This window comes from Nuphar pumila, chromosome 2 (genome assembly GCF_984573655.1).
Source record: "Nuphar pumila chromosome 2, dmNupPumi1.hap1.1, whole genome shotgun sequence".
NCBI lineage: Eukaryota > Viridiplantae > Streptophyta > Magnoliopsida > Nymphaeales > Nymphaeaceae > Nuphar > Nuphar pumila.
The window spans coordinates 37027861-37316218 of record NC_143250.1 but is presented as its reverse complement, the minus strand read 5'-3'; the positions used below and the strand labels follow the sequence as shown (position 1 = coordinate 37316218).

Here is a 288358-nt window from a genome sequence, read left to right as displayed (position 1 = left end):
AAGCTTGTCATAGTTTGATGTTTGCTTGCCATTGTTGCTATTCAAAATTGGCATATATTGATGTTAATTACACGTTTTTGCATAAAGATTTACAGGAAAAGGTGCACATGAAAATGCCATGCAGGAAAAGGTCTACAAGAAAATGCCACTTGGATTCTCACAACAGGAGAAGCAACTTGTTGGCTGTTTAAACAAGTCAATATATAGCCTTAAACAATCCTCCAGGTTTTCTAAATTGTGCAATTTCTTGAAGGAAGATAGTTCTACTCAATCCAAAGCTGATTACCCTTTATTTTTCCTACACAGAAAATGGTCGCACATTTATTTTAGTATATATTAATGACATAATCATTGCAGAAGATAATCATCAAGCAATTAATGCCCTCGAAAAATTATCAACAATAAATTTTGTCTCAAAGATTTTGGGGTACTCATGTATTTTTTGGGGCATTAAAGTAGCCAGATCCAAGAAAGGCCTCTTTCTTTCATAGCAAAAATATGCACTTATATCTTAAAAGACATGGCATACAGGAGCACGTCCAGTTGAATTTCCAATGAAGCAACACTTAAAACTTTCTTCAGAAAATGTGGAATTGCTTGAGGACCAAAGTCAATATCGTCTGGTTGGCAGACTTATATATTTAACCATTACTAACTAGCCTTGATATTGTATATCCGGTTCGTATTTTGAGTCTGTTCATGCATCAACCCTGTAAACTGCATCTCGAAGCTGTTCTTCGTATACTCAAATCTCAAAGGAACCCTGGACAAGGGATATTTATGCCATCTGATAGTAGTACTCAAGTCATTGGTTATTGTGACTGGGAAGCTTGCTTTGTCACCAGAATATCTACATCTGGATATTGCGTCGTGATAGGGGGACAGTCCTATTTCATTGATAACTAAGAAGCATACAGCATTATCCAAATCCTCAGCATAAGCAGAACACAGATTAATGGCATTAGCAACTTGCACGCTCAAGATATGGTTTTATATTGTGATAATCAAGTTGCAAATATTTTTTGTCAATCCCGTGTTTCATGAGCGAATGAAACGCATAAAAATGGATTGCCATATTGTCAGGGATAAAATTCAAGGCGGTCAAATAAGCACTAAGTACATTCCTACTGCCAGAAACTTGCAGATATGTTTACAAAGGCACTTGGCCAAAGTCAGTTTACACCTCTAAAAAGTAAGCTGGGTGTGTTGGATCCACACGCTCCATCTTGAGGGGGAGTGATGAAATATAAATATGTAAATCCTGGGTATGTACAGTAAAATGATAAGATAATTCTATGACATATCTTTAGTTAGGTAACCTGAGCTGCTTGGTTCGTCCATTAGCTAGAATCAAGGAGGGCATCCATACGGATTTCTCCGATTTCCTTTTCTGTTTTTAACTGTTGTACAAGTGTATATTGTCCCACGTATTCTGAAATAGTAAGTAAATGAGAAAGTTCTCCATTGTTCCGCATCTTCTTTCTGTTACCAATTTGTCAAGTCCCAACATGGACATTGTTCAAGATAGATAATGAATGCCAAAACTGCTTAATTTCTCAATTGGTACAAATATAAAAGGGCCCGTATTTTCCTTAAGCACACTCACTATTTCACTTTGAATATCCTTTGTTATTTAAGCATTACATCACAATAAATAAATCTATAAATGTATCGGGTGAAGCCACAACCATTTTACCCAACCCTAGTTGGAAACTATGTACGGCTAAAGGCTGAACAGTATTGACTCAATTTGATCCAAGTGTCTTACCCGGCTTGTACAGAGCTATTGAATTGAAGCCTAAGTTGGCAACAAACACAAATATCAGTATCAGGGTTGTCAATGACTAATCATGCGTCAATTTTCTTTTTTGAAAATATTAAAAATATCGGCAAAATATAACACATAAAAGTATATGAAGTATGACTATCAAAAAGTATATGAAGTATACAAAAAAATACAGAGATATATATGCAGATAATAAAAAATTTAATGTTTTTACTTTTTTTATGACGAAATGTTTTTACTGTGTCAACATGATATTTTCATGGTGATACTTTGGAAACATCACAATATTTTCATGATCATATTGGCTTATGATGGTATAATGACAAAGAAACGATTTTTCAAAATATCACCGACATTTTTTACATGGCTTGGTAGAGTCCAAAGAGTAAAAATTGTTTGTTCAAAATGAGTAGCAACAATTTGATCCAAACCAAACTGAGCCTCTTCCCTAGCTTAGTTGCTTTGGGATAACCAAACCCAGCTTGTCCAAGTTCTTCCAATGGAGATCTTGGTTCACGTTTCATCTGTTGGCCCAGCAAATGAGAATCCGTTGTCCACTAAAATAAAAACATATCTACCCTTAGGATCTTATCAGAGTTGGCCGGCTGATAAAACAACCAACTCATGCTAACAGCCAGAAGGGTTGGTTTGGGCTGGATCTAGAAATTCCAAGACATGAAGGTTGTTGCTGTCGATCGTATGCACGTAGTGGTAGATAGCCTGCTTCTCTACCATACGGGCCCTCTGGAGCTTGTCCCATAAAAAGTATAGTATATTTTAATGTTGAAACTGCTATTAGTAGCGTAGTGGAGGAGGCCTTGGCCACTCGACGGATGATCAGGGTTTCATTCCCATGAGCATCAGCCCCTAATGAGGACAAGAGATAAGTCAATTTCTTAACCTTTTTTTTTAATTTATAACCCAAAAAACTGTACCCAATACAAAGACCTAACCGCACTGACTCAGCCTGCCATACCTCCTGTCATCATGCTAGTGGCATAAAACTTTGAAACCAGGACCCCTGCCCGTGAGGCCTATGCTGGGCATCGGCTTGCACAGAGGGGTGATGCCCATGGGATCGAACATTGACAGACCGTCAAGCAGCCAAGGCCCCTCCCCAGTAAGCCAACCCCCTTTGGGGTGGCAAGAGACAAGTCCTTGCTCAGCCGAAGCTTCGTGACTCCCTGGGGGCAAGGGGTGCGCTACGGGTTTACACCATTGAGACAGCATCCTTAAGTATGGTAGGCATAGCAAGGGCGACTAGGACTCTGATCCAAAGGGTGGTTTCCCATCTTTCATGGAAATAAAAAAAAGCTTAGCTATTATCATTATTATTGATTTTCAAGAGAACCCCAATGGAAAATTGACTAAGAAACAAACAAACATGTAGCCATATATTCTATAGATAACAACCATGCTCATGTTTAACCACACATCAACTGGGCGGTCGAAGGTTGATGATTTCACTAGCCTAAGTAAAACATCCATATAGATAAAGTCATACATTTTATCACTTACAGAAGAGATTACAGATATTATCATTCCAACCTCTACGGAAATGAATTTGCAATTTCCCACTAAGCTGAACAGTAATTAGAATTGAGCCTTCCACTAACAATAACTATGATTTCCGGCTTCGGTGGCAGGGTGATATAGGGCTGGACCTGACCCAAAGCCTCTTTTGAAGATGCAAACAGATCAAAGGAACTCAGTCGAGCACGTCCTGCTGTTCTGGCTGCCTCAGTCCATGTCAATTCTCTAACGTAGTGATTATCGAATCACCATAGAACAACAGAGTTGAAAGATCACTCCATTTCAGTATCATCATTTGAACCACTCTCAAGCTGCATGCCATCCTCACAATTTTCAACTGGCATACCATTATCACTGTGTTGGTGCACAGAAGACGAATCCTGATTTGCAACAGCATTAATATCCCCAGGACCACTTCTACCATGAGGTACTGGTTCTGTGTAGTATGGATTAGCAGGATGGTTCATGGCGTGTGCCTGTGTAAACGACACACATTGTACATCAAGAGTTGAAGGCTGTAACATGTTAACAGATATGCGGAGAAGTTCAACCAGGCATCATTTTGCACAGGACAAAGTTTCATCATTCCTAGGCCAACGTGAATATCAATAGAACAAATATAAACATAGGAGGGTAGAAGGTTAATGGTACACATGCATCTAAAGCATACGTTAAAGTAACAGCAACAATCACAAGATTAACTTGAAAAGTACCTGGTATAGTTGGTGCATTCTGAAATTCACTATGCTATCCATCTCTTGAATGCCACTAACCAGGTGAACCCTGCCAGTATCCCCAACATGACGGTCTGTGAAATTGGTTGCCTCATCTAGGGTAAGAGCGAGTTGATCGGGCCTCTGAAGTAACAAATGGAAAGTTGGCTGTAGTTCATAGCACTGTTCAAACAAAGAACGTCGGCAGAACACGTACAATCCTAGACGGGCTCGAGACATGGCAACAATAAGCCTTCTGACATCCCGAAGATGCCCAACAAATCGTGAACGGACAAGAGAGAGCAAAATGAAGTCATTTTGTTGACCCTGGAATTTATCCACTGTTGTCACCTGCAGAAACAATTATGCAGAATTATGTTTACCAACAAATCTGAGATGGATGAAAAGTTGTATGGGAAATCTAATATTATTAACATCAGAAAGTAAGTAAAATCAAATCAGATGAAAGGACACAAACCAAAAATTTTGCTTACCTTGCTTGGTGGACCAATTCCATATGGCGTGCACCTCCTGTTGACAACGTCACGTATGAGAAATTTCTGACCATTGTAAGTTGTCAAAATGGATATTTTGTTAGAAGGGTAACCAAGCAACCGCATGTATATGTAAACACTAACAATATATTCTGCCTCCCCTTCATTTTGATAAAACCAAGGCGAAGGTGCAGTCTCACCACGACCATGGTAATCAGGCACATCAATAAGTTGATAATCATAGGAGAATCCAGCATTTGCCTTACGGAAGACTGGCTCATTTTGAACATATGGAAGGTCCCCTAGATCCCGATATCTCCAATTGTAAAGCTTGGCTATACTAGGCCTTGCTCTACCCTGTGCGTTGAGCTCAATATATGGGATTCCTAATCGAACAAATCTTGTAAATAGACTTTGATCCATGTGACTATACTTCTGAAAAGCCATGTTTTTGACAACTGGGGGTAACTGATGATGATCACCAATCAGTATGCACCGCTTGAGTCTAGCATACCCATCTTCCTGCCTTTGAAGTAACATTGGTATAAATGTTTCTATCTCCAAAATCTGTGCACTCTCCTCCATAAGTAAATTGTCATATTTAAAGCCCATCTGAAGAAAATCCCTTCTTTTTAAAGCTGCATGAGTGCAGGTCATGGCCACAATTTTTGCCTGTTTGGTCATGAGATAATTGGCTCGATCAGCTGTTGATTTCAGCAATTCAAATGCCTTGCACTCTTCAAGTTCTTGAAACATTGTTGTCAGATGGCGAAAACATCCCTTAGCAGCATTCATATCTCTCTCAAATGACTCACCTGTGAACACAGGTTGTGGTGCACCTGAGAAGAACTCTTGAAAGGGAAACCGGTCCTTGACAAATGTAGGATTATCCTGGTTATGCTCACATGCAGCAAGAAACTGTTCCCAACGGGAGTAAACATGCAGCAACCAGAAATAGCCTGCAGTTTCACAGGTATAGCCAGCATCTTCTGGCAGTTTAAGTGATCTCGCAAGCCTCTCGACTTCTGCAAGCAACTCTAAGCGACGAACAAGCATAGCATTGACACGACCCTGGCGACTAAATTCCAGATCAGTGTCCAGCTCCTGCTCACCCTGTCCCAACCGAAGAAGATAACGAGCAGGGATATCCCTCTGATAGAAGGAATACAAAGAGGAACATAGAATTAAACTGGTTAATTGTACAGGCTCAACAAGAAAAAAAATTGTTTGGAGTGTCATGTCATTAAACAAGATGCAACTCCAGTAAATTTCAATCTCACATGCAACATTAACAAAATGCAATTTCTATAACATTCACAAGAATGGTATATAGAAAATGGCCAACATCAAGATCCAAATCCACAATAGTTGAAATCACTGAATACCATGGTTTCTTCAATAAAAATGGTAAGCAGTTAGAAATGTGTAATATCTTTCTTTATGTCAAGGGAATATTATGACTGATGCAAGTATTGTGAGAGGGAGATCGATGGGAGCATTTCTGAAATGAAGCATCATTTGGCTGGCATAAGGCAAAATGTTGCCACATGCACCATTTTCTTTTTAGAGTTCAGGCTTGCTGTAAATGACTCGATGTGTCTGTTATAATGATTATTTTGTTTTGTTGTGACGTTACTTAACATGTTCTAGTAGTGTACATCTAGGTTCACTTGATGTTCTAGTGTTCTAGTCGGTTTATTGCTCAAATTTGATTTTTTGTCTTTGAATTTTATGATTTTTCTCTGTTTTTTCTTATTTTTTCTTTTTTATTTTTTTTATTTTCTACAATATTTTTTTCCATATACGATAAATCCAGTACAAACGTATCTCGGACCCTTCCCATCAGGTTCCGGTACACTTTTTACAAATTTGGTGATTTGTGTTCCTTCGTAGCATTTACTTCCTGGAAGATGAAAAAGTTCAAGCCAAAGCATGTAAAGAATAGTACACATAAATAACAAGTTTTAAGCCTAATCTTAGCTGCACCAAAGTCTTTAACAAAGCGTGACCAGAAGGAATCAAATTTTAAAAGACTACATGTGCATTCGGTAAAACTGTCAGCTGAAAAACTATATGTAGTTCATTACCTGCATTATCTTTTCAAAAAGATCATTCAAAGCTTGATTTGAGTGAGTAATTATCAATGTTCTTTGAGAAGGACAGTTGTGATATAAAACATTCAAGATCTGCACGGCTGTATCTGTCTTTCCAGTACCAGGTGGACCCACGACCATTGACAATCCAGGTTGTATGCCAGAGATAATAGCTTCAACCTGCAGGGCATATCAGCATGTGTAATTTGATAACAGATGGTATATAAATTTTTGGATTCACAAATATATCACAAAAATCATCTTTAAAACATGAAATACTAAAGCAATCATTTTGCACTTACTCAAAGCATTTAAACAGCATACCTGATATATGTGTTTCACATATGCAAAGAAATGCATGTGAAAACAGAATATTTCTCTATCGTCTCTTTCACAGTATATGCACAACAGAAAATATGAATAAAATTGAGATGTATGTGTATTCAGTGCTACCAAGATGATCATCAGGCTAGTGTAGCACAACAAATTTGTCTTACAAATTTAAATTAATTACATTTTAAACTGCAAAGTAACTTTTAATATGACAGTGGAAGGACAAGATGGGTTCAAAAAAGTTTCATCCAGATAAATAGAACATTCAATTTTATTTCACTGGAGATCAGAGTTACGCAATTGGTTGAACAACTCCAGGCTGTATCTGAAATTATATGAAGGTTGTTTCATGAGTTTCAATTTGCAAATGCTTGCTTGCCATATTCATTGGAAGAATAGATTGAATTTTTTCTAAATATAACTTCACAACCATGGAACATCTCCAGGACAAAAACAGAAAAGAAAACTGCAGCTTACAGTTCCTGTAAGAATGATATGGTGAAGATAAGAAAAATCTTTTAAATCTGCCTTCACCTTTTTAGGTATTGCTTTCTTTCACCTCCTTTAGGCTTCTAAGATCTATTTATTGGAAAAAAGAAGCAATATATCATGACCAGTTGAACGATAAGAGGAAATGGCTTCACATGATTATAAACTTAAACCTTAATTCAAAGGATTAAATATTTTAAAGTTTCCAATAATAGGTTTTCTTGGCCATGGTGGAAATTGAAAAGATAATATGCTAATAACATGGAAAATGTAATCCCAGTTACCCATTAACCATAATCCTAAGGAAAGCAGATAAATAATTCAACCATATCCTGATTGAGACATCAAAATTTGGATGTAATCATATCCTGTTTGGTGCCACTAACTATGACTGATTAATTGTTAGCATGGTCCGAGACTCGGGGGTAAGTTGGCTCAAGAGATGGTTCAATTGTTTCAATATGATTGATTTGAGACATGTCAGGCAAGATCAGGTCACTGCATAATACATCAGATTGTGTCTGTCGATCTGTGCAGTGATCTGCAGTTCAGGTAGGTGTGCCCAGGGTGTTGTCGGTTCTCATTGTGTGTACTGATTCGAATAATCGTCAGATATATCAGTCTCACAACATTCACAGGAGTTCTTTTCTCAGAAGAATTAGAAAGAAAAAAACTCAGAAATAAAAAGAGGGAAGAGGTTTGGAAAGATCACCCACTAAATTGGTATGTAATATCAATGAATCGTAGTGACTTTTTGAACAACTGCACTAACTTCCAAGTGCCTACCTACGAGTTGATTTTCAAAAGACTAAAAAGAAAAAGAAAGATCTATGATGAATAGTGTTATTCTTGTTCATAAGATACAATAACCTCGTCAAAAATTGCAGTTGCTACCGAGGTACATTTATATGTACCTGGATGGGGGTAAATCTGACAGTATTTTTCTTTGGTTGATCTTGGGGATAAGGCCCAGGATCTGGAGGAACATATGCTTCCACAATAATCTTCTCTTTGCTAACAGCAGCCTTAGCTAAGCCATCATCATTTATGATACTCCCATTGCTAAGATTGCTAATACGTGGAGCTTCATGACCATGGCCCTTTAGTGTCTTCGGAAGCGTTATACAAAAAGGAGGTACTCGATGCAGGTCCTCTGTTCCATCTGGTTTTACAAAGAAAACCTGGCCAAAATCATCAGAGAGATTCAATTATTATTACTTTCGGAAAGGAAGAGGCACTTGGTTATTAAAAAGATGAGAAAATGTTGGGGAAAACACAACTTATTAATGCATTTACAAATAGAACATGCCATTTACATGAAAAAAAGTAGTACCTGATACTTTGGAAAGCTCTCTCTTAAATGGTCCGCATCAATAAAAGTGTCCTTGAAGTCCACCACATCCAAAAGATCTGGCATGTTAGTCCATTGAGCGCTAGAGGGATTTCCATAACCCAAAAATATATCATGCAACCAATCAGGAACTATACAGTATTCATTCATTAAGTCCCGTATTGATTCTAAAATTGCTTTAAAATTGTTCTCCTTGGGTTTCCTTCTCATTAAAATGTTGAACGTCCCATAAACATCTTCTGCACCTTTCTCTGCAATAGCAGTGACGTCCATATGATACTGTGCAGTATCCAGAGCAACAGTTACTGTGCGAAGTTCGCCTTTAGGTGGCTTCCATTCATCTCTTTTGATACGCCCAGTGAAATCATTCATAAGTGTACCTTCCTCGTCATGGATTTCAATTATTTCACAACCACGTACATATTGAAGCCCAAGCCTTTCTGGTACAGTTGATTTTGCAGCTTCCTCTTCACTCAGTGGTTCAAACGAAGGATGGATAGACAGTAAAAATAAAACATCATGTTCTTTAAGGGCGTTCCACTCAGACCTTATGTGTGATTTATAGCTGGAGATGCTAAATGTAATATCTGCTGTAACTGATGACGGTTTGACCTCTCCAATGTTCGGCTGTTTTACCTCAGTAATCTTAAAGTTTTTGATTGGCAAAGCCATCCTTGACCAACCACGGAAAGCAGTTTCACCCTCATTATTTATATATGCAAGAAGGTGTGGCACAGCTTCTTGAATATCCTCACGAATTTCATATGTTGACTCAAGGCGAAAGAGATTGAAATTTCTCAGAAGATAATCATGAAGAGTAAGAAATTGTAAATTCAATTTGGGGAGAGCCAAGCAGCCTTCACCAGAGTAATTGATGCTAGGCACAAGACTTTCATCCCACATTATCTGCTCATTTGGATAGAGAGGGAGAGCATTTATTGCTTCCTTTTGAGATTGTCGTTTCTCGAAAAAGGACACCATGACTTCAATAAGAAAATCAGTCCTTTCAGCACATGGATCATTATTGTTTATCAATTTGAGCTGAGAAAGAAAAAAGATCAAATTACAAGCATGAATAGGAGAAGTGTACAATTCAGACTAATGCCGGAACTTATCAATAGAAGCATTTCTATTACCGCTCAATAGCATAAAATTCAAACCACAGGCTTGTACAGTTAAAAATGTGTTGCACAATTAGACAGCACCGTTAGCACAAGCATTACAAACGATATTGGCACAAGTTAAAAGCTTGCATAACAGTTAGTAAGTCATCAAGTTTCTAGTATTTTCATATAGAATATATCCAATTCTACATTCAGGTATAAAGTGTCTTCTAGTGTAGTGTAACGTCAAAAATCACATGCTCAACAAGAGCTCTTTATGTTATTTCCAACAGAAGGAACTCGGTGCTTATTGCTTAAGTCTGACTTCACTCTGATAAAGTGTGTGTGTGTGTGTGTGTGTGTGTGTGTGTGTATATATTAATCACTAGAATATGAGAACTAATGTGTGAACCGCTATTTTCATGGATTTTTTGTTCTTTTCTATTGAATCTAACCGTACAGATGTGATCTACATGATTGGATTTATAAGAACCCGCTCTTGAATCGTGTGATTTTTTTAAGGTTTTAAAATCAATGGCCCATAATCTTCATAAATATTCAAGCATTCAAAAATCACATTTTTCATCAAAAATATATGATCCAATGGTTGATTCCTAGCAAATTCACCATGCCAAACACATCCACATGGTTGGATTTGCAAAAAAAAGTGTTGGAGATGCCCATATTTCTAGTTCTCATATTTCAGTTGTCGTATTCTAGTTACTCATATCATGTATATATGTGTTTATGTTCATAGCAGGATGCATTTAGGATAAATATGTATTTTTGTTCTTTCTTTTTTACTTTTTATTTATTTTCAATGCCCTTTATAGGGCATTTTTTAATTTAGTTGAGACAGCCAACTAGCCGTTAGAGCTACCAAACAACTAGTTTTTCTAGCTGTTAGAATGCTCTAATGGCTAGCTCTCCTCTCCCTTTTGTATATATATGGGAACTAAGTCCCTTGTTAATGTATGCATTTTTTGTGCATTCGAACTTTAATAAATTTATTTATTTTTAAGTGTGTTCTTGTGCTCTCATGTGATTGTGCCCATAGTAGCTTGTATTTTGTGCCCTGCTGGCTTGTATGTGTGCCCTTTGTGGTGTGTGTAGTCCCTTTCACTACTTCATTGCATGGTATCAGAGCCTTGAGCTCTTAATTCTTGGGATATTAGTGATCGGTGTGCTTGTGTGGACGTGAGCTCGTGGTGCCCCAAAGAACGTGGTCATCCACCATCCATTTTTCTTCTTCTTGCCTTCATTCTTCACTCTTGTCTTTCTATCATTATGGAGGACCACAATGAGTCTCAATGTTGTTCCCGTGAAGCTCAATGACACCAACTACGTGATGTGGGCTTCCATTATAAAGCACCACATTTGGAGCAAAGGGCTATGGGGATTGGTCGACAACACCGAGAAGGAATCAAAGTTGGTCCTCTACAAGAATGACAATGGAAAGGAGGTTGCACTTCAAGGAGATAACATGAACAAGGCCATTGCCGACTACGAAAAGAAGTGGAAAGAATGGAAGATGATGAAAAGAAGTCGTCGTTATGTATATGCAGGACCCGACCCGATTCATATACTGGATCGGGTCCAGACCCAATCAATGTATAATGTATATTAGCATGTTGTTAAGGGGTATTTCAGTACCCTAGTATTATATACTCATCATATAAATAGAATGAAGGGCGCAGCTACAGATGACTCTCTCTCTCTCTCTCTCTCTCTCTCTCTCTCTCTCTCTCTCTCTCTCTCTCTCTCAGGTCTGTAGACAGATCAAGGACTCCCTTCTTACATGGTATCAGAGCAGCGTGACGTCTGGGAGTGAAGAGTTGCCTCGTCTTCATCCTATCAACGTGACAGACGACAGGCGCGTGGATCTAACCACGTCTGGATGTAGAAGGCTTGATCTCGGTGACAGCTCTTGTTTTGGTTTCACGATGACAGGCACGTGAATCTGTGTTTCTCGTCACAGGTTCCTCTCTCTTAACTCGACCCCCTGTGTTTCTCGTCACAGGTTCCTCTTTTTTAATCTAAAATCATACTTCTGGTTTTATTTCAGATCGCTCTGGTTTTTCTGTTTCAATACATTATTTGTTGTTTTCAATACATTATTCTCTGCTGAGTACAGAGAATAAAACCTCTGTTGTTTCGTGGGTTCTGATTCTTCTGAACCTATTTTATCCTTTCTCTTTTTGTTTGCCGAGTACAATCACGTGAAATTGTTCAAACATGTGAACTTGTTTTCCCTGTTTTTTCTGTTAGCCGAGACCTCCTTCTACCATCCGTTAGCCGAGTGCCCTGTTAGGCGAGTCCAGCCACGTGTTTTTTACCAAACACGTGAAGCTGATTAGCCGAGCCCTCTATTTTGTCTCTCATACCTAAGTGTCAGTTCAAGATTTCTCTCAAATGGATTTTACTCATACGCAGTCATGCCTGTCCTCAAGTTTTCTCGGTCAACTAGTCTCTGAAAAACTGAATAACTCAAATTTCTTAACCTGGAAAAGACAGATCATCCCATTTATAAAGAGTCAGGACCTCTCTGGTCATCTGGATGGATCGGTTCCACCGCCTCCAGAATTCATTTTGCAGAAAAAGGCAGACGATAAAGGTGAACAGTCTATTGTTCTTCACAAGAATCCAGAATATGTTGCTTGGATGAAGAGGGATCAATCGCTAGTGGCATGCATCACTTCAACTCTCTCACAGGAGGTCCTTGTTGCCCTTCCTGATGATTGTTCGGCCAAGGAACTGTGGGATAAGTTAGTTCAAACATATTCTCAAATTTCTAAGGCAAGAATCATGTTTCTTAAGCGAGAGTTTCAAATGTTGAGGAATGATTCCATGTCTATTATGGAATACCTGAACAAAATGAAAGGCATCACAGACCAGTTGGCTATTGTTGGGTGTCTTGTCAGTGAAAAAGATAAGGTGCAACAAACCTTGAGCGGATTGGGGTTAGACTATCATGTTATGACGACAACCTTACTATGTTTACCAGAACTGCCAAAGTTTGAAGATCTTCGCGCGAAATTATTGCAATATGAAATGACTCTGAAAAGATCTTCTGAAGATTCTCATGGACATTCAGGAACCCAAGATGTGCTAGCTATAGGAATGAGTTATGGTTGAGGAAGAAGTTCTTTTCGAGGAAAGGGAGGCCAAGGGAGAAATACCTATGGAGGTCGTGGTACACTTCCAACACCCAATATACAAGGACAGAGATCCATTCTCACTTGTTTTCTATAAAACAAAAATGGGCACATTAAAGCAAATTGTTGGTTTAATCCTCAAAACAAAGGAAAGCTCCACAAGCAGAGGCTAAGAAGGATGGAGAAGTAAAGGAGTTGTTGTTGGCAGCCTTGGCAGGATTGAATATGAAGCAAAATGACAAAGGCATTTGGTATGTCGACTCCGGAGCAGCTACTCATGTCACGGGTGATGCAGGTAAACTCTTGACTCTTACACCTTATGTTGGTAAGAATAGCAGTCACAGGAGACGGATCTCATCACTCAATCTCACATATTAGAAATGCCATTATACCCATGTCAAAGTCCTCTCTTAAACTTTCAAGTCATTCATGCACCTAATATTCAAAAGAACATTATTTCTGTCTCAAAACTCGTTGATGATGCTAATGCTTCAGTTGAATTTACTCCCTCTTCTGTTTATGTCAAGGATTTTTGAGGAAGACATTCGCTGAAGGAAAACGATGGGGCAACATGTACATCTTTCAAGAAGATCCTTCATTCATTCCGACTATTCATCCTTGAAGCCTCACCAACGTCAATTTTTTTATCCTGATTTTATATTTACTATTTCTGAATGTAATAAGCCAAGACTTTGGCATAGTCGTCTTAGCCATTGTGGTCGTCATTTTATTGAAAAACTTGTCTTAAATAATCTCGTTCCTAAGTCCAGTCTGAGTTCAGAGATCGTTGATACAAAGTGTTCTAGTTGTCATTTATGTAAGAGTCATATTTTACCATTCGCTTCCATTAATAAAAGAGCTTCAAGGCCATTTGAGGTCATTTGTTCAGATGTCTGGGGTCCTGCCCCAATTACTTCTCTTTCTGACAGTAAATACTATCTTATTTTCATTGATAGTTACTCGCGTTATACTTGGATATTTTTTATGAAGCGCAAATCAGAAGTCTTTGGATTGTTCCAGAGATTTCATTCTTTTGTTCAAAATCATTTCTCTACCAACATTCTCAATTTCCAGTGTGATGGAGGGGGTGAATTTTCCTCGAGTGATTTTGTTAGTTTCCTTCAACATAATGGGATAAAGAGAAGAGTGTCTTGCCCGCATACGCCTCAACAAAATGGGATTGCTGAGAGGAAGCATCGACATATTGTTGAGACTGCAATGAGCATGATGCACGGGAGCAATCTCCCTGTATCATTATGGACTGAGGTTTTTCACTCCACAGTTCATGTGATAAATCGACTGCCCATGAGTATCTTAGAGAATAAGTCACCATATTTCTCTCTATTTGGCATACAACCTGATTATCATGAATTACGTGTGTTTGGGTCTGTTTGCTATGTTCACATTAATAGCTCACTAGGGCACAAGTTCCAAGATAAAGCCTTAAAATGCAGGTTTATAGGGTATGCAGAAGACTACAAAGGGTACAGGTGCTATGATCCCCTGAGTAAGCGTGTCAAAATATCAAGGAATGTAGTTTTCGATGAAATGAACTTTGATGATCAGACTACTAATTCAACCCTTCATGTTGATAACTCAAGCCCCAACGTTGAAGTATACTACCCATGGTTAAATTCAGAACTCTTTTTTAATGGTAAAGTAGATTGTCCAGCAAATTGCAGTCAGAAGGAGACCCATGAGGAATCAACCAATGAAACTCAAATGGAAGAGACTGTTACACATGACTTGGAGCCAACAAGGTATAAGGGTGTTGTGTACACCCGACGAGAGAAAGAGCCCTCGTTCATTCCTTATACAAGTATGCACCCATCTGATCCCGCTTCACAGATGATGGATATCAGAAGATCCTCACGGATTCGACATCCGCTTGACAGGTAGGTAAGTTATAAAAAAAATTCATTGGATTTTCAATTGTTTTTGACATCCATAAGTAAAGAGGATGAGCCTCTCATGTTCTATCAAGTTGCGAGCTCTAGAAGATGGGTAGAAGCAATGAATGAAGAAATGGATGTTAAAATGTAAAACTGTACATATATGTATATATAATAATATTATATTATTTTATATATATAAAAATACATTTTTCATTTCTTTCTTTTCTGTAATTTTTTTCCTTTATTTTTATTTTTTGTCTTTATGTCATCTAGTTCAGTTTGAACTAGAATGACTGTTGCTAGTCAAGTCCTGTCCAGACTTGACTAGCAATAGAGCTGTTGGACTGACACATTCCAACAGCTCTATTTAGTCCTCTTTCAGCTGTGTATATAAAGGGGTGCAGCCCCTTTTGTATTTTATTCCAATGCTTCTTAAGCAATTGGTTTTTCATATCAATAAAGAATACATTTTTATTTTTATTTTTTTTCTTTCCAGTTATACCCTTTTTAAGGGTTATGCTTTAGTGTCATTCTTGACACTTGCCCTTGTTAATCTAAGCTCGTGTTTCGAAGATACCCATTTCATTTCATGGTATCAGAGCCGCGGAAGTACTAAATCTTGAGGAAAAGCTGCCACGGTTTTCGTGCCCGTTTGCAAAAGTGTTCGCCACTTGAAGAGAAGTGTTTTATCACTTCATTGGAGAAGATTTCACATCTTGTTGTATTGTTTTTTTTTCTTTCTTTTTCATTTTCCTTCTTGTTTCTCTTCTATCCCTATTCTTTCTCTCCTTGTAATCGATGGATGACAATGATAAAGTCACCATCATGCCTATGAAACTAAGCGATACGAACTATGTAACATGGGCTTCAATCATGAAGCACCATATATGGGGAAAAGACTTATGGGGGATTGTGGATGGTTCCGATTCGGAACCTAAGCTATCTCTTACTAAAAAGGAGGGAGATAAAGAGGTCCCTCTATCGGAAGAAGAGAAAATCAAGGTTATTGCCTCATACAAGAAGAAATGAAAAGAATGGAGAATATCTCATGCGAAGATAATGTCATGGCTTATCAATAGCGTTGACATTAAAAAATGCTCAAGTCTTGCCAAATTTGATCATGCTGATAAGGCATGGGAATACCTTAAGAATATGTATTCCCTTAAAGATATTGCACACGTGTGCAACCTCCAAGAAAAAGTTCGAATGATGACACAAGGAGACAAAACTATTCGTGAATATTACAATGGGTTGTCCGAACTTTGGGAAGAACTTTCCCTTTTAGAACCAAAGTGGCATTGTGCCGAAGACATCGAGCTTCGTCAGAAACAACTCGATGCTGAACATTTTTACCAGTTTATCACTGGATTAAGGCCGAAATTTGAAACCACTAAATCGACCCTACTTCACCGGGGAAAAATCCCTTCTATTGTTGAAACTATTGAAGAGTTAACAACAACAACAACAACAACAACTACGCCTTCATCCCAAAACAATTGGGGTCGGCGATATGAACCAACAAAGAAAATCATTCTGGGTCTTCCACATAAATCCTTCTCCTCCATTCATTTCTATCCAATGCCATGTCCTCGGTGAGGTTCAAAGCATTCATATCCTTTCCTATCACCTCCATCCATGTCTTCCTAGGCATACCCCGACCTCTTTTAACTAATATATTTTCCCATTTCTCCATCCTTCTAACTGGAGCATCATTAGGCCTTCGTCGAATATGTCCAAACCACCGTAAACAATTCTCTCTCATCTTATTTTCAATGGGTGCAACGCCTACCTTCTTACGTATCTCCTCGTTCCGAATCTTATCTTTTATTGTATTTCCACACATCCATCTCAGCATACGCATCTCAACTACACTCATTTTTTGAATATGATGTCTCTTGGCAGCCCAACATTTCGTACCATATAGTAAAGCGGGCCTAATAGTCGTCCTATAAAACTTTCCCTTCAACCGCAATGGCATTCTACGATCGCACAACACTCCAGTTGCACTCTTCCATTTCATCCACCCAACCTTTATCCTATGATTTACATCTCCGTCAATTTCTCCATACTTTTGAATGATAGATCCCAAATATTTGAAAGAATCATCCACCGGTATTTCTTGCTCACCAAGCTTCACTACACTCCCATCTCTATTTCGTTGCTTACTAAATAGACATACCATGTATTCTGTCTTACTCTTACTCAACTTAAAACCTCTTGCTTCCAATGTCTGTCTCCATAATTCTAACTTAGCATTAACCCCAGCTCTAGACTCATCAATCAAAACAATATCATCACCAAACAACATACACCACGGCACATTTTCTTGAATTGATCTCGTAAGCTCATCCATCACTATAGCAAATAGGAAAGGGCTTAAAGCAGATCCTTGATGTAACCCAACCGTTATAGGAAAATTGGTTGTCACCCCTCCACAAGTGCGGACATTGGTTACTACTCCTTCATACATATCTTAATTATACTAATGTACTTGAGAGAAACACCTTTCTTCATCATTGTCCACCAGAGAACGTTCCTAGGTACTCTATCGTAAGCCTTCGCCAAATCAATAAAAACCATATGCAAATCTTTGTTCCTCTCTCTATTTCTCTCAATAAGTTGTCTAAGAAGATGTATAGCTTCCATAGTAGATCTTCCAAACTATTGAAGAGTTAACAATGGAAGAAAATTGTCTCCGGAAAGGTTCTTTAAAAATTGAAGATGATTCCGTTTTACCCGTGTCTAGACCAAGGAATCATGTTCAATCATATAGGCCTCCTCACTTTAACCGACAAAATGGTGACTATGATAAGAAGAAAGTTATTTGTCATCACTGTCATGAACCGGGACACTACAGGCCACAATGTCCCAAACTTAAGGAGCTGAGAGAAAAAAGAACTGCAATTGTTGGATCGGAGCCTAAAGATCAGGATGCACCAATTTTCGTGGCCCAACTAATGGAGATTCTTCAGCCTCTCATCAAAGGTGTCTCTTCCTCATCTGAAGCTTCAACCGGCGCAGCAGCCTCATCTTTTTCTGATCTAGGTAAAATTTCTTGGCTTCTTGACTCTGGTGCATCTTTTCATATGACCCCAAATAATCAAAGTCTATCCAAATGTGTTAAAAATAAAACAAGTGTGTCAAAGGTCTTTACTGCTAATGGGACTTCTCTTGAAATAGAAGGAATAGGAAATTTTGAAAAAATTTATAAAACAAAAAAAAAATTATTCCAGAAATTAGACATGTTCCCAAATTAAATTTAAATCTTTTATCTGTATCTCAAATTTCTGATTATGGGTGTAATATTTCTTTTTTTTCTCATGGTTGTTGGGTACAGGATCGCCAGTCAGGCAAGCTGATTGGGGAAGGCCATAGAGAAAAATGACTCTATTACATGGATTTTTTGGAAATGTCGAAGAAAGCTTTTTGTTATAATATTCAAAAAATAAAGTTGGAACTCTGGCATAAGAGACTTGGTCACCCACATATAGCCAAAATCCAACATTTTCCAAATCTAGGGAAATTTTGTAACTCTGAATCATTTGATTGTAAAGATTGTATTCTCGGCAAAATGAAAAGATTACCATTTCATAACAGAACTTTTTTCTCTTCAAGACCACTTGAATTAATACACTCGGATGTTTGGGGTCCTGCACCAATAATTTCTAAAGGAGGATTTGTTTACTATGTTATTTTTGTCGATGATTTCTCCCGACATACATGGATGTACTTTCTCAAACATAAGTCTGAAGTATTTTCATACTTTCAAACTTTTCATAATATGGTTAAAAACAAGTTTCAAAATGATATTACTATTTTTCGCACAGATTCAGGGGGAGAGTTTTTATCCACAGATTTTCAAAATTATCTTAAATTGCATGGCATCACACATCAAAGATCTTTTCCTTATACACCTCAACAAAATGGACTAGCAAAACGAAAACATCGCCATATTATAGAAACCACTAGGACTTTATTAATAGCAAATCAAGTCCCGAAAGACTTTTGGGCAGAAGCTGCCTTAACTGCCACCTATCTCATTAATAGGATGTCATCTTCTTCGTTACAAAATATCACTCCCATTGAAAAACTTATGAACATTTCTCCAGACTACTCTAAACTAAGAATATTTGGGTGCAAATGTTTCATATTTACTGACAAAAATGATAAACTTTCCCCTCGTGCGATTCCCTGTGCCTTTTTAGGATATGCTGAAAACCAGAAAGGTTATAAATGTTTTGACTTCCAAAATAATAAACTATATGTGTCTAGAAATGTTTCCTTTCTTGAAAAGGAGAGCTTCTTTGATTTTAGAAAATTAAGAGACGTCACTGAGTACTCCTTTTTGCTAGATCTAACATCAACATCTGATGAATATGACCTTGACTGTAACTTTGATGATGATCAAAGAATTATTAATCTTAATGTTGAAAATGAAGAAGTTCATAGAGATACTAGTATTCAATATTCCAGGCGACAAGAGTCTAATCCTCCATGTGCACTTGAGAAATATTCTAACATTCCAACTAGACAATCATTCCGAATCTCGAGGCCTCCAGGAAAGTTTGTATCATACGAGTCTTTCTCACCCACATATAGGGCAGTTATTGCATTAATTCACTCATATGAAGAACCATCCACATATTTTCAAGCAAAAAATGATATCAAATGGATAGAAGCCATGAAAGCTGAATTAGATGCACTTGAAAAGGCTTCTACATGAAATATTCAAGATCTTCCTCCAGAGAAGAAAACTATAGGATGTCGATGGGTTTATAAAATTAAAACCAAGAGTGATGGTACTCTTGAAAGATATAAAGCCTGTTAACTAGCCAAAGGTTATGCCCAAGAATATGGGATTGATTATGAAGAAACCTTTGCTCCGGTGGCTCGTATGACTATTGTCCGAACCTTAATTGCCTTAGCTTCTATCAAAAAATGGTATATTTTTCAAATGGATGTCAAAAATGTTTTTTTAAATGGAAAGCTAGTTGAAGAAGTATATATGGAACCCCCTCCTGGTCTAAGTATTCCTAAGGGTAAAGTCCTTCGCTTAGAAAAAGCTCTTTATGGACTTAAACAAGCACCAAAAACTTGGTATGACAGGTTTAGTCGTGTTATGATTGATATTGGTTTTCAATTCTGTTTAACTGACACTGCTTTGTTTATTAAGAATTCTGATGCAGGGATCATTGTGCTTCTTCTCTATGTAGATGATATGATCATCACCGGAAGCGATAAACAGGGAGTTGAAACAATCAAAACACTTCTTAAATCTCATTTTGAAATGACTGATTTGGGCTTGTTGAGATATTTTTTAAGCATTGAAGTTGCTTATTCTCCTAGAGGATATTTATTATCTCAGACTAAATTTGCTTTTGATATTGTTTTCAGGTCTGGTATTACTGATGATAAGAAAGTTGACACTCCAGAAGTTGTTAATGTTAAAATGAAGATTGATGATGGAGAACTTCTTACAGACCCTACTCCTTACAGATAGCTTGTCGGGGCACTTTCTTATTTATCCATTACCCGACCAGATATAGCACATGTTGTTCATACAGCAAGTCAATTTCAACATGCTCCTACTTCTGTTCATATGGGAGCAGTCATGCGTATTATCAGATACATCAAGTCCTCTCTTTCACGAGGACTTTTCTTATCTTCCTCATCTTCTCTTGATTTAATTGCATATATTGATGCTGATTGGGGAGGTGATCCTAATAACAGACACTCAACCACTGGCTTTTGTGTCTTTTTAGGGGAATCATTGATCTCGTGGAGGTGTAAAAAGCAGCAGAAGGTATATCTCTCATCCACCAAAGCTGAATACAGAGCCATGGCAACCACGACCATGGAAGTAGTTTGGCTCCGACGACTGCTTGCTGACATGGGAGCTGAAGCAACAAAGGCTTCACAAATGTGTTGTGACAACAAAAGTGCGATCTACATTGCCAGTAACAGAACATTCCACGAACGCACCAAACACATCGAAATGGATTGTCACTATGTCAGAGAGGAATATCTACACGGGATAACTGATCTGCCATATGTCACTTCAGAATATCAGTTAGCAGACTTCTTTACAAAGCCTCTCGCTGCTCCCCGATTTCACTTTCTCTTAGACAAACTTTCGCTCATTGTACCGTAAGTTTGAGGGGGAGTGTTAAAATGTAAAACTGTACATATATGTATATATAATAATATTATATCATTAAATATATATATATATAAATACATTTTTCATTTCTTTCTTTTCTGTAATTTTTTTCCTTTATTTTTATTTTTTGTCTTTATGTCATCTAGTTCAGTTTGAACTAGAATGACTGTTGCTAGTCAAGTCCTGTCCAGACTTGACTAGCAATAGAGCTGTTGGACTGACACAGTCCAACAGCTCTATTGAGTCCTCTTTCAGCTGTGTATATAAAGGGGTGCAGCCCCTCTTGTATTTTATTCCAATGCTTCTTAAGCAATTGGTTTTCATATCAATAAAGAATACATTCTTATTTTTATTTTTATTTTTATTTTTTTTCTTTCCAGTTATACCCTTTTTAAGGGTTATGCTTTAGTGTCATTCTTGACACTTGCCCTTGTTAATCTAAGCTCGTGTTTCGAAGATCCCCATTTCATTTCAATGGAGGCCTTACATGAGCGTGGGACATGGGAAATTGTACCTAGACCACTAAACAGAAATGTTGTTGGGTCAAAATGGGTGTACAAGATAAAGTATAAACCAGATGGGAGCATCGAAAGGTACAAGTCTAGACTTGTATCCAAGGGATTCACACAAGAGGAAGGACAAAACTTCGATGAAACCATTAGTCCTGTAGTTAAAATGGGGATCATTCGCATTGTGTTGAGTCTAGCCATTAAACATGGATGTACATTGAGTCAGCTGGATGTAAAAAATGCTTTTATGCACGGGAATTTAAAAGAGGAGGTGTACATGAAACAACCCACTGGATATGCAGAACGAGACGCCAAAAAATATGTATGCAAGTTAAAGAGAGCACTCTATGGTTTGAAACAAGCTTCTCGTTCCTGGTTCGACAGTTTTTCTCTAGAGATACAAAGGCATGGCTTCTCTCGGTCCCTTCTAGATCACTCATTATTTATTCACAATGAACAAGGTATCACTACTCTTCTATTGATATATGTAGACGACATCATCATCACAGGGAACTGTAAAAGTCACATTGAGAGGGTGAAGAAGTTATTAAATCAGAGATTTAAGATGAAAGATTTGGGAGAGTTGTGATATTTTCTTGGGGTAGAAGTTGATAAAAGTAGTGATTCACTCACCCTTACTCAACACAAATACACGTTGGACATTCTCAGCAGAGCGGGCATGACAGATTGTAAGCCGTTAACAACTCCAAGTGTCATCCATCAGAAACTAAGTTCAAAGGAAGGGTACATATATGGAGATCCCACTAAGTATCGCAGCTTAGTTGGCATGTTGCAATACCTGACTTTTACTAGACCTGACATAGTATACTCGGTTAATCAGGTATCCCAGTTTATGCATGAACCTCGTATGTCACATATGGAGGCAGTCAAATGTATACTTTGTTACCTGAAGGGTACAGTTGGTGATGGGCTGGTATACAACAAAAGAGAATTAGATCCAGGCGGGGGCCATGAGATCATCATTTATGCTGATTGGGCGGGTGATCCAGATGAACGACGATCAGTATCCGGTTATTGCAGCTTCATTGGACCAAACTTGGTATCCTGGAGCAGTAGAAAACAAAAGGCGGTTGCTAGGTCAAGCATTGAGGCGGAATACAGATCGATGGTTGCTGCCACGACTGATGCTACATGGATAAGACATCTCCTGACAGAAATGGGAGAACTGATTGCTCGGTCACTGCTACTGTGTGACAATCAAAGTGCCATCAACATGTCCTTTAATCCCATCCACCATAGTCGAGCAAAGCATATTGAAATTGTAAAACCCCATTTAAAAAAAAAAATCTGTTTCGACCCGGGCCGGGTCGGGTCCGGACCCGACCCGGGCCGGGCCCCTTTTTATTTTAGGGTTTTCAAAAACCCGAGCATCCGGGCGCCGCAACCCCCCCCCCTTTCTTTCCCCTTCGCGTGCGGGCAAGTTTGGGAAACCCACCAGGGGTTTCCCCTTTCGATTGCCCCCTGCGCCTTTATGAGGGAGGTTGGAGGGCGAGGGGAGTCACGCCTCCCTCTCGCAGCCCTCGCTCCCCCCTCCGCGCCGGTCTCCTCCCTGCTGCGCACGCCGCCGACGTCGGCCACCACTCCCAGGTACGCCGTTCTCTTCTCCTCCCTCTTCTCTTCTTCACCCCCCTTCTGTCACCTCGCCGGGAGGCCGACAGGCGGCGCACGGCCCCTGCCGCGCCCTCCCACGTCCCCTAATGCCTTTTGGAGGGTCGGCAGGGGTTCAGTCACCCCTGCGGCACCCCTTTTTGCCTGTCATCTTTGGGATCGCTGTGGCTCGGTCTGGCAGGGGCTGGGGCCCCTGCCATTCGTTGACTCTTCCAGGCAGGAGCCGAGGCCCTGCCACCTCACCGCCATCGATAGGGGCTCAGCCCCTGCCGTCTCGTGTCTGTCGACAGGGGCAAGGCCCCTGCCGATTCGATGTTTCCGGCAGGGGCTCAACCCCTGCCACTCTTCTTTTGCCGGCAGGGGCTCAGCCCCTGCCACATAATTGTTGCTGGCAGGGGCTGAGCCCCTGCCACTTTCATTTTTGCCGGCAGGGGCTCAGCCCCTGCCACTTCATCGGTTCTGGCACCTTCATTTTCGCAAGCAGGGGCCCAGCCCCTGCCACTTTCATTTTCGCAGGCAGGGGCCCAGCCCCTGCCACCTAATCGGTTCTGGCAGGGGCTCAGCCCTGCCACTTTCATTTTCGCAGGCAAGGGCCCAGCCCCTGCCACCTAATCGGTTCTGGCAGGGGCTCAGCCCCTGCCACTTTCATTTTCGCAGGCAGGGGCTCAGCCCCTGCCACTTGGCTGTTGCTGGCAAGGGCTCAGCCCCTGCCACTTGATTGTTTCTGGCAGGGGCTCAGCCCCTGCCACATTTATTTTGCCGGCAGGGGCTCAGCCCCTGCCGCTTCTTTGCGTTTGGCAGGGACTGACCCCCTGCCGCCTCAGTAGTTTTTCGACAGGGGCTCATCCCCTGTCGCCCCGCTGCCATCTGCAGGCAAAAAGGCTTGTCCTTGACGTTCTTCTGATTTCGGCCAGCAGGGGCACACCCCTGCTGCCTCTCTTTTTTTTCCTATAGGCAGGCTTGTTTTTCTATTTCTCCGCATTATAATTAACATAGCACTGTTGCAGACCTCGCATCGGACCCCCGCTCTGGCTCCGCGGCCCGAGCCTCGTATCATCTACACGCGTAGACGCACGCAGCTGCACGACATCCCGAGGTAGGGGAAAGTTGCACGAATAGTGTGTATGAACAAATAAAATAAGACTTCTGGGATAGAATAATTATTTTTGCATATTTGCGTATCCGAAGAAGTATTGGTTGATCAATGTTTTACTCTTTGTGGTTCTTTTGAAATTGCATAATGTAAATTCTTTGGGTAGACTCATTCTAGAAAGAATCAAGTAGTTTACTTGGCATGCCTGTTTATGTGTACGATTACTTAACTCATAATTGTCTATTACGCATGCTTATTCCCTTGAAACTACATACTTAAGATAGACTTTGTGAAGAGACTCAAAACCACTGCAATTGCTATTATAACCGAACCTTAAGGCAAGTACGGTATGAATTTTATGTAAGATCATGGAGGGTATTGAAGTGTGAAATCTATACTTTACTGATTTTGATGTGGTAATATCGGCCTCCACAGGCCAATTGCTCAGAAAAGCAAAACATGTCATGTAGGAACCAAAAGAATCATAAACCATTATGTTGCCCTCTCATCGTAGTTGTACCTCTAAGAAGGTACGATCGTACTTTTGGACAAGTACGTCCCATGTGGATTACGATGGTGGGATGATAAGGTTGTGGCAACCTCGATGAGTGCAGTTAGCAAAATGCTGAGATCACATAAAAAGGTGATCATTCGCCTTCACAGGCAAGATGCTCGAGTGGGTCTAATGGACCAGAGCATGTAGGATGGGGCGGCGGTTAAGAAACCCCCGTCGTACCCATCCGATCTTCACGGTTCATCAAGGGAGAGGATGGATGGTACAAAGACTCCGATGGACAGGTTGTTAACAATCACCCCACAGGCAAAAGACTCGGTTTTCCCCAGTCATCGGAGTTAGGGGAATTGGGATTACCATAAATTATCCTAGGTGGTAACTCCCAGGCACTTCTGCAGAAGTTGGATGCATCCATGGGCCACGAATGCCTTTGGGGATTTACTCTCTTGGTCACTGACCGTCCCCTTAGGAGCGGACTCAGTCAGCCATCCGGGTTAATGAAAACACCTGACATAATAAACCCCCGGATCGGTCTCGGCTGTTTCTACGTTTCGCGTCTGTGCGTACCCACAGGCCAGTTAATATCAGAACTTAAAGAATATATTCATGAATAGATGTAGATGACTGAGACTTACACTGCTTCAACTAACCACTCTTTGCACTTATTACATTTGTTAGAATAGACTACAACTGCTTTAATTGCTTAAATATCATAACTGCTTATCTCATGAATGTCCTGTTTTATTTTCATTCTACCTATCTGTTCGTGCACCTACTGATTTGTTATGAAACTGACCCATTTCATGGGCAGGTGAGGAGTAGGACTTCACTAGCGGCCGATGGCGTGGTGCAACGTGGATCAAGATTCATCTTCTTTCTGCTGGCGGCTTTGGCTCTGGGACTTTTTGGAGTTTTCTTAGATTTATTGAACTTTGGAATAAAATGCTCATTTTGTAATAAACTGCAGATTTTAATCGATTGCCTTATTTCGTAAATTCCTTTAAGTTGTTGTACATGTGAATGATGGTTTTTCAGCTAACGTACCCAGAATTGTTGACTTGTGTTCCTTTCTAAATGTCTTCCGCTGTCATTTTTAAAAGTTAAAACTTTAAATCTTTGAAAGGTTTTTTTCGATAAAGTTTTCGAAATCACAAGTCGAAATTTTGGGGCGTTACAGAAATAGATCAACATTTTATTAGGAAAAAGATTGAAGATAAAGAGATTGAGTTCATGTATGTGTCAACTGAAGAACAAGTTGCTAACATTCTCACTAAAGGGTTGACAAAGGACAGATATTGGTTTCTGAAGGGCAAGTTGTTCATGGTTCAGGACCATGCACAACTTGAGGAAGGCTGAAAAGAAGTCGTCGTTATGTATATGCACGACCCGACCCGATTCATATACTGGATCGGGTCCAGACCCAATCAATGTATAATGTATATTAGCATGTTGTTAAGGGGTATTTCAGTACCCTAGTATTATATACTCATCATATAAATAGAATGAAGGGCGCAACTACAGATGACTCTCTCTCTCTCTCTCTCTCTCTCTCTCTCTCTCTCTCTCTCTCTCTCTCTCTCTCTCTCTCTCCATGACCGGTATGTAGATAGATCAAGGACTCCCTTCTTACAGATGAGTCACTCCAAAATCATGTCATGGCTCATAAATAGCGTGGATATCAACAAGTGTGCGAGTTTGGAAAAATTTGACTATAAAAATGATGCATAGAAGTATCTCCAAGACATGTATTCTCTAAAGGATATTGCACGTGTATGCAACCTTGAAAACAAAGTAAGGACCATGACCCAAAGTGATACGAGCATAGGCAAATACTACAATGCCCTATCTCTTTTTTGGGATGTCTTTTTTGGGATGAGATATCCCTACTTGAGTCCAAGTGGCATTTGTTAAATATATGTGTATAGGTCTGCATATATATTACACAATATATATATATATGTGTGTGTATGTGTGTGTGTATATGTTTCTTCTTTTGTAATAAGTAATGCCTTCTAGGGCCATTTTTTGTACTTTTCATGTGTAATAGGTATTGTCCATTAGGGGCAGATTTGTTGTTTTTTCTTGTCTTTTATTTTTTGTTGTAAGGGCTTTATAGTTATTAGACCATATAGTTGTTGGGGCCTCCCAACAACTATATTTCTAGCCGTTGGGAAAGAAACAAAATTAATAAGTATGCTATTAAAATTACAGCACAAGAAAGAGCCATAACTGAACCAAGCTGGTTGGTCAGAAGAAAAATTACAGAAATACCCCTTATGGGCATAATGAAAAAATGCCCCTCATAATCCTAACATTCATCACCACTAAATGGGTGGAATGGACAAGCCTATCCACATAATTAACACTAAGGATTACCTTAGGGTTGTTAGCAAATTTCACAACCTAACCAAAGAACTAGACAGCCAAGATGTTCCAGTCAACTAGGTGTGGTCTAAGTGAGTGCTAGGGTTGCAATATGGGTGAGTACAAAGAGAAATCCATATAAAACACTTATCAAAAAGTACAATGATAACCTAAATCGGGTAGGACTTGCTAGACTAGGTAGCAACCACATCTAGGTAACACTTATTTTTTGTTACCTATTTGCAATGGCTTCTCAAAATCTCATTAGCTTAAACCCATTCTTGCAGGTTTCAATTCTTTTGCATATATTAGTGCTTTCATATCTTCCTGTCCTAAGATAGAAAGTACTATTATTGCCAGGGACATCTCCAATAGTAAAAGATTAACATAACATCTGGCCTCGAAAAAATAAAAATTCACATTCAATCTCATGTAACTAACCTCATTACAGATCAGATCTTTCAGCTCTTCATTTGATAACACAGACAATTTCTTCAAGAGATCAGCACGCTTATGAAGAGAGCCAATGTTTGCCAATGCAAGATCCCGCAACTAGAACAAACACTTGTATGTTAGGAAAGATTCGGGTGAACTTAGTAAGAGAGAAGACTGCAGCTATTCTCATCACAATTTTTCTACAGGAAGTAAATGAACCCGTGAAACATCTCACAAAGATTTCATAATACAAACCTTATGAATTTTCTTAAAAGCTAACAGCTGGAAAGCTTGCCAACGAGAGTAATGAGAAAGAAGGACATCATCATCACTTAGCTGAGTTCCATCATGATCATCGATCTCAAAACCTTCATAAAATTGGAGTAAGTCCACCAATTGGGAGAACAGCCTTCCCTTTACATGGTTATAAAGAGAACTCAGATGGCACTTAGCTACAACAGCAACATCAGACACAACAGGTTTTAGGAATCTGCAACATTCGTGGAAAATCCTTAGAATATTCACATGAATGAAGGTTATCAAGTTCTGTAATATAACCATCTTCTACCAATCTTTTATAACAACAGGACTAGCAGACCTTAATCCAATTATACATGGATGAACAGCTAGAATCAGTATATTATAGGAAACCACCTAATCATAAGGAGTTTATAGTTGTCAGACACAGGTTTGACTGTGTCAATGAAGTGTAGTGGCATGTCTGGTGTTATGTCATGTCAATGCAGGATACGCATGCTAAGTCAAGTGTCTGAGAAATTAAAAAAATACAAAGAATATAATATTGTGTATGTGTTCCTGTGTGTGTCTTTGTGTGCCTGCTTATGTGCATTGAGTTGTTTAGAAGTAGGTTTGAAGAACGGGGAGAACATAAGTTTGTGGAAACAAATACATGCTTTTATGAGTAGAAATACCTCCGCGTAGGCAGCTGGCTTAGCAAATCAATCAGGAACTCCACAAACCTCTCGCAGTACAGGACACAAGCATCATCAACTTCATTGGCATCAACTGACTGCATCACTTCAGTAACTACTTGCTTTTGTAATAAAACCTTAGAATCTAGTATCTGAAAATAATGGTCTACCATCAGCAATCTCTTTCATGCACATTACAAGTGACAGACAAGGGAAATGAAACAGGAAACTTGAACTGTCACAAATCAGTATCAACTTGATTTGTAACAGTCTAGCATATGAAAAAACAAAGCTGAAAGTTGGTACACATTTTATGGGCATAGCAAGTTATGGACATAAAACAAAGAAAACGAAAAAACAAATTGAATATAACATGAAGTAACAAAACTTATGCAAACAATGTTACACAATACCTCCAGAAATTCATCAATCAATCTTCTCAAGAATCTCACTTCAAGCATAGCTGATGGATCATAAGCACTCCCTTCTCTCTTTGCCTTTTTGGCTTCTTTTCTAGTCATCTTTTTCCATTTATCAACTAGGTGGGGATGGAGGCAGAGTTCCATCTTGACACAAAGGAAAACAAAATTCATTTCATTAAAATTGCAAACAACGAAATGTCAAAGAAATTTTATGTAAAACAAGAAAGTCTTCACCTTGAATCGGCCAACAGAAAGGGTGTGCCACAGCTGCAGGCTAACTAACTTCAGGACAGTTTCACGGACCACTTCATCCTCCAAACTCTAAAAGAGAAACACGAAACACCAATTAGTCATATTGAAAAATTTATATGTAAAACAGTTTTTTTTATCAAAGAGAAAAGCAATTGAAGAAACAGAGAGGCCTCTCAAAAACTAGTTATTTGATTTCTTAATAATTTAAAAAACTGAGCACTCAAACCTTACTAATTGGGTTCATCTCTGTAGTGTCTACAAGCATCCCTCTAAATACTTTTGGCAGCATCAAATCCATACTTCATGAACATCTGGTGCACAATCGCCGTCAGCCAATTGTGCACCCTGTACCCCTATCTAACAGGCAATGCGCTCCATCACCCATCACACAGATTGTGGCCAACTTTATGAAAGGAAAAAAGTTCAACATAAACAGCCACAGCCTCCAAGACAAGAGGCAAGTACCCTGGCTGTATGAAAGAAATGATTGACCATCATATGCTTCTCTGAATTTTGAAAAATAAAAAGAGGAAAACTTCAAAATATACCAAGTGCATTCAGTACAAAGTTCTTCTCAGCATTCTTCTTTCATCAAATCGGGTATCACCATTTCTTTTCTTTTGGAAGGATAACTTTTTTTAGGATTAGTATCACCAAAATATCAGGGAAATATTTCAGCCAAACAAGATGTTTGAGACAGGAAGATCCACTAACCCAGTCATCATGCAATTCTATGACTAAATACTTGAGATAGAGTTTCCAGTGAAAACAAGCCTTCTATGTGCACCAACACTCACAAGCTACATTATATTTATATATTACACAGAAAAAATACAGAGCTGATGTACTCTACTTCCAACAGCCAACATAAAAATAACGCATTATAGCAATAGCAACATAATATAAGATGGTCATGAACAAGTTAAATACCTGAAAAGCATTAATCATGAAAAGCAAGTAATTTGTCTTTTCTGCTATGCTTAAGTCTCTTCCCTACAAGAGCAAATAAAAATGAAACAAATAAATTAACCCTTTAATATATCAGTCCAATAATGTAGCAGCACCATCAGGCATAATTGAACAAATTTATATTGCATGCACATTTAATTGCTCGTTATAAAATTGATAAAAAAAACAATACTTTTAGTGCATTAAAAAATATAACCACCAGATTTGATGCACAAAACCTGATGGAATTAAAAGATCAATGCACTTTTCACCGCTATGATTTTCTAGATAAATAATGCCATGGACTACAAAGGACCCCCCATCATTTGCTAATATATTATTGAATTATCAATCATTCTCAACGAATCCATAAGAAGTGATCCAATTATTTTCACCAAGGCTGGGTGGAGACCAAAGAACTTGAGTGATCGATCCGGCAGAACAACTCAGAAGATAAAGAAGTATCATTAATTCCTTCATGCTCATTCCAAGTTCGAAGTACCATTTGGACAAATAAGACATCCCTCTTCCTTAATTGATTTTTTCTTCATATAAATAGATATAAGATCTATGGTGCAATTACTTAGAAGTACATTTTGTGCAACAGCCTTCCTATTTGATAAAAAAAGGATCTCATGATTCTAAACAGGTCTTACCTGGGATTGCAATTACTTAGAGTTTGTCTGTGAAGAGCTGGCCCAAAAATCTTGATAGAATGCCCAAAAATGCCTTCCAAACAAAATAGTTCACAGTGGAGTTAAAGCAAATGGGAGATTTTGTTCTAAAAGCAACTCTTGCTTTCTTTATTTGAGGTGGTGGGCTTGGATTCCTTCCAAAGTTGCATGTAGAATAGCAGAACGTACCTGGCAAAAGCCATAATGGGTCTAGCTTAAAACTTCATTAACTAATGTAGGTTGCATGGTATGCTATTAATGCTTTCACTTTAAGCAATACCCTATCCAATCTTACCAAACAGTAGCGAGAGGGGACTTTCCTATAGGGTTACTTGTATGTACTCTCTCTTCCACCTGTAAAGAAACCAATTAGGTAGAGCGAGAGAACTCTTTACTCCTCATTAACTTAGCAATTGGCAAAGAGAGAAAATAGCAGATGGTGAGACAAAAATTGGAAGAAGCATGTTGAAATGTGATTATTTTCTTTTTCTTTTAATTTCCAAACTTTGTCTTTTTCTCTTGCTCAAGGTTTTAAAACCCAATGACTCGGGACTCGACTCGTTCTTTATTGACTCGTGACTCGGCAGGTCAACTCGGTGACTCGGACCGGGTTTTGTTAACTTTTGATTTTAAAAGAAAAATAATATATAAATTGTTATTTAAACATATAAAGGTTTGTAGAATGACTTAATTACTAGTTTAATTGATTAATAAGTAAAATAACATCAAGTAAAACTATATCTAACTTATAATTACTCATTTAATAGCAAGAAATCGAACAACCAAGCAAAACAATAATTCAATATTTCAATAGAAACAAACCCTAAAGTAAAGTTAAGTTAAAAACTTACAAGAGTAAGACTAAGAGTAAAAACTAAAGTAAAGATGATCATACTTGAGCAATCTACAATGCATTTCAGTAATCAACTTTCGATTTTCAGTTTTCACTTCAATTTGTACTCGTATTGTATCATATGTAACCAGCAAATTTAGAAAAGTTGTAAACCATGCACCACAATCTAGTACAATTGTACAAGTAAGAAATATAAAGTATAAGGCATAAGGCCCATGGTCATATAACACAATTACAAAGTTCATAAGTATAAAGTTAATAATCATAACACAATGACAAAGTCTATCACCAAATTGATACTCAAACAATCAAATTTCAAACATCCACAATTTATCCACTTTTGCAAAATATGATATCTCAAGTCAAGAGTAAAATCTCAAATAGAGGTGAAATGTTATTATTTGGAACTTCATTTGAATCAATTCATGAGTTGAAAGTAGAAATTAATGGCTGAATTTGAATACTAGTGGTTGCATTTTTCCTTACATCTTCATCTTCAACTCCATCACCACCTTCATCATCAATAAGATTAGCTTCTTCAATGTTTTCAACTTCTATCTCCAAGTCCCTTAATAAACCATTCATTCAATAAAATATGACATATTCTTAAGCATGTAATAGAGAAAGACAAAAATTTAAATTGAAAGAATTTTAATCAAGTTAAAATATCAAACAATCTTTTACGGTTTTACCTCATCTTCATCTAAAACTCCTTCTTGCATGACTCATTCATCCATTGGTGTTTGCAAGTATATATTGTCCAAAGAAATTGGGTCAAAACGTGTTCTCTTTAATTGTTTTTCTCTCAGACGTAAATTATAATGGACAAACACTAAGTCATTAAGTTTCTTTTGAGTCAATCTATTCCTTCTCTTAGTGTGAATTTTGTCAAAGGTACTCCAATTTCGTTTACATCCAAATGAAGAACATGTTTGACTAAGTATACGAATAGCAATTTTTTGGAGATTGGGGGCACATATTCCATGCATTTTTCACCACATTGCTGCATAAAGCCAAAACACACAAAATTGTAAAGTTGATTAAAGAAATATCCTTTTGCACAACACATAGTGTTAAAGATCTATCACCTGGTTTTTGCTCGTCTCTAGTCATAACAGCTATAGAAGTAACAAAATCTGCACTTGCGTCTTCAAATAACTCAAGTTGCTTGCATGCTTTTATTCTAGCTGAAATATTTGGCTCCAACTTCTCAATACATTTAATTAAACCACATCTTATTTCATGATGCTTTGTGAATTGCATGAAATAGTGCAAATAGTCAAATACATTAAAATGATAATTGATAAAAGAAAGTTCATATTCAAAATTTAAAATAATTAATAAAAAGATATAAACAAATACATACCTTAGAAAATTGTGGACTATAGTGGTATTTGGAATGGAGATAATATGTTGTTGCATAAAGAGGGTGATGAAGTTGATTTTCCCAACGATTGTCAATTATTTTCCATTAAGGTTTGTACTTTTTCTCCTCATTGTCATGAATTTCTTTTATAGCCTCTTTGGCTCTATCCATAACTTCATAAAGATAACTTATTGTAAGATTTTCTTCTCCATCGACCATTCTCAAAACTTTGACTAGAGGTTCTATAGTTTTAACAGTTGATTCTACGACTCTCCAAAAATTACTATTAAATATAATATCCTCCATCTCTTTCCCCTCAGCATATGATGAATATTTTGAATTGTTCCATTCATCTGATGTCATCATTTTTCTAAGACTACTTCGATGTTCTAACAAAGATTGAAGCATGATAAAATTAGTGGCAAATCTTGTTATAACCGGTCTTAGAATTTCTTTCTTATTAGAATTGAGTCCTCATTAGGTTCAAAACAAAAGTATGATTGTAAATGAACTTCGTGACCTTTTTTCCACACATCCAGCTATGCTTTTTATCTTAGACAAATCTGCAAGCATGAGATCTATGCAATGAGCTGTATACGGAGTCCAAAATATGGTTTTCCTCCTATCCTCCAACATCATTCCAGTTGCTTGATAGTTGGTTGCATTATCTGTTATTATCTGTCATTTTTCAATTTTAAAAAATTATTAACATACTAGACAAATTATAAATATCAATGTTCAATAAAAAATTACAAAAGAACAAAATGATATACCTGAACAACATTCTCTGCACCTATTGTTTCTGTCACTTCATCAAATAATTTTAATAAATTTTCGCGATTCTTCACAATACTTGTTGCATCAATTGATTTCAAGAAGTAAATGCCCCTTGGACAATGAACCAAAAAATTTATCAATGTCCTTTGTGTTGCATCTTTCCAACCATCAGCCATAATAGAACAACCCATTTCAGCCCAAGACTCCTTGTATTCTTTGAAATAATCATCAATTTTTTTAATTTCTTCTTGTAATAATCTTCCAGAAATCTCAAATGAAGAAGGCGGCTTCAATCCCATTCCTACTGAGGAACAAACTTCAATCATCTTCGTAAAGTAAGGAGAATTGGTTGCGTTGAAAGAAATGGCTGAATGATAAAAAAATCTCGCAATAGTTGAACATAACCTATCTCTAGCTTTTCTATTTAAAGTTGCTTTTATTCCAAGTTGTTTCATTGATAGAGACTCTGCCTTCACTTGAACAAAATCATCAAGATTATGCTTTTGGGCATCATTCATCAATTTTTTTCATTTTATATATCTTTTCTCAGTAGACTCACCACTTTCATCTGACAAGTCCATATCATTATCATTTACTTCAACAAAGGAACCAAATTCATTTACAATATTTTTCTTATATAATTTGCGTTCCTTAAATGACTCCAAATTCTTACGAATTTTTTTCCTTACAGATTCTTCGACTTTGTCGCATGGTTCCACCTCTCTTTTAATACCAGCAAGATGATACTTAAGTCTATTAATGTCACCACTCATCTTTTTTGTACACCAAGTACATTGTACCCTCTTCTTTTTCTTATCAAGAGGTTACTCAAAATCCCACACAAGTTCCTTTCCTTTAGTGAATGTTGTTGGAGTCCTTGAAGATCCTTCTTGTGACATTTCTTTGATAATTTGATAAATCTATAACTGTTAAAAATTAAAATTTGAAAAGTTAAAAACATATAAAGTTAAAAACATAGATACAATGTACGGTTAGTAGATTATGCGCAAAGTAATGATTGAAAGAACTAAAAAAATAAATGCCCTTTTATTGGAGACGACTCAAGTCGTCGGAAAGTAGCTAGGTAGGGAATCAATGGATTATAATATGTTTTAAGTCACTTCTTCCCACTTTCGGTGATGGGAGTCCCGTGGCCACTAACCCTATGCACATATCACCAATCGCTCGAGTTTTATAAACATGTCAGGCAGAACTTTTCTTTTTCCTTGAATAGAAGAGAAAAGCAATGTTGTTAAAATCGGTTTACTAGGTGACTTGATTTCTTTGAAAAACCAAAGAATCAAATAGAATTGAAAGATTTCGTATTCTAAATTTCAGCAAAAAAAATCTGATCTGTTTTTAACTGATTCTACTTTAAAATTTAAAGTTTAAATCGACCAATTTTGAACAAAGAACCGTCGATTTTGGAATCAACTAAGGGTCGATTCGATCTGAATTGGCTGATTAAGACCTATTTTGTCAAATTGTTCTCCCTCGGTTTAAAACCCAAACTATGGTTCGCTTACTAGGAATGCACTCAGCCTTGCCTTCGTATCTACATGCATGAATGTTCCTACCTTTTTTATTTGGACATGATGCTTTCATCTAAATCTAAATCACCCTTGCCTCTGTTCTTGGCGGAGACGACTCAAATCGTCGGAAAACCCTTTGTTGGAGCCGTTGTTCACGCCAGAAACACACGAAGATGTCGTTGTTCACACCGAAAAATCTCACCTGAAAATCTCGCGGTGCCGAAAAGAAACACAAAAGGGGAAAAAATGAAAAAGCATACCTCGTGGTGTCGAAAAATCTCGTTGACGCCGATGTTCTTGCTGGAGAAGACGCGTTGGAGCTATTGTTCACGCCAGACGGCCGGAGCTGCGGCGATGCCTTACTGTTCACCGTCGAAAAAATGGAAATATAAAACGCAAAAAAAACACGATGTACCTTCGTCGGAGTTACTGTTCACGCAGCAAACTCCTTGTCGGCGTCGCTATTCACACCGAAGTTCTCGTCGAATGGTCAGAGTTGCACTCGCACCGCACCTTCTCCTCTTCCGTCGAGGCTTGAACAGTGAAGACCCTAAAGGGTTTTCGTTAAAAGATAAAACAATAAATTTTCAAACATGCCATTATCACGAACCGTCTGATTCTTTGTGACTCGTGACTCGGTCCGAGTCTCGCAAGTCCAAGCGATCCAGCGCCCGAGTTTTGTCAAGCCGAAAGTGCCCAGAACTCACCCGAGTCTAGTATGACTCGTGACTCAGCCGAGTCAATGCAGAGTCTTCGCAAATCGAGTTTACCTTGTCGGGTTGACTCGCTAGAAGTCTGAGCCGAGCCGAGTCACAGAGTTGACACGGTGAGTTTTAAAACCTTGCTCTTACTGCTCGGTGGGCTTTTTGTAGGTCTCTTTTTATTATTGGAAGTTACAGAAAAATGTCCAAGAACATGGTCTTTAAGGGAATATCACCCCCTATCATATTAGCATTGATCAACAATCTATTTTTTAATATGTCAATTTAGAGTAATAGAGAGCTGGAGAACACTGAGTGTTGACTAGTTGAAAGACCCAAAATTTTACACTAAGAAGGAATTGAATTGAAGCTGAACTATGTGAATGGTAAGTCTCATGAAGCTGCTGTCAGACAGGAAGCCTAATTGTATGAGAGATTCTTAAGGATGGATAAATCTCCCATCATATATCTTTTTTGATAAAACTGGTTGATGTGCAGGTTTCCAACCAAATGGAGAATCAGATTCTGCTATTCGGACTGTCTTGAAGGATTGAAGTTGTTCACATGATTGGTGTGGACAGATGGGATTGATACCCAGGAGTTGACTTGACATTTGTTTTAGTTTTGTGCGTAAACCGATTGGTAGGTTTCATATAAGAAAGCTAGTCTTGGTGACATGATCTAAGAGGAATGGTAAGAGATGGGAGAGACCTGGAAATGGTGGTTGTATGCAACACAGCGGTGTACATGGTTGGCAAGACATTGATAGTTGCAAATTCTAAATAAGGATTTCAAAAAGAGAGAACACAACAGTTGCTAGAATTCAAAAGTTGTCTTGATTTAGCCCTTTTAACCACTTAATAATGGTCTGGTGCTTCCATAAGGGAGATGTTCTATGGGGGTCTTATGATTTTGGAGAAAACTTTACTTAGGAGTGAGATGTCAATGCACCATTCTTTTTTCTTGTTCTTATGGAGGCTCTGTTAGAAATTCAAGGTTTTAAAACTCGCCGAGTCAACTCGGTGACTCAGCTTAGCTCGGATCTCCAGCGAGTCAACTCGGCAAGGTAAACTCGGTTTGCGAAGACTCGGTTGCGACTCAACATTGACTCGGCCCGACTCGGCCGAGTCACGAGTCATACTGGACTTGGGCGAGTTCTAGGCACTTTCGGCTTGACAAAACTCGAGCGTTGGATCGCTTAGACTCGCGAGACTCAGACCGAGTCACAAGTCACAAAGAATCAAATTGTTCGTGATAATGGCATGTTTGAAAATTTATTGTTTTACCTTTTAACGAAAACCTTTTAGGGTCTTCACTGTTCAAGCCTCGACGGAAGAGAAGGAGAAGGTGTGGTGTGGCTGCAGCTCCGGCCATCCGACGAGAACTCCGACGTGAACAGCGACGCCGACAAGGAGTTTTCGACGTGAACAGTATCTCCGACGAAGGTACGTCGTGCTTTTTTTTTTGCGTTTTGTATTTCCATTTTTTCGACGGTGAACAGTAAGGTGTCGTCGCAGCTCCGGTCGTCTGGCGTGAACAGTAGCTCCGAGGCGTCTTCTCCAACAAGAATAGTGGTGTCGACGAGATTTTCAGACCCCACGAGGTATGCTTTTTCATTTTTTTCCCTTTTGTGTTTCTTTCCGGCGCTGCAAGATTTTCAGGCAAGATTTTCCGGCATGAACAGCGGCATCCTCGTGTGTTTCTGGCATGAACAACGGCTCCAACAAAGGGTTTTCCGACGACTTGAGTCGTCTCCACCACGAACAGAGGCAAGGCTGATTTAGATTTAGATGAAAGCATCATGTCCAAATGAAAAGGTAGGAACTTGCATGCATGTAGATACGAAGGCAAGGCTGAGTGCATTCCTAGTAAGCGAACCATAGTTTGGGTTTTAAACCGAGGGAGAACAATTTGTCAAAATAGGTCTTAATCGGTCAATTCAGATCGAATCGACCCTTAGCTTATTCGAAATAGGGGTAGATTCGACCCCCCTCCAAAATCGACGGTTTTTTAATCAAAAATTGGTCGATTTAAACTTTAAATTTTAAATTAGAATCAGTTAAAAATAGATCAGATTTTGTTTTTTTGTTTTTTTTAATTTAGAATACGAAATCCTTTAATTCTATTTGATTCTTTGGTTTTTTAAAGAAACTGAGTCACCTAGTAGACCGATTTTAATAACATTGTTTTCCCTTCTATTCAAGGAAAAAGAAAAGTTCTACCTGACATGTTCATAAAACTCAAAGAAATGTCACAAGAAGGATCTTCAAGGACTCCAACAACATTCACTAAAGGAAAGGACCTTGTGTGGGATTTTGAGTAACCTCTTGATAAGAAAAAGAAGAGGGTACAATGTACTTGGTGTACAAAAAAAATGAGTGGTGGCATTAATAGACTTAAGTATCATCTTGCTGGTATTAAAAGAGAGGTGGAACCATGCGACAAAGTCGAAGAATCTGTTAGGAAAAAAATTCGTAAGAATTTGGAGTCATTTATGGAACGCAAATTATATAAGAAAAATATTGTAAATGAAATTGGTTCCTTTGTTGAAGTAAATGATAATGATATGAACTTGTCAGATGAAAGTGGTGAGTCTACTAAGAAAAGATATATAAAATGAAAAAAATTGATGAATGATGCCCAAAAGCACAATCTTGATGATTTTGTTCAAGTGAAGGCAGAGTCTCTATCAATGAAACAACTTGGAATAAAAGCAGCTTTGAATAGAAAAGCCAGAGATAGGTTATGTTCAGCTATTGCGAGATTTTTTTATCATTCAGTCATTTCTTTCAACGCAACCAATTCTCCTTACTTTACAAAGATAATTGAAGTTTGTTCCTCAGTAGGAATGAGATTGAAGCCGCCTTCTTCATTTGAGATTTCTGGAAGATTATTACAAGAAGAAATTAAAAAAATTGATGATTATTTCAAAGAATACAAGGAGTCTTGGGCTGAAATGGGTTGTTCTATTATGGTTGATGGTTGGAAAGATGCAACACAAAGGACATTGATAAATTTTTTGGTTCATTGTCCAAGGGCCATTTACTTCTTGAAATCAGTTGATGCAACAAGTATTGTGAAGAATCAAGAAAATTTATTAAAATTATTTGATAAGTGGTGAAAACAGTAGGTGCAGAGAATGTTGTTCAGATATATCATTTTGTACTTTTGTAATTTTTTATTGAACATTGATATTTATAATTTTTCTAGTATGTTAATAATTTTTTGAAATTGAAAAATGGCAGATAATCACAGATAATGCAGCCAACTATCAAGTTGGCTGGAAAGATGTTGGAGGATAGGAGGAAAACCATATTTTGGACTTCTTGTGCAGCTCATTGCATAGATCTCATGCTTGAAGCTTTGTCTAAGATAAAAAGCATAGCTGGATGTGTGGAAAAAGGATCACGAAGTTTATTTACAATCATACTTTTGTTTTGAACCTAATAAGGACTCAATTCCAATAAGAAAGAAATTCTAAGACCGGTTATTACAAGATTTGCCACTAATTTTATCATGCTTCAATCTTTGCTAGAACATCGAAGTAGTCTTAGAAAAATGATGGCATCAGATGAATGGAACAATTCGAAATATTCATCATATACTTAGGGGAAAGAGATGGAGGATATTATATTTAATAGTAATTTTTGGAGAGTCGTAGAATCAACTGTTAAAACTATAGAACCTCTAGTCAAAATTTTGAGAATGGTCGATGGAGAAGAAAATCTTACAATAAGTTATCTTTATGAAGTTATGGATAGAGTCAAAGAGGCTATAAAAGAAATTCATGACAATGAGGAGAAAAAGTACAAACCTTAATGGAAAATAATTGACAATCGTTGGGAAAATCAACTTCATCACCCTCTTTATGCAACAACATACTATCTCCATTCCAAATACCACTATAGTCCACAATTTTCTAAGGTATGTATTTGTTTATATCTTTTTATTAATTATTTTAAATTTTGAATATGAACTTTCTTTTATCAATTATCATTTTAATGTATTTGACTATTTGCACTATTTCATGCAATTCACAAAGCATCATGAAGTAAGATGTGGTTTAATTAAATGTATTGAGAAGTTGGAGCCAAATATTTCAGCTAGAATAAAAGCATGCAAGCAACTTGAGTTATTTGAAGACGCAAGTGCAGATTTTGGTACTTCTATAGCTGTTATGATTAGAGATGAGCAAAAGTCAGGTCATAGATCTTTAACACTATGTGTTGTGCAAAAGGATATTTTTTTAATCAACTTTACAATTTTGTGTGTTTTAGCTTTAGGTAGCAATGTGGTAGAAAATGCATGAAATATGTGCCCCCGATCTCAAAAAAATTGTTATTCGTATACTTAGTCAAACATGTTCTTTATTTGGATGTGAATGAAATTGAAATACCCTTGCCCAAATTTACACTAAGAGAATGAATAGATTGACTCAAAAGAAACTTAATCACTTAGTATTCGTCCATTATAACTTACGTCTGAGAGAAAAGCAATTAAAGAGAACACGTCTTGACCCAATTTCTTTAGACAATATATACTTGCAAACACCAATGGATGAATCGGTCATGCAAGAAGGAGTTTTAGATGAAGATGAGGTAAAACCGTAAAAGTTTGTTTGATATTTTAACTTGATTAAAATTCTTTCAATTTAAATTTTTGTCTTTCTCTATTGCATGCTTAAGAATGTGTCATATTTTATTAAATGGAGGATTTCTTAAGGAACTTGGAGATGGAAGTTGAAAACATTGAAGAAGCTAATCTTATTGATGATGAAGGAGGTGATGGAGTTGAAGATGGAGATGCAAGAAAAAATGCAATCACTAGTACTCCAATTCAGCCATTAATTTCTACTTCTAACTTAAGAATTGATTCAAATGAAGTTCCAAATAATAGCACTTTGCCTCTATTTGAGATTTGACTCTTGACTTGAGATATCATATTTTGCAAAAGTGGATGAATTGTGGATGTTTGAAATTTGATTTTTTGGGTATCAATTTGGTGATAGACTTTGTCATTGTGTTATGATTATTAACTTTATACTTATGAACTTTGTAATTATGTTATATGGCCATGGGCCTTATGCTTTATACTTTATATTTCTTACTTGTACAGTTGTACTAGATTGTGGTCGATGGTTTACAACTTTACTCAACATCTGTAGCTTATCATTTGATGATTTTTAAATTTTCAATATATTAAGAGTTGGTACATAAAAAATTAAAATTGTTGTCACTCATTAAATTTGCAGATTACATATGATACAATACTAGTACAAATTGAAGTAAAAACTGAAAAGCGAAAGTTGATTGCTGAAATGCATTGCAGATTGCTCAAGTATGGTTATCTTTACTTTAGTTTTTGCTCTTACTCTTTTAAGTTTTTAACTTAACTTTACTTTAGGGCTTGTTTCTATTGAAATATTGAATTATTGTTTTGCTTGGTTGTTCGATTTTTTGCTATTAGATGAGTAATTATAAGTTAGATATAGTTTACTTGATGTTATTTTACTTATTAATCAATTAAACTAGTAATTAAGTCATTCTACAAATCTTTATATGTTTAAATGACAATTTATATATTTTTTTCTTTTAAAATCAAAAGTTAACAAAACACGATCTGAGTCACCGAGTTGACCCGCCGAGTCACAAGTCAATAAAGAACGAGTCGAGTCTCGAGTCACTGGGTTTTAAAACCTTGGTTAGAATAGTTGTATATTCTTTTCCTTTTTAACATGTACAGGGGTATTTTTGCAATTGTGTATTGTTTGTAACCCCTTATTATCATGAGGGGTTATATTGTAATACTTGTGTTTTAATATAAATAGAGATGATATGAGGGGACAACCCATACTAGGTATCTTTTCTCATCTCGTGTGACTGCTCTTTGGGAAAATCGGCAGTGGTACCAAAAAATCTAAGATGGTATGAGAGCTAAGGATTGAAGATTAACTCCTCCAGGTACTTGAAAGACCTTGACATTGATTTCTTCTTCTCCAAGTCATCCACATCTATTTCTTTTCCGTGACCACTCTCTTATTTTCATTATATCTCGTTTCTAATCAAACCCTTGTTGCTTTCTCTCAATATTTTCTTGACCCAATATTGTCTTCTTTCACTTTCCATCATAAAATATAGACCAACCTTATATGTTTTCCTTATTATCTGAGTTTCTTATTTTGGGTTTGTTTCAAATCTGAAAAACGTCCCAAACATTTAGATATCTCTGTCCCATATATTGTCATATGTCTCCCTTGGTTTTCATGGCATACTATTTTGTGTCATTATGAAACAACATATGGTTGTTTGATCTGTTGATATATTTCTTGTCTATTTCGTTGATCTGATCTGCAAAAAAAATGCAGATCTCTTTTATTTCTCTTTCAGTGGTTTCTGGTTGATTTCTATCTTTATTGTGACGTGAAACATTGAGGAAACGGTTTCTTTACTGTGTCCGTGGAATCTGTAGGTGCCTGTGAGTGATTCATGCCTGCGGAATCTGTCTGTTACAGTGTTTTGTGTTTTTCCTTTTTCTGAGTTTTTCTTGTGTAACTTCTTTCTTCCGTTGCACAATACTCACTGTAGCGATGGACCTAAATCCTCATCCAGCCTTATCCTCCATTTTTCTCCCTTAGTGTCGGAAAATTTGAACCTATTCCAATTTCTGGAATTCGAAAAGACAGATTTTATCATTCATTAGAAGTCAGGATCAGTCAAGATCCCACCAGAGTTTATATTCCAAGAAGAAAAAGATGATAAATGAGTTGGTGTGTCGTCCATCCACCATCTAAAATCCAGAATATATCAGTTGCATGAACAAAGATCAGGCTTTGGTTGCGTACATCACCTCTACTCCCTCGCAGGAGGTTCTCATAGGCATACCAGATGATTGCACAGCCATGGAGCTTTGGGAAAGTCTGGTACAGACCTATTCGCAGATTTCAGAGGCTTCAGGATTTGAAGAAAGGGTTTAAGAGTGTTCTTGATTATCTGAACAAGTTGAAGTCTATAACGATAACAAACCAACTTGTCATGGTTGGGTGTGAAATACAGGATAAGGAGAAAGTTCAGCAAGCTTTGAGTGGACTTGAACCGGAGTTTCATGTTTTGTCCACCACCTTGGCTCTACTCCCTGCCTTACCTACATTTGATGAGCTTAGATCTAAGTTTTTGCATTGAGTTGTCTCCGAATGGTTTGAAGGATCAAAATAAAGATGCAGTGACATACTGCGATGTTCTCAATACTGGTATTGGATGAGGTTGAGGACGTGGATGTTAAGATAAATGTATCCTTGATATATATACATGAATATATATACATATGTACATCTTCGTACATATAGTATGTACATATTTATATATTTATATATTTATATATATTTAGCTTAGTCAACATAAGTTGACTAAGCCATTGGTCAACCTAGGTTGACTATGGTCTAGCCGTTGGAGGCTAGTCTTAGAAGGGAATCCCTCTTCCCTTTTTTAACTCATCTCGTCTCTCCTTCTTGTTGGCCTATATATATGGGTGGGTATGTGACTTTGAATGTGAGAAAGTGATGGGTAGTTTTTTAGGTTTTGAGTGTATGAGTGTTTGTAGTGAGACATTTTTGTAATTTTTCAATTCTTTTGTATTATTTGAATTTTCTTAATGATGTTTATTTTTAAGTCTTGTGTTTTATGGGTGTTTCTATTGTGAATGTGTGTTTAACTACATTGTATTCGTGACCCATGAGACGCATTCCGGAGTACATTGGGATCTGTGTCATTTCATGATATGGTATCAAAGCTTAGCATATTGGTCTTGGTGTTTTATTTGTTTGTTCTTCTAAAGAAAACTCTTAATTGATGAATGGCTTGGACTCGATGATCTCACATTTCGGTATATGTTTTATATTTGGAAAGGGTGTCTATGATAAAATTTCAAAAATTGTTTTTGGTATATTATTTTGAAAAATTGGACATGTTTTTTGAAATTAATTGAAATTAAAGCTTTTTTTAAATCTCTTTTTAAATATATTATTGTTTTTGTTGGCTCTTGTGTGAGCATGTTGATTCGAAGTATATTTTGAGTATTCTAATATTTTTGTTTTATCAAAACATGTTAAAAATTATGTACTAAGTAAATATGCAATTTCTTAAGGATTTGAAAATTATTACGTGTCCTCCATGTTTCTTGCTTTGGTGGATAGTTTTTGTTCTATCCTATCATCAATAAAATATTATTTTTAATTATTGTGTTTGTCACGAAATGATACAGACCCCAATGCACTCCAAAATACATACCATGAGCCAAGAATTCAATGTAGTTAAACATTTATAATGGAAATACCTATAAAACATAAGACTTAAAAATAAACAATTTCATTAAGTATGAAATTCAAATAATACAAAAAAAATAGAAATTTACAAAAGAGCCTCATTACAATACTCAAAACCTAAAAATCTATCTATCACTCTCACACTTTACAGTACACACACCCCTATTTATAGGGAAGGAGATAAAAGGAGAAGGGCAGAACCCTTCTAGCCGTTGGAGAGGATCCAACGGTTAGAAATATAATTGTTGGACCCTCTCCAACGATTATATAAAGTCAATATTGGTTGACATAGTCAACCCAAGTTGACTATTATATACAATATTATATATATATATGTATACTTATATATTATGTATATTATATATATATATGTATACATATGTATAAAAATATATGAAGATATATACATATACATATAAGATTACATCTATCTTAACACCCCCCTCAAACTTACAAAGTTCATCCATTTGGTGCTTCTTTAAAGGGTGTTCAATCATAGACTCCATTAGAGAAAGGATCTTCAATATCATCAATGCTTGAAAAGAAACAAGCAAGAAGATCTAACAAGAGCAATCTAACAGGAAATAACTATACTTATATAAATTATAGAGAGAGGATGGCCAAGCACACACCTACAATATGTAAAAAATATTTAATAATTCAATTTAACATTTTCAAAATAATTTAAAATAAGAATTGATTTTGAACAGTCATTAACTTCAAACATGATAGTCATTGACAAACTCGACTCAATAGATAATCAAAAGTTCTTAATTTATAAGAGAACATAATTGCATATTATCAAAAAGAGAAATGCATCGAGTTTAAATCCCAAAATATTTTTACACGGCGAAAGATACAAGAAATGATTTCCATCATTTAACTAAGAGAAGTCAAATACATAAAGATCAATGACATTTTTTGAAGCAATATCAGTTATGCAACTAAATAAGTCACTTATGGACCAATTGTAAGTGATAACAATAAACAAACTTTCAATGGCATAGGCTTAGAAACAAAAGAAAATACAAAAAGGGACCCCAATGAGGATCCACACAAATACAATAGGAGTCTACAAGCACCAATTTACCAAAAAATAATACAATGTGAGAATAATTTAAAGAGCAACTAGATGCTTACAATAGCCACTATGAGTGTACACAATACAACACAAGAGATTTTACTAATGAAATGCTTAGAAATACATTAATTAAACTTATGCAAATTACGCAAAACAATTAATCATGGAATAACTCATGCAACTAAGGCATATACAATGCAAAATGCATGAAAATATTTCAACCATTTCTCATAAAAGAGTAATGATTTTATAACAATTACGAAGATACAACAACAACTACGCCTTCATCACAAAACAATTGGGGTCGGCGATATGAACCAAAAAAGAAAATCATTCTGGGTCTTCCACATGAATCTTTCTCCTCCAATCATTTCTATCCAATGCCATGTCCTTGGTGAGGTTCAAAGCATTCATATCCTTTCTTATCACCTCCATCCATGTCTTCCTAGGCCTACCCCCGACCTCTTTTAACTAATATATTTTCCCATTTTTCCATCCTTCTAACTGGAGCATCATTAGGCCTTCGCCGAATATGTCCAAACCACCGTAAACGATTCTCTCTCATCTTATTTTCAAATACGAAGATATTTTTTTTAAAATCTTATGCATCATAATGAATGAATTTTGTAAATTAAAACACTAGTTTGACCATCACAAGCAATCGCCCCACTAGATCTTCAATCTTTAAAAATCAAGTGTATCAACAACTAGAACAAGAGCACAAACATAATGCCACTAAAGGCCAAAGACACACGAAGGTATGCATAAACATCTCTTGTCTACATATAATGACACTATAAACAAGCGTATCAGCGACTAAAACAAGAGCATAATCACAAAGTCAATGATGGGCTAACATCATACACAAAGGTGTAAAGAAACATCTTTTGTCTACGTATAATGACACTCAAAACAAGTGTATCAATGACTAGAACAAGAGTATAATCACAAAGCCAATGATGAGCCAAAATCAAACACAAAGATGTGGATAAACATCTCTTGGCTATATATAATGACACTAAAAAGCAAATGTATCAGCAACTAGATCAAGAGTATAATTTCAATGCCAACAATGGGCTAAAAACATACACGAAGGTGTGAACAAACTTCGTTTGTCTACATACAATGACACTTAGATAAGAGGCATAAAGAGGAGAATACATTTGAGGTAAGAAAGCTTGTAATGAAAACACATTAATGTTATCAATAAGAATATCAATTTTAACCATCTTTTGAAACACCATGGTTTCAAAAATAGATATCACAGATAAACAGAGTTATAAGCGTCCATAAAAATAATGGTCATACAGCAAATGAATGATACAACACAATCAGATCTAGAGATCAAACTGTCAATTAGTGTCAAACCATAAGTTGGCAATCTAAATTGACATAAAACGAGGTGCACACAACTCACCCCAACATCTCTTAATCAACAAAAGCATATATGGATTCAGAGACCAATCAACTATCAATCAGATCCAAAACTAGTGTCAACACTACACTCGCACATTGATAAGATGATTTGAGGTGCACACGTAACTCACCTCAATAGCTAACCCTGACCCAATAACAAGGCCAAGAGAGATTATGCATCATATATAAAATTTTGTGATGGACAAAATAAATACAATAAAAAGGCAATAAATACTCATGGAAATCAATTTCCAAATAAGTGAGTCATATCAAATAACCGATTTGAAAAAACAAATTTCAAATCAAATCCAGTAAAGTTAGATAAAACCCTTATCATAAGAATTAGGGCAATTAGATGCGCAAACAATATGACAATCGATGCAATCACATGCAATGTATATGACAGTTTTTACAAATTTGAATAAGTAAATAAGCATGCAGATACGATGTTCGAGAATCTTTAAAATGATCATAAGTCCATTACTCAAGACACAAATGAACTAAGGCACATCTCATACAACAAATCCAATAAATCCCACTAAATAGACAAGAATAACACATATCATCTTTAAATATAAATCTATTATGAGGCAACTGAAGGTAACATATATAGATTCCAAAAGAGCTAAGTGCAAAATCACACCGATGACATTATTGATAAAATGTTCTCAAAGAGCCATAGAGATTTTAATAACATACATAACTATGAACCCACATATGATCGCATTAAACAAGAGATTTTTCTTTCAATGCAATGAAAAATACAATATTCAAGATGCATGATATAAAATATCAATACTCAAGAAAGAAACCACTAAGATAAGCACAAAAAAAGATTTGATTATATGATAACAAGTCATGCTTGTGTTATTCAATAAAGACTATTTGAGGTATACTATATACCTAAAGATGCCTTAATCCAATACAAGTCATTTGAAAATAGTCTTAATAGAACAATGTCACTCAAACATACATGAAATAACGCATTCACATGATAATAGAAAAACCTTACGAGAACATAGAAAACATGTCTATATTAAAAAAGGATCACACAATACATCTTTTTAATCTTTATGCTTGATCACATCACAAAAAAAAAGTAATCCAAAAGATAGTCCACACATACGTTAAGAGACATTCAAAAACGAAATTTAGTATTTTGCAAAAAACATGAAACACATAAGATTTTAAGAAACCACATATTTTGCAAAATATAATTTTTCACTACACATCACATATTTCAAAAACATTTAATTTTATCAAAACCCTTTTACAAACACTTACCATACATATGAAAATAGAAAAGCCAAAGATGGATACCGAAATACAAAAATTCTTAAATCCATACCATCCATTAATACAAATCTTTATCAAGACCTCAAACCTTGCTCTGATACCATGTCACGAAATGGTACCGATCTCAATGCACTCCGGAATACGCCCCACGAGCCAAGAATACAATGTAGTTAAACACTCATTCACAATAGAAATACTCATAGAACACAAGACTTAAAAATAAACAATTTAATTAAGTATGAGATTCAAATAATACAAAAGAAATGGAAAATTACAAAAGAGCCTCACTATAACACTCAAAACACTCAAAACCTAGAAATCTACCCATCATTCTCAAACTTTACAATGCACACACACCCTTATTTATAGGGAAGAAGGAGAGAAAAAGAGAAGGGGAAAACCCTTCTAGCCGTTGGAGGGGATCCAACGGCTAGAAATATAACTGTTGGACCCTCTCCAACAGTTATATAAAGTCAACATTGGTTGACTTAGTAAACACAAGTTGACTATTATATATAATATATATTATATAAATAACAATATATATACATATATATTATGTATATTATATATATACATATGTATATAAATATATGAAGATATATATATATATATATACATATAAGATTACATCCATCTTAACAGTGTTAAGTTTGGTGGATTTAGTGTGCAAGCTCATCTTGTGGCTTGTGTATGTTCTTTTGATGTTTTGGTGGAACTCTTTGAGTGTCCGATTTGTTGATTTGGTGAACGTCATCGGGAGAACGTGTTTCCTTTCATGTTAAAACCTTTTTTTTTAAATCATTGTTGTTGAGTCTTAAGTGACTTTATGTGATTTGCCTGTGGATGATTTATTAAGTAGGGTACTTGTGCCATTTTGCAACTCTTAGTGGTTTCTTTCTTTGATATTTTATATCATGATTCTTAGAGATTTTTGTTGCAAAAAAATCTTGTATGACATATCTGAGTTCATGATTGGAGAAAATTATGTATTAAACTTCATGAATCTCTACATATGTGCCTTCATTGTCTCATAGTAGACTTATGATTTAGATTAAGCTTATTAAAACTATTATTCTTGTCTCTTGTTATTGGATCTTTGTGCCTTTGTGCACGTGTCCCTTGATTGGCGAACTTATGAAAGGTAATCCAAAAAAAATTCTTCTCTTTGTTGATTGCTTAAAATTGAGCATGATCTTTGTTGATTACTTGCTTCAAATTTGAGAAAAAATGATCATGTATGGAATATAATTGCATCAACTAACATATTGTTGTGCATATGATGCTAAGGTTTTCATTGGATTTGATTTGAAACTTGTTTTTTCAAATCAGTTATTTGATATAAACTCACCTATTTGGAAATTGATTTATTTATTGCCTTCTTATGGCATTGATTTTGTCCATCACAAAATTTTATATATGATGCATCATCTCTCTTGGCCTTGTTGTTGGGTCAGTGTTAGCCGTTGAAGTGAGTTATGTGTGCACCTCATGTCATCTTATCAATATAGATTCCCAAGGGTTATGAGTGACGTGTTGTCACTTGTCTTGGATCTGATTGATGGTTGATTGGCCTCTGAACTCATTATTGTTGGTATTTTGAGTTAGCCGTTGAGGTGAGTTATGTGTGCACCTCAAATCATCTAATCAATCTGCTATTATCAAAGTTTATGAGTATCGTGTTGACACCAATCTTGGAATTGATTGATAATTGATTGGCCTCTAGACCCATATATGCTTTTGTTGATTCAGAGATATTTGTTGGGGTGAGTTATGTGCATCTCGTTTTATGTCAGTTTAGATTATCAACTTATGATTTGGCTCTAACTGACAATTGTTTGATCTCTGGATCTGAGTGTGTTGTATCACTCATTTGTTCTATGACCATTATTATTATAGATGCTTGTAACTTTGTTTATCTATGATGGTATCTATTTTTTAAATCATCGTGTTTCAAAAAATGGTTAAAAATGATATTTTTATTGATAACATTAATGTATTTTCATTACAAGCTTTCTTACCTTGAATGGTTTCTCCTTGTTATATCACTTATCTAAGTGTCATTATACGTAGACAAGAGATGTTTGTTCACACCTTTTGTGTGTGTTTTTAGCCCATCGTTGGCATTGTGATTATACTCTTGCTTCAGTCGTTGATACATTTATTTTTTAGTGTCATTATATGTAGACAAGAGATGTTTATTCACACCTCCGTGTGTGATTTTAGCTCATTGTTGGCATCATGATTATGCTTTTGTTATAGTCGTTGATACAGTTGTTTTGAGCGTCATTATATGTAGATAAGAGATGTTTATACACACCTTCGAGTGTGCCTTTGGCCCTTTAGTGGATTTATGTGTATGCTCTTGTTCTAGTCGTTGATACACTTTATTTTTTGAGGATTGGAGGTCTAGTAAGGTTTGTTTGTGATGGTCAAACTAGTGTTTTAATTTGCAAAATTCATTCATTATGATGTATGAAATTTTTAATCTCTTCATAATTTTTACTAAACTCATTTGCTCTTTTATGATAAATGGTTGTTGAAATATTTTCATGTGTTGCATTATGTTTTAGTTGCATGCTATGCTACCGCGACACAGCACCTTTGGTGTCATACCCGTGTCATCACGGCTACTTGTACCTAGACACAGCATTTCTCGTGTCATATATTATATTATGTATTATATTTTCAATATATAATATATATTTTAGATATATAATATATATTTTTAACATATATTTAGTCGTGACCACGTACCCATATTTTTTTACCTACACCCATACCCAAGTGACATAGGTTGCATGAGTTGTTCCATGAATGATTGTCTTGCATAAGTTTATATTTTTTTTCAAGCATATAGTCAATATGTTTTTTACTTGCATGTGTTGCCCTTTGTTAGCTCTTTGTATTATCCCATAGTGGACTTATGCTTATGCACTTTTGTGTTTGTATTGTGCCTTTGAATTGTCCACGCTTGGACTTGTATGTGTTTTTGCACTTTGTTTTAATTTCGCATACTTCATTACATGCTTTCATAAGCATTTCATTAGTGAAATCTCTTATGTGCATGCCCATAGTGGTTATTATGTGCATCTGATTGCTCTTGAAATTGTTCTCACTTTATATTACTTTTTGGTAAAACTGGTGCTTGTACACTCCTATTGTATTTGTGTGGATCCTCATTAGAATCCTTGTTTGTATTTTCACCTGTTTCTAAGCATGTGCTCTTGAAAGATTGTTTATTATTATCTCTTAAAATTGATCCGTGAGTGACTTGTTGCATGGCTGATATTGCTTCCAAAAATGTAATTGATCTTTGTTAAATGATGAAAATCATTTCTTGTACCTTCCGTTGTACAAAAATGTGTTGAGATTTGAACGCTTTTTTATAGTATTAATAATTGTTTGAAAAAATCATAGTTCAAGTCTATTATGCAATAATGTGATAAATACGTGTACCAAAATGATGCATGCTTTTCAGGAATGTTTAGTCATTAATGATTTATAAATATATCTTTGGAAAAAAAATTATGTTGTCTTGGGAATTAAGAACTTTTTAAAGTTGAGTGTCTTAATGACTATCATGTTTTACTTTAAATGATTTTGAAACAAAATTAAACTTACTTACATATTGTATGTTTGTGTGCCCGCTCTTCATAAGTTATATAAGTATAATTATTTCTTGTTAGATTGCTCTTGTTATATCTTCTTGTGGGTTCTTTAAGCATTGATGCTATTAAAGATCCTCTGGGATTATGGAGCGTTTGATTAAACACCCTTTAAAGAAGCACCAAGTGGAAGAACCTGATGAAGTGCATGGGAGAGGAGGTATTAAGATAAATGTATCCTTGGTATATGTATGTGTACGTGAATATATATATATATATATATATATATTATATATATATATTATATATATATTATATATATATTAAACTCCGCCTGTGTAGTTATACACTGCCGGTCCCAAGCCCGGATAAAGGAGGAGGGTTGCGGTAGGCCTGTGACAGCCAGCATAAAAACTTTGTCATATCCTATGAAAATGAACCAATATGAGAATTTCGTTGGGGCGTTCCCTACTGAGCGACGCGCTGTACTCTCTAGGCCCGGAGGCAGTGATAAATGTGCAAGGGTTGCTAGGTCGTCGCCCAGAAGCGACGCGTCACACCGGCGCCCGGGTGTGGTGTCAAATAGGCAAGGGTTCCCTCACTTTGTTGGACGGGTGGGGGTAAAGAAGTTAGTCCAAGACCATAAAATTAGGTTAGCCACTTGGAACATAGGGTCTTTAACTGGTAAGTTGGTAGAGTTAGTAGATGTTATGTGTAGGAGAAAGATTGATATTTTATGTCTTCAAGAGACCAAATGGGTAGGTGAGAAAGCTAAAGTGATAGAACCTTGGGGATATAAGATTTGGTATACAGGAATAAATAGGAATAGGAATGGAGTAGGGATTGTTATGAGTCGTCAGTTTATAGATAATGTAGTTGAGGTCCGTAGGAAGGGTGATAGAATTTTACTTATTAAATTAGTATTAGGTACGGATATTATTAATATTATTAGTGTTTATGCACCTCAAGTAGGTTTAGATGATTCCATTAAGCATCAATTTTGGGAAGATTTAGATGGAGTAGTACAAGAGACATCTTATGGAGAAAAGCTTTTCATCGGCGGTGACCTTAATGGACATGTAGGCATTAGTAGGGATGGATTTGAGAATATCCATGGAGGCTATGGTATAGGAGAAAGAAATGAAAGTGGAGAAAGGATTTTAGATTTTTGTTTGTCCTATGATATGATCTTAGCAAACACTTGGTTTAGGAAGAGGGAGTCTCACCTAGTAACATTTAAAAGTGGGGTTAATACGAGTCAAATAGATTTTTTCCTACTTAGAAAGAGAGATAGGGGTTGTTGCATCGATTGTAAGGTTATACCAGGAGAAAGTGTAGCTACACAACATAGAGTCTTAATTTTAGATCTTAGAATTAGACAATGCCGCAAAAGGGATAGACATAGGATAGATCCTAGAATTAAGTGGTGGGCACTGAAAGGAGCTAAACAAGGAATGTTTGTAGAGCAGGTAGTTAAGGAAGTTGATTGGTGTCTCGAGGAGGATTCAGAATCAATGTGGAATAAGATAGCGGGTGGTATGAGAAAAGTAGCTAAGGAGGTATTGGGTGAGTCTAAAGGCGGTGCACCACTAGGTAAGGATACATCATGGTGGAACGAGGATGTCAAATTAGCTATTAAGGTTAAAAGAGAGTGTTATAGAAATCTAAGTAAGAGTCGTGATAATGAGAATTTGGAGAAGTATATGATAGCAAAGAAGGAAGCTAAAAAAGTTGTTCGAAACGCGAGGGCTAAGGTATATAAGGAGGTTTATGACAAGTTGGATACCAAAGAAGGCGAGAAGGATATTTATAGGCTTGCAAAGATGAGAGATAGGAAATCGAAGGATTTGGGTATGGTTAGATGTATCAAAGATGAAACGCAAAGGGTTTTAGTCAAAGATGAGGAGATTAAGGAAAGATGGAAAGATTATTTTGATAAGCTATTTAATGATAGTCATGCTCAAGATCTTGGAGACTTCTCCATTCCTTTTCATGAGATAAATCGTGACTTCATGCGCAAGATTCAAAAGAAAGAAATTGCAGAGGCTTTGAAGAAAATGAAATCAAGAAGGGCAGTTGGCCCAGATGGTATACCTATCGAGGCTTGGAAATGCTTGGGAGAGAAAGGTTTAGAATGGTTGACAAATCTTTTTAACTTGATTTGGCGAACAAATAAGATGCCTAATGAGTGGAGGAAGAGTACTTTGGTGCCTTTATATAAGAATAAGGGTGATATACAAGATTGCACAAACTATCGTGGTATAAAACTCATGAGTCATACTATGAAACTTTGGGAGAGGGTGATTGAGTCTAGGTTGAGGAAGGTTGTCATGATATCGGAGAATCAATTTGGTTTTATGCCTGGAAGATCAACTATGGAAGCTATACATCTTCTTAGACAACTTATTGAAAGATATAGAAAGAGGAACAAAGATTTGCATATGGTTTTTATTGATTTAGAGAAGGCATACGATAGAGTACCTAGGGACGTTCTCTGGTGGACAATGATGAAGAAAGGTGTTTCTCTCAAGTACATTAGTATAATTAAAGATATGTATGAAGGAGTAGTAACCAATGTCCGCACTTGTGGAGGGGTGACAACCAATTTTCCGATAACGGTTGGGTTACATCAAGGATCTGCTTTAAGCCCTTTCCTATTTGCGATAGTGATGGATGAGCTTACGAGATCAATCCAAGAAAATGTACCGTGGTGTATGTTGTTTGCTGATGATATTGTTTTGATTGATGAGTCTAGAACTGGGGTTAATGCTAAGTTAGAATTATGGAGACAGACATTGGAAGCTAGAGGTTTTAAGTTGAGTAAGAGTAAGACTGAATATATGGAATGTCGGTTTAGTAAGCAACGAAGTAGTGATGGGAGTGTAGTGAAGCTTGGTGAGCAAGATATACCGGTGAATGATTATTTCAAATATTTGGGATCCATCATTCAAAAGTATGGAGAAATTGATGGAGATGTAAATCATAGGATAAAGGTTGGGTGGATGAAATGGAAAAGTGCTACTGGAGTGCTGTGCGATCGTAGAATGCCATTGCGGTTGAAGGGAAAGTTTTATAGGACGACTATTAGACCCGCTTTACTATATGGTACGGAATGTTGGGCTGCCAAGAGACATCATATTCAAAAAATGAGTGTAGCTGAGATGCGGATGCTTAGATGGATGTGTGGAAATACAATAAAAGATAAGATTCGGAACGAAGAGATACGTAAGAAGGTAGGTGTTGCACCAATTGAAAATAAGATGCGAGAGAATCGTTTACGGTGGTTTGGACATATTCGGCGAAGGCCTAATGATGCTCCAGTTAGAAGGTTGGAGAAATGGGAAAATATATTAGTTAAAAGAGGTCGGGGTAGGCCTAGGAAGACTTGGATGGAGATGATAGGAAAGGATATGAATGCTTTGAACCTCACCGAGGACATGGCGTTGGATAGAAATGATTGGAGGAAAAGGATTCATGTGGAAGACCCAAAATGAATTTCTTTTTTGGTTCATATCGCTGACCCCAATTGTTTTGGGATGAAGGCGTAGTTGTTGTTGTTGTTGTTGTATATTATATATATATTATATATTTATATATTATATATTTATATATTATATATTTTTTTATATATAATATATATTTAAATTAGTTAACCTAGCTTGACTATGGTCTAGCCGTCCTCCAACGACTAAAAGGGAATCCCTCTTCCCTTTTTAACTTCTCTCTCTTCCGTCCTTTTTGGCCTATATATATATATATATGGGTGGGTATGTGACTTTGAATGTGAGAGTGATGGGTATTTTTTTAGGTTCTAAGTGTTTGAGTGTTTTTAGTGAGGCTCTTTAGTAATTTTTTATTTTTTTGTATTATTTGAATTTCATCCTTAATGAAATTGTTTATTTTTAAGTCTTGTGTTCTATGGGTATTTTCATTGTGAATGTGTGTTTAACTACATTATATTCTTTACCCATGGAACGCATTGCGTAGTGCATTGGGATTCATGTCATTTCATGATAGTGGAGGCTTTCAAGGAAGGCCTTACGGTCGTGGTTGAGGTAATAATAAAGGAGACAGGGGTATTTTGCCCCTACCTAATATGCATCATTAGGAGTTCCAAATCATAATTGTGGCAGAGGTGTTCCAACATGCTACTATTGTAAGAAGGGGCATGTGAAGACCAACTGCTGATTCTTGAATGATTTGAACTCCAATCCCGAGGTCAATGTTATTTAAAATAACAATCAAACAGCTGCCCAAAGTCAATGTTCCAATCAGGGACAGTGTAGCAACAATCAATGAGGAAGCAAAAAGGATTCTCATTGCTGCCCTTGCTGGTCTTAACTTCAAAAGGAGTGAAGATGGCTATTGGTACATCAATTCTGGAGCGGCTACTCATACTTCAGGTGACGTAGGTAAGTGTTTATTAGTTAATTTCATATTTTGGTAGGAATAGTGTTGTTTCTAGATATGGTTCTCACCACCCAATTACTCATGTTGCTAGTGTTCAAATTTCTCTAACAAATTCTAATTCTTTAATCCTTGTCAAACGTTTTGTGTGTTCCTAATATTTAGAAAAGTTTAATTTTGGTATCTAAACTTGATGATACAAATTCCTACGTTGTATTTATTACATCTTCCGTGTATGTGAAGGATCTTCTCACGAAAAAGACGTTCGTTGAGGGAGAGCAACGGTGGAATATATATGTCATCAAGGAAGATCGTCATTCATCAGTGTCACATATCAAAGTCCCAGCTTTGAAGCTAGTTTCTTTTTATGTTTTTATTTCTGATGTTGCAGAGTCCAATAAAGCTACAACGTGGCATTTTCGTCTTGCTCACTATAATCGTGGTTTTGTTGAGAGACGTGTGTTTGATGGGCTAATCCCCAAATCTAGCCTATGTAATAAAGAGTCTTTGTGTCCCAACTGTCATATTTGTAAGTCATGTTTTGCCTTTCAAATCATGGAATTTCTTTGTCAGGCAGCAACTACTAATGTTATTTTTATTGATGATCATTCTCGTTACACCCTGATTTTTTTCATGAAAAATAAATCTAATGTGTTTAGTATCTTTCGAAAATTCTATGCTCTCATCAAAGTTCAATTCTTTAACTCCATTGTTCATTTCCAAAGTGATGGTGGTAGTGAGTTTACATCGAAGGAATTTACTGATTTCCTACATGAAAATTTTTGCATGTGAACACATCAACAAAATGGCCTGGCAGAAAGAAAACGAGGACATTGTTGAGGCTACAATGTTCATGATACATAGTAGTGGTATCCTTATTTCTTTATGGACGGAGACTTTTCACATTGTTGTACATGTGACAAATAGACTGCTTGTACTTAAAAATAAGTCTCATTATTTGTTGTTTGGAGAACATCCGGAATATAATGCCTTGAAAGCATATGGCTGCACATGTTATATTCATGTTGATAAAAGCCTTAGAAGCAAGTTTGATGATAAGGCCATAACATGCAGATTTTTTGGATATGCGGACGGTTATGATGGATACTGATGTTATGATCGTTTACAGAAATGTATTCATATTTCTAAAAATGTGGTGTTTGATGAAAATTCCTTTTAGAATATTCCCATAGTTGCATTGCAGGAAAGGAAGGGTGATAACATTGAGGTTTACCAACCATGGTTGAGTGCTGAATTGTTCTCTGGTATTCCTTCTTCTCATAATGCTGGAGAAATCACTCGTGATCAGCGTATCTCTGTAGACGGACAGCAAGGCGAAGATGAGGTTGCAACCATAGTTGGCAAACCTGATAATCCAACTAGAGAATCGTCCGAGTCGGATCGAATCGTCCAGCGATTGGGCCGTCAATCCAGCACAAACCTATTTTAACCAGGTTCGGACTGGAATCGTTCATAAATCACCAGACTCAGCATTGACTAGACAACTCACCGAGTAAATGCAGAATCAAACGATTCAAGTCTGTTTCATGCCAACCGGTTCTAACCCGATTCACCCGGCCGAACTGATATGCATACTGGTTAGTTCTCAGATGACCCAGCTTTAAAACGTAAGGGGCTTGAGTCTCTCGACTCTTCCCCTCCTTCCCCATTTCTGAAAGACTGAAACCCTATTCCACTTCGGGCCCTCCCCTCCATTTTCGGTGACCATCACCACCACCGACGAATGTGAAAACAAAATCCAGAAAATCACAAGGAGTTGTGAAAACCAAATCCAGGAAATCAAAAATCTCCTTAGCAAATGTTTTCAAATGAAGGATTTAGGGAGGTTGAAACATTTTCTTGGTGTGGAGGTGGATCATAGAGGAGACAAGCTTATGCTGACCCAACATAAATATACTCTTGACTCATTGGCTAAGACAAAGATGACATATTGTAAGCCTTTACCAACTTTGAGTACTCTTGATTGAAAACTATGCTCATATGATAGATTTTTATGAGGATCCTACCAAGTATTGGAGTATGTATGCTTCAATATCTCACGTTTACCCATCCTGACATAGTTTATGCACTAAATCAAGTCTCCCAATTTATGCATGAACCATGGAAGGAACATATGGAAGCAGTTAAGAGGATCCTCATGTATTTGAAAGGAACGGTTGGAGATGGGTTGATGCATGTTAAAAGGTCACAAAATGAAGATGTTCTTTCTGTTATGGCATTCTCTGATGCAGATTGGGCAGGTAATCCTGATGAAAGAAAATCAGTTTCAAGTCAGTGTGTATATGTAGACAAAAAATATAGTATTCTAGAGCAAGAAGCAAAAGGTTGTAACTAAATCTAGTATGAAAGCTGAATATAGATCTATGGTTGCAGCCACATCAGAAGTAACATGGATCTGTCATTTGTTGAGTGAAATCGGAGAAAGAATTTCAAGAGCAGTATTATATTGCGATAATCAAAGTGCAATCAAGATTTCATTGAAACCAATACAACATGGCAAGATGAAGCACATTGATATAGACCAGCACTTCATCAGGCAAAAAATTAAGGATCTTAAATTGAAGGTTAGGTTTATTGGAACTGAAGACCAAATTGCAAATATATTCACCAAAGGTCTCTATGAAAAAAGATATTGATTTTTGAAGTCCAAGTTGTCCATGGTTGTAAACCATGTTCAACTTGAGGGAGGTTGTTAGAATAGTTGTTTCTTATTCTTTTGTTTGGAACATGTACATGGACATTTTTGTAATTTTGTATTATTTGTATTGTTTGTAACCCCTTATTATTGTGAGTGGTAATATTGTAATACTTGTGTTTTAATATAAATAGAGAAGATATAAGGGGACAACCCATATTGAGTATCGTTCTTAGTTCAGCCCCAAGAATTCCTCTCCATCTTTTCTCATCTCGTGTGATTGATATTGGGGAAAATCATCAGCGGCGCCAAAAAATCTAAGAGGCTCACCATATGAAGTATCCAAAATTTTGACCTGCCTCACCCCTATATCTAACCCCCGCCTTACCTATAGTTCAATTGCCATTCAAGAGGTTGTCCTCTAATCCTGCTATTTTATTTAGCAATCTAGCATACCAGCTTTCCTCATGATTTATTAAGCACTATCATTTCATAATAAAGATTTACTCATTAGACGGACCTAATCTACAATTACCTTATCCACCAAATAAGTCAGTAAATTTACTTTCCTCCAAGAGACCAGGGGCAATCCACTATTACTCCTATATTCTCCCCACTCAAAACCATATGCAGACACCCAAAAGAAGGAAAAGGAAAAAAAAAAGGAGAAAGTTGTTCAACTAAACTCTTCAAAGTTCCTTTTTGAAAAGCCAAATATGAAGGAATACTAGCTAGCAAATTATTGGTTACATGATTCTGGTTGCACTCCACGACTGGATGCTCTTAGTCAACATGGTCCTCAGTAGTCACTACATTGGATTCCTTAATGCAAACCAATTATTGGACATGCGCAAAAAATTCATAGAAAACTCCTCTATTTCATGTCGTGTTCCATCATCTCTATTGAAAACAATAAGACCATATGTGTTCTCATTAATAGCAAACCCTGGAACTTCTACAAGATCCTTCAACATTAACTAAAATGCCCAAATTCACAACAGATAATAATATCCTATCTGCAAACAGAAGACAGTTAAAGTTGGTATTAACCCCAGTAGGTTTAACCTTTTGGATGAACCCAATAGCAGTAGCCTTTTCATATAGTCAACTAAACCCTTCTCTAACAATGTTAAAGAGCAAAGGTGACAAGAAGTCCCCTCACAAGACCTCTACTTAGTTTAAGAAAATTCTTGATCCTACCATTAATCAACAATGCTATCAAAAATGGGAAAATGACTTACTAAATCCATGTTTTTCATCTCTAGTAAAGTTTGCACCTCCCATACAAGAGTCAAGAAATTTCAAACATGAAAAATCAAAAGCTTTTTCTAGATCAACTGCAAAATGGATGCCCTCTTTCTAATGCTAGAGTTAGCTACCTCATTGGTAATGAACACACATTTTTTATTTCACCTACTTGGAATAAAACCATTTAGACTAAGAGACAACATCAAATTGGTTACTCCTTTAAATAAACCTGGTAAAATTTTTACAAGACCTTACATTATCTTTTATAAAGAAATTGCAAAAAACTAGTAATGTCCTCCACTCCAAATTCTTCTGGGATGTTAATGCTATCTCCCTTTTGAGACAAGTCACAAAACATAACCATCACAGTGAAACTGGCCAAAAATCCATTTTTTGTTAAAAGTATTCCCACTCACTTCCATCATTTTATATGGTTGTAATACTCGCCCTTTTGTTTCACTTGGTTAGACCATCCAAATTACCTGCCTATAATTTTAGAGAATGAAGGCAAGGATTTGATATTTTAGATTCATTCCCCATGAAACCTACCACCTCTCCCATGCTTCCACTTGTCTCTATCTTGTCCAGAAGCCCAAAAGTTAAAGGTGGATATGCCCTTTTTTGACAATAGAAGTAGTGGCAGGTAGCCCATCCCTCCCCGAATCATGTAATACCTTTGGATTATATTTATACCCTTTGTTTTCATGTCTAGTTTGCAAACTCTTCTCCCTCAAATAATTCCCCTTAATATTAATTTTATTCCCTTCACCCTCATTGTTAGATGTATAATGTTTTGGATGACCTAGACCAACAACAATGAGATGAGGGTTGTTCTTCAAAGTTCAAACCTCCTAAAATAAGTAAAAAACAAAGAACGCCAGTTGTGACCTGTATGAGAAGGAATGCCTCGAATTCCTTTTTTATCAAAGAAAATACTCTCTTTTCTCCCAGAATCTCATTGGGTATTTGATCAAGATTCAAGACTGTGATCAGAGAATCTCTTCACAACCTTAGGACATTTCCTAGTGCAAGAAAGTCTCCTTCCTCCAAGTACAACCTGTTAGTCTTCAGCAACTCCATCATATGAAATAGCAATTCACAACCAGACACTGATCACAATTGTCCTCAAAACCATCCAACAAGTTTTCCATCAGCATTCACAACATTCCTAGAATGCATAACTTGAAAGCTACTCCTCCTCAAAGATATCAAACTGCCCTGAAACTCGTTCTTGTCTTCCCACCAATCAACATGATTGACATGGAATAGCAACTCCTCACATATAAACGCCCATTAACTCCAATCATTCATTGCTTTAGACCTATCTTTTTCCGTTCTGAATTCCTTGTCGCACCTACCGGATTCTTGAAAAACAACCCTTCCTCTCTGAAGAGCCATCACTATCAACAAAGATGTCTTGTACAAATCATCTGCAACAACAATACACCACCTATCCACGCCAAGTCTCATGAACAAAACAAACTCTATTTCTCCTTTCTTTCGAACACAACACCCAGAGGAGAGTAGCATGGAGCTAATTTATTTGTTTGTACCCCAGACCACCGACTGAGTTCAATTTTTTAAAATATTTGAGCTACTACTCGGTATTACTCCCCCCAGTTCATTTTTCACATAGAAACACAAGTCTAATCCTGCATAACATTATCAACAACCTATCTGGTTCTCTTACACAGTAAAGAACCCTTCAAACATTTTACTTATTAGAGGTATGCCCAAAAAAGAGAAAAGAATACGGCAAAACAGCTCGTTCAAGCAATTTTACTACTATCGGACATGTTCTTCTCGAAGATCCCATGAAAAACTGTTCCATAAGTGTTTCTACACCTAATTCCGGCGGAACATATTAAACTTTTGGATTCTATCCAAACAAATAGTTAAGTATCAATCCTACTATTATAACATCTATTTGAGAACATGAATTCGACAATCCAAATCAGCTTCTATGAAAAAATATACTGTAACAACATATAAAATAAAGAAAAAGAAAAGCAATTAAAACTTCCAAACGAACTGTCTAAGATCGATACCTGCTCCTTCAGTAAAAGAACTCTTCGCAAGAACGCCTTGAAGACATTCTTCCTGTCTTTAAAACAAACCCATGCTGCGACATTCTCCCGGAACTGCATCATCAACAATTCCACTATCAAATCCCCTGAATTGAAGAACACCAACCTCCCCTTTTTTCCCATCTTCACTCATGTATAGCAAAAGCAATTAACAACCACACGCTGCAAGAAACCCTAAAAATGGACTCCAGTATACGTCACCTTTTCATTGATCATGAGAATCATCGACATAACATGTTCGAAACTCGCGGTCTCGGGGTCAAAATTCGGCCACAGATAGTTTTCCAGGTACTGGCTGACCTCGAGGATCATGACCCTCTGTAACGGGACGGTTTTTCCGCCGTCAGAGACGAGCAGCTCGGTGTCGTAGATCTCCTTGACGAGCTCCGGCCGGAAGAGCGGCTGGGGCACCGAGACCGAGTTGGCGGCGACGGACCAGTTGGAGGCGGCGATCTTCGTCAGCCGGTCCCTCTGGATGTCGACGAGGGTGATGGAGGAGCCCCCGGCCGTCCGCCGCTCCGGCGGGGTGTCCGTCGCTGCCGGCTGAGCGGGGTACTCCGCCACCCTATGGTGCTTGAAATCGTACACCCCCGTGCCGTAGACCTTCGTCATCTTCCCGAAACCCTAAATCTCTAGGGCTTTTCTTTCTCCCGCCCTCTCTGCGGAGTCCAGAGGTCGGTGGAGAACGCAGGGAGACTAAGTTCTTCCTCTGGTACTTCGCTTCGTTTCGTTTCGTTCCCTCCAGCTTTTATTTTGTGGGATGTGAATGGTTTCGGATTTGGATCGGTTCGCATCAAAAGATGATCATATCCGACCTGATGGGGTCACAGCTACGGTCGGATTTGACTCGGAACCGGCCCTTACCAAACCCTATAAAGTCAGAGTTTGGTGACAAAGAAGGAGATCTTATTAGAACCCGGGTCAGACTCAAAAGAGTCCGATTAATATATGGAGCCAAGTATGGTCTGTGAAATTTCGTACCAGAGCTGGGCCCGACCCAAGGCCCAAATAAGATCCGTAATTTTTAAATGTAAAAAAAAGATGAAAATTGTTATTTTTACTGGGTATGATCCGAGTCTGGTTCATGCAATGCTTATACGACCAGGGTACGATCTCTGATTGTATGTCTGACTAAACCCTTGCCTCAAATCATATCCAGGTTTGGTTCCACCTCGGTGCAAACCAGATCCGACCAATTGACAGTACTTACAACCATACAATCATTATTATATCTCCATCTAGGGTAGTATCTTCTGGGTTTATTGTATTTGAAAGTAGAGAATTTAGTTGGATTTTGATCCTGATTGGGTTTTAAATTGGGATGTGAATGTTTTTTGTTATGGATCGGATCTAGGGAGGATCATATATATAATATCGCATATTTTTACCTTTAGTTAAATTTTAAATTTTCAAAAATTTGACCAAGTATAAAAGAAAAATCGTTTGATTCTCGATTTTAGGCTGATGCTCTTGAGTCTGGGCTTGACCCAGGTCTCATTGTCAATGCCAAAACAAGTCACTTAAAATGTGAGAAAAAGTTTTGTTTTTTATATTTAAATTCAAGCATAATTTCAGCAAAATTCGAGTTATATATCATTGGATGCGTCTCGAAATTTCGATTGTACGATATTTTATTTTTCTTTATTCGGGCTACGGTTGACTCAAAAGTTATATTTTTTCAAAAATTGAGCAGTTTATCGGTTCGAATCCGGATTTGGATCAAACCGGATCTGATGAATTTGATCCAAATTAATATGAATTTAGACTCTATCCAAGACCCATATTAATCTGGATTTGATCTAGCTCAAGACCCATTTGAATTTTGAAATGAATTTGGATCTTAGATCTGAATCCAAATCCAAATACATGCCCTATGATTTTTCCAACTTTAATTTCATCAGAAACCTTTTAATTGGAGTTAATTAATGTTAAGAAGCCTCCCAAGTTAATTTGATAATTTTTGAAAGCTTTAAAATTTTATTTATTATTTGATATTAATTAATTAGTGTAATTCCGGAAATTTAATTTAGCAATTGTTTAGGGCTATAAGTAGAGCCCTTAAACCCATATAAATTTACTTTAAAAGTGTTCTAGTTCAATAATATGATTTTTGCAAGTTTTTAGGTTTTTATTTATTAATAAATAATATTTAATTAATTAATTTTAATTAATTCTGAGTTTTATTTTTACAGAGTTTAGGACTCTTTATAGAGCTCTTGTTCATGCCTTAGAAGCTTTAAGAGAGATTTTTCTTTTAAAAATACTCAAATTTGAGAAGTCAACACTTGAAGAGTTTCGAAATTTTTGAAACTCTAAAAGAGAAGAGAGTTTCAACTGGAGTTGCACTCTCTTCTCCAGCACATCTAGAGCTTTATAAATAGATCAAAAAAATGGGGAAGAAAGAGAAGAAAAAAGAGAGGAAGAGAGAGAAAGAGAGAAAATGAGAGGAAGAAGAAGAAGAGGGTTATCTTCGATCGTCCGGCATTTTCCACCATTTTTCTTGTTTCTTTTTCGATCTACGGTAAAGGTATGGGTCTTTCTCTTATTTCGAATGAGAAGAATAGCATGTATTCAACTTTCATGCAATGTTTTTGAGAAAATCTGTGAAAAAAGAGTAAATATGGATGTTTACTCTAAAGTACATGGAGGCGGATTCATGAATCGGCTTCCATGGATGTGTTCTTGATTTTTTTTAATCTTTTCAAAAATAAAATTTTGTACATGTCTATTTTTATGCTAAAATAGAATTTATTTGATGATAAAAGCAGTTTGTTATATGTTTACATTGTGATATTATCGATTTCCATGGGTGATCCATGTTATGGACTTTTAGATGCATGTAAAAATATGATGAGATAGTATGTATGCATGCAATTTCCATTAAAAGTTTGTATAATGGAGTTGTAGTTGAAAAATCTGGATATGCATGTGTTCTTGAATAAGCATATACATGTAAGCTAAATGTTTATGGCATGCATGTGTTTTCTATTTGTTTTTGGTGAGCATATATGAATATGATTATGCCCTAGTACGCATAATTGAGCCATGAAGCTTGTAAATGCATGTATGTACAAATCTGCATATGTTTATGATAATTTCTATTCATCTAAGTATAATATGCATATGTCCATACTTTGTTTTTGAACAAAGAAAAAGAGATCCACCTAAATATGTTAAGAATAGGGGCATAGTTGAATATAAGTTATTCATACAAGCATACATGATTTGGAATTCGTATATGGTTTCACATCATGCTCATTTAAATGCAAACATGCATGTTGAATGCATATGTTAAATATAAATATGTATATGTATGCATGCTTGATTTAGAATCCGTTCTTAGCTACATGTTCAATTGCAAAGACTCATGATTGAATCATGTATCTGGGTAGGGTCACGAGCTGTTACAACCTAGCTGACCTGTTGTTCCCTACTTGCAGAATCGTATACTATTAATATAGTGCTTATTTTTTTATTTTACTGAATTAAGTTCACCTAAAATAATTGCACTCAATCTTGGTTAACCTTAGCACTAATTTTTGAAGCCTCAAGCCAAATTTTTAGTTTAAGACATAACAGCTTTCGCCAACATGATTTGGTACTCGACGCGGTCCAAGTGTCGGACTCTGTGTTGAACTTGGTTGGACTGGTTTATGTCGTGGAACAGACCCAACCGACTTGTTGTTCGGTTGGGGGCAGCATTAGGTACAGAAGCACAAACAAAAAAAGATATATTTTGTATATTATTTGCATGTTCATTTTATGCATAAGTGGAGTTTCAAATGGGACATGAAAATTTTCAGTTGATGCTCATGTGATAAGCCTATTTGAATATGAAAAGGGCATATTCAGTTTGGCATGGAAATTTTCAGATTTGTTATTTCAAATTGGGTTTGGTTGTATGCATGTAAAAGAATAAAAATTTTGCATGTTTGCACATTAGCATATCATGCTTAATCGAAGTGTTAATACACAATTGCTCTTATGTGCACGTGCATTCTTGAAATCGATGTGTTTTGCATGAAAGTAATCGCATGAATGTTCACATGCTTAAACTATATATTCTATGCTGAGTTAAAGTGTTAATATGAGGTTGTTTCATTATGAATGAGCATACGTGAAATTGATATGTTGTTGCATGAAAATAATTGCAAGAGTTTTCGCATGATTTAAATAAAGTGATTCATGAATGAAAGCAAGCATTTGACATAAATACATGTATTAGATGAAATCATGCATTGGACATGAATATGTATATTGAATGAAAGCATACATTTAACCTCGATATTTGTGAACTCATGCACATGCATGTAAATAGTATTGTTTCATGCACATCCTTAAGTTGGCATAATTGAATGTGCATTGAAAGGAATGTGAAAGGAATGTATAGTGGTATTAATGATTTTTGCGTATGAATGCATCGATGATCAAAATGGATAATCCTAAGTTGTATGAGCGTTGAGCATGTGTTGCTCTTTGTTTTAGTTGTTATATGCATTGCAAAAATCAATGTGATATTATTATTCTTATTGCATTGTTCTATGTTGCCATGGGTTGTGGTCCCGTAAAGAGCTTCAGATGCTAATTTGCAAGCTTATGTTATTGATTATGCATGTTGAAGTGCAAAATTTAAAAGAAGATGAATTAATAACAAGATAAAAGAAATTAAAGTACAGTATAATCTATATTTTCTTGATGTTCCTTCTTTAGTGTGAGAATCTTGAATATTGCAGTTTTTAGAAATCGTGAGGATACTAAAACTCTGTGTGCATATTGTTGTCCATGAACCCGATATTGAGGTTTTTCGCCTACCTATGATTTTAGGGAGAATCCGTCACTTTTCCTGGGGGTGGTATGTAGACACAGTTATTGTTTTGGTATACCAAGAAAGTGACACTTGTGGATGCTTGTGTCCTGACATTAGATGCAGATCTCTAATGTTTCGATGAATGATATTGTTTCCTGATATCGGTCGAGGGCTAAGTTTGGAACCCAATAATAAAATACAACTTGTGTGCTACGTTACCCTTAAAACCCTACTTGACCTCGATGATTCATACCCGTTTTGAGTGTAACACCCAATTTAATATTTTTAATGTAAATTTAAACAAATTTTTTTTTTAAAGAATTTAACTAAACCAATGGGAAGCTACATAGAACTGCAATCTTATTCCAACATAGCAAAGTTTATTACATCAAGGTCGAATGTCTAGAAACATTAAACAGAGAAGTAATAGTGCCATGACTGCCTCGACGAAGTCACCACCTTCACTCTGATAGTTCATTTATTGCTTCACCTAAAAACAGTAAACCACAAAGGAATCAGATTATCACTGTCTGAGTAAGTGATACAGTCTTAAATACATATGTGTAGTGTCATGTGAACAGGTATGTGGGAGCTACGATTTAACAAAATTTTAATATTTATGTAAAAAGTCTTTGATTTCTAATTTTGTTATGTCTAATATGATTTATGAGTAAGTGATCCGATGATTTCAGTTTCTAAGTTTTATTCTACTAGAACCATTATCTATTTCATTGGACATTACTACCATTATTGTTCTGATTCATTATTTCCATTCTTAACCATGTGGGTACGCACAGGCATTCGACATCGTAGCGGACCGAGATTATACAAAGATTCATCACTTAATACTCTGTATAACTAGCCGTACGGATATCCAAAAGGGGCACAGTGCTTGACCGAGAGAGAATCCCCAATTGGCAAGTAACTAATACTGGATGCACCCTTAACTCTTCTGCAGAAGACTCGAACCCACTACCTAGGACTCATTGGTGGTCCTGGTCCCCTAACTCCGAGGACTGGGGACCGGGTGAGACGCCTTGCTCTCACAACACAAGAATGTCCCACGGAGTGTGTACCACCCATCCTCTCTAAAGTGGGTCATGGGTCTGGTAACATACACTGTGATCCAGTGTACCCAGAACCTGGGAATCCAGTAACATACACCGCCATGGTGTACCCAGAAACCCAATGAGATACCAGTAGCATATACCCCCTTTATTTTTCGGTATACCCACTTCTCACCTTAATTGTCTTTCTTTAGTTTCTCATTCATTATATGCACGACTAACCCAACGAAGACTTATTTTGCCAGGTACTTCACCTGATTCACATATCTCACTTGACATGTACCTCAATTTTTTATTTTTCCCACACATGAGCCATGCGCTACTGCCTCTTTCGGGTGAGTGAGCACTCTGTCCTCTCATGTTTTTGTTATTTCATAGTCAATAACCATGAAGACCCATAAACACAAATACACGGTTTGGCAAAAGGACCAAGTTATAAAATAAAAGAACAATGAGGGTGTCGATGTATAAAAATATGTAGGGTCAATATTTGGTACAAATGAAGGCACAAAACTATTATCATTCATTTTTTTTTCATACTATTATTATTCACCTTTTTTCATACATTTAGCTATTTTTTTTTGTAGATCGGTCCCTATGGGTGCGATCTTCAACATTTGTTTAGGAGAACCGGATTCTGTGTCATGTGATCGTGACATATAAGTAGGTGTTTCATGGGCTTCAACAATCAACGACTCACAATGTACCAGAATTTCATGATGCAAAACAAGGCATATTTTTATCTGAAAGAAAATACCATCCCAGGTTTGATCCTCAACAAACTATGTTTAACATATCTATGTGGTCAGATTGAGAGGATCCAAGTTGCTCCTATGAATTTATAAATCTAGTTCACTACCTTCCTTAGGTACCACATCAGCACATGCATGATGCACTATAAGAGGACAATTTCTCGCACAATTCCAAGAGGCCATTTTCAGACGCACATTGCACAATGTAAGGAGGTACCATATAAGAATGTAAATATCAACAACAGTTCTCAGGTACAATTTTAACAAAAACTTTAGATGATATGAATCATATCAAAGTTACTACTGGTGTATGCGCTCCGTCCATCCGGCAAATCCAACAAGAAGCATTCAAAGTCATGGAAGTTTAGTAGAATGGATAACACATTTCCATTCATTTGTTTTTTTTTTCAAGGTTGTAACGGAAGGCCCCTGTTTGTTTTTGTTTTTTTCTTAGGAAAGATATTTTCTTACCAGGGCAGCTTGATGGACTAGTAAAACAGGAACAGACATACCACGATAAAAAGAAACACACTCATATTTGATCATCCCTCTCCTTTAGCCGCTAACAGTAACACATGAGGACAGAGCGGTAGGTCTGGCCTGATTTTTTTTTTCATGGTGGTCACAAAAAAATTCGGATAATATTCATAAGAAAGTAGCATGATCGATGCTCTTTATGGAGAAGAAAAAAAAACTCGATGAGACCTGTAGTGGATGGGTTTTCATAAAAAAAAATCATCACAATATAAAATCCACCATGATCAGTTATTTCCTTACTCCTGTAACATGGTATCTAATAACTACAAAACTACTGAATGTTAAATTACTAAATTTCTTGTGTAACACGCAGGTCTCATTGTTACATGTTTTTTTTTCTTCACATTGTTGAGTGTTTTCAAATCTTATACCACCACTTTCTTTCTTTCTTTTTGCAGGTTACGAAAAAGAATATAACAACAACAACAATTGTATTCCTTGCATACTAGTCTCATTATCTGGTTTCGACAAACATGCACACACCTGTTTCATGGTAATACCCATAAGCATCTAGGAATAGTACACCTACCTATTTGAAGCCGAAAATCCACAAAATCGATTGACTGGCTGGTGTCAACCCTTACACAAAATCGCTAGTGGATGGCACTTTGCCAAAATCAATGGTGGAGGGAGTGAGAGAGGAAAAAGGCAGAGGTGGGAGATGACTTGTTTGCCAGGGAAAATTGGGAAAATCGTGAGAGTAAAGAAAGGTGGGTGAATTCCAAGAGCCCCTTCTTGTAATCTTCAGCCCCCCCCCCATCCAATGTCAACCTCCTCATAAATTTCATTTTTTTGTAACCCCCAGCCCACCATCCGGATTCCAATGTTTTCTCTTTTTCTTTTTCTTTTTCTTTTTCTTTTTTGTTGGGCTTTCCAATTGGAATAACGCCCAACCTTCTTTCCTTGGGCACCACCCCTTCCCCATTTAAGTTGTTTTAAATGGGAAGGTGAAACACCCCCCCTTTTTGTTAGAATTCCAAAAAAAAAAATGTGTTAATCTACTTTTAGCAGAAATACTCTTTATTCTTGGTGCCCCAGAGATTCGAACTAAGGTCTCTATTTTAAGGGTAACGAGCCTTGCCAGTGCACCACTATTTGTTTCGTTGCATACTTTTGCAATCGTAATCCTTTTATCCTCTTTTTTTTAACAATATTTCTGGCGTACGCAGAGATTCGACTCCCGTTCTCTACCTATTGAGGCAACAGACCATACCAGTGCGCCAACTCTTACTTGGTTGCACTTCTTTGCAACTAAAACTACTTCAATGATGAGCGATGTTCGAAATCGTGTAAGTAAGATGTACAAGGTGGCGTGAGCACTGTTTATGAAGAATCAAATCCCGAGAATTATGAGGCGATATTCACAAGAGATGAAACTTTAGAAAAGTGCTTTGCAAAGTTAGTTGAAAATCTGGAACTAAATTTTAAGTGGGTTTAGACTCTCTCCGAGATCCAAATCCATATATTGTATTCGAATCCGATTACTGGATCCGTTTGATCCATTTGGATAGACTCTTTATCCTTTTATCGTATCCCTTTCCACGAATTATAACTTTTATAAATTTTGATAATTGTCAAAATTTTGCGGGTTTTACATTGAGTATCCACGAGAAATGGTAATAAAAAATGAAACTTAAATTGTGTGCATTTAATAGGGACATGCATATGAAAGAGGACTTGATTAAAGATAATAATTTGTTCATGCATTTTTTTGCTATGCATTAGATCATGTATAGTTACTTATTCTCTCACTTGATATATATTGGTGAATGCATGATGTTGTTCCTTAATGCATGTTAAATGTTTGTATTGCTTAATTTGTGATCCATGTTATTTATTAAATATTTTCTCATGCGTAACAATTGTTCCCTATTGCATGAATAAATATTTTCTAAAATATTACATGAATCTTATTTATTTATTTATTTACTTTTTTATTTCATTAGAGGGATTCATACGCAAGATTCTTTGGATTCTGACACCCCACTTTTTTATGTTTTTCGTAGTCTCAGATGCCTAGTGGGGTGACTTACTTTTGAGAGGAGCTACGAGGAGAATACACAACTGCCTAGCAGATTCTTTTGGACAACGTGACTCTTCTTTTTGCTTTATTTACGTTTTATTTGCTTATGTCTCAGACTTTGCATTTTAATAAATAAAGTTTTAATTGATTTGGTATGAAAGATGAGTATAAGATCCCTTGTGGTGTTGGTTGTGTTTTAACTGTAAGGCCCCAGGTCTTTGAAAATATTTTTGCACTTGTTTAAGAAAAAAATTTATAACTTTTTCACGGGTATGAGTTGGGGTTGTTACAGATTTGGTATGAGCGCTCACCACAAAATCTTATATTATATCATCTTTTTGTACCAACATTTCTATTTTGATAAGTGAGCTCTGTCCAAGAATGTCAGCAAGTCGTGCATCGTACTCAAGAGCAGTCTCCTCCATTGGTAAGGCTATGAGGTACTTTTATGAAAGTATGCGAATTTTTTATGTATTCATAGTTTAATTCTTAAATTTTTGTGATATGAACTAAGAAATTTTAATGTGTTTGCATAATTGTATTTTTTGTAAGCGTACAAGATCAATTTTAAGAGGGTAGGATCGATCGGGGTATAACTTTTTTATTTTTCATATTTTAGATATATACCTACACCTTTTCGGTATGTTCTAATTTCACAAACGAAATCCTTTTAAGGGGGTAGGGATGTAATATCACATATTTTCACCCTTAGTTAAATTTGTGTTTTTCAAAAAATTGGCTAAGTATAAAAGAAAAATTGTTTGATTCTCGATTTTAGGCTGATGCTTTTAAGTATGGGCTTGACCCTGGTGTCATTGTCAAGGCCTAAATGAGCCACTTAAAACATGAGAAAAAGTTTTATTTTTTACCTTTAAATTCAAGTAAAATTCGAGCAAAATTCATGTTATTTTTTAGCAAATTTCTGAAGCGAAATTTGAGTTATATATCATTGGATGCATCTTAAAATTTTGAGCGTAACGATATTTTGTTTTTCTTAATTAGGGCTACAGTTTGCCCGAAAATTGCATTTTTTTAAAAATTGAGCAGTTTATCGGTTCAGATCTGGATTTCGATTAGACCAGATCTGATGGGTTTGATCCAAATTAATATGGATTTAGACTCTATCCATGACCCATATTAATCTGGATTTGATCCAGCTCAAGACCATTTGAATTTTGAGAAGGATTTGGATCTAGATCCAAATCCATGCCTAATGATTTTTCAACTTTAATTTCATCAGAAACCTTTAAATTAGAGTTAATTAATGTTAATAAGCCTCCCAAGTTATATTGAATTTTTTTATAGCTTTTAAAAATTTATTTATTATTTAATATTAATTAATTAATTGATATAATTTAAAAAATTTAATTTGACATTTGTTTAGGACTCTAAGTAGAGCCCTTAAACCCATATAAAATTACTTTAAAAGTGTTCTAGTTCAATAATATGATTTTTGGAGGATTTTAGGTATTTATTTATTAATAAATAGTAATTAATTAATCTTATATAATTATAAGATTTATTTTTAGAGAGTTTAAGACTCTTTATAGAGCTCTTGTTCATGCCTTAGAAGCTTTAAGAAAGGCTTTTAAAAAAACTACTGAGATTTGAAAAGTCAACACTTGGAGAGTTTCGAAAATTTTGAAACTCTAAGAGAGAAGAGCGTTCCAGTTGGGGATGCACTCTCATCTCCAACCCCTCTAGAGATCTATAAATAGATCAAAAGAAGAGGAAAGAAAGAGAAAGAGAAGAAAAAAGAGAGAAAGACAAAGAAGTTGGTTATCTTCTTCGACCGTTCGGCATTTTCCACCATTAATCTTGTTTTTTTCGATCTACGGTAAAAATATGGGTCTTTCTCTTGTTTCGAATGAGAAAAAGAGCATGTATTCGACTTCTATGCAATGTTTTTGAGAAAATCCATGAAAAAAAGTAAATATGGATGTTTACTCTAAAGTACATGGAGGATTCATGGATCCTCTTCCATAGATGTGTTCTTGATTTTTTTTTATCTTTTCAAAAATAAAATTCTGTACATGTCTATTTTTATGCTAAATTAAAATTTATTTTATTATAAAAGTAGTTTGTTATGTGTTTACATTGTGATATTATCGATTTCCATGGGCGACCCATGTTATGGACCGTTAGATGCATGTAGAAATGTGATGAGATAGTATTGTATGCATGCAATTTCCATTAAAAGTTTGTATAATGGTGTTGTAGTTGAGAATTTGGATATGCATGTGTTCTTGAATAAGCATATACATGCAAGCTAAATGTTTATGGCATGCATGTGTTTTCGATTTGTTCTTGGTGAGCATATATGAATATGATTATGCCCTAGTATGCATAATTGAGCCATGAAGCTTGTAAATGCATGTATGTACAGATCTGCATATGTTTATGATATTTTCTATTCATCTAAATATAATATGCATATGTTCATACTTTTTTCTTGAACAAAAAAAAGAGATCCACCTAATTATGTTAAGAATAGGGGCATAACTGAATATAAGTTATTCATACAAGCATACATGATTTTGAATTCGTATAGGGTTACACATCATGCTTATTTAAATGCAAACATGCGTGTTGAATGCATATGTTAAATATAATATTTACATGTATGCATGCTTGATTTAGAATCCATTCTTAGCTACATGTTCAATTGCAAAGACTCATGATTGAATCATGTATTTGAGCATGGTCATGAGCTGTTCCAACCCAACCGGACTGTTGTTCCCTACTTGCAGAATCATATACTATCAATATAGTGCTCATTTATTCTTTTTACTAAATTAAGTTCACCTCAAATAATTGCACTCAATCTTGGTTAACCTTACCCCTAATTTTTGAAGCCATAACAACTTTCGCCAACATGATTTGGTAATCGACGCGGTCCAAGTGTCGGACTTTGTGTCAAACTTGGTTGGACTGGTTTATGTCGCGGAACAGACCCAACCGACTTGCTATTCGGCTGGGGGCAGCATTAGGTACAAAAGCACAAACAAAAAAAAGATATATTTTGTATATTATTTGCATGTTCAGTTTATGCATGAGTGGAGTTTCAAATGAGACATGAAAATTTTGATTGATGCTCATGTGATAAGCCTATTCGAATATGAAAAGGGCATATTTAGTTTGGCATGGAAATTTTCAGATTTGTTATTTCAAATTGGGTTTGGTTGTATACATGTAAAAGAATAAAAATTTTGCATGTTTGCACATTAGCATATCATGCTTAATCGAAGTGTTAATACACAATTGCTCTTATGTGCATGTGCATTCTTGAAATCGATGTGTTTTGCATGAAAGTAATCGCATGAATGTTCACATGCTTAAACTAGATATTCTATGCTGAGTTAAAGTGTTAATATGAGGTTGTTTCCTTATGAATGAGCATACGTAAAATTGATATGTTGTTGCATGAAAATAATTGCAAGAGTTTTCGCATGATTTAAATAAAGTGATTCATGAATGAAAGCAAGCATTTGACATGAATACATGTATTAAATGAAATCATGCATTGAACATGAATATTGTATTGAATGAAAGCATACATTTAAATTGGATATGTGTGAACTCATGCATATGCATGTAAATAGTATTGTTTTATGCACATCCTTAAGTTGGCATAAATGAATGTACATTGAAAAGCCTGTGAAAGGAATGCATAGTGGCATTGATGATTTTTGCATATGAATGCATTGATGATCAAAATGGATGATCGTGGGTTGTGTGAGCCTTGAGCATGTGTTGTTTTTTGTTTTAGTTGTTATATGCATTACAAAAATCATTATAATATTATTGTTCTTATTGCACTTTTCTATGTTGCCATGGGTTGTGGTCCCGTGAAGAGCTTCGCATGTTGATTTGCAAGCTTATGTTATTGATTCTGCATGTTGAAGTGAAAAATTTAAAAGAAGATAAACTAATAACAAGATAAAAGAAATTAAAGAACAATGTAATCTACGTTTTCTTGATGTCCCTCTTTAGTGTGGGAATCTTGGATAGTGCGGTTTAGAGAAATCGTGAGGATACTAAAACTTCGTGTGCGTGTTGTTGCCCCTGAACCCGATATTGAGGTTCTTCTTCTAGCCACGATTTTAAAGAGAATCTGTCACTTTACCTGAGAGTGGTGTGTAAACACAACTGCTATTTTAGTATACCAAAATAGTGGTACTTGTGGATGTTGATGTCCCAGGTGTCCCGACATTAGATGCTGATTTCTAATATTTTGATGAATGATGTTGTTTCCTAATATCGATCGAGGGCTAAGTTTGGAGCCTAATAATAAAATACAACTTGTGTGCTAAGTTACCCTAAGAACCCTACTTGACCTTGAGATATCTTACCCGTTTTGAGTATCCATGGACAATGATAATAAAATGTGAAATTTAATTTGTGTGCATTTAATAGGGACATACATGTGAAAGATGACTTGGTTAAAGATAATAAATTGTTCATACATTTTTCTGCTATGCATTAGATCATGCATATTTACTTGTTCTCTTAGTTGATATATATTGGTGAATGCATGATGTTATTCCTTAATGCATGTTAAATGTTTGTATTGCTTAATTTGTGATCTCTGTTATTTATTAAATGTTTTCTCATGAGTAACAATTGTTTTCTATTGCATGAACAATTAAAATTGAATTATAAATTTGTCACAATTGCATTCCTCTAAAATATTGCTTGAATCTTATTTATATTTTTTTTACTTGTTTGTTTCATTAAAGGGATTCGTACGCAAGATTCTTTGAATTCTGACACCCTATTTTTACATTTTTTGCAGCCTCAGATGCCTAGTGGGATGACTTGCTTCTGAAAGGAGCTACGAGGTGACTATACGACTTCCTGACAGATTTTTTTGGGCAACGTGACTCTTTCTTTTGCTGTATTTATATTTTATTTGCTTATGTCTTTGACTTTACATTTTAATAAATAAAATTTGGTTTGGTTTTGTATGAAAGATGGATATAAGATCTCTTGTGGTGGTGGTTGTGTTTTAACTCTAAGGCTCTAGGTCTCTGAGAATGTTTCCGCACTTGTTTAAAAAAAAAATTGCTACTTTTTCACGGGCATGAATTGGGGTCGTTACAATATCCGACTTGATGAGATACAAGCATTGTTAGACCCAGGGCTGGGTTCATACTTCCTGGGATTTATGGCACTCGAACGTAGAGCGTTCTATTAGGATTTGGATCCTCATTGTGTTTAAATAGTTTGGATTTTTTATCAGGTTTTAGTTTGAAACTCCCTTTTAAGGTCTCATTGAATGGCATTTAACCTATGTCATAAAGACATGCAGAGATGAGAACAATCGATGCAGGTTCGACTCGCAAGTTTGATTTTTTTTAAAAAAATAAGACACAAAGATACAAAATTTGTTAATTAATAAAAAACTATTTTTTGATATTTTAATCTTAAAAATGTATTTTCATTGAAATAAAACCTTAAAGCATTAAAATAATAAAATAATACTGAAATAATGCCCATACCTGCTAATGTATGTGCCCAGCGTATCCACTCATGTCATGCACCACATAGCACTTCAGACCACAACTTGTATCATTGCAAATTTGCATCTAGCAATGTTTTCTAAAAATATTCAGATCTCTTTTTACCATACTAAAAATGCCACATTTTTATTGAGATAAATTGAAAAAGATGAAATCTTGATAATTTTGGAATATTTTTTATAATATCACTTCTTAGAATGCCATCATTTATAGTGATAATAACATCAGGGTCAATAGCGGTGACTCGTTAACTATGAGAAAAAAACTTATCGCTATTGATCATAACGACAAGATTTTTGTCCCAGATAACTAATACTTAAAAGCGGTGATATAAATATTGCATAGTTATTATTCTACTACGGCTATGAATAGCCATTATTGCTTCATCAATAATGGCGAGTTGGACTGGGTCTTGAATGCCTTGTCCCTGATAGAACTCTTGTCGTTAAATATTATCATTAAAACACTTGAACAACTATATTAAATAGGCATATGATTTCGATGTTATAGACTAGAACCCTATAACGACAAGAATTATATTGTCGTCAAAGACATATGTATAACGACAAGATTCTCTACTATTAAAATACTTTAACGACAATGTCTAACGGCCAGAGTATCTTATCGTTATAGATCAATAACGATGAGATCTTATTGATGTCGTTATAGGTTTTTACTCTATAACGCCGACAATTATGTCATTGTTATAGAGTTGTATTTAAAAAGGATTTGTCAAACCCTTTTTATATATCTCTCTCTCTCTCTCTGCGATCTCACCAAACCACCTGATCCTCCTCCCTTTCCCTCCTTCTTTCGCCCATTTCTCTTCAACTGTTGTTGAGCTACTATTGGTGGGTGGCCATCTCCACACCAGTCTCCAACCCCACCCACACAAGATCAGATATAGGTTTTTTCACCTTATTTCTCTTACATGATTGTTTTTTTTAGAGTTTTACCATTTTTTGGGGGGTTTTACCATTTGATAATTGGTGAGGCATAGTTTTAATGGTCTTTATTGAATCTCATTAGGATTTTAAAATAAAAAAAATGAGGTTGCAGCATTCTTCAAAATGAATGGCATCCAAAACCTGTACGGGATGCCCATCACTTGGATGGGTCCCATTCTTTTTTCATTGTCGCATGTATTTCGGATGGACGACATCAAAAATAGTTTAAAATGAGGGGCTTATTCACCATTTTGATGGGTGTCAATTCATTTTTAAGATGAACAACATCCAAGGCTATCAAATGGAATTTAGTCTAGCTAAAGTGTACAATGTAATTGTACTTGATTTGTTCAGACTTGTTTTGGCTCAATCCAACACCATAGATATAATCTACATGTTTTGTTCAATGAGAATCAACTATTGGATAAGGATGTATGAACAAGGTTTTTTTTTATGTTATTCAAAAAATCATATTTTGGACTAATTGTTACTTAAATCGATATGAAGTTGTTCGTGGTTGTACAAATTGTTACAGTGAAATTGATTTACAATTGTTACTTAAATCGATATGAAGTTGTAAATCGATTTGTATTTATAAAGTTACATCGATTTTTACTTTATCTAGTCTAAATGTCGTCTCGATTTGTTTATTGTTCTTCTTTTCCGTCTTTTATGAATCAATCATTATGTAAATCACGATAGAACATATCGTTCACTTAGACAAAGCTCTTAAAGGCAAATCACAATAGGATATTCAAACGGATTTGGTGGGATGGGATGCATTTAATTGTTTGATGGGTTTCGGTGGGGGAGTGATTGGATTGGGTTGGTTGTGAGACCCATTTAGCTCTCATCAAATCCAAACCCAATCTAAACTACTATATATATATATATATATATATATATAGAGAGAGAGAGAGAGAGAGAGAGAGATACATATCATATATTTTTTAATTTAATTTATTTGGTTATCAAATGAACCCAAATTGTATTTATTTAAGAGGATCCATTTGGAATTTAGATAGATCCAAAACTTAAAACCTAAACCCCAAACCCTAAAACCTAAAACCATAAACCTGTAAAACCCAAAACCCTAAACCCTAAATTCTAAAACCCTAAACCCATAAAACCCCAAAACCTAAAGCCTAAACCCTAAAACCTAAACCCTAAACCCTAAACCCTAAACCCGTAAACACAAAAACCTAAACCTGTAAACACAAAAACCTAAACCCTAGACCCTAAACCCTAAACCTTATACCCTAAACCCTCAATTCTAAACCCTAAACCCTAAATTCTAAAAACCTAAACCCTAAACCCTTCAAACCCCAAAACCTAAAACTCGATTTGTATCATTGAAGTTACCTCGATTTGTACTTTACTAAGTCTGTGGCTATACAAATACCTCGATAGGTCAAACAAATTTACAATAAAGAATTATAACTAGTTGCAAGCTAATCAGTATCAAGCAAATTGCGATAGCACGTAACCTTTATATATACAAATCGTTTAAGCCTTTTATCAATGTTTGTGTAAATTGTTTCAGCCTTTTATCAATCATTGTGTAAATCACGATAGAAAGACAACTCATAAAAGTAAATCATAATTTTCACAATACATAACCCTAAACGCTTATTCGATTTTTATTTATGAAGGCCGATCATTACAACAATTTGTTCAATGGCAATTGTGTGCTACACTTATTAAAATAGATTTATACACTTATAGATTATCACGTTACAAAAAAGAATTATAGAATTGCAACAAAGAATTATAGAATCCCAACAAATAATTATCAGGACGTCGATTTATATTTATGAAGTTACCGCGACAATGATATGACTTTGTTTGTCTTTGTGAACGATATCGATATGTTTGTAAAACCCTAACACAGATCTATGTAAAACCCTATTTTATGTAAAACCCCACCCGACCCGATCCGTTGTTTAGGTATAAAACCCTAATCTATTTAACCTCTCTTCCACTTTTATGTGGCAATGCAACTTCTTCTTCTTTTCCTTCTTCTTCCTTGTATTTTTCTTTCTTCTTTGTTCTTTTGTGTTCCTTCTACCAATGCTTGATAGATGAGGTTTGATGCTGATAACGTAGTCATTTCACACCGTGAAGAAAGATTTGTATAATCTTCGATGATGATTATGGTGGTTATCTTTTGTGTATACATTGATATATTTATGACACATACGACTGTGGCATATTTATCATGAAGTATGTCGAAGCTTACGCAAAATACAACAATGACAAATATGCTACAATTGTGCGGTTCCATCTTCTCTGCCTGTAGAAACATATCGATAATGATGAGATCCCATACATTCTGCAGCTTCGTCAGCTCTGCCTCGAAGCTTTCTGCACTTCTCTCTAAAGTAGTGCACAACAGTTTTTGATATACTCCATCGTTCATAAACCATACTTCGCAGTTGAAAAAATATATGCCTAATCTTCGATATACTTCATGATAAATATGCTACAGTCGTGCGAGCTTCATCTTCTCCACATGTTGGTATCCCATACATTCTGCAGCTTCGTCAGCTATGCCTTGAAGCTTTTTGCACTAGCAAGTTGGATTTCATGCGCACCTGGATTGCATTCGAACCACATTACTATTTGAAAGTGGGGGTGATGCTGATGATGATGTCTGTTTTCTTTGATGATGATGATCATGTATTGTAACTAAGCCAAACCATTGGTCATGATGTATTATAACTAAATACTCATATTTTTTGTAAATGAATGTGGTTGTAAATCACGTCAATTTCTAGTTATGAAGTTTTCACGACAACGATATGTCTTTGTTTGTCTTTGTGAATGAAATTGATTTATATTTATGAAGTTATCTCGATTTGTATCATTGAAGTTACATCGATTAGTACTTAACTAAGTCTAAACATCATTGTGATCATTGCAAAATTTTTCTCTTTCTTTTTTCTTTTGGAGGGGAAAAATGAGAAGAAAACTCTTTGCAAGGTCCACTTGACCCTTTTTGAAAAAAAGATAGATTTGATTTTGAAATAACTCACCTCCGTTTTAAAATTTGTGGAAAAATAAAGAGACGGGATTCACTCGTCGGTACGAGGTTCAACCGTTCCTGGTGCCTTTACCAAAGGTAATTGAACCAAGGATCAAATTTATGTCTTTGCTTTGCCTAAAATGGACTAAGAAATTGTTCTAAGTCCTAAATACACATTGAATCAGACTTGTGCTATGATTTTGGACTTGGAAAATGTGTATGCTCTTTGGAAATGTTTTAGAAATTTGGATTTTTCCAAGTGATTCTGAAATGGATTTGAAAACACCCTTTTAAGAAGTAAACTTTGAAGTTCAGAAATTGATTTTGAATTGAAAGGTTGAAACTTGAAATGGACTTGAGTTGAAAGCTTGAAATTGAAGAATTTGAAATTGGATTCAAAGTTGAGAACTTTGAAATCTGAAATTGATTAAAAATCAAATTTGAATTGATTCTGAATTGAGAATCAAACTTCGAAATCGATATTGAGATTTGAAATCATAATTGAACTTAAAATTTTAACTGAAAATTAGAATTGAAGTTAGGAATTCTGAAAGATTGAGTTTTAAAAAATGAACTTGTGAATTAAAATTGAATTGAAATTTTAAAAGTTGAAATAAAAGTTTGATTGAGACTTGAATTCGAACTTTTGAATTTGAAAATGAAATTTGAAATTAAAATTTAGAATAAAGAATTTGAATTTGAAATTAGAATTGAATTTTGAATTTGAAATAGGAATTTGAATTTAAGATCGAATTCGAATTTAAGATCGAATTCGAATTTGAAAATTGAAATTGAAATTGAAATTGAAATTGAAATTGAAATCAAAATTGAATTTATTTTGGATTTTGAAAATACTTTGAATTTGGAAATGATTTTAAATTTGAAGTTGAACTTCAATTTCGAAAACAGTTTTGAATTTAGTTGTTGAAAATAAAATTAAATGGAAAATAAATTTCGGAAACCACTTGGAAAATGCTTTGAAATTGAAAATGCTTTGAATGATTTTGAAAATATGAAAAATAATGATGCAATTCTATCTTAAATAATGAATGTATTTAAAAGAATTCATTTGAAATTGGAATTAAAATCAATTTTTATTCTTTAATAGAATTGAAATAAGATTATATTTTAATATATTCATGACTATGGTCACAAACATATTCTAATTTAATCTTTATCTAAATTTCAAGAAATAATAAAATAAAATTTTGTGCCTTTATAGAATTAAAACAAGATTAAGTTTTTATATATTTATGACTATGGCCACAAACATACTTCGATTTAATCTTTATTTTAGATTCTAATAAAGGAAGAAAATGTATTTGAAAATATGATGATTTTTTAAAATGAATTATATTTTAATAAAGAATAATAATTTTAAGTATTATTCGTATTCCGACTATGGTCATAAATATGAACTTTACTTAGCGTTATTTATCCTCTATTAAAGGGTGCACGTGCCATTCATGTTTCCTATCATGTCCTTGAAAGAAAATATAAATAACATGCCACAATCAATTATGAAAATTAAAATATAACTACATGCTCACCCATTCTAATCTAAACAAAAAGAATGGAAATTCTCATTAATATGAAATTATTACAACCCCAAATTAAAATGGAATATTGAAATCCCCTAATCTAAAGAGAAGCTACTATCTTCCGCATTTCCTGCAAAAGATAAGGTGATACGAAACAATAAAGATACGAGATATAAGAAATAAAGGAAAAAGAGGATGAAAATTATGAAGATTATGATTAACAAACTACTAAGTGGCAAACAATAAAAGACAACAAATGAAATTGCAAAGTAAAATGAAAGAAACATAACATGGACAATATGTAAAATGTATAGGATGAAATGAATATGCTTATACTAAAATGAAGTGCATATGCCTTATGCCAACATGAAGTATATATGCATATGCTAAGATGAGATGCACATGCATATGCTAAAATGCAATGCATATGCTAAGATGAGATGCACATGCATATGCTAAAATGTAAAGTGTATGTTAAGAGAAAATACATATGCATATGCTAAAATGTAAAGCGTATGTTAAGAGAAAATGTATATGTCTATGCTAAGATGCAATGCATATGAATATGTGAAATGCCTATGTATATGATAGGATACAATGCATATGCTTGGATGAAATGCATATGCATAAATGAAATGCAATGCGTGTGCTAAAAGGCAAGGCATATGCTTAAGATGAGATGCATATGCCTCGATGAAATGTAATGCATATGCCTATAATGCAAGGCTAAGATGAGATGCACATGCCTAGATGAAATGCAATGCATGTGCTAAAAAGCAAGGCATATGCTTAAGATGAGATGCATATGCATAGACTAGGATGCAATGCCTATGCTAAGATGAGATGCCTAAGCATAGACTAGGATGCAATGCATATGCATAGGTGAAATGCCTATGCCTATGCTAAGATGCAATGCAAAATGCTAAGATGAGATGCATATGCATTGGCTAAAATGCATGATATATACTAAGATGGGATGCACATGCATATGCTAAGATGCAATGCATATGCTAAGATGAAATGTATATGCATATGCCTAAATACAATGCGTATATATAGATGAAATGCACATGCATAGGCTAAAATGCAAGGCATATGCTAAGATGAGATGCATGTGCCTAGATGAAATGCAACATATATGCCTATGTTAAAAATGTAAGGTATATGCTAAGATGAAATATGCAAGCATATGCTAAATGCAGGAGATAGAATATGTATGCTACAGTAAGATGCCATGCAAAATGATGGAATGCATGAAGACGATATAGTGGATGAAGTATTGTGGAAACAAGATACTGTAATGAATAGAGGTACATCAGTGAATGAAGATGTTGTGCTGGATGGAGTGTTGTGGGAACAAGATACTGTAATGAATGGAGGTATATTAGTGAATGAGGATGCTGTGGTGGATGGAGTGCTGCGAAAATCTGTTAGCAAAGCTGTGATCATTGTTCTAGCTTATTTCAACGACGCCCAAAGGCAGGCCACAAAGGATGCAGGACTTGATGTGTAGAGGATCATTAGTGAGCCAACAACTGCTGCACTTTCTTACAGATTAAACCATAAGGAGGGCCTAATTGTTGTCTTCAATCTAGGAGGTGAGACATTTGATGTCTCAATTTTGGAGATTTCTAATGGTGTTTTTTTTTTTGAGGTTTAAGCAACCAATAGTGACACCTTTCTGGGTGGGGAGGATGTTGACAATGCGCTACTAGCATTTCGGGTGAGTTCGTTCAAGAGAACTCAGGCAATAGATCTTTCAAAAGGCAGGTTGGCCTTGTAAAGGCTTCGAGAGACAATAGAGAAAGCAAAGATAGAGTTGTCATCCACAGCCCAGCCAGATATCAACCTGCCATTCATTATAGCAGATGCTTTTGGTGCAAAACACTTGAACATCACACCGACAAAGTCCAAGTTTGAGAGCTTGGTTAACAACCCGATTGAGCGGACAAGAAACCCATGCAAGCGCTGGAGAGGGAAATGCATTGAATAAAAAATGATGCAGTGAGTGATGATCATCGATGATGCTGGATTGAAAATAATGATGATGATCTAAACAGACCATATGGAAATAGTGAATAAGGCGATAATGATGCTGAATTTGAAATACAAGGCACCAATCCACACAGATTTGTAGAGAAACAATAAGAAAATGATGACAATGCTGATGAAGATGAAGAACAAAAATGCAATATGATTCATATGCGATGAAATCAAACATGCTACATCAAGATGTAGAAAAAATGCATAGAAAAGGGGAATAAATGCAGATAAAAGAAAAACAATGTCAAATACAAATTGAAAAGGAAAACAATCGCAATCTAAATGCTTCATGATCAGCGATGATGCTGAATTGAAAATAATGATGATGAGCTAAACAAATCATATGGAAACAGTAAATAAGGTGATAATGATGCTGAATTGAATGCTAATATTCACAGAATGCCATAAATCTAAAGTGAAAAGAAAAGGCAATAATGCACATATAATGCTGATGAACATATAGGCATATGATAATATGAAACTTTATTAATATATTACAGTGAAATGTTGATAAAATCAGTTGATGATACAGATAAAATGAGATACTATTAAAAAATTACCATGAAATGATGAACTATAATGGAAGATTAATGAGACTGCAAAAATGAAATATAGATATCGCTGTAATGAAAAATGAACCCAGAGGTAGATACATGATGTGGTCATGCGCAAAATATGATGAAATAATGAAATCGGTATTGCTGGATGTAGTGAAAAAATGATGTTGACTTGAAGGTGATGTTGTGTGATGCCAATTGATGTAATGGGTAAGGAAATAATGCAATGAGTGAAGCGCTGTGAGAATGGGAGGCTGTGAGACACAGGTGACACAGTGAGTGAGAATGGGATGTCATGCAACGCAGGTGGCACAGTGCTGTGAAGTGCTATGAGATGCCCATTAATAGATGAATGACAGGAATGCAGGGTGAATAAGATGATGCAATTACCAATGGTAAACACAACATGAATATCAGAAATAAAACATGGCAGCAGAGGATGCAATGAAGCAACAAAGGATGCTGAATCGTGATTGAACCAGATGCTAAATGAAGGTGAAATAAAACAGATGCAGTGATGATTCATCAATGCACAAATGCTAATGATTGAAATAAAAATATGCAAAATAGAGAATGCACTTGTAAAATCAAAACTAAATGCAATAGAACACATCACAACTATGCAGGTAATCTGAAAAATGCGTAGAAGACATAGTGCTGCAATGGATGACAAATCGGTAATGAACAAAATGTGCCTTGATGCAACACAATGTATATTGATGCAAACCTAAACACAATGAATGAACGATTGATGCTATGGATATTGCAGATTGAACTGCAATGCTTATGAAATGGAAATGCGGAATATGATATGCGAAAACGTAAACATAGTCCAAATAAGCAATAAAACTTAGCAATGAATTTATAATATGCGAATAAATGGTGAAATGAAATGCTGGAGCATATGCAATATACAAAAATGAAAAGAAAGAAAAAAATATTGCAGTATGCAGATCGGTACTGCTATATGCAGATCGATGCTGCAAAATGTGCTTTCGATGAACAGTGAAGAATGCAAGAAGCAAAAAAAAAAAAGGTGCAGATCGATGTAGTATACATCATAGCAACATTGATGAGAACAAAATTATAGAAACAACAAGGATCGAAATTCACAGAAGCATAATGTCGAAATATAAAACTTACCCCAATAGAGGAACGAACATGCCAGCTCCTCAACGTTCCTTGGTGAAGAAGGGCATACACGAAATCTCTGGTAAAGAAGAAGGAGGGAGAAGGCAAGAGGGAGAAGGAGGAAAAAAAAAAGAAAGGGGAAGAAGAAGGAAGGGGAGAAGAAAGATCAGAAAGGGAGAGAGAGAAGCATGCTCCTTTCTGTTGGAAGATGACCCTCCTAAAAACAAACTCGATCCTTTCCTTCTCCTTTATGTGTGTTTATATAGGAGAAGGCAGTTACAAAACTTTCAAAATCACCCCTTCTAGAATTTTAAATTTTTTAAAAAGGAGGCTTTAGTTGCGAAATTTTTTCGGAAACCTTAAGATTACTTTCCAAAACCTCACCCCTTTTATTATTTTTTTCTTTTTTTTTGAAAGAAAACCTAAAATATAAAAAAAATGTGATGGACTTAAGAGATGGGAGCCAGATGAAGTCTTAAAAGATTTTTTTTAAATATTGACTTTAAAATTTGAGGATTTTGCAAAGGAGAGCTTTTGAAATAAAAGAATTAATTATAAAAATTGAATTTAGAAATGGATCTGGATCTGAGATTTTAAGTAAAGATCGAGTTTGGATCTTGAACTGAGGAAAAAATGAGAGGAATGAATCCAAACAGAGATTGGATCTGAATGAAATACCTGAGCCATAGAGAGATTTGATTTTGGATTTTTAGATTTGGATTGAAAATAGGTCTGAGCTCAGATTTGGATTTGGATGTCTGATCTGCATCCGAAATTGGGTCAAGTATAGAAAATGAAATTGGATTTCGGATCTTTCACAAGGAAGTGAATCCGAGAAATGATTAGAAATTGACCCAATTGCCCTTCTGAATGACTCAGAAGTTGGGTCCTAGGGGCAAAAAGGAAAATTTAAAAATTTTGAAAAATTTAGGGTGTTTACAATCATCTCTATTTGTTTATTATTTTTCTTTTTCGCCTTTTATGAATCAGTCATTGTGTAAATCGCGATAGGACATATCGTTCATATAGACAGAGTTGGTAAAAGCAAATCACGATAAGACAAATATTGTTATTCTATGAAACTTAAAAGAATTTTGGTTGTAAGTCGATTTGTATTTATCAAGTTACCTAGATTTGTAGTTCACCAATAAACATCATGTCGATTTATTTTTTCCTTATCTTTTTTGACTTTTATTAGTCATTATGTAAATTACGATAAGACAAATCGTTGTACATATATTGCATTTGAATCGTTATACCAGACAGTGTCCTATATCAATTTACACAATGACGTCTATGTCAGAGACAATGATTTGCCTTTGCTACAAATAACAGTCCAACTTATTAACGTGTTAAGTAAAATTGTTTTTTTATTTCAACCCAGAGAGATTTACATAATTTTCTTGTTATATGTTCAACCCACAAACACGTCATTTATAAAGGAAACATCAGTTCATAAGTTACTGATGAAGCAAAGCGAAGTGACACCCTCTTGAACTTGAGGACGTGTCATTCATTTATGAATCAATATTGTGTAAATCATGATAGGACATATCGTTCACATAGACAAAGCTTATAAAAGCAAATCGCGATGGGACAAATATTGTTATACTATGAAACTTAAAGAATTGTGGTTATAAGTCAATTTATATTTATCAAGTTACCTAGATTGTACTTTACCAATAAACATCATGTTGATTTATTTTTTCTTTCTCTTTTTTGCCTTTTATCAGTCATTGTGTAAATCACGATAAGACAAATCATTGTACATATACTGTATTTGAATCGTTATACCAGATAGTGTCCCATAGCAATTTACACAATCACGTATGTATTGTTGAAGTTAACTCGATTTGTACTTTACTAAGTCTAAACATCATCTCGATTTGTTTATTATTTTTTTTCTGCTTTTTATGTATCAATCATTGTGTAAATCGTGATGGTATGTATTGTTCACTTAGACAAAGCGCGTAAAGGCAAATCACAATAGGATCTTCAAACATATTTGGTTCGATTGTTGGATGGGTTTAGGTGGGATGGCTCTACAGATCGTGATAGAACACCGTCTATAAAAACTAAATCGTGGTCTCTTATAGAACTGGTTGCAAGACAATCAATATCAAGAAAATTATGATAACACATAGTCTTTATACATACAAATCATTTTAGCCCTTTAGCATTTTTTGTGTAAACCGTGATAGAAAGACAACTCATAAAAGCAAATCATAATTTGCACAGTACACAACGCTAAACGCTTCTTCGGTTTTTTTTATGAAGGTTGAACATTACAACGATTTGTTCAGTGGCACTTATGTGTTACACTTATTAAAAAAAAATTATACATTTATAGGATATCACGTTACAAAAAAGAATTATAGAATTGCAAAAAAAATTATAGAATTACAACAAATAATTATCGGGATAAAAAAATTATATAATGTTTATTCAGTGGCACTTGACGACTCAAATGGACTATGACATACAAATCAGCTTTTTCTTTTCCTCGGTGGCCTCTTGGTTTCCTCGATCTTATTAAAACCACTGGTAATCATCTCTACCAGTATACCATATTGTGACCGCATTTGTCTCCAAAATTTTCTTACCTTCTTTCGTAACTCCTTATTCTCCCTCTCCAACATCTCTAACCTTGTAGCGAAGCCTACTTCTTTTTTGTGAGCTGTATTTGCTCCTTATTGTGTATTGCAATTGAGGAAATCATTATTGTACCCGGAGGGACATGATAGATGTTTTTTCTATACTGAGAGATGACATGATGGGTGACAGGAAGGACGCATGGGTTCCCAACATTTCCACGTTGTTCCTTCTCAATCTCCAGATTTCGACTCATGGGTTCCCAATATTTTTTAAAATAGTTGGGGTCATATTTTCGTTCTTTATAAGCATATGCTATGACACAGACACCTCCTTTGTACTCACTATCCAATTATTCCCTGAAGCGTTCGTGCCAATTCACGTTCTTGGCCCCACCACTATTCATCTTCCTTCTCACTTTCACAGACTGCTTTGGGGTAGACTGTCCCAAGCCAGCTTGTAGGAGAACTCGACTACCATGCTGCAAAACGACTTCAGATTTGCTAAACAGCCAGACAATCTCGTAGCCTCAGCAACAACCTCTTGGTCCTCGTCCTCTCCATCTCTATACGGTATCCACACAACCTGTACATTGGAGATTATGGTTTAGGTATAGACATAATTATTCATGCTAATGAATGCTAAATATTAAAATGATTTATAATAACGAGTGCTAAATATATTACAATGATTGTTACTAATGAGAGCTTTGTATTAAAATGATTTACACTAATGAATGCTATATATTACAATAATTTATAATAACGAATGCTAAATGCTAAAACGATAATGCTTTGTACTAACAAAGACAAAATCTTGCAACGAACATTACTTAAGAATGTTAACGGTTACAACGATTTACACTAATGAAAGTTAAATGCTAAAGCAATAACGATTTGTACTAAGGAATACAGAATCCTACAACAATCATTACTTAAGAATGTTAAACATTAGAATGATTTGTACTAACAAAGACAAAATCTTGCATCGATGATTACTTAAGAATGCTAAACATTTTAACAATTTATACTAATGAATGATAAATGCTGAAACGATTGTAAATGATTTTAAACCATTTACCTCTTTTAATTGTAGACCATCTAAAATAAACTTAGCATTATCCTCCTTGACATTTATTCTAGCCCACCGACCGATCTTTGGAAAACCACAAATCGCAGGGCCATACTGAGGATGCAAGGCGACAATATGCTCCCACAACTCGGCCTACAAAATCAATATATTAGTAAGACTATAACCTTCAACGATCTTAATTTACAACTACCAAATATGTAATAAACAATTACCTCGACAAATGACCAAAATTCTATGACGGTTTTTGTACCCTTAATCGCACGGTAAAGTTGATTGTACAAGTGTGCGAATATAGCAACACCCCATGCATAGTTGTTGACTTCATCAAAGTCTTCCAAGAACTGTATCTACAGGTAACTTAACCTCAAACCAGACAAATCCAAAAATAAAGTTAAGTAAAAAAAAAATAAAGAAGGAAGTCGTGCAACTCTTGGTCAGCTCTTTCAGATGCACATGTAGTGAACTGGCCTTCCCATTTATTACGGAAAGAAGAAACTTTCATCGATGTGGAATTGCTTTCACCAAAAATACATTGACCTCAGTCCTCCATCGACATTCCTAGAAGGGCCATGCACTTGTCATTTGCGTTATAGTTTGAATTCCGTAATAAGACAACACTTCCATGGCACTTAAGACCCGTAATCTGCACCACATCATCTAAGGTCATGATGATCTCAAAAAAATCAAATTGGAATGTGTTCGTCTTATGATTTCACTTATTTACCAGGTGGGTCATGGTGTTTCAGCACATTTCAAAATAATGCTGGTCCAGAAGGCCGTCAAAGTGCATATTTCGTAATCAATTTTTCTGATATTCACTCAGTTGTCCATACCACAACAGAACTATAGGCCACTGACACCGCCCTCTGAGCTTTTCACCTAGTGCTTTACTTCTCTTCTGACCTTCTTATAACACAAAATAGCATATTATTTGTATCAAATCAAAATTAGTCCCATTTGTACTTCTACACGTCCTTGTACACAATAATTGCTATATATAATAATTGTTACATACTCGCTATCACAGTAATCGCTATACATAGTAATCACTATCATAGTAATTGCTATACATAATAATACCTATAACAGTAAATCGTTCACAGTAATCACTATACATAATAATACCAATCACAGTAAATCATTCACAATAATCGCTATCACAGTAATTGCTACACATAGTAATTGCTATCACAGTAATCGCTATTCATAGTAATCGCTATACATAATAATATCTATCATAATAAATTATGACATATATGAGCGATTTACGTACCTTGGTTATACTTTTCTCCTCTTCATCCCCTCCATCCATCCCTTGCCTTTCTTGTTGCTCCATCATTCGCTCCTCCTCCTCTGCCTTTCTTATTGCTCCTTTGCACTGCCACCTACCTTCTATGCTTTTCTACTTTCTTCCTTCGCTCCTTCACCTCCCTCCTTTGCTTTTCAATTTTTTCCTTCATTTCCCTTTCTTTCTCTTCCTCCTTCTGCTTTTTTCCTTCCCTTTCCTTTCCTTCTCTTCCTCCTGCTTCTTCCTTTCTCTTTCCTTCTCTTCCTCGTCCTCCTTCTCCTTCATTTGCCTTTCCTTCTCTTTCTCGTCACCCTTCTCTTTTCTTTGCCTTTCATTCTCTTCCTCGTCCTCCTTCTCTTTCCTTTGCCTTTCCTTCTCTTTCTTGTCCTCCTTCTCCTTCTCCTTCCTTTGTCTTTTTTTCCTTATCCTGATGCTTCTTCCTTTGCCTTTCCTTTTTCATCTTTATCATTTGCCTTTCCTTCTTTTCCTCCTCCTTTCTCTTCAATTGCATTTCTTTTTCTTCCTTTTTTTCTTTCTTTGCCTTTCCCTCTCATCCTCCTGCTTCTTCATTTGCCTTTTCTTCCTTTGCTTTTCCTTCTCTTCGTCATCCTTCTTCTTCTTCATCATCTTTAGTTCTTCCCCATCCTTCTTCCTTTGCTCTTCAGCCTCAACATCTGATGGATAATGCTCCGCATTATACAATTTCAACGCTTTGTCTCTGTCTTTATCATTCTCAATCTTTATTATATTTTGGTACCTTTCATAACGCTCATATATATAGAACTGACAGATAATTTCTCCAATAGTCATCCCATCGAGCGACGAGGGATTTCTTGTCTTACGAGCTTTAGTCATTGCTAACCTGCACAACACATAAATTTAACCACATCATTATATGTTACAACTGCCTCCCCAAGTATATAATATTACAAATTGTCCCATTCGTTAAACAATCACCAACATTACAACCGTCGCAATATTTGGCTTCATAAGTAAACATTGTTGTAAGATTTATCAAACTTAAGTACAATTTGAGGTAACTTCATAAATACACATCACTACTGCTTTAAATGTATAAATCATTGTTGCTTCAAACTTACAAATCATTGTAGAAATTGCAACCTTCATAAGTATATATCGTTGTAATGTTTAGGCTTCATAAGTAAACATTGTTAGACGATTTAACAAACTTAAGTACAAATTGTGGTAACTTCATTAAATCATTACTGCTTCAAACATATAAATCGTTGTTGCATCGATTGTACAAATCACTATTGCATTAAATGTATAAATCATTGTTGCATTCCAATGTACAAATCATTATAGAAATTTAGCCTTTATAAGTACATATCGTTGTAATGTTTGGCCTTCATAAGAACAAATCATGCTAACTGTTTTTCGATGCCCAAAAGGTGGATATGTACAAATTGATTTGTTTTAGTTTGAAAACAGGTGTTATTTAGCATAAATAGTACAACCAGTTGTAAGATTTAACATTCAGATTTACAAATCGATTTGTTTACAAAACAAAACCTTAGATGAAACTCACCGAAATGCCATGTGTTTTGATAGTCCGACAGTGGAGGAGAAACACCCAAAAGGTAGATGCAACTGATGGTGGCAACAATGCTCTCACTGCACAGACGATGGCAAAGGATGCTCCGGCAGCAGCAGACGACGTCAAAGGGTGCTCCGGCGGCAGTAGACGACAACAAATGGTGCTCCGATGACAACAGACGACGGTAAATGGTGCATCGTTAGAGGGAGCTCGTGTTATAGCAGATGGTGCAAACATTTACTGCTTAGGGCAAAAATATAACATTTGGACTTTAAAGAGTTAACACCATCCTCCCTTTTATGCATGGAGGACATTTTTGTCCTTTTCTGGAACCGGCGTTTCACTTTTCTAGATGGAGGACATTTTTGTCCTTTTCTTAAACCGTTATTTTCATGGCGGGAATGGCAGAAAAGGGTACTTAAGTCTTTGCAACTGCACCAGACTCCCACGCTAAGTGATGCCGACACACACGGGGATACGAGCCCCATATGCTTATATACATGGCGCTCATTCAGACCCCCAAACATGGAATGTTTGCTACAATGCGTCTTCGAGGGGGGGGGGGACATATAACCTGCTTCGTTCAAAGTCATCTATGATAACAAAAAGCACAACAATATTTAACATAGAAATATTTAATAACGAAATCAAGAAAATCTTATTTTCCAAAGGTAACTCTATAACTAAATCAAGAAAATTGTATTTTCCAAATTTAACTGTAACCAAGTTTAGATTAATGAAAGGATGATATATTACGTGGATAATAAAGTAATAAATGAAAACAATAAACACAATAATTATAGAGATAGCAAAGACATTAATAGCAACTTATAGAGCTTAGAGGCTAACAAACAGAAAGCTAGAAATAACAAAGAAATTACAGTAAAAAATACGTCATCAACAAAGTTACATAGAGAGTGTGAATATGGGTACCATGATGAAAATGACCATCATATGCTCATGTTGTGTTAGGCTCCTCATTTGCCATGCTTTTGTTTTATATATCTGCTCTATTTAACTTTTGCTTTTTCTTTCTATTTTGTCTTATTTTTTCTCGGCGAAATATAATGGGGTCATCGTCTATGAATATAGATCAATCATGGATACACATTCACGATAGAAGTTCTGAACCTTATACATCTAGAATTAATCGATTCTTTGCAGTGGCACACACTCATGTTGATTCCGCTGATAAGATGTGATGCCATGTCAGGATTGCAACAATAAAAAATACAAAGTTTTACCAATAATCAAACTACACTTAATTGGATGTGGTTCTACCATGGAATGTATTCAATCCCATGTGAGTTTGGCCTAAACTCATGTAGATGCAGTGCATGTACATCATGATGAGAACGAGGATACAACAAAGGTTTATGATTGGGTCGAAGAAATGCTGGATGATGTTATTATGGGAACAACATTGGGTCCATCTCCAGATGATGATAGCAAACACATGCCTTTTTAAGACTTAATGGGTGATGCCCGGAGCGATCTATATCCAGGTTGTATAAAGTTAACAAAACTAGCTTTCATTATCAAGCTGTTATATATCAAAACAATGTACAATTGGTGTAACAGATTGTTCGACATGCTGATTATTTTGTTGAAGAAGGCGTTGCCCAAGTGAAAAATATTGTCAAATTCTTACTACAAGGTAAATAAATTTGTGAATCGCACTGACTTTAAATACATGAAGATAGATGCATGCTTTTCTGAAAGGAGCATGAGAAGAACGAAATGTTTCTAAAGTGTAATGCTTCAGTATGAAAACTACAAAAGCAAAGGAAAGATAGTTTCTGAAAAGGTGTTACGATGTTTTTCCGTAAAGCCGAGGTTGCAGTGCTTGTTTATGATAACGAAAACAACATCAAATATGAGGTGGCACAAGACCTGACGTACAAGCAATGAAAACATATTAATTCATACATCAGATTTCGTAGTGTGGAAGGATTTTGACAAAGAACATATAGTGTTCATGGTATAGTGACAAAAGTTTAAAACAATAATTTCTTGGTTGTGAATTTCTCAGAAGTTTTCAACTTTCTGAACATTTCTTGAGTTTTTTCGACAAAATCTCAGAAAAATATAAAAAAATCAAACAATTTCTCAAAAAATCTAAAAACATTTAGAAAATAAATAAATAAAAATAAACTAATTGCATAATTAATTTTACATGAAAAAAAATATAAAATCTATTTTCTCAAACAAAGAAATGGAAGATGTTCTTTTAGCATGTACAATTTATGACTTTAGCATGTCCAACAAAAAATGTTACAAATAAGGCATTGTGCTCATTTGAATCTTAATAATTATTAGATGTTGTTTAAGGATTTTAGCATGTACAATTAAAGATCAAATAAAAAAGAACTTATAAATGATCAAATAGTTATTAGATGCAACAACACTTCTTATTATATATTGTTTGAATGCTAAGAACTTGAGAGATGAGACCTCAAATTGAGTCCTCAACCTCAAGATTTAGTCTATCATAATGGCCTTCTAGCCTCAAATTAAGTTCCTCAACCTCAAACAACATGGTCTATATAATGTCTGATCTAATTGGCATCCTAAGTCAAGATCCTCTTATGAATGATCTAGCAAAGGGGAGTGAAGTTGAGAGCCTACCATCCATACTAGTGCTTTTCACTTTTGAGAGAGAGACCACTCACCGTTAGATTCTTGACATTGGAACCCTTTCATGCCGAAAACCCTAGGGAGGAAGAAGAGGGTCAGAAACCTGAGGGTGGAAAAAGAGGGCTTAGCTTGGCTGAGAAAGCCTTTTGCTCTCAAACCTATTTGCAAAAAAAAAACATGATTTACGAATTTGTCAAAAAAATGTGATTTACTTATGGCAAACACTGTGTCGATATTTCATGAGATTTACAAAATCTCATAATATTTTTGTGAGATATTGTCAAAAATGAAAAAATTGTGATATTTTATAAATCTAGCAAAAAATTGTCATTTTAAACTTTTAGAATAATTTTTGCAAAAAAAAAAGCAAGAGTTTTCGTAAATCTTGCGATATTGTCACTATGGTTCGCAACAAAACCTCACAATGTTTGTCTCGGCTTGGCAAGTGACGATATCTATCCATTCAGAACTATGAGACAATCATACAACATGTGGCATGTAGTATTATTGTCGCATAATCTGCCTTCATGGATGTGTATGAAAGATCCTTTCATACGGTTATCCTTACTTTTCCCTGGACCAAAGGCACCTGAAAATAAATAGATGTTTAAATGTAGTCGTTAATCAAAGATTTGCAAGAGTTATAGATAAAGGCATTATCACGTATGACACATAAACTAAAGAGATATTTCAGATGTGAATGATGGTAATGTGGACTATCAATGATTTTCCAACATATGCCAACTTATTAGGGTGGTCTACAAAGCGGAAGCTTGTGTGTCTAGTTTGTAATGTCGATACAAGGTCAGGTAGCTTGAAGTTCAGTATAAAGATGTGTTACATGGCATACTATTGATTCTTACCAGAAAATCACCCATGACATCGTATAAAAAAAGGAGTTCGATGGTATCATAATAACATGCATGTATACTCCAAAATTTAACTTTGTTTGATATAAAGATAAAAAAAGTACCTTCCGTGAATAATGCAATGTGACTAAGCTCAAGCTTTGATCGTAAAATGCATTCAATAAGACATGACAAAGGAACATAAACATCCTACAAATAAATAGTTAACTAATTAGTTAATCCTTCAAAAAATCTACAAAGGACATCATAAATATTTTATAAATAATTAGAACCAATACACGCCACTCAAAACGAAGAGAAACATAAAACAAATTTAATAAATTTTGTCTTTTACCAATTTATCATAAGTTTTTCAAATAACTTCTAAACAAAATCATATATTAATGATTACTAACAAGTAATAAGTATTTAATAAATGAATAAGAACTGAATTAATTGAAACGAATACATACTAATTGAAACAAAAAGAAAAACAAAATACATGCTAATTGAAAAAAACCCCTAAAATTCTCATCTATGCTAATTGAAAAAAAATCTATTATTCCAAGTTCTAACCAAAGTCAAGAATTAAAAAAAATGCAAGACACCCTAAAAGCATAATCCAAATTCATGTTATTTAAACAAATACAAAATTAAGGCCCTAATTCTTACATCATCAATCCTCAAGGGGCTAACTCTCTGGTTTCCCTATAACTTAGAAAAGCCAACTAGAATTCATCCCTAGTCTATGTTTCTGTAAATGATTTTCAAATTTTCAATCTTCTTTAGAAAATTAAGTTATTTAACATGTTTTATCTATCAAAACTAGATCAATAGAAAGTCATTGTAATGCCTATGATTTCAATAATTATAAAATCATTAAAAAAAGATTTTTATATTGTAAGTTGGTGGAATTAGAAATTTATCTAAATGCCAACTTAAAATCGAAACTACACATTAAATTGAGTCAATAGTTTAAATAGAGTTTATTATTGAATTTAAATGGGCATTAAATTGGATTTAAATCATAGGTAGAATTTAATTTAACTTGATAAAAAAATAAGGTCTGTTTGGATTCTCATTTTGATATGGGTTTTATTAATTGAGTATGGATATGGATCTGATATGGTTTGCTTAAATTGGATTGGATCTCAATTGGTTTTAAAATCTAGGAAAGAAAATCCAAATAGGCAAAATTATGGAACTTGTATGATAAAATAAATTGATTTTATAAGAGTGTGGAGTCCAATGGGCTAGACGCCTCTTGTGGGTCCAACCTAAGGATATAACACATGAAAAAAAATATATAATAAGTCTAGTAAATTCCAAATCAAAAGAAATTTAGACTTTTCCAAAATTAAAATGGAAAGTCTAATTAAGAAGGGAGCAAAATTTATTTTTTCTCAAAATGGACTCTTTAGGAGAGGATACCTCATCCTAGTGGGCCCTCATCTATGACTGGACCTTAGTTCAAAAAAAAAAAGATATAGAAATAAAGGAGTAAGAAAAAATCCATTGTCAAAACTTTATAAATAGATAAAGCAAGAACAAAGGCTTAAGGGGATTGAGATTTAGTAATTTTTTTGCTAAGTTTCAAATATAAGGGGACACCCCCTTTGGTAGGACCTCTTGTGTCTTGGATGGATCCTCTTTAAAAGGTAAGCCATATATATAATATATGCATAAGATATATGAAATAATATTATAAGTTCTATACTTTATAAATTATACAACATAGAAATAATGTAAATTAAATAGTTAGAAAGCTAAAGAAAAATTAGGGATTTATGAAATTTGCTTCAAGAAACTAAGGTCTGAAAATTTAGAATGAGATTGGAAAGTTGGAACCTCTTAAAACGAGGAGGCTCACATGCCCCTCTCGTTTTGCCCCTTTGAGATCTTTTTTCCAAAACCACTCTCTTCTCTCCTCTTTCCTTCTCCTTTTTTCCCACTTCTTCTTCTTCTTCCTCCCTACCTTAGAGGTGGTGCAAACCTCCATTAGAGACTTGCAATCACCTTAGAGAAGGCCTAAACCAACTTGGAAGTAGGTGCATGTGGAAGAAAAAATGAAGGTTTTGTCGTGAGAAAACCGTTTTTGAGGTATGGGATTTCTACTTACATGGTGTTTGCGGGATGCATTGGCATACCCTTTTATGATCCATGGTGTGGATCTACATGTGATCAAGCCTAGAACCATCTATGAAAATGGATCTACATGAAAAGATTTTTCGAAAACCCAAAATAGTGTTTTAGTAGACCGGTTTTGAGAAAATGTTTTTGGGGGAAAAAGCTAGTTTTGAAGCCTTAATATAAAAATTCTTTGAGTGATTAGGATATGTATTTTTTTATGATAGATTATGATTTTTCTAGCATATGTAAGGTGTATAGGATGGATTATTTTAATGATTAGAATAAGTTGTAATGTTGAAATCTTGTTATTACCTAGATCTATGCTAAAAATATACAGAAATCATTCCGTAGATGAGAATAGGCAAAAACGGTTTTGGAGTTTGGTTTTCATGTTTGAATCATATTAATATGAGCATGCTAGTGGGTTATTTCATGTTAGAAAAGAAAATAAAAATGATATCATGTCTTCAAAAATCTAGAATGTCATGAATTAAGTGATTTACCATGTGATTAGTGTTAGAAATGGGTTAGAAATTAGATCTGTGTTTTATTGTGCTTTACAAATAAAATTTATGAATCTTTCATGGTGGGTCAACATGAAAGAGGCTAAATACTTATTGTGAAATTATTGTATATATGTTTATAATATCAAATACTATGGTGAATCATGCTTTAATGCCATATTTATACTTTGGTTTATGATTTTGTTAAGAGTTTGACAACTCTGTACTATTGTTCCTGTTTGTGACCCAACTAGTTTTTAAAAACATTTTGTATTTCTTAAAATATGGATCAGAAAAAATAAATAAAAATAAATAAAAATACTAAAATGTTCTATATATTTGAGGCTTGACTCTAGCATCACAATTTATTTTGATTGAGTCTATTTTGAGAGAGAAATGCTCGTCGTGATAGAGTGTAATTTTTTAACTATGGTTACATGGCTGTTCTGACCAGTTATTTTGAAAGTTACAAAAACCTATTCAAAACAACTCATTTAAAATTATGAAAAATCTGAGAAAGAGTCAACATATAGTTGAAGGCTTTATAAAAAAGATTTTATAAAAAAAATTAAAAGTCCTAGGAAAATCCCAAATTTTGGAAATTTTCTGTAGATTACAGAAACTGGTCAATAACTTTTCCAGAATGGTATGCAGTTGCAGAATTTTTATAATTTCTATATAAATGATTTTCAAGATCTTTTTCTTGAGTTGTTTTCCTGACCTATTAAGGCATACTTAATAAAAAAATGAAGACTAAATCCTGTATCTATGATTTTTTGGTGGATTTTACAAAATCAGGCAAACAGAGGTCCGAATTGTCCTCACTTGTTCATCCAAATGCCTAAGCCTCTTTTAATTGGTAATTCATGTTGAGTGTTGCATGAAACTTAAATTGTGATATTTGATGCAGGTTATCTGATTATGCATCATGCATAATGAGGCGTGATTTTGGCAAAAGTTAGATGCATATGTGCCATGTATAATTGCATGTTTAAATGAAATTTGCAATTGATATGTACACCCCATGATTGAATGTATGCACATAATGGTATATCATATGTTTGAGTGATAGCATGATATGAAAGAGCATATGCTGCATACATGAAGTGAATTGCAAAGCAATGCTATGTTTGAAATGTGATGTGTAAGAACGAATGATTAGCCTACCCCAACCGTGAAAATGCATGTTGATTGCAGTACTCATACAATTTTTGTGGTCGGAACTAATCAAACTTATGCATCATGGTGTAATATATATTATTGCATATAAACCAAGAATGCAGTTGCATGTTTGTATTGGCACACTTAACAAGAGAATTAATTAATAAATCAAAATGAAAATTTAATTCTCTTGTAGCTCACTGAGAGAGGATGAGCATGGTACATCAGATGACTCTATGAGAATGTTACTCAAGCATGGCAAGTTGCTTTGTTCCCTACCCACGGAGTTAGGGAAAACTACCACGACTTCTCTGTGGTGTTGTAAGTAAGACTCATAAGGAAATACTGATAAATAAGGTTGCGGAGTTTGGGAACTCTCTCAAAGTTACTATCCCTTCTCCAATAGTATGACTAATGTTGGGGTGTAACGTAAGTTAATAAATCACAATTATATTAATGTACAAACTTGGGTCGTACCTCCAAACTAGGTAACTCTATGTTGTACCCACAAATGATTGATAAGCAAAACAAGAATGTGAAATGCATATAGATAGACCATTGCATGCATTATTTAAGAAAGAAAATAATAATTGAAGATAAGAAATTACTCATGGATGAAGGACTCACACCACTCAAATGGTAAGTTCATGCATTTCTGTAAATGTTCATGCATTCTTATAAATGTTCATGCATATGTGTGATTTTTGATGCACTGTTGCAAATCATAGTACAAAATGGGTGTGCACTAAGTTGTCTTGTTGTTTTGTTACTCTTATAGCGTGATTCTATGATTATTGCCTGCTAAAGAATTTGCATGATTACTAAGATAGTTGCATGAATTCTGTAAGAGGATGTATTTTAATGTATACAAATATTATGCATTCAATGTAAGCATGTTATTTTCTACTTAGACTCGGGTTGTCTGACCCCACTGTTTTAACAATTTTTAGGTTCTGAGGAGGCCAAGCGATTTCTGCCTGCTTAGTTGTTCATAGACTTGGCTTACTACCTGTCGAGGTGGTGGTTTTGTTTCCTCATATCAGGAACATTTGGAATTGGCTATCGACATTATGTTTAGTAGTGGTTCCGGATCTGTACCATTGTGGATGACTTAAACTTTTAATTAAATTCAATTAATGATGATATATTTACTTTCATTATTATAATTTAGTTAGTGAATGATTTGGTACAACAACTGTGACAATCCTGAATCACATGTTTTTGCTAAGTTTAAAAAAAAAATCTTCAAGAACATCAAGTTATGAATCAGGGTTGTTACAGGTTTGGTATCAAAGCCACACTCAACTGATCGATGACAAGCCAAACAAGTCAGTTAAAGTCTAGTACTCGATTAAGGATTTATAGATTAAACGATGTTATTAACTTTAAATTTTATAGATGGCCGGACGTCAGCCTCAGGGTTATACAACACAAAGAGGCTTTATGATGAGAACTCTTAAAACACTAACCCAAACGTACCAAAACCTCGCCAATAATGGAGGTAATGAGAATAGACGCGGTAACAATGAGGGTAACCACAACAGGAACCTTGGTGAGGGAGTAAGATTCAAGCGATTTATAAACATGGTGAGGGAGTAAGATTCAAGGACCTTAATGCTACAGAGGGATGAATTCATTAGCTAACCACAATCTTCGAGAACTTAGAAGTTCTAGATAACCAAAACGTTAAATTCGGCACCTACCATCTGAAGGAGGATGCCAAAAGCTAGTGGGACATAGTTTGGGAGGTACAATATAGCTCGGAGTAGCTACATGCCCTGACCTGGAAGCAGTTCACTGAGGTCTTTATGGAGACCTACTTTTCTCAATTTGTTAGAGATCAAAATATGCAAGAATTTCTAGATCTCAAGCAAGGCAGACTGATTGTTGCTGAGTATAATATAAAATTCAGGCATCTTAATAAGTATTGTCTGAATACTTACACCACCGGCATAACCCATGCAAGGACTCAGAGACGGCTCGAGGAGTCCGATGCTTGGGAGTAGATCCCAGAGTCTAAACCAAGCCATTGAGATGGCTACATTGCTGCAAGCCGATTGAGATGCTACGAAGAAAAGTCAGCCTCAAAGATCATAGAAGAAAGGTGACAGTGGGAGTAACACTCAAAAATTAACTGAAGGTCAGAACCGGGGACCTGCCGCCAAGAAGCCACGATACCAGCTAGAAGGAAATGTGCACCAATAGTAGCATAGAGCAAACATATGCCCTAGATGCAAGAGATCACATGCAAAGGGCTAATGCAAATATGAGACCGGGGCATGCTTACACTGCGGCGAGATGGGACACTATATCCGGGATTGTCCCAAACGGGTGGTGCATAATTATCAGAATGGTGCACCTAGAGCACAACAATGACCTTAACAAGGTCAAAGGAAAGCCATAGGGCGAGTCTATGCTACCATCACAATAGAACTGGAGCAGGATGCCGATGTCATCGATGGTACAATTTCTATCATGGGATATAATGCTAAAGTGGTGTTTGATACTGGAGCCAACCACTCTTTTATGGCTACTTGTTTTGCTAATATGATTGCATAATCTCCTATTACCTTGAGATACATCCTAGAGATAGTTATACCTTCAAGTGATAGAACCATTGCTCGCACCTATTGACCAGAGGTAGAGGTCTTGATTATGGGGCAAAACCTATCTATCAATCTGATTGTGCTAGATATGATCAGATACAATGTTACCTTGGGTATGGATTGTGTAAAACCTAGAAAATTTTGTAAATTATAGAAATAAATAAAAGGATTTTTTTTCTTCAGAATGGATAGGATAATATGATATTTCGAATAAATTGGATCCAAATAGATCTTGGATCTGAATAGGGTCATATCGAATCCAATATATGGATTTGGATATAGTAAGTGGATTTGGATCCCAAAGGAATCTGAAACCCAGTTGGAGTTTGATTGAATTTTTAATAGATCCAAATGTTGTATAACCCCAATCAAGATCTAAAAACCAATTAAGAAATTTTATAATTTCATAGTATTCGGGAATCCAACCCAAAATTCGAGATTTGTTAGAAAGCTCATATGTATATAAATAAATTAATGTAAACAAAATTTGCAACAAAAAGTGAAGCGGTGTTGTGGTGAGGTTTGTTGCCTCTTTGGGAGGTAATATGAGTTCAAATCCCACCATATACACGGTTTTGGTGAGAAGGCGCTACATTCTTTTTTGACAAAAATGCTATAATGCTATAACTCCTATATGTATATAAATAAATTAAGGGAGGCTTAATTTGCAATGAAAAGAACAATAGTGTTGTAGAAAGGTTTGTTGCCTCTTTAAGGAGTGACCCGAGTTCAAATCCACACCCCCCCCCCCCACACACACGAGTCATGTTGTGGTGCACTATAATTCTGTTCTTTTTGTTAAAAATCTGGATTAAATGGTCGAACTACATGTTTTTATTTATGAAAGATATAGACTAGTCAAAAATTTCAAATTAAGAAATACAATTAGGCGTTAATAATTCAAAAACCTTAGTTTTAGAAACATGAAGAAAATTCTTCATTTAGAACATGCTTTTCTTATAGGCTTTAAGATAGAATAAAGAAGAATGGGAAGGTTGAAAGTCTAAATTAGAAAGCTATTTATCCCTTTTTTCACACTCACGATTTTCTTGATTTCCTTACGTGTATAGCTGAAAAAAGGGGAAAGTAATCAAGGAGATTACTTGGGGGGGAAGTGAGAAATCTTACTAGAATGGAAAGGTGGGCGACACCCCTCTATTTCCATTGTAAAGACCCACTCAACTTACCTTAAATATCAGGGTAGAACTTTGGAAAGACCAATTAGAAAAAAAAAATCAAAAGAAAACGTGTCTCTCTCTCTCACACGTTTTGGAGAAGAGAGAGTGAAGTCTTACCTTAGTGATTTCTTTCACTTTAGGTTCTTGAAAATTTTAAACCTTCCTCTTTTCTCTCTAAAAAGGGTGCCCTGGCCTTGGACTCCTTTAGGATTCACGTGAAGAAGAAAAAAATATCTCTCTCTCATAATTCTTCTTCTCTCTCCCATTTCTCTACTCACATAAACATCACGGGGTAGTAGCACAAGATCAAGTTTGTTCGAAAAGGTCACTATGCTTAAAAACCCTTTTCCCAGACAGAAAAAAATCGATCCACAACTCATCAAAAGTCGACCTTCAGGAGAACTTTCATTCGAGAGAAGAAACTCAATGGAGTCGACTCACCCCACCTCGGGGTCGACTCAAGGATTAAAAGAATACACAAAAGAAAAACTCAAGAGTCGACTCTTTCAACTCAAGGGTCGACCCTCAGTTGACAAGGAGGAATCAACTCAGATACAACCAGGAGTCAAATCTAAAAAAAAAAACTGATATAATATACAACAAGAGGAGGAGTCAACTCTTAATGCTGAATATAACACCAACATAAACTAAGAGGAGTCAACCGATCCAACTCAGGGGTCGACTCTCAGAGTAGAACATAATATCAAAACCTAAAAGAAGTCGACTCTTCTCATTCAGGGGTCGACCCTTAGGTATGCCCTACACCGAGCACAAAAACTCATGTCATGCTTGCTTATATGCATGAATATTTTATTAAATCTCTTTATTTAGTTATTGTTGTATTATATGCTATGCACCACACATATTTATTAATTTAATATTGCTTATCCAAAGGGGCACCACTTCTCTGGCCACTTGGGCATTATCGGACCATTCAATGGGTGTTCATTCATCAATTTCATTTATAAAACCCATATGATTACCTTGATGCTTACACTAGAGTTCAAAAGCCTTCATCAAGACATTCTTTTCCCTGGGACCCATAGTCCGGGACCCTATCACTCTCCCTGAAGTTGACGTAGTGAACTATTAAACATACTGTAGTAGCTCCACCTCCGCCTTGAGTATCAGAGTCTAGTGTTCCCTAAACCCCATGGTGAAGAACAAATCCCTTAGATTTCATAACATGAATTCTCTCCACGAGGTTGGTGCGTACTTGTTCACATCTAACAAGCTAGCTCAAGCCAAAAAGAAGACTAGGCGAGCATAATAATTGTCCAATGTAGCTTGTTATTAACATTTAATTCATTATGCATTACAAGTATCTTCTTGGTACCATAGGTCAACACCCAAGCATGCTCTTGTGACAATATACCCTCATTGTACAAAAGTAGCTCCAAAAACACTAAATACTGGTAATGCAACTCATACACAATAAATTTCAGGATAATACATCAAACCCCCAGCCTAATAGCCCATACCCAAAGTCAAAATTCCAAGAAAAACAAATTCGGGTGTCTCAGGAGTCGACTCTTATATTCAAGGGTCGACTCTATGCTTGTAGGAGTCAACTCTTTAAATCCAATGGTCGACTCTTTTATAACAGGGGTTGACCATTCTGTTACAAGGGTCAACTCTTCAATTATAAGGGGGAACTCTTTATAAAAAGAGCCGACTCACATAATACAAGGGGTCGACACTCTACCCCCCAAAACAACGTAACAACATAAAAAGATTAAAAGTAAACCATTGATTTGCAGAGGTCGGCCCTCAGGATTAGAATAACATGCAAATTGTAAAGGAGTCGACTGCAGTAGGAGTCGACCCTTAACAAAACTTTTCAATAAATTTTCATGGATTTTCATTCTAAAATATGACATGAACATTTTTAACATGCATTCGAATAAGAAAACATGACCAAAACTGCATTAGCCTCCAATACTCATTGAAATATACACAAGTATACTTTTAAAAATACTATTTTCTAAACATACTACATTCATGGGTATGTGAAATTACAAAAAGCTTAAACTAAAATATAATTGAGAAGCTTTATAGCATATTCAAATAAACATCATCCACATGCTTACATGCCCCTAGAGATTACGGAGTAGGAAGATCACGCCTTGAAATTGTTAGAGAAACCTAAAATATACCGAAGATAGATCCTCATGTGAGTAAATGAGCATTCACGAGACGAAATCCCCAAAACAGAGACCCCAACTTTGTTCATATAGGTTGTAGCCACTTCTCCTCAACAAAAGCGTAGTAGTAGAGAGAGAATGGGCTGAAATCAAAAGAAAAGTGTGTGCGACTCATTAAAGAATATGGGCAAGAGAGTGAAAAGAGATGAAATTAGTAAGGTGCATAAAGTGAGAAAGAGATGTGTGTGTGTGTGTGTATATATATTAGCTTGGGTTTAAAATAAGATCCCTTTTAAAACTCAAATTAAATCTCTCTTAACACATGTTAACTTAGGCAAAGTTGGTGGGGGCTGAGCTACCCTTATTTATGACAATTGTCCTTGCCAAATTACCTAATTTCCCTTTATACATTTTCTATACCCATTTTGCCCCTTTTTCTAATTTATTTACAATGGTGCCATAGCCTAATAAAACCATGTTTTTTAATCAATTACTTAATTTATTCCTTGTCAGATTAAGCCTTCACCATTTCTTAAAATTTTGGGCATGTCCCTTGTCCAAAAATTATGATTTTGCCACTACATCAAATTGGATCTGATCATTTTTTTTTTACGATTTCAGGGTCTATCTCTTCAGAATTTAATATTCTATAATACTAAATTAAAAATAACACAGAAAGACACATCTTTATATAAAATATAGAGTTTATAGATTTTCATAAATTCAGGATGTTACAACCTTTGCCCAAGTCGGCTTGCACTTTGCAAGGATTCTCGTAGAAGTTCAATATAATTTAGAGATCTCTGATTCGATCCCCATTGTCTTAGGAGTGTTCTATAAGAGAGACCTTCATATTGAAGCTTAATCGAACAAACATATTTATGAGGTGTGTATGGCAAGACCGCATGCCACTATAAATTTATCGCGCATGAATTCAACATTTAATGCTTTTGGTCTCAGTAAAGGGTGGCAACAATAGAAGCGCAAAGCCAAAAAATATACGGGTCTCGAAAGTCTCATCTGAAAATTATAATTCTTTTAAGGCTCTTGAGGAGAATCAGGAAGAGGAAGAGGAAGAGGTTGTTGCTCCCCCACAACATTCAATTGAGGATGTTGCTCTTGATGCCACTTCCTATCTTAGGAAACAATATGCTCTTGTTGTTCAGATTGATGTTGTCCAGTTTCGGAGAAAGTAGTTAATGCTGGTCAAATCTCTGAAAATAACAATAATCATAGTGCTCTCTTGATTGGTGGGAGTTATGGTGACCATCATTTTGAGGCCCACAGTTCTGTCTCTGCCCAAGACATCAATAGCCCAACTTCTCTTCCCTCCGCGCCTGTGCATCCCACCATAAAAGATATCATTGAAGAGACCTTTTTTGACAACCTTTTTCATTATGATCATGCTTTTCCTAATCTTAAGAAGCAAGAGAGATAGTGGTTAAAGTTCATAACAAGGATCCTTTGTGTGATCTTACTTCATTACCTTCAAACATGGTCTTCAAATCATCAATTAAGGGGACTCAGTGTGTCATTGTACAGACGCTTTGTAGTGCCCAAACTAGTTGCATATACTTTTCTTCTATGCCCCTATCAAGTTACTGCTCGAGAGAGCTAAAAAGGTGTGCAAGCCAAGCATGACTAAAATTGAGATGCTAAATGTGAACTCCAAAAAAGATGCCTGAGGTGTTCAAGGAGAAGATCTCAAGATGAACTTAGTCTACAATTGTAATCTCCATCTTGGAACGAATGAGCATCATCTAATGTAATCACCATTTCATCGTGGGTGATATCTCATCACTTAGAATCTTCAATGTAATTCTTTCAATCATGAGAGTTAATTCATAATTTTATTTTTCTTTGAAAAAAAAGGTAATATTTCAAAATTTGAATTAATGGTGATAAAACCATAAAAGATAAGGTAGCAAATTCGAGTGAGTAATTTCGTAATTCTACAAACTTGCTAATGTTAATATGAATAAAGGGTAAAAATTTGCTACAAACGATTGCAAGTGCAATAGACTTAGCAAAGCGCAGTTTTTTTGTCTTGCCACATCTAACATCTACATATATTTTTTAGATAGCCAGAATTCGACCTGTGCAGGTTTATATGGCAAAAAAAATAATCAACGATCACATTAAAAAAACCATGTTTTTCCATAAAAAAAAGATCCAAGGGCCGTGTTCAACTAAATCGAGCATGTTGAAAACATCTAAGAGGTCAGATTGAGTCAAACCAACTTGCATCGTGAGATTCCAACTAGATTGTACCTAAAATCGTCTGTATTCAATATAAACCATGAATAAAATTTAATTTGCAGCCCAGTCAGCTTAAAATTGGCTCCAAGGGCATGGAGTCATGTTGGCAAAAAGGTAGGATGATTTCTCGCGGACACGCACAGAAGTTATTGCTGCCTTTCTAAAAAAAATGCCTATATTTTTCATAAGACCGTGCATACCCCTTGATAGTGCACAAATGGGATCACTGAAGTTCTCTCTTTAGATTTGACCATACACCGACTCATAGTTTCGTAAAATTCGAAACATAGAACTCAATCATTTCAGATCATGGTCAAATTTGGATGTACGTATCTTGATGTGAATATTCACATAAAAGATATCAGCTGTAAGTTCCTTGACAAAGTGAAAAATATCAGCTGTTCTGGAACGTTAATTTCTTAAATACACTATAAATAGCTTCTTCACAATGTTACCACTTACAAGGGGCATATGCCACAAGATGGCCAACATATATCACACTCGCGATTGAAGATTCAACTCATAAGCCAACTTCATCCAGCATAGTGTACTCCAGAATCCTCATGAACAAGCAGAGAAGAGAAACAGAGCTCCCAACTTCGAAGGTCCATACAGAGCCATGAGCCAAAATGCACACATTTGAGACAAAATATAATAATATACATTCATATCTGCCACCATTTCCGGCCTTCCATTGTCTTGACAAGTTCGTTTGCCATTGATGCAAAATTTTCAGCCCCACTCTGCAGTTCTTCGGTACGCTGACTGATTCTCTGGCATTATAATATGAATTTATCAAAGGGCACTTAATAGATTGCTAGTTCGCTACAAACATAAGTAAAATTTCTTAAACAATGACTCAACAGAGTGACACTAGCTAAACATTAAGAATAGAGCCTAATGGAGTTTAGCAGGAGTTAGTTTCAGGATATTCCACATTCTTATTGAGAACAGGTTCGAGCCAAGTTCGATCCAAGGTGCTCAGGCCTGTTCTTCAGAGTCTGAGCTCAGTCTAGGTCATAATCTACATCCACAATAAAGAAAAAGGATTTTTTTGGAAAAGAAAAATATTCAAATGGTGATCTACCACGAATGAGAAGCCTTATTATAGTGAGTTTAACATGACAGAGAAAAGTTTCCAATCATTCGAGCTTGGCTCCTCAACCTTTCATGGCGGAAATGGTGCAGTTAAAAGGATATGATGTTAAAGGAGAATTTGATATCGGGAGGAAATATATTGTACAGAAATGAAAAAATTGTAAGAGAATTCTAAAAATACTAAAGAGATAAATGGCTCGCAAATTTTGAAGGGATGAGAAGAGCCATCAGCTTCCAAGTGTGATGGCATAAGGCTTTCTGTAAATGGTGGTCCTGGTAAGGATGCGAAGGACAATACAAAATCATTATTGTATGGCAGCAATCTGATATAACCAAAACTAAAGGGTTCACAGACTTTAACAACGTATCAGACAAGTGGTAAAATTCACTATTAAGGGAAGGAACAAAGAACCTAAAGAAGGAATCTGATGGTAATATGACATGAAAATTCTGAGTCTATAGTCTGCAGACAACACTGGAGAGTTCGGATCCCATCATTTGACATAAGATAGGTTCAATCCTAGCCGTTCAACCAATGGCTAGGATTGGTCCACATTCTCACCTGGATGTGGACTGATCCTAGCTGTCCAGATGCATCAGTTGGACGGCTAGGATCGACATAGGATCCTTTGTATCCTATGTCGAAGAATGGGAGCCTTTTTAAACACTGGAAGGTCAGTACCTGAAGTTTTTCTTGACGTTCTGCAAGCTTGTTCCTTGCTTGTTCTGCTGCTCCAGAGACATCCTGGATTAAATTACATATATGGACTTAAATCTCTAACACAGGAATCAACTGGAATATGATACATAGATTAGCCCCAACTTACTCCAGCTTTTCTATACTGAGCAATGATTTCTTCAGGTGTCCTCATTCTGGGCTTCACAGTATCTGCTCTTCCACCAAGCAACTTTTCCCTCTCAGTTTCCTCATCTGTATGCAAAATAAACATCAAGCAACTGGTTAAACAACTGCAGAAAGCAGAAAATGAAAAATGGCATCATATACCTCTTTTATTATGCCTGCTAATGGAGCCTATGGTGCTGGCAGCAGTTGATGATGATGGAAGTGGTACAATGTCATCTATTTCAATGTCATCTAACAAGAAGCAAATCAAATAGAAAGTTAATTCCAATATTTATATATACCTGAAACTAAGGAATACTATTCCAACAATGACCTATATGACTAGAAAGAGAAAAGACTATTCAGGATGATTGACCATACCAATACTAAGTTCCACATCCTCCTGCTCATATGCAGCACCTTTTGAAGGATCGAGAAATGGATTCTTGGAAAATGTGATTCCTAGCTCTTCTGCAAAAGTAGCTCTTGAAAGACCTCTACTGTTTCCCACAGTATTCCCTACTGGGCCACCTTTGAACCCCTTCATGATGCTCCCAATAATCCCCGGAGCAGGATTCTGCATAAACCAAATAAACTGCTACAGAGAAATCCTTAAAGATCAAATATATACAAGAGTATGAGGAGAAAAGATTTACCTGTTTTTTTACTTGATGTGAAGCCATACTCATGGCAGCATCTGCAGCAGCTGCAAGGACTTTATCATGAACGCATGGCAAAGAATCAGGAATCCTACATTAGCAATCCATGAAACTTTTCAGAGCAAATTTACAGACTGCTTCTATTAGACCAATAGTTACGCAACAACACAAACTGAGTAGGTACCTGAAATCATTTTCTCTGGACAAAATTGAAATGAATGCCAGTTCACTGCTATTGTTCTAGTACCACAGAAATACAAGTCAGGAACTAATAAACATTATACACATCATGCAAAAGACAAGACAAAAAAAAGACTACATGCAATATATTTCAAAAATTGTATCTGACAAGATGCAAGAAGCATTCTGCAATAACTTGATATTTACGTGAAAATTTTCAAAAACAAACTAGGAATCATGCAGAACTTGAGGAGCTCCTCACAAACTACAAATGGCGTAGTTAGTAACATGTAACATGGATTCCAATCTTCACCAAATCCAAATTATTTCCACACAACTTTGTTAAATGAAACAAGGGCTGGCCATAGGGAGCCTTGTATCCTGGGGAAGCAAGAAATAAAGCATTGGCGCTCGCTTAATACAGAAGCCAAGTATAGAGTCATTACTCCAAAGAATGCAAGATAATATGGCTGAAACACATCCTTGAACATCTTAGTACAAGTTAAGCTCCCCATCTTGGAAAACAGGTGCAGAAATGTAGAATCCATTCTGCTGTATCATGAACGGATGGAACATGAGGTATTGGCATATTGCCATTAATTCTAAAGAAGATTTAAGCAAATTTTATTCATACTACATGAAGTCTTAAAATCAGTTGGCAGAAATATTCACCAAAGCCACAGGGCCACCTAGACTTGGTTCACATATTAGGACACTAGGAATATTAAGAAGGTGTTGTTGGTTCTTTTTTTTTTTGGATAGGCAAACCGTGGGGTAACCCTTATGTGATTTGAAACCAAGATCCTCAGTTATGATAGTGCAACCTAATCATTGCTAGTTATAGGTTTTTTTTGTCTTCTCCTGAATTATGTATAGTTGAGCATTTCTGTTTCATGTTTACTAAGCACATATTATTCATCTATCTCAGTATGTATAATGTCTTGGATTACTGATTACATCCACACACACACACACACAAAGAGGAGGGTACCTTCCACTTCTAAAGGAAAAAATAGGAACCACATATATGAAGCGAATATGGAAAACAAAACAAGAGAACCAAGAGAAAAGGGATGAGAAATAGACCCAAATACTGGTTGGTGCTTTACTTTAAAAGAAAAATGGATCAATAGACCAAAGCCCTTTCTTCAATTCATTATGTAGGAAGTAAATACTTAATTCAGCACATTTTTCTAGAAAAGAGCCCGTTATATATATATATATATAAATATGCTTGATGGATGTATTTCCTTTATATATGACATGGTTTAGGGTATTAGAAATTTACATCACCATCCCTGTATACAGCGAGAAATATAAATCAATATTAAAGTACAGATATAACACTGCACAATTAGCAAGTCAAATCATTCAAAATAATATAGTGCATAGAATTCCATTTATGGGCAGTGGATCAGAGATGACATCTAGATGGTGTGAGCATATAAGTGCATGAGTCCAGAGCACCAGGAACATGATTATGGATGATAATTCTTGGTAGACACTATTACCAGACAGCAAGGTTGAATATGCTCACCAAACCAATATGCCCTTTGTCATCAGAACACATTGTTTTAGCCATGTTGGCATTGAAATTCCACCGCAGAACAGACAATAAGGAGCTTTCTCCAATCAGTTCCAAATCTGGGAAAGACCTGAGATATTTTCCAGCTGTCATAATAGATTTTCATAAAATAAATATAAAACCTGAAAAAAACTGTATGTGAAGAAATTAGACAAGAATTAGAAAGGTTTTCTGCTCACTAACTTCAAGATCATCTAAACATATAAACTAGATACAAGAAAGGAAATGCCTTATCTCAAGAAGTCCAGTCTGATAAAGTAGAACCAAACCAATGGTATTCTCATCCTTTCTAAAAGTTGCTGACCAACAACACGACTTTTCAAGATGTACTTCATGAATCCACTTACTGTCACCCTAAATTAATGAAAATTAGGCAATGTAAATAAAATAATATGAAAATTTTCTGTTGTTGGGTTGATGCTATTTACTGCAAAAGTTGAAATTTCATAAACATGAACCAGCAAAAGTGAAAAACTATGGCCAACACTAACCTCTATAACTGATGATAAAGAGTACAACTGCAATGCATTCTCACAACAAAGTAAAAGAAGTGAATCTGATAGACTCTTTGGAGGACAGGATGTCTCATCAGCCTGCTGAGGACATGAATCTATACCAGCAAGAGCGCTGTTTGTTCCATGGCCAGTTTGAATATCTTTGGACATGGATTGGTTTGATGACCTTTCCTGGACTGAAACATCACTGCTTATTAGAAAGAACCTGATATGGTGATAAACATGCAGGATACTAATATCCAACCACAACTAATCGAAAGAAAGGATCATGTATCAGTTTCAAGATGTTTTTAAAGATAAAATAAAATACTTGCCCAAAATATGCATAGAAATTGTGCAAGACTGCTTTTTCGGGTGAAAAAGTCGAGAACTTATCATGTCACCAGTGGATGCATTAATAGCAATGATATTGGCATCTCTATCAGCAACAAAGAGGCAGTTCAGTCCCTCAGTCATGTCCTGCTCTAAAGGCTTAGACTCTGGATGTTCTGAATTATCTATTACATCGCTTACTGGACACAAACATTCCAATGCCATGGAAACAATTGATGAATGATGGACGCCTAAGCAATCTCTACGAAACATGACTGAAAATGACTGCATGTTAAGCATCAATACCTGGCAATAAAGAAATACATTCAATTCCAAATAAACATCTCAAGAGACATCTGTCAGCTAATTATGCATTTTTACTAAACAATGAAACTTTAAATAAGATAATAATCTTAATAATTGATTCTTACTTGACCATCTTCACATCCGACAGAAAGTTGGCCTCCAGAAGTTGAAAACTGAAGTGCACGAATCGGCGATTTAAGAAGAGAAAATAATGCTACACATTGAAATCCATTTCTGGAGTTCATAGGGTAGACTGCCAAGAAAACAGACACACATCATCGTTACAGCATATAAAGCATACATGAACAATAATTAGGACTTTATACACAGCAATTATGTGAACTTCACAGGTAATAATTCACAGGGACAAGTAGGTTAATACACTAGCCAAGCTGAGCGCCAGCCTGGGCTGTCTGACCTTGGCTGGATAAAGCTTATCAGGCATGAGCTCAGACCGAACATCTTGACCAAGCTCAAGCAAAGCCAAGACATGTAGGCAACATTTCTTCCTTTATTTGCATTAAGAGCTGGAGGGGAACAGTGGTGCTCAACTCGGACGAGCTTGAGCTAAACAGAGGTATGTACAAGTTTTTCTTTTATCCATATTAAAGGTGGCAAAAGGGGCATAGAACCAACCTGTGACCTCTCTTATATGAGACAGCATGTGAGCACCTCACAACACTTCAATTTATCTTAAATGGATACAAACACTAATATACAGACTAGCTGCCCGCCCTATAATGAAACCAAATCCAGCTGAGCCTGATTTGTTTAGAGGGTGTTTGGTTACTCACTAACTCCAAAATTCCAGATCAGATGGAACCTTGTGCCGTACACCACAATGTGAATTTCCAACTTATCCTACTTTTCCAAATAAAGGTGCAGCAAAATGCCCTTTTAGGGAGAACCAAATACATATGCTGCTTCACTGTTCCAGCGGGACATGAAACATAAACAAAATCCACTTAAAGACAACTAGTAACCTGCCTCAAAATCTCAAGCCTGGTAAAAACCTTCAAACCTCAAGAATCAATTGGCACACTAAATGATGCTCCCTAACCTAATTTTTAAATTACTCTGAGAAGTCAATTTGTGCAGTAAAGAATTCTAAATAATCCATGGGTTCCTGAAACTCAAGTCTCAGGCTACAGTTGCCAAATCCATGATAGTGTGCCTTTAATTCTTACTAAAGTATATGCTTTAGAAACAAAAACAGATAAAAAAAGACAAACCTGAAAATGATCAAAATTAATGTTAACAAAAACCCAGATACTATATTCATGCCATAGAGATACCATAACGATCCATATAGAATGCACTAATTGCTAACTGGCAAATTTGATTGCCACTGTGACAACTCAAGAGACGACAAAAGAAACTTGTTCAGAAGATACAGCTCTTGTGGGTGACGAAATTCAGCATCAATCAGAACACAGACGCATAGTACATCCATATTCCACATGTGACCCATTGCAAGAAGTAATCAACAGATGTACACGAAATAATCTCTTTCTTCTCCAATGTGTGACCGACAACGCTATAGGTTTCATGGACAAAATTAAGATGCAGTTTTTCTTTATTATCATGGTAATAATGAATCATGCATGAAAAGGGGAGATGATTGAAAACAGTTAAAATCAGTAACCACACACTGACAAGACAAAGTCAGTTCATTACCCTTACAACGATGACCCAGCTTGTGCTACAAATCCATGAATATACCTCCTATCACCTCTGACTCTAGGCCAATGTCATAAAGATATGGGTAAAATGTTAATATATATATATATATATACATTATGCTTTTGCAATATATATATATATATACATATATATTACACTTGTATATGTATATTTATATATAATTTTATTTTTGTCTTTTGTAATGCCCACTAGGGGCAATTTAGTTTTTTGTACCTAGGTAAATATTCATGTCCACTAGGGACATTTTTGGGTTTCTTTATTATTTTTTTTCTTTTTCTTTTCTTTATTTGACCAAGGGAAAAAGGGTCCTCCCTTTAGAGTCGTTGGGACCCTTCCCAACAGTCATATATATGACCGTTGGGGAGCTCTCCTTGGTCCCCATAAGTTGTATAAATAAGGGTCTTATGTAACAAAAGAGGACATGTGAAAGCTGATTGTTGGTTCAATATACAGAATAGAGGAAAAATAAACAAAATTGAGAATAAATCAGCTACTGCTGTGGACACAAAAGTGCCATCCACAGATGTGCAACAACTTTTGTTATCAGCATTGTCACAGATGACAACAAACACAACAACAACAACAACTACGCCTTCATCCCAAAACAATTGGGGTCAGCGATATGAACCAAAAAAGAAATTCATTTTGGGTCTTCCACAGATGACGATCAAGCAAAATGAACAAGGCGAATGGTATATTGATTCAGGTGCCGCCACACATGTTACGGGTAATGCGGGTAAGTTATCTCACTTATTGCCTTATTTTGAAAAAGGTAGTATAGTTACGGGAGATGGAACTTATCACTCCATTAGTCATACTGGCAATGCACATATCGCTATGTCAAAGTCCTCACTTCACTTGTCCAATATCCTTCTTGCTCCTAATATTAAAAAGAACATTGTTTCTGTAGCTAAACTTGTTGACGATATGAATTCTTCTGTCGAATTTACTCCCTCTTCTGTTCATGTTAAGGATCTACGAACGAAGAAGACGTTCGCTAAGGGGGAGCGACAAGAAAACATGTACGTCTTCAAGGAGATTCCTTCAGTGTTTTCGCCATTAGTCTCAGTCCTCCAGTTGAAGTCGTCCAAGCATTCTTCAGTGTCTTTGTTTTTTCCTTCATTGAAAGTTTTTAATTCATCTTATTGTAATAAGCCAGATATTTGGCATAGTCGTTTGGGACATTGTAGTTGGGGTTTCGTTGAAAATCTTGTATCTGATGGTCTCCTTCCAGAGTCTAGTTTATGTTCATTTTTTGATAATAATAATAAATGTTCTTTATGCGAACTCTGCAAAAGCCTTGTTCTTCCTTTTCATATTATAAATAAAAGAGCTTCAAAGCCATTTGAGATTATTTGTTCCGATGTTTGGGGACCCGCACCTATTCCTTCTCTTTCTGGCAGTCGTTACTATATTGTCTTTATTGATTCCTATTCCCGTTATACTTGGATATATTTCTTAAAACACAAGCATGAAGTTTTTCAAATATTTCGGGAATTCCATTCGATGGTCAAAACAAAGTTTGCTTGTGCTATTGTGCATTTATAATGTGATGGTGGAGGAGAGTATTCATCGAACAAGTTTATTGCCTTTCTTCGGGATAAAGGAATAAGTCGACAGGTTTCTTGCCCTCATACTCCTCAACAAAATGGGGTTGCGGAGAGGAAACACAGGCATATTGTCGAGAGCGCGATGAGCATGTTACATGATAGCAATGTGCCCGTTAGTCTCTGGACAAAAGTTTTTCACACATCTGTTCATATCATAAATCGTCTTCCTACGACACTTTTGGATAAAAAATCTCCCTATTATACTTTATTTGGGCAACATCCCTCTTACGATGAGCTGCGTGTTTTTGGTTGTGTATGTTATGTACATATTGATTCATCTCTGCGAAATAAGTTTCAGGACAAGGCTGTCAAGTGCAGATTTGTTGGGTATGCAGATGAATACAAAGGTTATCGATGCTATGACCCTACTACAAAACATATTAGGACCTCCAGAAATGTTGTTTTTGACGAACGAAATTTTCAGGTCAATGACTCTGCAGCGTTGCCACCTCGAGAATTAGAAGTATATGATCCATGGATGAGCGCAGATCTTTTTGCTAATACAGGAGAAACATGTCAAACGAATTGTCCTTCCTTCGGCTTGAGTAGGGAGTTGAATGACTCACAGATGCATGTTGAATTATCTCCAGTTGAGCCACCCCCAGTAGAACGCTTATCTGGACAGATATACACTAGACGGGACAAAAATACAGAGCCGAGGAATGTGGAAAGCATCGCCAATGATTCGGCTCAAAGGCCGTCACGCATTAAGCATCCTATTCAACGATGGGTGAGCTATGAGACCTTCTCCCTTGATTTCCAATTGTTTATGTCTCAGCTCACAAAACAGGATGAACCCACTTGTTTTAATCAAGCTCTTCAATCCCGTTATTTGACTGAAGCTATGAATGAAGAAATGAAAGCTCTTCATGAATGCCAGACTTGGGAAATGGTCCCTCGGCCAAAAGGAAAGAATGTAGTTGCCTCAAAATGGGTTTATAAAATAAAGTATAAGCCTGAAGGAAGTATTGACAGATATAAGGCGCGACTTGTTGCTCGAGGATTCACACAACAATATGGTGAAGACTACGATGAAACTTTTAGTCCGGTAGTCAAAATGGGTACTATTCGTATCATCATATCCCTAGCAGTCGATCGAGGTTGGAGCCTTAGCCAGATGGATGTTAAAAATGCATTTTTGCATGGAACTTTAAAGGAAGAAGTATATATGGAGCAACCACCTGGTTATGCCGAGAAGGATCCTACTGCCTGAGTGTGCAAACTAAGGAAATCTCTGTATGGGTTGAAACAGGCGTCCCGTTCCTGGTTTGAAAGTTTCTCTATGCAAATTCAGAGTTATGGTTTTAGAAGATACTCTCTGGATCACTCACTCTTTATTTACCAAAAGGCAGACATTGTTATACTTCTTCTTATATATGTTGATGACATTGTGATCACTGAGAGCTCAGATAATCATGTGCAAGACGTGAAGCAGTTTTTAATGAAAACTTTCAAGATGAAAGATTTAGGGGAGTTGCGGTACTTTCTTGGTGTGGAAGTTGACAGACAACAAGACACATTGACACTCATGCAACAAAAATACACTCTTGACCTTTTGGAAAGAGCCGAGATGACGAATTGCAAACCAGTCAGCACTCCTAGTGTATTACATCAAAGGCTGAGCTCTGAAGATGGTCATCTTTGTGTCAACCCTACAACGTATAGAAGTCTCGTGGGGATGTTACAGTACTTGACCTTTACCAGACCTGATATAGTTTATGCTGTCAACCAGGTATCCCAGTTTATGCATGTTCCAACGGAGGGTCATATGGAAGCTGTGAAGCGCATTCTACGCTATTTAAAAGAAACTATAGGAGATAGACTTGTTTATCGCAAGAACGATAATCTGCATAGAGGACATGAACTCATCACTTATACAGACGCATATTGGGCAGGGGATCCAGATGAGAGACGATCTGTCTTTGGATATTGTGTATATATTGGGCACAATTTAGTGTCCTGGAGCAGCAGAAAACAAAAGGCAGTGGCACGATCGAGTACAGAGGCTGAATACAGATCGATGGCTGCAGGCACGGCAGAAGCCACATGGATTAGACACTTATTGAGTGATCTTGGAGAGACAATTATTCGATCATTTCTTTTATGTGACAATCAAAGCGCAATAAACATTGCATGTAATCCTATCCAGCATAGCAGAACGAAGCACATTGAGATTGATCAACATTTTATACGGCAAAAAGTTGAGATGAAGGAGATAGAACTACGTCATGTTCGAACAGAAGATTAAGTGGCAGACCTGTTTACCAACGGATTAACAGGACGTCAATTTTGGCTATTGAAGAGCAAGTTGTACATGCTCCAAAATCACGTACAATTTGAGGGAGGGTGTTAAAATATAGTTTGCGTATGGATATGGATCCAGATCCATACACATGTTAAATGAAACACATGCTCAATATAACCTCATTAATGGCATTCTTGTAATATCATTGTATATCTGTTTTACTTTATAAAGTTTAGGGTTTTGGAGGTCGAGCTATTGAGTGGCGCCCGAGCCTTTGTGCATCTCTCTCTCTCTCTCTCCTTGTTTCCTGTGGAAGCTGAACCAGATACATACGAAATCAAATCTGATAGTTCTTTCCTTCTCTTCTTCCCCTCTTTCGCAATGGCCGATAAAGATGCAGAGATTGATCTCTCATTCAAATTGAATGGGACCAACCATAGAATGTGGACGGCCGTTATGGAAAACAACCTCAAAGGCAAAAAACTTTAAGGCTATATATGTGGCACCATTCCAGAATCTTAATTAAAGCTCACTAAATGTAAAAGTCGAAAAAAAAAATTTGATTGGATCCGGGCCGGATCCGGACCCGGGTAAATCAGTCGGCTGCGTGCTTTTAAAAGCACGCAGCGACTGAGGGGGGGAGGTTCTCGAAACATCCTTCCCCCTCTCATCTCTTGGTCTCTCTCATAACGCCCATCTCTCTTCCCTTCTTCCCCCCGACTCATCTCTGCACCCTCTCTCTCGCTGGAGACCCCGGTCAACCTGCCGCCACCTGCGACCTCCTTCCGCCGCTGCCGGCTACCCCCAGGTACGCCCCCTTTTCCTCTTTGCTCTCTCGTCTCTTCCCCGATCTCCTCTTTTTCCCCTCATCTTTCCGTTGCGCAAGGAGGGGTTCGAGCCGCCTCCCTGCTGCCTTAAATCGCAGGGGAGGGGCAAGGCCCCCTCCCTGCGACTCTTTTCAGCGAGGGAGGGGACGAGCCCCTCCCTGCGCCGTGTTTGGTAAGGGAGGGGCCGAGCCCCCTCCCTGTGCCACTATTAGGAGGGGAGGGGTCGAGCCCCCCTCCCTGCTCCTTACTCCCCGTGGGGTCACGGGAGGGGTCAAACCCCCTCCCTGTGCCCACTCTTAGCAGGGGAGGGGCCGAGCCCCTCCCTGCTCCCTATATCGGCAGGGGAGGGAGGGTCCAACCCCTTCCTGCTCTCCTGTCAGCGAGGGAGGGGGTCGAGCCCTCCCTGAACCCTCACCTTCTCCGTGTTCAGCCGACCGACAGGGGGCAGAGCCTCCTGTCTTCGTCGCTTGTCGGCAGGAGGACTCCCCCCTTGTCTCCCTCTTTGGTCCGATCGACAGGGGGGCAGATCCCCCTGTCGTTGTTCTTTCACGTCAGGCTGGGCGGGGCAGAGCCCCCTGCCTGTGTCTTTTCTTCGATCAGTGGGCACGGTGGGAGGACTGGGTTTCTTCCTGACGCCCTATGCTTACTGGGTAGGGGAGGGCCGAGCCCTCCCTGTGTTTTGTTTCTGCTTGGCAAACAGGGGCTCATCCCCTGTCTTTGTTTCTTTTTGCTGGACAGAACAGGGTCGTCGCCGCTGCCCGTTTTTAGAGATGGCGGAGGTCGAAGTCCCCGACCCCTCTTTGCATTCTTGGCAGGCAGGGGCGAAGCCCCCTGCCTCCCCCTTAGTGGCTTGCAGGGAAGGGCCTCGCCTCCTTGCTCTCTTGGCAGGCAAGGCGAAGCCTCCCTCGTTGTTTTCTTCAGGCAGGGGTACAACCCCCTGTCTCCCTACTTCTCGCTGACAGCAGGTCGGTAGGGGCTTGCAGCCCCAGCCCCTGCTTCTTGCACTTATGGAAGGTGCGCAAGGGCACGATGCCCCTGCCTCTGCTTCCCTTACGTCAGGACGACGACGGTGCCCCTGACCTTCTATTTTGGTGTTAGCTTGCTAAGATCGTCACTTTTGCAGCTCGTACGACGGATCCTGCTCGCGCTCCACGACCCGAGCCTTCCATCGCTTACACTCGTAGACGCCAACAAGCTTGCAACTCCCAAAGGTAGGGGAAGATTGCACAGAAGACTTGGACAATTGAATTGAGTTCAATTAACTAAAAAGGACAAATAAATAAATATATATGCATATATATATATCATATATATTTATATGAGTACGCATTTAACTCAAGGACGAGGTTTCGTGATCCTTGTCCTTTACTTTGCCGTCGTGCATCACGCAAAGGTTCTGTGTTGCACTCCTGCTTACGGTCTTTACTTTGACGTTGCGCGTTGTGCGGGGGGTTTGCGTTGCACTTCTGCTTACCGCCTTTACTTTGCCGTCGCGCTTTGCGCCTAGGCTCTTGCCTTTGCATATGTGTTGGTATTGCCTTGCTATTGTAGATGACGTGCAGGTTCTTGATCTTTGCGTATGCCTTAAAGGCATCCTCGTGGAGGATGCAAGGGGCATTTACCCCTCTCCCTCTTTCGACAAGAGTTCAGTCGGGAGCGAGCGGCACATCCTCGTCTAAGGAGAGGGATACCTCGCAAGGATCCTGGCTCTTCGTGTGTGCAGTCCTGCAGAGTCAACTTGAGATTTCAGGGAGCTGAACAAAAGCATCAAAGACTGCTCCAAATCGAAGCATTTGGAAGGATGTGACTGCCTGGTTCTGCTCGCCTTTTTGGCATATCTCGGGTGATCCCGAATTGGGGGTTCGAGCGAACTTCTTAGTGGGTGTTCTGTTGAGAAACCTGTATCCCGTCTATCGAGGCCGGTATCGAGTCATGCGAGACATGTAGATACCCCGATAGCGGATGTGATTCGAGATAATCACATGCATAATGTTGGCACAAGTACTGTTGTTTCAAAAGATAGAGTAAAGTTGATAAACTTTACATCTTTGTGAAACACTCCTGTTGAGGCTTCTATTGACGAGCTATACCCCCTTCATCTTAGAGTACTTGTAGTCGTGCACGACACGTCTAGTACTGCGATGATCGGATGAGACGGTCGTGCGACCTCGAACAACGCTAAATGCAAAATGTTGTAATCACAAAACTGGCTGTATAAACTGCATGCGCGATGTTGGGTCTAGTAATCGTCAAATACGTCAAGATTCCAATTATCTGCCGATATGGAGTAGGATCATCTAGAGGTTCTCCATCATCAATCTCCATCTTTGCATTTATAATCTCTAGAGTATCTACACTTTTGTCATCAATAATTTCAGACCTGTCAATAGTTTCAGCTGCAAATTTGGATTGAGATAGCAAATACCCTTGAGGGGAATATACAACCTCAATCCCTAAGAAAAATCTGAAAAAACCAAGGTCAGTCATTCCAAAACTTTGCTTGACAATAAATTTAACTTGATCTACTCTCTATTTATTTGATGATCATATCATAGACATAAAGTAATAAAATAACAATACCTACAGCGAAATTCTTAACAAAGCAGTGTCAGGATAATAGGAAGTATATACAAGCTTAAGCATAACAGAACTAAAGCGATCATACCAAACTTTTGGAGCTTGTTTAAGACCATACAAAGTTTTTTTAAGGCATAGAACTTTTTCCTTAGGAACATTATATCTAAGGGGTGGATCCATATATACTTCTTTTAAAACACCATTTAAAAATGCATTTTTAGCATTCATTTGATAAATTGGCCATTTCCTAACAGAGGCTATGGCTATGAGAATTCTAACAATAGTCATACGTGTTACGGGAACAAATGCTTCATCGTAGTCAATACCATATTCTTGAGCATATCCTTTAGCGACTAACCTAGGTTTATGTCTTTCTAAAGATCCATCACTTTTAGTTTTGACTTTAAAAACTCACCTACATCCTATTGATCTCTTGTTGGTTGGTATATCAGACAATTCCCAAGTTTGAGAATTTTCTAAGGCTTTAATTTCTTCACTCATTGCATTTTGCCACTTATGATAGTCCTTTGCTTGATTATATGTAAAAGGTTCAAAGTATGAATAAATTTTTGCTAAACAAGCTCTATAGTGAGGTTTGAAAGATTCATATAGCATAAATCTATCTGGAACTCTACGTGGTCTCTCTGAATGCCTAAGTCTTGTGTTTTTTTGTTCTTCTATGGTTGAATATTTTTCAAAAGCACTTAGTGGTTCATTATCTTGTCTTCTTTGATATTGAATGACATTTGGATGATCGTGGGGCTCAGTAGCTTGAGATTTGTTGCAGATAATATCATTAATGTTTTCATTTAGTAAGGATATTTCTAAAAACTTGTATTCACTTTCATCTTTGGATGAGGCAGTGTCAAAACTATTTTCTTGTTCTAGAAATGTGACATTCCTAGAAATACGTCAAAACTATTTTCTTGTTCTAGAAATATGACATTCCTAGAAATATAAAGTTTGTTATTTTTAGTATCATAACACCTAAATCCTTTTTGGCTTTCTTCGTATCATAAGAATATACATGGAATTGCTTTAGGAGATAATTTATCATTCTTATGGCTAAGAACAAAGCATTTATACCCAAAGACCCTTAGTCTAGGATAATCATGAGAGACCTATGTCACATGGGTGCGGGTGCGACACGGGTGCGGCGCAATTCCAAAAAATTTGGACACGGGGACTCGGCTATATATATATATATTAAAAAATATATATTATAAATATATATATTTTAAATATTATAATTATATATATATATAACAATAAATTAACACATAAAGAGGGTGCAGGGAGGGGGGCCAAGCCCCTCCTCTGCGAGCAGAGGGTGCAGGGAGGGGGGCCGAGCCCCTCCCCTGCGAGCAGAGGGTGCAGGGAGGGGGGCCGAGCCCCTCTTCTGCGAGCAGAGGGTGCAGGGAGGGGGCCCGAGCCCCTCCTCTGCGAGCAGAGGGTGCAGGGAGGGGCCGAGCCCCTCCCCTGCGAGCCGAGGGTGCAGGGAGGGGGGCCGAGCCCCTCCTCTGCGAGCAGAGGGTGCAGGGAGGGGCCGAGCCCCTCCCCTGCGAGCAGAGGGTGCAGGGAGGGGGGCCGAGCCCCTCTTCTGCGTGCAAAGGGTGCAAGGAGGGAGGCTACGAGCAGAGGGTGCAGGAGGGTCGACATACCTGACGGAGGTGGAGACGGTGGCTGCCTGTCGCCGGAGTTCGGATCGCCGGCGTGGTTGCAGGAGAAAGCTGCAGGGGCTGAGGGGGAGAGGCAAAATCGAGAGGGTAAGCCCCTCTCCCTGTCGATAAACCCCTTTTAGGGTTCGGCTGCCAAAAAAAATTTGGATCTGGGTCGGGTTTGGACCCGACCCGACCCGGATCCAAAACAAAATTTAAAACTCGAAATGGACAATTTTGGACTCGGTCAAAGTTGACCGAGTCCAAAATGTGGACGGACTCGGCCCAGACTCGTTGACCGAGTCCGAATCGGTGTTGACCGAGTCCGGGCCGAGTCCAAAGCCGCACCCGAGTCCGTGCGTGTCGACGCGGGTGCGGCAACCCTTTAGCCGAGTCCGTGTGACATAGTGAGAGACATTATAAATTTTTTCATATAGTGAAAGATTTTGATTTTTTTAAGAAGAAAGCCTATTTATAAGATATACAGAGGTGAGAGTTGCTTCAGCCCAAAAATATTTGAGAACACTTTTAGATATGAGAAGAGTTCTAGTGGTCGTTGTTATGTGCCGATGATTTCTTTTGGCTAAACCATTTTGCTGTGGTGTATTAGCACATGACCTTTGATGAAGTATTATATTTTATCTTAGATATTGTTGAAAGTCATTAGACATGTATTCACCCCCTGAGTCAGAACAAAAAATAGATATATTGGACTTTAAAAGATTTGTCACTTATAAAATTTTTTAAAATTCTCAAATACTTCATGTTTATGTTTGAGAAAATATACCCAAGTATAGCGAAAGTAATCATCCACAAAAATAACATAATAAGTGTATCCTCCTCCCTTAGAGGCAACAGGAGCAGGACCCCAAACATCATAATGAATTAATTCAAGCAGTTTAGTAGCAAAGAAAGACCTCTCTTGATATGGAATTGATTTCATTTTTGCAAAAATACAATCGGTACAAGAGATTTGTTTATTACAAAAGATCTTCAGATAAGAAATATTGGATAATTTATACAAACTAGAGTGTTCTAGTCTTTGATGCCACAAAAATTTATCCAATTTTTGAACATTAAGACACAAAAGTCTTGACAGGAACTTTCAACTGATCCATATAGTACAAGTCTCCTTCTCTATGCCCCTCCCCAATTTGCCTCCCATACTGGAGATCTTGTATTAAGCATTGGTTAGAAGTGAAGGAGACTCTATATCTATGATCAGTGATTTGAGAAACATAAAGTAAATTTAAATTTAGTTTTGGAACAAATTTTATTTGAGGAATACTAAAACTAGGGCATTTTTCAAAATTTTCAATTTCATTAATATCAAGAGAGATTTCATCGACAATGCAAACATTTCTTTTACTAGTAGAACCTCTACAATTAGAAAGTATAGACTTATCATATGTCATATGAAATGATGCACTCAAGTCTAAAAGCCAAGAAGTCATACTTGAGGAAAAGAGGAGACATCGGCACCAGTCACGAATTATCCTTTCAGTAGAGGTTGCAATGCCTCCACGGGTTGAGAAAGAGGCATGTTCAAAATTAATTTACTTAAAGAATCTTGGTCAACTTGTGAAGTACCAACCAAAGCAATCTTCTTATCTTTGTTCTTGAATTCCAGACAAAAAGGTCTAATATGTCCCGGTTCTCCACAATTATAGCAAAAAATACCTCATCTTTTTCTTCCATCTCCTTTTCCTTCATACACACAATTCTTCTCATAGTTATTATTCTTATAAAAGTGTGAGGATTTGTATGTATGAGTGTTGGCACCCGGTTTTGAAACGGGCAACACATTTTCCTTAGCTTCTTTTACTTCATTTTGAGACTGTAATCTAGTCTCTTTCATGCAAACTTGATCTAAAACCTCTTGAATAAGAGAAAGCTCCTCTTGTTTTTATGTATAATGTTGCTTCTCATTTGTTCAAACTCAGGTCACAAGAATTGCTCATTGTTTATTTGCTTATTTATAGTTTGAGCATTATTGGGAGTTTCCCAAACGATCTCTAACTTAGCCATTTGATCACACAACTTCTTTAAAGAGCCAAAGTTCTCTTAAATACTTTTGTCATCTTGTTTACAATTGTGTATCTTGTCTTGAAGCTCCCATCAAAATGCAATGTCGCATTGAGTATAAGCTTGTTTAATGAAGAGCCATGCTTCTTTGGCTCTTTCAAACTTCAAAATAGTTTCACATGTATCTTCATTTATACTTCCCATAAATAAGGAAAGTACCATGGGCAATTTTCCATTCCTTCAAAGCTTTCTTATAACCAATAAGTGTTTTTTCCTTTTCTTCTCCTTCAAAAACCTCCTCTTTAATGGTCTCATCCTTTTCTTTAATGGATTTTGTGAGAGCGAGTTATGGTTCTATTGCGGAACCATCAACAAACTCCCACAATTCTTTACCAATAAGGATTCTTTTGATGGCGGTAGCCCACAAATTATAGTTTTTTTCATCAAATTTTATTGGAACTACCATCACCACTTATTTTTCGGCCATAGAACCAAAGAATACAAAGTAAGAGAGAAGAAAAAAGAAGATAAATAAATAGTTGAGCAAACTTTCAACTCTTTTTGAAGCACCAATGTCGCTATGCATTCATAAGAAGACCAATCTTCAAGAAGGTTGGTAAGCACCCTTCACGAGGCAAGGCCCGATCTTCATGCTACCTCAAAATACACTTGAGAAATAGTTGAATAACACAAAAGAGTCGATAGGCTCATATACCATGTCACAAGCTGAAGTATATGCCTTGACGTGCCACTTATGGGCAAGAGAACACTTAGAGAATATGACCTCTTATGAGTCAATACACGAAAACACAAGAATGAGTCACTAAAGGCTGAGAACACTCATAAAAATAATCCCTTAGAGAATACTTTCAAGAGAGGGGTCTCACTCCTTTATATACAAGAAAAGCGGCTCTAGGGAGCCGTTGGGTAGGGTCCAACGACTCTCAATCTATTTCCCAAAAAGCCCTTCAAGGCTGGGAACAAATACAAAAAATTAAATAATAAAAAAAATAAAAATAAAAATATAATTATTTTGAATATACATGTGAAAAGACTAAAATGCCCATAAACAATATATGTATAGACATACATATGTAAACACATATAAACATATATATATATATATATATATATATATATATATATATATATATGTTTAGATTATATGTGTATACATTAACATGCATATCCCCATACGCAAAAAAGAAAGCCCAAAGAAATTATAGATATTGTATTCATAAGTGAATTCTGGGATTTATGAGTGAAGTTGTTGAGAATAACTATACCTTTAGTGAAGGTGCATCGATTGGTTGTCAGTGAATACAGACCAATTATGGATTATCTTTATAAGGCAATGGATAAGGCAAAAGAAGCCATTAGAGATAATTTAAAGGGGAAGAAAAATTATACATACTTATATGAAACATCATTGATGATAGGCGGGCTGGCAACTTCATCAACCTCTTCATGCTGCAACATATTATTTAAATCCTGCATCTAGATACTCCCCTACGTTTAAAATGGACAGGGAAGCCAACAAGGAACTTTTGAATTAAATTGAAAGATTGAACCCTGATTATAACATTCAAGATCAAATTCATAAGAAAATGGAGACTTATGATAATGCATTGTATGATATGGGGAGATCTGCAACAGTGCAAAACTGTGCCACGATGTATCTAGGTAATTTATTTTGTCTATTTCAATTTTAATTTCATATTGTTATTTAGTTATAATGTTTTGTATGATTGTATATCTGTTATCGTTTTATTGATTTCTCATTTTCTTGTTTTTTTTCAAACATGTGGTGGGCCAGGTTTGGAAGTGATGTTCCAAATTTGAGAGCTTTTTCCATTTGCGTTTTTAGCTAAGTCATAGGGACTCGGCAAAGCAGGTGCCGCACCCGCGTCGACGTGAAGCGACGCGAGTGCGACACCGGGTGTGGTCAACACAACCCTGGGTGTGGTCAATGCACCCAGGGTCATTTTCGTCCATGTTTCAGACATTAAAAAAAAATCCCCGATGAAAAGGAGGATTAGGGCAAAAACAATTTTTTGCCCTAATCTCTCCTCTCCCGCAGAGCTCAGCTCGAGCTCTCTCCTCCCGACGCCACCTCCTAGGCTCCTCCTCTCCTTTCGTAGGTACGTACCCTTTGACTTCCTCTCGCTCTCTTCTTGTGGCAGCATTGGAGGGGTCGAGCCCCCCCCCCCCCCCCCTACGCCCTCTCGCTCACTTGTTGGGTCGGCAGGGGAAGGGCTGAGGCCCCCCTGCTCCCTCTGATTTCGACAGGGGAGGGGCCGAGTGTAATAACCGGAGAAAAAAAAATTTAAGCTTGGAATCGGGTCGGATCCGGACTCGGACCCGACCCAGACCCAATAGAGGCACCGCCTCCCGTGTCTTTTGAAGACAGCGAGGCAGGGGTTTCAAAGAGAACCCCCACCCCCTTCTTCCTCTCTTGTTCTTTCTCTCCCTTAGTGGCTTGCAGGGAAGGGTCTCGCCTCCTTGTTCTCTTGGCAGACAAGGTGAAGCCTCCCTCGTTGTCTTCTTCAGGCAGAGGTGCAGCCCCCTGCCTCCCTGTTTCTCGCTGACAGCAGAGGCTCACAACCCTTGCCCCTGCTTCTTGCAGCTTATGGCAGGTGTGCAAGGGCACGATGCCCCTGCCTCTGCTTCCCTTACGTCAGGACGACGACAATGCCCCTGACCTTCTATTTTTGGTATTAGCTTGCTAAGATCTTTACTTTTGCAGCTACGACGGATCCCACTCGGGCTCCGCGACCCGAGCCGTCAATCGTGTACATCCGCGGACGCCAGCAAGCTCGTAACTTTCTAAGGTAGGGGAAGATTACACGGAAGACTTGGATAATTGAATTAAGTTCAATTAAACTAAAAACGATCATTAAATGAATATACATATACAAATATATATATTTATACGAGTATGCACTTCACTCAAGGACGCAGTTTCGCGATCCTTGCCCTTTACCTTCTATCAGTCTTTACTTGCCGTCGCGCATCGCGTCGAGATCTTGCGTTGCACTCCTGCCTACAGTTTTTACTTGTCGTCGCGCATCGCGTCGAGGCTTAGCGTTGCACTTCTGCTTACCACCTTTACCTTGCCGTCGTGCTCTACGCCTAGGCTCTTGCTTTTGCATATGTGTTGGTATTGCCTTGCTATTACAGATGACATGCAGGTTCTTGCTCTTTGTGTATGCCTTAAAGGCATCCTCGTGGAGGATGCAAGGGGCATTTACCATTCTCTCTCTTGCGACGAGAGTTGAGAGCTAGTGTTACATCCTCGTCTAAGACGAGAGATACCTTGCAAGGATCCTGACTCTTCGAGTATGCGGTCCTGCAGACGAGTTGGGGTTCAAGCGAACTACTTAGCAAGGATTCTGTTGAGAAACCTGTATCTCGTCTATCGAGGCCGGTATCGAGGCATGTAGATACCCCGATACAGATGAGATTCTAGAAAATCGCATGCATAATGTTGGCATAAGGTACTGCTGTTTCAAAAGATAAACATTATATCTCTGTGAAACACTTCTGTTGAGGCTTCTATTGAGGAGCTATACCCCCTTCATCCTAGAGTACTTATAGTCGTGCACATGTCTAGTACTGCAATGATCGGATGAGATGGTCATGCGACCTCGAACAGTGCTAAATGTACAATGCTGTAATCACATAAATGGTCTCACATTCGCCTTCACAGGCAAGATGCTCGAGTGGTTTAAAGACCACAACATAGAATGGGTCGTTAGTTAAGCAACCCCTAACGTACATATTCGCTTCTGGTTGTCTGTCAAGGGAGATGACAGAGCGATACAAAACTCCAATGGACAGGTTGTTAACAACCACCCTACGGGCAATGATCCGGCCTCCCCAGTCATTGGAGTTAGGGGAAAGAGGCTACAATAGTTAGCTCAACACTTCTGCAGAAGTTGGATGCATCCGTGGTACTGCTTTTCAGCCTCTAGGGAATCCTCTCTCAGCTAAAGTCGTCCCCTTTGGAGTAGACTCAACTAGCTATTCGGGTTATTGAAAATACATAGAATAACAGACGCCCGAACTAGTCTAAGTTGTTTCTACGTTTTGCCTGGGCGTACCTCCAGACCAGTAATATCGAAACATAAAGTTTGTTCACACTGGTCGATTGTGTACTTGTTCGGTAGTTCAATATGTTACTCGTTGAGCTGTACCCGCCAGTTGAGGCGTTACTTTAGTTTGTTAAACTGCTTACGCAGTTCTTTGCTAACATCTAGTTTCTTATACTAGTTAAATGCTTATAATAATAACATTATGCCAGTTGCTACATATTAGTATGTGACTTGCTTTACCCCTTGGTTGAATTATTTGGTGCTTATTGTAGCGTAGCACTTGTTGGCTTGCATCTCTCTTATGATTGATGTGATTGCATACAGCTCGTAATCTACGAACTGGTGGCAACTAGGATTGATGTGGCCGCTTGTCTTATAAGCTGCTTACATATTGTGATAAAACTGCTGTCGTATGATTGCTTATGAATGACATGTGATGTAATGGTTTATGCCTTACGATTAATTTAATTACTTGCTGATGGACTGAGCCATTTGATGGTAATTGTATGTATTACGAGCATTGTTATGAGTGCTTGTTTTATTCAGTTGTTTTTTTGGCTGTCGGATAGAGTTAGTTACTCTTCGCCTATAGAATCAGCTGGATTGCCATATCTGCATGTTTTCGTGTGTTTTGTTTTACTATGTGAAGTGATACGATGCATATGTCTGATATACATGCTTGTGCCCATATTGTGGCTACTGACCCCATGAGGGGTCAATTGTTCGGAGCAATCGATTGTATAGATGCATGTATCATTGAGTATGGTATCTGTTGAGGACCTGATCTCCAAAGGATTATCTGCGAGGGCGTGTATGATAAAGACCAGGTAACCGCCTAGAGTGGTAGATTCTCTGTGAGGATGTACACTGTCCACGAACAGGTAGCCGCAAAGACGGTGAACTCCTGTGAGGAAGTGTATGGTCCAAGACCAGGTATACCGTCTAGGGCGAAATTCCTTGTGAGGTTATACATTTCCCGAACCAAGTGATCCAACGTTGATCTTGTTGATTGTAATAGTGGCTATCGATCCTGAGAGCGGTCATTTGTGTTGATGCATGTATCACAATGATTTTCATTGTATATGACATTTGTTTGGGACCGGCTTCCCAAAGGTTTCGCTGTGAGGTTGTATTTTTCCCAGATCGGGTAACCCGGCTAGAGCGGTAGAACCTTTGTGAGGATGTACACTGTCTACGGACGGGTAGCCGCAAAGTTGGTGAACTCCTGTGAGAAAGTGTAGCGTCCAAGACCAGGTATACCCTCCAGGGCGATAATTCCTTGTCAGATCGTATATCTCCCGGATCGAGCGATCCGACGTGGATCTTTTGTTTTTGTTTACCATAAAAAGTTATGGCGAGCTGTAATGATCTTCTGAGATTGTTTGAGATAGCCAGTTATGAATCTATAGTTTTGGCTTTCTGCTTTAGCATGATTACATGTTGATCCCTGATGTGAGAATCAAATCTTTAGCGATTTTAGATCATGATCATGTTTTGGACCTTCTATAGAAGGGTGGGTTTTTCTAAGAAGTATGACGCCTTAGGTGGGTCATAACAGGTGACAGTTTGTCGCGTAAGGCCTTGAGAGATGGGAATATATAAGGGTTGTTCAGGAGAAAGCGTTTGTTAGAAGTAGTAAGAGCGACAAACGATGACTTGATGATGATTAAATGCGGGAACCCAGTTTTAGAAATGAGAATAAGCTAGTTGCGTGGTGGTTCACAGCCTACGATCAATTGAATTGTATGTTGCGTTTGTCAGTTGCATTGCTTACTTGCTTTGAACTGCCTACTGCTTGCACTACTTACGCATTTGCACTGCTTACGCATTTGCACTACTTACTCGCTTGCACTACTTACCCGTTTGTACTGCTTACCTGTTTAATTGCATATTTGCTTTTAACTGCTTAATCTGCTGAATTAAAAGTACTTAATTCAGTTTCTTGTAGTCTTTCTTGTGCACCTACTAGTTTTTCGCAAAACTAACCCGTTCGATGGGTACAGGTGATGATTAGGTACACCACATGCGATGGCGCGATTGCAAGATGGCTTCAGGACTTCTTCTTCCTGCTCTTAGCTCGCGTCCTGGACGCTTTGGGTTTGTAACGGATTTTCTTTGGGATATCCGAATTTTGTGAGTTTTGGTTCTTTTAGCTAACGTGCCCAAAGTTGTCAGCTTGCCTTCTGATTTAACAAAAGAAAAATCTTCCGCTGATTTCATAAACAAACTCTAGAGGAAAGAGATTTTCTCTAGTCTCTTGCCTGTTTTCTAAAAGGTTCGCAAGTTTGAAATTTTGGGGCGTTACACCGAGACCCCCCTCTCGCTCTCTTGTTGGGTCGGCAGGGGAGGTGTAAAACCCAATGTTTAAAAAAAAAAATCGGACCAGGGTCGGGTCTGGACCCGACCCGGAACCATACCTGAGCCAGCCCCAGCCCGTCGAACGGGCTTTCAGGGGCTGGCAAGAAGCGGCATACAGGGGGCCGCCCACCCCTTGCGCCCTCTACAAAAGGAGCGAGAGAGGGGGAGGAGAGGCGTTCGAGCCTCTCCCCTGACTCTCTCTCGTCTCTCTCCCCTCTGTCTCTACTCTCCCTCCCCGACTCTCTCTCTCTCTCTCTCTCTCTCTCTCGTCGCTGAACCGACGCCGGCGAGCCCTCTCCGTCGAGGCAGCCCGGCGACCTCCCACCTCCCCAGGCGACCTCTCTCCCTCCGGCAGCCCAGGTAACCCCCCCCCCCTTCTCCTCTCTTTTTCCCCCCTTCTTCCTCTAGGTTCGCCGGAAGGCCGGCACCCTGCCGTGCCTTCCTCTTCACTCTTCCGACAGGCAAGGGGGCTTTGCCCCCCTTGCCTTCATCTCCTTTAGCAGGCAGGGGGCTCCACCCCTGCCCTTTTTACTGTTCCGGCAGGGGCCATGGCCCCTGCCCTTCCCTTAAGAAAGGAAGCAGGAGCCTTCGGCTACTGCCTCGTTTCTTGGAAACACAGCAGAGGCCATTTGGCCCCTGCGTTCCCTCTCTCTGCTCATTTTTTCGGCAGGGGCCATCGGCCCCTGCCCTTTCTCTTTCTGGTAGGGGCCGATGGCCCCTGCCCTTCCTTTAAAACTAAGCAGGAGCCTTCGGCTCCTGCCTCCCTTTTTGAAAACCCAGCAGGGGCTTCGCCCCCTGCCCCCTCTCTTATTTGTCTGGCAAGGGCTTCGGCCCCTGCCCCTCTTTTTATAAACCCGGTAGGGGCCGATGGTCCCTGCACCTGTTTCCTTTTTCGGCATGGGTCATTGGACCCTACCCCGTTCTGTTTCAAGTCAGCAGGGACCGTTGATCCCTGCCTTGTTTTGCATAAAAGCTGAGACCCCAGTCCCTTGTGGCTGTTTTCCTCATTCACTTAAATGCATACTTATAACGTACCTTTGTAGCTTACACAACGGAGCCCGTTCGCGCCCCGCGAACTGAACCGACGATTACCTACGCTCGTAGACGACCTCTTTCTCGCAATACCCCGAGGTAGGGGAAATTACACAAGGACTTAAGTAACTGAAGCTAGCTTAAATAATTAAAGGCCGAAAGAAAAAAAAAAATATTTATATATGTATAAGTATATAAGTATGCTTTTAGCTCAATGACGCGGTTTCGCGATCCTTGTCCTTTATTTACGCACTTTCCTGCTTTCTGTCTTTAATTTGCCGCCGCGCTTTGCGCCCAGGCTTTTATTTACGCATTTTCCTGCTTTCTGTCTTTAATTTGCCGCCGCGCTTTGCGCCCAGGCTATTACTTTCGTATTTCCTGCTTTCTATCTTTAGCTCAAGGAAGTGGTTTCGCGATCCTTGTCCTTTGCTTTCGCATTACTTGTTCTATGTTTGCTGTCGCGCTTTGCGCCCAGGCTTTTGCTTTCACATTTGCTGCTTTCTGTCTTAAAAATTTGCAACCTCGATGGATGAAAGGATTCCTTTTATATCGAACATACGATTTTGCAAACAATGTTGGTTTTGAAGCATCACAGCGGGTCATCCTGAATCAAGCATTCAGAAGGAGTAGTTCCTCTACTCTAGTTCGCTTTTCTGACATAGCTCGAGATTACCCAACATCCGGGACTCGAGCAAGCTTGTGAGCGTAATTTTCTCATGCGAAATCCGCATTTACCGTTTATCGTTATCAGTGTCAAAATTTGTGTTGCATATTGACACTACGATAATGAATGTGAGATTCGAGAAAATCACATGCCATAAGATGGCACATGGTATTGGTCATTTCAAAAGTTTAGAATGATGGCATTATATCTTTGCAAATCATGTTGTTAAGGCTCCTATTGAGGACCTAGAACCCTTCCTCGTAACGTGCTCATAGTCATGCATGGCATGCGAGTAATACGACGGATGTTGAGACGGTCATTCGACCTCGACCAGTGCTATGAGCACATTGGTAAACCACATTACAGATTGATTGATTATCGCCTTCACAAGTAAGATGCTCGATTGGTTCAAAAGACCAGAGCATGTAGAATGGGTCGTTGGTTAAGTAACCCCTGACACCCATTCATTTTCTTGTTGTCTGTCAAGGGAGAGGATGGATTGGTACACACACTTCGATGGACAGGTTGTTAACAACCATTCTACGAGCAAAGACTCGGTGTCCCCAGTCATCGAAGTTAGGGGATGAGACTACCAGATATTATCCTAGGTGGTAGATCTTTTGGACTTCTGCAGAAGTAGGATGCATCCGTAGCCACGAACGCCTTTGGGGAATCCTCTCTCGGCTAACGGCCGTCCTCTTAGGAACGAACTCAACTAGCAATTCGGGTTATTCAAAATACATAGAATAATAGACGCCCGAACTAGTCTCAGTTGTTTCTACGAGTCGCGTCTGCACGTACCCGCAGTCCAGTTAATGATGGAACATAAAGTAACTTGTGCACTCCACTTGATGAATCATAGAATTGTGTTTTATGCTCAATGATTTCAATTCATTATTAAATGTTTTGTTACATCGTGCAGCATGTGCTAGTTAAACTTTTACTTATGCTAATAAACTGCTCATGTTAGTTCAGTAACTGTTTAGTTACTCATCACACATAGTTAATTATTTGTGCTTCTTTCAGACTTTTCTGTCTACTTGTGCACCTACTAGTTTTTTACGAAACTAACCCATTTTATGGGTACAAGTGATGATTAGGTGCTTAGCAGGCGATGGCGCGATTGCGAGATGTCTTCAGGATCCACTGTTACCACTCGCAGCTCTTGTCTTGATCGTTTTGGGTTTTTGTTACGGATTTCTTAAGGAAATCCAAATTTTGTACAACTTAAAAACTATTTATAATACGAATGTTTTTATCTAGATATTTGCAAGTTATGCCTTTGTCTTTTTGCTCTTTTAGCTAACGTGCCCAAGATTGTCGACTTGCCCTCTTTTCTTTTAAAGAAATGCTTCCGCTGATTTTATAAATAAACTTTGAAATAAAAAGGATTTTCTAGCCTTTTAAACCATTTTCAAAAGGTATACAAGTTCAAAATTTTGGGGCATTACAGGAGGGGTTGAGCCCCTTTTTCAACAGGGGAGGGGCTGATGTAATGAAAAGAGGCGGAAGCACCAATAGAGCAAAAGGCACTCTTTAAGAATGACCACTAGAGCCAAGCACAAAAACACGAAATGTGCACACACAAAACTCTCAAAAATAGAAAATGACTTAAAGTCATAAGTTGGATATTATTGAAGAAAAGAAGAGAAGGGTGAAAAACCCATACATTTACAAGGGGGAACCTCCTCTTTATATAGAGGAGGAAAGCATTAAAGGAGGACCATAAAGGGGGCTCCCTTCTAGTCGTTGGGAGCCCCAACGGTCATAAATATGACTGTTGGGGCCCCAACGACTAGATAGGTGGGGCCCCTTTATGGTTCCAAAAAGTAAAAACAGAAAAATTAAAAAGGAAAAAGAAAAAGGGGAAAAAGGAAAAAAGGTAAAAAAGGTAAAAAAGGAAAAAGTACATATGGAATTACCAAAACACTCCTATCGGGTTTTTGGTTTATACAAAACAGGAAAAGGCTATATTATTATGTATATATATATACGTATATATATAGGAATGTATATATATATAAGTATATGTATATATATATTTATATATACATAATTTAACATGCCCCTCAAACTTTACGGGGAGAAGACCGAAAGTTTGCCAAGAAGAAACATGAATCGTGGAGTTGGGAGCGCCTTGATGAAGAAGTCAGCCAGTTGATACTCTGAAGTGACATATGGCAATGTGATGGTCCTTTTGAGATATTCGTCTCGAACATAATGGCAATCCATTTCGATATGCTTGGTCCGCTCATGAAAGGTGTGATTGCTGGCAATGTATATCGCACTCTTGTTATCACAACAGAGTTTGGTGGGAGTGGAAATGGGAACGCCCATGTCACCAAGGAGACTTCTGAGCCACACAATTTCCATAGTTGTCATCGCCATAGACCGATATTCAGCTTCAGTAGATGATAATGAGACCTTCTGCTGCTTCTTGCATCTCCATGAGATGAGAGATTCTCCTAAAAAAATGCAAAGACCCGTAATTGAGATACGATCATTGGGATTTTCTCCCCAGTCAGCATCAGTAAAAGCAGTCAATTCAAGAGATGAGGAAGAGGATAAGAAGAGTCCCTTAGAGATGGTATTTTTGATATATCGCACAATTCTCATTACGGCCGCCATATGAACCGTAGTAGGTGCGTGCTGAAACTGGCTCGCTGTATGAACTGCATGAGCTATGTCCGGACGTGTGATGGATAGATAGGTGAGGGATCCAATTAATTGTCGGTAGGGGGTTGGATCTTCAAGAAGAACACCATCTTCAAGTCTTAGTTTCGAATTGATAACTTCGGGAGTCTCAATTTTCTTTTCATCAGATATTCCTGATTTGGTACAAATTTCTGCAGCTAACTTCATTTGAGATAAGATGTATCCTCGCGCGGAATAAGCCACTTCAATTCCTAAAAAATATCTCAAATAACCAAGATCAGACATATCAAAAGTATCTTTTAACATAGACTTAACATCATTTACTCCCTTTTTGTCATTCTCAGTGATGATCATATCATCAACATACAGCAGAAGCATAATGATGGAGTCACCTGTCCTTTTAACAAAAAGAGCAGTGTCAGTATAGCAAGAAGAAAAACCTAATTTGATTAATACATTACTAAACTTGTCATACCAAGCTTTAGGAGCTTGCTTAAGTCCATATAAAGCCTTTTTTAATTTTAAAACTTTTCCATCTAAATTCATACCTGGAGGCGGTTCCATATAAACTTCTTCATTTAAATTACCATTCAAAAAGGCATTTTTAACATCAAGTTGAAAGATTGACCATTTTTTAAGAGAGGCTATAGCAATAAGGCCTCAAACACTAGTCATTCGAGCAACTGGGGCAAAAGTTTCATCATAATCTACCCCATACTCTTGGGCATATCCTTTGGCTACCAACCTAGCCTTATATCTTTCTAATGAACCATCACTCTTAGTTTTTACCTTAAACACCCATCTACATCCAATGGGTTTCTTGTCATTGGAAGGATCAATGATTTCCCAAGTTTGCGACTTTTTAAGGGCATTAAGTTCAAGTTCCATAGCTTCATTCCAATGAGCATATTGTTTAGCATCATTGTAATGAGATGGTTCATGAAAGGAGTGAAGAGCAAGTAGGCATGCTCGAAAGTTAGGAGAAAAAGAATCATAAAAAACAAATCTATTTGGTATCTTGGGAATACGATTTGATCTTCTTTGAGAGGTCTCTTCTATAGACTCACTTTGAGAGAATTTTTCAAGGGCACAAGGAGGATTTCTTTCATTCCTTCTAGAGTAGACTTGTATTTGTCTTGAAGCATTTTCTTCTAAGTTTTGATCATTATTTGGATGTTCAAAAAGATCTTCATTAAGAGATTCACTAGGATCAACATGATCATCTATAATGTTTTCTTGAGGTAACAAGTCAAATAAAAATGAATAGTCAATATTTTCATTTGGTTGGTGCGAAAAACCATTTTCTTCTTCGAGGAATGTGACATCTTTTGAGATATAAAGTTTATTCTTAAGCATGTCAAAACATCGATATCCTTTTTGTTTTTCGCCATATCCCCAAAAAATACATTCAATAGTCCTAGGAGAAAGTTTATCATTTTTGCGAGTTAAAACAAAGCATTTACATCCAAAAATTCTTAATCTTTTATAATCAGGAGACATATTGTAAAGTTTTTCAAATGGAGAAAGATTTTTCAAAGAGGATGAAGGGATTCTATTGATGAGATATGTTGAGGTTAGAACCGCTTCGGCCCAAAAGGATTTTGGGATATTTTTTGAAATCAATAACGTTCTTGTAGTTTCTATTATGTGCCTATGCTTTCTTTCCGCAAGACCATTTTGTTGCGGAGTGTTGGGACAAGAACGTTGATGACAAATACAATTTTCTTTTAAGTAGCTTTGAAAATCATTAGACATATATTCACCTCCCGAATCGGACCTAAGAATGGACAAATTTCCCAAAAATTGATTTTTAACCATTGCATGAAATTCTTTAAAGGAGAAGACTTCGAATTTGCGACTTAGGAAGTATATCCACGTAAATCGAGTTAAGTCATCAATAAAGACCACATGATACGAAAAACCTCCTTTAGATAAAATAGGGGAGGGTCCCCACACATCGGAATGAACAAGTTCAAATGGCCGAGTGGTAAAGTAACTTCTTTGAGGAAATGAAGTAGCTTTAGATTTCCCAAAAATGCAATCTTTACAAGTATTGTTCAAAAAAGGAAAAAGAGACATTTTTACAAAATTTGGATGACCAAGTCTCTCATGCCAAATTCCAATACTTTTGTCTTTTACAAGATTGCAAGATGACTTAGATGGAAGCGTCAAAAAATCTATAAAATAGAGATCACCCCTTCTATGGCCTTGCCCAATCAGCTTCCCTGATTGGAGATCCTGCACGGTGCAATCTTTAGGTGAGAAAGAGACTTTGCATCCATGATCGGTGATTTGGAAAACGGAAAAAAGATTTAAATTAATTTTTGGAACGATTCTTACTTTAGGAACGAAAAAGTTTTAAGAATTTTTGAAGTCAAGTGTTCTAATACTTTCAATTTTCAATGATGTTCCATCGGCCGTTGAAACATAGGAGGACATGGGTTCGGAAAAACATTTGAAAGAGAGTTTTTATGAGATGTCATATGAAAAGAAGCACTGGAGTCTAGTATCCACATACTTGGAGGTGATGAAGAGTAGGCAATGGCGGCTCCGGATGTTGAAGGAGAAGTCTTGAGAAGGTGTTGGAGAACTTCGGAGATATGATTAAGAGTTTCTTTGATATCTCTCTCTTTGGTACTTTCTTCCTTCTTTGGAGAATTTTCTCCAACCGCGGCAACCTTTCCTTTAAATTTTGGACAAATCGGTCTAATGTGCCCCGGTTCATTACAATAATGGCATATAATTCCCTTTCTAGGCCCATTATTATTTTTGTTAAAGTGGGGAGGTCTATATGCTTTAACATTTGATCCGGGCCTCGTAACGGCCAAAACATCATCACTCTTAAAGCTCAAGCCAAGTCGAGTTTCTTCTTGACATATCTTGGCAAGGGCATCTTCAATAGGTAGGGCTTTGCTTCTATGGAGAAGAGATGCCCTAACTTGTTCAAATTCCGGGCGAAGTCCACGAAGGAATTGAAAAAAGTGCTTTTCAATTTGTTCCCTTCTTAGCTCAATATCTTGCGGAGCAACCCATTTAGGCTCAAGAAGGGCAAGCTCATTCCAAAGAGGGGTTAGAGAGCTAAAATAGTCCCGGACACTCATATCCATTTTTTTAGTGAAACGAATTTTTTCTTGACAAAAAAATTGTCGAGCAAGATCCTTTTGGGTATACATACCCTTAAGGAAAAACCAAGCCTCATTGGCCCTTCTAAATTTGGCAATATTCGCACAATTTTTAAGGTCAACATTGTTCATAAACCATGCCAAAATTTTGGCATGGTTACTTTCCCAATCCTCAATTTTGGATTGATGGTCATTAATGGCTTTGATGTGCTCATCGCCATCTAAAGCTTTTTCAACCTCATTTTCGATTTTGGTGAGAACAAGAGAGGGTTCAGGAGTAGTTCCCATAACAAAACCCCAAAGTTTCTTACCTCTTAGATGATTTTCCATAGCGGAGGCCCACATGAGATAGTTGGACCCATTTAGCTTAAAAGAAAGCTCTACTTTAGAGTCACGTTCCATCGGCACCAAATATACTTCCTTTTTTCAAAACTTTGAGGCACGCGTTCCAAGATAACAAAAGAAAAGCTCAATCACCAACCGAGCTTTGATACCATGTAATGAAAAGAGGCGGAAGCACCAATAGAGCAAAAGACACTCTTTAAGAGTGACCACTAGAGCCAAGCACACAAACACCAAATGTGCACATACAAAACTCTCAAAAATAGAAAATGACTTAAAGTCATAAGTTGGATATTATTGAAGAAAAGAAGAGAAGGGTGAAAAACCCATACATTTACAAGGGGGAACCTCCTCTTTATATAGAGGAGGAAAGCATTAAAGGAGGACCATAAAGGGGGCTCCCTTCTAGTCGTTGGGAGCCCCAACGGTCATAAATATGACTGTTGGGGCCCCAACGACTAGATAGTGTAAGATTTTGATATATGTGGGCTGTAACAAGAGAGAGAGATAGAGAGGGAAATAGGAAAACCTGAGAGAGAGGAAGAGAGGAGAGATAAAGTGGGGCGCAGAATACATCTCCCCCTTTGTATCATTCTATTTATACTCAAAATGTACATTTTACAAAATACATAATAAAAAAGGAATGTAATTACAAGTATGCCACCGCCTAGAGGCGCGTGCCTTAGGCGGTGTCATGGATCGGATCAAGATCCGATCCAATCCAAATGTGTCTTCTTAACAGCCCCCCTCAAGTTGGGCATGGGGATGAATCATGCACAACTTGTTCTTCAAAGTCCAGAAGTGTTCGCCTGTAAGTCCTTTAGTAAACAAGTCCGCCACCTGTTGTGATGTAGGAATATATGTTGGAGAAATGACCCCGTCTTCAACCTTTTGACGAATGAAATGTTGATCAATCTCTATGTGCTTGGTACGGCTGTGAGAGATGGGATTGAAAGCCATTTTAATAGCACTCTGATTATCACAAAGGAAGGAGGAGCTGGCAATGGGAAGTAAGAGTTTTCCAAGGAGGTGTCGTAACCATGCAACTTCAGCAGTGCCGGCAGCCATGGCTCTATATTTTGCTTCTGTGCTTGACTTGCAAATTGCCCGTTGTCTTTTGCTACTCCAACAGACGAGATTGGAGTCAAGAAAAACACAATAACCCGAAACAGACCGTATCTCATCTGGATCACCCCCCCAGTCAGCATCAGTATAGGTATAAAGATGATGTCCATCCAAGACATTTGAGGACCTTGTGTAAACGAGGCCATCTCCAATAGTAGCTTTGAGATAGCGTAAAATCCGCTTAACTGCTTCCATATGCTCTTCTGTGGGAGCATGCATGAATTGAGAGACCTGGTTCACTGCATATACTATGTCAGGACGGGTAAAAGTGAGGTATTGCAACATGCCAACAATACTTCGATAAAACCGAGGATTAGGATATGCATCACTTCCATCAAGAGCACGCAACTTGGAGTTAAGAACACTGGGAGTATTTATGGGTTTGCACTGCGACATCCCTGCCTTGTTTAATATGTCAAGAGCATACTTATGTTGAGTGAGAGTCATCTCATTATCCTTTCTATCAAGTTCAACCCCCAAGAAGTATCGTAGCTCCCCAAGATCTTTTATTTTAAAAGCCTCTTGTAGGACCTCTTTAACATGAGCGATATGAGAGGAAGAGTTTCCCGTGAGTACTATATCATCCACATATATGAGAAGCCAAGTTACAGTTTCACCTGACCGATATAAGAATAAAGAATGATCAAGAGCGCTTCGAGTGAAACCAGCCTGCTGAATATGGAGAGAGAACCTGTCAAACCATGATCTAGATGCTTGTTTGAGCCCATATAATGACTTCTGTAGTTTGCAAACCCATTGAGTAGGATCACTTGATGCATACCCTGGAGGTTGCTCCATATATACTTCTTCTTTCAAATAGCCATGAAGAAATGCATTCTTCACATCCAACTGATATAAAGGCCATCCATGTGACACTGCCAGTGAAAGAATAACTCGTATTGTCCCCATCTTGACAACTGGACTGAAAGTTTCATCATAATCCTCACCATACTGTTGAGTGAATCCTCTGGCAACAAGACGGGCTTTGTATCGATCAACACTGCCATCGGGTTTATATTTAATCTTATAAACCCATTTGGAACTCACTACATTTTTCCCGTCTGGTCGAGGAACAAGAGCCCAAGTTTGACATTCATGCAAGGCAGACATCTCCTCATTCATGGCATCAATCCAACGTCTATCTTGAGAGGCTTGATCATAACTCTTGGGCTCCTCATTTTTGTTCACCTCTGTCATAAAGATCTGAAAATCTAAAGAAAAATTGTCATAGCTGACCCACCTGTCAATTGGATGTCTCACCCGTTCTGATCTGCGTGGAAGAACATTGGTTGTGTCTGAAGCACGGATAGAGGGAAGCCTTCTACTATAAGTCATCCCTGAAAAATAACCAGATGGTCGAGGATCACATGTGGATGGTTCTGAATCAACTTGGGATGAGGCAAAGGAAGTGTCATGACATATTGGAGCCGAAGATTGATGTGGATCACCCTGTGGAGATAAGATTTCAGCACTTAGCCATGGATCATAAGACTGAGGATCAGCATTGGATTCCACAAATGTGTCTGTCGAGTCCTTGAATCTGAGTTCATCAAAAACAACATGACGGGAAATGTGTACACGCCCAGTTTTGGGATTGTAACATCTATACCCTTTATAACTGTCAGAATAACCAATAAATCTGCACATAATAGCCCGATCCTGAAATTTGTTTCGTAAAGAGACATCAACATGAACATAACAAATACACCCAAAAACCCGCAGCACATTGTAATCAGGGTGTTCATGATGTAAAAGGAAATATGGAGAGTTTCCTTCAAGTAATGACAATGGCAAACGATTGATGATATATACGGCAGTATGGAAAGCTTCAGTCCAAAGAGTCATGGGGATGCCAATATTATGTAACATGCTTAATGCAGATTCAACTATATGTCTGTGTTTTCTCTCTGCTATGCCATTTTGTTGAGGTGTATGTGGACAGGAAATCTGTCTAGTGATCCCATGATTTAGTAAGTACTCAGTAAATTCTTTTGAGATAAATTCTCCCCCACCATCACATTGGAAATGCACAATATTAGAGGAGTATTTGTTGCGGACTAAAGCATGAAATTGAGTAAACAAGTGAAACACTTCGGATTTATGCTTCATAAAATAAATCCAAGTGTATCGAGAGTAAGAATCAATAAAAACAACATAATATTTGATCCCAGAAGAAGAAGAAAGAGGAGCTGGTCCCCAAACATCAGAATATATTGTCTCAAATAATTTGGATGCTCGTTTATTTATCAACTGAAAAGGCAAGGCATGGCTCTTACAAATATGACAATTAGAGCACATGTCTGACTCATTGACAGGACTCAGACTGGACTTGGGGATGAACCCATTCTTAACAAGATCACGAATAAAAGAATGACTGCAATGACCTAAACGGCCATGCCAAATGAATGACCTATCATACTCTGTTAAAGCAACAGGATGAGGACTAGGAGAAGACGGAACAGAGACACTTGACGCAGACATTGTTGGAGCTTCCTCAAGAACGTACATGTTGCCCTTGCGAACACCCTCAGCGAATGTCTTCTTGGTTCGAGCATCCTTGACATAAACAGAAGATGGAGTAAATTCAACAGAGGAATTAGAATCATCAATAAGCTTAGAGACAGAAATAATATTTTTCTTGATATTTGGAACAACTAGAACATTTTTCAAGGGTAAAGAACAGTGAGACAAAGACACTTGTGCATTTCCAATGTGGGATATCTTATGATGGGATCCATCTCCTGTAACAACTGAGCCTTGAGCTAAATAAGGGAGAGCACTAGAAAGTTTACCTGCATTATCAGTCACATGAGTTGCTGCACCAGAGTCCACATACCAAGTTCCTCATTCTGTTTAAAATTGATCTTGGACATAGCAGTCATAAGAATTTGTTGCACATCTGGAGGAATATGTTTGCCTGGCACATGTGAACTCGTCTGCGTGTTATCGCGTCGAACCCCTTTGCCTTTGTTCTGCGGATTGTGCCAACACTCAGACTTTACGTGTCCCTTTTTGTTACAATAAAAACAAGTAGGGATCCTCCGTGGGATATTGCCCTGTGTGGTAGCCTGAGGAGTAGGAAGGATTCCTCTTCCCGTCCCTGGTTGCACATGGAACCCTCTAGCACGATTCCCTGGATGAGAATAAGTGTTTGTAACAAGAACATTGTGTTGACCATGCGGCAATAAGTCCTGACGTTGCAATCGGCTGGCTTCATGTTGAAGCAGTTTTGCCTTGAGATCTTCAAATGAGGGAAGGGAAGGCAACACCTCTAAAGCAGTACAGAAGACATCGAAATCAGGTCCCAACCCACTTAGGACTTGTTGAACTTTGTCTTTATCGTTAATAGGGTGTCCCACAATGGCCAGTTGATCACTAATATTCTTCAGTTCAGTCATAAACTCCAAAACTGATCTAGTACCACGCTTGCAATCTTGAAATTGCCTCTTAAGTTGAAGAAATCGGGCTTCAGAAATTTGGGAATATGTTGTGGCTAAGGCCTGCCACAACTCCATTGCAGTGAGATCATCATCAATCCCTGCGAGCACTTCATCTGAAAGGGTTGATGTGATATAAGCAACAAGAGCTTGATCATGTGCCGTCCATGTATCATAATCCGGATTAGGCTCAGTTAATGTGCTTTCAACTTCCCCGGCAGCATTCTTCACATCAGTCACATTGAACTCAGGTGGTGCAGGAAGAGAGCCATCAATGTGGCCATAAAGCCGATGACTCTTGATAAAGGGGATGATTTGACGTTTCCACGTCAAATAATTGGTTTGATTGAGTTTTTGAGAGATAAGTTGAGAAAGAAAGCTGGAAGAGAGGGCAGCCATAGAGGGATTTAAGGTAAAATTAGACGAATTTGGGATTTAGGGCAAAATTAGGGCAAAATTTGAGAAAATTAGGGGCAAATTGAAAATTAGGGCAGAAATTAGGGCACAGTGGAGACAAAAAACAGATGGTGTTTTCGGAGTAAAAGGAGATCTTCACGGTAAGAAAGAAGAAGAAGAGGAGAAATAGGGTTATTTGGGAGAAAGAGGGATTCACGGCAAGAAGGAGAGAGGTTTAGGGATTTTGGGAGAGAGGAACTTACGATCAAGAGAGAGATCCCGCACGATATGTCTTCAGCCCGAACCTGGCTCTGATACCATGTAAGATTTTGATATATGTGGGTTGTAACAAGAGATAGAGATAGAGAGGGAAATAGGAAAACCTGAGAGAAAGGAAGAGAGGAGAGATAAAGTGGGGCGCAGAATACATCTCCCCCTTTGTATCATTCTATTTATACTCAAAATGTACATTTTACAAAATACATAATAAAAAAGGAATGTAATTACAAGTATGCCACCGCCTAGAGGCGCATGCCTTAGGCGGTGTCATGGATCGGATCAAGATCCGATCCAATCCAAATGTGTCTTCTTAACAGATAGGTGGGGCCCCTTTATGGTTCCAAAAAGTAAAAATAGAAAAAATAAAAAGGAAAAAGAAAAAGGGGAAAAAGGAAAAAAGGTAAAAAAGAAAAAAAGTACATGTGGAATTACCCAAACACCCCTATCGGGTTTTTGGTTTATACAAAACAGGAAAAAGCTATATTATTATGTATATATACATATATACGTATATATATACGAATGTATATATATAAGTATATGTATATATATATTTATATATACATAATTTAACAGTTGAGCCCCCCCCCCCCCCCCCCACTCCCTCTGTTTTCGGCAGGGGAAGAGCCAAGCCCCCCACCCTGCTCCCTTTGATTTCAGGGGAGGGGTCGAGCCCCCCCTCTCTCTCTTGTTGGGTCGGCAAGGGAGCCCCTCCCCCCTCTCACTCTCTTGTTGGGTCGGCAGGGGAGGGGCTGAGCCCCCCTGCTCCCTCTGTTTTCGAGAGGGAAGGGGCTGAGCCCCCCCCCCACTCCCTCTGTTTTCGGCAGGGGAGGGGGTCGAGCCCCTGTCCTGCTCCCTCTTATTTCAGGGGAGGGGCTGAGTCCCTCCTTGTTTTTGGCAAGGGAGACGCAGATCCCCCCCTCCTTGCTCCTGATTTTATATATATTTTTATATCAAGATAATGTCTGTATAATTGATTTGAAAGTTTGAATGTATTTTTTTTTTGTGTTTTCAGGATAAAAATGACGGATAAAGGGAAAGGACTTGCGTCATCCTCATCCCAACATGTGAGTTTGACTGCTAGTTTTGTTGATAGTTGTAGTGGGATTGATGATGTGGGGCCACTATGGGTACATGTAGATAAGCTTGCAAAAACTGAAGGAGGTGGTGGAAACAAGAGATTTCGATGCAAGCTCTGCGAAAGAGATTTTGTTGGGTCCTACACAAGAGTGAAGGCTCATTTGTTAAAGATACCAGGACATGGCATTTCAGGATGCAGAAAAGTTGATGAAGCAATGCGAAGACAATACAAAAAAATACAAGAAGAATATGAGAAGAGAAAGACAATGGCCAATTCATGTGTAGTTAGTGTGCCAATTGCAAGCCACCAAGAAGATGCTGAAAAAAAAAGTCAATGTAGGAGGTAGAGGAACAATACAAGCAACATTCAATACATATGGAAGAGAAGAATTTGATAGAAAAGTTGAGAGGTATTTTTATTCTAGTTCACTCCATTTAATGCGGCTAGAAATCCTTATTGAAAGGATTTAGTAATATCCTTGGCAAATTATAATTTGAATGACTATGTGCCTTCAAGTTCAGAAAAAATACGAACCACACTTCTTGCAGAAGAGAGGGCAAATGTAAAGAGGTTGCTGGAGATTAAAAAATATTCAATGGAGCAAAATGGAGTTTCTATTATGTCTGATGGATGAACAAATATTCAAAGACGTCCACTGATCAATTTCATTGCTTGTTCGCTTAGTGACCCAATATTCTTGAAAGCAGTTGATGCATGTGGGGAATATAAAAATGCATAGTATTTGAAAGGATTGTTTATAGAAGTCATAAAAGAAGTGAGTGATTAAAAAGTAGTACAAATCATTACAGAGAACACTCCAATTTATAAAAATGCAGCGTTGAGTTTGGAGAGTGAGTACCCTCATATTTTTTGGTCTCTCTGTGTAGCACACAACTTAAATCTTGCCCTAAAGAGCATCTGCAACCCCAAATAAGAAGAAAATTCACAAGCATATGCTTTATGTTCATGGATTGAAGATTTAGAAAGAAATGTCAAAAGCATTAAGAATTTTGTTGTTAACCACCATCGTGCTAATGTTATATTTAATAAGCATTCTGACATAAAATTATTGAAAGTCGCTGAAACACATTTTGCATCCATCATTGTGATGATGAAGAGGATTAAAAGAGTAAAAAATGCTTTGATTAACATGATGACTGATGAAAATTGGACATTCTATCGTGCTGATGATAATATCAAGGCTCAAGAAATTAAAAAATTCATTCTTGATGATGTGTTTTGTGACAGAGTGGTATACTTCCTTCAATTTACGCAACCTATTTGAGAAATGTTAAGAGAAGTTGATAAGGATGAGCCCATGCTTCACAGAGTTTATGAAATGTGGGATAATATGATTGAAAAAATACAAGCTATAGTTTTCAAGCATGAAGAAAAAAATTCTGTATTGGATGATTCAGAATTTTTTAATCATATTCATTCAATTTTAGTCAGAAGATGGGATAAGAGCAACACTCTTTTGCATTGCATGACACATTCTCTTAATCCAAAATATTATGCAAATAAGTTGCGGGCTGGTAGTATTGGTCGTATCCCTCCAAATTTAGACCAAGAGCTATCAAGACATAGAAATATGTGTATGATAAGACTTTTTTCATAAGCATATCTTCTACATCAAGTCACACAAGAGTTTGGAAAATTTTCATCTTCGAGATTATATGTACTGGCATTATTCGCGAGAGAAGAGGATAATATAGATCATATCACATGGTAGTCAACATTTGGATCAGAAATACCTCTTCTCCAATGTCTTGCATTAAGATTGCTATCGCAGCCTGCTAGTTCATCTTTGTTGTGAAACAAATTGGAGCACATATTCTTAAATCCACAACATGAAGAGAAACAAACTCACCAACAAGCATGCAGAGGATTTAGTATATGTTCATTCAAATCTTCGATTACTTTCACGAACCAATGATGAATACAGGTACTAATTTGCTCTCTAAGTTATTTGATTATTTCTTAGCTTTTCATTTAAATATACTTGTATTGTATTTAACATTTTCAAATTGGGTTTGTAACGCAAACAAGGAACATCCAAATTTTGGGATATAAACCCAGAAGAGTGTGACTTCGAGGGAGAGCATGATTTCAACATAACAAACATGGATTTAGCTAAGCCCAATATTCCTTCTAATGATGCATTTGATGATGAAGAAGAAAATTATTAAGATCCTTAGTTCTTTTTTGCTTTACTTATTTGATTGATATTTAGGTTGATATATTACATGCACGATGAATGATATTATGACAATGTTAACTGTTAAAACTTCAATATATATATATATTACATTTTTGCCCCTGTCGCACCCCTGCACCCAAGGTTTTTGAAAGTGTCACATCCCCGCCCTTGCACTCGCACCCATGTGACATAGGTTCTTAGCCAAACATGTAGTGCAAGTTGATGCGAGAGAAACTGGAGTGTCTTTGAGCAAATTCATACCAAAAGAAGAAATAGATTGGAGCACAAAATGCTCAATGACCTCATTTACGTTCGCTACAACTTATGACTGAGGCAGAGGTATATAATATTATAAAGTGTATTTGTCATGTTCATTCAAAACCCAACTAATTTTAATTTTTTCATGTGATCTTTTTAAGCAAATCAAAAAGTTATCAGCAAGGAGGCACAAAAAGAAATTTGATCCCATTAGTTTGGATCATTTTGATGAATTGGATGCATGGGTTGAAAAAGAAGCAACGACTCTTTTGAATGAAGAGGTCATTTAGTGGATTAACATAGAAAGATCACAAGAGGTAGATGATGAATACCCATGTATCTTGGAGACGATGTGAAAGTCGAAGGAGGAGAAGAAAAAGATAATGATAATGAAAAAGATGATTATGATTATTGAGGTTTTATGTAATATATTTTAAAAAAACTTGGTTATTTAACACTTAATTATTCATAAACTTGGTTATTTAACACTTAATTATTCATAAACTTGGTTATTTTGTTTTTGTTTATGTAATATGAAAGTATGAGTCTCGTGCCATGTTCTTAATTGCAAGATATCTAATATTTTGCATTATCCTTGTGAGATATGCATGCAATATTATCCATGATTCTATATTAGTTGTTGCTTGATGATGTCTTATGCGGCTTATAGAGACATAAATGTTTCATATATGACTTTACGGTTGTATTTTTGCTAATTTTTTTTATTTTTCCTGATTTTTTTTATATTTTTTAGAATTTTTTTATTAAAAAATTATGATATGTTTGTTATACAATACGATACAATATAACTATGGCCCCGACTGATATGAGTTATGATACGATACATACAACCTTACATTAGAGTATCAGCTTGCAGATTTTTTCACCAAAGCTTTGTCATCCCCTTGGTTCTCCTTTCTCCTAAGCAAACTTTCAGCGATCTCACTATCAGTTTGAGGGAGAGTGTTAAAATATATAAGTTATTGAAAGAATCTTAGGGCTTCAAGATAGTGCGCCTTCAAGCTTTGGAGAATAGCCTTCAATCTGAAAATACAAAATAAAGAGAAGAGAGGAGATGGGGAGAAGAGGAGGATGCCAAATGGAAAGTAGGGCACGTTAAAAGTATCGTGACCCTCTCTTAATAAGATATATATAGGATCTAACACTACTGAACAAAATACATGAAAAATATACAGGATTACAAGTATGCCACCGCCCAAGCATGGGGAAAGCATACGCTCGGATATGGATCCAATATCGGATCCATATCCGATACAAATACAATTCTAACATCCCCCCTCAAGTTGTGCATGAGTTTTCATCATGCCCAACTTGTTCTTCAAATGCCAAAACTGTGATCCAGTGAGTCCTTTGGTGAAAAGATCAACAACTTGTTCAGAAGTATGTATATATGCAGGGGAGATTTCCTCATCTTCTATTTTCTGACGAATGAAATGTTGATCAATCTCAATGTGCTTGGTACGACTGTGAAGTATGGGATTGAATGAAATTTTAATGGCACTTTGATTGTCAACCAGCATGGAAGATTGAGCAATAGGAAGAGATAATTCCCCAAGGAGGTGACGAAGCCAAGTAGCATCGGCAGTGCCAGCAGCCATGGCCCTATATTCAGCTTCTGTGCTGGATTTTGCAATGGCGCGTTGTCTGCGACTACTCCAACAGACAAGATTAGAATTGAGAAAGACACAATAGCCAGAAACAGATCGGCGTTCATCAAGATCGCTTCCCCAATCAGCATCAGTGTAAGTAGAGATAATATGACCATCCACAGTAGGAGACATGCGTTTATAAGTAAGTCCATCGCCAATAGTCCCCTTGAGATAACGTAAGATACGCTTGACAGCTTCCATATGAGTGTCTGTGGGAGCATGCATAAACTGGGAAACTTGATTGACAACATATACAATGTCGGGCCGAGTGAATGTCAAATATTGAAGTTTCCCAACAATACTGCGGTAAAGGGTTGGAACAGGATATGCAGGACTGCCATCTGAAACGTTCAACTTTGCATGCAAAATGCTGGGCGTGTTAATGGGCTTACAATCAGACATACCAGAGGATGTGAGAATATCAAGGGCATACTTGTGTTGAGAAAGAGTGAGGGAATCCTCAGTCCTGTCTAATTCAACACCCAAAAAATATCTGAGGTCCCCGAGATCTTTCATTTTGAAGTGTTGTTCTAACACTTCTTTGATTTGGACGATATGAGAGGAAGTATTTCCCGTGAGAACAATGTCATCCACATATATCAATAACCAAGTAGTGATCCCTCCTTTGTGATAGATAAAAAGAGAATGATCAAGAGCACTCTTCTAAAAACCAGCTTCTTGAATGTGAAGGGAGAACCTTTCAAACCATGAACGAGAAGCCTGTTTTAACCCATATAATGACTTGTGCAACTTGCATACCCATAGATTAGAATCATTAGTAGCATATCCTGGTGGCTGTTCCATGTAGACGTCCTCTTTGAGGAAACCATGAAGAAAAGCATTTTTGACATCAAGTTGATGTAATGACCATCCAAAAGTAACAGCAAGAGAGAGAATAACTCGAATGGTACTCATCTTAACAACAGGGCTGAAAGTCTCATCATAATCTTCCCCATGTTGTTGAGTGAAACCTCTAGCCACAAGACGAGCTTTATACCTATCAATACTGCCATCTGGTTTATATTTGATTTTATAAACCCATTTAGACCCAACAACATTCTTATCCCTTGGCCGTAGAACGACTTCCCATGTTTGACATTCATTCAAGGCTTCCATTTCTTCATTCATGGCTTCAATCCAACGGGAATTTTGAGAGGCCTGAGAATAACACTTTGGTTCAGTCTGTTTATGCAAACTGGTCATAAAAAGCTGAAAATCCAAAGTGAAAGTGTTATAGCTTATCCATCTATCCACGGGATGTCTCGCTCGAGTGGACCTTCGTGGATGAGAAGGAACAATGACAGAATCAGTAGTAGAGGCAGGAGTGCGACGAGAATAAACCAAGCCAGAAAATTTGTCTAAAGGAGGATCAGCCATCTGAGTATCAGACATGTCTGCTTCAATGTGAGTACTATCCATCTGGGCATCAGACATTTCTGCTTCAATGTGAGTACTGTCAGAAGGGGCTGGAAAAGTGGTCGGTTGAATCCCATCGCCTAAGATATTAGCACATAACCATGGATCATATAGTCTGGACGCTGAATCATGAATAACCTTGGAAGAAGTGTGAAACTGCAATCTGAGTTCATCAAAAACAACATGTCTTGAAATATGTATACGGCCTGTTAGGGGATTATAGCACCTATAGCCTCGATAATGGTCTGCATAGCCCACAAACTGACACATTATAGCCCGAGCCTGAAGTTTGTTCCGGAGGCTGGAATCAACATGAACATAGCAAATGCATCCAAAAACCCGAAGCTCATCATACTTAGGATGCTCATGATTCAAAAGAAAGAAAGGAGATTTCCCTGCGAGAAGAGCTAAAGGCAATCGATTTATAACATAAACGGCCGTGTGAAATGCCTCAGTCCATAGAGTCATAGGGAGATCAGTGTCATGGAGCATGCTTAAGGCAGTCTCTACAATGTGTCGGTGCTTGCGTTCTGCAATGCCATTTTGCTGTGGTGTGTGTGGACAAGATATATGTCTAGTGATGCCATGATTTAGCAAGTATTCAGTAAATTCAGATGATAAATATTCACCACCACCATCACATTGAAAATGCACTATGTTGGATGAAAATTTATTTTGGATGAGGGCATGAAATTGGCTAAACAAACGGAACACTTCAGATTTGTGTTTTATGAAGTGTATCCATGTATAGCGAGAAAAAGAATCAACAAAAATGACATAGTATCTACTGCCGGAAGGAGATGAGATAGGAGCTGGTCCCCAAACATCAGAGTAAATCGTTTCAAACAATTTAGAAGCTCTTTTATTGATGGAATTAAAAGGAAGGGCATGACTCTTACAAAGTTGACAGCTTGAGCACATGCCTGACTCACTAACAGGTCTCAGACTGGATTTGTGCAACAATTCATTATTAACAAGGCTAGAAATAAAAGAATGACTACAATGGCCTAATCGATTATGCCAAATGGACGGCATATCAATTTGAGTCAAATTGACTTCATTCGGACTGATAGGAAAAGAAACAGATGAACTGGACTTGGACACTGGAGGAGCTTCTTTGAGGACGTACATGTTGCCTTCACGAATTCCTTCAGCGAATATCGTCTTGGTGAGAGGATCCTTGACAAAAACAGAGGAAGGAGTGAATTCAACCGATGTGGAAGAGTCATCAATGAGTTTAGATACTGAAATAATGTTTTTCTTGACATTAGGGACGACTAAAACATTGTGTAAAGGAAGAGAAGTATGCGGCAAAGAAACATATGCATTACCAATGTGAGTAATTTTGTGGTGAGTGCCATCACCTGTAACTACAAAACCTTTTGCTAAATATGGAGATGCACTAGAGAGTTTACCTGCATCATCAGTCACATGGGCGGCAGCACCAGAATCCACATACCAGACACCATCATCATTTTGCTTGAGATTCAGATTAGAAATAGCTGTCATTAAGAGTTGTTGTGCATCGGGCGTGAATGAGGAGGAAGACGCTCTAGAAATGATAGAGGGGGTTGGCCTGTGATCACGTCGACCTCCCTTAGCTTTGTTCTGAGGATTGTGCCAACATTCAGATTTAACATGTCCTCTCTTGTTGCAATAGAAACATGTAGGGATACACTTTGGCATGTTAACAAGAGTGCTGCCCTGAGGAGTAGGAAGAATACCCTTTCCTTGTCCGGATGTATGAGCCCAAGTAAGTGCACGCTGTCCTGACACACCATGTGTAGAAGTAACTAAAATACTGGGCGAAGTAGAAATGGAAGCATCATGCCTGTGAACTCTACTAGCCTCATGCTGGATCAATTTTGCCTTTAAGTCTTCAAAAGAGGGTAAGACAGGGAGAACCTCCAGAGCAGTGCAAAATATATCAAACTCTGACCCTAGACCACTAAGAGCCTGCTGAACTTTATCCTTGTCTGAAATAGGATGGCCAATAACAGCAAGTTGATCGCTTACATTTTTAATCTCATAGAGATACTCAAGTACAGATCTGGAGCCTCTATTTATGCTTTGAAATCGACGCTTCAATTGAAGATATCTAGCTTCTGAAACTTGAGAGTATGTATTTGCAAGCGTATTCCATAGTTGAAAAGTTGAGATATCATCATCTATACCTGCAAGCACTTCTTCAGAGAGGGTAGAAGTAATATAAGCAACTAAAGCCTGATCATGTGCCATCCATACGGCATATGCTGGATTAGGGATATTATCTGTAGCAGTCACCGAACTAGTAGCATCCTTTGTTTCACCCAAAATCAATTCAGGCGGGGCTGGAGTAGAGCCATCAATATGACCATTTAGACAATGGCTCTTAATGAAAGGGACTATCTGACGTTTCCACGTCAAATAGTTGGAATGGGTTAACTTTTGGGAGATGAGTTGGGAGAGAAAACTCGAAGAGAGGGTGGACATGATTATGCTGATATAATATTTGCGTTTCCAAAGGTACTCGGCTGAAGGATCAGGCACTCGGCTGAAGGATGAGGATAAGGCACTCGGCTGAAGAATCAGGCACTCGGCTGAAGGATGAGGATCAGGCACTCGGCTGAAGAATGAAGATCAAACTCAGCAGATCGTGGCCTGGTTGACAGGCGTGATGAAGAAGGCAGACGTAACTCAGCAATTCGTCGATCGTGGCTGGAGAAGACTCGCTCGTGGCTGGAGAAACAGGCGTCGATCGTGGGTTGCTCTGACACCATGAAAGAATCTGAATAGGGCTTCAAGATAGTGCGCCTTCAAGCTTTGGAGAATAGCCTTCAATCTGAAAATACAAAATAAAGAGAAGAGAGGAGAGGGGGAGAAGAGGAGGATGCCAAATGGAAAGTAGGGCACGTTAAAAGTATCGTGACCCTCTCTTAATAAGATATATATAGGATCTAACACTACTGAACAAAATACATGAAAAATATACAGGATTACAAGTATGCCACCGCCCAAGCATGGGGAAAGCATACGCTCGGATATGGATCCAATATCGGATCCATATCCGATACAAATACAATTCTAACAGTTATCATATATATATATATCAGTGTTATAAAAAACATGCCTTGAGGCACAAAAGGCATGCCTCGCCATGAGGCACGACCCTCTGTGACTCAAGGCGCAAGCCTGAGGCGTGAGGCGCAAAAAAAAAATCAACAAGATTTCTGAGACATAATCAACAAGATTTTTGTAGGTTAATCTCATATATTTTCCAGTTATTTCAGTTATGTAATCAGTTTCTTAGTATATTTTAACTTTTGTTGGTTAATCTCATATATTTTTCAGTTATGTAAACAGTTTTTTAGTTACTTTTATATGTTAATCTCATATTTTTTAGAATAATCTCATATATTTTAACTTTTGTAGGTCAATCTCATATATTTTCCAGTTATTTCAGTTATGTAATCAGTTTCTTAGTATATTTTAACTTTTGTTGGTTAATCTCATATATTTTTCAGTTATATAATCAGTTTTTTAGTTACTTTTATATGTTAATCTCATATTTTTTAGAATAATCTCATATATTTTAACTTTTATAGGTCAATCTCATATATTTTCCAGTTATATAATCAGTTTTTAGTTACTTTTAAATGCTAATCTCATATTTTTTAGTACTTATTTGAGATTTTCTATTTCTTATTGATTGTTATTTCATCAATAAAGCATTTCTTTATTTATTTATATTTTTAGATATTTTTTTATAATTGTTTTTAAGTTTTTAAAAACAAATTTTGAGGCTTACGCTTTACGCCTTGAGGCTTACGCCTCTCGGTTTTTGGTGGAGTGCCTCGCTATGCCTCAACGCTTTTCACAATATATATATATAGTTTTATTTCTATCTTTTTTAATGCCCACTAGGGGCAATTTAGTCTTTTTGTACCTAGGTAGATATTCATGTCTACTAAGGACATTTTTGGGTTTCTTTATTATTTTTTTCTTTTCCTTTTTTTATTTGACCAGGGGCAAAAAAGTCCTCCCTTTAAAGTCGTTGGGACCCAGCCAAAAGTCATAAATATGACCGTTGGAGAGCTCCCCTTGGTCCCCATAAGTTATATAAATAGGGTTTTTGGCCCCCCCATTCTCAATGCTTTTCTAAGCATTTTCAATATATTATTCTTTATATTTTAGTTCTATCTCTTCTCATGTTGTGACTGTTTGGTGATTTGCCCTTTGTGGCTTAATGTATTTTGCCCATTAGTGGCATCTTGTTTATGTGTTAGTGCCTTTTTTGTAGTCACTTGGTGACATTGTTCTTGGCTGTAAAACTCTTGGAAAAAAATCGATTTTGGGTAGGACCCGCGTATACCCCCCCCCGACATCGGGCGCCCCCTGCCCCTGTTTGTTTCAACAGGGCAGACATCGGGCAGGGGCGTTTCCCTACCCCTTTTTCTTTTTCTCTTTCATGATTATTTTACTGACACGTGTACTTTTTGCAACTTGCACAACAGAGCCCACGCGTGCCTCGTGGCCCGAGACCATTGTTACGTACGCTCGTAGGTGCATGCAGCCTCGCAACTCCCCAAGATAGGGGAAAGTTGCGCAAAGGACAATGGACGAACTTAAATTAAGCAATTAAAACTTAAAATGAGAAAAGAAAAGACTAAGGATAATATGCATATGTATATCTATATATGTACGTATTTAACTCAAGGACGTGGTTTCACGATCCTTGTCATATTTGCTTTTTTGCATTTACTTTTCTGTTGTTGTCGCGCTTTATGTGCCCAGACTTATTATTCTTTGCATTTACTTTTTGTCGCCGCCGCACTTTCACGTGCACAGGCTCTTTTCCACATTTAAATTTCTGTCATTACTTTCCTGTCTTTACTTGTTTCACTGCTTTCTATTGCTGCCTTGCTTATTGTGCACAGGTTTGCTTTCGCATTTACTTTTTGTGTGTATTGTTTTTGTCCTTACTTTGTTGTTGCACTTCGTGCATATGCTTTACTCTTGCATTTATTGTTTCTTACTTTGTTGTCGCACTTTTTGTTCCTACTTTGTCATCGCGCTTCGAACACAGGCTTTGCTTACACATCTGTTTAGCCGAGGTACGACTTTGTACCTCGTGCATTGCCTCACACATTTACTTGCTTGCATATTTACTTGGTCGAGGTACGGTTTCGTACCTCGTGTACTGCTTTTGAGGTTTTGCGCTCAATGCGCAGTTCCTCACTTTGGGGATCGATTGCACCACTACTAGTATCACAAGGCATGTGTGTCATGTTGATGTTGTGTTCTATTACTACTGTTTTTATCTGCCACTCATGATGCGAGTAGGGCAAACCTTGCAAGGCATGCGAACGCATGTACTAATGTTAGCCCTTTTCGACAAAATGTGAAATTGGGTACTGGTGCCTCGATCTCGAGAAAATGTTTTTCTATGGGGATTTTGGGTTTTCTTAAGAGTGCAGGCATGCATGGACTTACCTACTCTGTGGTGGGGTACTTTTGAGTAACCCTTATCTACTATCGTAGTCGTACCTTTAGACAAGGAGGATGAGTTGCACTACGATGAGTAGCTCGTGAGGTCGATAAAACCTCATAGCGTGCAATGGGCACAAATATTGAAATTCACCAAAATGGTGATTATGCGCCTTCACAAGCAAAATGCTTGAGTGGGTCTAATGGACCAGAGCATATAGAATGGGGCGGCGATTAAGAAACTCCCATCGTACCCAAAAGTAAGGCCAAAATAGGAGCAATCGTAAGACGTTCCTTCAACATCTGAAAACCGCTCTCGCACATGTCGTCCCACACGAACTTAGCTTCTTTCTTTAGGAGTTTCGTCATGGGTAGAGAGATCTTAGAAAAGTCCTAGATAAATCTTCTGTAATACCCAGCTAATCTAAGAAAACTCCTGATGTCACGCACATTCCTCGGCTGCTGCCAACTCAGTACAACCTCTACCTTCGCTGGATCCACAGACACACCTTCCTTGGAGATGACATGCCCTAAAAACATGATCTCCCCGAGCCAAAACTCGCACTTGGAGTACTTAGCGAACAAACACTTATTTCACAAGGTTTCGAAAATAACTCTCAAGTGCTCACGATGTTGCTCCCAGTTGTCTGAATACACCAGGATGTCGTCGATGAACACGATCACGAAGGTGTCCAAGAAGGGTTTGAACACCCTATTCATGAGATCCATGAACGTTGCAGGAGCGTTACTGAGTCCGAAGGGCATGACCATAAATTCGTAATGCCCATATCTGGTCTGGAAGGCTGTCTTGAAGATGTCATCTCCCTTAATTCTGAGTTGATGGTACTCAGATATAAGGTTGATCTTTGAGAAGATCTTGGCCCTCTGCAACTGGACGAACAGATCTTCGATGCGTGGCAATGGGTACTTATTATTTATTGTTGCCTGGTTGAGCATTGGATAGTCGATGCACAATCGCAATGATCTGTCTTTCTTTTTCATGAACAAGACAGGATCTCCCCAGGACAAGACGCTGGGGCGAATGAATCCCTGATCCATCAACTCCTGCAATTGCTTCTTGAGCTCTTCGAGCTCTGCTGGTGCCATCCGATATGGAGTCTTTGAAATTGGCACAGTACCTGACAACAACTCGATGTTGAACTGCATCTCACGAGGTGGAGGAAGTCCTGACAGTTTCTCCGGAAAGACGTCTGTAAAATCTCGAACCACCTCTAAGTCTCCAATCGGGACTCGCGTCGGCTCGGACTGGATGACATTGACCAAGAAGGCAGTGCATCCTTTCCTCAGGTAGTTCTGCACCTTTAGCGACGAAATCAACTTGCTCGCCCAAACAGGTTTCACGATCTTGAATTCCACCTTGGGCATTCCTTCCTCTGACCGCTCGATTGCGGTTGCGATGACTGATACTGTTGTGGTCGAGGGAGCAGAGGTGCTCCGCTGTTCTGCCTGAGGTCATCAGCCGCCTTTTTGCGATAATCGCGGAAGTAGTGGCCCATCTTGCCACAATACAGGCATCCGCCTGTCTCGAGCGGGCATGCCTGCCCAAAGTAAGATCGTCGGCATCTCGGGCATACATTGTCAGCCTGTTGCCTGGCTGGAGGGTTGCCCCGAGGCCGCTGACGCTTCGAATGAGGAAATTGTTTCTTTCCTCCTTCGATCTTTATGGGAAAGAACGGTCGTTTGCCTGGGCCGCCAGATGGTGTCTTCAGCTCATCACCCGCAGCAGGTCGCTTTCTGCTCTGAGTACTCTTAAACCGCTCCCACGCCTCACTCAGGAGGGTGGCGGCAACAACTGCCACAGAGAAGGTCGATGGCATACTAGTTAGGACCCGATACATGAGTCCCTCCTTCAGCCCCCGAATAAACTTTTCTACCCGCTCGCGATCGTCCGCGAATAGGTTGGGGCAGTAGGGTTCCAAACTCTGAAATTTGGCGATGTAATTCGTCAAACTCGAATTGCCCTGGCTGAGCTCCAAGAACTCCACCTTCTTCTTCTCCCTCGCATGAGGAGGGAAGTAGTTCTCCAAGAAAGCCTTTTTGAAAGCTTCTCAAGGAATTGGTGAAATTTCCAGAAACTGCACCCCCCGAGCCATGTCCCACCAACTGCGGGCATTGTCCTTCAGGCTGAAGGTCCTGTATAACGTCTTCTTGTCGTCGGGAATTGACAAGACCTCAAACACTCGTTCCACCTCCTTCACCCAGTTATCGGTCATGTAAGGGTCGGGCTTGCCGTCGAAGGTCGGGGGGTCAAGCTTCAAAAAAAATTCATAGGTCACTGCGGTATGCTAGCTCGGTTCAAGAACGGGCGCTAGTTCCCTTTGGGAATGAATCTGGTCTCGCATAGCCGCTGCAAGGGTACTTAGGGAATCCAACACGAATCTCCGTTGATCTGACCATTCGTCAACAAAATCGTCGTTCAAGTTCTTTACCATCCTTGAAGTAAACAAGGGATACCAAAGATCAGAAATTTCAGGAAACTCGAGATAGAAGCCAAAACATATGTATTATTCATGCTTAACATGAGTAGTTTACAAAAACCCAGCAATACTGGTACATAAGTAGAACATGTCAAGTCATTTAGCTTAACGATACGAAAATACCGCTACAAAGCAAGAGAAAATGTATACTCACAACGCAATGCAGATCCTCAATGGTCAAGAATCCTTACTTCCCTTAGCTCTGATACCAAAACTGTAACACTCCAAAATTTCAAACTTGCGAACCTTTCAGAAAACAGGCTAGAGACTAGAAATATCTTACTTTTCAAAGTTTGTTTATGAAATCAGCAGAAGACTATTTTTTTGTTAAATTCAGAAAGGCAAGCTGACAACTTTGGGCACGTTAGCTAAAAGAACCAAAACGCCCAAACCATGCTACTTGCAAGACACTTAGAAAAGCCACTTTCATTAAAAGAAGTTCCCAAATGGTACAAAATTCGGATATCCCAAGGAAAATCCATTACAAAACCCCCAAAACGTCCAGGACGTGAGCTAAGAGCAAAAAGAAAAATCTTGAAGTCATCTTGCAATCGCGTCATCGCCCGTGGTGTACCTAATCATCACCTGTGCCCATAGAATGGGTTAGGTTCGCGAAAAACTAGTAGGTGCACAAGAGAGACTACAGGAAACTGAATTAAGTACATTTAATTCAGCAAGCTAAGCAGTGCAAAGCAGATATGCAGATAAACAGGTAAGCCGTTCAAAACAAGTAAGCAGTGCAACTGTCAAACGCAACATGACGATTCATTTGATCGTAAGCTGCGAACTACTACGCAACAAGCAAGTCTCATGACCCATCAACCAGTGTGAACAGACTTTATGTTTCGATATTACTGGCCTACTGGTACGCGCAGGCAAAACGTAGAAACAACTGAGACTAGTTCGGGCGTCTGTTATTCTATGTATTTTCAATAACCCGAATAGCTAGCTGAGTCCGCTTCTAAGAGGACGACTTTAGCCGAGAGAGGATTCTCCAAAGGCAAGCAAGTGGCAACGGATGCATCCAAATTCTGCAGAAATCCATAGGATCTACCACCTAGGATAATGTCTGGTAATCCCTTCCCCTAACTTCAATGACTGGGGAGGCTGAATCTTTGCCTGTGGGGTGGTTGTTAACAACCTGTCCACTGGAGTTTTGTACTGCTCTGTCCTCTCCCTTGATAGACAACAAGAAGCGAATGGGTGCGTTAGGTATTGCTTAACTAACGATCCATTCTATGATGTGGTCTTTCAACCACTCGAGCATCTAGCCTGTGAAGGCGATCAGTCACCATTTTATGTGATTACAGCATTGTGCATTTAACACTATTCGAGGTCGCACAACCGTCTCATCCGATCATCGCAGTACTAGCGTGTAGTGCACGACTACAAGTACTCTAGGATGAAAGGGGTATAGCTCCTCAATAGGAGCCTTAACAGAAGTGTTTCACAAAGATGTAATGTTTCTCAAACTTTACTTTTGACATTTTTTATCTTTTGAAACAGCCAACAACTTGTGCCACATTTGGCATACGATGTTCTAGAATCTCATCCGCTATCGAGGTATCTACATGTCTCGCATGACTCGATACTGGCCTCGATAGACGGGATATGGGTTTCTCAAGAGAACCCCCCGCGCTAAGAAGTTCGCTCGAGCCCCAATTCGGTGTTACCCGAGATATGTCGAAAATACGAATAGAATCAGCCAATCACATCCTTCCAAATGCTTCGATTTAGGCAGTCTTTGATGTTTTTGTGCAACTCCCTAAATCTCAAGTCTACTATGCAAGAACTGCGTACTCGAAGAGCCAAGATCCTTGCAAGGTATCTCTCTCCTTAGACGAGGATGTATCGCTAGCTCCCGACTCAACTCTTGTCGCAAGAGGCAGAGTGGTAAATGCCCCTTGCATCCTCCACGAGGATGCCTTTATAGCACATGCAATGAGCGAAAACCTGAGCGTCATCTACAATGGCAAAGCAGTAACAAAACATTTGTAAAAGCAAGAGCCTGGGCGCAAAGCGCGACGACAAAGTAAGGACAGTAAGCAGGAGTGTAAACGCAATGCGCGGCTGCAAAAGGAAGACACGAAAGAAAGTAAAGGACAAGGATCGCGAAACCGCGTCCATGAGTTAAATGTGTACTCGTATAAATATATATTTGGTTATATATTTATTTAATTATCCTTTTTAGTTAATTGAACTCAATTCAATTATTCAAGTCCTTCGTGCAATCTTCTCCTACCTTGGAGAGTTGCAAGCTTGTTGGCGTCTGCAGGTGTAAACGATTGACGGTTCGGGTCGTGGAGCGCGAGCGGGATCCGTCGTACGAGCTACAAAAGCGACAGTCTTAGCAAGCTAACACCAAAAATAGAAGATCAAGGGCACTGTCGTTGACCTGACGTGAAGGAAGCAGAGGCAGGGGCATCGTGCCCTTGTGCACTTGCTATCAACGCAAGAAGCAGGGGCAGGGGTCGCGAGCCCCTACTGACCTACTGTCAGCAAATTACGAGGAGGCAGGGGGTTGCACCCCTGCCTGACAAGGTAGAAGAGAGGCAGGGGCAAAGCCCCTGCCCGTTAACAGCGAAGGGGAGGCAGGGGGCTTCGCCCCTGTCTGTCGAGCATGCTAGGAGGCAGGGACTCATCCCCTGCCTGGCGATTATGCGAACAGGCAGGGGGCAAAGCCCCTGCTTGATGCTGGGGGAGAGGAAGGAGGCTCTGCCCCCTTCCAGTCGAGAAGCAAAAAGGCAGGGGGCTAGGCCCCTGCCCGTTAGCCACAAAGAGGGAGGCAAGGGGCTTTTCCCCTGCCTGGCGAATACGCAAACAGGCAGGGGCCAAGCCCCTACCTGTCGAACACGCAAACAGGCAGGGGCGAAGCCCCTACCTGACGCCAAAGAAGAGGGCTCGACCCCTCCCTTGAACAACGGGGGTGCAGGGAGGGGCTTGACCCCTCCACTGCCGGAAAAAAAGGGGAGCAGGGAGGGGGTTGGGCCCCTCCCCTGCTAAAGGTGGTGCAGGGAGGGGGTTCGACCCCTCCCCTGACGTACCAGTGAGCAGGGAGGGGCTCGACCCCCTCCCCTGCCGTAAGGAGACGAGTGAAGGGCATCGACCCCTCCCCTGCAACCAGAGGGCACCGGGAGGAGGCTCAGCCCCTCCCTTACCAAACACAGCACAGGGAGGGGCTTCACCCCTCCCTCGCTAAAAGGAGTGGCATGGAGGGGGGCTTTGCCCCTCCCCTGCGATTTAGGGTAGCAGGGAGGCGGCTCGGCCCCCTCCCTGCGCAATGGAGAGGTGAGGGAGAAATAGAGGGGAGAAGAAAAGAAAAGGGGAAGGAGAGGAGAAGAGGCGTACCTGGGGGGTTGTCGGAGGAGCTCTGGGGCTATCGGACGGGAAGTCGCAGGTGGCGGCGGGTTGACAGGGGTCTCCGGACTGGCTCGCTGGAGAGGATCGCCGATGGCGGTGGTTCGTCGGCGATCAGAAACGAGGGAGTGCGAGAGGCGGTCGGGGGAGAGATGAGAGAGCAAATAGGGGAAAGTGGGGTTTCGAGAACCTCCCCCCCTTTGCCTCGTTGTCTTTTAAAAGACAGCGAGGGAGGCGGTGCCTCCATTGGGTCCAGGTCCGACCTGAATCCAAGGTAATTTTTTTTTTGGCCTTACAACAGGACAGACGATGGCATGATGAGATCAAGATGAGACTTTTTCCCTTACGTTTCGCTCCTGAGGACATTTCGATAGATTTGCATAAAGGTTTTCCTGAAAATCTCTCATTTGTACAAGTCTTAAACTATTAAAAATTGCATTTTCATAATCTCATTGGTTTCTTAAATATATGGAGTTTCAAATTTGTTTGTGAAGGAAAGTTTGTGTTGTAACGCGCCCAAGGTCCATTGACTTGCTATTTCAAACACCATTTTTCGCTGAACTACTATTTTAAAAACTCTGATAAATGAATGATTACGAAGCTTTCAAACTTTTTATAAAAAGTTACAAGTCCTGGATTTTGGGGCATTACATTGGCACTTGTGTTTCCGTACTTACAACACAAGACACAACTCAAGTTCAAATTTTTTTGGAAAAATAAGACAATAGAACACAAATTTTTTATTTTCAAACAATAATATCCCTTTTTATTATTTTATTATATAAATGGCAGTTTCAATTGAAATATTGTTATAAAGAATTAAAAATTATTTGAAAGCATTAAAATAATATCCACATGTGTCAAATTCATGTCAATATGTCAATGTGAGCCTGACATCACCATGACATGCACACTGAATGGTGTGTCACTGGGACATAGTTCTAGGCAAAAACAAAATTGGAAAAAGGAAAGAGAAACCAATTTTTATTTCATTTGATGGTAAATGTTCTTCACATTGTATATCCTTGCTTCTCAAATGCCATTTACTCCATAACAATAGTCATAGAAAGGCAACAAACACAGTTCATGAATTGGCTTAATAGAAGATATTCATAAAATTCTAATGTTCAAAGAATAAATAGGGTCCACATAGGCATAAAGGGAGATAAAAGAGTAGCATTTCATTAGAATGGGAATCAAAATATTTATCCAGCTGAATATATTAAGTGAGTTCTAAAAAGCTTCACACTTAGAGGAACAATGAAGCCAAAAACTAACATACTTTGATAAAACTTAGATGACAATGGATGTTTTGGTCCTCAATTAAAAAACAAGAGCAATGGAAACAACATTACCATGGAACTGACAACATTTTGTGGTTGAACTTAAACAAAGTAAATATCACTTTGTATACAGAATATGGTTACACGAACAAATTTATGCCAAGATACTACAACCAGAAAGCATGTAATAACATGACAAAAGGCTAAGCATAGTAAAGAAAATGAAACCCATAAGTTATCCAACAAAAGTGTCCTTCAACTGACTAAGAAGTGTCATCTGCAACACCCAATGTGCACCAATAAAACATGTTTTGGAAGATTTAACGGGAACTATGAATCCCTGTCGCACTCTTTTAAAAAGAAAACAATCAGATCTCAGGATGAGAATAAAAAGCCAACATAAAACAAGTAGGAAAATGAACAGACATAAGAATGAAAAAGCAGACTTGCAGAAAGTACAGACTACAAGCTGAACACAAAATTTTGTCAACCTATTGTAGAAATTATAGGCAGAAACCAAGAAATGTTATTTTTTGCCTGAAATTTCTAAGCCAATGATGGAACGATTTTGGAAATAAAATGAGGAACAAATAATAAATCTCATAAAAGGATATCTCAAAACCTTTTCAAGAAGAGCATACACATCAAGCAATCAATTAATATCAGTTCCAGACAAATGTGTAAGACACCCATGAGGTCATCATAAAGACATGAAAAACATGAATCATGGTCATGGTGCAAAAGAAACTCTCCTTCAGAAAGTGAGAGATACCATAAAAAGGAAGAAAACATTCAGAAAGGTATCATTGAAAGAAGCACCTTCATTTGTTGTTTCAGACGCAAAATGACAACTGCTACCATTAGAGTTTCCCAAGAATTTGTAGACTCTAATCTGCATCAGGAAGAAAAGGGAAATTGAAGAAAAAATAAAGGTTATAGGGCAATATACTCAACTGGAAGATGTGAAGATAACTATACCAACCAATCCAGACTGATTTCCAATAGCCAAACTCCCAGAGATGAAACAAAGGTCCAAGGCAGATACTGGAGCAGTGGTGCCAGAAACTTGGACACCTTGTATCTGCTTATTATAAGATTGATGTGGTTATTTTTAAGGAGATTCAGAGAAAAACAAGAACTGTTTCTAGAGTTATGACCATGATAAGAATCTTACCTCCCCACCTATATCAAAAATAAGAGACAACGATGGAAGAGTAGCATCCCACACTCGTACAGAACCATCTTGGTACCCCCCTACATATACACGTTCAACTCCTAACGTCCCATCCAAGGACAATGAACTGGGAACACCACCACTCAAGAGCCACTTCTTAACAGTTTTCTGGACAGATGCTTGTGCAGTTTTCAGTGCTAGGACAACCTATATAAACAGAACAAAACTAAAACAGTCATAAATAATTAAGAAAATTGTGGCTGTGAATGACATCATTCTCTCTTACCTCAGCAAATGTTTGAGATAACTTCCCTCCCTTAGGCAGTGGAAAGAGCTTTGCCACAGAAATGGATGGATCGACCAAAGGAATTAGACTGGGAAATGGTTCTGCACAAATTGAAGGCATCCTTTCCTTTGAAGATGCTAACATGGATAAGCTTGACTCATTATATGTATGCAACTGCCCAGGATTTGTCAATACAAAAAGAGCTGCGCTGCTGCATTTGTCCATTGAGCCAAGAACTGGGAGTAAAATCATGTCTGCAAAAGACCCATGAAGTTTAAGGTCTGTACGAGAGATGCATCTTAGACTATCCAATCCTGATGACCACTCAAGGCTCAAAACCTGAAATTTAAGGAACTTCAATTATAAATCTTGGATGCTTAAGAGCACATATGACCAGATTCCCAACAACAAAAGAACATGTATACTGTTAAAGTTGTGTGTGTATATATATATTGCTGATTTGTATGTGTAATAGGTTTATGCCTATTAGGGGCATTTTGGTCATTTCATTACATGTAATAGGTTGTGCCCATTAGGGGTGTGAAAATATCTTCAAGAATAAAGCTATATGCACAATGGCACTAGATTCTCAATAGACAATATGTGCACAATGGCACTAGATTCTCAATAGACAATATGTGCACAAAGACACAAAGATAACACTCATAAAAGAGTACAAATGCACAAAGGCATGAAAAAATAAAGAATGAATTTATTGAATGAGTGAGAGAGCCTTTACAAAAAGGATAAATTTACAAGGGGGATAACCCCATATATATACAAGTGAGAGGACCCCATGAATATGTGTGAAATGATGAAAAGACTATTTTACCCCTAGTGGGTATTACAAGAAATATCTATATCTATATATATATATATATATATATATATATATGAATTACAATTTAGCATCCCTCCTCAAACTTACGATGTAATGACCAAAAGTTTGCCAAGAAGAAAATTGAATCTAGGAGAACAGAGCGTCTTAGCAAAAAAGTTAGCCAATTGATATTTTGATGTTATATAAGATAAATCTATGGCGTTCTTTAGATATTCTTCTTTAACATAATGGCAGTCCATCTCGATATGCTTTGTGCGCTCATGAAAAGTGTGATCCGTAAGTCCTTAAACATGAACCTTCATATCTTCCAGCAGCCGCCGAATCCAAACAATCTCTATGGTTGTAGTTGTTATGGCTCGGTATTCGGCTTCAATAGATGACAGAGACACATTTTGTTGCTTCTTGCATTTCCAAGAAATTAATGATTCACCTAAAAATACACAAAAACCAGTGGTGGAGTGATGGTTATTTGAATCACCTCCCTAATCATATTCAATATAAGCAATTAAATTTAATTCAGAAGATGAAGATATAAATACTCCCTTATTTATAGATCCCTTTATATACCTGACAATTCGAAAAATGGCACTCATATGAACTGATGTAGGAGCATGCTGAAATTGACTTACAACATGCACAACATGACAGATATCAGGTCTAGTGATGTTGCTTGTAAGGAGTGGGATCTTCTAGAAGAACCCCATCATCAATTTTTAACTTTGTTCCTACTACTTCAAGAGTTTCACAATTTTTATCATCTGTAATTTCTGACCTATCAATAATCTCAAAAGCAAGTTTAGTTTGAGACAAAAAATAACCCCTGTGAGAGTAGGCAACTCCTATACCTAAAAAATATGTTAGAAAACCTAAGTCTGACATTTCAAATTTTTCTGTTAATGTGGACTTGATACTCTTAATCCCTTTAGTATCACCGCCTGTGATTAACATATCATCAATATATAATAATAAAATCATAAATCTTGCATTAGATTTCTTGACAAACAAGGCAGTATCAGTATAACATGAAGTAAAATCATTTTCTATCATTAAATTATTAAACCGATCGTAATAAGCCTTGGAAGCTTGTTTCAAACTATAGAAAGCTTTTTGCAGACGAATAACTTTACCTTTAAGAACATCCATATCTGGAAGAGCATCCATATAGACTTCTTCATTTAGGTTTCCATTTAAAAAGGCATTTTTAACATCCATTTGATATATATTCTATTTTTTAATAGAGGCAATTGTAATTAGACACCTGACAATGACCATATGTGCAACAGGAGCAACCATTTTATTGTAGTCTATTTCATATTTTTTACTATATCCTTTAGCAACGAGACGGGCTTTATACCTTTCAAGAGACCCATCACTCTTAGTCTTAACTTAAAAAAACTCACTTACATCCTATTGATTTCTTACCTCTAGGTAAATCTTGAAACTCTCAAGATTTAGCTTTTTTAAGAGCTCTAAGTTCATTATTGCAGCCCTCCATTCTATAATCTTCTTGGCTTCTTCAAAGTTCTTAGGTTCCATATATGAATGAATGGCACTAAGGCATGATCTATGTTTAGGTGAGAAAGATTCATAGGATATAAATCTAGAAGGATTTTTTCTAGCGCTTTCGGTTCTACGAGGATTTAGATTATTTATGGAAGTAGGCTCACTATATTTCTCAATTGCACTTTTAAAAGTGTTTCTATCGCTATAGGTATAGGTAATAGGTTGACAAAATGTTTCCACTTCGGTAGGTTGTACAAGAAGTTTATAATGAGAGTTATTATTTTCTTATATATTTTCATCATTACTAAGAGCATCATATATCATTTTATCATCACTAAAAATATCATCATTTCTAGATAACAATTCAAACAAAAACGAATAATCCATATTATCTTCATGAGGTTCATACTCTTTAAAACCACTAACATTTTCTAAAAAGGTTACATTTCTAGAAACATATATCATAACATCTAAAACCTTTTCGTGTTTCGAAATATCCAAGAAATGCACAAGGAATAACTTTTGGTGAAAGTTTATCATTTTTGTCGGTAAGAACAAAACATTTGCATCCAAAAACTCTTAACCTGTTATAATCGGGTTCTTTTTTATATATAATTTCAAAATGTGAGATTTTATTTAAATTTTTTGAGGGAGGACGATTTATAAGATAAACGGATACAAGAGTCGCCTCAGCCCAAAATCTTTTAGGATTTTTTTGAGAAATAAGCAAGGTTCTAGTAGTTTCAATTATGTGTCTATGTTTTCTTTCGGCTAGGCCATTTTGTTGAGGTGTTTTGAGGCACAATTCTTTTTTGACAAATTTCATTAATCTCAAGATAGTTTTTAAATTCATTTGAAAGATATTCACTTCCGGAGTCGGTTCTAAGAATCTTTAAGTTACCATTAAATTGATTTTTAATCATTATGTGATAGGTCTTGAATGACGTAAACATCCCATGTTTATGCTTAAGAAAATATATCCAACAACATCTAGAGTAGTCATCAACAAAAATGACATAATAGGAGAATCGTTCTTTAGATATAATAGGTGTAGGTCCCCATACATCCCAATACACAAGTTCAAATGGTTTGGTTGTGAACATAAATCTTTGTTCAAAAGGCAAGCTTCTCATTTTTCCAAGAATACAATCATTGCAAGTGAAATCACTTTTACAAAGGTCTTTAACAAAATGTAAATAAGAGAGTTTGGCAATATTGGGATGCCCAATACGTTTATGCCAAACATTTATATCTTTATGTTGGGCAATATTACAAAAAAAGTGTTTTGGAACTTGAAGAAATTTCATGTAGTATAGATCTCATTTCCTAGAACCTTCCTCAATCAACTTCCCAGACCGACGATCCTGTATCCAACATTTATTTGATAAGAACTTGACATCACACTCGTGGTCCGAGAGTTGAGAGACCGAAAGCAAATTTAAATTTAGTTTTGGTATAAATTTAATTTTGAGAATAAAAAACCTTGATTTTCAAAATTTTCAATTCCTTTAATATAAAGAGAAGCACCATCCGCAGTTGAAACAAAAGAAGGTGATATATTTTTTATGTATTCGAAAAGAGAAAAAATATTTGGAGTCATATGGAAAGAGGTACCCGAATCTAAAAGCCAAAAAGTCTTACCGGGAGGAGAAAAGGTTGACATGGCAGCTCCGAAAATGGATCATTTGAGGAGAGGTTGAAGAGCCTCCATAATTTGACTTAATGATAATGCTCCATTATTAGAAGTAGATTGACTCTCCTCCTCATGTGGTTCAAAAGTGGTGGACATGGCCACCTTCTTTTTTCACTTTGGACAAACCGGTTTAATGTGTCACGGTTCTTTGCAAAAATGATAAATAATTTTACCATATTCTCTTCCTTGGTATCTTCCATTTTGGCCACCATTTTGACTACCTTCTTCTCTTACTCCTTGATTTTGATTTTGAAACTTATTGAAGTGAGGGGGTTTGTAAGTTTTCAAATTATATCCCGGTCTAGAAACAACATAAGCTCCTTCATTCTCATCCTTAGTTGAAGACATAGCCAAAACATTTTGATTGGATTTGTTCATTCTCAATCGAGTTTCTTCTCCACTTAGCTTAGTAAGAAAATCTTCTAGTGGTGGAGAAGTAAAAGAAGATAGAAGAGAGGATCTTGTTTGCTCGAATTTGGGTCTAAGCCCATTCAAAAAATTGAAGAAGTGATCTTCCTCTAATTGCTTGTGTCGTAGCTCAATAGCTTCTCCACTCTATTTTGGTTCAAGGAGAGCGAGTTCATCCCAAATGGATGATAATTCGGCAAAGTATTCTCTAATAGACATTTCTCCTAGTTGAAGAGTCAATGCCCTTTTTTGAAGATAATATTTGTGGGATAAATCTCTTGAGGTGTACATCCTCTCAAGATATTCCCAAACTTGAGACGCCTTTTTAAATTTAAAAATATTGGCATTAATCTTAGTCTCAACAGTAAAAAAAATTCATGAAAGGATTTTGTAGTTTTTCATTTCCCATTCTTCATGTTTCTTGTTATATTCTTCAAAAGCCTTCACTCTTTCCTCTCCATCAAGGACTTTTATTTCTCCTTTTTCAACAATAGTAATTTTTTGTTCAGGTTCCGGAATCGTACCTTTGATGTAACCCCAAAGCCCTTTTCCCTTGATATAAGCTTCTATATTACCGGCCCAAATATGATAGTTTGACCCATTAGTTTGAATCCAAGGGAAAAATAAGTCATTTTCCGCCATTGAGAGGCTTTTATGAGGAAAAGAATCTTCACAATACCACGAGAAGTAAATTGTAAGAGCTTTCCACACCAAAATACAAGAATGAAGAGTGGGCATGATTTTCGAGGCAACCTACTTGATGATGCAGGACACGTGCTATTCTTCTAGAAACTTGGCTCTAATACCATGTGAAAATATCTTCAAAAATAAAGCTATGTGCACAAAGGCACTAGATTCTCAATAGACAATATGTTCACAAAGGCACCAAGAGAACACTCATAAAAGAGTACAAATGCACAAAGGCATGAAAAAATAAAGAACAAATTTATTGAACGAGTGAGAGAGCCTTTATAAAAAGGATAAATTTACAAGGGGGATAACCCCATGTATATGCACGTGAGAGGACCCAAGGAGGGGCTCCCATATAGGCGTTGGACCCCCCTCCAACAGTCATATTTATGACCGTTGGAGGGGCCCAACGTCTATATGGTGGGCCCCTCAATGCTTAAAAGACAAAAAAAATAAAAAGAATAAAAAAAGAATAAAAAGCATATTAAAAAATGAATATGCGTGAAATGATGAAAAGACTATTTTACCCCTAGTGGGTATTACAAGAAATAAATAAATATATATAGATATATGGATATATAGATATATAGATATATAGATATATAGATATATATGAATTACAATTTAGCAGGGGGCACATTAGTATTTTTTTCCTTTTGTATTTTGTTTTTTAGTCTTGAAGTTCTAGCCATTGGGACTAGCCCAACGGCTAGTTGACTAGCCTCTTGTGCCTTGTATTCCTTCTATAAATATGGGTTCTTCTCATATCTTGTTATGCTTGTCTCAAGCATTCTCCTCACAAATATATTTGTATTTTTTATGTGTTATTGCCCATATGTGGCCTTGTGATATTGTTTTGTATTGGCCCATAAGATGTTCTTTGTTTGTGCACTCTTGTATGTTGGTAAGCCCATAAGTGGCATCTATTTGTGCACCTTTTCATTTCATTACATATACAAGCTCTACAAAATTAAAAAATACATAGAGAAGCACCAAATTAATTACCATAAGTTCTACCGTCCAGTAGCTATTCTTCAGTGTGAAGAATGTTTTGAATTGGTACAAGCACCCTTTCAATCCTAAGATGAGCAACAATTACAGCATAACCACTAGAACACAATGAAATAAGATATTCACAGATTCTACGGACAAAAGGGACACAAGTGAAACCAAGCATGATGGACCAGATGGCTAGACATGTCTTTTGTTGTGCAATTATTTGTTATGAACTGGATCATTTGTTGCATCCCATCTTACAGTATTCTGTACAGGTGATTGGATGCTGATGAGTACGCATGTATCGGCTTGTACTCATAGTCACAAATATCGTTCTCGGAAATTTCTCGATGAGTGAATATCTTGGGCTATGTCACATAGGTGTGGGTGCAGATGTGGGTGCGGGTACGGGTGCGGATGTGGCGATGCGGCACTTTAAAAAAACTTGGGTGTGGGGGTGCAGGAAGGATATATATAATTTTTAACAGTTTTAAGTTAACACTGTGTATTTGTGTGCATTTATGTATTTATATATATAATATAGATAAAAATGGACTTGATTAGGGTTAACTGAATCTACTTTTGGATAGAAATGGACCTCAGTGTGGTTGACTTCACCTAACACAAAGGAAGTTGTGTCCAAGTGTCGCACCCGCCTGGGTGCGGATGCGGGTGCAACGCGGGTGTGGTGCCCTGTTAGAAGAGTCTGTGTGACAGATCTTGGGAGATTTTAATAAAGCTTGTTTTTCTCAGAAAATTTTCAGGAAAATCTCGGTATATTATAATACATGATAAATAAATATGTAATAAAAAATTAAAAATTATTATATGTTAAAAGTAAAATTATAACGTGTTTGTAAGTATTATGTAATTAAGAACTAAGTTGGTTGGGTGAAATTTAATAAGCAAAATAATTCAAGTTTTTGAATGAGAAGAGGGAATAGTCCCATATCGATCAAGAGAGACGCTCTTTCCTCTTTTCTCTATTTAAGAGAGGCCACTCTCCTTTTCAAATAGGCATTGGGAAGGCACAAAGGATGCCTTTACATTGATTGCCATGCAGCCAATTTTTCTTTTTTTTTTATGTTTTTGTCTCTTTATGCATTGGAAACAGAAAATTGCTATCCAAAAATGGGTGTCCGCGTAGGCACCTTTTTATATTTCATTACGGAAGGAACGAATTTCAAGCCCTTTCCTATTTGCTATAGTAATGGATGAGCTTACGAGATCAATTCAAGAAAATGTGCCGTGGTGTATGTTGTTTGCTGATGATATTGTTTTGATTGATGAGTCTAGAGCTAGGGTTAATGCTACGTTAGAATTATGAAGACAAACATTGGAAGCAAGAGGTTTTAAGTTGAGTAAGAGTAAGACAGAATACATGGAATGTCGATTTAGTAAGCAACGAAGTAGTGATGGGAGTGTAGTGAAGCTTGGTGAGCACGAAATACCGGTGGATGATTCTTTCAAATATTTGGGATCTATTATTCAAAAGTATGGAGAAATTGATGGAGATGTAAATCATAGGATAAAGGTTGGGTGGATGAAATGGAAGAGTGCAACTGGAGTGTTGTGCGATCGTAGAATGCCATTGCGGTTGATGGGAAAGTTTTATAGGACGACTATTAGGCCCGCTTTACTATATAGTACGGAATGTTGGGCTGCCAAGAGACATCATATTCAAAAAATGAGTGTAGCTGAGATGCGTATGCTGAGATGGATGTGTGGAAATACAATAAAAGATAAGATTCGAAACGAGGAGATATGTAAGAAGGTAGGCATTGCACCCATTGAAAATAAGATGAAAGAGAATCGTTTACAGTGGTTTGAACATATTCGACGAAGGCCTAATGATGCTTCAGTTAGAAGGATGGAGAAATGGGAAAATATATTAGTTAAAAGAGGTTGGGGTAGGCCTAGGAAGACATGGATGGAGGTGATAAGAAAGGATATGAATGCTTTGAACCTCACCGAGGACATGGCATTGGATAGAAATGAATGGAGGAGAAGGATTCATGTGGAAGACCCATAATGATTTTCTTTGTTGGTTCATATCGCCGACCCCAATTGTTTTGGGATGAAGGCGTAGTTGTTGTTGTTGTTTGTAAGGAACTGATTTCAAAGAGAGCCAAAGGTATGAAACTGCCCTTTTGTAAATTTTTGTCCAGGATTTTAAATAATAATCTCGATAACATCACAATATTATCATGATATATTCATAAGTTATGATTTTTAAAATATCATGATATAATCGGGAATAATACGTTTCCTGAATATGTCGCAAAAATATCGCAAGATTTTCAAAATCTCGGCGATGTTTGTGATTATGCTTGTACTATCATCAGTTCACACAACACTTAATAAAGTTTAGTGGTCAACCAAAACACTTCTGACACCTCATGTTGCAGGGCACAATGACATGCCAGAGTTGGATGTGGGGGGATCCAAATAAGAAGGGTTAATGATGATAGCTCCATCAATGAGCAGGACAACCAACCCGATGGTTTGTCCAGAAGATCAGAGTAACTCGCTATCATTCTCAAGCCACAGCAAAGAGTTAGCCTCATCGTGTTAGCTGAAAAGAGTGAACCTAGGAATAGAAGACCTAGGAGAAGGCATAAAAAGCAAGAACTCTCACACTGTGCCACTAAAGATCAATAAATGTACATATACGTATACATGTATAAAAATAAAAATCCACCAGGATTTCTTAAGTGATAACTCTGTGGTATATGTGATGCACATGTATCTGCTATCTTAGCTAAAGAGAGCATGTGACACACTGGCCAACTGTGTTAATGCAAAGGTGTCACACTCTTTTGCGTGGAAAGGAATTCTACACACAAAAGTATGGCTGTGACATACATAGCCACATGTGAGGGTGGGAAATCTAGGATGGCCAGAACCATTTCTTAGCCAAATGAATCCAACATTACCCATTGATCATAAAATCACATCCTCACAACAGAAGGCGATAGTCCCATTATTCATATGCAACAAAGGTATGATAACACCACATTGGAAGCCTTCTTCAACTAACCAAGGTCAATGATCACAGCAGAGGGCTCCATAAGAACATAAGCATGCGTCCTTTTAGGAAAACAGTCTGAACATCCAAATGATATGACAGCCAACTGCAATTGACAATAATGGAAAACAACATAGAGAAAAATCTCATATCAAATCCATATTTTGTGTGCACATATCTTCACTATCAATTTAGCCTTTGTATCAGCTCTCTAAAAATCTCATATGAATTCCACATTTTCTACTTTTGGTTTTGCATTAAAGAACATTTTTTGGGGTCAGTTTTGTTAATTTTCTCCGAAACTATAAGCATCTTGATTATTTAGCTTTGAAATCACATTATCAAGATTTCATGTTGAACTATCAAGCAAAAAATGGGATAAAATACTAGTACTTCATTGGAATTTAGTCTTTCATTATTAATTTGCAAAGTTGGCACCTTTTCATAGTTCAAAGCTTAAACTTTTTTTTTTTAGAATAAAGAGAAGTAAAGAAGAAGCCAAAACAAGTACTCTTTTCAGCGCACACAGAATCCCCATCGCTTTGAACCAGCTTGAAGGCACCTGCTATTTGACCACTTGAGACCCCATAATTGTAACGCCCCAAAATTTCCAACTTACAAACCTTTCAGAAAAACAGACAAGAGACTAAAAAGAGATCTCTTTATCTCAGAGATGGTTTATGAAATCAGCGAAAGACTATTCTTTTGTTAATTTCAGAAAGGCAAGCTGACAACTTTGGGCGCGTTAGCTAAAAGAATCAAAGCGCACAACCCATGCTACTTGCAAACACTTGGAAAAGCCACTTTCATTTAAGAAGTTCTCCAAATAGTACAAAATTCGGATATCCCAAGGAAAATCCGTTACAAAACCCCAAACAACATGACGCGAGCTAAGAGCAGGAAGAACATCTTGAAACCATCTTGCCATCGCGCCATCGCTTGTGGTGTACCTAATCATCACTTGTACCCATAGAATGGGTTAGTTTCGCGAAAAACTAGTAGGTGCACAAGAGAGAGTACAGGAAACTGAATTATGTACATTTAATTCAGTAGGTTACACAATTTAAAGCAAATATGCAGTCAAACAGGTAAGCAATGCATGAGGTAAAATAGTGCAAGCGCAAAAGTAGTACAAGCGAGTAAGTAGTGCAAGCAGACCAGTAGTGCAAGCGAATCAATAGTGCAAGCGAGTCAGTAGTGCAAGCAGATCAGTAGTGCAAGCGAGTCAGTAGTGTAAGCAGATCAGTAGTGCAAGCGAGTCAGTAGTGCAAGCGAGCGAATCTCACTACTCAACAACTAGTGTGAACAAACTTTATGTTTCGATATAACTGGCCTGTGGGTACGCGCACGCAAAACGTAGATACAACTGAGACTAGTTCGGGCGTCTGTTATTCTATGTATTTTCAATAACCCGAATAGTTAGTTGAGTCTGCTCCTAAAGGGACGGCTTTAGCCGAGAGAGGATTCCCTAAAGGCTAAAAAGCAGTGTCACGGATGCATCCAACTTCTGCAGAAGTGTTGAGCTAACTAATGTAGCCCCATTCCCCTAACTCCAATGACCGGGGAGGTCGGATCATTGCCCGTGAGGTGGTTATTAACAACCTGTCCATTGGAGTTTTGTATCGCTCTATCCTCTCCCTTGACAGACAACAAGAAGCGAATGGGTGCGTTAGGGGTTGCTTAACTAACCACCCATTTTATGTTGTGGTCTTTAAACCACTCGAGCATCTTGCCTATGAAGGCGAATCAGTCACAATTTAAGTGATTACAGTATTGTGCATTTAGCACTATTTGAGGTCGCACGACCATCTCATACGATCATCGCAGTACGAGACGTGTCATGCACGACTACAAGTACTCTAGGATGAAGGGGGTATAGCTCCTCAATAGAAGCCTCAACAGGAGTGTTTCACAAAGATGTAAAGTTTATCAACTTTACTTTATCCTTTGAAACAACAGTACCTTGTGCCAACATTATGCATGCGATTTTCTAGAACCTCATCCGCTATCGGGGTATCTACATGCCTCGCATGACTCGATACCGGCCTCGATAGACGGGATACAAGTGTCTCAACAGGACCCCTGCTAAGTAGCTCGCTCGAACCCCAACTCGTCTGCAGGACTGCATACTCGAAGAGTCAGGATCCTTGCAAGGTATTTCTCTCCTTAGACTAGGATGTAACGCTAGCTTCCACCTCAACTCTCATCGCAAGAGAGAAAGTGATAAATTTCCCTTGCATCCTCCACGAGGATGCCCTTAAGGCATACACAAAGAGCAAGAACCTGCACATCATCTGCAATAGCAAGGCAATACCAACACATATGCAAAAGCAAGAGCTTAGGCGCAGAGCGCGACGTAAGGTAAAGGCGGTAAGCAGAAGTGCAACGCTAAACCTCGACGCGATGCATGACGGCAAGTAAAAACTGATAGAAGGTAAAGGGCAAGGATTGCAAAACTACATCCTTGAGTGAAGTGCATACTCGTATAAATATATATATTTGTATATATATATTCATTTAATGGTCGTTTTTAGTTTAATTGAACTTAATTCAATTATCCAAGTCTTCAGTGCAATCTTCCCCTACCTTGGTGAATTACGAGCTTGCTGGCGTCTGCGGACGTACACGATTGACGGCTCAGGTCGCGAAGCGCGAGTGGGATCCATCGTAGCTGCAAATATGCGATATTAACATGCAAACCCAGACAAAAGCAAAAGCAAGAGCAAGGCAAATACTCGACTTCTCCGATACATAGGGCTGGGGCCAACCGTCCCAATTGACTCGAAAAAAGGATGGGGTAGGGCCAAATGACCCTTGCTGCCAAAAGAGGGATGTAGTCAATACAAGCAGATGACTCAGGTTTACTAGGAATTCCTCGTTGGAGACCAACAATTGTAATGATCTGCCCCCATTACGATGTAGCTTCCAAAGATTTCCCGGGCCTGTCGACCAAGGGTATAGGCTCGCGCACAAAGGGCAGGGGGCATCGGCCCCTGCTGGCAAACAAAAAGGCAGGGGTCGATGGCCCCTGCTGGCAAACGAAAAGGCAGGGGCCGATGGCCCGTACTGGCAAACAAAAAGGCAGGGGCTGATGGCCCCTGCTGGCACACGAAAACGGCAGGGGCCGATGGCCCCTGCTGGCACAACTAAAAGGGGTAGGGGCATCGGCCCCTGCCAGAACAGCCAAAAGAGGCAGGGGCCTTCAGCCCCTGCTGAAATAAACAAGGCAGGCAAAAAGGGGCAGGGAGGAGGGGATCGACCCCTCCCCTGCCGTAGCAGAGACCAGGGAAGAGGGCTCGACCCCTTCCCTGCCGTAGCAGAGAGCAGAGAAGAGGGCTCGGCCCCTTCCCTGCCGTACGGAAGCAGGGAGGAGGGGCTCGGCCCCTCCCCTGTCGTACGGAAGTAGGGAGGAGGCTCAACCCCCCTCCCTCGCAAAAAGGGGGTCGCAGGGAGGTGGCTCAGCCCTCCACTCCCTGCGTAACGGAGAAACGAGGGGGAAGGAATGAGAGAGAGAGACGGAAAGAGGAGAAGAAGAAGAACGTACCTGGGGAGGCTGCCAGAGAGAAGCCCGCCGGAGTACGCATGTCGCCGATGGCCGCGGGTCACCTGCGTCTGCGACAGTGGACGAGCGAGAGAGAGAGAGTCAGGAAGAGACGAGAGGGCGAGAGGCGGTGAGGGGGGGTTCGTAACCCCCCTACCGCCTGCCTCGCTGTCTTTAATGACAGCGAGAGGCGGTGGTTCGGGTCGGGTCCGGATCCGGCCTGAATCAAAACAAAATTTTTTTTTCAGCGTTTTACAATAATACTTTTTTTTTGTGCTTCTCTTGGCTACTTTTTGCTTTTATCCTAACAATTGTTGCCTATCATGTGATATGGTCTATTGGGAACATTAGCTTTGCAATCAATTTTTTCATTGATGGAATAAAGAAAAAAGCATTACAATTGCTCCTCTACTGCAGGTTCCCACAATAGCCTTTGTAGAATAAGAAAAAAGGTCAAGATCTCCATGTCATCTTGCATAGGAAGAACATGATTATATTAATCTAGCAATAATATAAGATGCAATCTGAACACTATAACAAATTTAATAAGGTACTGTTTTTTATTTGAATATAATGCTACAAAATTATAAATCATATTAGAAGCTTTGGATTTATCAAAATTTCGCTTAAATATGGCCTTTTTTATCTGAGCTTTGAACAACAACTAGGTACCACTTCCTATTATGTGCTTGTGTGACATGCATGAGGGAGAGAAGAAGAAGCTCAAAATTTAGGCACTACATAATAATATTGGGACTTCCTAAGAGGTCACCCATCTCAGTACTACTTACGCCCAAGCATGCTTAACTTCAGAGTTTTGATAGGACCCGGTGCATTAGTGCTGGTATGATCACACCCTTATTATTACTGATCTTACCGGCAGATTTTGAATTATATGAGAGAGAGAGAGGGCATTCATCTTCTGGCAACCCATATAACTTAAGAACATGCATTAGGACATTGCAGATTTGCAGTACATCATTTTGCTTGCATATGTAATGGACATTTGTCCACATAAAAACCAGTGAAGAACTCCTAAAACATGACACTTGACTTTAGCTAGCGGGCAAAAGGGAAAACCAAAAAAATGTAGATCAAATTTGCAAAGAACATGGGAGGTCCTCTAGTTGATACGAAAATCCACACCTCACTGAAATTTAAAGTTTTGATTTTTCATTGTTTTCAATCCTAAGTATTACAAGGAATGTTTAAACAGTTGACAACATGCATCACATTGGCAACAGTATTTATTTTCAGAATTATGATAAAGGTTGCAAAAATTGCAATACAAAAGTACTCATTCTAATGACAACTGGTTACACAGCAATAGGGATGAAAGGTAAAAGACAGATCATAGTAACCAAAGAAAGCCTTAGGAGAACATTCTCTTTAGAACTGCAATTAGCGAGCACCTAAATTAATAACTCAGTGCAAGTAAATAAACGCTATAATGCATTAATAAACAAGTAGAAAACTATAACATTCCAAAAGAAGACAACCAAAATTCAGGAAAGAAAAAAGAGGATACAGACCGTTAAGACTTCTTCAGAGCCTATTTCGTCACCTCCATAAATAAATAACTGCCCACCATGATTGTGGATCACATTACCACAAGCACGCCAATGTAAGACAATGACTGGAAGCCTTCTTTCTGCTGAAGATAACTGCAATTTAACTACATCTGATGATGCATGTGCTTGACTTTTTCTAGCAGATACAGATGAAATGTTCCACAATAAAATATCTCCATCTATGTAACCCAAAGCAAGGATGGATCCATCTGTAGAAGCCCAGCAGAAAGAGCATATCTCTTTCTCCTCTTGATCGTTTTTTGAAGGATCACAAAGGCTATCACTTCCAACAGCACTTGATGAATTATTGTCTTCTCCACCCTTTACTTGAATATCAGTGCTATTTCTAATAAAAACATCTTTATCTTCACGAGTATCCCAGAGAATAAGGAGACCATTCTCATATGCAATAAGTACTCTGCAAATAAAGTTACTTTCAGAGTGCAAACAAACAAAGCTGATAACATTTTCTTTTCCTGATAGAAATAGAATATTCTGGGAATTTAGTAGTCAAGATAGAGGTGACAGTAACTTAGTTAAACCACATATCTCAGTTTTGAAGATCTCATTCAAAAAGTAAAAGGGCACGGCCTAAAATGGTAGAAAGAGTAAATAGATGGTGCTATGGAAACAAACAAGTGGGTGAAAATTCATTCTCTTTGTTGCAGAAAAGTCTCATGGATGTTCATGTAGCACAATTGCAACATCATGCTCTGTGCTCAATCTTCTGGTGCTAAAGGTAGCATGTGACCTAATAGGCCTGACTCTTCTAAATCTTTAGTATCAGATAAATAGTTAATCTTAGGAATTCAGAAAATAGTATGAACAGTGACAATTTAAATTCCAACGTTTAACAATGCATAAACATTTCAGAATTGCCATCGGCCAAGAAATGAAATAAAGTTCTCATTTACTATACCCTGTAAATGAATGGCATGTCACCAGTAGAGCAGAAACAGAAGAATCAGCAGATAATATAAATGAGGAAACAGAAAATGAAGATACTGATTATTAATTACTGTAATGGCACACCAGGCTGTGACAATTGGGTAATTTTGGTGATGAAGATGAGAAGTCCAATAAGGAGCACTCCAAGACAATGTTGAAAAACCCAGAGGTCCAACCAAGTGATTTGCCCAAGTTAACCTCGATCAGCACTAAACCTAGTGAATCCAATAGGCTGACCGATCATTTAACATCTCCTGGCTGAGTCATGGAGTTGACCTAGCTGAGTTCTGAGTCTGCATTTAGAACCATGCTTTTAGACAATGTTCGTTTTTTTACTACCATGTGCAATGTGCAGTCCTCGAGACATCTAAACGAATGAAATTTGTGTTTAACCCTTTTAACTGTGTGATATATGTATATATATAGAGAGTAACAGGTATCATCAGACACTTTTTTATCCGACATAATCGGACGTTTTTGCGCTGAATGCTCTTTTTTTCAAAATTTTTTGATGTGCGGCCCTTGTTCGATGAAAACCTGTTCGATAATATGGGTTTTCGTGTGTGTGTGTGTGTGTGTGTGTGTGTGTGTGTGTGTGTGTGTGTGTGTGTGTGTGTGTGTGTGTGTGCACCACAAAGTTGGTATCAATGACTAATTATCATACATTGCTAAGTCTGACCATATAGATTTATTTACACAGTTCATTTAATTTAGAAAACGTCTTGAATTAATATATTTAAACAGGGATAGAAACAAATGGTTAGCACCAAAATATAATTATAAAAAACAAATCATTTCACATCCAAATTGTTAGATTAAAAACATGATCTGTACTAAACATAGTCACAATCTCATTCTCAGCAAATCAATAATAACTCAGAATATTTTCAAAAAATGTGACTTTCTCCAAAAATTTGGGAAAATCTCGGCAAGCTAAGAAAAACATAAGCATATATTTTGTGAGAGAGATTATTTTTCATTCAAGGGCGTGGAGGGGAAAGGGATTGTTTTACGCTCACACGAACAGTCCCGTATCGAGGAGAGTAAGGAGGGAAGGCCCTTCCACATGTTATATAAAGGAGGGCCTCCCTCCTCAAGTCAAAGGTGCCACATCACGTGGGGTGAGCTGCATTGAATGCCTCTTTCTTTTAAGAAATAGAAAAAAAACTTTTAGGTAGTTTATCATGATTTTTTGAAAAATTCATGATTAAATATACAAGATTTTTTTACAGGGACATATCCATTAGTAACGAGACGTGATTTGGTATTCGATCATGGATCCATGTATTGGATCCAGTTGAGGTCTGGCTGTTATGTTTTCTTTACTGTATTTTTCTCTTTCTTTGGGAAGAGAAAAATACAATAAACAAAACACAACAGCCAGACTTCATCTCAACTGGATCCAACACACACATCCACGATCCAATAACAAATAATGTCCCAATAATTATATCGTGTTTTTATCAGAATTATTTTGTCTGATGAAAATAATGCATTATTTTTGCGAAAAATTTAAAAAAAAAAACTGCTGTTTTTTTACTATGGTACCAAATAAATAATGCTAAATCCATCTGCCCAGTTCGCTCTCCTTGGAAATGCATGATGTAAGTTTTCTCATTGATATTACACATATACATACATATATGTGTGTGTCATATTTTTCTCTTCCACTGATGACATCATGCAGCTACATTTTTCATTGTTCTTTTTGGATGTCACGCTTCAACTTTATTTCATATCAGTCTTCCCAAATTCCACTAGGTAAGTGATACCATTTAAATAAACTCTATTACTGCTTATTTTTAACTCTAAAAATATGGCTTGCTCAATTGCTAGTTCATAGCAACAAACCTTAATTTAAAAGATAGGGGATATTTTTTCTTACATTTTACTGCTTGAATAAGAACATTCAATTACTAATCAACGATTGACACTTGAACTTTAATAATCTGAGAAGTCGATAGTTAATACCTAATTGCTGAGCTGCGATGTTACCAGGACCAAACAGTATGACACATGTACTGCTGACTGTCTCATAGACCATGTTTCTGTAAAAACAGCGCATTGGGACACTGCTGTATGAGTGGCATGGAAATTATATCTCTCTTAGTGCTTGCTGATACTGCATAATAATTCATCTCTGATAAACGTCAGCCAATGAAGTAACCACAAGTTATTTGAATATGTTTAGTCAATTTATTATTTTTCACCAAAGTGTTTAAATTTTGAATTTCTCATATTTTTAACAATATTACAAAGTTGTTTTAACTTACCTTTTTAGTTTTCTTAAGGCTGAAGTAGCACTGCCCTGGTCTCTCTCCCTCCCTCTCTGTCTATTGCAACCTTATTCTTATCATGATAAAAAATAAAAGAACTTCGAACATTTCTTTTGCAGATTTAATTTTTTATTAAATCCTAAACTCATCATATAGCAATCCCTCAACCCGGCCCAATCTCAAATACCATGTGAGTCGCAATTGAGAAGATAAAAGAGAAAAACAATCACAAACATTCAACTCTGTAATTGAATGAAACTCCTATGACAGTCTTTAAGAGATCACAAGGAGGGCCGGTAAACGAGCCGAACAAACCGAACAGGGCATGTTCAGGCTCGGTTGTTTACTAATGGATTGTGCTCGTGACTCAGCTCAGGTTCATGTTTAGCCAAGCCGAGCTTGAGCTCGGCTCATACCTGAATGAGACAAGCCGAACATGAGCAGGCTCGTGTAAAAACATTCTATATTATTTATACATGGAATATATACATTACACTTAAAATATATATATTTAATATTTTATATATTATGCTTAATAGTTCACATTTTATATATATATATATATATATATATATATATATATATATATATATAAATGTTTTTCATTCACCCTTCTCTTTTTATATATATTTTATGCATTCTCTTTTTAATATATTACACAAAATATATATATTATCTATACAAGCTCTCTCGAGCTGAGCCAAGCCAAACATCCTATGTTCAAGCTAGACTCGTTTAAGCTAAACGAGCTGCTCGTGGCTCATCTCGCCAGCTATATAAACCAATCAAGTACAAGTTTATAACAAGCCGAGTCACAAGCTGCTTGGTTCGTTTACCATCCCTAATCACAAGCCAACAAGACAAATCTTTCACTTTCATATTTAACAGCATTCCTAATGTGTAATAGCACCAAAAAGAGTCTGAAGCATTGTAAAAGCATCATAATTTCAAACCAGACAAAAAATAAGAAAAAAAAAACATACATCAGAAGATTCATATTCAGCTACTGCAGTATTTCAAATGAATTACCTATTTGCTGGTGAAGAGGGTTGTGGAAGAATTCCAACCACAGTTGGACTAGTGGGCACAGTTATTCCTGACATGTTGGAACAAGTATAAGTTACATGCTTATTGCAAAATATACGAACAAAACTACATTTTATAATTAAGCACAAATTTGACCTTGCAAAAAAAAAATAGCCAGATGTAGTAATGCAAAATTTTCATTCCCATTAGCATATTTATCAACACTAAAAAAAGGATAACATGTTGCCTCTTATACGAGTCTAGGTGCCACTCCAGCACACGTATTCATGTTCTCCCAATTCAAGGAGGGAGAGGGCCTCCAAATCGCTCTGGCTAGGGCCAGTTCCCAAACAAGGGACCAAGAAGAGAAAATTCTTATTAGATGGATGAGTGAATTACAAGACACTTGGCTTATATAGACTTACAAGGAAAGCTTGTCAATGGAACCAAGGTACTACTATTAATATCTCAATCCAATATGGACTCAAAGACACACTATGGACCTCTTTTATTTAAATATATGGGCCCCATTCATTCCCATGGCTTCATGCCAACCTCTCTCAAAGCCCGGCCCTAGGTGAGGTTTGTAACATACCTTAGATCTAGGGATGTCGATGAATCAGATTTTATCCGTTATCCGACCAGATTCGATTTTGTTTAGTTGCATTTGGTAAGTCAAAACCAGAGTTACCGGAAGCACCTAAGTAAAAGGCGAAGCGCGCTTCCCCGAAGCGCGCTCCGGAAGCGCGAAACGTCGCGCTTCCGAAGCGTGCGGGGAAGCGCCACTTTTAAATCAAGCTTCCCCCTCGCTTCCCCCATTTTTTCAATTTTTTTGTATTTTTTATTTTTTATTTTATTTTTTTCGCTACCCCCTCGCTTCCTAGGTCGCTTCCGGTTCGCATCCTAGGTCGCTTCCGAGACGATTTCCGAATCGCTCCTAAGTGATCCCACGCTTCTCGCTTCCTAAAATTTTGAAAGTGCCTCGCTTCCCGTATCGCTTCCCGCTCCCGCTTCCTCAATTGGCAACCATGGTCAAAATCATAAATGATTATAATCGGACGCTGATATGGTTTTGATTTTTTGCTACCGAATCCGACAAATATTCAAATTTGACGGATATTCAAATCTGGTATGAGCTTTTCACCATCCAAATCTGAATCAAGATTCAAAACCATTTAGCCAACATCCAATTAGTCTAATATATTGGTCACATCCGATCCGAATCTAAACCATTTACATCCCTACTCAGATTTGTGGTTCGCATTGTAATATCAGCAAATTTTCTAAGATTTTTAAATAAATGAAAAGTGAATTTCACGAATAATGTGGCAATTATTATATTATAATTAAATTAGCATTAAGTGTAGATTATATTTTTTATTTTCCATCTCTTGTTAATTATAGTTTATGAGCTAACAGGCATATAATTGCTAATTTTAATTAATTAATAATTATATTTAATTAGGCATTTAATTGTTCATTTGATATAATTGGCATTTAGTTATTAAGATAGTAATTTAAATATGGTTAGAAATTAATTAGCAATTTGTATAATTTAAATGTTTCCCAAATTGGAATTTGTTGGACCCATATGGGTTTGGATCCACTTGGGCGTAGTGTTAAAATAGAACATGTGTATGGGTCTGGATCCAGATCCATACGCACGACACTGTTAAAATGTTAACGTGCGTAGGGTTTTCATTAATGGCATTTATGTAATGTAGCCATTGTAATTTGTTTATATGTAATGTTTAGGGATCGGTGGTTGTGCGTTGAAAATATTCAAAGCAGCCCTAGCCTTTGCGCAACTCTCTCTCTGTAATGCCCCAAAATTTCGACTTGTGATTTCGAAAACCTTATCGAAAACCTTTCAAAGATTTAAAGTTTTAACTTTTAAAAAAAAACGACAGCGGAAGACATGTAGAAAGGAACACAAGTCAACAATCCCGGGTACGTTAGCTGGAAAACCATCATTCACATGTACACCAACTTAAAGGAATTTAAGTAATAAGGCAATAGATTAAAATCTGCAGTTTATTACAAAATGAGCATTTTATTCCAAAGTTCAATAAATCTAAGAAAAACTCCAAAAAGACCCAGAGCCCAAGCCATCAGCAGAAAGAAGATGAATCTTGATCCATGTTGCACCACGCCATCGGCCGCCAGTGAAGTCCTACTCCTCACCTGCCCATGAAATGGGTCAGTTTCATCACAAACCAGTAGGTGCACGAACAGATAAGTAGAATGAAAATAGAACAGGACATTCATGAGATAAGCAGTTATGATATTTAAGCAATCAAAGAAATTGTAGTCTATTCTAACAAATGTAATAAGTGCAAAGAGCTGTTAGTTGAAGCAGTGTAAGTCTCGGTCATCTACAACTATTCATGAATATATTCTTTAAGTTCTGATATTAACTGGCCTGTAGGTACGCACAGACGCGAAACGTAGAAACAGCCGAGACCGATCCGGGGGTTTATTATGTCAGGTGTTTTCATTAACCCGGATGGCAGACTGAGTCCGCTCCTAAGGGGACGGTCAGTGACCAAGAGAGTAAATCCCCAAAGGCATTCGTGGCCCATGGATGCATCCAACTTCTGCAGAAGTGCCTGAGAGTTACCACCTAGGATAATTTATGGTAATCCCAATTCCCCTAACTCCGATGATTGGGGAAACCGAGTTTTTTGCCCGTGGGGTGGTTGTTAACAACCTGTCCATCGGAGTCTTTGTACCATCCATCCTCTCCCTTGATGAACCGTGAAGATCGGATGGGTACGATGGGGGTTTCTTAACCGCCGCCCCATCCTACATGCTCTGGTCCCTTAGACCCACTCGAGCATCTTGCCTGTGAAGGCGAATGGTCACCATTTATGTGATCTCAGCATTGTGCTAATTGCACTCATCGAGGTTGCTACAACCTCATCATCCCACCATCGTAACCCACATGGGACGTACTTGTCCAAAAGTACGATTGTACCTTCCTAGAGGTACAACTACGATGAGAAGGCAACATAATGTTTTATGATTCTTTTGGTTCCTACATGACATGTTTTGCTTTTCTGAGCAATTGGCCTGTGGAGGCCGATATTACCACCTCAAAATCAGTGTAGATTTCACACTTCAATACACTCCATGGTCTTACATAAAATTCATACCGTACCTGCCTTATGGTTCGGTTACAATAGCAATTGCAGTGGTTTTGAGTCTATTCACAAAGTTTGTCTTAAGTATGCAGTTTCAAAGGAATAAGCATGCATAATAGACAATTATGAGTTAAGCAATCCTACACGTAAACAGGCATGCCAAGTAAACTACTTGATTCTTTCTAGAATGAGTCTACCCAAAGAATTTACATTATGCAATTTCAAAAGAATTACAAAGAGTAAAACTTTGACCAACCAATACTTCTTCAGATACGCAAAATAACTATTCTATCACAGAAGTCTTATTCTATTTTGTTCATACATACTATTCGTGCGACTTTCCCCTACCTCGGGATGTCGTGCAGCTGCGTGCGTCTACGCGTGTAGATGATACGAGGCTCGGGCCGCGGAGCCAGAGCGGGGGTCCGATGTGAGGTCTGCAACAGTGCTATGTTAATTATAATGCGGAGAAATAGAAAAACAAGCTTGCCTATAAGAAAAAGAGAGGCAGCAGGGGTGTGCCCCTGCGGGCCGAAATCAGAAGAACGTCAAGGACAAGCCTTTTGCCTGCAGACAGCAGCGGGGCAACAGGGGATGAGCCCCTGTCGAAAAAATACTGAGGCGGCAGGGGGTCAGCCCCTGCCAAACGCAAAGAAGCGGCAGGGGTTGAGCCCCTGCCGGCAAAATAAATGTGGCAAGGGCTGAGCCCCTGCCAGAAACAATCAAGTGGCAGGGGTTGAGCCCCTGCCAGCAACAGCTAAGTGGCAGGGGCTGAGCCCCTGCCTGCGAAAATGAAAGTGGCAGGGGCTGAGCCCCTGCCAGAACCGATTAGGTGGCAGGGGCTGGGCCCCTGCCTGCGAAAATGAAAGTGGGAGGGGCTGAGCCCCTGCCAGAACCGATTAGGTGGCAGGGGCTGGGCCCCTGCTTGCGAAAATGAAAGTGGCAGGGGCTGGGGCTGAGCCCCTGCCATAACCGATGAAGTGGCAAGGGCTGGGCCCCTACCTGCGAAAATGAAAGTGGCAGGGGCTCAGCCCCTGCCAGAACCGATGAAGTGGCAGGGGTTGAGCCCCTGCTGGCAAAAGAAGAGTGGCAGGGGCTACAATTATGTGGCAGGGGCTGAGCCCCTGCCGGAATCATCGAATCGGCAGGGGCCCAGTCCCTGCCGATGGCGGTGAGGTGGCAGGGCCTCGGCCCCTGCCCGGAAGAGTCAACGAATGGCAGGGGTCCCAGCCCCTGCCAGACCGAGTCATGGCGACCCAAAACAATGACGGCAAACAGGTGTCGCAGGGGTGACTGGACCCCTATCGGCCCTTCGATAGCCCCTGGTAGAAAGGGGGAAGAAAAAATGGCGTCAGGGTCTGAGGGCTCCCTGTCGACCCTCCGAAAGGCACAGGGGACGTAGGAGGGCGCGGCAGGGGCCGTGCGCCGCCTGTCGGCCTCCCGGCGAGGTGACAGAGAGGGGGGGTGAGGAAGAGAAGAGGGAGGAGAAGAGAAGAAAAAAAAGGGCGGCGTACCTGGGAGGGGTGGCCAGTGTCGACGGCGGGGCGCAGCGAGGGAGGAGACCGGCACGGAGGGGGGGCGAGGGCTGCGAGAGGGAGGCGTGACTCCCCTCGCCCTCCAACCCCTCTCTTAAAGGCGCAGGGGGGCAACCGAAAGGGGAAACCCCTGGTGGGTTTCCCTAATCTGCCCGCAAGCGAAGGGGAGAGAAGGGGGGGGTTGCGGCGCCCGAATGCTCGGGTTTTTTGAAAACCCTAAAATAAAAAAGGGGCCTGGGTCGGGTCCGGACCCGACCCGGCCCGGGTCCAAACAAATTTTTTTTTTAAATGGGGTTTTACTCTCTCTCTCTCTCTCTCTCTCTCTCTCTATCCCTTCTCGTCTCCCTCTCCCTTTTTCTATTTTTCATGCAGGATATCAACTACGGCAGCAGCCTCTCAGCCCATTTAACATGGTATCAGAGCAGATTCGTGACTGGGCGTGATCAGACGTGCATCTACAGTCTGGTTCCTGTGTCGTTCTTTCTTATATTGGGTCGTCTTTTCCTGCATCTAAAATCTTTTATCTGTGTCGTTCTTTCTTGCATCTAAAATTTGTTGTGTCGTTCTTTCTTGTATTGGGTCATGTTTTTTTCCTCTTGCATCTAAAATCTTTTATCTGTGTCGTTCTTTCTTGCATCTAAAATCTGATTTTGCGAATCTAGACAGCAAGTTCGTGTCCCTATCCACCGTGTGGTATCACGACCCTGAACAGGTAGTTCTCGCTTTTGTCTGCCTTAATCCTTCTTACTATTCTTCTTCTTCATTTATTATTGCTTTCTTTTTTTTTCTGTCGTGAATCTGTCTTCATCTTTCTTTATTTCCTGTGATGAAAATTTGGTTTCTTCCTTACAATCTTGAATATCTTGAGTATGTTATTCTCTGTGTCACAGATTTTATTTTGATTTCTGTAGTGAATAAGGTCGTGAATCTATCTTCATAATTTGGTTTCTTTCTTAAACTTCTTAAATCTGTTTACTCCTTGTTTTCTCCTTGCTCCATTGATATGGATTCTTACTCTACTTTTTCTAGCCCTTCTGCCAACTTTTTAAATCAGCTTGTTACAAAAAAACTTACACATAATAATTTTTTGACATGGAAGAGACAGATACTTCAGTTCATACGGAGTCAGGATCTTGATGAACATTTGGATAGTTCGATTCTTATGCCACCACAACTTATTTTGCAGGAAACCAAGGATGAGCAGGGTGCCACAATTATTAAGTCTGTTAAAAATTCAGATTATACAACCTAGAGAAAGAGGGATCAGTCTTTGGTTGCTTATATCACGTCAACACTCTCTCAAGAAGTGTTGGCTACTCTTTCAAATGATTGCATTGCGGCAGATCTATGGAGTAAGTTGTCTTAGACATACTCTCAGATATCATAAGCTCGAGTTATGTATTTAAAAAATGAGTTTCAAAATTTGAGAAAAGGCTCAATGATAGTTATGGAATACATAGGCCGCATGAAGAGTATTACTGACCAATTGGCCATTATTGAAAGTGTTATTTCAGAAAAAGATAAAGTACACCAACTTCTTAATGGATTGGGCCCTGATTTTGACATGTTTACTACAACATTGTCCTGTCTTCCCTGCTTGCCCAACTTTGATGACCTTCAGGCGAAGCTTCTTCATCATGAGATGAGTATGAGACAACGGGCGGAAGGAAATGAATAAGCTCGTTCTCACTCAGTTTTGGCTATGGACACTTCTGTAGGTCTTGGACGAGGAAATGGAGGACATCAAGAAGGCCGAGGCCGAGGACGTTTTGGGCAAGGAGGTCATTGTATCTTGCCTACACTTAATATTTCAGTTGTTTTTAATGCAGGGAATCAGAGGAGAGTACCCACTTGCTTCCTATGTAACAAAAAAGGACATGTGAAAGCTGATTGTTGGTTTAATCTATAGAACAAAGGAAAGACAAATAAAATTGAGAATAAGTCAGGCACCGTTGTGGACACGAAAGCACCATCTGCAGATGTGCAACAACTTTTACTATCAACATTGTCACAGATGACGATCAAGCAAAATGAACAAGGAGAATGGTATGTTGACTCTGGTGCTGCCACTCATGTCACGGGTAATGCGGGTAAGTTATCTCACTTATTGCCTTATCTTGAAAGAGGTAGTATAGTTACGGGAGATGAAACTTCTCACTCCATTAGTCATATTGGCAGTGCACATATTCCTATGTCGAAATCCTCACTTCACTTCTCTAATGTCCTTCTTGCTCCTAATATTAAATAGAACATTGTCTCTGTGACTAAACTTGTTGACGATTTGAATTCTTCAGTCGAATTTACTCCCTCATCTGTTTATGTTAAGGATCTACAAACAAAAGAGATGTTCACTAAGGGAGAGCGACAAGGAAACATGTACGTCTTCAAGGAGATTCCCTCAGTCTCAGTTCTCCAGTTGGAGCCGTCTCAGCATTCTTCAGTCTCTTCGTCTTTAGAGTCTTTGTCCTTCAGTCCATTGGATTTTTTTTATTCATCTTATTGTAATAAGCCAGATATCTGGAACAATCACTTGGGACATTGTAGTCGAGGTTTCATTGAAAATCTCGCATCTAATGGTCTTCTTCCAAAGTCTAGTTTATGTTCCCCTTCAGAGAATAAAAAATGTTCATCTTGTGAACTCTGCAAAAGTTATGTTTTTCCATTTCACAATATTAATAAAAGAGCTTCAAAGCCATTTGTGTAACGCGCAAAATTTCAACTTGCGAACCTTAGCAGAAAAACAGGCAAGAGACTAGAAATATCTCTTTCCTTCGGAGTTTGTTTATGAAATCAACGGAAGACTATTCTTTTGATAAATTCAGAAAGGCAAACTGACAACTTTAGGCGCGTTAGCTAAAGAACCAAAATGCACAAACCATGCTACTTGCAAAACACTTGGAAAAGCCACTTCCATTAAAAGAAGTTTCCAAATGGTACAAAATTCAGATATCCCCAGGAAAATCCGTTAGAAAACCCCAAACGTCCAGAACGCGAGCTAAGAACAGGAAGAAAAAAGTCTTAAGTCTTGGAGTCATCGCCCGTGGTGTACCTAATCATCACCTGTACCCATAGAATGGGTTAGTTTCCCAAAAAACTAGTAGCTGTACAAGAGAGACTACAGGAAACTGAATTATGTACATTTAATTCAGCAGGTTATGCAGTTTAAAGCACATATACAGTTAAACAGGTAAGCAGTGCAAGCAGGTAAATAGTGCAAACGCGTAAGTAGTACAAGCGAGTAGGTAGTGCAAGTGAATAAGTAGTGCAAGCGAATAAGTAGTGAAAACAAAAAAGTAGTGCAAGCGGGTAAGTAGAGCAAGCGCGTAAGTAGTGCAAGCGAGTAAATAGTGCAAGCACGTAAGTAGTGCAAGCGAGTAAGTAATGCAAACAAATAAGTAGTGCAAGCGGGTAAGTAGAGCAAGCGAGTCTCACGACCCAACAACCAGTGTGAACAGACTTTATGTTTCGATATTACTAGCCTGCGGGTACGCGCAGGCAAAACGTAGATACAACTGAGACTAGTTCGGGCGTCTGTTATTCTATGTATTTTCAATAACCCGAATAGCTAGTTGAGTCCGCTTCTAAAGAAACGACTTTAGCCGAGAGAGGATTCCCCAAAGGCTGATAAGCAGTGCCACGGATGCATCCAACTTCTGCAGAAGTGTTGAGCTAACTAATGTAGCCTCTTTGCCCAAACTCCAATGACTGGGGAGGTCGGATCATTGCCCGTGAGGTGGTTGTTAACAACTTGTCCATTGGAGTTTTGTACCGCTCTGTCCTCTCCCTTGAGAGACAACAAGAAGCGAATGAGTGCGTTAGGGGTTGTTTAACTAACGACCCATTCTATGATGTGGTCTTTAAACCACTCGAGCATCTTGCATGTGAAGGTGAATCAGTCACTATTTAAGTGATTACAGCATTGTGCATTTAGCACTATTCAAGGTCGCACGACCATCTCATCCGATCATCGCAGTACTAGCGTGTAGTACACGACTACAAGTACTCTAGGATGAAGGGGGTATAGCTCCTCAATAGAAGCCTCAACAAGAGTGTTTCACAAAGATATAAAATTTATCAACTTTACTTTTGACATTCTTTATCTTGTGAAACAGTCAGTAGCTTTTGCCAACATTATGCATGCGATTTTCTAGAATCTCATCCGCTATCGGGGTATCTACATGCCTCGATACTGGACTCGATAGACGGGATACAAGTTTCTCAACAGAACCCCTGCTAGGAAGTTCGCTCGAACCCCAACTCGTCTACAGGACTGCGTACTCAAAGAGTCGGGATCCTTGTGAGGTATCCATCTCCTTAGACGAAGATATAACGCTAGCTCACAACTCAACTCTCGTTGCAAGAGAGAGAGTGGTGAATGCCCCTTGCAACCTCCACGAGGATGCCTTTAAGGCATGCTCAAAGAGCGAAAACCTACACGTGATCTGCAATAGCAAGGCAATAACAATACATATGCAAAAGCAAGAGCCTAGGCGCAAAGCGCGACGTAAGGTAAAGACGGTAAGCAGAAGTGCAACGCAAAACCTCCGCACAACGCGCAATAGCAAGTAAAAATTGTAAGCAGGAGTGTAACGCAAAACCTCGGCACAACGTGCAACAACAAGTAAAAACTGTAAGCAGGAGTGCAATGCAAAACCTCGGCACAACGCGCATCAGCAAGTAAAAACTGTAAGCAGGACTGCAACGCAAAACCTCGACGCGATACGCGACGGCAAGTAAAGACTGAAAGAAAGTAAAAGACACGACAAAAAGTAAAGGGCAAGGATCGTGAAACCGCGTCCTTGAGTTAAGTGTATACTCATATAAATATATATATTTGTATATATATATTTGTATATATAATATATTTATTTATTTATTTAATGATCGTTTTTAGTTTAATTGAAATTAATTCAATTATTCATGTCCTCCGTGCAATATTCCCCTACCTTGGAGAGTTACGAGCTTGATGGCGTCTGCGGGTGCACGCGATGGATGGCTCGGGTCGCGGAGCGCGAGCGGGATCCGTCGTATGAGCTGCAAAAGCGACAATCTTAGCACACTAACACCAAAACAGAAGGACGAAGTCATTGCCACTGACCTAACGCGAAGGAAGCTGAAGCAGGGGCATCGTGCCCTTGCATACCTGACGAAGTAAAAGAGAGGCAGGGGCTCGGCCCTACCTAATCAAATGCGAACAGGCCGGGGGCGAAGCCCCTGCCTGATGCCAGGGAAGAACGAGGCGAGGGGGCTTGCCCCTGCCTGTCGAAAAACAACGGAGGCAGGGGCGATGCCCCCGCCTAAAGAGCGAAGAGGCACAGGGAGGGGGCTCGGCCCCTCCCCTGCCGAAACAAAGTGCAGGGAGGGGCTTGACCCCCTCCCCTGCCACAACAAGAAACAGGGAGGGGGCCGATCCCCTCCCCTGCCGTAACAAGAAGCAGGGAGGGGGCCGACCCCTCCCCTACCGTAATAAGAAGCAGGGAGGGGACTCAGCCCCTCCCCTACTTACAAGGGTGTAGGGAGGAGCTGAGCCCCTCACCTGCAACAAGAGGGTATCGGGAGGGGTTCGGTCCCTCCCTTACCAACCACGGCACAGGGAGGGGCTCCGCCCCTCCCTCGCTAAAAAGAGTCGCAGGGAGGGGGCTTTGCCCCTCCCCAGTGATTTAGGCCAGCAGGGAGGCAGCTTGGCCATCCTCCTTGCGCAACGGAGAAACGAGGGGGAAAGAGAGAGAGAAAGATGAACGAAAGAGGAGAAGAAGGGGAGGAGGAGGAGCGTACCTAGGGAGGTTGCCGGAGAGAAGCTCGCCGGAGACGGGAGGTCGCCGACGTCGGTGGCGGCAGGTTGTCGGGGGTCGCCGACTTCGGTCACAGTGGACGAGCGAGAGGGTAAGGGAGAGAGACGAGAGAGCAGAGGGGAAAGGCGGTGAGGGGAGTTTCGTAACCCTCCTCCCGCCTGTCTCGTTGTCTTTAATGACAACGAGAGGCGGTGGTCTGGGTCGGGTCCGGATCTGGCCCGAATCAATACAATTTTTTTTTGAGTTGTGTGAACACTCCAAATTTTTTAAAATATTGTAAATATTCCCTTTTTGCCCCTGACCCCATTTTCTGAGTAATTGAGTCAGTTTTAAACCTAAATTTCAGTTTATTTCTCAAATTTTACTGAAATTAAATTCATTTTATATATCTGACTCGATTTTGGATCCGAATCCAATATCAGAATCCAAATCTGAGTTTTGTCATCTAATTTTTAAACCAAATTCTCAAAAATACCAAAAATAATTGCTGAAAGACTCAGACAGTCGATCCAGTGTCCATTTGGATTCGATGATCTGTATTTCTCGATTCGAGATCCAAAATTCAAATACTTTCTCAAAACCTCGGATCTAAACCCGTTTTCTGAAAAAATTGCCAGAGACCAAATCTGAATTCTCAGAAAACTCTTTTGTAAATATTTCTCAAAAATCAAAAAAATAGTTTTGTCCCTCATATTGCTTAGGTTTTAGAGTTTTGTTTCCAAAATAACAAAAAAACCAGAAAATACCGAAAAGAACAAAAAAAAGAAAAAAAATCAAAATAGTAAAGAAAATTACACAAAAAAATGGTTTTAAAAACCTGTTTTGAGAAAAACTTTCTAAAAGGTCCCTTTTTAGAAAATTTTGGAAAAAAAACCCCTTTCAACCCTCGGTTTCAGAAGGTCGAGTTAGGGTTTTCTTCTGACCCTCTCTCTCTCTTCTCTCTCTGTCGCACTCTCTCCTTCATCCCTCCTTCACCGAACCCCCCATGGCCATCCTCCAAACCGTCGATCGCCAACCACCCATTCGATTCTCCTCCATTCATCTGCAACGGAAGCCCCTTCTGGAGGTTTCTTCTTCTTCTTTAAAAGAGGCACACAGCGGAAGAGGTAGGACACCCGTCTTCACCCCACCATTGCCCTTTTCTACACATATCTTCTTTCTTCTTTTTCTCTAATCCCCCCTCTTCCTTTTCTGTCGGCTGAAGCAAAGGGCTGCCTACAACTTCAGGATCTCAGCGGAAGCACACCAACATCGACCGCCTTATCCTTCCTGGTTCACGCGCCTCCTCTTTGACTCTTCTTCCTCTCCTTCTTATTCCACTGATTTTCCCCTAAATAACTGAAGGAAGCCGATGAATCCCACAGCGAGGTCACGCGTGGTCAAGTATCAATGTTTCTGTGGCGCATGTAATCTTCACCAGTTGCATCCGATCTGAATCGACATTAATACTCAGGCATCTCATTAAATCTTCGACGATGTCATGATTTCAGTATCTGCGTAGGTCTGATCCACTGCAGTGCACCCAACACGGCAGAAAATTCAATCCGGCATCCTTACCTCATCTAGCATTCTGTATTTTCCTGGGCATACGCTTCATTTTGAGCATCACATTTGATTTCTACATGGTTCCTGTAACACATTTAACCATTGTGCACCAGAGGGATGGAGGGTGGCCATGATGTTGCAGGCTGACCATGATGAGTTGTTTTGGACTTGGAATAACCCTGTGATTTGGTATTCATAGGGCGGAACTGGCACTAGTAGGTATGCCAGTAAAACTCAAATTGCTTTTCCTTCTTGAATCAGAATTTTCTAGGTTCTGCAGAATTGCTTATTCACGGGCATGCTATTGGAAACAATTTATTCTATCTATGTTTATCATGATTTATTGGGAAACAATTTATTCTATATATGTTTATCATGATTTATTGGGAAACAATTTATTCTATATATGTTTATCATGATTTATTGGGTTGCTTATAGCTTACCCTTGCCTTGTAATCGTAACCTTGATGTTCTTGAAACGGAAAGCTTATCAGTTTCATTTTCTGCAAAATTTTGGTCATTGGAGATCAGATTCGCTACCTAAGGTTTGGGGCATCTTTGTCTAACTTCATTTTATTTTGGTGCATTTTCTGGAAATCTGAGATTTGTGTGGCTAGTCAGAGGGTGTTAAGGTTGAGAAATATGGCTAGTTAATGGGTTTAGACCTGTTTAACCCATCCAAATTGTTTCCCCCAAATGGTGGGCCCGTATTTGGCGTTGATGAGGAGTTTTCAAGTGATATAGGGCTGGTGGCGGACCTGTGTGAGGTTCAGCTCGTGAGTAGAGGTTTGTGTTGCTGGCTTGATCCTTTCACTGTGAGTTTTCAAGTGATATAGGGCTGGTGGCAGACCTTTGCGAGGTTTAACTTGCGAGTAGAAGATTGTGTCGTTGGGTTTAATCCTTTCACTGTGAGTTTTTTTTTTGGGTCAGTTGTGGATGTGTTTGGTGTGTACTGGAAGGTAATATGAGTGATTTAAGTGGTACGTCAAAAGAAAATGAAGGAAAAGATGAGTCGGCCATAAAAAAAAATTATGACGAGTTGAATATCAAGCATTGGAGGGAGCACATGTACAGGTTGTTTGCTGTCAGCAATCTTGGGGTCTTGTGGTGGATGCTATTGGGGTTGTAGGGGTGAAAGACTGAACTAGCTCAAATATGGCAGCAATTCAGTTTTACTATTTGTATAACGAATTCAGATTTGAGTATGTCATGGTCCTATATGTACTGATCTCTTTGCACCCTAAGAAAGCATTTACTGAAAATTGGATGGTAAAATTTATCTGGTCTGATTTTAATTTCATTAATTCATGTAATCTAAAGTTGGTCAATTCAATGTCTGTCTTACTTAGATGGTCATGAAAATTTGTTCTATGCGTAGTGAGAAATGATCCTGTCTCAACTTGCCCAGCTGAGAAAATTGCAAATGGTATCTCCATTCAATCTGTTTGCATGGACAAAGCATGTAAAAATCTTCAACTCTATGATATTTGAACCTTTCTTTGATTTCTGTTTCAACATTCATGTCATAAAATGAGTTATTCATTTTCTCGTTCTTGTCCTGGGTTACATCAAACCACAGATATTGCATTGCTTGTGATAGTTGGGATTTGAAACAGGTAGCCCATCAAATTGTGAAGTTGAACCCAATATCATGTCTCTAGGGGAGAGGTGAATAATTAACCCAACTGAATGATTTCATCCTACATGCCTGAAGCCAAGTTTTTCTTTCTTTCTTTAACAGGGATTCTTTGGAGAATAACTCTAATAAGCACCTACCATTTACTAAACACCTTTCCTCCAAGATTGGTGATCAAGTGAATGAAGCGAGAAGAGTTGAAAATGATTTGTCGGTCATTGATCTGGCTAGTGATGGTGAAAGTTTCACAGAAATTCAGCCACCAGATGAAGCTCATGTTGCATTTCCTCTAGAAGGCCTTGGTAAATTGGATATGCGAACACTAATTCAAACACCAGAACCACCAAAAAGTGACTATTGGAATATATCAAAAGGCGTAGCATTTCTGCATCAAGAGGGTGTGAGGAACTACAGCAAAAGGTGCATCACCTCTGCATCCAGAGGGTGTAAGGTCCACCGTAACTTCCTCATTGGCACGTGCCCAAGTACCTGTATCAGCCACAACAACTGCTGCCAAAGCTGCTCCAGCAGCTATATCAACAGGATATAAGGTACAAATTTCCTGCTTACCTTTTGGATTGTGTGGACTCAAGCAACTGAAAATCATAAAGAATCACAGTAGATCAAAACCCTGCTGCTATGCAATTAGCAGAATTCGGATGTTACCATCAATCAAGGCATGGGCACTGGTGGTTTATCACAACATGAGACAAAACATTCAGTTAATCTGAATCTTCAGCAAAAGAGATGGGTTTATCCCATCTGAGAGCAGGTTAACCGAGAATGGGCACTTCTACATGATACTGGAGGTTTAATTTTTCAAGAGCAGATGCGAAGCCTGGAGCTTGACTTCGACCTCCCTCTTTCTCTTAATGCATCCTGTAACGACCCCAATCCATACCCTTTGAAAATGCGAAATCTTTTTTTTTTCAATGTAGAAACCTTCCTAGAGATCTGGGGTCCTCACAGTTTCAATTTTCATTGGATAGCCCAACCACCACAAACGAAGTTGCAACCGTCATCCATAAGAACCAACTAAAACTCTTTTATTAATGAACCAATAAGAGTCTCATACACAACTCAAAAGTGAAGTAACAACTGCAGAAAGTAAAAAGAACTAAAAGAAGCAAAAATAGAGCCACTATGTTCCCTGCTGAAGCTGATAAGCTCAAGTATGACTCTCATTCATCCCCAGTGGCCAGTCCAACCTCACTGTTCACCATGTCCTTTGAAAAACCAACAAAGTAGGGTGTCAGAACCGAAATTCTGAGTACAGTTACTTCTAAAGAAACCAGGTGAGACAAAGAACATGGATAAGACTTCATGCAATGAATTGAGTGAGTGCAGATATAAAATTTGCAGCATTCAAATATTCATACCTACCAATATTTACATATGATCACCAATCAAGAATAGTAAAGCAATACCATATATCAAGAACTAAATAACCAAACCTTGCAGCATGATTTCAATAAGTAAATCCTATGCTACCACCAAATTATGTCATGATATAGAGAATGATTCAAACCTGCATGATCTAATGCATAACATGAAGAAGGCATGATTTGTTAGAAAGTGACTTGGAATACATTGGGTTCAATAATGAACCCATACTTATGCACGTGAAGTGCAAATATACCCATTAAAGGGAAACAACATAAGCACATAATGTGCTAACACATAAAACCCATAAAAAGGGAAAAATATGACATAAAGTCATAAGTTGCATATCATTGAAGAATAATGGAGAAGGGGTAAAAACCCCATTACAATGGAGCATAAGCTCCCTCTAGGATACCAAAATACAAAGGGGAGAGGCCCTATTTATAAGCATAAGAAGGAGCCACAAAGGGGGCTCCCAAGAGAGTCGTTGGGAGCCCCCAACGGTCACATATGTGACCGTTGGAGGCTCCCCAACGACTCTTTGGGGAGCCTCCCTATGTGGCGCAAAAGCCAAAAAATAAAAAGGGAAAAAGAAGAAAAATAAAGAAGAAAAATAAAGAAGAAAAATAAAAATAAAAATTACAAGCATTATTCCAAAATGGAATATGCGTAAAACAGGAATTTACAGAAATACCCTTTTGGGTGAAATAAAGTATATATATTTATATTCATATATATATATATAGATATATATATACATACATATATATATATATATAGATATATATGTATATATATCTATATATATATGAATATAAATATATACGAGATTACAAATGTCGATAATACACATATTTTAACATCCCCCCTCAAACTTTGCGGGGAAAAACCCGAAAGTTTGGAAAAACATTTCTTCAAAACAGAGGGAAGTCTTGAAACAAAGTCCAATTCTTCAAAAAATCTTTAAGGAAAAAGCTCCATCTTCATGACAGTTGAGCTAGGTCTTCAAATCCAATTCACCATCGATCGAATCCATGATGTACCTAACGTTCCACATCTTAGCGATCCTGTAGAAAAACAACAAAGAAACAAGTAAAACATATCTTTGCACTTTTACTCAAATGGAACATTTCTAACTAGCATAATTATGGATGACACATGTTAGAAGTTATGCAAATTATGCAGAAATAACACCAAGGATTCAAAATCATACATCATGTTAAAACAAAATGAGCGGAAGCAAATTATGCAGAAATAAATTGCAAGAATGCATAATGCATTCATAAGGTCCAATATTGGATAAATATAACCCCATAATGGGGAATAACAAAATGGGCCACTAAGGGACACCACAATAAGCCTACGAAGAGGCATGATATACATAAACATTATTGAATGAGGGCCCAAAAAGGCCATAAAGAGCATATGCATATACTTATCATGAAATGAATTAATACTCAAAGAACTCATTAATGAACATGCTTCAAACATTTAATGAAGTGCCAAACAAGAGAAACAAAGTCTCCAAGCATACTTTAGGCAAAATAAACCCAAGAGTTCACAAGGTTTTAAAATCACTTATGAAAGACATACTTAATACACATTTTGCATATAAGGGTGGCAAAAACCATAAGCACTTAATATATAGATTAAATGCTAAGAAATCAACTTGATATGCTTATCAAAAATATGATTTGCTTGAAAAACACAAGTCATGAATGAAATTTTGCAAATTTCAACAATAGTTTATCCATTACAAACATCTTCCTCATTAGTCCTCCAAAACCCATAAATCAAGTGTATAAGCTACTAGATCAAGAATATAAAGCCATTAAAGGCCAAAGACACACACAAAGGTGTGTAAAAGAACCTCTTGTCTACATATAATAATACTTGAAATAAGTGCATCTACGACAAGAACAAGAGAATACATGTCAACATGGACTAAAAAGTATCTCTTGTCTACGTAAAAAATACACTTAAAACCAAGTATGTTCAGCTACTAGAACAAGAGTAATAAGCCAACCATGGGCTAAAACATAATACATCTCTTGTCTACATATGATAGCACTTGAAATGAGTGAAATAAGCCAACCATGGGCATACATCTAAAGCGACTAGAACAAGGACACAAATGCCGACATAGGCTAAAAATCACACACCATGGTGTGAATTAACGTGCCTTGTCTACATATAAAAACACTCAAGACAAGTGTGTTCAGCTACTAAACCAAGAGAGCAAAAGCCAACAAAGGGCTAAAAACACACGAAGGTGTAATAAAATTCTTGTCTACATATGATGACACTTAGATAATGGGCATAAAAGGAAAAGACTTTTGAGGCAATAAACTTGTAATGAAAATAAACCTCGAATAAAACAATACTCCTTTTAAAATGAATTCTTATAACAATAACATGCATGTAAAAAATATCTTCAACAAGATACTATAATCGATAAAATAAAATTCTTGAGAGCAAATGTGTGAACATACACACACCAAGAACACTTAGAATACTGTGCAAAAACACAAGAACACAAAATCATAAATGTGCAAATGCACTCATAAGATTCATAAACAAGAAAAGGTTGGGCAATAATCCCAAAACCTTTGATTTAATATACCTTAAAACTTTTAAGGTTTTAAAACATCATATGTCCATCATATTTACATAGAAGCATCCATAATATCAATGTCCACAAGAGAAAAAATGAGTGACACACTCATAATTAGAGATCATACAACAAATCATTTTAGAGTCCCAAGGTGCCCATAACTCACCTCAACAACCATCTATAATATGGAAGGTGGACAAACAAAAAAGATATAACACGAGGTGCCCATAACTCACCTCAACAAACATCTCTAATATAATAATAAGGCCAAATAGAAGATGCATTAAATAACATGTGATGGACAAATAAAAATGCCACAAAAAGGCAATAAACACTTAAGGAATAAAGAAAAGAGGACCGATTAAAAAATTGAATCAAAAAGGTCCAATAATCAATAATGTGCTTTATAACAACAATTTTGCATAAACACAAATTATGCTTAATCTTCAAACAAGTCATTTATACCAAAAAGGACTTATTAAGCAATAAACACAACATAAAGAATTCATCAAGACAATCAAGCTTTTAATCAAAGAAATCATAAGAACCGTAATGGTTCACAAAGAAGGTTTTAACACAATACTCAAGGAATGAATATTTCAAGCACTTGAAAATTTATAAATTTGGGATTAAATCCCATACAACAATTTTAAAAAACCTTTGATTGTGATGAGATATGCAGAAACATTCAAAGTGCTAAAAGCACTTACAATGATTTAAAAAAGACTCAATATCTAAATTCATTATATTTTTCACAAAAATAAATGTGCATAAAGGCTCTATAATGTAAAAATGTCTACGAAGAGACAATACACATGTGAGCACAAAAGGCTTTATGAAAGATGTGCACGAAGGCACTCATACAATACTTGAACAAATACACACCAAGGTGTAAACAAACATGCACTAAGGCATGTATTTCATAAAAAAGAGGGAATGCATACAAGCGCAAATATTTGAGAAACAAATGTGCACAAAACACAAAAATACACAAAAGTGAGCAAGTATGCACTTTATAAAAAGAGCAATGCTTGAAATTCTCAAAATTTAACAATTGCAATTGAGGACAAAGAAAAACCATATTATGGTCAATGTAGGCATTTTTAAAAGATATTATTAAGAGGTTTCGAAACCTTATGAAAAATACAAACCAACAAGTTTATAAAGATGAAAAATGAAATCATTTATACCAAAAGGATGCAAAAGATGAACTATGCACTCTATGTAGTGTGAGAAATTCCTTTTTAAAAAATCTTTCCTAATGGTTTATCATAAACAATTTTTCAAAAAAAAAGAAACATTGAAAAACTTTTAGGAGTTCTTATAAGTTATCATTAACAAGAACTACTTTTAGGATTCAACAAAGATTTTTAGATGTGAGAGATTTTCATATAAGGATTATATCAAATTTTTCAAAAAATGCACTAAAATTTATAATCAAAAGAGGAACTCAAATCAAATATGGGTTCATATGAGAGTTAAGAAATTTTAAGCAAAGATCATTACTTTAGCAAGAAATCATATATATAATTTTAAAAATTAACTTATAGGTCAATCATGAGATAGTTATGTAGGAATTATAAATCTCACATAATTGAAGGTAATTTTAAAAAAAAACATAAATTGTTATTATATGCGATGAGTAGTTCGATAAACACAAATTATATATTTGAACAACAAACGAGTTCACCAAATTAGAGGGAGATAATTTTAAAATATACGAGCACACGAAATGTGAAAAGACATAATTCAACTATCATAACCATTAAACGAACAAACTATATGAAAGAAACATATTTTCAAATGCATAATATTTTAAGAAAAGGGATACATACCGAATAACTTCAAAGCAAAAAGGAAGAGCAATGAATACTTCACCATTTCTTGAGCGACACGCTTTCCGTTGCACCAAAGGACAACCCCATCGTGACCTCGCTCTGATACCATGTTAGAAAGTGACTTGGAATACATTGGGTTCAATAATGAACCCATACTTATGCACGTGAAGTGCAAATATACCCATTAAAGGGAAACAACATAAGCACATAATGTGCTAACACATAAAACCCATAAAAAGGGAAAAATATGACATAAAGTCATAAGTTGCATATCATTGAAGAATAATGGAGAAGGGGTAAAAACCCCATTACAATGGAGCATAAGCTCCCTCTAGGATACCAAAATACAAAGGGGAGAGGCCCTATTTATAAGCATAAGAAGGAGCCACAAAGGGGGCTCCCAAGAGAGTCGTTGGGAGCCCCCAACGGTCACATATGTGACCGTTGGAGGCTCCCCAACGACTCTTTGGGGAGCCTCCCTATGTGGCGCAAAAGCCAAAAAATAAAAAGGGAAAAAGAAGAAAAATAAAGAAGAAAAATAAAGAAGAAAAATAAAAATAAAAATTACAAGCATTATTCCAAAATGGAATATGCGTAAAACAGGAATTTACAGAAATACCCTTTTGGGTGAAATAAAGTATATATATTTATATTCATATATATATACATACATATATATAGATAGATATATATGTATATATATCTATATATATATGAATATAAATATATACGAGATTACAAATGTCGATAATACACATATTTTAACATGATTATGTGCAATGCATGATTCCTTTTTATTATCTTTCATTTAAGTTTCATCTTTCCATATGCATGCCCTATTAAATGCACGCAACCTTAAGTTCCTCTATTTAATTATCGTGGCCCGCGGATACACCAAACGGGTATAATCCCCGAGGTCAAGTAGGCTCGTAGGGTAGCTTAACACACAATTTGTATTTTATTACTAGGTTCCAACTTAGCCCTCGACCGAATCACCTTCGGAACATTAGACCTCCACATCTAATGTCGGGGACACAAGGGACACTCCACGCCCACAAGTGTCACTTCCTTGGTACCATAACAACAGTTGTGTCAAACACACTACTCCCGGGTAAAGTGACGGACTCTCCCTAAAACCGTAGCCAGGAGAAAGAACCTCAATATCGAGTTCAGGGGACCAATTACAGCACACGGAGTTTTTGTATCCTCACAGTCTCCCCAAGACCGGATATCTAAGATTCTCATACTGCAGATGAGATATCCCAGAATGTATATTACACTGTTCTTATTCATTATATTTTGATTTAAGTTAATTATTTAAGTTTGCAACACCATATGCAAAAGTAAAGTGAAAACACGCATCCTCCCTTGCGGGGGCCCTTACGGAACTCCAGCCCGTATAGACCACTAGATCAGTGTAGTAATGGGCCAAACCATCTTATGTGGTTTAAGTGATGCAGTTAAAAACATATGTGAAAGCAAACCAAACCCACGGCTCTCCGGGCCGGTGATGGTCCATTTAGGCCATCGAGGCATCGCATAATAAAACCAAGGTAATGTTTCATTCATATCACTAGGCTTAAGTGTCAAAAAGCATGTGCACTCATACAAACATAACCCCACCATATGCATGTCATTGCTCATTCATATGCATTTTCACTATGTGTGTGTTACCTACATCCCAAACGGTATTAACCGATCCATGGTTTCTTTAAGTGTGTGAGTGTACATATACCATTTCACATATAAATCAAGCGTACATGTTCAAAAGAAAAACCCGTAACCGAGTCATGCTCACATGCATGATTGTACAACCGATATCATGTAATGCAAAAATAACATTTACCAATTATCGAGCAGAAATGTAAGATTTGACATATGCTAGGGAAGTTGGTCGGGCTTACAAATCCCGAACTCCCATCCTTCTAGCTAAACAAAAGATATAGTAAATTCAGTCCAGCCGACTGCATATCAACCAATTATACTGAAATGCCATAGATTTTCAGGAGAGAAAAATACAGTTTGTATAATGCCAGTAATACTCTTGATGCCACCGCATATTGAACAACATATTAAAAAGTATATAACCCCATCAGCTATTCACATGATAACCAAATGAATATACCTTAGTCAAATCATGCATCTAACATTAAATACGAGGGTTTTCACCAGAATTATATAGAATAAAACGAAATATCCATTTAAAACGTGGTTCAACAGCCACAGATGTTGATTTCAGATGAGCAGGTCCACAACTAGGTATGACAGGTAGAACATTCCAGTTTAATTTCATTGTCTAACTATATTATGTATTGTACTTGTTATTTATTCCTACAATCTGAATTTCGATTAACAGAAGGAAAAAACTTGATTTTCCGAACATCAGTCAATGCAAAGCATGTCAGATCATAACATAGCTACTTAAATTTCACACTAAGAGACATATTCGCAAGGAAAGGCACAGATTTAGTCCTTTATCAGATCAAACGTAAAGAGACAGTATGCCATAAATACATAAGTAAATAAACAGTGACTGATTTCACAAGAACTACAAATTCGACCCAATTGGTTCATATATATACATAGGTTCCTAACATGAACAAAACCCTTCCGTTAGGGAAAAAATCCGAAATTCACCATTTCCTCTCTTTTTTTTTTAACATCCTATTAACTTATACAGGTTGTTCAACCTGGCAGGTGTTAAGTCAAACGAAAAAACCCCTGTCAGGAAGCTGAAACCAGGAGGAAATCCCCTTTTCAGTAAAGAAAATCTAAAACCTAAAAAGCCTCTACATCCCCTTACCTGTTAACCTGAAACTGAAATCCCTCAAATTGAAGATTTAGGGTTCTTAGCATGAATCCAATAGGTACCATGGGGTTTCTCGTTTCCTAACTAAGAAACCCCCAAATTTGGGGTATCCCTCTAAGGAACTCGGGATCTCCATGATTGGGCCATCCACTACCTCAGTCGACCCCCACCATGGGCCCGATTTGGGGAATTCTTTTTCGTGTTAGGGTTAGACCCAAAGTTTTCCCCAAATCAAAAGTTACTACCACCTAAAACCCCCTTTTTGTCCCTTGAAAATCGGGAATACACCCATCGACAGGGTTCTGTTGATGCTCACCTCAAACCCCACACATAAGATCGAACCCATGTTCGATCTCTCAAACAAATCCAAGAAGAGTCGTACCTATTTTCGTTGGTTTTCCGGCGATCGAAGGCTGTCGTGGCGGAAGTATCGAGCTGGCTGGAGTCGCCCTTCCCTGCTGCCGTGACAGGGAGTGTGGCTGCTGTTTTCCACGGCCCTCGGTGGTTGTTGGTGGCAAAAGCTCGTCGGCGACAAGACCCTCCTTCAGGCGTGCGCACACTGAGAGAGAGAGAGAGACCGAGTGAAGAGGGGGAGACCCCCCTCTCCACTCCCCTCTTTATCGGCCCCAAAACCCCTCCTCTACCGAGAGGTGCGGGGTCGGTTAAGCCCTGCGTAACCCCCCCCCCCCCCCCCCCTTGCCCCCCTTTCTTTTTCTGTTACAGCATTATCGGGCAACCCTTATCGGGTTGCCCTTTCTTTCTTTAAAAGGTTGTACAGTGTGCGGCTCGGGTCCGGACCCGAGACCCGTAACCCGACCCCAACGAGATGGATCCACAAGTTGGATCCCAATGGATCCAACTGTGGATCCTCAGATTAATAAAAATAAATAAATTGTATAATTAAAATTTTATCTATTTATTATTATTAATGTTATTAAATCATGTTTGATATCATGTATTCCTAATTACCCCTTTATGGGTCCTAGATCCGAAATGTGGATCTAGGCCCAATTTGCATATTTTAAAATATTTTGTAACAAAAATTTTCGGGTTTTACACATCCTGTACTCATGGTTATCATTTTCCACTAGTTCGTATATGTGTGTGTATATATATATATACATTACAACACCATCCAGATAGATGTTACTTTATTTTTTTTCCTTTTCATTTCTCATAGCATGTTCACTTCAAAACTATCATACAACACACTGCTACAGTATGTGTAATACCCTTTTCTTCCAGCATCCATCTCACTTGTTGTATGCCTCCATTGGCATAATATGTCACAGCACCCCCCATCTTCAATCTCACATTTTTCGGCAGCAACTACCTCCACTTGCATGATATCATATCTTTGGTGCACTGATAATCTCATCATACATTTTTCATTGGTCGTATATATATGCATCTGTTGGATAGGTAAATTACAATATACATGTATCCTAAAATGTATATCCCCTCTTTAGTATAACCATATCCTCTTTCATCGGTGTATATATACATATACCCCCATATAAACCTTTCGCATATGCGTGAGCCTCTTGTCAGCTACGTTGAAGATTCGATATAATGTTGTGAAAATTTCCTCTTATATGCATCTTTTGTCTTATAATAACTTGATTTCTGCAAGAATTATGTAGGGAAGGCTAAGAGTTGTAATTTTAAATTTCATAGTTAGAAATTAATGAGAACATTGACATTCCCTACATTAGAATAGAATGAATGAGCATGCATATTTTTTCAGAGTTGCTTATTTCATGTCATTTTTTTATATTTTATTTCAAAATTTCATGAATGGCACATGCACCATTCTAATAGTAGGTGATTAATCCTAAGCGAATGACCCGCATTGATGGTCATAGTCAAAATGCGAACAATGCTTAGGATTTTCATCTTTTATTAAATAATACTGGATCCACACTAGATCTCCTTTTCAAAAATCATCATATTTTCAAATATTTTTTCTTCCTTTATTAGAGTTTAACTTAAAATTAACTCAAAATGTATATCAATGGCCATAGTCAGGATATATTGAGAGTTAATTTCATCTTAAACTCTATAAAGGCATTAAAATATGATTTATTCTTCATGTGAATTTAAATATAGATTGTTATATAATACATTCAATGACCATAGTCAGGAACGTATTATATCTTCAATCTTATTTCAATTCATTTAAAGAATCAAATATACTTTTCAAAAACCAGATTTTAAATCCTTTTCATTCATTTCATCATTTAGGATAGAATTATATAATGTTTTCAATATTCTTTTTCAAAATCCAAGTGATTTTGAGATAATTCTTCAAATACCTTCTTCATTTCTTAAATCAATTCTCATTTATAAGTTCAAATTCTTTTTCTCAATTCTGTCTCATTTTAAAATTCAAATTTCAATTTCAAAGTCCAATTCGACTTTGAAATTTCAAAATTCATTTTTACATTCAAAATTTTCAATTTCCCATTCCAAAATCAAAAATTCAAAAGTTCAAATTAACTTTGAAATTCCCAGATTCATCTCCTGACTTCAAAACTCAAGCTTTAAATCAAGTTCATCTTTTATTTCTCGTTGAGTCTTGATTCTCTATTCAAAATCAAAGTTTTGAGATTGATTTTGAATCTCAAAATTCGATGTTTCCTGGGTTTTCAAAACCCAGATCCATCTTCAAAAGTCTCGTTTGGACTTTCAAAATCCAATCTCCATTTTGGATCCCAGACTTCGGATCCAATCCCCTTTAAGATTCTAGATTCCATATTCAATTCCATCTTGGATTCCAGACTTCGGATCCAATTCCATTTAGGATTCTAGATTCCATATCCAACTCCATCTAAGACTCTAGATTTTAGATCCAAATCTACTTTTCAAATCCTATCTTGGATTCTAAATCCAATTCCATCTCAGATTCCAGATTTCAGATCCAATTTCATTATGGATTCTAGTTCCACTCCCAAATTCCATTTTCAGATCCCATCTAGATTTCTTAAATCCAATTCTATTTTCAAAATTCCATTTGGATTTCTTAAATCTAAAATTTCATCCTGATTTCAAATTTTAAAATCTGAAATTCAATTCCATTTCAAATTCCATCTTTGTTCAAAATTCAAATTCAAAGTTCATTTCTGACTTTGAAACTTCATCTCTTTTTCTTTTATCTCAGTTTCAAATCATTCTTTTCAAATTTAAAGATTTATTTTCTCAACTCTGATTATTTCAAAAACTTAGAACTTCAAATATCTTTCCTGATCTATCTCAAGTTCTAAGTTAGATTCAACCTTCAAAAACCACTTCTTCACTCTATTATCAAGCTCATCTCAGAAAAACTTGAAAATTTCCAAATCATTTTCTCAAAAAGCATACATCTTCTGCATTCACACAAGCATGATTCTTTGTGCATTTTAGACTTAGAATAAATTCTTAGACAATATTAAGGCAAAGCAAAAAGGCATAAATTCGATCCTTGGTTCGATTACCCCTGATAAAGGCGTCAGGAACAGTCGAACCTCGTACCGACGAGCGAATCTCGTCTCCCAATTTTCCTGTAAATATTTCAAAACGGAGGCGAGTAATTTTCTAAATATTTTCAAAATTAAGGTCAAGTGAGACCTTCGCAAAAGAGTTTTTCTCTCTCTTCTTTTCTCTTCTCTCTTCTTTTCTTTCTCTTATTTTTCCCCTTCAAAGAGGAGAAAATAGAGGTTAGAAAGGAAAAGAGAAAGGAAGAGAGAGAAACCGCGAGAGAAAAAATTTTGCGATGATCACAAGTTGTTACATTCTACCCTCCTTAAAATAATTTCGTCCGCGAAATTTCTATTGCGTATATTGGTCAAAATACAAGTCACGGTATTTTTCCCTGATATCAGACTCAGGCTCCCATGTACATTCATTTATTCCATGGTGTTGCCAACGTACTTTTACAAGAGAAATCATCTTCGATCTGAGCACTTGGTCTCGACGATCAATGATTGCCACTGGCCTTTTCTCAAACGTCAAGTCTTTTTGGATATTCACATCATCATAATGAATGATGTGTGATGGGTCGTGAACGTATCTTCTCAGCATAGATACGTGGAAGACGTCGTGGATCTGAGCGTACTGAGGAGGCAGCGCAATACGGTAAGCCGCCTCACCGATCCGATCCAAGATCTAAAAAGGTCTGACGAACCAGTGACTCGGCTTTCCCTTCTTCCCGAAACGGAAAATGCTCTTTGTAGGAGATACCTTAACAAAAACCATATCTCCCGTTGAAAACACGAACTCTCTACGTCGACGATCGGCGTAACACTTCTACCGACTTTGCGCGGTACGCAGACGTTCCTTGATCATCTGTACTTGCTGAGTATAGTGTTGTAGCACTATAGGTGAATCTAGCATCCGCTCACCAACCTCGTCCCAGTAAACAGGTGATCGACAAGGCTTCTCGTACAAGGCTTCGTACAGGGCCATACTGATGCTCGCATGATAACTATTATTGTACGCGAATTCTGCCAACCCGATTTGAGAGTCCCATTCTCCCTTCCAATCTATCATGCACGCTCGCAGCATGTCCTCCAAAGTCTGAATCGTGCGTTCAGATTGTCCGTCGATCTGAGGGTGGAAGATGGTGCTAAATTTCAGTTTCGTGCCCAAGGCCAACTGCAGCTGCCCCCAAAACCTAGAGGTGAACCTCGGGTTACGATCGGAGATGATTGACACAAGAACACCGTGCAATCTCACAATCTCCCTGACATAGAGGTCTGCCAAGCTGTCCAGTGATTGACTGAGTCGGATAGGGAAATGTGTTGATTTAGTGAGTCGATCCACGATCACCCAAATCGCATCGTGTTTCCTCCGCGTCCTCGGTAAACCGACGATGAAGTCCATCGTGATGTCCTCCCACTTCCATTGTGGAATCTCCACCTGCTGCAACACTCCACTTGGTCGCTGGTGCTCGATCTTAACCTGTTTGCAAGTCAAGCACTTTGAAACGCACTCGGCTACGTCTCGCTTTATTCCGCTCCACCAATACCTGCGCTGCAAATCTTTGAACATCTTTGTGTCGCCCGGGTGAATCGTGTACTTAGACTTGTGGGCTTCCATGAGAATCACATCTCTCAAAATAAGATTTGGCACCCAGAAACGATCCTTATGCCATACACCTCCTTCCTCACTCAAATGGAAGGGGGGTATCGGTCCGCTGATCTAGAGCCTTTAGCTTTTCGTATTGCGCATTGATCTTCTGACTGACAAAGATCTTTGACAATAGCTCACGTTGAGCAACCATGCTGGAAAGACGGATCGAATCTTGAGTGACTGCAAACGGTTCCCACGATACCAGATCCTCGATCAGCTTCCACCCCGTGAATAACAAGTTAACAGAAACATTGGGAGACTTGCTGCTCAGAGCGTCGGCCACGACGTTCGCCTTTCCTGGGTGGTAAGACAAGATACAGTCGTAATCCTTGAGGAATTTCAACCATCGTTGTTGCCTCATATTCAGCTCCTTCTGCTATAACAAATATTTTAGTCTCTTATGATCTGTAAAAGCCTCGAACCGCCCTCCGTACAAATAGTGTCGCTATATCTTCGATGCAAAGACCACTGCTACTAACTCCAAATCATGAGTCGGATAATTCTTCTCATGTATTTTAAGTTGGCGCAATGCATAGGCGATCACTCTATCATTTTGCATTAAGACGCAACCCAAACTTGTCCCAGAAGCGTCGGTGTAAATCACAAAACCACCTTGACCCGAAGGTAGGGCCAAAATAGGAGTAGTCGTAAGACGTTCCTTCAACATCTGAAAACTGCTCTCGCACATGTCGTCCCACACGAACTTAATTTCTTTCTTCAAGAGCTTCGTCATGGGTAGAGAGATCTTAGAAAAGTCCTGGATAAATCTTCGGTAATACTGAGCTAATCCAAGAAAACTCCGGATGTCAGGAACATTTCTCGGTTGTTGCCAACTAAGTACAGCCTCTACCTTCGCGGGATCTACGGACACACCTTCCTTGCAGATGACATGTCCCAAAAACATGATCTCCTCGAGCCAAAACTCGCACTTAGAGTACTTAGCAAACAAACGCTCCTTTCGTAAGGTTTCGAGAATTACTCTCAAGTGCTCACGATGTTGCTCCCAGTTGTTTGAATACACTAGGATATCGTCGATAAACACGATCACGAAGGTGTCCAAGAAGGGTTTGAACACCCTATTCATGAGATACATAAACATTGCAGGAGCATTAGTGAGTCCAAAAGGAATGACCGTAAATTCATAATGCCCGTACCTGGTCCGGAAGGCCATCTTGGAGATATCATCTCCCTTAATTCTGAGTTGATGGTACCCAGATGTGAACACCCCAAATTTTTCAAAGGGTTTTCAAAATGACCATTTTTGCCCATGAGCCCATCTTCTGAGTAACCGGGTAAATTTTTTAACCAAAAGTTCCATTCATTCCTTAGATTCGTTAGAATTCGGACCCAAAGTCTTAGCTCTGACCCAACTTTGATTCAAATCGGATCTGATCCCCTCTTTGAGAAAAATTTCAAAAATAAAAACCCGAATCCTCAAAAAAACTCTCTTTTGTAAATATTTTTGCAAAACCACAAAAAAAAATCAATTTTAAAATTTTTTATTTCTCGTAAATCTTAGGATTTTTATACAAAAAAAATATTTTTTGAGAAAAACAAATGATTTCGAGCCTTTTTGAAAAATAATTTTTCGCTAAAGACCTCTGAAGCCCTCTTTTGTGAAAATTTGAAAGTTGAAAGGGGGGGGTCTTTGAAAAACCCTTTTAGGGTTTTTCTTTTACCCTTCGTAAGGAAGAAGAGGGGGAAGGAGGCGCAACCGCCCCTCCCGAAACTGCCTCCAGCCGCACGCCTCTCGTCTCCCTCCATGGTCGGCCGTCCCCCCCCCCCATGTGCGATCTCCACGCTCATCCTCCATCCACCCTCCATCACGAAACGGTATACCTTCATCGCCACCTTCCATCTCCAACGAACCACCTTCGGGAGCCTTCCACGCCCTCCTTAAAAAGAGGACTCCGTCTTCTATGGAGGGGGATTACTTCTTTTTTTGGGGGGGGGGGGGGAGATCGATCTTTCTGCAAGAGCGCTTTTCTTTTACCCATTATCGATCGAGTTCTCTCTGCAAAGGTCCACTACCATCCATCTCCATCGAGTTGCCCGGCAAAATCCATCATCGACCCCATCCATCTTCTCGAATCATTCGTTCCCCTTCTTCATTTTAAGTACCCGATTGAGAGAAATCAGACCTTCCGGCAGCGAAAGAAGAAGCAGCGCCATCCGATCAACCGCAACTTTCTTAGAACTTCTGCCACTACAGGAGATACCCATCATCCACCTTCATCGACCTTTCTGCTGGAGTGTCCACTCTCTTCAAGAAAGGAGCGCCCCCAGCCTCTCTCTCTGATCGCCTTCCCCTCAAAGGAGACGTCCGCTCCCTCCTTCAGAATCACCAGCACGCCAAAGGTAAGTGGTTCGTCTTCCTCCTTCTTTCGTATCGTCTATTTCTCTCTACCAAAGATATCCCCTGTAAAAAAAAAAAAAAGCATTCCTGTAACCTTGGTTTGCTCCTTAGCAAATCCTATTTACAGATATGCAACATTGACGGGATGAGGAATCCCAACACTTCTTACCGTTTTACAATTTATTTTTTTTTAGCCTGTGCTCAGTCCCTGTTGTTTAGCAAGTTTGGAGGCTATCCTCATCGACGCATGATTATTGGTAAACTGCTATATGCTTCCCTCATTCACTTTCAGATTACGCTTTTGTTCCCCTCATTACCTCTTATTGATGTCTCATAGCGTTAATCGGTAGTCAGATCTCATATCCTCGATACGTTTCGGGTTTTCCACCTGTGGTATATTCAAGTGTATTGGCAGCCTGTTGATGCATTCTACTTCATCCAGGGCTCCTGATTGTTCTGGTGTACATTCATCTTAACATCTCGGTCTAATGAATTTCTGATTGCATCATATTGTGTTGTGCACTTGATCCATTGGAATCACTGTTTTTACATTGTTGCATGCACCTTTATATCATGTAGATATACTTTTTTTCCTTTTTGTGTTTGTATGTTTTCAACTCAGCAGAACATCACTTATAAGCCCTACTCATCCTTTCTATATTTCATATATATGAGATTTCCTATCCATACGGCATTTCATGTGTCTTCATGATCCTGCATTTTAAGTTTTTCCACTGTCTACTTTATGCAGCAAGTTTGGCTAGTTTACCAGTTCAGAAGCTCTAGGCCCCTTTCAGAAGCCCTCTTAGATCATAGCTTCACATAATTTCAATACCTGCAAGTTTGAGTTAGCCTTTCTATTGAGAGTCTGTTCCCTTTGTGCTTTCTATCATGCTGGTGTCAGTATCAAATGATCCAATCAGGATAAATAACAAGGAGTTCGAAAATCTCCATGATCCTGAGTGTTCCAAAGGTAGCTAGGGAGGTATATTCCATTATGTTTGTTGCTCCTATAGAGCAATTTTTGTCTACAGTCTAGTTGCAGGGGTGCTGATCCTATTATCAGGATAAAACAGAGCAAGTCTTCTCCAAGACTCTGATATGTAGTTAAGCAGCAGCTGCGTCGGAAAATGTTTAAGGGTAATGTAAGACATTAGATGTGGCTATTTAGGGCTGGGACAAGCTGGTCAAATTGGATATAACCTGTTGCTATTACAGAATTCGGTTTACAGAAGAATCAATTTTCTATCAGTTTTTTTTAACAAATCACCTTGTTGCTGCTAAAAAAAAACAATAGTTGCTGTAACGAAGTCTTCTTGGTTTACTGTATTAATGTGTTTTAATGATATTTCCTTGATTCCCTGCATCCCCTTTACTATCATACAATAATCATCCAGCATTACTATACTTGCCTGCATCAAAATTATTTATGCTCATTGATTTGGTAGTTAGAAAAGTGTTGTAGTTTCTTTTGCAGCATCATGCGTTATACCTGCTATCTAATATATCACCTCCCTTTCCTACGTAACAGCACACACACAGCTTCAGGTATCCGTTATTTCGCACAACTCTTACACTGTTATACAACTACCAACTCGTCCCCACTATCTCCCAGATCTACCATATTTCACAAACAGGGTGTATAAAAAAAAATGTGTTAGGATAACTCCTGAAAGTTTAGCTTTAGTTCTCTTTGGATTAACACATTGGGATTTTATTTGATTTCCTAAATTATGGATGTACACTTCGTAATATATTTGGCCACAAGAGACAGTGAATCCAAAATCTACATTATCCCAAATGATGTTGAAAGGTTCTTGTTTATGCTTCAAGGGAGCCTGATGCTGTCAAGTGAGTCTGGAAGAAGTCATGAACGGGAGATGGACTTTCATGTATATCTGTATGCTAATACCCAATACTGCAACATGCTGCGTCCATATTTATTTGTCTCACCACCAACACTACCACCAACCACCTTAAACTCTTTCCATTTCACTGCTTGACTTATACAGCAGTTGGGCCACAGTGTCGGCACTCCCGCATACTACTGCTACCTTTGTCAATATGATTTGCAGCCTTCCTGCTACATAGAATTTCTGTGCATCTACATTAGCCTTATTCTTAATCCATCATCAGCATTCTTCCACCAGCTGAAATGAAAACCTTCACTGCTGCATCTATAAATTCACATTTTCCAACACCATGTACCTCCTCCTTTTCCATCACAAACTGTCTTCATTACTAAAAGGGGTTGCTTGCAGCAACCTGGACATAATCTGTCCCTCAGTACATTTCTCCATTAAATATACCCCTACATGTATATATATGCCTATACATAGATATATACATTTATGTGAATACACCAATACATGTATGTATATATATGTATGTAAGTATATAGATATCTTTTCCAATCCTTTTTACCATACATATCTTTTAACCATTTGATGTGATTTTCCTTTTCTTTTCCTTACTGAAACTGGTGGTTTTGCAGGAAATATGTGGGTAAAGTTGTCATTATTTGAAGTTGTAAATTTGATTTTATGAGTTGTAATAGCTAGGCTTTAATGAAAATTTACAATTCTCGCTTTAGGTAGAATGGATGAGCATCATAGAATACCATGAATTGTTTATTCCATGCATTTTTCCTGTATTTCTCAAAATCCCCACAAATGGAAACACGAATGGCACGTGCACCATTTCGTAAGAAGTAAGTTAATTCTAAGTTGACGATTTACATCAACGGCCATAGTCGGGGGTGTGAACAAGACTTAGAATTCTCATCTTTTACGAAATAACACTGGATCCACACTAGATCCACTTTCAAAATTCATCATATTTTCTCAAAATATTTTCTTTCTTTTATCAGAATTTAACTTAGGATTAACTCAAAATATATACCAATGGCCATAGTCAGGGTATATTGAGGGTTAATTTCATTTTAAATTCTATAAAAGCACTAAAATGTGTTTTATTCTTCTTTTGAATTTAAATATAGATTATCATATAATACATTCAATGACCATAGTCAAGGATGTATTATATTTTCAATCTTATTTTAATTCAGTTGAAGAATGAAATAGCTTTTCAAATTTCAATTTCAAAGTTACTTAAATTCATTCATCATACAGGATAGAAATGCATCATATTTTCAAAACTTCCTTTTTCAAAAACTCCGAGTGATGTTAATATCTTCTTCAATCTATCTTCGATCCTTATCAAATCCAATTCATCCTTTTCATTTTCAAAATTCAATTTCATTTTCAATCTCAAAGTTCAATTTAACTTTGAGATTTCAAAGTCATTTTATTCAAATTCAAATCAAATTTCAAAATTCAAATTGACTTTGAAAATTCCAAATTTATTTTTCAATCGAAATCAAAGTTCAAATTAATTTTGAGATTCTTGATTCATTTTCAGAATCTGACTACAAATCCATTTTAGGATCTAGGATTCAACTCTACATTGGATCTCAGACTCCAGATCCAATTCCTCCTCAGGGTCCAGACTCCTATTTCACTTTGGATCTTAGATTTCTGGTCCAAAATTCCATCTTAGGGTCTAGAACCCAACTCTACATTGGATCTCTGATTTCAGATCCAAATCCATCTTAGGATCCAGAGCCCAACTCTACATTGGATCTCAGACTTCAGATCCAAATTTATCTTAGGATCCAGACTCAAACTTCACTTTGGATCTTAGGCTTCAGATCCAAATCCACTCTAGGATCCAGAACTCAATTCTATTGTGGATCTCAGATTTCAGATCCAATTCCATCTTAGGATCCAGGATCCAATTCTACTTTGGATCTTAGACTTCAGATCCAAATCCACTCTAGGATCCAGAACTCAATTCTATTGTGGATCTCAGATTTCAGATCCAATTCCATCTTAGGATCCAGGATCCAATTCTACTTTGGATCTCAAACTTCAGATCCAATTCCATATTAGGATCCAGAGTCCAACTCTATTTTCATATCCAAAAACCATCTTGGATTCAAAACCTTGAATCCAATTCTATTCCAAAAATTCCAGATTCAAATCCCATCTTGAATCCCATATTTTAAATCAACTTCTAAAACCAATTCCATTTCATTCTAAATTTCAGATCAATTTCCCATCCTAAATTCAAAATTCAACTTTGAATTATATTCAGAATCCAAACCTTGGATTCGGATCCCAACTTTTAAATCAATTTTATTTCTCAATTCCTTTCGATCCCCCACATTTCCTTCTAAACTTCAAAAATTTCAAAGTTAGCATTCAACTTCATTCCAAATATTCATCCAAGTTCAAACTTCCAAATTCAAAGTCCATTTATGACTTTGAAATTTTCTTTCTTTCAGTTTTAAGATCATTCCTCTCAAAGATCTAAATTCATTTTTCCTAAAGCTCTGATTATTCTAAAAACTTAGAACTTCAAATCTTAAGTTCTAAGTTAGAAAACATTTTTTCACTTTATCTGATTCACTTGGAAATTCTTCAAAATATCTTAAAAAAAAAGAGCATACATCTTTGCATTTGCACAAGCATGATTCATTGTGCATTTTAGACTTAGAATAAATACTTAGATAAAATCATTGCAAAACAAAAGGCATTAATTCGACCCTTGGTTCGATTACCCCTGGTAAAGGCACCAGGAACGGTCGAACCTCGTACTGACGAGCGGATCTCTTCTCCCAGTTTTCCCGCAAATATTTCAAAAACGGAGGCGAGTTATTTCAAAATATTTTCAAAATTAAGGTCAAGTGAGACCCGCAAAAGAGTTCCTCTTCTCTTCTTTCTTTTCTCTTCTCTCTTTCTTTCCGTCTTTTATCTTTTTTCCCTTCAAAAAGGAGGAAAATAAGAGGTTGGAAAGGAAAAGAGAGGGAAGAGAGAGAATATTACAAGAGGAAAAATTTTGCGATGATCACACCAGATCTAAAGTCAATCTTTGAGAAGATCTTGGCCCTCTGCAACTGGTCGAACAGATCCTCGATGCGTGGCAATGGCTACTTATTTTTTATTGTTGCCTGATTAAGCATCCGATAATCGATGCACAAACGCAATGATCCGTCCTTTTTCATGAACAAGACAGGAGCTCCCCAGGGCGAGACACTTGGGCGGATGAATCCCTAATCCATCAACTCCTGCAACTGCTTCTTGAGCTCTTCGAGCTCGGCTGGCGCCATCCGATATGGAACCTTAGAAATTGGTGCAGTACCCGACAGCAACTCGATGCTGAATTGCACCTTGCGAGGTGGAGGAAGGCCTGGCAATTTCTTCGGGAAGACGTGTGGAAAATCTCGAACAACCTCCAAGTCTTCCATCGGGACTTGCGTCGGCTTGAACTGGATGACACTAACCAAAAAGGCAATGCATCACTTCCTCAGGTAGCTTTGCGCCTTCAGCGACGAAATCAATTTGCTCGCCCGAACGGGTTTCACGATCTTGAATTCCACTTTGGGCATTCCTAGTGGAGATAAAACAATCCTGCTATCTTGGCAGAAAATCTTGGCATGATACTTGTGCAGCCAATTCATGCCTAGGATGACGTCAAATTCCGTCATCACTAGCAGGATAGCACAAGCCGGTAAATGCCGATCTGCCAAGACTACGTCCAACTCTGGTACGTAGGCCATACAAATAGTGTTTTTCCCAATAGGGTTATACACTTCAAGGGTGTTATGCAAGGGTTTTACAGGTATGTGCAAAAACTCGGCAAAATTTATCGAAATAAAAGAGTGTATAGCACCATAATCAAAAAGCACAAAAGTCGCTTGGTTAGCGACAAAAAGGGTACCTTGCACTAGGTCGCCCTTGGTCAACTGCTCGACCTTTGCTGAGTAGACGCATCTCGGCGCCCTCCTCTGACCACTCGTCTGTGGTTATGGCGTCTGATACTGTTGTTGCGGCTGTGGTGTTCGAGGGAGCAGAGGTGCTTCGTTGTTCTGCCTGGAGTCGTCAGTCGCTTTTTGCGGCAATCGCGGGCGTAGTGGCCCATCTTGCCACAATACAGGCATTCGCCGGTGTCGAGCGGGCACGCCTGCCCATAGTGAGATCGTCGACATCTGGGGCATACATTGTCAGTTTGCTGCCTGGCAGAAGGGTTTCCCTGAGGCCGCTAACGCTTCAAAGGAGGATACGGTTTTCTTCCTCCTTCGCTCTTTATAGGATAGAACGGCCATTTGCATGGGCCATTGGAAGGTGTCTTCGGCTCACCACCCGTAGCGGGTGGCTTCCTGCCCTGAGTACTCCAAGTGTGCTCTCAGGCTTCACTCAGAAGGGTGGCGGCAGCAACTGCCGCAGAGAAGGTCGAGGGCATGCTGGTTAGGACCCGATACATGAGCCCCTCCTTCAGCCCCCGGATAAACTTTTCTGCTAGCTCGCGATCATCCGCGAACAGGTTGGGGCAGTAGGGTTCTAAGCTCTGGAATTTGGCGATGTAATCCGTCAAACTCGAATTGCCCTGGCTGAGCTCTAAGAACTCCACCTTCTTCTCCCTCGCATGAGGCGGGAAGTAGTTCTCCAAGAAAGCATTTTTTAAAGCTTACCAAGGAATTGGTGAAATTCCCGAAAACTGCACACCCCGGGCCATGTCCCACCAACTGCGAGCATTGTCCTTCAGCCTGAAGGTCCCGAATAACGTCTTGTCGTCGGGAACTGACAAGACCTCGAACACTCGTTCCACCTCCTTCACCCAGTTATCGGCCATATCTGGGTCGGGCTTGCCGTCGAAGGTCGGAGGGTCAAGCTTCAAAAATTTCTCATATGTCACTGCGGTATGCGGACTCAGCTCAGGAACGGGCACTGGTTCCCTTTGGGAACGAATCTGGCTTCGCATAGCTGCTGCCAAGGAACTTAGGGAATTCATCACGAATCCCCGCTGATCTGACCATTCGTCAGCAAACTCTTTGTTCGATTTCCTTGCCATCCTTGAAATAACAAGGAATACCAATAATTAGAAATTTCAGGGAGCTCAAAATAGAAGTCAAAACATAAGTAGTATTCATGCTTAACATGAGTAGTTTATAAAAACCCAACAATGTTGGTACATAAGCAGAACGTGTCAAGTCACTTAGCTTAACAATGCAAAATATACCTACTAAGCAAGAGGAAAGGTATACTCACAGCGCGATGCAGATGCTCAATGGTCAAGAATCTTTGCTTCCCTTAGCTCTGATACCAAGTTGTAACACCCCAAATTTCAACTTGCGAACCTTTTCAGAAAAACATGCAAGAGACTAGAAATATCTCTTTCCTTCAGAGTTTGTTTATGAAATCAGCGAAAGACTATTCTTTTGTTAAATTCAGAACGACAAGCTGACAACTTTGGGCGCGTTAGCTAAAGAACCAAAACGCACAAACCATGCTACTTGCAAGACACTTGGAAAAGTCACTTCCATTAAAAGAAGTTTCCAAAGGGTACAAAATTCGGATATCAACAGAAAAATCCGTTACAAAACCCCAAACGTCCAGGACGCGAGCTAAGAACAGGAAGAAAAAAATCTTGGAGTCATCTTGCCATCGCGCCATCGCCCGTGGTGTACCTATTCATCACTTGTACCCACAGAATGGGTTAGTTTCACGAAAAACTAATAAGTACACAAGAGAGACTAGAGGAAACTGAATTATGTACATTTAATTCAGCAGGTTACGCAGTTTAAAGTAGATATGCAATTAAATAGGTAAATAGTGCAAACGTGTAAGTGCTAAGTAGTACAAGTGAGTAGGTAGTGCAAGCGAATAAGTAGTGAAAACATGTAACGCCCCAAAATTTTAACCCAAATTTAAGAGGAATATTTTTTTATATAACAGCGGAAACAAGTAATATTATGGGGTTAAACATTCTGGAACATTACAGTGGAGAGAAAGTCAAAACGTTTATTTTATTCCACTATCAATGAATAATGACATCAGAGTTTTGAAAACATAAAAGGAACTCAAACTATCCCTGGAACAGTAAATCCAAAATATTGATCTGATGCCCCATCCCGCAGCCGCTCATAAACCCTATTCTTTACCTGAAAATAGTAAATTAATTGGAATTAGACTATCACGTCTAAGTAGGAAAACTGTAACTCTTAATGTAGGTATATCATGAATCTAGCATGTGATGTGAGTGTCAAGTGTGAATTTTTAGCATATACCAAAGCACGTAAAGCAGACTATGCAATAGCAATAACAGACATATATCTAAGTAAGTAAGCAGGTTATGCAACAGCTATAATTAAGCAAGTAAAGCTTTTACGCAACAACAATAACAGTAACATGCAACCTTCAGGTAATTGTCACAATATGAATTCAATTACTTCATATCCACACATTTCAGGATATGCATTTCATCACACGCTCAGAACATAAAGCATGTTAGAAAGAATATGAAATTGTCTCTTTAGTAATTCCACTCACTGTGATACCTAGCTGTTCTAATTATTGTTTATCTTTTCTTATCCCGTGGGTACACACGGGCCAAGACAACCATCACATAAGAGAACGTTCGGGGGTATATTATTCAAAGTTGTTCTATTAACCCGAACATTCTAACTGAGACTGAAAATCCTAAGGGAGCGGCCAGTGACCGACAGAACCTCCCAAAGGCCAAAACAAAAAACAGGATGCATCCCTAACTTCTGCAGAAGAACAAAGAGCTACCACCTAGGACATATTGGTAGTCCGGGTCCCCCCCCCCCAACTCCGAGGACTGGGGACCAACGAGTCACTTTAGCTCGAAACAGAAAAACATGTCCCCAGAGTTTTGTACCACCTACCCTCTCCAAGGTAAGCCCGAATCTGAGTGGGTTAAATCTTTTCATTTAATTTATTTCTCGAAGTACAGGGCATTTTCTCAACTTCCTTCTACTATCACAGCAGTAAAATTCCCAACCTTAGTCATTTTACCAAGGTGTATAGAATAGTCCAAATCCTTTGTCATATTGATTGCATAACCCACTCAAAGTGCTCCAGTGCCTTTAAACCAGTCAAGCACGAATGCCCCGTGCCTTTCAACCAGTCGGACAACAATATTATATTTTCATTTTCATGTGGATTCACATCATAACTTTGATGGTTTATGCATGACCCTCCACACACTGGCTTGACATTCATATGTCCACAACAAATCTACCCATAGGTTTGGTTGTCAGATCCTCATTCATCATCATTATTATTATTTATTTATTCTTCAATAGCAAATTGCCACAATGTACCATTAGGTTTTGACTTGTGACATCCCAACATAGGGTGACATGTATTAAAAACTCTGCCAACAAGCAAAGACATTGTTGGTGTCCTTTATTGAGCATGCAGTATAGTCCTAGAGATTTGGTAATACAACTATATACATTTCTCCCAACACACTCTCATTTGAACATTCCACAAGATATACAGCTTAGTTGGCATTTGATACTTTCAGCAATTATGTAGTGTTAGGCAATAGTACTTCAGAAAAATATACAGTTTAACATGCATATGGACATTGGAGAATAAGCATCTTAATGGCCATTTGAATCTTCTAGATGATATGCACGTAATGGGCATTGGAACATTTTAAAGAATATGCAATTGAACAACATAAATTATGCAGCTTAATCTGCAACTAAATATCAACTTAATATACAAGTTACTATGCAGTTGAACACCAAATTGGCAATATCAACTGAACAAAACATACAAGAGAATGTATCTCAAACATCACTGAGAAGCACATGACTGAATCAGATTTAATTTGAGAAAGCATATGAGTTCCACTAAAACAAATCGCAGCCAACATACTTTAAACTATGAGAAAGAAGCTTATGAGACTGCCACATTTTTAATTTCACACAACATCATGCATACAACTGTATAAGCTTATACATGATCATAAGTACTCAGATCAGATCTGATCACAGCCAACAAAATAATAGGCAAATCAGACTTAATAGAAATCCACAAAATAACGTATTACTCAAGTATTAAACCGTCAAAATAATATAACATCTTTAGACTATCATACACTTAAAGATTTGCTATTTTAACAGAAACACACATTTCTGATTAACTGTGTTAATATGTCAATCACACAAACTCGCAATTTACTGTTTAAACATATTACAAATTTTGATCTGCTTCAACCTGGAAAACAGGCAAACCAAATTTTAATTTTTCTTGAAAGCCATGCAGCATAATCGCATAACCACAATCTGTTTGAATCGGGTTTTACTATCTGACTATTCACAAATATATTGGTAAACATAACAGAACAATAAGTTGTGTGGATCCGATGCAAACTTTGAACATTCTCAAATACCCAATATAATAGGACCTTATGCTGTCTACGACAGATTTATAATTTGAACATACATAACATAACAGAACTATAAGTTATGCGGATCAGATTCATAATTTGAACATAAATAATATAACATGTAATCATTGTATATGTCAAATACTAAGGATTGAACTTACTACAACCTGTGTTACAAAGAAGTCAAGATGTCCCATTTAACTTGTAGATAGAAGATGGTCCATTACACCAAATATGTAAATCAACCAAAATACTTTTATTTCTTAAAATTCAACCTATATTGTTTTTCAAGTGTTGAAGTTTGTTCCTTCTTGGGCAAAAATGACAAACCAAGAAACATGCCAACATTCGCGTCAAGATCTCGCAGTATTGTCATTAGCATAAACCTAATTAACTAAATGACATGTTCACTATCATTGTACGGAACATGAAAATAAAATCTATAAGTTTGTCAGACCTTCAAAATACAAGTTATAGCATACATGATGCTCAACAGCCTCATAAGCACCTACAGATGCATGCACAAACATATTAGTAAATATTGAATGCTCACTCAGAATTCACAGGTCAGTCTTTATTCTGATATATATATATATATATATATATATATATATATATATATATATATATATATATATATAAAAGTAGAGTAATTCAAAATATACATATCTGAACAGATTAATTGAAAATCATCTGGTAATAATGAATATCATATTCAGGGTTCAAGCATGATCAGAATGACACTTTATACATCTAATGTCAACTACTCAGATCAAGAGTATTACCCAAGGAAATATGCACATTTTTTTTTGCTAGGAACAATTACCGAAATTACCCAAATTAAACTATCAATTATTTAACATTATACAGACTAATGCAGTTACAAAGATCGACTGAGTTGTAGTGTACTAGAACCAAAAATCCAAATTTCGTCATGTTTGATCATTTAACAAAGAATTTAGCATGATTTGCAAACAGAATATATGAAAAAAAAGAAAAAGCTATTTACAGAAATTTTAAAAAAATACACACTCAGGATTGTAACATATTTTAAAGTAAAGATCCGAAATACACCCCCCCCCCTTTCCAACTTAGAAAACCGGAACCCCCAAATCGGTGATTTGGGGTTTTCAATGAGATTAAGTTTAAAAGAAATCTAAGGACAAGGGATGAACTGGATTTGAGGTTCCCTTCACAGCAGCCGAAATCCCCAAATCGAAGATTTGGGGTTTTTCGGACAACCCACACCATATGTAACGCCCCAAAATTTCAAAATTTCGAACCTTTCAGAAAACAGGCAAGAGACTAATAGAATCTCTTTATTACAGAGTTGGTTTATGAAATCAGCGGAAGACCATCCTTTTGTTAATTTTAGAAAGGCAAGCTCACCACTTTGGGCGCGTTAGCTGAAGAACCAAAACATACAAACCATGCTACTTGAAAAAAAGTACTTCCATTAAAAGAAGGTTCCAAAAGTACAAAAATTCGGATGTCCCAAGGAAAATCCGTTACAAGACCCAAAACCATCAGGACGCGAGCTAAGAGCAGGAAGAAGAAAGTCTTGAAGCCATCTTGCCATCGCCCGTGGAGTACCTATTCATCACCTGTACCCATAGAATGTGTTAGTTTCGCGAAAAACTAGTAGGTGCACAAGAGAGACTACAAGGAAACTGAATTATGTACATTTAATTCAGTAGGTTACGCAGTTTAAAGCAGATATGCAGTTAAACGGGTAAGCAATGCAAGATGGTAAATAGTGCAAACGCGTAACAGTGCAAGTGAATCAATAGTGCAAGCGAATAGGTAGTGCAAGCGAGTCAATAGTGCAAGCGAATAGGTAGTGCAAGCGAGTCAGTGGTGCAAGCGAGTGCAAGGGAGTCAGTAGTGCAAGCGAGTGCAAGTGAGTCTCACTACTCAACAACCAGTGTGAACAGACTTTATGTTTCGATATTACTGGTCTGCGGGTACGCGCAGGCAAAACGTAGAAATAACTGAGACTAGTTCGGGTGTCTGTTATTCTATGTATTTTGAATAACCCGAATAGCTAGTTGAGTCCGCTTCAAAGGGACGGCTTTAGCCGAGAGAGGATTCCCCAAAGGAGGCAGTGCCACGGATGCATCCAACTTCTGCAGAAGTGTTGAGCTAACTATTGTAGCCCATTTCCCCTAACTCCAATGACTGGGGAGGCCGGATCATTGCCCGTAGGGTGGTTGTTAACAACCTGTCCATTGGAGTTTGTACCGCTTTGTCCTCTCCCTTGACAGACCACTAGAAACGAATAGCTACGTTAGGGGTTGCTTAACTAACGACCCATTCTATGCTGTGGTCTTTAAACCACTCGAGCATCTTGCCTGTGAAGGCGAATGTGAGGCCATTTATGTGATTCCAGCATTGTGCATTTCGCACTGTTCGAGGTCGCATAACCGTCTCATCCGATCATCGCAGTACTAGACGTGTCGTGCACGACTACAAGTACTCTAGGATGAAGGGGGTATAGCTCCTCAAAAGAAGCCTCAACAAGAGTGTTTCACAAAGATGTAAAGTTTATCAACTTTACTATATCCTTTGAAACAGCAGTACCTTGTGCCAACATTATGCCTGCGATTTTCTAGAACCTCATCCGCTATCGGGGTATCTACATGCCTCGCATGACTCGACACCGGCCTCGATAGACGGGATACTGGTTTCTCAACAGAACCTCCAACTCGTCTGCAGAACTGCATACTCAAGGAGTCAGGATCCTAGCAAGGTATCCCCCTCCTTAGACGTGGATGTAACGCTAGCTCCTATCTCAACTCTCGTCGCAAGAGAGAGAGGTGAATGCCTGAGGATGCCTTTAAGGCATATGCAAAGAGCAAAAACCTGTGCGGCATCTGCAATAGCAAAACAGTAATAATACATACAAAAACAAGAGCCTAAGCGCAAAGCGCGACGACAAGGTAAAGGCGGTAAGCAGAAGTGCAACGCTGAACCACGCCACGATGCGTGACGGCACATACAAACCATAAGCAAGAATGCAACACGAGATCTCGACGCGATACACGATGGCAAGTATAGACTGACATAAGGTAAAGGGCAAGGATCGTGAAACCGCGTCCTTGAGTTAAGTGCATACTCGTATAATATATATATATATATATATATATATATATATATATATATATATATATATATATATATATTCATTTAATGATGGTTTTTAGTTTAAATGAACTTAATTCAATTATCCAAGTCTTCTGTACAATCTTCCCCTACATTGGAGGGTTACGAGCTTGCTGACGTCTGCGGACGTACACAATTGACGGCTCGGGTCGCGGAGCGCGAGTGAGATCCGTCGTAGCTGCAAATATGCGATATTAACATGCAAACCCAGACAAAAGCAAAAGCAAGGCAAAGACTCAACTTCTCCAATACATAGAGCTAGGGCCAACCGTCCCAAATGACTCGAAAAAAAAGGATGGGGCAGGGCAAAATGAGCCTTGCCGCCTAAAGAGGGATGTAGTCAATGCGAGCAGATGACTCACGTTCACTAGGAATTCCTCGCTGTAGATCAACAATTGTAATGATCTGTCCCCATTACGATGTAGCTTCCAAAGATTCCCCGGGCCTGTCGACCAAGGCTATAGGCTCGCGCACAAAGGGGCAGGGGGCATCGGCCCCTGCTGGCGAACAAAAAGGCAGGGGCCGATGGCCCCTGTTAGCAAACAGAAAGGCAGGGGCCAATGGCCCCTGCTGGCACACAGAAAGGCAGGGGCCGATGGCCCCTGCTGGCAAAAAGAAAGGCAGGGGCCTGGCCCCTGCTGACAAAAAGGAAGGCAGGGGCCTATGGCCCCTACTGGCAAACGAACGGCAGGGGCCTATGCCCCTGCTGACAAAAGAAAGGCAGGGGCCTATGCCCCTGCTGACAAAAAAAAAGGCAGGGGCCATAGGCCCCTGCTGGCAAACGAAAGGCAGGGGCCAGGCCCCTGCTGGCGCAACAAAAAGGGGCAGGTTGCCGTAGCAGAGAGCAGGGAAGAGGGCTCGACCCCTTCCCTGCCGTACGGAAGCAGGGAAGAGGGGCTCGGCCCCTCCCCTGCCGTACGGAAGTAGGGAGGAGGCTCCACCCCTCGCCTGTCGTACAAAAGCAGGGAGGAGGCTCAGCCCTCCCCTCCCTGTGTAACGAAGAAACGAAGGGGAAGGAATGAGAGAGAGAGAGACGGAAAGAGGGAGAAGAAGGGGAGGAAGAACGTACCTGGTGGTGGTCGGCGGCGGCGGAGAGAGTCGCCGGCGGCGATCGGCTGACGCTGGTCTTCGGCGAATCGAGGGTGACGAGAGGCGGTGGGTGTCGGGGAGAGAGATGAGAGGGTCGAGGTGGAAGGGCGGTGAGGAGGGTTTCGTAACCCTCCTCCAGCCTGCCTCGCTGTCTTAAAAGACTGCGATAGGCGGTGGTCCGGGTCGGGTCCGGGTCGGGTCCGGATCCAGCCCGAATCAAAACATTTTTTTTTGCTGTTACACCATAGCTTCAACCCATGACGTACCCAACAAGGAGAACATAGAAAATTTCTACCTCTTCCGGCGCTTTTCCGACGATCGAAGACTGCTGACGCGAGAAGAGGGTCGGCCAATGTCGAATGCTCCACTGTCGAGCTCCCCTGTCGTCGGGTGTTCTTCCTCAAGTCGTGCGACCGAGAGAGAGGAGAGTGGGAGGGAGAGAGAAATGGGAGGGCCTTTGTAGAAGGTTGCCCGAAAAGGGAGGGTCGTTACCCTCACCTGCGGCGGCTGCACATCCCCCCTCCTTTGCCACTTTGCGATCTCCCCCTTATGAAGGTTAGGGTTCACTCTGAACCCTAACCAGCTTTGTTTTATCAGGCAACCCGTATCGGGTTGCCTTATATTACATTCTTTTTTTTTTCTTTACTTACCGTATATACGCAGGGTGCAGTCCGGGTCCAAGACCCGAGATCCAACCAAGAGTTGGATCTGCGACTCACCTATGGTGCGGATCCACAACTTGCCCGAAATATGGATCCGCAGGTTGGATCCAGATGGATCCAACTGTGGATCCATTTATTAACTTGGGTATATATATATATATATATAAGTTATGTTTATTATTATTTTATTTTATTTTTATGATATTATACATAAATATGGACCCTTTATGGATCCTGAATCTGAAACTTTTCTCTCTATTACACGATTGAAACTATGGATCCAAATGATATAATTTGGATCCAAACATTCAATAGATGAATATGGCTCCAAAATAAACTATTATGGATCTTGTATAAAGTTTTCTCCTTTAAGATCTGATTATAAATTCGCAGATCCACATAATAAGTTTTGGATCCATTATCAAATCTAATCATGATATCGAGATTCCAATATCAAGGATCTGAACCAAAAATAAAAATCTACTATTAGGTATTTGTCTGGATCCAATTATCGAAGATCCAAATAATATTTTAAGGATCCGACATCAAAGATCCGAGCAGGGCATCCAAGATCCAATTAGATATAAAAATAAAACACTGAAAGTATCCGTGTAGCAGCTTCTGAATATGAAATTCATGTTTATTTATCTGATAAAATTCACGGTTATTACAAAACAAATAAGTAGTGCAAGCGGGTAAGTAGTGCAAGCGGGTAAGTAGAGCAAGCGAGTCTCACGACCCAACAACCAGTGTGAACAGACTTTATGTTTCGATATTAATGGCCTTCGGGTACGGGCAGGAAAAACGTAGAAATAACTGAGACTAGTTTGGGCATCTGTTATTCTATGTATTTTCAATAACCCGAATAGTTAGTTGAGTCTGCTCCTAAAGGGACGGCTTTAGCAGAGAGAGGACTCCCCAAATGATAAGCAGTGCCACAGATGCATTCAACTTCTGCAGAAGTGTTGAGCTAACTATTGTAGCCCCTTTCCCGTAACTATAATGACTGGGGAGGCCGGATCATTGCCCGTGGGGTGGTTGTTAACAACCTGTCCATTGAAGTTTTGTACCGCTCTGTCCTCTACCTTGACAGACAACAAGAAGCGAATGGGTGCGTTAGGAGTTGCTTAACTAACGACTCATTCTATGTTGTGGTCTTTAAACCACTCGAGCATCTTACCTGTGAAGGCGAATCAGTCACCATTTAAGTGATTACAGCATTTTGCATTTAGCACTATTCGAGGTCGCACGACCATCTCATCGGATCATCGCAGTACTAGCGTATAGTGCACAACTACAAGTACTCTAGGATGAAGGGGGTATAGTTCCTCAAAAGAAGCCTCAACAAGAGTGTTTCATAAAGATGTAATGTTTATCAACTTTACTTTTGACATTCTTTATCTTGTGAAACAGCCAGTAGCTTGTGCCAACATTATGCATGCGATTTTCTAGAATCTCATCCGCTATCGGGGTATCTACATGCCTCGCATGACTCGATACCGACCTCGATAGACGGGATACAGGTTTCTCAACAGAACCCCTGCTAAGAAGTTTGCTTGAACCCCAACTCGTCTGCAGGATTGCGTACTCGAAGAGTCAGGATCCTTGCGAGGTATCCCTCTCCTTAGACGAGGATATAACGCTAGCTCCCAACTCAACTCTCGTCACAAGAGAGAGTGGTGAATGCCCCTTGCATTCTCCACGATGATGCCTTTAAGGCATACGCAAAGAGCGAAAACCTGCACGTCATCTGCAATAGCAAGGCAATAACAACACATATGCAAAAGCAAGAGCCTAGGCGCAAAGCCCGATGGCAAGGTAAAGACGGTAAGCAGAAATGCAACGCAAAACCTCGGCACAACGCGCAACAACAAGTAAAAACTATAAGCAGGAGTGCAACGCAAAACCTCGGCACAACGCGCAATAGCAAGTAAAAACTGTAAGCACGAGTGCAACGCAAAACCTCGGCACAACGCGCAACAACAAGTAAAAACTATAAGCAGAAGTGCAACGTAAAACCTCGGCTCAGCGCGCAATAGCAAGTAAAAACTGTAAGCAGGAGTGCAACGCAAAACCTCGGCACAACGCACAAAAGCAAGTAAAAATTATAAGCATGACTGCAACGCAAAACCTCGACGCGATGCGCGACGGCAAGTACAGACTGACAGAAGGTAAAAGACACGACAAAAAGTAAAGGGCATGGATCGTGAAACGTCCTTGAGTTAAGTGCATACTTGTATAAATATATATATTTGTATATATATATATATATATTTATTTATTTAATGATCGTTTTTAGTTTAATTGAACTTAATTCAATTATCCATGTCCTCCGTGCAATCTTCCCCTACCTTGGAGAGTTGCAAGCTTGTTGGTGTTTGCGGGTGTACGCGATGGACGGCTCGGGTCACGGAGCGCGAGCGGGATTCATCGTATGAGCTGCAAAAGCGACAATCTTAGCACGCTAACACCAAAACAGAAGGTCAGAGTCATTGCCACTGACCTAACGCGAAGGAAGCAGAAGCAGGGGCATCGTGCCCTTGCATACCTGTTATGAGCGCAAGAAGCAGGGGCAGGGGCTGCGAGCCCCTGCTGTCAGCAAAATACGAGGAGGCAAGGGGTTGTACCCCTGCCCTCAGAAAGTGAGGGCAGGCAAGGTTGCGCCCCTGCCTGACGAAGTAAAAGAGAGGCAGGGGCAGAGTTACCGGAAGCGCCTAGCTAAAAGGGGAAGCGCGCTTCCCCGAAGCGCGCTTCGGAAGCGCGAAACGTCGCGCTTCCGAAGCGTGGGGGGAAGCGTCCCCCTTTTTTGGGAAGCGCGCTTCCCTTTAATGGGGGACGCGCTTCCCTTTAATGGGAAGCGCGCTTCCCCCACGCTTCCCCCACGCTTCCCCCTCGCTTCCCCCACGCTTCCCCCTCGCTTCCCCTGTTTTTTCAAATTTTTTGTATTTTTTATTTTTTATTTTTATTTTTTTCGCTTCCCCCTCGCTTCCGAGACGCTTCCTGGGTCGCTTCCGAGACGCTTCCTAGGTCGCTTCCGAGATGCTTCCCGAATCGCTCCTAAGTGGTCCCACGCTTCCCCGCTTCCTAAAATTTTGAAAGTGCCTCGCTTCCCGCTCCCGCTCCCGCTCCCGCTTCCCGTATCGCTTCCCGCTCCCGCTTCCTCAACTGGCAACCATGGGCAGGGGGCTTCGCCCCTGCCTGTCGAACATGCACAGAGGCAGGGGCTCGACCCCTACCTAATAAAATGCGAACAGGCAGGGGGCGAAGCCCGTGCCTGATGCCAGGGAAGAACGAGGTGAGGGGGCTTGCCCCTGCCTGTCGAAAAACAACGGAGGCAGGGGCGATGCCCTCGCCTAAAGAGCGAAGAGGCACAGGGAGGGGGCTCGGCCCCTCCCCTACCGAAACAAAGGGTAGGGAGGGGATCGACCCCCTCCCCTGCCATAACAAGAAACAGGGAAGGGGCCGACCCCCTCCCCTGCCGTAACAAGAATCAGGGAGGGGACTCAGCCCCTCCCCTACTTACAAGGGTGCAGGGAGGAGCTGGGCCCCTCCCCTGCAACAAGAGGGTATCGGGAGGGGCTTAGCCCCTCCCTTACCAACCATGACACAGGGAGGGGGCTTTGCCCCTCCCCTGTGATTTAGGGCAGCAAGGAGGCGCCTTGGCCACCCTCCCTGCGCAACGGAGAAACGAGGGGGAAAGAGAGAGAGAAAGATGGACGAAAGAGGAGAAGAAGGGGAGGAGGAGGAGCGTACCTAGGGAGGCTGCCAGAGACGGGAGGTCGCCGACGTCGGTGGCGGCGGGTTGTCGGGGGTCGCCGGCGTCGGTGACAGTGGACGAGCGAGAGGGTAAGGGAGAGAGACGAGAGAGCAGAGGGGAAATACGGTGACGGGGTTTTGTAACCCTCCTCCCGCCTGCCTCGCTGTCTTTAATGAGAGCGAGAGGCGGTGGTCCGGGTCGGGTCCGGCCCGAATCAATACAAATTTTTTTTTGAGTTGTTACAATTTGAGATTATTTGTTCTGATGTTTGGAGATCCGCCCCTATTCCTTCTCTCTCTGGCAGTCGTTACTATATTATATTTGTTGATTCTTATTCGCGTTATACTTTGATATATTTCATGAAACATAAACATGAAGGCTTCCAAGTATTTTGAGGATTTCATTCAATGGTCAAAACAAAGTTTTCCAGTGATATTGTGCATTTACAATGTAATGGTAGAGGAGAGTATTCATCAAACCAGTTTATTGCTTTTATTCGTGATAAAGGAATAAGTCGACAGGTTTCTTGCCCTCACTCCTCAACAAAATGGGGTTGCGGAGAGAAAACATCGGCATATTGTTGAAAGTGCGATGAGTATGCTACATGACAGCAAGGTGCCCATCAGTCTTTGGACAGAAGCCTTTCACACATCTGTTCATATCATAAACCGTCTCCCTATGGCGCTTCTGGATCGAAAATTTTCGTATTATACTTTATTTGGAAAACATCCTTCCTATGATGAGATACGTGTTTTTGGTTGTGTATGCTATGTGCATATTGATTCCTCCATGCGAAATAAGTTACAAGACAAGGTCGTTAAGTGCATATTTGTTGGGTATGCGGATGAATACAAAGGCTATTGATGCTATGACTCTAATACAAAACGTATTAGGACATCCAGGAATGTTGTTTTTGATGAACAGAATTTTCAGATCAATGACTCCAAACGGTTGCCATGTCGAGAAATAGAAGTATATGATCCATGGATGAGCGTGGATCTATTTGCCAATACAGAGGAGACATGTCAGGCGACTTGTTCTTCCTTCAATTTGAGTAGGGAGTCAGGAGACTCACAGATGCATGTCGAGCCATCCTTATTTGAGCCATTTCCAGTTGAGCGCTTCTCTGGTCAGATTTATACTAGAAGGGACAGAAATACGGGGTCGAGGGATGTGGAAGTCGTCTCTAGTGATCAGGTTCCAAGGCCGTCACGCATCAGACATCCTATTCAGCGATAGGTAAGTTATGAGACTTTTTCCCTTGATTTTCAGTTGTTTATGTCCCAGCTCACAAACCAAAATGAACCCACTTGTTTTAATCAAGCTCTTCAATCTCGTCATTGGATGGAGGCTATGAATGAAGAAATGGAAGCCCTTCATGAGTGTCAAACTTGGAAAATAGTACCTCGACCAGAAGGAAAGAATGTAGTTGGTTCAAAATGAGTTTATAAAACAAAATATAAGCCCGAAGGAAGTATTGACAGATATAAGGCACGGCTTGTTGCTCGGGGATTCATGCAACAGTATGGTGAAGATTACAATGAAACTTTTAGTCCGGTAGTCAGAATGGGTACAATTTGTGTCATCATTTCTTTGGCAGTTGACCGAGGATGGAAGCTTAGTCAGATGGATGTTAAAAATGCATTATTGCATGGGGTTTTGAAAGAGGAAGCATATATGGAACAACCTCTGGGTATGCCAAGAAAGATCCTACTACCTGGGTGTGCAAGTTAAGGAAGTCTCTATATGGGTTGAAACAGGCATCTCGCTCTTGGTTTGAAAGTTTCTCTATGCAAATTCAAGGCTATGGTTTTAGAAGATGCTCTCTGGATCACTCGCTTTTTATTTACCAGAAGTCGGGCACCGTCATACTTCTTATATATGTTGATGATATTGTGATCACTGGGAATTCAGATAATCATGTGCAAGAAGTAAAGCAATTTTTAATGAAAGCTTTCAAGATGAAAGATTTGGGGAGTTGAGATACTTCCTTGGTGTAGAGGTTGGCAGACAAAGAGACACATTGACACTCATGCAATAAAAGTACACACTTGACCTTCTGGAAAGGGCCGGGATGACCAGTTGCAAACCAGTCACCACTCCGAGTGTATTACATCAAAGGCAGAGCTCTGAAGATGGCCACCTTTGTGTCAATCCTACAACGTATAGAAGTATTGTAGAGATGCTGCAATATTTGACCTTTACCAGACCTGATATAGTTTATACTGTCAATCAGGTATCGCAGTTTATACATGCTCCAACGGAAGGTCATATGGAAGCTGTGAAGCGCATTCTACGTTATTTAAAGGGAACTATAGGAGACAGACTTGTTTATCGCAAGAATAATAACCTACATCAAGGCCATGAACTCATCACTTACACAGATGCAGATTGGACAGGAGATCCAGATGAGAGACGGTCTGTCTCTGGATATTGTGTGTACACTGGACATAATTTAGTGTCTTTGAGCAGTAGAAAGCAAAAAACAGTGGCACGATCGAGTACAGAAGCAGAATACAGGTCGATGGCTGCAGGCACAGCAGAAGTTACATGGATTAGGCACTTATTAAGTGATCTTGGGGAGACAATTATTCGATCATCTCTTTTATGCGACAATCAAAGCGCAATAAATATTGCATGTAACCCCATTCAGCATAGCAGAACAAAAATATTGAGATTGATCAACACTTTATATGGCAGAAAGTCGAGATGAATGAGATAGAACTACGTCATGTTCGAACAGAAGACCAAGTAGCAGACTTGTTTACCAAAGGGTTAATAGGACATCAATTCTGGTTGTTAAAAGGCAAGTTGTACATGCTCCAAGACCACGTACAACTGGAGGGAGGGTGTTAAAATAGAACATGTGTATGGGTCTGGATCCAGATCCATATGTATGACGTTGTTAACGTGTTAATGTGCGTAGGGTTTTCATTAATGGCATTTATGTAATATAGCCATTGTAATTTATTTATATGTAATGTTTAGGGTTCGGTGGCTGTGCGTTGAAAATATTCAGAGCAGCCCTAGCCTTTGCGCAGCTCTCTCTCTCGCGCTCTCTGTCCCTTCTCGTCTCCCTCTCCCTTTTTCTGTTTTTCGTGCAGGATATCAACTACAACAGCAGCCCCTCAGCCCATTTAACACTTAGACCACTTAAATTAGGTCCAAGTGGGAAAACTTTCTAGAAGATCCTAGAAAGAGCATCACAAGGAGGTGGGCCACATGGTAGTGGGCTAAGTAGTGGGAGAATATGGAATATTCCCTCTACTACCTCCACTATCCCACCCCTTGGGTCGACACCCTTGGAAGGAATCTTCTAGAGAGCTCTAGAAGGTTCCTTCCTCCACCAACTCTCTCTCTCTCTCTCTCTCTCTCTCTCTCTCTCTTGGTGCCGATTTTCTTAGAGTAAAAGAGTTCTTCCGTTTCACGATTTTGGGAGTGGCCTCTACCACGAAATTGAAGTAGCTCTCAAGCGTGAAGAGCTCACCATCAAAGGAGTTTTATTTTGGGGGTTTTCATAATCTTCAAAAAAGGTAGGGGACCCTTTACCCCATAATAGATGTTAAAACTAATGCATATTGATTATGCCCATGTCGATTTTGGCTTGGTATGTTTATATACTTATATGCATGCTTATGTATATTGAGTATGTCTAAGTCGAATTTTGCTAAGTAATGTTTTCAAAATGCCTATATGCATATTGATTATGTACATATCGATTTTTGGCTTTGAGTATGGTTGTGTTGATTTTAAAATGCCTTTATGTATGCTCATGTATATTATGCATATGATTGTTGAGTATTAAAATGTCTATATACATGCTTATGTATATTGATTATGCCCATGTAGATTTTTGGCCTATTATGTTTATATTGATTTTAACATGCTTGTGTATATTGATTATGCATATGTCGATTTTGGCCTAGTATGTTTATGTTGATTTTAAAATGCCTATTTGCATATTAATTATGCTCATATCGATTTTGGCTTATGGTATGCTTGTGTTGATTTTAGAAAACATATATGCATATTGGTTATGCCCGTGTCGATTTTGGCTTATAGTATGTAGGTGTTGATTTTTAAATACCTATATGCACGATGCACATATCGATTTTTGGCTTGTATAAATTTTAAGAAAAGAATGGGTTGATTTTTGAAAACCTATATGCATGCTTATGTATGTTGATTTTTGGCTTAGAGTATGATTCCAACATGCATGTTTATGTATATGTTGTTTTTTTTTTGTTAGAGTATGATTTTAAATTGCCTATATATGCTTATGTATATGTCAATTTTTGGCTTAAAGTATGACTTTGAAATGCCTATATGTTTACGTATATGTTGATTTTGGCTTAGAGTACGATGGTGTTGATTTTTAAATTGCCTATATGCATGCTCATGTATATTGATTATGCACATGTCGATAGTATGATTGTGTTTGATTATTAACGTATATTTGTAATGTCGCGTATTTTTGTACTTAGTCATGTTATGATTTTTTTTCAAAAATTTGGCAAAGTCGGGGAGAAAAATCGTTTGAGCCTCGATTTTTTGTCGATGCTTTTGAGTCCGGGATTGACCCAGGTCTCATTGTCAAGGCCAAAACGAGCCAATCAAAACATGAGAAAAATGTTTTATTTTCAACCTTTAAATTTAAGCAAAATTTGAGCAAAATTCAGGTTATTTTTGGGCGAAATTCAAAATTTGATATTCGTGTAATATGTCGTTGGACGTCTCGGAATTCTGAGCACAACGATATTTTACTTTTCTGAATTCGAGTTCCGGTTGGCCCAGAAATTGCAGTTTTTCAAAAATTGAGCAGTTTGTCAAACTGGATCCAAAGTTGGATCGGATTGGATCCAATGCATATGATCCGAATTATTATGGATTTGGATCTTATTTAAGACCCTTTTGTTAAAATATGATTATATATATATATTTTATATTTATATAGATCACGACCCATACACACACACACATATATATATATATATATATTACATATATATATATATATATGTCTATGTGTCTATCTACATGTATAAATATATATATTTATATATTTCCTTTGTAATACCCACTAAGGGTAAAATAGTCCTTTTACCATTTCACGCCATGTATATTTTTCTTCTTTCTTTTTTCTCTTTTCCTTTTTTTCTTTTCTTTTTCTTTTATTTTTTCTTTTTTCTTTTTCTTTTTCCTTTTTCCTTTTTCCTTTTTCCTTTTTCCTTGGAAAAGCCCCCCTTGAGGGACGTTGGAGCCTCCAACGGTCACATTTGTGACCGTTGGAAGGGCTCCAACGTCCCTTAAGAGCCCTTCCAAGGGTCCTCTTCTTGTGCCTATAAATAAAGGGGTTCTACCCCATTGTATGTAAGCTTCTTTGAAGCCCTCTTGAGTGGAATATATTTTTTCACTTTATTTTGTGTGTTTACCACTTTTGTGGTTTGTTGTATTTTTGCCCATTAGTGGCTACTTATATATGTTCGTGTTTTGCTCTTGGAGATTTCGCTTCACTCATTTGGCACTTCATTACATGGTATCAGAGTAAGGTTAAGAAAGCTTCATCGAAATCTCACTTGACAAGTAATATCTATCATCTATCTTGCCTTTAAACTTTTTTTATAAATGGCAGACAAGGATGCAAAAATCGATCTCTAATTCAAATTGAATGGGACCAATTACCGAATGTGGGCGGCCGCTACGGAGAATAACCTCAAAGGTAAAAAACTTTGGGGGTATGTGTGTGGGACCATTCCGGAACCTCAATTGAAATTAACTAAGTTTGAAGGCAATGAGGAAAAAACTTTGAATGAAGAAGAAAAAGAGAAGGCTATTCTTGACTTCTCTTCAAAAATGGAGGATTGGGAAAGTGAACATGCTAAAATTCTAGCATGGTTCATGAATAATGTGGATTTAAAGATTTGCGCAAATCTTGCAAAGTTGAAGGTCAATGAAGCTTGGTTCTTTATGAAAGGAATGTACACGCAAAGAGACCTTGCTAGGCATTTTTTTTTACAAGAAAAGGTAAGAGAAACCAAGCAAGGTGACATGAGTATTAAGGACTATTATAGTGCCCTATCTTCTTTGTGGGATGAACTTGTTCTCCTTGAACCTCAATGGGAAGGTAGTGCTATTGCCATGAGGCAAGAGCAAATGGAGAAAGAAAGATTCTTTCAATTTATTCATGGGCTTCGTCCCGAATTTGAGCAACTTAGAGGATCCCTACTTCATAGGGCTTCTACTCCTCTAAGTGATATTTGGCCGACTTATGTCAAGAAGAAACTCGTTTGTCCTTGAAAAGAGATGTTGATGAAGTTCATGCCATATCTAGACCCGGTAATAATGTTAGATCGTATAAACCACCCCATTTTTGGAAGAATAATGGTGGTGGAGGAAGAAAGATTATTTGTCATAATTGTAATGAACTGGGTCATATTCGCCTGGATTGCCCTAAATTCAAAAGAAAGGTTGCTTCTGTTGGTGAAATTCCTCCAAATACAAATGAAGATTCAAATAAGGATGGAGACATAAAGGAGTCCATTGCGCATCTTACCGAAACTCTTCAACAATTCATAAAGATGAACTCCTCTACATCATCTTCTTTGCCTTCCACTTCCGGTGCCGCCATTTCCTCTTTTTCGGGTATGACTTCTTGGATCCTTGACACGGGTGCCTCCTTTCATATGACCTCAAATACATCGCTTTTATCAAAACCAAGTCTAAACAAATTTAAATCATATGTTTCAACCGCCGATGGAACATCCTTGGATGTTGAAGGCATTAGAAACCTTGAGAAAACTTATGACCAAAATAAAGAATTTTTTGTTCCCAAAATCCGAATTATTCCAAAACTTAATTTAAATCTTTTTTCCGTTTCTCAAATTGCTGATTTTGAATGTAATGTCTCTTTTTCACCAACCCATTGCTATGTGCAGGATCTCCGGTCCAGGAAGCGGAGGGCGAGGAAGACAAGGGCAAAATGGACACGGGAAACGTGGATTACTTCCTACACCCACCGTTACACAGGGATCAAGACCCATTCCCACATGCTTCTTTTGCAACAAAAATGGGCATATCAAGGCGAATTGTTGGCATAATCATGAAAATAAAGGAAAGTCCCATCAGGGCAACATCCAAAAGGAAGTTTAGCAGCACCAAAGACAGTGGAGAGATTAAAGAGTTGTTAATATTTGCCTTGTCGGGATTGAATCTAAAGCAAAATGAACAAGGAACTTGGTTCGTTGACTTTGGGGCAGCAACTCACGTGACCGGTGATGCAAGTAAATTTTTCAAACCTATTCCCTATTTTGGAAAAAGTAATATTGTCACTGAAGATGGATCTTCCCACCCTGTTACTCACATTGGAAAGTCTATCATCCCCATGTCACATTCTACTCTTGAACTCTCCAATGTCCTTCATGCTCCCAATATCAAGAAAAATATTGTCTCTGTTTCTAAATTTGTTGATGATAACCATGATTCAGTCGAATTTACCCCCTTCTCTGTGCAAGTCAAGGACCTTCGCACGAGAGAAACATTCACTGAAGGAAAGAGACAAGACAATATGTATATCTTTTAAGAAGACCCATGTCATTCGGCCTGTCCTGCTCACCCGGATTTGAAGTCTCCATTAGAGTTATGTCTTTCTGAAAATGTTCTTAGTATTTCTGAATGTAATAAGCCTTCTCTATGGCACAGTCGTTTAGGACATTGTGGGAGTCATTTTATTAAGAAACTTGTTTCTAATAATCTCATTCCAAAAGAAAGTCTCAATGTGGAAGAGAGAAGTCAAAAGTGTTCCAGTTGTCTTTTATGCAAGAGTCATGTATTACCTTTTCATTTTATTAATAAGATAGCTTCAAAGCCTTTTGAGATAATATGTTCTGATGTATGGGGGCCTGCTCCAGTCATCTCTGGATCTGGAAGCAAGTACTATCTAATTTTTGTTGACAGTTACTCTCGATACACCTGGATATACTTCATGAAAAATAAGTTTGAAGTTTTCCTTTTGTTTCAAAACTTCCTGTCCTTAATAAAAAATCAATTCTCTGAGTCCATTCAATTTTTTCCAATGTGATGGAGGAGGGGAGTTCACGTCCAGTGACTTCATTTCCTTTCTTCAAAATAATGAAATAGGAAGAAGAGTGTCATGCCCACACACGCCACAACAGAATGGGATTGTTGAGCGCAAACATAAGCATATTGTTGAAAGTATGATGAGTATGCTTCATGACAGTCATCTTCCCATCAATCTGTGGACATAAGCTTTTCATTCTGTTGTACATGTGATAAATAGATTGCCCATGGTTGTTTTAGAAAACAAGTCTCTTTATCACTGCCTTTTTGGAATTCATCCTAATTATCATGACTTATGTGTTTTTGGATGTGTTTGTTATGTGAATATTGATCAGTCCTTGAGAAACAAGTTTCAGGATAAGACTCAGAAGTATAAATTTGTGGGATATGCGGATGACTACAAAGGATACAGATGTTATGATCCCATTAGCAGAAATCTCGAGAAATATTGTTTTTGACGAGCTAAACTTTGATCATAAAATTGACATAGGTGACATGTCCTCTACCTCAGTTGAAGTTTATTACCCTTGGCTGAATTCAGATCTCTTTGATAGTTTGAATGAAGAATGTCATTCAGACTTTGTGCAACACGAAGAAGAGAATTCCAAAATCATTGGTACATCGGAATCACAGAGCTGTGAAGCAGCACCACCATTGGAATCGGGAAGGTATAAGGGCATTTCCTACACCAAACAGAGAACGGCTGCTTCAAGACTCCTAAATCGGGCTCAAGAGGCTGCACCTACCTCCTCACACACCCTTGACGTCAGGAGATCCAGTCGCATGCGGCATCCTATTGGTAGGTGGGTTAGCTACAACAATTTCTCCATGGATTTTCAACTCTTTTTTACTGCTCTCAACAAGGAGGATGAACCTATTATGTACTACCAGGCAGCTACTTCTAAGAAATGGGTAGAAGCCATGAATGATTAAATGCAAGCCTTGCATGAATGTGGAACCTGGAAAATTGTTCTCAGACTGCCTGACAGAAATGTGGTAGGATGCAAATGGGTCTACAAAATAAAATATAAACCAGATGGGACCATTGAACGATAGAAGGCAAGACTCGTAGCAAAGGGTTTCACACAAGAAGCAGGACAAGACTATGATGAGACCTTCAGTGGTGAGAATGGGAACGATTCAAATCATTCTTTCCTTAGTTGTTGAACATGGATGGACACTGAGTCAGCTTGATGTTAAGAATGCATTTTTGCATGGAGATTTAAAGGAAGTTTACATGAAACAACCACCTGGATACTATGAGGAAGATTGTAAGACAAATGTATGCAGACTAAAAAGGGCTATCTATGGTCTAAAGCAAGCATCTCGCTCTTGGTTTGACAGCTTCTCTCTTGAGATTCAGAAGCATGGCTTTGCTCACTCCCTACTAGATCACTCATTGTTTATCTTTAGAAGGCAAAATGTGATCACCTTATTGCTAATTTATGTTGATGACATTGTCATCACAGGAAACTCTGAGAATCATATCAAAGAAGTAAAGAAACTACTAAGTCAGAGATTCAAAATGAAAGACCTTGAAGCCCTGCGTTATTTTCTTGGAGTTGAAGTTGATAGCCGAGCTGATGGGTTGACTCTCACCCAACACAAGTATACGATGGGCGTTCTAACCAAAGCAGGTATGAACGATTGTAAACCTCTAGGGTCTCCAAGTATTCTTCACCAAAACTGAGTGCCCATGATGGAGACTTGTGTGAGGATCCTACCATGTACCGCAGTCTAATAGGGATGTTCACATTCACTCGACTTGATATTGTTTATTCATTGGAATGCAGACTGGGCAGGGGGTCCAGATGAACGAAGGTCTACATCAGGATATTGCATCTTCATTGGAAAAAACTTAATATCCTGGAGCAGTAGAAAACAAAAGGCCATTGTTAGATCAAGTACTGAGGCTTAGTACAGATCTATGGTTGCCACTTCTGTTGAAGTCACATGGGTCCGGCATTTGCTAACTAAAGTGGGAGAAGTGATATCTCGGTCTATCTTGTTGTGTGACAATCAAAGTGCTCTCAACATGTCATTCAATCCGGTTCATCACAGTCGTGCCAAGCACATTGAGATAGACCAACATTTTGTGAGACAAAAGGTTGAAGAAAAGGAGATCGAGCCCGAATTTGTTAACATTGAAAGCCAAGTTGCAAACATATTCACAAAAGGCTTGACCAAGGATCGTTTTTGGACACTTAAAGGCAAGTTGTTCATGGTTCAAAACCATGATCAACTTGAGGGGGGGTGAAAAAGTCTATTTATCTATGTATTCTTTACTTGTATTTGTTATTTTGTATTCCGGGTTTGGATAATATATCAGACCCGACCCATACTGTAAACGAAGGATATATATACATGTTTTAGGTCACGATTTCATTATTGGAAATCGTGACAGCCGCAACTCCTTTCTCTTTCATCTCTCTTTTCACGTGTGACAGATCCTAGTGAAATCTAACACTATGATATGCCTACGTTTTCTTTTGTCCAAGCCATTTTATCTTGGAGTGTAGGGACATGATTTTTGATGTGTAATACCAATGGATTCTACGTAATTTTTAAATTCTTTTGATAAAAATTTCCCCCCTAAATCAATGTGAAAGAAACATCTTTTTGAAAATTATTTTTAACCAAATTGTGAAATATTTGAAAGTATGAAAATACTTCAGATTCGTGTTTAAGTAAATCCACGTGTCTAATAAAATCATCAACAAAGATTACATAATATGCAAACTCACCCTTAGATATAATAGGTGTTGGACTCCAAATATCTAAATGTACTAACTCAAGAGATCGCGTAGAGACAAAAGTTCTTTCTTGGAATGGAAATTGTTTTAGTAAAATTTTCAAGATTACAAAATTTTTTCATATCTGAAAAGTGCTGGATTTTGGATATATTATGATAGCCAAGTCTTATATGTCATAAATCCAAATTCAGTTTCTGAACATTATAACAAAAAGTATTCTTGGGTATTTCCAAAAAATTCATGTAATATAAGTCTCCTTCTCTATAGTCTTCCCCAATCAGCTTTCCTTATTGGAAATCCTGTACTCGACGACCAATAAAAGAGAAGGAAACATTATACCCATAGTTAGATAATTGAGAAACAGTAGATATTTAAATTTAACTTGAGAATATATCTAATTTTTGAAATGAAAACTTTTTTGAAATATTTTTGAAATTTCCAATTTCTTTTATCTTAAGGGATGTTCCATCGGCAGTAAATACGTTTGACCCGCTTGAATTACAACATTCGGATAAAATATCATCATTTGGTGTCATATGAAATCAGGCACATGAGTCAAGAAGCCAAAGAGATTTACCAGGATCAGAGATGCCAACAGAAGAGACCACGGCTCCGGTTGATGAAGCTCCTTTGAGTAGAAGTTAAAGAACTTCTACAAGTTGAGTCAATGACATGCTTCCAATGGTTGATTCTTATGTAGCTTTGAGCTCACTTGATTCTTGAGCAACAGAAGTTGCCTTCTTCTCATAGGGTCTCTTTAGTATAGAACAATATGTCTTGACATGCCCCAGTTTACAACAATAATAGTAAATAATTTTTTTTTCAAACTCATTGCTTTGCTTTTCTTAGTTATCATTGTTTGGTCTCCCATACTGTGGTGGTTTGTAAGCATAGGCACGGCTAGGACCGAATCATCATCATCTTTAGATATCTTGTTTTTTAGTCTATATTCTTCTATACTTAGTTCTTCAATAGTATCTTCAATCTTTTCCTCTATAAAGAAGAGTCGATTTAGTAGACTCAAACTCCAGTCTTAGACCATTGATAAATTGACAGAAATGCTTCGCATCAATTTGTCTTTGACGGAGTTCTATGTTTTCAGGACAATGTCATTGTGGCTCAAGAAGAGCCAACTCATTCTAAAGGTCGGGTAACTCATTAAAATATTCTCTAATACTTTTTCCTCCTTTAGTCATAGTGCATACTTTGTTTTGCAAGTTGCAAAGGTGGGCTATATCTTTAAGAGAATACATTCTCTTAAGATAGTTTCATGCTTTATTTGCATATTTATATTTAGCTAGACTCGAGCATTACTAATGAGTCAACACTACTAATGAGTCAAGACATAATTTTGGCATTACTCATTCTTTCCATTTTTTCTCATATATGGTCATAACCTTGGTTTTTTCGCCTCCGTAAAAGGTATTTTTTTTCTTTTATCTTAGTAAGAATTAGTTTGGGTTTCAAATCCGACCCATCCACTAAACCCCATAACCCTTTCCCCCATATGAAGTGCTTCATGATTGAAGCTCATGTTACAAAGTTTGTGTCATTGAGCTTGATGGGTTTTACCATGAAAAGAAACAAGGTCCCCCAAAGATATTCACCACAATAACAAAGTGGAGACTCAAAGAGTTCAACGAAAGCACCAACAAAACACACAAGCCACAAAATGGGCTCACACACAAACACCCACTAAAGGAGCAAACACAAAATACAAATAATATTTGATTGATCGGCACTATGCAATAAGCATTTCAATATGTGGGGGCTTTGCCCCATATTTATACACAAAGGACTCATAGAGAGTCCTTGGAGTAACCAAAAAATAAAAATCTAAACCCTAGTTCCTATTCCTAGTTACTATCTAGTTATATTATATATGACTATATATATACATACATATAAATATATGTATATGTACATTTATTTTTAACATGCTTAGGATACAAAATGGCTTTTTTATAGGATTGTAATAGCTTGAGGAGGGTACTGTGTAGGCTTGGAACTAATGAAATGGCTCCACCTACTGTGTCTATGGTTAGGAGTTTGGGTCAGAGTTGCTTATTTCTATATATCTCTAGATAACAAACTCTCTCTCTCTCTCTCTTGATATATATATATATATATATATCACATATTTATAAACATAAAAATTATAAAAAATTGATTAAAATGAAAATTATTAATATTCTCAAAATATGGAAAATATAAAATGTTACAACGTTATGATGCTATTATCATTATATTTCCAATTTTAAATTTCCTTATTTTCTACTTTAATATGATTTTATTCTTACACATTACTTTAATATTTATTACTTTAATATTTAAAATGTTTTCTTTTGTTGCTTTATATTTTGGCAAAAACTAAAAAAATCTAGCTTTTTCTTTTTTTGAATTATTGTCTTATTTTCTTGTTCTAAATGCCAATATTTTCCCAAGATTGATAGCAAACCCTATAATATCCCAAGAAATTGCCTCACCAAGATATTCTCGAAATTAATGAGTTGCTACAGCGGCTACACACACAAAGGAGGATGACTCATAGAACATTTGTTGACTAGTTCAACTTTAACCAAGATACAGTAATGAGGCTCAGTTCCAAGAGAAATGAGCTAACAGCCAGGGTAAATTCGAGCTGATCAGCTAGTCCGACTGCCCTAATTTCAGGTAATATTCAGACGATAAGGTCTGATCCATTGGCTGATCAATGTCATGCAATTAATAACATAAACCAAGAAGCTGATTGCCCATAGCTCAACAGAAAAATCCAGACTGGACTTTTCTCAAAGTAATAGTAATAAAATCTACCCTAGACAAGTTCATAATAAATCAATAGATAATTTGACTAGAATATTTTGTAGTAGCAGCCTCAGATTATTGCAAATACTTTGTATTCTATATATGTGAATACATATATATGCAATGGCAAAGGAAAAAAGAAGATAACAAAATCAATATTGATTTGTTCTGAACATTCAAAACTATGGAGTGGTCACTAGAAAAGAAATGGAATAAGTAACCTGTTATAGAAGCAACTGGAATATTGTATGGCAATCTCAAGATCTTTTCTTTTTCAGCATCATATTTCAGCACAGAGACAATCCCAAGTTCATCGCCAACATACCTGGTCATATGATAGGTTACTGAAAAATGCAAATCAGAAGTGTACTACTTAAGTTCCAAGCTGATTATGGAAATGCATATACTTAACCAACAGCGTACATGAATGAACTTCCTTGAATTACAGAAAAAGAAGTAACATTTGATTCCCATTGCATATAGAAAGCCACACATCTGTGTTCTAGATCCCAAACCTGCAATTCATGAATAAAATAAAGATGACACCAATTTAATAATGTGGTAGTAATAGGTTTCTCGTAGGAAAGAATAATGTATTTAAGAATAAGCAGATGTGTCAATCATCTGAACTATATTGGAGAATCCTTCAGAAGAAAAAAAGAAAGAAAAAAGAAGTGACCAAGTTATGCCTAGTATATTATCAATGAAACTAATTAATTCTATGAGAAGCACAAAATTCAAAACCACAATAACCCAGATAATTCTGGAGGACAGACCAAGGAAGGAAATGTCAATGCAAGTAGCCATACAAATGCCATCATGGATGTCATGATCGACAGGAGTATAAGCAAGTATGAAAACTTTGTTCGCACTCCAGCAAATTTCACAAACAAGCAGCAATAAAATTGATACCAATAAAACACAAATTAATCAGTGTATGCACTAAATATCCGATGACTCCCATTATGGCATTCCCAAGAAGAGCAATATGACAAAACAAGTTTCCAATACTAGTTGACAAGCAACTAAAACATTACTGATTCCATTTCCAAAGCTAGCATCTAAAATGATACACCAACCTATAAGATTCTTTCGTTTTCATAGTTTCAATATAACAGGAATGAACCCCAGATGGAAGTTTAACCAATCAATTTAACCTGAAAAGCTCTCACCTACCAACAAAAAAATGCAACATAGGTGAACCTTTAGTAGGAATAATCCCCAAGTATAAAACAACAGCCAAACTCTACAGTCCTCATGTAGCAAACAAGATAAGAAAATAGATTAAGCTAGAATGGAAGTTAGAACTTAGAACATATGGATTAAATAGAAATGGCACAGATCTGATTCCAAATTGTATGAAAAAGAAACACATCCACAATCACAAATATTCTTAAATGTGGCTGCGAAGAAAGAAACAATTCCTGATGGTATAACATTGAGGATAAGCAATTTGTGTTTAGTGGCTCATATATGCAGGAATTATCTGGCAGATAGTGGAAGTTGCAAGCCCGAAATGTCAAGTGGACACTAGTTGATTGATAAGGCCCAAAAAGCTATGTCTAGAGCAAGGGGAAGAAGGAGCTCACACACTTGAAAAAGCTTTCAAGGTCTCATTGCTTCAGTAAATCACTTGAGCCACATTTTCAGTGACATGGAACTAGACTAGTGGCCTATTATGCTTTCTTCAAAAGATGGCTGCTTCAAAGTCCAGCTCCTGGTTGTCATTGCTCCATTACTTCCTTCTCCACTAAGTGAGTTTAGGGACCTTAGTGTACAATTTGGACTGTTTCCCTCTAGACTTTGTATAGTCAATTTTTCGGGCTTCCATGCCAATTTGTAAAGATCAAGGATGATGAACTTTGTCCTGGAGCCCACTTCCTCCATATGGAAGTTGTGAATCCTTTCATTTATCAGAGAATTGAGAAAGAACTTCCTCATTGATCTCTAGTTGGTTCCCAACACACCACACACACACACACTATGGTCGATAGTAGGTATTAGTTGTTAAAATGTATCATTCAATCTTTGTAATCTTATATATATTTTATATATATAAAGGATGATACATATACATATATGGTATATATGCATATCTTCCTAATTATATATATAAAATATATATTTCTCTATTATTAGGCATAGGGGTAGTTTAGTCATTTCCCCTTTTTACGCATATTCCATTTGGAATATGTTTGTAATTTTATTTTTGTTTTTTTGTTTTTTCATTTTTGTGGTTTGCGCCACCTAAGGAAGCTCCCCAAAGAGTCGTTGGGGGCTCCCAACGACTCCTTTGGGAGCCCCCTATGTGGCGCCTCTCTTGTTATAAATAGGGGTCTCCCCCTTGTAATTTATTCACTCCTTTGGAGGAGCTTTTGCTCCATGTAATGGGTGTTACACCCTTTCTCTCTTCAATAATATCAACTTATGCCTTATAGGCATTTTTGCCCCTTTGTAGGTTTATGTGTTAGCACATTATGTGCTTGTGTTTTCCCCTTTAGTGGGTATATTCGCACTTTATGTGCATGTGTATTGGTTCATTATTGAACCTAATATATTCAAAGTCGTTTCCTTACATGGTATCAGAGCAAGGTTGGGATCGAGTTGCTCTTTGTTGCATTGGGAAGCATGCTATTCAAGAAATTTTAAAGAAGAATGGTGAAGTTCTCGTTTCTCTCTTTTGCTTCTTACAATTATTTGGTATGCATTATATTTCTTTAAGTATTATGCATTATGAAGAATTAGATATGTTTTTGCATATGTGTTTCTCTCTTTTGCTTCTTAAAATATTTAGTATGCATTATATTTGTTTAAATATTGAGCATTATAAAGAATTAGATATGTTTTTGCATATGTGTTCTCCGTGTCATTATGAGTTTGGATTCTTAACAATTCCATTGAACTTTTTATATTATTCTCTTTCGTATGTCTTTTCTTGAGAAATAAGTTTTTTAAATAAAGTTATGTTAGAAGTAAAATGTTTGTGAGAGATGTAGCATTGCTCACATACTCTCATCATAATTATTTCATATTAAAGGTATGTGTTTACCCTCTAAAATGTCCTATATGAGGTTTTTTCATAATAACATGTGTCTTTGAAAAATGATGTTTTATTTTCCTACCTAATGAGTTCTTTTTCATACGAGCAATGTTTGATTAAGAAGGCATTTTTATAATATCGGTTGAATTAAGTTTTAAAAATGATCTCATAAAATATGGTTATTCTCATTTCATTCTTCAATTCAATTTCAAGAATATGTTTTATTATAAGATTTATGGTCTTCATTAATGTTGCATACTTATTACATATGTTTTAAATATTTCATGTTGTGTTTATTTAAAACATATTCATGCCATTGGTTATAATCTATTAAGTCATATAATATTATGAATTTTTGTTTATAGATTTATGCCATAACGCAATCCTAGTATTCTCTTTGGGATTTTCTCCACTTTAATAGTTTTCCCTCTTCCTTTCGTATGTACCCTCATTTGAGAATTTTGTTTGTTGGATCTCTCTTTGAAAGGCCTTTTGATCCTTGTGAATCTTCTTATGAGTATATACTCTTTGAGAAGATTTCATGATTGTTATAAGCTTCTTTTTAATATTGGTTTTTTTTATGAGATTTTTTAAATATTACCATCTTTGTGAAAGCTTGAGAGTCTTAAGCATTTGCTCCTTTTATAAAATACATGCATTATTGCATGTTTGCTATTATTATGCTTTTTGTGTATTTTGTTCAAGTGTTGTGAGAGTGTCTTCGTACACTTCTTTTATAAAGTATTCATGTTTGTATGCGTATTGTCTATTCATAGACATTTTCACATGATACTCTCTTTTCAATAAAGAGATGATATATATTGCCTTCCTTAGGGCTTGTTCTGTCCCTTAGTGGACTTGTGAGATTGTTTCTTTTATCATTATAAGTGCTTCCGCAATATCTTGTTACATGTTGCCTTAAATTTGCTCATTTAAGATTATTGTCATTCTACATCTTGGTATGCATATAATTGCTTGATTTGATTCTTGGATTATTCCAAATCTGTCCTCACACATGACATTGCTTAAATATTTCATGTTGTGTTTATTAAGTCTTTTGATAATGATCATGATTGAACATAACTTCGTATTTATGCAAAATTATTATAAGGCATATTGTTGTGATTAATTACGTTGGACCTTTGAATCGGCCCTCTTTGTAAAATCACATAATTGGAAAATGATTTCCCTAAGTGTTCATTGCCTTTTTATGACATTTATTTTTATCTATCACAAGTTATATGATGCATCAATCCTTTTTTGTATGGCCTTATTGTTATATTAGAGATGATTGTTGAGGTAAGTTAAGGGCACCTTGTGTTATTCATTTCAGATTGTCCAATTACCATATTAAAGATGGTTGTTGAGGTGAGTTATGGGCACCTTGGGACTCTAGAATGATTTGTTATATGATCTCTAATTATGAGTGTGTCACTCGTTTTCTTTTGGCCATTGATCTTATGGATGCTTTTATTTATATATAAATGTGATGGATATATGGTGTTTTGGAACCTTAAATGTTTTAAGGTATATTTAATTCAAGGGTGTTGGGGATTATTGCCCAACCTTTTATTGCTTATGAATCTTATGAGTGCATTTGCACATTTGTGATTTAGTGTTTTGTGCTTATGTGCACAAGTGTTCCAAGTGTTCTTGTTGTGCGTATGTGCACATATTTATTTTCAAAATATTGTCCAAGGTTTTATTTATATGTTTGTCATTACAAGTTTTATTGCCTCAAAAGTCTTCTCCTCTTATACCTCTTATCTAAGTGTCATCATATGTAGACAAGACATATTATTACACCATCGTGTGTTGGTAGCCCTTTGTTGGCTTTGTTCTCTTGGTATAGTAGTTGAACACACTTGTTTTTAGTGTTATTATATGTAGACAAGGCACGTTGATTCACACCATGGTGTGTGATCTTTAGTCCATGTTGGCATTTGTGTCCTTGTTCTAGTCGCTGAGATGTATGCTCATGGTTGGCTTCTTTCACTCATTTCAAGTGTCATTTTATGTAGACAAGAGATGTATTGTGTTTTAGCTCATGGTTGGCTTGATACTCTTGTTCTAGTAGCTGAACATACTTGGTCTTTAGTGTATTTTTACGTAGACAAGAGATGCTTTTGGTCCATGTTGGCGTGTATTCTCTTGGTCTTATCGTTGATGCACTCATTTCAAGTATTATTACTGTGAAAATATATCAAAAAAAAAAAGAGATAAAGTGTGCGATGAGCACAACACCACCAATGTGCACAAATGCACAAGAACACTTGGAACAAATGTACACAAAGGTACAATAAAGAACCTCTTGGAGAACAAAAGCTCCAAGAAGTGAGAATTACAAAGGGAGAACCCCCTTATTTATAATGAGAAAGGAAGCCTTGGAGGGGCTCCACTAGCTGTTGGAGCCCCTCCAACGGTTAGAATTCTAACCGTTGGAGAGGCTCAACAGCTAGTGTTGAGCCCTCCAAGTTGACTTTGAGTCAACACAAAAAAAGGACAAAAAACGAAAAAGAAAAAAGAAAAAGAATAAAAGTGAAAAAGCAAAAAGAGTTACAGCATATTCATAATTATGAATATGCGCAAAAGGTGAATGACTAAAATACCCTTGCGGGTTTTACAAGAAAAGAAAAGAAACAAAAAGAAACATACATATTTATATATATATATAAAGATAGATACATATACATATATACGTGATATATATATGTATATGTATCTCTCTTTATATATATGTAAATATTTACATAAAGAGAGATACATTTTAACACCCTCCCTCAAACTTAGGGCACAATGACCGAAAGTTTGCTAAGGAGAAAGTTGAATCTTGGAGAGCAAAGCGCCTTGGTGAAGAAATCTGCCAACTGATATTTTGATGTTACATAAGGAAGGTCGATGACTTTTTGTAGATATGCCTCTCGGACATAATGGCAGTCCATCTCAATATGCTTTGTCCGCTCATGAAACGTGTGATTCTTAGCAATATAGATTGCACTCTTATTATCACAACACAACTTTGTGGGTTCTTGAATTGGAATCCCCATGTCTTGCAACAACTGATGAATCCAGACAATCTCCATAGTTGTAGACGCCATGGCTCGATATTCTGCTTCGGTGGATGATAGAGACACCTTCTGTTGTTTCTTACATCTCCATGAGATCAGGGATTCACCTAAGAAAATGCAAAAGCCTGTAGTGGAGTGATGGTTATTTGGGTCACCTCCCCAATCAGAGTCAGTATATGCAATTAAATTCAACTCAGAAGAAGAGGAAAGGAAAACTCCCTTGTTTAAAGTTCCCTTTAAGTATCTGACAACTCGAAGAACGGCACTCATATGAACGGATGTAGGAGCATGCTGAAATTGGCTTGCAGTATGCACGGCATGAGAGATGTCCGGCCTTGTAATGCTAAGATACATTAGAGATCCCACAAGTTGTCGGTAGGGGGTAGGATCCTCCAAAGGTTTCCCATCATCGATCTTCATTTTTTATCCCACAACTTCAGGGGTCTCACAGATTTTATCGTCAGTAATACCTGATCTGTCAAGAATCTCACAGGCAAGTTTAGTTTGAGACAAAAAATAACCTCTATGAGAGTAGGCTACCTCGATACCAAGAAAGTAAGTCAGATACCTCAGGTCTGACATTTCAAACCTTTCTTTTAAAGTGGTTTTAATGTTTCTGATGCCCTTTATGTCACTACCTGTTATCAACATATCATCAACATACAACAGTAAAATCACAATTCCTGCATCAGACTTTTTGACAAACAGAGCAATGTCAGTGTAGCATGAGGAAAAACCATTTTGAACCATTACATCATTAAATCGATCATACCAAGCCTTAGGGGCTTGTTTTAAACCATAAAGCGCTTTTTGCAAACGAAGGATTTTCCCCTTTGGTACGTTCATACCAGGAGGAGCATTCATGTAGACTTCTTCATTAAGATCCCCATTTAGAAATGCATTTTTAACATCCATTTGGTAAATATTCTATTTTTTAATAGATGCAATGGTGATCAAACACCTTACAGTAACCATTCGTGCAACAGGAGCAAAGGTTTCTTCGTAATCGATGCCGTATTCTTGACTATATCCTTTTGCGACAAGACGGGCTTTATATCTTTCGAGAGTGCCATCACTCTTGGTTTTGACTTTAAAAACCCATCTACATCCTATTGTTTTCTTTCCTTCTGGAAGATATTGAAAAACCCACGTTTTGGCTTTGTTGAGGGCTCTAAGTTCGTTGTCCATGGCATCCCTCAATTCAATCATTTCCTTAGCTTCTTTAAAATTTCTAGGTTCTTGATATGAGTGAATGACACTAAGGCATGCCCTATGTTTTGGAGAAAAAGACTCATAGGATATAAATCTAGAAGGATTTTTCCTAGATCTTTCAGTTCTTCGAGAGTTGTTGGAAGATTCACTAAGATCACTATATTTCTCTATTGCACTTCTAAAAGTGCCTTTATCTCTATGAGTATAGGTAATGGGTTCATTTATCATTTCTTCTTCATCATGAATGATTTGAGGAATACTTTCACTTATATCCTCATTCTCTTTTAATTCATCATCGCTAAAAAACTCTTCATTTCTAGATAAAAGTTCAAACAAGAAAGAATAATCGGCATTATCTTCATGATTTTTGTGTTCTTCAAAACCACTTATGTTTTCTAAAAAGGTTACATTTCTTGAAACATATAGTTTATCATTTTTAAAATCATAACACCTAAACCCTTTTTTAGTTTCCGAATATCCCAAAAAAGCACAAGGAATAGCTTTGGGAGATAATTTATCATTCTTATCGGTGAGAACAAAACATTTACAACCAAAAATTCTTAACCTATTGTAGTCGGGTTCTTTTTTATACAAGATTTCATATGGAGATATTTGATTCAAGTTTTTGGATGGAAGTCGGTTGATGAGATAAACCGATGCAAGAGCCGCTTCGGCCCAAAATCTTTTTGGAATTTTTTGAGAAATTAGCAAAGTTCTTGTAGTTTCAATTATGTGTCTATGTTTACGTTCGGCCAACCCATTTTGTTGGGGAGTTTTGGGACAAGACCTTTGATGAACAATCCCATTATTTTCAATATAACTTTTGAAATCATTTGAGAGATATTCTCCCCCGGATTCGGTTCTAAAAATTTGTAATTTACTATTGAATTGATTTTGTATTAACATGTGAAAGATCTTGAAAGTAGAAAAAACCTCATGTTTATGTTTGAGGAAGTATATCCAACTATACCTTGAAAAATCATCCACATAAATAACATAATATGAAAAACCTCCCTTAGACACAACGGGTGCCGGTCCCCATACATCCGAATGCACAATTTCGAAAGGTTTAGTTGAAAACATAGTTCTTTGTCCAAAAGGTAAGCTTCTCATTTTACCAAGAATGCAATCATTACAATTGAAATTGTCTTTACATAAGGTTTTAGCAAAATGTAAATACGAAAGCTTGACAATATTTGGATGCCCAAGGCGTTTATGCCAAACATTTATATCCTTATGTTGGGCAACATTACAAAAAGAGGTTTTTGGAATTTGAAGAAACTCCATGAGATAAAGATCTCCCTTCCTAGAGCCTTCCCCAATCAACTTCCCGGACCGGCGATCCTGTATTCAACATTTATTTGATGAGAATTTGATATCACACCCATGATCCGATAGTTGAGAGACGGAAAGCAAATTTAAATTTAGTTTTGGTATAAATCTAACTTTTGGAATAAAAAAACCTTGTCTTTCAAAATCACCAATTCCTTTTATTTCAAGAGAAGCCCCATCCGCGGTGGAGACAAAAGAGGGTGACAAATTTTTTGAGTATTTAGAAAGTGAAAAAACATTTGGAGTCATATGAAAGGATGCACCCGAGTCTAAGAGCCAAAGAGTCTTACCGGGAGGAGAGAAGGTGGTCATGGCGGCTCCGGAAACGGATCCCTTGAGGAGTGGTTGAAGAGCTTCCATGATTTGATTGAGAGCCAAAATAGCATGATTGGAAGTAGAAGGACCTTCCTCCTTGGTTGATTGGAAAGTGGTAGACATAGCCACCATCTTCTTCCATTTAGGGCATACCGGTTTAATGTGACCCGGTTCTTTGCAAAAATGGCATATGATCTTACTATAATCTCTTCTTCCATAATGCCCACCATTTTCTCTTCCTCCTTGATTTTTGTTAAAATGAGGGGGTTTATAGATTTTAACATTATTCCCCGGTCTTGAGACGGCTATAAGCACCCTCATCCTCATCTTTAGAGGGGACGGCCAACACACTTAAATTGGTTTTATTCATTCCCAATCTAGTTTCTTCTCCACTTAATTTGGTAAGCACATCTTCCAACGGAGGGGAAGAGAAAGAAGACAAGAGAGAAGATCTAGTTTGTTCAAACTCGGGTCTAAGCCCATTTAAAAAATTAAAGAAATGATCTTCTTCTAATTGTTTGGCTCTCAATTCAATAGCCTCACCACTCCATTTAGGTTCTTGGAGGGCAAGCTCATCCCAAATAGTGGATAACTCGGCGAAATACTCTCTAACGGACATTTCTCCTTGTTGGAGGGTTAAGGCCTTCTTTTGGAGATAGTATTTATGGGACAAATCTCTTGAAGTATACATTCTTTCAAGATATTCCCATACTTGACATGCCTTTTTGAACTTTAGAATATTGGCATTAATTTTGGTCTCAACCGAGGAGAAGAACCATGAGAGTATTTTGTAGTTTTTCATTTCCCATTCTTCATGCTTCTTATTGTAATCTTCAAAAGCCTTTTCTCTTTCTTCTCCCTCAAGAACCTTGATCTCTCCTTTGTCAAGGGTAGTAATTTTTGGTACGGGTTCGGGAATAGTTCCTTGAACATATCCCCAAAGACCCTTTCCTTTTATATGGGCCTCCATATTCCCGGCCCATACATGATAATTCGTTCCATTCAATTTGAAGCCAAGAGAGAAGTGAGAATCCTTTTCGCCCATTAGAGAGGATACAAAGAGAAATAAATGCATACCACAATGCGAAATGAGTCCCTTCTTGATGTAGGAAGCTTCCAAAATATAGAATGAAGAGCCGAGTCTTCACTTCAACCACCACAACTTAATGGCACGCTTTACGAGGTATTCCAACGAAGAGAAAAAAGAGCACGATCTTCTTTTCCTTTAAGCCTAGCTCTGATAACATGTGAAAATATCTCAAAAAAAAAAAAGAGATAAAGTGTGCGATGAGCACAACACCACCAATGTGCACAAATGCACAAGAACACTTAGAACAAATGTACACAAAGGTACAATAAAGAACCTCAAATGCACAAAGGCATACAAAATATAAAGAATTTTATTGAGAAGCTTGGAGAACAAAAGCTCCAAGAAGTGAGAATTACAAAGGGGGAACCCCCTTATTTATAATGAGAAAGGAAGCCTTGGAGGGGCTCCACTAGCTGTTGGAGCCCCTCCAACGGTTAGAATTCTAACCGTTGGAGAGGCTCAACAGCTAGTGTTGAGCCCTCCAAGTTGACTTTGAGTCAACACAAAAAAAGGACAAAAAACGAAAAAGAAAAAAGAAAAAGAATAAAAGTGAAAAAGCAAAAAGAGTTACAGCATATTCATAATTATGAATATGCGCAAAAGGTGAATGACTAAAATACCCTTGCGGGTTTTACAAGAAAAGAAAAGAAACAAAAAGAAACATACATATTTACATATATATATAAAGATAGATACATATACATATATACGTGATATATATATGTATATGTATCTCTCTTTATATATATATATGTAAATATTTACATAAAGAGAGATACATTTTAACAATTACATGTAAACAAGAGGTTCTTTTTCACACCTTTGTGTGTGTTCTTGGCCTTTAATGGCATTATATTTTATATTCTTGATCTAGTAGCTTATACACTTGATTTATGGGTTTTGGAGGACTAATGAGGTAGTTGCTTATAATGGATGAATTATTGTTGAAATTTGTGAAATTTCATTCATATTTTGTCTTTTAAAGATACAAGTGGATCATATCATTAATATGCATATTTAAAAAAAAAAAAACAAATTGATTTTTTGGTCACCTTTTATATTTGATATGCTAAGATGTTCCTATATGTGTAAAGTTCTCTACTCAAATAACTCTCATTATTTTGCCTCTTAAGTGGACTTAAAACCTTTTGAACTCTTGTGTTTTATACACTCTTTTTTTATGCTCTTGAGCATGATCATTAATAACTCTTTTAGGTGTTTATTCATTTCATGATATTGTATGCATATGCTCATTATGGCCTTTTGGCCCTCATTCAATAAATTATGTGCAACTTATGCCTCTTCGTAGGCTTTTTGTGGTGTCCCTTGTGGACCATTATGTTATTCCTCGTTATGAGGTTATGTTTGTCCAATGTTGGACTTTATGAATGCATTATGCATTCTTGTAATTCGTTTTTGCTCCCTCTTTAACATGGTATATGATTATGAAAAAATGGTTTTCTAAAATCATTTTGCATACACAAATAATTATCTTCTTCCATCAAATCCTGTGACGAATTATGCATAGAATATCTTTTTGCACCATTACTTTTGGATGAATTATATGATATGATTTTTTTGGTTAATTCATCTTATTTGGAATATTTCACTTGATTAAAGTGCAAAGATATCTTTTACTTGGACCTCTTCTTGATTTGTTCCACAGGATCTTGAAGATGAGAGGAAAAGAAGTACCTTGGATAGATCATGAAAGGTGCTCATCGTTAAAGATTTTGGAGGAAGACATTTGCAAATTTCAATGGCTTTCGGACTGAAGGCTCTTGAAGCCTTGAGATTCTTCCTCTTGCATTCTTCAATCTTTTCGTTTCCCCACGCAAAGTTTGAGGGGGGGTGTTAAAATGTATCATTCAATCTTTGTAATCTTATATATATTTTATATATATAAAGGATGATACATATACATATATGGTATATATGCATATGTATCTTCCTAATTATATATATAAAATATATATTTCTCTATTATTAGGCATAGGGGTAGTTTAGTCATTTGACCGTTGGGGGCTCCCAACGACTCCTTTGGGAGCCCCCTATGTGGCTCCTCTCTTGTTATAAATAGGGGTCTCCCCCTTGTAATTTATTCACTCCGTTGGAGGAGCTTTTGCTCCATGTAATGGGTGTTACACCCTTCCTCTCTTCAATAATATCAACTTATGCCTTATAGGCATTTTTGCCCCTTTGTGGGTTTATGTGTTAGCACATTATGTGCTTGTGTTTTCCCCTTTAGTGGGTATATTCGCACTTTATGTGCATGTGTATTGGTTCATTATCGAACCTAATATATTCAAAGCCATTTCTTTACATTAGTGAGGATCTGCATTTGGATCATTGGATTCAATCATGAGTAGGTTTTTCCAGTGGTTCAAAATCGACAGCCGTAAATGCACCAAAACGTCTCAACTTTAAGAAAACATTTTTTTCCATCAAAAGGCACAGTTCAAAGATCAACCCCTAGCACATAAACCATGTTGAAGACTTCACATTATAAGCAGTGTCGCTGCATGGTGGGCATGCAGTGACCTGCCTGACAGCCATCCATCTTGGCATTTTTCGAGATGGGTGCAGCGTCCATCTCGAGAAATGATGAGATGGATGGTCAGTAGTGGTGCGGTATGCTAAGCATGCAGGCCACTCCATAAAAAACACCTTTATCAAAAATATAGATCCAATTATTACATGAGAGCAAGTTAAGCTGACAAATATGAAAAATGAATCAAACAAGACCATTACCCTATAATACATGGATGCAATAGCCTATAAAAGTTAACATGCAAGTCAATATGTAATCTGCCCTAAAATCAAAGCACGTTTGATTAATCAAACACGAGCATTACCCTATAATACATGGATGCAATAGCCTATAAAAGTTAACACGCAAGTCAATATGTAATCGGCCCTAAAATCAAAGCACGTTTGGTGTATATCCAGAGTTGCTGGCATACTTTCCTCCTACATATTTGAAACAAAAATTTCCAAGAAGGGCAATCATAATGACAGTAAACAGAATTACCTGAATATCATTATCATTTGAGACGCTAACAAGATAACCCAGGTTATGCAAGAACTGCCAAAGAATAAAGACTTGATCACCACAAAATATGCTTCAGACACCAATGAACAGTGAAAAGAATAAACTTGTCGTAACCATAAAAGTATTACATTCTGTGATACACTAATAATTGGAAAAAAGGAGTTGCAGCATGAAATGAACTAAGAAGCAAGTAAAACATATTGGTTTGCTAAGACTTTTAACCATGCCACTGAGGTTATGCACTACCAAAGAAAAACAATAAAATCAGTGACATGCCACAGGCACAACACAGGTGTCATTGATACTTTCAGAATATTGTGACATTTCCATGATATTTTGGTTAAACAATAACTTTTTCAAACCAAACACTTTTTGTGTGAAAAAACAAATAATTTTATTATATCATTAAGAATATGGGTGACTTTAAAGAAAAAGTGACAAGATATCAACCTAAAATTATATATAAATTATCCTGACTATTGAACTCAATCCTCAATTCCCCAATCCAACTAAAATCTGATCCGGGCCATTTATTCTGTGTGAACAGGAATTGTATGTTCTTTATCCTAAAATGTAGTGCAAGCAACACTGGTGATGTATACTCAAAAATTCTTCAGCCTGTTCCCCACCATGTGAAACTCCAAATCAGAAAAAGCCCCCCATCTCCAAAAAAAAATCAATTTTTGTGCTTCCCCTAAATTCATGATACCAGCCTAACAGATCTAACAAAACAAGATGCTATTTATAAAGTTCAACTAATTTGAAAATAGCAGGAAAATATTTTCTATTCTTACCACACTTCAATATAATCCATCCTAGAGTCCTTTTTATCCCTGCTTTAGTACTTTTTTTCCCTTTTGTACATTGATCTTGAGAATCACTAAGAAAACCCTTTTATGTTTACTTAATTTTCTAATTTCTCCTTTTCAAAGGTGCCATGATTCCTCTGGTATTTTCCAAGAGAATTATTTTTTAAATTCACCCAACACCTTGATGTTGCCAATGGTGGTGACCGTGGATTGAACTAATATGATCATGCATATGCCACATGGTTCTTGAAATGAACCAAAAATGCACAAATATAGTGCTAATAAGAAGCTTATACAATCACAAGAACAATGGTCTCTAATGGACCGAATACAATCTCTCAAAAGATATAAGCAAAATGACTAAAAATAACAAAAAGGCACACAAGCCTATAAGAATAAAGGGATCTTTATATATTCCATACAAATGCTACTAAGAGCATTGACATACAAGGGAAGAGTGAGGCTCTATTTATAGAGCCGCACTTGAGAATTGGGAGACAGTCCAACTAGTCATTGGACTGCCTCCCAACGGTACCAACGACTAGTTGGACTGTCTCCCAACAGTCATAATATGACAAAACAAAAAGTCAAAAAGTAAAAAACTAAAAATACATTTCAGTCCTTAGTGGATTGTGCTAAGTACAGGTTTATAAAAAGACTAAAAAACCCTTGACAGAATACCCTTGACAAGGTATTCGTATACAACTAATTTTAACATTTCCCCTCAAACATACGATGAAATAACCGAAAGTTTGCTAAGAAGATACAAAAATCTGGGTAGAGGAAGAGCTTTGGTGAAGAAGTCTACAAGTTGAAACTCGGACTGAACATATGGCAAAGTAATTGTTTCCTTCAAATATTATTCGCGAACATAGTGACAATCCATCACAATATGTTTCGTTCGCTCATGGAATGTATGAATGTTGGCTATATATATGGCGCTTTTATTATCACAACACAGTTTTCAAGGTTCTGAAGCATTAACACCCATATCGAAAAGCAGCGCTCTCATCCACACGACCTCGGTGGTTGTTGTATCCATAGCCTTGTACTCAGCTTTTATAGAAGATAAAGACACTTTCTGTTGTTTTTTGCATCGCCAAGAAATGAGAGAATCACATAAAAACACACAAAAGCCTGTAGTTGAGTGATCGTTATTGGGATCTCCTCCCCAGTCAGAATCAATATAAGCAATAAGATTTAAAGATGATAAAGAAGATAAGAATAGCCCTTTAGCTAAGTCACAGAGATTCGGCCAACCAGGTGTCGCACCTGCATCGACGCGACACGGGTGCGCATGCCGGTGCGGTCAACCCAACCCTGGTGTGATCAATGCACTCAAGGTCATTTTTGTCTAGTTTTTAGACTTAAAAAAATTGCCCGATGAAAAGGGTTGCGAAGAGGAAGATTAGGGCAAAGTTGTTTTGCCCTAATCCTCCCTTACTCTCCTCCCGACCTATCCTCCTGAAGCCGACGCCGATCGACCTCTTCGCCGGACCTCGACGCCACCACCGACCGCTCCGTCGGACCTCTCCTCCTTAGGTACTCTCTCTCCTCTCCGACTCCCTCGGCTCTCCTCTTTGACCCCTCCACTGCACAAAGAGGGCGCAGGGAGGGGGTTCGGCCCCTCCCCTGCCAACAGAGAGTGCAGTGAGGGGCTCGGCCCCTCCCCAACACAAAGAGGGCGCAAGGAGGGGGCTCGGCCCCTCCCCTGCACAAAGAGGGCGCAGGGAGGGGGCTCGGCCCTTCCCCTGCCAACAGAGAGTGCAGGGAGGGGCCTCGACCCCTCCCCTGCATAAAGAGGGAGGACAGGGAGGGGGCTCGGCCCCTCCCCTGCACATAGAGAGCGTAGGGAGGGGCTCGGCAGCTCCCCTGCATTACATTTGCACATTCACCTAACTAACAAAAATAAATCTTGATTGTGTCCATAATTGATTTTAATATAATTTTTTTGTGTTTTTAGGACAAAAATGACGGATAAAGGTAAAGGACTTGCGTCATCCTCATTCCCACATGTGAGTTCTGTTGCTAGTATTGCTGATAGTTATAGTGGGAGTGATGATGTGGGGCCACTAGAGGTATATGTAGATAAGCTTGCCAAAATTAGAGAAGGAGGTGGTGGAAACAAAAGATTTCGATGCAAGCTCTGTGAAAGAGATTTTGTTGGGGTCTTACACAAGAGTTAAGGCTCATTTGTTGAAGATACCATGACATGGCATTTCAGGATGCAAAAGAGTTGATAAAGCAATGCGAAAACAATACAAGAAAATACAGGAAGAATATGAGAAGAGGAAGACAATGAGTGATTCTTGTTCAATTAGTGTGTCATTTTTAAGCCACCAAGAAGATGCTTAAAAAAAAAATAAAGTGACTCTAGGAGGTAGAGGAAGTGGAACGATACATGCATCATTCAATACATATGGAAGGGAGGAGATAGATAGAAAAGTAGCGAGGTATTTTTATTCTAGTTCTCTCATTTAATGCAGCTAGAAATCCTTATTGATAGGATTTAGTTACTTATTTGGCAAATTGTAATTTGAGTGGCTATGTACCTCCGAGCTCAGAAAAAATACAAACCACACTTCTTGCAGAAAAGAGGGAAAATGTTGAAAGATTACTAGAAATTAAAAAATATTCATGAGAGCAAAATGGAATTTCCATTGTTTCTGATGGGTGGACAGATATTCAAAGGCGTCTACTAATCAATTTCATTGTTTCTTCGCTTAGTGGCCCAGTATTCTTGAAAGCAGTTGATGCATAGGGGGAATATAAAAACGTTGAGTATTTGAAGGGGTTGTTTATAGAAGTAATAAAAGAAGTGAGTGATCAAAAAGTAGTACAAATCATTACAGACAATGCTCCAGTTTATAAAAAGTGCAGCATTGAGTTTGGAGAGTGAGTATCCTCATATTTTTTGGACTCCCTGTGTAGCACACAGCTTGAATTTGGCCCTCAAGAGCATCTGCAACCCCAAAGAAAAAGAAAATTCACCAACATATGCTCTATGTTCATGAATTAAAGAATTAGAAAAAAATGTCAAAAGCATTAGGAATTTTATTATCAACCATCATCATGCTAATGTTATATTTAATAGGCATTCTGACCTGGAATTGTTGAAAGTCGCTGAAACACGTTTTGCGTCCATCATTGTGATGGTGAAGAGGATTAAGGAAGTGAAGAATGCTTTGGTTAGCATGGTGACTGATGATAATTGGACATTCTATCGTGTTGATGATGATGTCAAGGTTCAAGAAATTAAGAAATTTATTGTTAATGATGAGTTTTGAGACATGGTCTTATATTTTCTACAATTTACTCAACCTATTTGGAAAATGTTGAGAGAAGTTGATAAGGATGAGCTCATGCTTCACAAAGTTAATGAAATGTGGGATAATATGATTGAAAAAATACAAATTGTAGTTTTCAAGCATGAAGGAATTTGATGATTCAGAATTTTTTAACCATATTAATTCAGTTTTAGTCAGAAGATGGGATAAGAGCAACACTCCTTTGCATTGCATGGCACATTCTCTTAATCCAAAATATTATACAAAAAAGTGGCAGAAAGGTAGTATTGGTCGTGTCTCTCCAAATTTAGACCCAGAGCTATCAAGGCATAGAAATATGTGTATGACAAGAATTTATCCAGAATCACATATTCTAAATCAAGTCACACAAGAGTTTGGAAAATTTGCATCTTCGAGATTATATGGACAAGCATTACTCGCGAGAGAGGAGGATAATATAGATCCTATTACATGGTGGTCAACATTTGGATCAGAAACACCTCTTCTCCAACGTCTTGTATTGAGATTGTTATCTCAGTCTGCTAGTTCATCATGATGTGAAAGAAATTAGAGCACATATTCTCAAATTGACAACATAAAGAGAAACAAACTCACCAGCAAGCATGCAAAGAATTTAGTATATGTTCATTCAAATCTTTGACTAATTTCGCGAACAAATGATGAATACAGGTACTAATTTGCTCTCTTAGTTATTTAACTATTTTTTAGTTTTTTCATTTAAATATACTTGTATTTAACATTTTCAAATTGGGTTTATAATACAGACAAGGATCCTCCAAATTTTGGGATGTAAACCCATAAGAGTGTAACTTAAAGGGAGAGCATGATTTCAACATTACAAACATGGATTTATCTGAACTCAGTCTTCTTTCTACCGATGCATTTGATGATGAAGAAGAAAATTATTAGGATCCATTACCTCATCGTCATATACGTTGTGTAGGATATACTTTTGGTATGTAATTATGCATTTTTTGTTTCTTTTGTTAGTATACTATATAATTTACTTCTTTTATGCTTTACTTGTTTGATTGTTTTTATAATTGTGGTGTTGGTTTTTATGATGTAGAATAGAATTGTAGATTGTTAATTTGATTTATTGCATGCATGATGATGAATTGATTTAATGATATTGTGATAATTGTTTTTTATTTCATTAGTGTTAACCTTGTTAACTGTTAAAACTTAAAAATTATATATATAATATATATATACTTTTTTTTGCCACACCCCCGCACCCACACTCGCACTCATGTGACATAGCCCTTTAGATATGATTTTCTTGATGTATCGAACTATTCTTAATATTGTACTCATATGAACCATCGTGGGCGCATGATGAAATTGACTTGTAGTGTATATAGCATACGCAATATCTGGCCTTGTAATGGATAAGTACATCAATGATTCAATAAGTTCTCTATAAAGAGTTGGATCATCTAATAACACTCTTCTTCAGATCTCATTTTTTGCATTTATCACTTCAAGAGTATCGACATATTTTGTGTCAGTGATTCCCGAACGCTCAACAATATCAGCTACAAACTTGATTTGAGATAATATGTACCCTCTTGGCGAATAGGCTACTTCGATCCCTAGAAAATATCTCATAAAAAAAGTTAAGTCAGTCATATCAAAAGAATTTTTAAGTAGAATTTTAATATCTTCAATTTCCTTTTGATCATTCCCAGTGAAATATCTCATATATGTGTGTGGGATGCAGGTAGCCTATACATAGATGATGAGATGTGGTGGTCTCTACATGTATGGTTATGTATGTGTGTGGTATGTGGGATGGGATGCATGTGATGTTTGTGTATGAGTGTGTGATGGATGCATGGATGGCGATGTGGTGATCTACATGTAATTAAAGAAGAAAAAGAATATAAGAGATTGCCTCTTATAGGCTTACAAGAACACAATATCAAAGAGCACAAAGAACCCTTATGGGTCAACACAAAATCGCATGCACATAGGCCACTTAGGGGCCAAGAACACACTAAAAATATAAGATTTTATATAATCAAAATGCTTGAGAAAGCATTAGTTTACAAGAGGGGAAGCACCCCTATATATACACAAAGTCACACATATAGAGCCATTGGGACTCTCAACAACAGCTAGAAATAGAGTCAATGGGAAGGTCCCAACGACTCTATGGCCCTTTTACAAAAAGGCCCTCAACTCCAAACCTATATGCTAAGTTACAAAAATAATAATAAAAAATATAAAAGACTATTACGCCCCTAATAGGCACAACCTATTACAATATTGTAAAAAGACTAAAATACCTGAATGGGTATTTCCTATTACAACATTGTAAGTACTATAATATATATATATGTACAATGTGAAATAAATAAATATATATGTATGTGAATACACACACACACACACACACACACACACACACACATATATATATATATATATATAAAACTTAACAATACTAAGTCACATATATATAATATCTTAACACTACACATGTATGATGATGTGTGCGTGTGGCGTGTGGGTGGTCGTGGTTATGTGGGATGGTGATGTGATTTATATGAGTGTGGGATGGACGTTGTCTGTGGGTGGTCTATGTAAGGATGATGAGATGTGGAAACAACAAAGCATATAATAATTTAAAACCAAAGAAATACCGATGTTGCACGACTTTCCTACGGTTTATTCCTCTTCTTTTCTCACACGCATAAAAAAAATAAAAACTTTTGTTGTGCTTAACCTTTCCTTTTTCATTCTATACCTTCTTTTTTGAGTTGGTTCTAGATTTATGTCACATATGCCCTATAAGTGTCTATTTGGCATCCATTCTGATTGTTTTTGTCGGTGTGGCTCAAAATAGTTGGTGATTAGTTTGTGGTTGAGGCGATAGAACGTGGCAGCAACTTCGACGACGTAAAGCATGTTTTGTCGGTGTGGCTCAAATTACTCAATGATCAGTTTGTGGTTGCCTTGCTAACAACTGGCACCCTCACACCATCACGTATGGGCGACCACTCATGTACACATCTCATCCCACACACACACATCACTATCCTGTCATGAAACACTAAAGAGAAAAGATAATGTCACTTAAGTGACTAGGAAATGCATAAGCGCACAAGCAATAGGCCACTAATAGGCAAGAATACAATAATCCACAAAGTGGCAATAGACAAACACAAAATGAGAAAGAGAGATAAAAGATATAAGAGATCATATTGAGAAAAGCTTCAAGAAGCTTAACAAATACATGGGGCAAAGCCCTCATTTATATACAAATGGGACCCAAGGAGGGGCTCCCACAGAGTCGTTGAGCCCCTCCAACGGTCATATTTATGATTGTTGGAGGGGTCCAACGACTCTATGGTGGGTCCCTCCTACGATGCAATAACTAAAAAAAACAGAAAAAAAAAAGAATAAAAGAATAAAAAGAAAAAAGCATATTCAAATGAATATGTGTTACATGTGAAAAGACTATTTTACCCCTGGTGGGTATTACAATATATATATATATATATGAATTATTAATATAATTTAACACCCCCCCTCAAACACACAGTGAGATCACTGAGAGTTTGCTGAGAAAGTAGAAGCGAGGTGATGGCAATGCTTTGGTGAAGAAGTCCGTTAGCTAATCCTCTGAAGTAACATAGGGTAGTTGAATGGTGCCCCGTAAGAATTCATCTGAAACATAGTGGCAATTCATCTCTATATGCTTTGTTCGTTCATGGAATGTGTGGTTAATATAAATAGCACTCTTCTTGTCGCAGCACAGCTTAGAATGAGTAGAAAAGAGGACGCTCATATCCTTGAGCAAACTTCTCAACCAGACAAGTTTAGTGGTAGTGGTGGTCATAACTTTGTACTTAGCTTCTGTGGAAGAAAGAGAAAGTTTTTGTTGCTTCTTACATCTCCAAGAAATTAATGACTCTTCAATAAAAACACAATAATCTGTTGTAAAAATATGATCATTGAGGTTACCCCCATCAGAGTCAGTATAAGCAATTAAATTAGAAGATGAAGAGTAGAATAAGAATAGTCATTTTGTTATGGTTTCCTTTAAATATCTAATAATTCGCATGGCAACCGCCATGTGAATCGAAGTAAGAGCAGTCTGAAATTAGCTTGCACTGCGAACAACATAAGTAATAGCTGGCCTGGTAATAGACAAATATGTTAGTGAATCAATCAACTAACAATAAGGAGTGGGATCTGCTAAAGGAGTTCCATCATTGGCTCTTATTTTGGCGTTGATTACTTCTCGAGTCTCCACTTTCTTTTCATCAGTTAATCCAGACCGATCAATAAATGTCTAATGCAAGCTTCATCTGAGATAGAACATACCCCTAGGGGAATATGCAACTTCGATCCCTAAAAAATACCTTAGAAAACCAAGGTCAAACATATCAAAATTTTCTTTGAGAATATTTTAATTAAGCTCAATGCCTTTTTTATCATTTCCAATGATGATCATATCATCAATATATAATAATAAGATAGTTATGTGATCTCTTGCAGTCTTAACAAATAAAGCAACATCAGAATAACAAGAGAAAAAACCATTAGCAAAATTAATTTTGCTAAAAAGATCATACCAAACTTTTGGAGCTTGTTTGAGACCATAAAGAGCTTTGTTAAGTTTGAAAATATTTCCTTTACCAATCTCAAGACTCGGCAGAGGATCTATAAACAGTTCTTCACAAAGATTTTCATTTAAAAATGCATTTTTAACATATAGTTGATAGATAGGCCATTGTTTAATAGATGCTAAAGCAATCAAGGTCCGTACACTAGTCATCCTAGCTACCGGAGCAAAAGTTTCCTCATAATCGATTCCATATTCTTGAGAATATCCTTTAGCAACTAACCTATGTTTGTATATTTTTAATGTTCTATCGCTCTTAGTTTTAACCTTATAAACCCATCTATATCCAATAGCCTTTTTTCCTAATGGTTGACTTACGATGGTCCAAGTGTTTGCTCTCTTAAGAGCTTTTAGTTCAAGTCTCATAGCATCAATCCAACGTGGATGTTGCTTAGCCTCTTTAAAATTGGAAGGTTCATGATAGGGATGTATCATCATTAAGCAAGTTTTATATGTTGGAGAAAATGAATCATATGACACGAATTTTTTGGGAGGTCTACTATTCCTAGAAGATCGCCTAAGTTGGATTTCTTCCACTTGATCTTCCAAAGAGATGTCTTCAAAGTATCTATCGAAAGCAGTTTGTTGTTCATTGCCCTCACGCCGAGTATACACATGCATATCATTAGAATCCTCATTATGAGAATCAACAATTGGATGTGATAAATCATCATTTTGATGTGAATTATCATTACAAGTATGATCACAAATTAAATCACTTTTAGACTTAGTTCTAGGTAATAAGTCAAATAGAAAAGAATAATCAATCTCTTCTTTAGATTTTTGAATTTCAAAACCATTTTGTTCTTAACTAAGAGTATTCCGATGATGCTTTCACAACAAAGGCTCTGATACCATGTCACGAAACACTAAAGAGAAAAGATAATGTCACTTAAGTGACTAGGAAATGCACAAGCACACAAACAATAGGCCACTAATAGGCAAGAATACAATAAGCCACAAAGTGGCAATAGACAAACACAAAACGAGAAAGAGAGCTAAAAGATATAAGAGATCTTATTAAGAAAAGCTTCAAGAAGCTTAATAAATACACGAGGCAAAGCCCCTTATTTATACACAAATGGGACCCAAGGAGGGGCTCCCATAGAGTCGTTGGAGCGCCTACAATGGTCATATTTATGACCGTTGGAGGGGCCCAACGACTCTATGGTGGCCCCCTCGTATGATGCAATAACTAAAATAAAAAAAGGAAAATAGAAAAAAAGAAGAAAAAGGAAAAAGCATATTCAAATGAATATGTGTGTTACATGTGAAAATACTATTTTACCCCTAGTGGGTATTACAAAATATATATATAGATAGATAGACACATAGACATATATATATATATGAATTATTAATATAATTTAACACATACATGTGTAGATCACCACATCGCCATCCATGCATCCATCACCACACCCACACACAAACGCGACATGCATACATCACTATACAAGTAGAAACCACCACATCTCATCATCCTTGTATACGCCACCCACAGACAGCATCCAACCCACACCCATATAGATCACCATCCCACATAACCACAACTACCCACGCCCCCACACGCACACATCACCATACATATATAGATCATTGCATCGCCATCCATGCATCCATACCACACCCACACACAAACGCGACATGCATCCCATCCCACACACCACACGCATACATCACCATACAATGTAGAAACCACCACATCTCAACATCCATGTATAGGCCACCCATAGGCAACGTTCATCCCACACCCATATAGATCACCACATCACCATCCCACATAACCATGCACAACGATGGGTCCCACAACAGCAACCACCTATCAAAATATAACCATCACACGTATCACCCCCACCTTAAATCCATCGATGGGTCCCACAATGGAAGGTGCATGTCGTAACGAAGCCACGACACATATGACGCCCAATCTTAAAAACCACTAACCAGCTAGATGACAAAATAGAGGGCTCGCTAAATGCCAAAAAAGCTTCACACACAGGGTGACATTCTGCCTTAGTAGTATTGTTAGAAAGATTCCTTGCAAGCAGAAACCTAGTCCATTTCCCCTCAATAGGCACATTCATCCATCACATGTGTATTGAATCCCCAAGCTCCTTCTCTCTAAGCCACTGCAGCTCAAATCTAAATTTTCTCTTCCCCCCTAAAACCATCACCATTTTGGTGTAAGAGGAGCAATATAGCATATATCTGACCATGCATCTAAGAACTCTTGGGAAACTAGAACCCCATCCAAATATCTCAAGGCTATCTACACTTTACGTCACTCTACACCTTGCAATCAATACATTTCTCTATTGTTGCAGTATATTTGAGTCTTCTAGTGAATATGCTAGTGACAGCCCAAGCTTTTTATTTTTCATCCCTTTGTAAATTTCTTAACAAAGTAATAGATAGGCCTGCACACGAGCTGGGTTCAAGCCGAGTTTGGCCTGGCTCAAACTTGGTTCGCAAAAAAAATTGCAGTTCAAGCTCGGCTCGAACTCGAACTCGAGCCGAGCTTGAAAAGCATATGTTCAAGAACGGCTCGGGCCTAGTTTGAGTTGGGCTCGGGCCTAGTTTGAGTTCGGCTCGGCTCGAGCTGAACTGAACGTCTATTTTTTTTTTTTTTTGCTGAACGTCTTTACTTTAAAAAAAAACATGCAAGAACAACAAAGTCCACTCTCTCATAAAAGCCCAACATATTACCCGTTGGGTTAGCTCCTTTTGATTGTAGTTTTGTCAACAGAATATTTACATATACCAACTTAGAGCATTATATATCTACATCACCCGAGCTTAATTGGGCCAATCGAGCTTAACCGAGCTCGAATACTTACTCAAGCTCAGCTCGTTTATCTATAACGAGCCTCAGTCATTGTTTAGCTTGGCTCATTTATTTTTTCAGACGAATTCAAGCCGAGTTTAAATGGATCGAGCTCGAGCTAGATCGACTCAATGTGCAGCCCTAGTAATAGAGCACCATAGGAGACAATTTTATCAAAAACAGCCTATGAGGGCTCTATGTCCCTAGAAGATTATTTCTGGAATCATATCCATATGGTTAATCCATGTTGAGAGTTCTAACAAGTCCATATCACAGTGGCTGACTATATTCTAGTACAGAACACCTAACTAAAGTTTTTTTCTAAAACCTAGATTAGTATCTGTAGATGCAATACTTGTTCTAGGCATCACATGACACCTATCAGCCTACATGTTCTTGTACTAGGTGCAAACAAGTATACCCCTAGAATATTTGGATATATGAAGTCACATCTAAAATCCATGAACTTGAACAGCAGATACGGATAGAATATGCAGATCATGGTTGTCATTTGCCACTCATGACTAGTTTCAGATGCAAAATTTCTCTGGCAATTTGGGAACAGACCAGACAGAGCAAAGTCATTGGACTTGAGTTTGCCATCCATAAACTGATAATGGAAATTTCTCCATGAAATATACAGTACAGCTGTCAGATGATTTAGCAGAGAATATATTGTGCATGGTCTAGAAAATCTTCATTCGTTGCTCAGTATCAGGAAATATGATGGGAAGGGGAAGAAAAACAACTCAATGAAGTTTTTCTTCACTATTATTTGGTAACTTGTCTAAGCACTCATAGATGTTCAGGTCAAGCTTTTGAATAGAATGTTTGTGCCTTCCTCTTGCATGATTCCTTAGACTCTGAAGTTTAAAACAACTTGAGCGTTAGGTAATGTATGGAACAGAAAGCATAACAAACTAAATCTTCAAATCAAAAAGCTGGATTCTGAAGCTGATTAATTGAATGCTTCAAATCAATACCAAGATAGCATCCTACTATCAACATATAACTATCATGAACATAACAATGAAAAAATTGCTACAGACCTCTAAACTTTTGAATGGAAATTTTATTGGCGAGATGAGAAGACATTCGATACTATCACCACCTATAACCTTAATTCTTCCATCCCTACAACCACAAATTAAAAAGGAGAATCAGGGAAATTTTTTCAGTTAAATGATATAACTTTGCAGCAGCCAATAGCTTCAAAGAATAATCTTTTCATCTAAATTGTATACCTAGAAATATAATTTCAAGAAAAGCAAAGACTCCAATCCTAAAAGAAACTTTTAAAACCCTAGTAAAAGTACCACATGAAGAAAGTATTCATGGATTTAGTCACAATTCACATGCTTCATGTACATGAGCCAGAAAGCAACATAAAGGGTCAACAGTGGAAATCAACTTCACCCTGCAATCTTCAAAAGGTCTGTAGTACCTTTGGTAAGTGGATATGCATTTTTTATTTTGATATAACAATTTTCCATTTCCATGCCTATAATGATTTGTTTAAAATAAAGGGGGAGATAGACTTTGCGTTCTCAATGCAAGATATAGACAATAATTAAATGCAACTGCAATCAAATGTACAAAGGAAGCACAAATACAAAGATTTTTTAGATGCATCAACATGAAGACTTTTTTAGTTGTGATACAACAATATACAGCACATTAGATATGCCTACAAATCTAGAAGAGTTTGCTCTTGACATGTTTGAGTGTGCATGCATCCCTTGTGCAAACACAGAAAGACATGTACAAACAATGTCAGAAAGCAGAAAATAAGATATATATATATATATATACCAGATGAGGAGTTGAGAATAAATCTAACAGACTCCACTAAACAACTTTTTTAGTAACTAAAATACATTGGGCTATTTATATTTAAGTCACATTCATGATAATGGCAACAAACCCTGCAACACTTCAGCAACGATTTAAATAAAATTTTATAGGCAATGTTGTTAAACATAATGAGAAATACATGATAATTTCCAATTAGAGGGGGATCTTCTCCACTCACAATGTTCCAATTGCTAGCAACCCTTGTATCGGATCATATGCCAATATCGATGATGTTGAGGGAATACCATGGTGGAGGGTAATCCGAATATTCAAGTCTGGAGTGGCCAGGCGCCCATGTTGGATATTTTGCTGAACAAAAGAAAAAATAATTGAAAAGGAAAACTATAAAAAGATCCTAGGGCATGGCTAATAAGAGAAAATTGAAAAGAAAAAAAAGAAAAAGAAATATTTGCTCAGCAGTTACCTATAGATAGCATGCTCACATATCTTCAACCAGCATATTATTGTTTGAAGACATAACCAAACCCAATATGGAGAAGCATTTCTAAAGGTAACTAAAATACCATAGATTATCATACATAATATGGATATTCTGAGACAAACTCTGGTGCATTGGTGTTGTCCACTTGAATAAGATTTTTGTCATTGGAATTTTTTACATCAACAAAATAAACGAATAAAACAAAAAGTGACAGCCATTTGTTCCACTGAACATTTTCTTTATTTCAGACTACTGTTTATTCCATAATCTTATATTCAACCCTTCATCATGGTTCACTTGTTCTTAATCTATTACTGATAAATTTTTAAGCTTCATGTTATTTCTAGATCTTTTTCATTCTAACATTTTTCTTTTGGTTTGGCAAGCTATGGATGGAAAAAGACCCAAACAGACCATCAATAGATACAGTGCTGGCAAAACCGTTATAAGATTAGTCTCTTTGCAATATTGCACATTATCCACATCAAAGCACACATGCATGCACCATGCCCATCCCCATGCATGTTTGCATGCACTCACACACACATTGTTTCTCCAAATTAACCATAGAATACTTCAACAAAGAAGAAGAATGGGGAAAAGATAGAGCACTATGCAACATGTCAGGAGCTTTCAAATGACAGAGAGTGCATGGAGGGAGAGTTAAACCATCATAAGCTGTAGATAAAACACACGAACTAAACCTTAATGAAACATGAAGAAGAGAAAATCCAGATATTAGATCATTAGAAATTAAAAAAAAAAAAATTGCACGTGTACAAATACACTAATATGTTTGCAGTATGTTTGTGTTTGTGTTTGTGTTTGTGTTTTGTGTGCACGTATATAGTGTATACTACACGCATACTATATATGTAAAGGGAGAGGCTAGATGCATTTGACAACAATGATGGAGGAATCACTCAAAAGGAGGCATCCCGGTCATCAAGGAGGGGGCTCAAATTGTCATGCACTTACTTTGCTTAAGGAATTATTTCACCGCCGTGCATCTCTATAGTTTCAATCCAATATCGAGTACTAGTCAAAGAAAGGCTATGTAAAAGGCAACATGGGACAAAGAGGAGATGTTATGAAGAATATCCCACCAGCACTTCCCCCATACTACAGGCTTGTAAGAGAGTAAGAAACACCATATCAACATGGGACAAAGAGGAGAAGTAATGAAGAATTAAGTATTGCTATCGGAATTTTCGCAGCGCTTGCATGTTGTCATAGTCGTTTTCATCAAAATAATTAGGCTTCATCTGAAAAAAGGAAAACGACAAGACTAGCCCTATATCTATCCAAATAACCACAATATCAAGCAGCAACCCTGTAAAGAGACAGGGAACAAGACGATAATCAGAACCTCAGGGAGACTTTGCGAACCACATTAACCGTAAAGTGACGGGATAAGAAACTTCGTTGACCGATGAAATCAGGGGATGCAATTCATCTCGATTGGCCCAGTGCCTTGAGAGAGATTATAAAACAACGCATACAACACCTTGCAATGAATCCAGCAACAAATTTCAAATAATAGCAATTACGATCACTTCGAAAACGCAAACAAAGACCATTTTCGACAGCCCGAAATATCTGGCCTTCGATCAAACACAGCGTCATGATCCTCAAGTTCCGAGCCCTAGCGACGCAAAGCATCTCCACTAATCGCTTCTAAATTTCATTGTTCCATTCAATTCACGCTTGATCCTCATTCTTCGCCCTTTAATTCCTCCTATCAAAACAACGTGACCAACAGTAAAACATGTTTAGACAGACGATTAACGAACGTAAATCCTCTCGCTGACGCTTTGATCGTTTGCATTAAAAAGAAAAGGTACGGATTATTGTTGATTACGAGCGGAATTCACGAATTAACTGACCAAATAAAAACGTTCCCCAAGAAAATATGCAAAAATAAATGAAAAAGGAGCGAGAAAGAACGTGAAGGGACCTGAGGATCCGCCTTCTGCAGGAGGCGTTTGACGAACATGATATTTCGTGATCGGGAATCAAGATTTTGTGATTTATCCTCACCCAAAATCTCGCCCTCGCTCTCTCCTTAGAACGACTTGTGAGGGAGGCGACACCATTCACGTCTTCGTCGCCGTTTGGGTTCTTCTTCTTCCTCTCCACAACGAAACGGAGAGGAAGCCGTCGGGAATCTAACGTTACCGCCTTTTTTATTTAATAAAACAACAAAAAAGAAAGGAAAATTTTCATTTAGGTCCAAACCTTTTCCCGTAATTTTAGAATTGACCCTCACATTTCTGAAATTTCATAAGAAACTATTTTTTTAAACTACCAAACAAGGTCCTACGTTTAATAATGTTCCTTTAATGCAGCTCAAACCCTCAAATCATAAGTCAAATTATAATAATAGCCTTCATAATTAAGAGTTCAAGCTGTTTACTTTTTTTTTCCTTTTATGAGGATGAATGGGTAGTTTTTAATTTTCAAAATAGAAAGGGAATCACATTTTTGAAGATGATATATGCGGACTAAGGTCCTTATTTGACTGTTTTCAGAAAAGAAAAAGACTCATATCTGGCATTTCAGGAAAGTGAAGCGAATATTTTAAATTAAGGGCAAGAAGCTGGGTAAATAAAATTTTCCCAAAAAGAAACCATGAAAAATTAAGAGAAAAAAACAAAGGCATACGGCAGAATAGAAGTATCCTCATTACGGTTATGCGAATTCCTTGGCTAACCGCCTAGAGTGCAAGTGGGTCGGGTTCTTATCCGGAAACGAATATGATCCGACCCATATTACCGGATGTGGATAGCTTACTTATATCTGCGTCGGAGATGGATCTGGAACATATTCAGCTGGGTCTTGCCCGAACCATGTTCAGAAGTGGTTGGTCATGTAATACCGTATCCGAGTCGGAAGCGGGGGTAAAACGACTCATTATATATATATATATATATATATATATATATATATATATATATATATATATATATATATGAAGTCAACATAGTTTTTCCATTTTTATTGGATCCAGTATCATATATTAAAGGTGTGTTTGGACAATTGGATGCAGCCGTAGATATTGAGGATTCATTGTTCAAGGTTAGACTCCAAATCCAATCTTCATACAAACGGGGGATTCCCAAAATGTCCCAAACCTGTGGTTTTACTGTGAATCTTAAACCCGCAGATCTGGAATGTCATGTTTTTTCTGATCCTTAGATCAGAGATCCAAGAGCTCTCAAACTAACCCATATCATATCCAGACCTAGAATTTCCTATGAGATCCAAGTGGAGCCTGTATCTAGGACCGTTCTTGTTAAAAATGGATCCATTGTCTGGTTAAGCCTGACCCAACCCATATTCAATTTGTTTTCTTGCAAGTTGAAACCCAACAAATAGCTTGTCGTGTAATTTGACATGTTTTTCCGAAATGACCTAAAATTTTTTATATTCTTCCCATGTCCAAAATCACAAATAGCCAGCTTTGGAATATTTTTTTTACCTTTCGCATGCAAGAAACTCACGAAGTTGCGCGAAATGTCGCTTCATTTGTCACTCCTTAAAATGAGGTTCGCACATTTTTTTTTACCGACTTCATGAAGTTTGCTTTATAATATTTGCGAATATCATGTCAAACTCAAACAAAATGAGGAAGTCCACATATATTTTATGTAAACTTCCTCAAGTCCTCATATATTTTATATAGACTTGAGGAAGTCCGCACATATTTTATGTGGACTTCCTTAAGTCTACGTATATCTTATGTGGACTTTCTGTATATCTTATGTGAACTTTCTCAAGTCTTTCCTCAAATCCACATAAAATATATGTGAACTTCCTCAAATCAACATAAAATATATGTGGACTTCTTCAAATATGCATCAAAAAATGATATTCAATGGCACTTTGAAAGCGCCACTAAAAGCCACAATTTCATTGGAACCTTTAGCGACGCTTTGAAAGCACTGCTAAATATTATTTTTTGCACTTTTTCACATTTTTTGCATGATAACCGTTCACCATGCACGTGATATATATGCAAATAAAATATTTTGGAGGAAATCTACATATATATAAGGAAGTTCACATATTTTATAGGAAGACCCCATATTTTTCTATGCAAAATTTCTTATAAATATGTATAACAAAATACACACACACACACATATATATATAAGGAAGTCCACATATTTTGAGGAAGTTTGCATATGTTACCATGTGGACTTCCACCTAAATATAAGGATTTCCTTATATACATGCGGACTTTCTCAAAAATATGTAGACTTCCTTATATATACAGACTTCCTCCCAAATATGCAAATTTCTTTCAAAATTTGTCGAACAATTTATCTTTCAGAAGATGTTTCTGCCTAATTGTTCATCAAATCAAGATGATCTTAGTGGCGTTGAAAAGCTAACATTCCGATCTATCTCTTTAATTTTCTATGTTCTTCCATAATTTTGGCACAGGTAGCCAAAAAATAACATAGAATAGAGAAAAAAGGTGAAGCCATGTTTGTTCATTTCTTATTTTAAGAACGCTTTTGGGGTTGTATATCAATACTCATTCATTGTTTTTCAGCCAATCAGATCTCGTTGGAAGGTATTTATGTCTAGTTTCTTTATTTTTTATGTATTTTTTCATAATCCTTTGTTTTTTTGGGTCAAAACATCCTCTGGAAGATAGATTGTTCGAGTTTTGCAAAGCATGCTTTTATTTCGGTTTTGGAACTCATAAATGAGAATTCTACAAGGGTTTTTGGTTCTGACTCGAAACAGAAAAGTTATATGTCTGTGTCTCAGCTTTCCAATGATTGTAAAAATATAAGTTTTTATGTTGGATCGAAAAGATACAAATATGAGAACATAGATTGTTCTGGAGAAAATAGTCATATATTTTAGAGAAAATTCACATATATTTAGGAAGCCCGTATGTGTGAAGGGTAAAAAGACTTGTTAAAACCAGATATTTATGATTTTGGACATGGAGAAAATAGTGAAAATTGTGGGGCATTTTTGGAAAATGTGTCACTTTGGTTGTACAATACGATCATTTTATGAAATTCAAACCATAAATATATGACAATAGCTCATTCTCAAATAATAATGATAATAGTGATAATAATCATAATAATTAAATCATAGATAAAATCTCACAAAATTTGCATTTATAGTTTTCTCAAAAAAGGCTTACAAAAATGCCCTTATTATTATTATTATTATTATTATATATAAAGTATACATAATCATGAATAACACATAAATTACATACAAATATTGTAAGTTTGTCTTTATCACATCAATAACTCAATCAAGACACCTAATTTTCAAGTGAAATGATCTTTTAAAACTACTTCATTTTCAGTATCATATCATCCATTGAAAATATCATGATGAAAACATGATATTTTCAACATATCAAAAGGCGATATTTGTGGCATAGCCAAAGAGCAAAAGTTCTTTATGCAATACGGATCCATGATAACTGTGATTCAAGACGGGGCCTGAATTTGATTAAGATCGATCCAGTGCGCTTGAATCCCAAAGTAGCCTCTCGTACGCTTGAATCCCAAGGGCCTAGCTAGGGAGGCAATGATGTTTGTAGGTATACTCGTATGACAAAAGGGCAATGAAAGTATGCATACAACGCTTTGCCAACCCGGCATTGATCTGAACCATGATATGGTTCAAATGGATCCTCCTGTAATACCTACAAAATTTGTTTAATTTAACTTTTAAATTTAAGCAAATTCAAGTTAAATTCAAGAGGTTAAATTGAATTTGGACCCTAGTTAGATTCAAAATGGGTCATGGATCTGGTAAAAGATTCAAATTAGATATTTTGGATTTGAGTTTGATTAAAAACTACATTTTTCAAAATGGATCGACATCCATTTTGGTTCTTTTTAAACTTGGATTGGATAAAAAAAAGGATCTGGAAAAAATGACTCGGCCATATTTTGAACCCAACTCAGATTCCTTGTAGGATGCCACATGTGGCATATGGGGCCACTGGGTCACTCTTAGCCCAATGGGGTGCCATGTGTCAATGTGGGGGGCCACTAGGGATGTAAAGATGGTTATGAATATAATGGTATTTTACACCCTCTCTATGCCAAGTGGCTTGTCCATAATGCGTAGAGATTTTTTTGGTGGATCCCATAACATTTAAAATTTAGAATGATTAACTAAATAAAGTTAATTAAGAGCTTTAGTAAAATAGAGAAGTTACGAGAGTTTGGTAACTCTCTCTTGTACTAAATAGCTAAATGAAATTTAAATAAAATAATTTATTCATTTAAATTAGAGATTCCAGGAGAAGGTGGGAGGCGCCCCATAGTGGACCCCACATGGTAACTTAGGTTAGTTGCCTAATTAACTAGGTTAGTGGGGGTTAGAAAAAAAGAGAGGAAAAAGGTGGGTTGACCCATAGTGGGGCCCACAAGGATAGAGATGAGAGGTGGTTTGGGAAACCACCTCTCTCTTACTTTCTAAGGGATTGGGTTGGACACCTTTCCCTGGTAGAGCTCACATTAGAGAGAGGGAGGTGGTTGGAAAACCCACTCTCCTCAAAAATAGCATTATTTTTCGCTTTTCCCTCTCTTATCTCCTTTTATGGAGGAAAATCTCTTGAACATTTTCCCTTCTCTCTCTCTCTCTCTCTCTCTCTCTCTCTCTCTCTCGTCCAGCATAGAGCACGATTTAAAGTTTTGCAATGGGTGATAAAGGTGTGAAAACTTATACACGCACATACGAGGTAGGTTTCTTTCTACTTATAGATATAGATGAGATTTAACACATAGATCATGTGTTTTTCATGGTGGGTCTGATGAGATCTAAGGTTAGATCAAATCAACTCCCTCTCCAAAGATTTTACACGGATTCAAATATGATTTTTATAAAAAAAAACTAGGCTTTGGTACTCGGGTACAATTTTTCTAAGGTTTAGCCATAAATGTGTGAGTTGTGTCAAAACCTATTGTTCTTCATTAAACTTATTCTACTTGAATTATGTTTTACATATCTTACGATTCATATGATGATTTGAAGCAGGCTAATGTGTTTTTATATTTATTTATATGCTTAGGTGTCATGTGTGCTCGTATTTTGTTTTGTAAGTGTGTTTTGCCATGATCTCAATATAGAAGAACATATAGAATCATGCTTAGAGTTGATTTTTGTTGTCATACCTCATAAGCATGTCAATCATACTAAAAAACATGAATATTGGATGTTAGAGTATAGGTTTCTTAATGATTTTTATGTATTTTACGATGTTGAACATAAAATGTATTAATTCTTGTAATATGATTGTTTCTTGTCTTATACAACAATGATTTTTCTATTCGACCTGAGTCTGTAGAAAAATCACAAAAATTAAAAATGGTATCTGACAACCTTAAAAATTTATGGGACCTCCCAAATATATAGAAGAGATCTCATAAAAAAACCAAAATCTATTTGGTATAGGAAAGTAGCCCAAACAGATGTTGGAACATGCAACAAATTTGTTGTCTTGCGTGCATGGCTTGTTTTGGGTAGACATGATGGATAAAAATCTAGAAAATTAGGTTTAACTGAAGTGAGTCTAATTTTTAGATAAGGTCTACCTCGATGCTGGATCAAAGAAAAATAAAACAAAAAATTTATGCCTTACTTGTGAGGCCCAAAACTAGCCCAAATCAGGCGAGTTTCTGTATTTTTATTGAAATTCAAAATTTGCATTGTACTTGGAGGTTTAGTGCAAAAAAATCTAGAAATCAAAGGTAAGGAGTTTTTTCAACAAAATTTGATTTGTTGGAAAGCTATTGAGTTAAGCTATCATAGAAAAATATGTTTGATAGATTTTATTTGCAGGATTATGATCTGTTTAATAATGATTTTGAAAATTGGGTTCTAACCCATATGATCAAGACATAAAAACACATTGTAGTCCAGAAATTACTATTGACAATTGGGATGGAATTTTTTCAAGTTTTCACTTAGGATGAAATGTGACATCCCCTATTATATCCAAAATTTTTGTTGGGCTTGTGTGAGCTCTGTAGACGGAGCTGCAGAGCTATGAACAACAAGAAAATGCTTTTGTACACAACTTGAATGTTATGTGTATTCTAAGTTATATGTTTTTGCTTATACTGAAGTAAAGTTTAGTTTACATGTTCTTATTGGTTGGATTGTAATCTAAAATGTATATCCATATAGCATGTAAGTATGTTTTTTTTAGTTATGTATGAATGCATGTTGGTCCACATGATAGCCTATGGAGTTTAGGCACGTAGATGAACGTAAATAAGTTGGTTGCATAAGTGTGTGGTTCATGTTATGTGGGTTAGATTGCATGCAATATGATGTGTGAGTCAGAGAGTATATTAGTGTAGTAAGCCATGAAATGCATGCATAGTGAGGCTCACAACTAAGTCAGGTCAGGTGTCAGGGTGCATCTAGTAATTGAAAAGGTTAAACATAGACACATATAAGCCTTAAAGAGGTATAGCTCATGGTCGTCTTGAAGTAGATGCAAGGGTGTGACCTATGAAATATTTGAATGGTCTATCTTAGTGAGCTAATGATGCCTTGGAGAGAATGCAAAGGTATTGGGCTTAAGCCTAGTGAGGCATCATAATGGGTTACCCCGAGTAGAACCTAGGGCTTAGGAGCCCAATGCTTAGTGCACCGAGTTTAGTAATGAGCCTAGTGTCATAAACACCCAGTAGCCCATTTGAATCTAATCATGCCTTAGAGAGGGTAGGGGTATACACGATCAACTGACCACGTTGTGTCTTTCAAAAAGCAAAAGCATCTCTTGGTTCCCAGTCCTCAGTTGTAGGGAACCAGGCTACCAAAGAAGCCTAGTAGGTAGTCCTTCGCTTTGCATAGTAGGAATAATGATTCCGCACAGACCACTGTGAGGTTCTCATAACCATGGGTCGCTCCAGTGGGTGGTTTAAAATCTTTGTATCCTTGGAGAAATAAGATACACAAATAAGTATACACCCCTTGCGATATATTAGTTAAAGTAAAGTCTTAGGAGTGTACCTGATGCAGAGCATCTAGAGACAGAAGCAGATTTGGATCCCAATCCAAATATCCAAACCCGTTCCGGACATCGCTACCCAAGGTGATCCACACGCTTGCAGGACATCCGTGGTCCTAGTGGATCTCCCAGTTAGTTGATGCTCATCGTGATCCTTTTATTGCTTTGATTCCATTACGGAATCATATTTTTGGATTTTACTTTATCAATAGTTATTTCATGTATTTTTTTTTAGGAGACGGATTCTACGGATCCAGATAGTTTTGGTACCCTGTAGGATCTTTTTGTGGTACTAGAGGGTGTATGGGGTCTAAGGGTAGTTTTTATTTTTTCGCAAATTCGCTTCTCTCTTGGTGTTGGTGCATGATCCAATTCACAACCTATTTGGATCCGGATCTTGATCCGTCTTCATGCGGGGGGTCTTAGGTGGCACCACTTTAGTGTGGTCCATCTTGAACCTCATTTGAATTCATGTTGACTGTTGGTGGAGTTATTAGCATTTGACAAAATCTAGGCTTGCACACTCATTTTTGGTGCAAAGCTTGGGAAGGCCAAGGTCTATTTATTGTGGCTCTTTCCAAGCAACCTAAGCCCTTAACTAGGGAGGTAGACCAAGGGGTGAGGGGCCTTGTTCAATTTTGAAATTGGTAGTGTGGCTGGTTCTAGAGTGAAAAAAATCAAGTTTTTGGTGTGGTTGGTGCTAAAAAGAAAGCTATCTTGGTGTGAAAAAAAAACCAAACTTCAATTTTGTGTGGAAGGTGCTCTTGTGAAGAGATTTTATTCATGGTGGCTGTTCTAAGTTTGTCGTGGTGGTTGCTCATTCATCCCTACTGTTCGTATCTCTCTTGTGGCATCGGTTGCTTTCCAACGACGGACATTATCGATTTCAGCCCGGATATCTCTATCGGTTCTTCGTTCTATTTCTTTAGCTATTTTTATTCGCATTTGTTGCGATTGTTCATGATTTGATGTTGCTAAATTATATTAGACCATTAAAGAGTTGTGAAGGCATGTTAGAAGTATTTTTTTTATTAAAACTTGTCTCATTTGATCTTAAGTTATTTCGGGTTGTTGATGTGTGTGAATGAACTTGGGTTCTTTCAAAAGGACCAAATCGCTGTTACGAGATAACAGAGAAGTCCCTGATAAAACATCCGTATCGGACTCAATATTGAGCAGATTTTCATGTTCTTTAGCTTCTTGGAAAACTAAGAAGATTTCATACAATTTTGTAGTTGAAAGGTTTCTGAGACTCATCCGTTTGAACCTCTGAAATTGTCTGTCAAGTTGTCGAACTGACAGAAGTCCCCTGTTACATTTCTGCTACAGAACCAACTTAATAGTGTTCGGTATTTTCTGATTATCTGGAGATTCTCTGAATGAAATTTCAATTTTTTTGATTCTGTGGAAAGTTTTAATCTAGACCTACAACTTTTATGTTTTTGGTTTTGATTGAATCGTTGCTTAGTTGCCTAAAAAATATTGATCTTTTCTGCTACTGTCGAATCTTTGAATTTTATTTTCTGAAACAATAACTCATATCATTCCGAAATTCAAAAATTCGTAGAGGACTGTAGAAAATTTCAAAAATTGCGATCTTTAATGTTCTGGAAAGGTCTGAATCTGACCTTCATTTCGTCTGTTGTGAGTTTATCCAAACTCTAACATTTGAAGGGTCAAAATTCCCTTCAAAAAGTCTACCCCTGAATTTTGATAATTTGTGTTGGACTTGTTTAGCAGTCCCGATGTCGAGTCCGTGGAGGGGTCGTTCTTGCCCCGAATTTAGTATTTTTGGATTCGTTGGAAAGCTGTGCGAATCACTCACAACTTTTATTTGGATCTCCTTTGTCGAAATAGAGTGCACAGATCCCGAAAATTAGTTTTCCAGAGTTCTGTCTGGACTCTATATCATTTCAGCTTCCGCGTGCGTTTGGATCGTGGATCGGTGTGTACCGAATCCACCGTAGCTTTGCATCAGTACCCCTGGGTAAAGAAAGAAAAATAATATAATAATGTATTTGGGTGGTTCACAACATTATCATTATGTTTGGTCTTAATATGAATTTCATGTATATATGTTGAGTCTACATGCATTGATTATCTCATTTGACATAACTAATTTTTGTGATCTTAATTACTAATTTCTTACCGGCGAGTAAGAGAGGCTTGAAAATGCCAGTATGTTTATTGTGATTCTAGATATTGTAATCTTGATCTGTACGTTCTTATGCTATGCGATAATCTATATTATGAGTGCTTTGATTTCTTGTAAAAAAAATGCAAGACTTATATGGTTGATTTCTCTTTATGTTTATGAGTTGGAATAACCCTACTAATATTCAATGGCCTGGCACATTACGCAGGCAATCAGTAAGGCTGACTTGTAAGGATAGGAGACTCAGGGTTGCGTCGGATCGTTCATAATTTTTTTCAAGGCTCAGTAATAGATTCTAGATTAGCACTGAGATTTTATTTAATTTGAACTTTTGTTTTAAATGTAAACTCTGATTGATTATGAGACCAGTTAAGGATTTGATGTTTTTAATTAAAATGCATAGTTTGAATTAAATTGATTCTAGTGTTGCATGTGTGTGTTTGAGATTTTAACCCGCCCAGTACTTGAATCAGTTTTCAAATTAGTCTAGTCTTTTGTTGTATTTTAAAAGCCATAAGTGTTTAAAAAAAATCTTTTTTAAATATTTTTGGTTTAAAAATTGAAAAGTTACACCTACAGATCCTTCTATTAGGCATGTTCTTAAACCCTGATTCCGTCATGAGGGCACATCACCTTTATAAATTGTTTAGGAAGAAAAGAATAAGGGTGTTATTGAGAAAGAACCCTTATACTTTATTTTCTTTGTTTTTCCTTTAGTATTTAATTCAGTGTTTATTCAGTTCTTATTTTCATAATTGATTAGCATCGTTAGATATCGAATCCTACAGGGTTCAGGAGTGATCTTCTTGTTCACTGCAACAGATTTGTATCAAAGCGTTTGGTTCTGGCCTTAATCGATCGTCATGTCACGAGTTTAGAAGGCAGATTCTAAAGAAGAAATAACAGACTATACAGTGGAGCACGATTAGCTCCACATCAACAATAAAAGAGTACTTGGTGCAGTCGAAAGTTTAGAGCAAACTATTGAAGGGATGTTCCTACAAATCAAAGATACCAATCACTCTATCGATTGGTTTGGGAAAATTTTGGAAGAAAAGAATCGCGCATGCCCACAAATCAGATCAGAGGCATGTGAAAATCTGTTGAAAGGGGTGGAATAAATTCCACAAAGCAAGGTCGTTCCCAATGAGGAAAGAGCCCCAACGATGGGGTTGCAGGTGATCCATCAACAACAAACACCACCAGCAGATGAGGAATATAGTCTTGTGCACTCGAGAGTGGAACTGATGGCAGGTACGATACCCGCCACCTAGCTTCGAGCAGAGAACAAAGTCGAACAATCAGTGGGCAATATCGCTCCTTATGGATGGCCTGCCGTAGTGTGTGTTCAGGTCGGTGCAGGGGGGGGGCATCCTCTCCACCTGAGGCCCAGGGGTGGGGGCGAGATCAGGACCGGAGTTCTGGCCGACAAAGGCTGGACGTAGGGGGGTCCCCTCCTCTTGCGGGTGGCTTCCCATCGCCGGAGCTCCAGCCATCAACGGCAAGGCTAGCGTGACAAGGCATCCTCCCCAACTGCCATCAATTCAGAAACCAACAGGTGAAGATGCTCGTTTGCCTGCCAGCGAGCGCAGGCCAGCAGTGCCGGACTGCAGGGGGTGGTCTGCCCCCTATGTGTGGTCGACTGTCAAAGGCGCAAGAAGCAACAACAGTCGGTTCTTCCCAAACCCGAGTGCGGTAGGGCATCACGATGGGACAAATGAACGAACCAGTTCGTCCCAAATAGGTGGATTCAGTCCAGTTCAGGGGATCCATAACCATTTCACATGGTTCAGGAGACGGTTTTGACCTGAAATCCACCTCTACTTGCTGGGTCCGATCCGGTTTTCAGTCAAGATCTACCCCAAGCCAGCTATTTTGGTTCCAGTGCCTCAAATTCAACACAGACTGCACCTTGTCAGACCCAGACCCAGCTCCAGCTCCAGCTCCAGTCACATCTTGGATCGGGAAAAGACCAGACTCAGGCGCATTATGGACCTGGATTGGGTCTCAACCACGCCCATGTACCTCAAGATGCTATTTAGGGTTCAACCCATCCCTATTTGGGTCCGATGAATAACCAAATACCTAATCCAGTCACGATCCAACTGAACTTTCATCAAGCCCATTATTATTCAGACCCAAACCCAAACCCAAATTATGATCCAAACCGTAGTTAGTCCCAACCCAAACCCACCCCTATCCAAATTAGTACTAGGTAGCTCCTATACAACCTTTTCCCATCATGACCCATCTAGACCTACCCAACTTGTCCCAAACCCCACTCTTGGACGAGTTTGACCACCTGATCCACCAAGAGGTCTTAATCCATGACTATCCCAGCCGAGTAGAAAAAAAAAATAAAAAATGAATAAAATAAAACTAGGGCAGAGTGGCTGGGGTCTGCCAAACCACAATTGGTTTTTGCCACGTGGCTGACAGCACGGTGCTGCACCTTGCTGAACACAACAGACTTTGTCTGCTGTGTTGAGTAGGGTGGGCAGCAGCTGCTGGCTGGGTTCAAACAAACCAGCCCGTGTATTAAAAAAAAAAAAGATTGGGAGGCAGCCTGATATAAACATTGGAATATATATATATATATATATATATATATATATATATATATATATATATATATATATATATATATATATATATATATAATGAAATCATACCTATATATGTACCATAATACATATGTACATTAAATCAAATGTTTACATTGATGGTGTATTATTTACTTTCGCTTAAATGGTTACTTGTACGAACAATTTATTCTTTATTGAAACTGCGATGAGAGTAAGATTCTTTACAACTCTTACCCATCATTTTACGTGAGTATAAAG

At 37.9% G+C, this 288358-nt stretch overlaps 2 protein-coding genes across 9 annotated transcripts; both read right to left on the bottom strand.

Annotated features, from left to right (window-relative positions):
- Window positions 1-3124: 3124 nt before the first annotated feature.
- LOC149845275 (uncharacterized) lies at window positions 3125-62946 on the bottom strand. Of its 4 annotated transcripts, none has more exons than XM_089995661.1 (14): window positions 62424-62946; window positions 62184-62276; window positions 30186-30248; window positions 29238-29324; window positions 28995-29147; window positions 28582-28733; window positions 27905-28139; window positions 27656-27766; window positions 8775-9833; window positions 8356-8622; window positions 6614-6799; window positions 4527-5678; window positions 4033-4383; window positions 3125-3795 (listed from the first exon to the last, which is right to left on the bottom strand). In XM_089995661.1, the coding sequence occupies exons 1-14, from the start codon at window positions 62832-62834 to the stop codon at window positions 3592-3594; spliced, it is 4524 nt and encodes a 1507-aa protein (XP_089851787.1). In that variant the 5' UTR covers window positions 62835-62946; the 3' UTR covers window positions 3125-3591. The 4 variants fall into 4 exon arrangements, with proteins under 4 accessions (XP_089851787.1, XP_089851789.1, XP_089851790.1 ...); XM_089995662.1 differs by having other exon boundaries at window positions 3773-3907; XM_089995663.1 differs by lacking the exons at window positions 30186-30248; window positions 62184-62276; window positions 62424-62946 and adding an exon at window positions 29482-29685.
- Window positions 62947-108480: 45534 nt separating this feature from the next.
- LOC149845274 (uncharacterized) lies at window positions 108481-276503 on the bottom strand. Of its 5 annotated transcripts, none has more exons than XM_089995658.1 (25): window positions 276302-276478; window positions 275714-276082; window positions 274081-274211; window positions 273098-273182; window positions 260448-260501; window positions 247783-247874; window positions 247581-247684; window positions 185033-185099; window positions 180741-181197; window positions 166509-166847; window positions 166223-166429; window positions 166031-166129; window positions 165868-165940; window positions 113795-113922; window positions 113366-113669; window positions 113028-113227; window positions 112766-112890; window positions 112489-112606; window positions 110956-111011; window positions 110769-110862; window positions 110494-110689; window positions 110275-110364; window positions 110096-110199; window positions 109951-110013; window positions 108481-108943 (listed from the first exon to the last, which is right to left on the bottom strand). In XM_089995658.1, the coding sequence occupies exons 6-25, from the start codon at window positions 247836-247838 to the stop codon at window positions 108836-108838; spliced, it is 2988 nt and encodes a 995-aa protein (XP_089851784.1). In that variant the 5' UTR covers window positions 247839-247874; window positions 260448-260501; window positions 273098-273182; window positions 274081-274211; window positions 275714-276082; window positions 276302-276478; the 3' UTR covers window positions 108481-108835. The 5 variants fall into 5 exon arrangements, with proteins under 5 accessions (XP_089851784.1, XP_089851785.1, XP_089851783.1 ...); XM_089995659.1 differs by having other exon boundaries at window positions 275852-276082; XM_089995657.1 differs by having other exon boundaries at window positions 275922-276082.
- Window positions 276504-288358: the final 11855 nt, after the last annotated feature.

Coding starts and splice junctions, on each gene's coding strand:
- LOC149845275 (XM_089995661.1), bottom strand. CDS start 62,834: ATGACGAAGGTCTACGGCACGGGGGTGTACGATTTCAAGCACCATAGG. Junction 28,734..28,994: donor TGATTGATGAATTTCTGGAG/GTATTGTGTAAC, acceptor CATTATTTTCAG/ATACTAGATTCTAAGGTTTT. Junction 3,796..4,032: donor GAATGCACCAACTATACCAG/GTACTTTTCAAG, acceptor TCGTTTACACAG/GCACACGCCATGAACCATCC.
- LOC149845274 (XM_089995655.1), bottom strand. CDS start 276,340: ATGTTCGTCAAACGCCTCCTGCAGAAGGCGGATCCTCAG. Junction 260,502..273,097: donor TTCCATTCAAAAGTTTAGAG/GTCTGTAGCAAT, acceptor ATTCTTTGGCAG/TTCTTGCATAACCTGGGTTA. Junction 181,198..185,032: donor CCCTCTTCACCAGCAAATAG/GTAATTCATTTG, acceptor CTTTATTTGCAG/AGTACTTATTGCATATGAGA.